Source organism: Quercus robur, chromosome 4 (assembly GCF_932294415.1).
Source record: "Quercus robur chromosome 4, dhQueRobu3.1, whole genome shotgun sequence".
NCBI classification, from domain to species: Eukaryota; Viridiplantae; Streptophyta; class Magnoliopsida; order Fagales; family Fagaceae; genus Quercus; species Quercus robur.
This window is the reverse complement of record NC_065537.1, coordinates 26623053-26891110: the sequence shown is the minus strand read 5'-3', so window position 1 is coordinate 26891110 and position 268058 is coordinate 26623053. Positions and strand designations below refer to the sequence as shown.

The window sequence follows — 268058 nt, the reverse complement described above, 5'->3', positions numbered from 1 at the left end:
AGCTTTCGAGGATAAAAAAATAATTTCTTAGTCAAAAATAGAAGAAAACCATAGTAGAATTTTGGCAAGTGCTTTGAAAAATATGGTGTTTTAGTGGAAAATCAAGAAACCAGGATGAAAACAATGTTTTGAAAAATACATTTTTTTTTTTTTTGGGGGGGAAGAAAATTGAGGAACCATGTTGAAACCATAATTTTGGAAATATAATTTTTCAATGAAAAATCAAGAAACTGAGATGAAAATCACGCTTTTAAAATTCATACTAGTCAAAGAACTAGAATAATTAGTGGTTCTAAGTTCTCTAGTCTGATTAGGGTCAAACCGATGGTTAAACCAACAATATCATAAAAAATAAAATTATTAATTTTAAAATTATAAAATTAAAGAATAAGTGTTATTTTTTATCAATAGTAGACTAAAAGATGTAAATATATTTGTTAGAAATTATATAATTTTTTTTATACAATTTACATTAGTTTCACATCTTATAATTAGAAAAAAAAAAAAAAAAAAAAAAAAAAAAAAAAAAAAAAAAAAAAACAAAATCTAACTAAAGTTCTAAAAATATTAACATTATAAAATAATAATCTTTGAATTACAGAGATAATAAATTTAAGATAATTTTCAAATAAATGAATTTTCCCATCTTGTTATTTAAGAAAATGAATATAGCAAAACATAACTAAAAAATTTAAGTTATCAATACAAATACAAATACAAATACAAAAAAAAAAAAAAAAAAAAAAAAAAAAAAAATCGGGAAGAAGCAATTGTAAGGGATGTTAGGGTCATATTTTATGAATTGGCTAATCGTTTGACAAAATGCACTTTACTTATAATTTGGTAGATCTAAAATGGGTTTAATACATCAAAAAATATGTTGTTCAAGCATATCAAGTGTTCGTATTAAAAGACATGAAGATTAGTCCAAGAAACAAGTGAAAAAAAGTTGTTCATTAAGTCTTAACAAATACCTCAACAGATGCATGCTATGGAGACTTAATGTGAAGCTCGATAGATGTCTTGACAGCAGCTCGATCTATCAAGAACTACGAATTTCAGTTTTCTAGATCTGAAATTTAGCCCAGACTTATATATTTGTTTTGGAATTCTTTTCTCACAACCCTAAACATATATAAGACTTATTATTTTAAAAGTCATCACATACGGATACAGTGACCTAAATATTTATTTTCTCTGTGAGAAACTACTGCATTTGTACGCCATAGGTTTTTGTAACCAAGTGCTTCCTGGTCTTCATTGTTAATGAAGTAAAGAACTTTGCAACCAACAACATCATTCAAAGTTCCTGGAGTTAGTTACGTACTGGGATCCGTGCAAAGGGTTAGTCACACAAACTAGAGATTTATGCATCAAATGAAAGAATGCAACTACAAGATCAAGTTCAATTAGGTGTTGAAGTAAAGGTTCAACTGTAAGTTGATATTTTGGGATAAACTAGGGTAGTGGTAAGATTCTTTATTCTTGTAACCGCTTGATTGTTGATTAGTAGATTCTTGGGAGTGATGACCTTAAAATCACCCAATGGGGTTTTTACCATGCGAAAGGTTTTCCCCATTTGTCAACAAATCACCATGTCAATTTAATTTTTGCTGCATTAATTTATTTGATCATTTGTTGGTGCCTTCACTTTTTGCATGCAATTGAACCTAATTAATCAACTTAGGTAATTAAATTAATTAATTGGGCCAGGTCAAGCTATCTTAACCCAATAAGGGGAAAAAAAACAACATATAAAGAATTACTTCTAAAATCCACCCCGGTCTTGTTGGTGGTGGTGGTGGTTTGATCAGGGACCATGTGAAGAAATGAGTTAAAGGTTTTAGTAGAGCCATCACCTATTGGTATCACTGTAAGCGTGATTGCTGAGTTATGGGCTATTAGGGATGAAAATAATCTTTGTATTGCCCTATAGGCTATGGAGATTAAGCTTAATGCCACGGTTGTTTTTGATCTCCTTTGTTAACATGTAATAAGCTGTGGGCCTTAAGCCCACCTTGTTTACTTGTATAACACACATATTTGTACTATACACTCTGCCTCTTATATAAAGGCACTCATGTATATTTTATTACCTGAGAAATATAGTACTATTCATTCAATATTTCTAACATGGTATCATAGCCATTGCTTTAACCTTTTCTAATGTCTTGCAATCTTGTCTTTATTGGTATTCTGCACTGCCTCAACTACTCCGATCAGTAAGCCTTCTACGTCCTCTCCCAACTACTCCATTGTTGTCAGAGATCCTCAAGGTTTAATCTCCACCGTCAGAAGCACTCTCTCTTCATCAGATCTGCCACTTCAGACCTCTGATTAAGACACAAGTCATATCATCGTGTTGACCGTCAACCGATCTACACAATGCCACTAGAAACATCACCATCGAACCAACCACGCGCTATTCAAAGTTTTAGCAAGTTCACTCCATATACCTTGCGCACTGCTGGGTTTCTTGCTGACATCATCTCTAATGTCATCACTACCACGTCAACCTCCACGTTAGCCCTAGTTGACATCATCCTTCACGTCACTACTTACATCATCATGCCAGTGTCATTGCCTATGTCAACACGCCTACCTCAGTGTTGACATACAATCGCCAATTGATCGTTGACTTTGGTTGACCAGTGTTAACCGTTGGCTTTTCACATGTTTGACTTTTTGCAGTCCTGGGGCTCTTAACCCAGTTTTTTGCGTAGATTCCATTTTTGCTGTCTATTTTTACATATTTTTCTTCTAAATGAAGAATTAGGACAAGTCTTCTTTTTATTTCAACAATCATCTTTGACAATCCAACAAACGTTTTTGCAATTTTTGCAAACGTCTTGCCCATAATATTAAGACTTGCTATCATCCCAACAAATCAACTGTTTCCATTTTTGTTGCTACTGTTGCTAATACTGAGAGTATCCAACCAATGACTCCCACCTTCACAAAGTCCAAGCCTTCTAGATCCACTGTCACCATTTCCACCATCAACCTTCAAAACATCATCGCTAGTAACATTTGTATGGTTGGTAATATATCTTATTCCTCTTCTCTCTCAATTTTATCTAGTATGTCTCCTTTCTCTTGGCTTATAGATTCTACTTGTTGCAATCACATGACACCTCACTCATCCTTATTTTCTTAACTTGAACCTACACCACACCCTCTTAATATTCGCACAGCAAATGGTTCCATAATATTTAGTCATAAAATAGGTTCTATCTTGACTTTTAATACTAGTGAATTAATGTCCACTGATATCTTTGACCTAATTCACTTTGATGTTTGGGGGCCTTCCTTTATCTCTAATATTGGTGGATCTCGATATTTTGTTGTATTTGTTGATGATTATTCTCGCTATAGCTAGATTTTTTATATGAAACATCGTTTTAAATTATTGTAAGTATATTGTAATTTTGCAAAAATAGTTGAAACTCAATTTTCTAAACGCATCAAAATTTTTCAATCTGATAATGCTCTTGAATACATTCAATATTCTTTCCGAGCTATTTTGCATTCTTATGGCACTATTTATCAACTAACTTGTCTATATACCTCTTAACAAAATGGTAGAGCTGAACGAAAACTTCGTCATATTCTCGACACTATTCATGCTCTCCTTCTCTTTGCTAAAGTTCTTGCTCCTTTTTAGGGCGCAGCTGCTCTTTATACTATTAATTGCATTTCCAATCCTGTCATCCAAAATCAAACTCTATATAAGCGCCATTTTGGGTCACCTCTAGACTATCACCACCTTCGCTCCTTTAGTTCTGTCTATTTCATTCTTTTTCAACCGCATAAGCGTAACAAAGTTGAGCCTCGTTCTAGGCTTTGTTATTTTCTTGGCTATGGTGAAACTCAAAAGGGGTATCAGTGTTATGATCCTATCTCTCATTGTTTTCGTATTTCCTGTAGTGTTGTCTTTTGGGAACATTGGTCTTTTGTCAAGTACTCTCACTTTTGTACCTCTCTATCTACCTCCTCTATCTTAGATCTTTTTTCAGATGAGTCACATATTCCTTCTATAATTGCTCTTGATCCTTCTATAGACTTCTCTGTCCAACCACCAGATATTTTTGATGTCTCTCCTAAATCACCCTCTAATGAACAAGTGGAAGATGAATAGGTCGAAGATGAGCTACCCAATCTTGAGCTTGGATCCCCTACTCCTGCTCCGCCTAAAGATCTTGCACAAGACATTTCACCTTGTCACTCAACTCGAGTAAGATTCATTCCTACACATTTACTTGACTATCATTGTTACACTACCCTTGCTACACTACACGAGCCTCAAACCTATCATAAGGCCTCCATTGACCCTTTATAATAGATTGCAATGAAAGAAGAACTTGATGCATTATCTAAAAAGCATAATTAGGATTTGGTAACTCTCCCTCATGAGAAATTTGTGGTTGGTTGTAAGTGGATCTACAGGATTAAGACTCACATTAATGGGTCCATTGAGCACTATAAAACTCATCTTGTTGCAAAAGGTTTTACATAGGAGTATAGGATTGATTATGAAGAGACCTTTACTCCAATTGCTCAAATCTCATTTGTTCATGCACTTTTAGCTATTGTCGTTGCCAGTAAATGGGACATTTTTCAAATGGATGTTAAAAATACCTTCCTTAATGGGAATTTAAGTGAAGAAGTTTATATGCAACCTCCTCCTAGTCTCTCTATTGAATCGAACAAGGTTTGTTACCTTCGACGTGTAGTTTATGGCCTAAAACAAGCTCCACGAAATTGGTTTGTCAAGTTCAGCTCTACCATCTCTTGCTTGGGTTACATTGCCAGTCATTATGATTCTACCTTATTTCTTCATCGCTATTTTGCTTCTCCTATATGTGGATGATATAATCATAACTGGTGATGACCTCAGCGGCATTCAAGAACTCAAGGATTTTCTCAATCAACAGTTTAAGATGAAAGATCTTGGTCATCTCAGCTACTTCTTGGGTCTTGAAATCACTCGTTCCACCTAAGCCAAGAATGCTTCTGAACTTTATCTCGAGTTAGACTCACTGATAACAAGATTGTTGACACTCTAGTTGAACTTAATGTGCATCTAACTCCCTCAAGGGGGAAATCATTGTCTAATCCCTCCCTTTACAGACAATTGGTTAGCAACCTAGTTTATCTCACTATCAATCGTCCAGACATTTCCTATATTGTTCACCAGGTGAGCTAGTATCTGTCTACTCCAAAGTCAACTCACTATGCTACTGTCTTACGCATTCTTCAATACCTGAAGGGCACTTACTTTCATGGCCTTTTCTACTCTATTCAGTCTTCTCTTGTTCTTCATGCATTCTATAATGTTGATTGGGTAAGAAATCCCATTGATCGAAGGTTAACCACTAGTTATTGCTTTCTTTTTAGTTCTTCTCTAATTTCTTAGCAAAGCAAGAAACAAATTGTTGTAGCCTGCTTTAGTATTAGAGCAAAATATCGTGCCCTTGCTAATACCACATTTGAGCTCCTTTAGCTTTGATGGCTTCTTAATGATTTAGATGTGTCTACATCCTCTACTACTCCTCTTTATTGTGACAACCAGAATGTCATTCATATTACTCACAATGATGTCTTATATGAATGGATTAAATATATCGAGATCGATTGTCATTTTATCTATTATCATCTTGTTCATGGTGCTCTCAAGCTGTTCTCGGTCTCCTCTAAAATCAACTTGTAGATATCTTCACCAAGTCACATCCTAAGGGACGCATTTGTGCTTTAATTAACAACCTCAAGTTGGTCTCACACCCACCTTGAGTTTGAGGGGGGCTGTTAACGTGTAATAGGCTATGGGCCTTAGGCACACCTTATTTACTTATATAGCACACATACTTGTACTACACATTCTGCCTCCTATATAAAAGCACTCATATTTTATTACTTGAGAAATACAATATTATTCATTCAGTAGTTCTAACATTGTAAAGTTATAATTTACAACTATGTGTTTTGTTGGCTTTAATTTCATGCCAAATTTGATTGTAACTTTATTCAATCTTTTATACCCTATATTTATTGTGGGATTTAATTGTAAGGGTTGTGTGATAAAGAGAGAGAGAGTGTGTGAAGACTTAAACTATTGAAGACTAAAGAGGTTTTCATGGGTAGCTCGCAACTTACAGCCCGCAAAGTGATGCATATGCCCTGCATATAACTAGAATGCGAAGAGTCAATACAGATGGAGATAGCTATGTTTCGCGAGTATCTCGCGGGTAAGGTCTTCCTGCAAGACACCTGCGAAACATTTTGTTTTGCCAGACGGTGTTATCTGATACACACTTCTATACCCATACTATATATACTCACATTACTCACAAAAGTTGAGGAGTGCTTCAGAGAAAAAATCCTAACCACAAACCTTGAGAGTTAGAGATTGTTATATCCACAATCCTCTACATAATTACTTATGGATTCTTCTCAACTCCTACCTCTCCATTTCCATATCATTGAAAGGTTGATAACCCAAACACTTACCACACCCTTTCAAAGTGTCAAGTGATATTTTGGTGCTACTGGAATGCATTGGAAGAAGCCAAGGATGGCAGATGCAACATGGAGCTTGTTGCAGGATCCGAAGAGTTAGACAAGACATGGTTCCGAGAAGCCCTATTGGAGTAGGAGTTTGGAAGGCTTAGGTACATCGGGTAGATTAGGCTTGAAAGGTCTTTTGCTAACCCATGTATCCCAACTGATTGTCTAGCGGATCGATTACCGCTTTGAGGGTAGCGAAGAGGTTTTTCACCGAGTTCTTCGGTTTCCTCTTTGATAACACATCGACGTGTTATCTTGTGTTTGTATCTCTCTTCCCTACTCTTTTACATTCCATTTTACTATTGTGTTGTCTTGATTATGGATTAAAGTAGCTTGTTTGTTTATCTGCTCCCATTTACACTAGTCCACACTTAGTATTAAGTTAGTGTAAAATCTATCGAGCCGTAACTTTAATTTGGAAGTCTAAACAACTCTTGTGTTTTTAACACATTTTTGAGCTTTCATCCTTAATGACCTTGATCTTGCTAACAATTCCAATGCTACTATTGTAGCTAAATGCAGGGAAAGTTTAAGGATAATTCCCTTAATGACCTTGATCTTGCTAACAATTCTAATGCTACTATTGTAGCTAAATGCAAGGAAAGTTTAAGGATAATTCCCCAAGTTAGGACTTCCCAGTACTATGGGAAGGATAACAAGTAACAAATGTGCTAATGCACTTTCTTGGGATGGTGTTTACAGTGCGGCTTTGGACCATATTTATTACCACATCACGTGTTATGGTTTTCCTAAAACCCTCATTACACCACACTTTAATAGACTAGTTACCATGTGTGCAATGCAATTTGGTCAGTTTTCATATATATATTACAAATGTATACTAAATATATTTAATATATTCTAAATATCTATTAAACATATATTTAGCATGTGTTATATTTATGTTTAGTATTTATCATTAATGGAAAATACTAACAAATGCCCTTAGGGTATTGGTTAATAATCTATTTAAAAAAAGTTAAAAAAAAAAAAAAAGCAATTAATGTTTTGACAGCTTATTTCATTTCCTATAAAAGTAGTGTCAAAACTTTCCTAAAATTGATTGTTAACTAATGGCCTAAGGGCATTCGTTCGCATAACCCATCATTAATTACCAAAAAATACTACTTTTATAAATTTATGTGTATGCCACTATGATCTCATACCATCCAACTGTTGAGGTTTATGTCCTAAAATTCAATTTATTAGCATGTCATAAATAATTAAATTGTTTAATTATATGAGATTATTTATAAATGAACTAATGGGACATTACTATAGTCCTTGAGATGCATTGTATGTGATTTGTGTGAATTAGTCACAGAAGATATAAATCACAAGTTCCTTGTAAACTCAAAACATAGTTCGTAGTTAATGATGAAATTGGGCATTTCATCTACAAAGACTATAACGCATCAACTAAGATGGAAATGGAGACTTCTAGTTGATGTGTTGATGTGTCTTACGTGTTAGGACATATTGAATTGGACTGCTGTAAGATTATTTATTCAATCAACAATTGTCACCTAAATGATTAATCTCACAACTTCTAATTTCATAGACTCTCAATCCTGAAAGGATAGTAGACCTGATCATAAAATGTAGGTTACTTTGATATATCAAGAGTGAGATCTAATATTGACGGTCAAAACCTTAGTATGTTGGGTAACCACATGTAATGTTGAGGGAACACATATTCTCAAAATGGAATCCATAATCTCTTTTTATAGAGACACGAAATATCCCCTTGAGATAAGTTCAATGGGAACTGGTTATTCAAGGCGCCCACTTTAGTAAGGAGTTACAAAATTTTATATTAATTGAAATCGGACTTCAATAAATATGAATAACTAAAAGATTAAATGCGTTACATAAGGATAAAATAGTTATTTACAAAGTGACAGTTCATTATGACTTTGCTCATTATGGATATTTCATGGAAGGGTCAAATGATATCATTAGAGTCTTAGAATATAATTTATTAATAAGGACTAGAGTGCAATTATATTTATATAGTGGTATTAAATATAATTAATGATAACTTTGAACTTGTCAAGAGTTGACAGATAAGACCAAGACCCATTGAAGTTAGAGTCTTATTTGTTCCCTTTTTTCTCATCTCAAGCCACAAACTAAAGCCCAATTGGACAAGCCCAAAAGGCTAACCTAATTAGATAATCAGTTTTTATTTAATAAAAACTATTAAATAAAGTAACTACTAAGGTAGTTAGAATGTATGTATGATGAAAAGAAAAGAAAACAGTTTTTCTCTACAATGAGAAGAAAAAAAACTTTCTTTAAGAATCAACGTACAAAAAAGATTGATTGAGAGACCACTCTTCTTGGGCACCATGTGGAATTAGGATGTTGATTAAAGGTATTCTCAAGTCTTGTTTTTGAAATTCACTGCATCAATGTACACTTTATATTCTTTGTTCTAGAATTCAAGGTTACATATTATCTCTCATGATCGAAGTAGATCCATGTTTGTTGCTTTTGCTATGCGTTTTATATGAGATGCAAAACCAGATTATCCAACACCAACAACACTGCATTGCCATCCAATGACTAATTTAAAGCCATATAAAATATTCCTTTGTGAAACTCAGTGTCCGTTTGGGATCTGCTTATTTTGCTGAAACTAAAAACTTTTTACTGAAAGTACTATAAATAATGGTAAAAGTTAGTTGAAATGGTATAGTGAGACCCATAAATAGTATCAAAAACTGTAGTGAGACCTATGAATAGTAGCAAAAATAAGCCAAATAGTAATATAAGTTGACAAAAATAATCTATGCCAAAAGCACACTTAGACTTAGAGACTCATTCCACACCTTGCAACGGAGAGGGGATGGGTTTAAGCTTTTTAGCCTCGCCTTACACTATAGTGGAAGAAAATAGAAATTATTTTTGAACTAGGCAATATCTCTTTTGTTATGTATTAGGAGTTTGGATCATGTTGTTATGTTCTAAACTATTATTTTTAAGGATTTACTTTGTATTACTAACTATCTAAATGCATAGCTATTAAGACTTTTTTTTTTATATTTTCTTGTTAAACACTTTGGATAAAATTAGTCAGTCCTTGGTAAAATTTAGTTTGATATGATTTGATAAATTTATTTGTAATTTCAAGTATATTTCTATTAATGAAACATGTTTTATAAATTTTTTTTAAAATAAAATTATAACCATGGGGGAGGGCAAACTAACACACAGTAGAGTTCTGCAAGGCTAGGTGGAGATGGGGCAAGGAAGTTTGCCTCCATCATGTGGAACAGGATGAAGACCCCATCTTTCAAGCCCAAATTATCCCATTGTCATCCCTTTCACATGTGAGAGATGTTGGGACTCGAGAGAGAGGGAAGGAAACTTTATGTAACAGAGAGGACTAGGTATTTTGTGGGACAAAGCAAAGTGATCAGGCCTAAACAAAAACTTGATGTGGCCATTCTCAAACTTTGTTAAAAGCTTGGTGCACCAAATAGTTCATCCCTTCCTTCTTCTTCTTCAAGGACTTCTATTCTTCTCTACTCGTCACCATTACTATGGTGGAGATTGGCGGGCGTATTTATGGTAAGTCACATGTAAAAGAATGCTTCTTCTTTTTTTTTTTTTCTTTTTTGATAAAGTTTCAATCTATGGCATCCACTTTTGTGATTTTGATCTTTATCATCAGACCAAGATGTCAATCAATTTTTGATATATAAGGGGATTAAACTCCAAATCTCTTATTCAACTATCAAACACTTTACTAGTTGAGCAAACTGGAACACACAAGAATGCTTTCTTTATGTAAGGTTGAATTTAATCAACCATTTTGTTGCCTTTATTCCATGCCAATTTACTTGTAATTTAGCATTTAGAAACCCTGTATTCAGGTGGGAATTATGTAAGGGTAGTGTGTGAAAGAGTGTAAAGAAAAGCTCAAGAGTGTGCACTCAAGCAGAAACTCGCAAGTGGATCTCACGACTAGCGAGTTGCCAAAAGAGGCACACGTGTGAAGCATGCAGGGGAGCTAAAGAGTCATGCCAGCTGGAGCATTACAAGACAAAACTTCCAGTCTAGCCAAGCAATTAGCTTGCAACTCAAACTTACAACTCATTCCAGTCATGAGCCCAAGTCGCCAGACAGGTTTGTTTGTTACAAACCTAACCTTTCACATTCTGAATACACACTAGTATAAATACCCTTATACCCACGTATTGTAGAGAGTTTCCAAAGAGAATTTTGAGAGAGAAACCCTAAAGAAAAACAAGATTGACTCTTCCACAATCTTTATACTTTGATTCTTCAAATTCCTCTACTCTCACCCTTTCTATTGTTACATCCTTGAGAGGTACATTAGCCAATCCTTATCTCACCATACCCATATCTGTGAGAAGCCTTTTTGGTGCTTAGAAAGCAGTTAAGAAAGGACTAATTCAATTTGGTTGATGCAATGGGCTAATTGCAAGATCCGGTAAGCTAGAGAAGAAAAAGGTACGGCGTAACCTCATTAGAGTAAGAAACTTGGAGGACTTAGGTACATTAGATAGATTAGGCTTGGAGGGTTTTCTGCTATTCATATATCCCAACTTTATTCTCTAGTGGATTATTGACCACTTGGAGGGCGGTGAAGAGGTTTTATGCCGAGAATTTCGATTTTCTCTTCGATAACACATCTCTGTATTGTCTTTGTGTTTGCATCTCTCTTCCCTTAATCTTTGCCTTTTAATTACTATTGTGGTTGTGATTAATTATGGTTTATATTATTTTATCAATTCTGTTTTAGCTTATTTTCATATTCCGCACATACATTGTTTGATAATAAGCTTGAATTGGTAATTTGTAATTTGAGGGTCTAAACGTTCGTAAGTGTTTTATACACTATTTGAACATTCACTTTATATCAACAAAATTCCTTTAGAATGTGCGTTTTCAAACTCACTAGTGTTTACCTCCAATTGAAATCTCCGGTTTTAGAACTCGTGGGGCCAAAGATCCTGCTTTCTGTCTTATTCCAAAAAAGTGGAGCCATTGTAACGATGCCCAGAAAACGTAGTATAATAGTTGAAAATGAAATAGTTTTTCTCTTCCTTCTTTTGCTGTTCTAGTTTTTCAAGGATAAAAGAAAAAAAAAAGTTACTCATTGAGTTAGTATTTGTTTTAATCTTTGTAGAGTAAGGTTTTAGTTTCTTTTTCTCAAAAAAGAAAAATAAAGGCATTGATTTCTCAGCTCAATTCCTTCACTTTCCCACATTTTTTTTTTATTAGAAAGGTTTCATTTGATGATGTCTTATGGATCAAAGTTCTTGGCTTCACGCATCTTATGATATCAATATTGTCTTACTTAAAATAAATAAAAAATTTTAAAATTTTAAAATAAAAAGAAAAAAAAAAAAAAAAAAAACAATTAAGGATATCTATTCATTATGTATGCTAATGAATACGTTGGAAAAGTATCGAATTTTCCATAGTAGCATGCATGTGTAAATCATGGTGTTAATTAAAAAAAGAAAAGAAACTTGAAATTTGATATGAGATAAAAGACTAAAAGGAATATATATATTGTGGGGGGACAAGGATCCAAATGTTTGACAAAGTTCATGTAGAGGTGAACCTCGAGAAACTTGGGTGGGTTGTCCTCAGAAAGTGTACACTTAACTCAGACTTAGGCTGAAAAACTACATCTACCTAACCTTGGAAAGACAAGGGACAAAGTCAAAGGGAGCACAACACAATCCGAGGGGGGACAAAGGTAACATGGTATTAAACAAGGAAGAGAAGAAAAAGGAAGGATAAAGTGGCCATCCCCTCCGCATTAAATGCACTTCAACCACTTAGCTAGCTACATTAGTGGGGAAATGGCCTTAAATAGTGTTCCCACAGCTAATATCCTAGTCTAAAAACCTTCTAGCAAGATCTTGATGAGACAAGTATCAAGAAAGTCTGATCATGACCCTCCAAATGTAAGATCCAGATGCATCTTTACTAAGTTATAAAAAGCCAAGAAGCATCTGGATAAGAGGAGAGGTCCAGGTTGGGAGAGAAACAAAAAGAGAGAAAAATCATCCAATTGTACCATCTTCCTCGAACTGAACCCAAGGACAAACACTTATCTACTTTTTAAGCTATTTGCAGTTGAATATTAATCATTTCGCATAGAGTTTTGATCTGACTCTCATCTCTTGTTTTATAACGGATACTTAAAGGTTGACCTTGCATACCATCTCTAGAAATCAATTGTGTAAGCGAATAGTAACTAGATTAAAACCAATCATAATTATCTGATCTACTTTTTTCCCACCACACACACACACACATATATAAACACAAAATCTCAAGTTTGGAAATCAAATAATTAAAATGGTTTCACAAATGTATTTTTGTATTAATAAATTTATAGGTACAATTCTCTATATTTAGATTCTAATACAATAAAATAATCATCTAATTTGTTCTCATGGGAAAAGTCTTTAATTCAAGCATTTTTGATGTAGCCTTGAATCGAACACAAGATGTCCTCCAATTAGATTAGAAAGTAGATTGAAAGGTCTTTGGAAAGGAATTGCGATGAATCTCTAATTGTGTTATTGTCTGAGATTTTGTGTTTTTCACGTTCTCTTTGTGTTATCTTCAAATGCTATTGATCTTCAAAGATTTGTGGTGGAACTTATTCAATACTTTAGAGCTTGAATTTGATGAAGCTTCAATGGATCAAAGTCTTTGAAACTTGATTCTAGTAAAATTTTGAGACTTGGAAAAATAATTTGGATGAATGTTCTTCAAATATTCTTTGTCTTCGAGGATTTGTAGTGGAAGTTCTTTGGGGCTATAGAGGTTTGAATTTGTAGAGTTTCACTATTCTGTAGTCTCTTGGCATTTCTGGAAGCTTTTGAGCTTGATTCCAATGAACTTTGATATCTAAGAGGATGATTTGAATGATTTTGCTTCAAATATTCTTCACATTCAAAAGTTGAAGTTCTTGGAAGTTTTGGAGCTTGATTCCAATTGAGTTTTGAGACTAAGGAGCGTCTAAATTTATAGGATTCTTAGGGGAGATGTGATGAAAGATGATTGGCTACCATTGATGACATATGTCATAATTTAAATGAAAGTTCTTTATGTCTTGTTCACCATGAGAGGAATGGTATTATTTGATTAGCCAAAATGTCTTAATTCAAAATAACGCATGGCAATATTTAATTAGCCAGGGTCTTGGAGATTTTAAAAAACTCAACCCACCACCCAGGGACAGAACCAGGATTCGAACCTGAGGGGGGCAAAGCTTAAAACAATTTTTTTTTTTTTTTTTATGAAAATAAAAACTAATATCTATTTCATATTTAACAAAATACTACATATAAAATAAGTGTTTCTTAAACATTTCAACACATTTATCAAAATAGAACTCGGCACTATTTCAGAGGAGATCCAAAAATATATATATTTAAGGGCAAATCTTAATTTTTCAAATTACATATGTATACCAGTTTTTTTTTTTTTTTTTTTTAACTGGGGGGTCTATTAGGACCAAAATTTAAAATTTCAACATATATATATATATATATATACAGCTTTTTTTTTGGGCGGGGGGGGCACCACCCAACCCAACCTGCCACCACCCAACCCAACCTGCCACTTTAATAGTTGAATCCACTTAACTTGCTTGGGAATAAGTATCATATCCATGTAGGGAAGTGCGAAGCAAAGCGGAACGAGCGGTTTGAGCAGATTGAGCAGGTTGTTACACAAGCCTACTTATAATAATAATGCAAGCACTTTTCTGTTAGAATTTATGAAATCTCATTCTTATTTTTGTATGTTGCTATTGAATTCTATTATAGTTAAAACACTGAGCCAGAAAGTTATTCATTTCTTGTTGCAATTTCGTTGATACTAATTCATGGATATCCCTTATTTAGAGAAGTATGATCCCTGATGAAATATTAATTTGATATTAGTTTCCAAAGCATTTCATCATCATATCAGTAGATATAACCCAGAAAAAGCCACTAAATTTAAAGAGATTATATTAAATCACATTTTAGTTAAAGAACATGGCAATTTTAAACCAAACTTTTATAGGTTACACATCTCATAATACTTCTTTTTTCTTTTTTCTTATTTTGACAAACACATCTCATAATACATTAACGCTAATTCGGAAGGACAGTAACAAACACAATAATATGACTCTTCCTTTTGATGCTTCTTTTACATTCTAGGAAACATGGTATTTGGGAATTTATTTTCCAGGATTAAAAAATGGTCAATTTCTTCTTCACAAAAAAGTTAATGACATTTCAAGGAAGGTTTATGCATGGTTGGTTTAGGCAGGAAAATTCTTGCACCACTGGGTGCTATTGAAGCCGAAACTAAAGCTTTTGAGGCTGGTATTACTTTTGCAAAAGAGGTGGGTATTAGAGAATTTTTTTTGGAAGGTGATTCTAGCACCATTCAGGCCGGTTGAACTATAGGCCCCTAAAAAAAAGAAACCCCACTGGTAAAAACAATATATATATATATATATATATATATATATATATATATATAATATTAATCTATATATTTTAATTACAAAAAAAAAAAAAAAAATCATTTTATTGGTCAATAGAATGCATTAAAAAGGTCACATTATATCTGAAAGCTCAAATTTATGTGAAAACACAAGAGCTGTTTAGACTTCCAAATTAAAAATTACGGTTCGATTGATTTTACTCTAACTTAAACTAAGTGTGGAATAGAGTAAATGTGAGTGAACAAACAATATAACTACTCTAAGCCATATTCATCAAATATCAACAATAAAATGAAAGCTAAAAGAGTAGGGAAAAAGAATGCAAACACAAGATAACACCCCGATGTGTTATCAAAGAGGAAACCAAAAAATTCGGCAAAAAACCTCTCCGCCGCCCTCCAAGCGGTAAATCGATCTACTAGAGAATGAGTTGAAGTACACGAATAATAAAAGATCCTCCAAACCTAGTCTATCACATGTACTTGATCCCTCCAAACTCCTATTACCAATTGACTTGACGAAGCCTTGTCTTCTTTAGCTCTCCGGATCACGCAAATCAGCCTGATTGCATCCACCAAAAAAATGGCTTCTTCCAATACTTCCTAGTAGCACCAAAACCTCACTTTACACTCAAGATGGGTGTGGTAAGTGTTTGGATTATCAACCTCTCAAGGATTTGGATATGGAGAGGTAGGAGTTAAGGAAAACCACAATGGATTTTGTAGAGGATTCTGGGTATGACAATCTCTAACTCTCAAGGATTATAGCTAGGGTTTTCTATCTGAAAAAGTACTCCTCACAATATGTGGGTAATGATGTTATATATAGTGTGGGTGAAGACATAATGGAGTAGATATGCCAAAATAGCCAAAAAAAATGTTTTGCGGATATCTTGTGGGAATGCCTTATCCGCGAAATACTCGTGAAAACTAGCTGTCATGACTCTTCATATTTTTGTCATGTGCTGAGCACATGGCTTCAATTCGTGAGAATTCTTCTCACGAGCTACCCACGAAAACTCCTTTGATCTTCTATTTTTTCTTGAGTCTTCACACTCTCACTCACACACAACCCATACAATGAAATCCCACATGAAATATAGGGTACATAAAATTGAACAAAATTACAATCAAATTTGACACGGAATTAAAGCCAACACAAAATAGTTGTAAATCACAACTTTACAACATCCTAAAATACAAAAGATTAAAAACAAAAAAAAAAAAAAAAAAAAAAAAAAAAACAAAAACAAAAACAAAAACAAAAATAGTCAAAATTCGACTAACAAAATAAATTATAGGAGACAAATTCATTAACTCATTCTTGAAATATGCTAAAATCAAAATTAATACCTGAAAAATTCATTAATAAATAATAATACAATATTGTAAGTTTTAGTTAGCTCAACTAGAAAAGTCTCTTATTGGTGTTTTGATTTAATGATAAAGAGTTATCATAAAAAATGGACGCTATAAGTTGAAACTCTCTCAAAAAAAAAAAAAAATACAACATAAATGTCTTGAAATATGCTAAAATAGAGATTATAAATTTTTGAAACAGATATTATAAATAATGTGTTTGAACTTTGTGAAAGAGTGTAATTAAATATGTGTGTGTGTTTTAACAGTTAGTTTCTTTCTAAAACTTTCTCCAAAAAAAGAAAAGTTTCTTTCTAAAAAAATATATATATATAAAACAAAAGAAAAAATCTCCATCTCTCTCTCTCTACCTCTCCATCTATATTCTTACATTTATTTTCTTCATCTTGATTCTTAAATCCTTGATCTTTCTCTATAAGCTTTCTTTTGTTTAGTCATTCTTTGCAACAACTTCACTGCTTTCATAGTAGATTCAAGATTGAAGAGTGGCGGTGTGGGCATAGCAGAGATAACCCCTTTCTCCTTCTTTGTCTTTCCAAAATGTTCAAGTAAGATTGAAGAGCATTGGCTTTTTATTCAATTTCAGTATTTCAAATTATATTTTTAAATTTTTCTTGACCAAAAAAAAAAAAAAAAGTTTTCTCTCCCTTCGTAGGAGCGTTTTCTCTCTCTAGATAGAGTTTGTCTCTCCCTTTGTTTTTCTATAAAGGGTCTTTTCTTGGCCTACTCATCCAAGCTGGTTCGGGTAGTAGCCTTTGTAGTGCAATTCCATGGAGCAAGAGGTCTTGAATAACTTTCAAAAGCTACAACTAACAAAAGAGGAGGCAGATGATATAGTTCTTACAAACGTTGCTAAAGCAAAGCTTCTTGAAGAATGCTTGTTAAGCCTCTTTGGGCGCCTTCTCACGGATTGACAACAAAATCAAAGAGCTTTCTAGAATACTTTAAAGATAGCGTGGAAGATGGGATCAGACTTAAGGATCGTGGAGGTAGGGAATAATGTTTGGCAATTTAAGTTTGGTTCGTTGTGTCAATTCGAGTGGGTTGAAAGAAGCGGTCCGTGGAATTTTGAGATAATCTCCTCCTTCTATGTCGGTGGAGGAAGGGGTTAACAACATCAAATATTTCTTTTACCCATGCTCCTTTTTGAGTTCAAGTTTGGGGTTTGCCATTTGAATATATGTTTGAAGATTCTGGGAAAGACATAGGAAGCAGACTTGGTAGAGTTCTTGAAGTGGATAAAAGGTCACTTCAGGTAGAGCAAGCAAAGTTCATGAGAGTTCGGATAAAGATGCCCATTGATAAGCCTCTTAGAAGAGGGGGGAACATCACCAACATGGAAGGAGAGAGATGCTCAATCATTTTCAGGTATGAACGTCTCCCTACCTTTTGTTATATTTGTGGAATTCTTGGGCATGATGATAAGCATTGCCATGTGAGTCATATGGAAAGTGTGAAGGAGAGGCAGTATGGAGAATGGCTAAGAGCTAGAAGTGTGGTAAGAAGTGGTAATGAAAAAGGAAATGGCTGGGACGATGGAAGTTCGAACAACGTAAAGGGTGACCTGTCCAGTTCTCGGCCAGAAGGTATGGTGGAAAATTCTAGTCCTTCAGTTTTTTCAAAGGGTGACGTAGTTTATGGACGGAACAGTAGCAGTGGGTTAAGTGTGAAGAAGGCTGTGAGCTTCGAGACACTAACAAAGGATCCAATTTCAAATCTGAACGTGGGTGACAACTTGAGCGGATAGGACAAGGTTGATAGGGCAGCACGTGGGTTACAGGTTGGTCAGGAAGCTCGGTTAGAAGAGAACCAAACTAATATCAGTTTGGCTGGAGGGCTATCCAAACCGTGGGAGAATGCCAAGTCAGCCATTACTATAAGTAACGTTGAGGCCTTGTAGTGAAAGGTCTGAAAAGTCTAGCCCAACTAAAGCTTTAAATGAGACCAATAAAGAGAGTCACCCAAACGGAATGGGCTTAAGTTTAGAAGCTGTAAATGAACCCATATTTAGAGGTAAGTGGAAAAAAATTGCTAGAGAGAAAGGTAAAGCCCAAGAAGAGGATATGGGGCTTAAGGGTCCGGATGTAGGAAATAAAAGAAGAGATTGCATGGAGAATTTAACAGAAGCTAAAGGAAGAGTTCAAAAGAAGGTACATAGAGAGGAAAGTAGCAATAATAGCTCAGATTTTCTTAATGAAATGGCGGTGTCTGCTAAGCAACACCGCCGAGAAAAATGAGGGCCTTAGGATGGAATTGCCGAGAGCTCGGGAACCCTCGGTCAGTTAAAGTGTTGCGCAATTTAGTGCAACAATGGGATCCCAACTTTGTTTTTTTATCAGAAACAAAGCTAAAAAAGAAGAGTATGGAGAAGAAGAAAGGAAGTGTTGGTTTTATTAATGGTTTAGTTATTCCAAGTCATGGAAGAAGTGGAGGCCTGGCTTTTTTGTGGAAGAAGGAAATCACTGTTAATGTTCAGAGCTACTCAGATAGGCATATTGATGCCATTATTACCAAAGATTCCAGGTTTAAATGGCAAATTACTGAGTTTTATGGAAATCTTGAGGTCCATAGAAGAAAGGAGTCGTGAGATTTATTAAAAGCTCTCAGTAAAAAGTTTCAGCTCTCGTGGCTGTGTTTCGAGGATTGTAATGAAATCGCTTTAGCTAGGAAAAAATGGGGGGAGCTTGAAGATCTCAGAGACAGATGGATGAATTTAGGGAGGCAATTGATTGTTGTAGGTTTATGGATCTTGGGTATTGTGGTCCAAAATTCACATGGTGCAATATGCAAGATGGAAGAAATAGAATGTATCTTCAATTGGATCACGCTCTAGTTATGAAGGAATGGAGTGATCACTACAAGGATATGAGGGTACATCATTTAGTGGAATCTGCTAGTGACCATTGTGCACTCTTGATCACAGATTCCATTGTTTCGCAATGGCCCCAGAAAAGAAGGTTTCAGTTTGAAGCAATGTGGACGAGAAGAGATGACTACAGGGACATTATTAGGGCAGCATGGAATGATAGTGTAAATTTGTATAATTCGAATGGCATGTTGATGGGACTTAGGTAGTGTGCTGATGAATTATCACGGTGGAGTAGGTTGGTGTCTGGTTTGGTCCCAAGGCAGATTCAGAATAAAAGGAAAGCCCTTAATGATCTAGTGCTGAGAGATAATGATGGAAGTAATGGTTATGAAATTAATAAGCTCAAAAAGGAAATTAATGACCTACTGGACTGTGAGGAGATCATATGGCAACAAAGGTCTAAGGTTCAATGGATGAGTCTTGGGGATCGCAATACAAAGTATTTTCATACAAAGGCCTCCGGGAGAAAAAAGAAGAATACTATTTCCAAGCTTATGGATGATAGGGGGATTTGGAGAGAGTCAACCTTGGAAGTGGCTAAAGTGGTTGTTTCATATTTTGAGAATCTTTATATGACTTCCCATCCTGAGAGGATTCTGGAGGTGGTTGAAGCTGTTGATCCTAAAGTATCAGATGAAATGAACCAAATTCTAATCAAGCAGTTTACAAGAGATGAGATTGAAGCTACCCTAAAGCAGATGCATCCGACCAAGTCTCCCGGCCCAGATTGTATGCCAGCTATCTTTTATCAAAAATATTAGGATATTGTGGGTAATGATGTTGTGGGAATGGTTTTAAATGTTTTAAATTCCAATATTTCTATGACTGATATAAATAAAACCTTCATTATGCTTATCCCAAAAACTAACAATCCAGCTAAAATGACTGACTTTAGACCGATCAGTCTTTGTAATGTGATCTATAAACTTGTTTCTAAAGTCTTAGCCAATCGCCTCAAATTATTCCTTCCTCATATTATATCTGAAAATCAAAGTGTCTTCCTTTCTGAGAGGCTTATAACTGATAATGTTCTTATAGTCTTTGAGCTCATGCACTATCTAGACCACAAAAGAGATGGTAGGGATTGCTATATGGCAATTAAATTGGATATGAGTAAGGCTTATGATAGGGTGGAATGGGGCTTCATTGAACAGGTTATGAAAAAGTTGGGTTTCCATGAGAGCTGGATTTGTATGATTATATGTTGCATTAATTCTATTTCCTATTCTGTGCTTATTAATGGTGTAGCTTATGGTAACATTATTCCATCGAGGGGTCTTCGTCAAGGAGATCCCCTATCTTCTTACTTGTTCTTACTTTGTGCAGATGGTTTTTCTTCTCTTATTAGTAAGGCTGTAAGAAATCAGGTAATCAGTGGCTTATCCATTTGCAGACGCTGCCCTAAGATTACTCATCTCTTCTTTGTGGATGATAGTCTACTTTTTTGTAAAGCCAATAGCCAGGAATGTCAATAGTTAATTGATATTCTTCGTTTGTATGAAACTGCCTCGGGTCTAAAACTCAATATAGATAAGTCCTCGGTTTTCTTTAGTGCCAATACAGATGAGGAAAAGAAAAATGAGTTATTTGAGAGTTGAGGGCCTATGCAAGATTCTAGGCATGGTAAGTATTTGGGTCTCCCCTCTATTATTAGAAAATCAAAGAATGAAGTTTTTGCAGAGATTAAAGAAAGGGTTGGAAGAAAGTTGGCGGGGTGGAAGGAAAAATTTTTGTCTATAGAGGGTAGGGAGATTCTTATTAAGGCGGTGGCCCAAGCTATCCCTTCATACACTATAAGCTGTTTTCAATTACCTAAGGGTTTGTGTGATGATATAGAGGGTATGATGAGAAGGTTTTGGTGGGGGCAACGTGGACAAGACTCAAGAATTGCGTGGGTGAGTTAGAAGCGGTTGTGCAAATCTAAGCTTAAGGGCGGGATGGGCTTTAGAAACCTTCAAGCCTTCAATATGGCCATGCTAGCAAAGCAAGGCGGGAGGCTTCTCATGAACCCAAACTCTCTAGTAACTTGGGTTTATAAAGCTAAATACTATCCCCATAGAGATGTCCTCAATGCTAGTTTGGGATCTAGACCATCCTATGCTTGGAGGAGCATAATGCAAGGGATTGAGGTTGTTAAAAAGGGTTCGCGTTGGAGAGTTGGCAATGGAAAGTTGATCCATATATGGAAACACAAGTGGCTGCCTACCCCCACTACTTATAAGGTGGTCTATCCACCTTGTAGTTTTGATGATTATCTCATGGTTTCGGCTCTAATTGATTATGAAACTAGAAGATGGAGGGCTAATCTTGTTAAGTCAATATTCTTGCCTTTTGAAGCAAAAACGATACTTAATATCCCAATTAGTTATAATCTTCCGGGGGATAAAATTATTTAGGCTGGAAATATGAAGGGCGTTTTTACCGTCAAAAGTGCTTACTATGTAGCTCTCAATATGGTGGATTTGTCTAAAGAAGGAGAAAGCTCTTGCGGGGACCCTAGGAAGCGATTGTGGAAGAAGGTTTGGCACCTAAATATTCCATCAAAGATCAAAATCTTTGCTTGGAGAGCATGTGTTGATGCCCTTCCAACTATGGTTAATTTGAAGAAAAGAAGTATTGGAGAGACTGATAATTGTCCTTGCTGTGGAAGAGAAGTGGAGTCAATTTTTCATTCCATCATTCGTTGTGAAGTGGCGAAGAGGGTGTGGGACTGTTGGGATATCCAATTTGACGATAATGGGCAAGAGCTGTATGATGTTTCTGATGTTGCGCTGTAAATCATTGATAAAAGATCAATTCGAGATCTTGAATTGTTTTTTGCTTTTGCTTGGTCAATATGGCATAACAGAAATTCTATTGTTTTTAAGTCAATTTGTAGATTGCCGAGCCATATTTGGGGTTTTGCCATTAGATATCTTCATCAATATAGGATGGCAAGGGTGGCGGTGAATAAGTATCAAGTTGTTGGAAATGATGGGTGGACTCCTCCACCTCCTGAAGTGTTCAAGGTGAATGTTGATGGGGCGATATCAGAGAATGGGAGAAACTCTAGTGTTGGGGTTATTATTAGAGACTTTTGTGGGGTTATTACAATAGCTTGCTGCAAATATTTCCAAGGCCATTTTTCAATAGCTGAAGTGGAAGCTCTAGCTGTGGAGGCTAGAATTTTACTTGCTCATAACATGAAGATATCTCCAGTTATAATTGAGTCAGATGCAGTTTCTACTGTAAGTGACATTTCTGCAAAGTTTGTGGATGGTAGTCCTGGTCAGTTGTATCAAGGTATTTTTTCTTTGTTGAGTTCTTCAACCAGTTGGAAGATCAAACATTTGAAAAAGGAGTACAACAAAGTTGCCCATGAGTTAGCTCATATAGCTAGAGTTAATGAAGCTTCCTAGGTATGGGTGGGGGATTATCCTTCTGTTTTGCTTGAGCTGGTTCAAGCAAATTGTATTGGGTAGTTTAGTGTTCGTTGTCTCTATCTCCTTTGTTGTAATCCAATTTCTTCTGTTTGGTGATTACAAGTCAAAGCTTTGTATCGAAGAAAAAAAAAATCTTGACAAGACAACACACTAGTTGATTGGCCCTGCACAGTACACACAACACAGCATAGTCTGCACAAAGGTGAAAGGCTAGAGGCCCATAGCTCACAGCTACCCCCACAAATTAACCCACCCACACTATACGCACAAGGCTACACATTTTGAACAAAGGTCATGGCTCACAGCTAGACCCCACACACACTAACCCACCCACACTCAATGTATAGTTGTATACGCGCATATTCTATCTTTTACTTTTATTCTTTTTAATGCAAACTTTTACTTTATCAATTATTATAAGTTATTACACCAATTAATAATTTGATGTATATAATATCAATTCATTTTTATTATAGTAATACTAATTTATTGAACCATTTAATTAATATTTAAATATATAAAAAATGCTTCATTTAAAATTTTCACTTAAAAGGCCTCCAAAGTTGTTAAATTGGCCTTGGTACCATTGTCATGAGTTTCATAATGTCACCTTCTCTCACGTGCGTCGATAAGATAATAGGCCTGCACAATTTTTAGCAAAACATGCTCTAGGCGTGGTTGATTATTCAGCTTAGATTAAAGAGTGTCAATATTTTTTAAAACAAGCTCTTATTCATGATATATTTTCATCTTTAAATTTTGAATGAAATTGTTATCTCTTCCATAAAAATAAACAAATAAATGAAAGTTTTCATGATTTTAGCATCAAATATTATATATATAAATATATATATATATATATATATATATACACACACACAAACGTGGCAAACAAAGAAAGAATGCTGTCCATTCCGTCTTCTGTCTTTTCAGTTTTCCCTTTTGGAGCCAAAAAGTGGGCTAAAAAGTACATAAAACTTTACTTTTAACAAAAGAAGCCAAGAAATTAGAGTTCTCATCACCACTCCAGATTTGTCATAGACCAACCAAAATTTCTCTGCCAGACTCCGAACTCCCCCAATTCCCAAAAGATGATGGAAGAGAATGAAATGGAGATGGAACAGCTACTGAGTATGGGCTTTCCAGACGAATTGGCAGCCCAAGCCTTAGCCGCTACCGGCGGCAAATCCACTCTCAAAGCCACCGAATGGATTCTCAACCATAAATCCACCCCAGCCGCCGCCACCACCACCACCACTTCTACTCCTCCTCCTCCTCCTCCTCCTATCAACAACAACAACCCATCTCCATTCCAACCCAAACTCGACCGTTTCTTCCACTTCCATTCCAAACCCTCCACCACCAACAACAGTTCCCCACCACCTCCCAACGCCGCACCTCAACAAGAACAACCACAAAAATCAACAAATCCAATCTCCAAGCGTCCCAAACTATTACTCTCAAAAAACCCACTTCCACAACAACAACAAAACGACAAGCCCCACGAGCCCTTAGCAGAGCGCATGCGACCTCGTACCATAGACAACGTTGTCGGGCAAGACCACCTTCTTGGCACAAACTCTCTCCTTCGCTCCGCAATCCAATGCAATCGTCTCCCTTCTATTGTCCTCTGGGGTCCTCCTGGTACTGGTAAGACCTCCATTGCCAAAGCCATTGTTAATTCCTGTTCTTCCTCTTCTTCTTGTTCTTATAGATTTGTTTCACTATCTGCTGTTACTTCTGGGGTTAAGGATGTTAGGGACGCGGTTGAGGATGCTAGAAAACTAAGAATTTCGTATAGTAAGAGGACTGTGTTGTTTGTGGATGAGGTTCATAGGTTCAATAAGTCTCAACAGGACTCTTTCTTGCCGGTTATTGAAGATGGGAGTATTGTCTTCATGGGTGCCACTACGGAAAACCCGTCTTTCCATTTGATCACGCCTTTGTTGTCTCGATGTCGGGTTTTAACTCTTAATCCCTTGAAACCCCATCATGTTGTGGTCCTGCTTAAGTGGGCCACGGACGATTTGGACAAGGGATTGGCACGGAGTGTAGGGATGCGTGTTGATGTGAATGAGGAAGCTGTTGAGTTTATATCTGCGAATTGTGACGGTGATGCTCGTGTGGCATTGAATGCTTTGGAGATTGCTGCTATTTCAGCGGCTGCCCGGGTTCATGGGGACCAATCTAAAGGTGTAGAAGGAGGAACCCAAGGTGGGAATTTGTTGGAAAATGAGGAAAATGGGGTCTGTTCTTTGAAAGCCATTGTCACACTGGATTATGCTAAGGAGGCACTTCAGAGTAAGCATCTTGCTTATGACAAAGATGGTGATGAGCACTATAATCTGATCAGTGCACTTCACAAATCTATGAGAGGAAGTGATGCAGATGCTGCAATTTATTGGTTGGCAAGAATGTTAGAAGGAGGCGAACAACCTCTCTATATTGCACGGAGATTGATAAGGTTTGCAAGTGAGGATGTTGGGTTGGCGGACCCATCTGCACTTAACCAGGCTGTCGCATGCTACCAAGCCTGCCATTTCTTGGGAATGCCTGAGTGCAATGTGATTCTTGCACAATGTGTGGCTTATTTGGCTTTGGCTCCCAAGTCTGTCTCTGTTTATCGAGCTATAGAGGCTGCACAGAAAGTAGTGAGGGAATCAGTTGGACAGAACGAGGGAGTGCCTCTTCATCTGAGGAATGCACCAACGAAGTTAATGAAGGAACTTGGTTATGCTAAGGACTATATATACCCCCCTGATAATCCATCTGCAACCCAAAGTTATCTGCCACCCTCACTACAAGGGTACAAGTTCCTTGATTAGCCTAACAGTAATAAAAATGATGGATGAGAAGCGATTTAGTTAGTGCAGGAGTTTTTGGAGCTACTACTTTGTGTTGGTTTGATACTCCTTACATTTCCCTTTTTGTAGATTCTATGTTCGTTATATTATATTGGTACTTGTTAAGCATCAGCATGTTTTCAAAATTACTAACAAATATGTTGAAGAATGTAGTAGAATGTTCAAATGTGTGCCAGATACGTTTTGACTTTCGTATGAGAAATGATGGAATTTGGGCCCACTACTTGACCTGGCTTCTGAAATCTATATTTATGTTGCTTGAAGTTTCACACTATCTATTTACCTAATTAATTAATTTGATTGGTTCAAGTTGTTGGTTTCTTTAATGCAAGAGACATCTTCTTGAAAAATCTCCATGAACAAGAGAACTTCTTGTTATGTGTAAGAGGGAAATTTTTTGAACCAGATTGGGGAAAGACATCTTCTTATTATGCTAGTGGTTTCAAGTTTCAACAATCATCTGGTGGAAACTTCAGAGGTTTGGACTTTGCTGCAACTACGTTGCATATGGTAACCAAACAAGTTTCCAAACATTTTGTGGAGGCATTAGGATAGAGTTTGCTGAAAGAACTTCTGACACTTAACAATGTGGAAATTTTGAAGGGAAAATGTGGCGGACATTTTTAATCTCCTGGAAATGGTTAAATTTGGTGGAACAAGAAATGTGGCATTATTTGTTGAAATCTATAAGAAATTTTGAAGTTACTGTTTTGATAAAATAAAGTTTTATTATAGAATTTATGATATCTTAAGTCTATTATAAACATTCAATGCCTGAATGAAAATGTACAGTGATTTAATAAATTTACTAAGTGATTTTGTTCGCTCATGGGTATACTCCGATTAATATTTCCAGTGCTTTCTTGCCTTTACTTTTTCAACAATTAATTATTGGAGGTCTTTATTTGTTTGGAAATTTGATCCTGGTGGATGTTTTAAAATTTGGATATGGTAAAAATATTTATAGATATGTTGAGAGAAAGTGCTTGTTTAATAACGAGTGGAAATTTGTGGAACTAATGGAAACTACAAAGTCAGTGCAGGAAGAAGTGGAATACAATCTCCCTAATCATGTCAATGAACGGAAATGGCATCTATCTAAATGAAGCCTTCTTGTGGTATGTTATGAGTGCAGTTTCTTAAAAATGTAATGGTCCCTGAATTCACTTCTTTCCATGGACAACAAGATTTACTATATAGTAGTTCATTATGCCTCATGAAATATATTTTCCCTTTTATGTATTCTTACATTTTCAATTTATTTTATCTTCAGGTTTCTAGTTGTACTTGTTTTCTGACCTATTGTAATGGGAAATAGATATCAAGTGGGCTAGTTAAACTCTTTTTTTATGGTATAAGCAGCCTGCACCTTTGTTAATTTTATTTCTGCACAAGAAGCTTTCTTAACTGGCTTCATACTTAGCTGAATGAATCATATATTCTAGAGTAATGTGTTAAGTTTGATGAAAAAAGGCCTCTCTGTTTATGCTATAGTCTCCCATTAAGTTTCTTTAACCGTTTAAAACTTTAACCTATGTTGTATTCCTTTTTTTTTTTTTTACACCTCTCTAATCATATGGTCAGACTGAGCCCGTTCTCATCATAGCTCTCAAAAAAAAAAAAAAAAAAAGCTCTCATAATTCTAACAAATTAGGTTAGTTAGGTTATAAGCTAACAAAAAACCTCTAACATGTCTCTCATGTTTAGTTAGGTTATGAGCTAATGAATTACCTAGTCTATGGATGTGAGTGAGAAATACAATTATAGGCATTTGTGGTGGACTTGGCAGAAGCTAGGATATGACCATAAGAGGTGAAGGATTCTTCTTCGCTTATGAGTTCCTTAATTACAACTTCGGGGTCCGTCAAGGATGAAAGATGAGAAGCCGAGTTCATGAGCAAAAGAGATGGCTCTCGCTACAACCAAAGCTTCAACTTAGTTATTTTATTGAAACATCTCTCTTTGCTCTGTATTTTATTTTATATTTTATATATATATATATATATATATATTTTTTTTTTTTTTAAAATACGCATCTTTGGACCATCCACAAGTGAAAAGGTTAGGATGGAATTTGACAGTGGAGAAATAGTATCTTCTCACCAATTGCATCGAGTAGTGAAAGTTAATCAGCCTCCTGCGTCAAGACTGCAGGTGCAGTAGATTCAGGGTTGCTAATTAGAGCACCACCATATTCACAGGTCTATTGGTAATACCGTAATAGGTACCTTTTGAGATTGAAAACTTTTAATCTTAAATGCCAATTCTTCATCAATTTGTTTTCAAATACACAAAGACAGGCACAACAAAATCTTAAAATAAAAAAATAAAAATAAAAAATAAAAAATCTTACTATTTTCACAAGCTGAGGTGGCATCCCACCATTCGTCAAAGTAAAATCAAATGATAAAAGAGGTTGAATTCTTCAATGGGTAAAACAAAATTTCACAATATTTTCATAAGTTGAGGTATCAACCCACCATAGGTAAGAATAAAATGAAATTATAAATTAAAAAAAAAAAATTATACTTGAACTTACCACAATGCACAATTCAAAAATCAAAACAATGGCAGTGTAAATATATTGTGAGATTTTATTTTGCCTATAGACTTTCTCAATCCATAACTCTTGAAAAGATTAGGTACGCCATGCTATTAGTCATTATTATGGCTTTTATACTTAGGCATGTTCACGTATCAAGTTCAATCAGGTTTTTGTTCAACCAATAACCCAACCTGATCATGTTGGATTGAACTAGTGTCAATCGACCATGGTCAAATTATCAATTGAACGAGAGAGGAGAGAGGGGCTTGACCAAAGTAAGAGAAAGAGATGAAAGGATGTTGGTTCGGATCCATCACAATATGAGAGGGACGTTACATATATATACCAATAAACCATACTTTTTTATACCCAAAAAAAAAAAAACATTATACTTTTGTTATGTTGAGCACAACCTTTTGGTAATGAGAAATGGAAATTATTAGAGTACTAGCCAAAAGAGGTTTTGTTATCACCAATTTACCTATGATTGATTTTAAGGAATGATGTCCCACGTTAAATAATAATATTTAAGAGGAAGTAATTAATATAACATAATTGAACACATCTCTTAAGTTTAAATTTTTTGAGTAAAGTAGTGCTCCAATATGTTATATTAACCATAACTATGGGTTATTTTCCCAAAAAATGAATCGAGGTAACTTCCTAATTCTAAAGTGTACCACTGGTCGAGAATGGTATAGACAAGTTGGCCAAATAGATTATACTGAGTTCTCACTTACACCATCTTTTTTGTCAATGTAGGTTTACTATTGTAACTTTTCCTTCCACACGGTTTGAAAGTATATGACTATACAGGTTTATGGATTATCAGGTGCTGATAAATAGTAGATGCCTCATTCCTTTGGCTTCCAAATGTTGAATTTATTTAATACACAGAACAAGCAGAACATCCTATGTACACTGTCTCGAATAATATAAACTATAAAGTTAAAAAATAATTTAAAAAAAAAATTGTTTCCTCTCTCTCTCACGCATACGCCTTCCTCTCACATTCACGATGAATCTCACAGTGAATTTAATTAGTGAGATCTATCATAAATGTAAGAAAATGGAGCACTATGTCACCTTACTCAAACATACAACATGCACATAGTAACGCACTTACATTTTATATCTCATATTTTCAATTATAGTATTGTGGTCTTTTGGATACCCCCAATATTGTATTTGAGTATGGATTTGGATTTTCCATATAGTATTGGGAAATGAGGCCATTGGAAACACCACTACAAAACTTTTGATATGAACTTTACTACTTACCTTAAAATAAATTGTACTTAATTAAGTAATTAAAATAAACGCCCTTCCTTTTCTTTTCTTTTTTTTTTTACTCTTTTTCTTAGGGGATATTACAACGTGCTTACGCAATAATCAAACAAATTACTCATGCCTGCCTAAACACAAAACTTTAGTGGTAATTTATTCTAGACAAGAGAAGCACAAAAACAGAATTCATTATGGAACAAAAATAAATCAATTTGATTAACCTAGTGCTTTCTGATCATACTAAAAGTAATAATGATACATCAACGCAGCCCTTGTAAAATAATGTGAGAGAAACTAACATAAGACCATATTATATACATCATGATTACCAAAAATATTATTATATACATCAGCTTCTCAAAACGATAGCTAGTCCTACACAACACATACCATTAGTGAATGATGGTAACAATTAATTAACATGCCAGCCGGTGTAGGCACTTAGGACTCCCGAAGTAGATTTAAGGGTCTGTTTGGCATTGCCATTTTGTGGAGAAAAAAGAGCAATTTTATATTCAAACCCAAAAACAAATAGCAGCTTGGCTATGAGGGGAAAAATACCAAAAAAAGAGAAAAAAGCAACTCATGGGATCCTTGTTTTTTTTTTTTTCAAAATTTTCCAGAAAACTGTGTTTTCTTTCACAGAAACTTTTGCAAAGATTTTATCAAAGGCTTAATTGCAATTTTTTTTTTAAAGTTTTCAAAACACAACTTCTGAAATCACTATTTCTTTCAAAATACAAAGCGTTCAAAAGGCTTACCAAACAGAGAGAATATAATTCTACTTCAAGAGTCCTAACAAAAAAAAAAAAAAAAATTTTGATTTTCAAAACACAGGTTTCTTGTTCCCTTGTCTGTCAATCAGTCTTTAAACCCTGTTCTGTTGTGTTCTCTCAGTTGTACTTTGTGTAGTGCGTGTTGTAATCAGCAAATAGACATCAAAGTCTGAATTTTTTTCTCTCCTCCTGAAAAGTCGGGGTTTCCTTAATGCTCTCCAATTGCTCCATCGAAAAAAATTCTCCCAAGCCCCCGCTTCTCACCTCGGTATTGCATATACCATTAGTAGTCAATACAAGGCATAACTGTCAAATATTCAATAAGTTTCACAAGTAAGATAAATAGAGCGAAATTAGTTCACTATTATCCTATTCAACCAATGAAAACATACAACCACCAAAGAAAACTGGAGTAAACAAGCCTGCTCTCTAATTTGCACCAGTAAAGAGATAAAACCAATAAACATCAGTTTGCTTATGAGGAGGGCATTATAAAGATAATGTCAACACTCAACACTGAAGAAGATTTATCTGATCATTTTGATTCAGAAATCAAAGGGCAGACCAAGCTAGAGTTATCATTGTCCTAAGTTTGGGTCACTTCAAAATTGGTATGTCCAAAATTGCCCAGTGCAACCTGCCCCTTAAAGGATTAGGAAACCTAAACCAGAGCCAGTAATAAACATGGTAATAAAACTAACTTTATATTCCTAAATAACTGAAATGATGAAAGTAAAGTCACAAATGAGTTGATTATTCATGGCTGGTTGGGGAGCCAAACTTTGATGCAAATCCTTCACTTTGGGCCCCCAAAACTCATCCTAAAACATAAACACCTAAACAACATAAGTTCATAACAGGCAAAGAAGGGCAGGTTGGCTTGGCAAGTATGGTCTGAATTTGCAGGCATTCTTTCTAAATTCAAGTGTATGATAACAAGCTGAACTTAAAAATAAAAATAAAACTACGAACGAATTCCACGTGTTCAATAACTGACTAACAGGATGTGATTTACCTATAACCCCATCCCACATGTTTTCATCCAAGCAAAAACAACATATTGATGAATTTGATGAGCTTCTGAATTGGCTTATATATTGGAGTGCTGACAATTTGTTTCTCCACTGCTTCTCAACAAGTTACTTCAGGTGAACTAAAAGGGGCGGTTTTACCAGAACTTTGACAGTTTGATCTTAAAATGCCCTCTTTCTTCCATGCAATCAATTCAAAAGGGGCAAAACCAGCCTATATATTGGGCTGGGTTGGAATCTCAGGGGTGGATCAGCTATTAGGATTGCATTGTTGTGTACATACAAAACAATTTTAAATCCCATACATCATACAAATGTTGAGATATCAACCCAACTTGTAAATTGAGTGCATTTAGGTGACTTTCAAAAACACAATTTCTTCATAACAAGAAATATACCTGGATATATAAAAATAATCATCGCACCATTTCTTCAATCAAGGATAGAATGTAGGATCAAAGCGCTTTTCTGAACCTACACACACACACACACACAATTTCTAAAATTTAAGAAATTTTTGAAAATAAAAACCAAACCATGTACTCATTTCTCCTTAATGCTGCTATAGATGCACAATTGAATGTCAGAACTACTATTCTTAATCTGGCTCTGACAAATGGATACCTTCATAAGATGATAAATTAAGCATATGCAGAACCCTCAAAATTACTTCTCCTTCCAATACTCAAATCCTTAAATGGGACATGAGATGCAGAATTAGACACTAATACAATACTTGCTTCATCTCACATGATAAATGGGGTCAATATTAAATTGAATGATGTGTGTTATTGCAATTTTACAAGAACCCATTATTCAAAATGTTAGTTATGTTTCATTATGTAAATCAAAAAGAATCTAATCCTTACAGTTACACATTCCTATCAACAACAAATTTGTATTATTTGAGGACCAAGTGATGCATATTTGAAATTAATATTTGATGGTCTATTTTTTTTTTTTTTTTAAATCCCATTTTGGTAAGTGATTTATGGTATGGGTTGGTGTAGTGTAGTAGCGTGGGTGTGTTGTAATAAGAATAAGAATCAGCGCATAGACATCAAAATTCGAATTTTCTTATCTCTGAACCCCATCTGAAAAGTGGGGGTTTCCTTAATTCTCTCCAATTGCTGCGTGACCTTTTTCTGAACAAGATCAAGTGAGTTGAAGAGCCTCTGAGCAGTTGTTAGGGATGATGAATTTGATTTCATCTTATCTCTGTTGATAACGGAGTGAACGATGTGGATTAGATTCTGAAGCACTACAGCATCATCAGTTGTGTACGGCACCCGAAACCGGAACCGATCAGCAGAAGAGATTGGAGAGATGGAAAAATTAGGGTTCATGATTTTAGGAGCATTGTGAGGAGTAAATGGAGTCCCAATTTGAATTTGTTGTTCTCGAGATGAGAAAAACGAAACGGGAATAACACTAACAGGACTCTTCGGACTCCCAAATTGTTCTTCTTCTTGAGAAGGAGAAGGAGAAGAGTAAATGAAAAAGGAAACAGGAGTCCCACTGTATCGAGAAGCCATGGATGAATGAATTAGAATATCAATTCAAATTTCAAACCCAGAGAGAGAGAGAGAGAGAGATAGAGAGAGTCGGTTGAAGAATGCGTGGAACAGAGGAAGGAGATCAAGGCATGAGTGTAGAAAGAATGGGTTATATAGGTGCTCAAGGCGGTTTACGGTTAGCGTTTGCGTTAAGCTACCGCGTTATGCTTAAACGCTGCCGTTTTTTTTTTTTTTTTTTTTTAAAAACCCTTGTTCTGCTACTTTCATTTGTTTTTTCCCCCCCAAATATTCTCTATATATATATATATATATATATATATTTAACTAATATTTTTCTAGATTCTAAAATAGTTAAATAAATAAATAAATTCTACACCAGTTTTCAATTAATTAAAATTTTAAAATGCATACAAGTTTTGTGTGTACTAAAAAGGTGAATTTTTATGAGGTATGCAAAATAGGCCCAAGATTATAGGGTTTAAGGGTTTTTGTGTTTTTCTGAAATTTATGGTTGTAATTTGGAATATAAAATTAATAAATAGAATTATTATGATATGAAAAGTCGTAAGACCTATAAATTGATGTGGCATTATGTTAGAATGGCTTGAATTGTCAAAATTAGTGGCTTAACATTAGCCAACAAACCATCAGAAAGTTGCATGATTTCTTACGTGAAGAAAGGTAAGAAGTTATATTAAATGTTGCATGGACTCATGGCATTGACTTCTTTATTGATAGAAGTCTTGCATTATCAATATGCATACATACTTCACCTTTTGATTGAAAGTATGACTCTATTGGCATTCATGAATTGTCAAGAAAGGGCAAGGAACTACACTTGAAGTTACCACATACATGCTAGCTGAAATGTATGACTCCATTGGCATCAAATATTTTCGATTTTATATTATATAATATAAGATTAGACGGAGAAATTAAAGATTTTCAAATTTCACAATTTCATAATGAATCGAATACTATGTTTGGTTAAAATAGCAAAACAAGGAGCATCTCATCATTGGCCTGAAGAGCGTTGAGCAATAACCTTATTCATCATGGTACCCTCCTTTTCTCAAAAAAATTACATACCTAAAAGAAGTAGCATTGCTCATCACAGTGTCGCATCATTGTTGCATTTACAAGTTAATCAATCTTTGTCAACGAGAGAGAGAGAGAGAGAGATCCTTTAATCCAAATATCCTTCGACTGAAGATATTAAGTTCAGTGGCCTATCCTTTGATCCTATTGTTTTCTTTCTTTTTCATATATATATATATATATATATATATATATATATATTTTTTTTTTTTTTTTCCTATCCTGTGTCTGAGTAGTACCTAGAATAAATAAAATAAAATTTTTACAACCAAACACATGTTGGATACATTTGTACCCATACTTGTTTCAGACATTTGTACTTTGCCATTTTTAGGCATACCTGTGCAACCTAGCAAGATTGATAAAAATTAATTGGAGTGGACGAAAGGACGTAAATTAGAATGCAAAAAACTAAGAAAAAAAATCTAATTTTATGTACAATTTAAAGATGAGAACAATATTTTAGCCCTTTCGCTTTTACAGCATTTTTCACTACTTCCTAAGATTAAGTTGGTGGTTTACATTAGTCTATCACAAACGCAACTTTTATCATGGATCGGAAATAAAAGACCACATCAACCGCTGTAGAACAAAGAGCATGGTGCTAAAATAAATGATAAAAGACCACATCAACCGCTGTAGAACAAAAAGCAAGGTGCTAAAATAAATGATAGTTACATGGACTTCTGACATTCAAAATTCATTAAACGCATCTAAATGCAGATTATTATCTCATTATTGGCGTGGGGTCTGTACTTATGTATCTAAAGATTTCACAACTTTGAACAGTTTATAATTGAACTTCTAACCTGATTTACCAAAATAAAACTGGTGGAAAAAAATTTAGGGAAATACCTTCTAGTTTTTGAGAATGTTCCAACGCACCAAGAATGCTAAATATGCAGCATTTTGTCAAAATTGGTGTTTTTTTTTCATGGCAATTTATACACGAACACAAAAGGGTTCCAATATCTGTACTGTCAAGCCAAAATGGAATGAATAAATCCAATTTCTTACGATGATTTTATGTGAGATCTAGGAGTATGAGTGATCTAGTATGTACCACTCATACTCCTAGATCTCACATAACAGTTAAGAGGCAAGAAAAACTGTCCCCGGTTTATCATGACTCAACAGCTAGCTGACTGGTAATAAAAGTGCTTGCTGAAAAATATTACTAGAAAATTATTAAAATTATTAAATGTATAGTGGAATTATTCAACAATGTATTTTTTTTCGCCAGAAAATTTTTATTAGTCCTCAACAAAAGATAGCGTACTCATAATTTTATGATTTACATCTCTATCACCTTTTACTAGTGAATTACATTTGTCCTAGACACCAATCACTAACTTCTAACCATGCAATAAAAAACACTCATTGAAGAATAGAATAAAGAGGGGAGAAGTGGGGAAGGGATGATACAAAGACATTAATTTTGAACAATGTTAGATCCATTCCTTTGGATTGATGCAGGCATCTAATAATTTCCACTCTTCAGTTCCATTTTCCGGTTTCTGCAAACATCAAACAACAAAACCATCCCCGCATTATGATTCAAGGATATTCCACTTTCTAGCATTACCATACAAGAAGTATTCATTCAGAAAGATCCAAAAAGCTTACATGGTCATATTCCCACCGAGCTGTTAGTGGGAGAGAAACAAGGATACTCTCAATTCGACCTCCTGTCTTTAGTCCAAATGTTGTACCACGATCATAAACCTTTGTTAATAAGAAAACATGTTAACAAGGCCTCATAACAAAGAAAAAAACAAAGAGTTAACAGATGTCTAATGTTTAATAATATCTTTAGAGCCAGCTTTGGTACCAAATTGAATTCTACATAACGCCCTCTTCGCAATTGCTGCCATGCCTTGTGCTGGTCTGTGAATGGCGTATCCTTTCTTTTTTCTATGATTGGTATGTAAGCAGGAACCACAGAATTGGCACATTCTACAAATTGACAATAGATGTGAGCATGAAGAGAATTGAACTGCGACAAAACTAAAGAGTTCTTATTGAAAAACACATGATAAGACATCAATTCTATATTCTCAAGCAATTACCAGTGGCAAAGGAAAGAAGCATCTCTTGATCATAGTCATTTAGATCATCAAAAAATATTCCCCCAAGCCCCCGCCTCTCACCTCGGTGCTGCATATACCATTAGTAATAAAGGGTAGAAAATTCAATACATTTCACATGTAATATATATAGAGCCAAGGTAGTTATAACAGATCACTTCTATCCTATTCAGCCAATGAAAGTATCAACAACCAAAGAATACTGGAGAGAACAAGCATGCTCTCTGATTTGCACCAGTAAAGAGAAAAAAACCAATAAACATAACTCTGTAGATGAGGTGAGTGATATAAAGATAATGTCAACACTGAAGAAGAGAGTTTTGCTGATCATTTTGATTTTGAAATCAAATGGCAGACCTAGCGAGAGTTGTTAATGTCCAAACTCCAAAGTTCAGGTAACTTTGGTATGTCCAAATTGCCCAGTACAACCTGCCCCATAAAGGGTTAGGAAACCTGACCCAGAGCCAGTAATAACAACTTAACAAGGAAATAAAACTCACTTTAAATTACTAAATAACTCCAAAGATGAAAGTGAAATTACAAATGAGTTGAAATTAATGGCTGGTTGGGGAGCCAAACTTTGATGCATTTCCTTCACTTTGGGCCCCAAAAATTCATCCCAATACACAAACACCCAAACAATAAGAGTTCATAATAGGCAAAGAAGGGCAGGTTGGCTGGTCTGGTCTGGTCAGAAATTGCAGGCATTCTTTCTAAACTCAAGGGTATGATAATAAGCTCAACTTTAAAAGAAGAAAAGAAACACTATGAAGGAATTCCATATAGCATTCAATAACTAACATACAAAATGTGGTTTACCTATAACCCCATTCCACATGTTTCCTGCCAACTTGTTCCTTCACTGTTTCTCAACAAGTTACTTCAGGTGAACTCAAAGGGGTTGTTTTACCATAACTTTGACAGTTTGAACTTAAAATGGTCTCTTCCTTCCATGCAATCAATAAATATGGGGGAAAACCAACCCATATATTGGGCTGGGTTGGATTCTCGCAGGTGGGTCTAACTGTAAGGATTACACTGTTGTGTACAACTTGTTGACGTACAAAGCAATTTTAAATCCTAAACTTCATAGAAAGGTTGAGATATCAACCCAACTTGTACATATGAGTGCATTTAGGTGACATACAAAAACAAGTGTTGCTAGAAATGAGAAGTTATCAAGATTCATAACAAGTGTAAGAAAAATCAACACATCATCAGCTCCACATTATAAGTTTTAATAATAGTAAGATTTAAAAGGAAATATACCTTGATATAGAAATAATCATCGCACCATTTCTTAAATCGAGGATAGAATGTAGGATCAAATTTGTCACAAGCACTTTTTTGAACCTACAGAAGAAGCTCAATATCAGTATGCCTAAATGCATTAGTGTTATCACACAAAATTTCTACAATTTAAGATCTTTTTATCTTTGATAAGTTAAAATTTAAGAACTTTTTGAAGATACAAACCAAACCATGCATTCAATTCATCTTAAGGCTGCTATAGACACACAATTGAATGTCAGAACTACCATTCTTAATCTGGAGTTGACAAATGGACACCTTAAGAAGATGATGAATTAAGCATATACAGAAGCCCCAATTTATTCCTCCTTTTGGTTCTACTCATTTATTCTGAAGAACTAGCCTATTTCTCATATAAACCAGAAAAAGAAGGAAAAAAAAAAAAAAAAAATCCCATTCTAGTTCATTCCAAACAGACAAACTTTGTTTTGAACCTATGCAAGGAAGCACAGTGAAAGAAGCACCTCAAATTTTTGGAACCTATCATTACGAATAATATGATTTGTTTATAAGAGAAAGAAAGCTGGTCAATATTTCAATTAAAGGAAATGATTCAATGTCAGATGTTGAAAGCAAATACCGAATGGAAATGCTTGACATCCTCTTCAAAGATGTAAGCAGGTGTCAAATCAGTTCCTCCACCAAACCACCACTGTCTGGGTGCTCCGGGAGCATCTGCATGAATCAACAGTGAAATATCAATATACAAATGCAAATAATCATACTAATTGAAAATACACATGACCAGTGAAACAAACTTTATACACACACACACATATAGGCAAATAATAGGGTAAGGGGAAGGTGAAATTAAAACCAGAGACACCGGGCATCACAGAGGATGCCTTGGTTGCCAATTTACAATTATGGGACATGAGGTGAAGAATTAGTCACTAATACTTGCTTTCTTTGGTACTATATGTATAATAAAAATTTCTCACACGATAAATCTATCAATAATAAAGAGAAGGAAAAGAGTGATATGTGTTATTGCAATTTTTGAAGAACTCATTATTCAATTGACACCTGAATTATAATGTTAATTATGTTTCATGTAGATCAAAAGAGACTGATCCATACAGCCATCTTTCAAAGCTTAAAAAGGATGTCATAAATTCCTATCAATAAGTTCATATTATCTGAGGATTAAGACAACCCAACCCAATGCAAGAAATAACAAGAAAGAAATTATCATAAGCAAAAGAGTACTGAAATATAATAGACTCCATGTTAGATCTCCACAAAGTGATATATATTTGAAATTAACATCCGCTAAGTCATTGAACAGATAAAGTACACTCTAAGACAATCAAATTCTAATTCTTGACATCCAAAAGGCCAGAAAAACATGCTAAATGAAGCTCTCTTCTTCTTCTTTTTTTTAATAGTTCCAATAGAATTTGAAACCTATGGTATGCGTTCTATGATGATTGCTCTTTAGCATCAAGCCAAGATGCCAAATGAGTTTCTTTTTTTGGTGCAGACGAGATTTGAACCCAATACTGTATTCGACAACAAAAGACTTTACCAATTAAGCTAAATCAAAACCCACATAGTCAATGCAGCATTTTTTAACAGAAATATCCCGGGGAGTCTTCTTTGCTTCTTCTTCTTCTTCTGTATTTTTTTTTTTTTTTTTTTTTTTTTTGGGTTGAAAATAAGTATTCTAGTTTAAATTGTGGTAATTCAGTGCAATACTCTATACCCAATCAAGAAATTGTTACCAACCAAAGCATATAAATAGCATCAAAAGCTATGACACCAATGGAAAACACATAGTGGTAGAGCCAGACAATTGGTTCACACAGACACATAAACATTGGCTTATGTTACTAAAATACCATACACAACATGTTCCATTCTGAGAAATCAAAAAAAGCAAGCATTGAACGGGTACCTTTAGGAGCGTCAGTCTCAAAATATCGATAATTAAAATGCAATGTGGGCGCAAATGGGTTCTTTGGATGCAAAACCTGAAACACCACCACAACAAACACATTACACACATTATTGTACAATTTTGGTTAAAAAAAATTTCACAATCAAAAGCAGAGAAAAGAGTGAATTTACGGAGCTAATTCCGGCAGCAAAGAACGGAACGGGGCCCGGCTTCACCTCGGCGGAGGCGGTGGCGGCACGGTAAGCCTCCGGTGGCATAACCCCATAAACGACAGAAACATTAACCCCAGCTTTCTCCCAAACGGCACCGTCTTGAAGAACTCGACTTATGCCTCCGCCGCCACCAGGCCTCGACCACACATCTTCCTTAAACTTAGCTCCGCCATCGGCGCCTTCGATTGCTTTGCACACGCTGTCCTGTGCTTTCCTTATCATTTTCTCGAACCGGGATCGGACGGTGGAGGATGATGATGATGATGATGATGGGGAATCATGGTCGTCGGATTCGCGGAGGAATGTGTTGGGTCGTTCGGTTTCTGGGATTTCTTTTTCTATGGAAACTGCGGATCGAATTGTTATTGTTTTGAGTGTGAGATTGCGGGTTTGGGTTTTGGAGAAATTGAAGGAGAGTTTGGTGGTGGGTTTTGATTTTGGTGAGGTTGAGGTGAGAGGGAAAAGAGTGAAGTAGGAGGATGAAGATGACGATGAGACAATGGCACTCGCTGTTGTTGGTGGTGACATTGGTTTGGTTTGGTTTGAATCAAATTTTGATGTAGGAAAATGAATATATATATCTGAAGAAGATATGGTAGAGCGTGATGAAGAAATTTATTGAAGAGAGAGAGTTGGGATATTATATATGATGATATGATAAGGGGTGTTGTTTACAGTAAACAGTACTGTGGTGATGTTGTGGATGGATGGACTGACTTTTTCACGAGTTTGTTCTTTTTTAAGTAAGATTTCAAAAACAACAGGCTGGCCGTTTACCGGCAACATGGGTTAAGTAAAACCCATTAACTTCTACCGCCACCTACGCCCACCGTATCATTTACCGTTGACCTTGCCTTTCTTTTCTTTTTTTTCAGAGACTTTCCCAGGAGATTCAACATTTTTTTTTTTTTTTTGGGGTCAAAAATACCACTACACACTAAATTAAGTTTAAGTAGGGACAAAATTTAAGAATAATATGATAAAAATACATTTTAAAACATTGTTTATAAAATAGGAATAGTATTATGTTAGTTTTCAATCACTCCACATTTACAAATTTTTTTTTTTAGGCTAATTGCAACTTACTTATATGTGATTTGACTGAAATTTAAGTTGCCTACTCATGGTTTGAAATTTGACACTTTAGCTTAACTAAGATTCCATAACCAACTTCTATTAAAAATTGGACTAAATAAATATTTTTGCTCTCTTTTATGCTCTCCTTAAAACATACAAAACACAAAAGAATAAGAAAAAATAAGATCAAAAAGTGAGGGTTTTATAAAAATTAAGAACAAACATTACCACCATCATAGGACCTTCCACTACAAAACCCTCACCTTTTGATCTTATTTTCTCCTATTCTTTTATGTTTTGTATGTTTTGAGAGGAGAGAGAAATAAAAGAGAGCAAAAATACAAGTTTAGCCCAATTTTTTAACAAAAGTGGGTTAATTAAGCTAACCAAGGATGACAATTTTTACCCGACCCATGGGTGCTTGGCTTGACCTAACCCTAATGGGCTGAGTTTTACCCAATCCATGAAACAATAGGTTTGGGTCTGGGTTTTTAAAATAAAACCCGAAGCGGGTTTGGGTCAAGTGCGGGTTTAAGTGATACTCACCCCAAACCCAGGCACAAACCCGACCCACTTAAAAGCAAAATTACCAAAAAATATACATATATAAACTTAATTTCCTTAACATCTTCCTTTACTCTCCTCAGTCGCCCCCCATCTCCCTTTCCTCTCCTCTCCTCTCCTACTCTCATTCAACCTCACTACCTCAACCCAGCCGCCCCCCTCCCTCACCCTCACGCACTCTCACCCTCACTCACTCAATCACTCTCACTCTTATCCCTACATCATCATTGCTCGTCACACCCCCATTTGCTCCCTCGCCACTGGCCATACCCCTCAAGCCCTCCCTCATCCATGCATCATTGTCGGCCCCCCTCACAACCTCGCTCCTTCCTCCATGTGACTCCACCTCGTTCTCTATCTTCTTCTTTTTTTCTTTTACTTTTTTTTTTTCCTGGTTCATTTTGTCTCAATCTTGTGAGTTTGTGTTTGTATTTGTGATTTCTATGTTTGTGTTAGGATTTGTGTTTGTGTTTGGGTTAGGATGTATTTGTGATTTTGGTCCAGGCATGATGGGACAAGGCCTGCGGGCCCGATAGGGCGGGTTTGATTTTTTTTTTTTTTTTTTTTTTTTTTAAGGTTTATTAAACAAGGCGAGTTCGGGTATAAAGAAACCTGCCCTGAACCCAATCTGTTGCCATTCCTAGAGCTAACCTCAAGTGAGTAAAATGCCAAATTTCAAATCACGGGTAGGCAACTTAAATTTCGGTCAAACCACACAATTAGCCTTTTTTTTTTAATTGGCTACATGCAATTTTAATTTCTAAACAGCTATCTATTTCTTTTTCTTTTTCTTTTTTTTAAATACTCACCTTAAAACCCCACATTGCCTTGTCATCCACTTTTTACTACTTATCAAAAAAAAAATTAAGAAACAAGTATTTTTTTTTTTCCTAAACAGTTAAAAAAAAAAAAAAACCACCTATCAGTTATCATGTATGTGTTATTCTTACAATTTCCTGCAATTATTTGCTATAAAAATTACAACAAATAAAATTGTGATAATTTTAAAAGTACTTTAGACAAAAAGAAGAGGGTACTCTATGAGAAAAAAAGTGGTAGATTGTGTCAAATAAAGAAAAAAAAATGGAATCTAACAATTTTTTTGGGCAATTTCCTGAAATTTAATGATTATTTTACTACGTGAGTTTTAGGACTTTTGAATTGTTTTTTTTTTTTTTTTGTTCATATCTTTTTGTTGTTGTTTTTGGGTTTGCTTCTTCTTTCTATTTTTCAACATTGATGTAATAAAAATTCATCTTCAAAGCCTTTTCAGGCTTTCTTTCTTGGGGAATTTTTCAGCCATATTTTAGCATATTTTTTACTAGTTGAAAATTATTAATCTTTAGAAGAAAAAGATAGAAGAGTTTATGAGCACACGCATGGGCGCGATCTCAATGCTAGTTTTATTTTATTTTTATTTTTTTGTTAGATAATGAATCCTTCAATTTTAAAACCAAAATAAATTTAAATATTTCAATTGAATTCTCAAATTCCCTTAAACTTTAAAATTTTTTTAAAAAAAAGAAGCAACAAAATAAAAACTTTTTTCCCCTTCGAATTTGGACACGCTATAATCCATTTTGTTTTTTTTTTTTATTTTTTTTTTTTTTATGTTTTTAAGATAAAAGGTGACGAGATAATAATATTACACACCAATTAGAGGTTGCACATTAGTGTGATGGCAAGTACCTTCTATCAAAAGTGATGCATTGCTGGTTTGAGTCCAAAGGATAATGCTACCTATCATGATCTCTCCTGAAACCCATAAAAAAACGAGTTTTATACACTAGATATAATCTTTCACACACAAGTCAATTTCAAAGCATGCATAAATTAAAACAAAATGTTGATTCAACAAAACTCTACAAACATATACTTGTTGGGTGTGATTTAACCACCTTAATGTGATATAAAGTGTTTGTTTGAGAATGATTTATCTAATTGCTAAATAAAATAAGCTAAATGAATTTTTGGCTAAAAGTTTAGTAGTAAAAATAATAATAATAAAAATAAAAAATAGAGTGTAACCCACGAGACTTAAAATTTTTTATGGACCAAAACTGTACCGGCCTATGGAGCACTTTAAGCTAGCTGAAAAAATTAAAAATATATAAATATTAAAAAAAAAAAAACTATTTTCTTGTGATCTACAAACAATACATGATTTAAGAAGAAAGCTAACTTTTAAAATTATACCTTACCACCCTAAACTGTATCCTTAATTACACTTTACACCCTAAATTTTTGGAATGCACGTTTTGCACCCTATACAATAATTATTGTAACACTTTGCACCCGACATCAAATTTGATATTAACTTGATATAAAACTATGGTACCATGTGAAAAGATTTAATTGTCTCTCCTCTCTCCTAAACTTTGAATTTCTATCCAAGTTAACAATAAACTTAATGTCGAGGTGCAAAGTGTAACAAATGTGATAGTTTAGGGTACAAAATATGCATTTGAAAAGTTTAAGATGCAAAGTATAATATGAGGCATAGTTTAGAGTAATAAAGTGTAATTTCCCTTAACTTTTAATAATTAAGTAGCCAAACGCACACAAAATGTTATCCTCCCATCATCTATACTACTATTTAAGGGGTTCCTCCTGTTTGAGATCCTCATTTTTTTTGGTTAAAAAATACCCCTATATTTCTATATTTAAGTAGAGACAAAATTAAAAGACAGTCATGTAAAAATACGACTCTAATTTCCACTAAAACATTGCCTAAAAAATAGGGTCACTCTCCTGTTGATTTTCAAATTGTTTTATCCACTTATAAATTAAATTCTCAAAATAAAAATTATATATAAAAAATAAAGACATAGGTTTTTTTTTTTTTTTTTTTTTTTGGCAATAAAACAAGACCACTAAGCCCAATGTTTTCAATTTTCATTTTTTTAAAGAAAAATTATGACACTAGACCAAAAAAAAAACAAATAAATAAGTCTCATAGCACATGCAAAGCGTATGTAATGAGGCTAGTCCCAATTTGAGAATTTCAACCCTTGAAAATTGAGCACACCTACCCAACATAATTCGGACATATGTCCAAAATTGATCATATTTCTACATTGTGTTCACTACAATTGACAAAAACACTAGATTGACTACAATCAATTGGCCTATGCTATAAGAAGTTTAATCAAAGGGCACGACCTATGGAGATATGTCATTGGAGAAGTTAGTAAACTAGTCAAATTAGATGATGAGATGCAATCTACCTTCAACAAACATTATGATGACCAGGATAGTGAGATATATCCTCAGTAGAACATTGCTACGATGGTTTGAGACTTGATGATGCCGAAAAACCACCAGTAAGCTACACGGTTCTCACGTACTCGAAACACCACCTGCACAACACAAAAAGAGAAGACCTCGTAGAGAGCACCGGTGTGGTGCCGGCCAAATACCCTCCGAAAGTCAAGTTAGAATTTCTCACAAGTCTAGAGTATCAGAGCAAATAAATTATGCGTACCATGTTTAATAGGGGTATTGGGGCTTTTATAGTAGTAGAGAGTTAACATCTTTTCCTTGGTTTAAAAGTCTTTTCCTTATAAGAATCCTCATGACCGTATTTTATGGAATCTTTTCCTTGTAAGAGTCTCTCGATACGTGGAGCACAAGATACTTCCTTATACACCTATGCGTGGAGGCCAAGTTATGCCAAATCCGTCAATCTCGCATACATCCTTCAGCTTAATGTCGTCAACTTTATTTCTTCACTTCAAGTTGATGCCGTCAATCCTAGAGCTGTAGACTCTATGTATATGTTTGTGGTTGCAACTCCGACGGGTTAGTTCGGAACATTTGCCCTATGCTCCGATATTAGTAGGTACATATACAATTTTATCCTTATCAGCTGCCCCCTACTCCATATCTCCGTCAGTTTAAGCTGACGGGTTATGGAGTCCAACTTTATTCATTAGTTTTCTCCTGCTCAAGAGAGAGGGAGAATCATTTATGGATGATTTCAACCTTTATTTAATGCTTGGACATGTGATACAATCCAATTGGCTCCGCCTCTGGACGAGGGTGTCGCTTCGTCTTCCGCGCCTAACATTCCTTATATATATCTCGCCTTTCCCTTCATTTTTCTCTATTTTACTGCTATTGATTGTCAGAGCGAATCCGTCACTTGAGAGATCTTCACCCTCGTCCTCCGCTTTAGTTGAAACCGTCACCTTCCATAAATTCGTCAGTTTTACTTTGGTAAGTCACCCTTGCTCCCATTACTTTCTGTTTCCCATTACTTTTTAGAAAGGCTGTCAACTTAAGTTTTTGGAATGCCTCTATCGCTTGTAGGTAGTCAGATGTCTAGAGAGGCGATGAGTGAACAGTCGTTAGTCCGCGATGGAGCGGGCAACGACGAGGTCTTCCCATCAGGTGACAAGCCCGAGGAAGGCTTCTCCTGGTTGTCGGAGAGGGAAATGTCAACCTAACCTACTGACGAGGAATTGGAGAGTTATAGAGAGAAAGATGAGGAAATTATAAGTAACGAGGAAAGTGAGGGAGTTATGAGTAATGATTAAGGTGGGGGAGAAGAGAGAGAAAGTGACAGGGATGACATGACAATAATGGTGACGAGGATAATAGTGACGAGGAGGCTTTAGATAGTACCCCGGGAGCCTTTGGAGATTATCGTCCTTTCATTCTCCCCAAGATATGGACCGTCAATGATTTCCTGCCGACGATGTCAAACAAAGTCTTTAAAACCCTCCGTGACCATTACCAGATACCGGACAATATCCCAATCCGTCTCCCCGGGAAGTTTGAGAAGTGCTACTGAGGGAAGATTGCGGACGTTGGTATGTACGATGTCATGTTTGCAACAAGATTAAGGCTGCCGCTGACAGCGCTTCACCGTCAGCTGGCCAATTTTTTGGGCTTATCCATCAACCAAATCGCCCCCAACGCTTAGAGGATATTCATTGGGGTTGAGATTTTGTGGGGTCTTCTAAGTGGTGGGAACCGTCAGTTAACAATTAACGAGTTCTTTTGATGCTACCAACCTCAACACATAGTCTCATCTCAGGGAATATATCACTTCGCAGCGAGGAAGAGGGGGCTGAAGTTAGTATTTGATAGGCCTGACTCCAATAGGAATTGGAAGGGTAGATACTTCTTTGTAAAAAGGACGGACTGGGTGTGTCGTCAGGAAGAATAGAAGACGATTCCCCATGGTTACTTTGACAATACTTGGGCTTTTGTCAAAGATTCAAGTTAACCTCGTTTGCTGTTTTTCCTTGTTTGTTTATTTCAAACTTCTGACACCGTCTACTTTCCTTAATTCTCAGCTACCACTCGTCCTCATATCACAGAGGAGCAAGAAGATTTTATCCGTCAGGTAACAGAGATCCTGTTGGAGCAGAGAAAGCGTTGGGATCTCATTACATTTAACACTTTACATTTTTACTATGAAGGCCCGGAGCCGACGCCGATCACTCGCCAATTACACGCCTATTCTCGTCAATGTAAGTGTTTCTTAATGTCCCATCATCTTTCTATGCGTTTTCTATTTTGGTCGTCACTTATGCATACTGGTCTTTTGTTTTTGTAGAAATTGAGGTAACCAGGCAGAGGGTGAGGGCAGTTGATGCTCATAAAAAGGAGGAAGATAAGAAAACCAAGGCGGGGGAGTCCTCGTCAGCCCCCAAGACCATTAAGGAGGCAGCTAAGAGGAAAAATGACGAAAAGGATGATCGCCCATCAAAAAAGGTGTCCGTTACTGCTAGAGGGAAACCTTCTAAGAAGTCGTCACCTAAAAAGCATGGGGCTAGCAAAGGGTTGATGACAACCGACCCCATCACTCAAGATTTTGAGTGCTGTCTCCTTACCCACAAGAGTTATGCTGTCGAGATGCTTGAGTCCATCATCAAAGACAAAGACGCAAACCTTTATGTTGGCCAAGCGACGAAGGAGCTGGGGGATTCAGGTCTCTTTGACCTGGCTTGGGTAAGTACTTTTCATCCTTTCATTTTTTTCATTTTCATGCTAACAAACTGATGGCTGCTCTGTCTTGTAGGTACTGATTGGTATGAAGGCTTTACAAGTCAAAGGTGTAGCCAACGAAGGGGTGATTCCGCGTCAGGAAAAGCGTATCAAGAACCTGACCGACGCACAAGATCAGTATAAGGACGCCCTCCGTACTCTTAACCAGGAGGTAAAGGATTTGAAAGAGAAATTGGAGGAGAAGGGCCGTCAAAGGAAAAAGGACCAGGAAGCCAAAGAGACGGCAGAGAAGGAGTTGACAGCTCTACAAGGCTAGGTGGAGACGGCCAAAGCTGACGTTGTAAAAGAGTTTAAGGATTCGCCAACATTCATTGATTCCTGCACTGAATATTATGGTGTAGGGTTTAAGGGTTGCCTTAAACAGGTTAAATCCAATTACCGTCACTTGGATTTGGCGAAGGTCTCGATGGATGAGCCCTTACCAATAACTCCTGCTGGTGACGCCATTCTTGAGGATGCTGACGGCACCATTGAGTCAGAGCAGGATACTCAAGATGACCACATCATCCTTGCTCAGCCTGCCATGAATCCTTCTGTCGTTCCTCTGACTCCGTCAGCCAATCCAGCAATTGCTGTCGACCCTTCAACCCAGAATGCCCCAAATCACACCAAGGGCGACGGGACCCCTCAAGACTTCCCGTCCTTCTGAACTTTAGGATCTTTTCTTTTACTTGTAAATTTTATCCAACTTCGGGACAATGTTTTATGCCACCCTTTTTTTTTGGGGGGGGGGGGGGGGGGGCTTTTGTTTGTTAAGACTTTACTTAATACATGGTATCTTATGCCCATTGTCTCAACATCGTCTAGTTTTTACTAGTTGACGTTTGTATTTTTGTATGTTATTTTCGCAAGTTAAATACGAACCCATCCGCTTTACGCGACAGGCTTATCCATCTAAAGACGTCTACTTTGTAGCCTCGGCGTAGTTAGGTCCGTCTACTTTCGTGCATGATCATGGACCCATCTACTTGGTCATAGGTCCGTTCACTGTCTTATGGGTTTTATAATCATAATTTGTACTAGAAAGAACTTGCCCATTTTAAGGATTGACAAATCCGTCCATTTTCTAACTTCATCAACTTCCATGGACGTCTATCTTATGGACCTGGGAACTCATCCACTATTAAATAACAGTATTGTCCTGAAGTCGTCAGCTTTAATGACCATTTTTAAGTAATGGATTCGTCCACTTCGTGGACTAACGAACTTGTCTACTTTATGAACTTTGGTTTGTTCCCTTTGTGGATTTACTATTAATCTCATCCGCTTTATGGACATAACAAACTCGTCCACTTGGTGGATTTTGAAGTCGTTTATTCTATAGACTAAATAAATTCGTCCATTTTATGGACTTTAATAAGCGTGTCCACTTTATGGACAATAAGCTTGTCCTCTTTATGGACTTGATAACATTTCATCATTCTGGGATGAAGTCGTCCATTGTATGGACTTTAACTTTGTTTACTTAGTTGTAAAGTCGTCCCCTTTGTGGGGTCGTCCACCTTGTGGACTACTAACTTTGTTTACTTAGTAGTAAACTCGTCCCCTTTGTGAGGTCGTCCACTTTATGGACTAATAAGGTTTACTTAGTTGTAAACTTGTCCACTTTGTGGAGTCGTCCACTTTATGGACTTAATATATTGTAGAAAACACACCAAGTCATATCTGAAAACTCCTCTTATTATGATAAACCATGCATTTGTAGAAAAGTAGTTCTTAAAAAGAAGGAAATCTGCCCTTTGGGCTTAAAAAAGTTACTGTAGCAAAACTTAAAGTAAAATAGAAAAACCGAGGAGTATAGCTAAAATCAACTAAGGTATATTAAAGATAAGGGGGTGTTGTTCTCTATGCCATCTTCTTTGCTGGTAGTACTTCCGCAGGTGCTCGGCGTTCCATGGGTGGTGTAGCTTCCGTCCGTCCATCGTCTCCAGGTGGTACGCGCCTCTTCTCTGCCATGACATGACTCGGTAGGGTCCTTCCCAATTGGGGCCGAGTTTTCCTTGGGTAGGGTCTCTAGCAGCGCCCATGACCTTTCTCAAAACGAGATCTTTGATCTTAAAGTCTTTGTGCCGGACCCGGGAGTTGTAGTGCTTTGCCATGCGGTCCTGGTACCATGTTAGCCTTTGTTCTGCTAACGCCCTGACTTCATCAATTAGATCAAGCTGTAGACACATAGCTTTGTCGTTTTCCTTTTCATCATGGTTATCCACCCTGTAGCTTGTGAGTCCGACCTCGACTGGGATGACTGCTTTGCTTCCATACATTAGTCAAAATGGTGTTTCTCCTGTGGGTGTCCTCGCCATTGTCCTATAGGCCCATAGTATGCTTGGCAACTCTTCAGGCCATATGCCCTTTGCCCCATCGAGCCAAGTCTTGATAATTTTGAGCAAGGACCGATTCGTGACTTCAACCTGTCCGTTTGCTTAAGGATGGGTGGGGGAGAAGTAGTGATTTCTGATCCCTAACTGCGAGCAAAAATCCCGGAAGGAGTCGTTGTCGAATTGTTTCCCATTGTCCGAGACTAAGACTCTAGGGATCCCAAACCTGCATACGATGGACCTCCAGATGAAGCTTCTCACGTTCTTCTCTGTAATGGTGGCTAAGGCTTCAACTTCCACCCATTTTGTGAAGTAGTCTATGCCCACTATCAGGAACTTCAACTGTCGCACCGCTATTGGAAACGGCCCCATGATGTCTAACCCCCACTGAGCGAATGGCCATAGAGCTATCATGGGGGTCAACTCTTCGGACGACTGTGGAATGACATTGCTGAATCTTTGGCATTTGTCGCAGGCTTTGACATAAGTCTGAGTGTCTTTTTGCATGGTGGGCCAGTAGTACCCTGCTTGAATCAACTTGTGCGCCAACGATCGTGACCCTAAGTGGTTTCTGCAGATCCCTTCGTAGACTTCTCTCATGACGTAGTCAGCTTCTTCGGGACCCAAACATCTTAGGTACGGGTGGGAGAAGCCTCTCTTATATAGGACATCCTTTATCAAGATGAACCGCGCTGCTTAGACCTTTAACTTTCTTGCGACCTCCTTTCCGTCTGGTAAGACGCCATTTTTCAAGTAAGAGATTAACGGCGTGGCCCAATTGCTTTCGGAACCTATTTCTTGCACATCGACGGTATCTATTAGTGGTGAAAGCTAAACAAAAGAGAGTACGTTATCAAAGGCAGTCATCTGTCTGGTTGAAGTGGCTTTGGCAAGGCGGTTAGCTTGCTCGTTCTCTCCTCTGGGGATCTGGATAATTTCGGCCTTCAGCTCGTTTACCCTTCTTTTTACTTGATCTAGATATCTCTTCATTCTTTCACCTCTGCATTCATAATCCCTATTTACTTGGTTAGTGACGACCTGAGAGTCGCAGTAGAGAGCCACTCTTACAACTCCTGCTGCTTTGGCGAGATCAAGCCCTGCCACTAAAGCTTCGTACTCTGCTTCATTGTTGATGGTAAGGAAGTCAAGGCAAACCATGCATTTAATCTGGTCTCCTTCAGGAGAGAGAAGTATGACGCCTGCACCCCCGGCTTGCGTGTTGGACGACTCGTCTATATATATACTCCACTGTGGACATTCATCTGCCCCTTGTCTTCCCCGTTGGTGAACTTTGCTATGAAGTCAGCAACAGCCTACCCTTTGATGGCGGTGCGGGGGCAGTACTGAATGTCAAACTTGCTTAACTCTATCGCCCATAGTGCCATCCGTCCAACAGCTTCGGGGTTGCTTATTGCCCGCCGCAAGGGTTTGTCGGTTAGGACGATTACCATGTGGACTTGGAAGTACGGCTTGAGTTTGCAGGCTGCCATAACTAAAGCGAAGGCGAGCTTTTCCATGGGTGGATACCTTTCCTCTACACCACGAAATGCCCGGCTAATGTAGTATACGAGCTTTTGAACGTGGTCTTCTTCTCTGATCAAGGCCGCACTAACGGCTGCCGGGGAGACGGCCAAATACAAGAAAAGCTCTTCCCCTAGCTACGAAGGACTTAGCAGTGGTGGGGAAGAGAGGTAGGCCTTCAACTCTTCAAATGCTTGCTAACACTCAGTCCATTCAAAGGATTTCTTTAGCATACGGAAGAAGGGTAAAAATTTATCCATCGCTCTTAATACGAACCTATTCAGGGCGGCTACTTTGCCATTTAGACTCTGCACTTCTTTCATGTTCTTCGAGGGGGCCGTCTCTACTATGGCTCTGATCTTATCTGGATCGGCCTCAATGCTTCTTTGAGACACCATAAAGCCTAAGAATTTTCCCGCTGTTACTCCGAATGCACACTTACTCGAATTGAGCTTCATGTTGTAGGAGCGAAGAATGCCGAATGTTTCCTCAAGATCCTTCAAATGGTCTTCTTCTTCTCTTCGGCTTTTTACTAACATGTCATCGACGTAGACCTGAACATTCCTCCCTATCTGGTTCGCAAACATCTTATTCATGAGCCTTTGATACGTCGCGCCCGCGTTCTTAAGGCTGAACGACATTACTTTGTAACAAAAAAGACCTTGGCTGGTGACAAATGAAGTCTTCTCCTGATCTGCTTCATCCATCCGAATCTGATTGTACCCAGAGAAGGCATCCATAAAGCTCAGTAACTAGTGCTGAGCCGTAGAGTCTACCAGTACGTCGACTTGAGGAAGAGGGTAGCTATCCTTGGGGCATACTTTGTTTAGATCCGTAAAGTCTATGCACATCCTCCATTTCCCGTTGGCTTTTCTGACCATCACTATGTTTGCTAGCCAATCGGGATAGTATACTTCCTTGATGAAGCCTGCCTCTTGCAACTTGCCAACTTCTTCTGCTATTGCCCAGTCTCATTCTGGGGTGAATACTCGTTTCTTCTGTCAATCGGGTGGAAAAGAAGGTGACACATTCAGTTTGTGAACCATGATTGATGGGTCAATTCCGGGCATATCTTCATGACTTTAGGCAAACACATCCTGATTCTCCTTGAGGAAGGCTACAAGCGCTTGGCGAATCGTTGGGCTGGCGAGAGTGCCGACCCTCGTGGTTATGTCCGACCTGGAGCTATCGAGAGGTATCTCCTCGAGCCTCTCTTCAGGTTCCGCCCCCGTCCGCTGTTCCTTTATGCTCATGGTTTATAGATGGTCGTCCATTTCCAGCATCGCAATGTAGCACTCACGCGCAGCTACTTGATCTCTCCGCAATTCCCCTACCCTGTACTCCGTGGGGAACTTAATCATCAGGTGGTAGGTTGAAGTTATGGCCTTCTATGAGTTAAGGGTTGGTCACCCTATGATGGCATTGTAGGCGGAGGAGCAATCGACAACAAGGAATGTAATATCCCTAGTGATCTGCTGGGGATAATCCCCAATTGTTACAGGCAATGTGACCGCGCGTAAAGGGTATACTTTTGTTCCTCCAAACCCAATGAGTGGAGCGTTGGTTGGAACTAGACATTCTCTGTCGATCCGCATCTGTTGGAATGCAGGGTAGTAGAGAATGTCTGAGGAACTACCATTGTCGACCAAGACCCGGTATGTGTTATAGTCTCCTACTCGGATGCTAATGACGAGCGCGACGTCATGTGGGTGGTAAAGACATCGAGCATCTTTTTTTAAGAAACCAATAATTGGGATATTGACCCGTGGCATCTTTGGGACGACGCCTATCATCTGAACATTTTGAACCATTCTGAGGTAAGTCTTTTAGGCCCTCTTGGATGAGCCGGTAGTCGCTGTGCCTCCCAAAATCATCCTTATTTCTCCTAGGGGTGGTCTGGGACGCTCGTTGTCCTGTTGGGGGGCTTGCTCTTGAGGAGGCGGACCTGTTCTTTCCCTACTGACAAACTTTTGTAACTTCCCTTGCCTAATAAGAGCTTCGATCTGTTGCTTAAGTCATAGCAGTCAGCCCTGTCATAACCGTGATCTTGGTGGAAGCGACAGTATCTATCTCTAGGCAGTTTGTTGGGATCCCCCTTCAGCTTTCCGGGGAAGGTTAAGGCTCCTTCGTCCTTTATTTGTATTAGGACTTAGTCGATTGGGGCGGTTAGCAGGGTGAAGCTTGTGAATCTCCCCGCGGGGGCTTAGAGCGCCTGTCATCTTTTCTCTCTCTAGTCCTTGCCATCTTTTGCCCCCTGTCCTGTCGCGGGTCTTCTTGTCTTTCTCTCTTCTTAGGCTTTTCCTTTCGAGCCAGTAGTGCATCCTCGGCATTCATGTACTTGATGGCCCTGTAAAGTACATCCGACATGGTTTTTGGGTCATTTTTGTATAAAGAAAAAAAAAATTTACCCTTCCGTAACCTATTTGTGAAGGCTGCTACAAGTATTTTGTCGTTAGCTTCATCAATCGAGAGTGCTTCCTTGTTAAAATAGGTGATGTAAGACCTCAGCGTCTCATCCTCCCGCTGCTTAATGTTCATCAGGCATGCCGTAAACTTCTTATACCTGTATCCCCCAATGAAGTGCGATGCAAATTAGGCGCTTAACTCCTTGAAGGAACTAATGGAGTTGGGTGTCAGCCTGCTGAACCAGATCCTTATGGGGTCCTTCAGCGTGGTGGGGAAGGCTCTGCACATGATCTACCCCTTAAAGGTACATAAGGGTCTTGAAAGACTCTAAGTGATCCAGCGGGTCTTTGTTTCCATCGTAGTTTTCCACTTGTGGCATACGAAACTTTGGTGGAAGGAGGAAAGAGTTGACGGACATGGTGAATAGTGAATCGGTTCGGTGGACCAAATCGTCGAGATCACTGGACACTCTCCCCTTGAGCACGTCCATCATGAAGTCCATTTGTTCTCTCATCATCTGCATCTCCACAACGATATGGGGTGGAGCCATATCAACAATTGATGGATGACTCATGTCCTGTCTCTTAGGTCTACTTGGGGCATTACTCCCTTCCGGCCCCTCTTGGTCTCTTCGTTCAGTACCGGTACCTTCTTGATCTTCCTCTTGGGTATCTATAGCAGCGTTCTTCTACCGTAGCTGTTCTTCAAGGTCATGATTCTGTTTGGTGAGACGTTCCATTGCTGCCATGAGGGTTTGGACCTGCCTCTCCAGGGCAATGGGTCGCGGCTCATCTCCTTGAATGTTGTTGGCAGTTGCCATCGAGCAAGTAAGTATCATGCAACTCTTTGTTTGGGAAGCGATAGGCTATAGTGTGCTAAACATTTCTCACAAACGACACCAACTGATGATGCCGAAAAACCACTAGTAAGCTACACGGTTCTCACGTACTCGAAACACCACCTGCACAATACAAAAAGAGAAGACCTCGCAGAGAGCACCGATGTGGTGCTAGCCAAATACCCTCTGAAAGTCAAGTTAGAATTTCTCACAACTCTAGAGTGTCGAAGTGGGTAAATTATGCGTACCTTGTTTAATGTGGGTATTGGGGCTTTTATAGTAGTAGAGAGTTGACATCTTTTCCTTGGTTTAGAAGTCTTTTCCTTATAGGAATCCTCATGACCGTATTTTACGAAATCCTTTCCTTGTAGGAGTCTCTCGATACGTGAAGCATAAGATACTTCCTTATATACCTATGCGTGGAGGCCAAGTTATGCCAAATCCGTTAGTCTCGCATACATCCTTCAGCTTAATGTCATCGGCTTTATTTCTTCGCTTCAAGTTGACGTCGTCAGTCCTAGAGCTGTAGACTCTATGTATATGTTCGTGGTTGCAACTTCGACGGGTTAGTCCGGAACATTTGCCCTATGCTCCGATATTAGTATGTACATATACAATTTTATCCTTATCAAGACTAAATATGACATATAGAACTTCTTGGCACTGCATTATTAGGTAATTTATCTTTCTTATCAATATTAATATATACCATTCTTCATCGTATGCAACAAGAAAAATGGTATTTTATTGCTGAGTTTTCGTAAATATCTAATGTTTGGGATCGGCTTGCTTATTTTGAGGTAGAATGGGATAAATCCAAAGATGTCGAGAGATTTCTCTAGTATTAAGATGCTAATCATCTAACACAATTTTGAGGTAGAATAGGATAATTCTAAAGATGTTGAGAGATTTCTCCAATATTTTACTATGATGCTTATCACCTAACACAATTTTTTTTTTTTGGGTGGCACTTGATTGATGAGTATGAATTTGTTAGAACATTCATCTTACATTGTGATCCAACTTCCTACACATGATAGTGCAATCCAAGTGTTGATATCTGAAGAAACATACAAAACGCAATTCCTCTACAGCAATGGCTTCTTTGGTTCCATCCTCCTCAACTGATTGAACTCCAACTCATGGCAATTTCTCTGCTCCTGGAAATTCAGTTGTCTACTATCGTTACTGTTGAATAGTTATATACTTTACTAGAGATCATATAGACACATACCTTTGGTGGAACAGATCACCAAATTGCCGGATCTTGTTCTTTGCTTGCTTTACGAACTCCTCACGATCTCCTTTGTGGAACACCTCCAAGACGCAGGAGAGGCTACTAGAGTCTCTCCTAATTAGAGATGGCTTATTTTAAGAAAGCACTCAAAAACTATATGTACTATTCGTATGTTCACTCACTGTATCTCTTATTAATCTGATTGATGTAAGAGTATTTTAAATACTAGTAGAGATTCGCTTGCTATTAGATATATGTGATCCCTAAAATATCTCGTTTGTTAAGTTTAAATTACTCTACTAATGATATTGATAACTCATACCAATATCAGTTAGTTTAAATTTAAACTTACTTATCAGATAACCCATCTGGATGATCCATGGGCCATTGTTTATGGGTTGGGTCAAAACTAGCCCAATTTCTAACCGTTACTATCGCAAAAAAAGTTATATCACTCAGAACTATTGGAAGCGAACTTAAGCTAATTCTCATTGCTCTACTGCTACCACTACACCTACTCATTTCACATTTAATACGGTTGATTTGGAAACACTCTTCAACCAAGATGTATTTCACCATAATATCCATTCTTTTTTTACTCTTTCAAACACTTCCAAGTAATTTTCATTGGCTCATTGATACCACATGCTATAATCATAAGACTTCTAATCTGTCTCTTTTTTTCTCACAAGTTATTTTCCTCTCATATTCCTCCTATTCACATTGTAAATGGATCTACTAAGTCTATCAGTGACTCTAAAGCTACCACAAATTATAAATTTCTAACGCTTTTCATGTTCTTAGTCTTGCTCATAACTTACTACTTGTTGGTCAATTATGTGAACTTGCAATTACTCTCTTCTTTTTTAAACATGGTTATGCTATGAAAGATCTTCACACTGGGAAGACCATTGGGGTAGGTTATAAAGTATAACGTTGGTTTAAGCTTTCCCCTCAATTTTTTTTTCCAATGTTTGTAACAATAGTATTAGAGCTAGGTCAGTGTCTTTCACTTTGGATAATGCATTCTTCCCTGCTACCCATGGGAGAAGAGGTAAATCTTTGAGTATTTGGATGGGACTACAGCCTATGAGGCCAACATACCACATGCAAAAGAGGTCCTACATGACACGTTCTCTCCTGTTGCCCATAGGGGGGAGAGGCAAAACTTTGAAGGTATGAGTAAGGTTGCTGCCCATTGCACTAAGAGACTACAACCAGAGAGGACAATATCATGCCAATTGTGAGTGGGTGGATCCCTTGACCTGTTTATGTGATAGTATGGTGTCTTTGTGACATTTCGCCTTGTATTAGATTTTTTAGCTTTGGAATTGTAAAGTTATTGCTCACAGAATATAGTATGTAATTTCATGGTGGTTATCTTGAGAAACTTTGTGTTGCATCATTTTGATCATTCTTATCCCATTATCAACTAAAATGATCTTGCAAAATTTAGTTGGAAATTCCCAATTTATATCATGTCTTATAAAGTGCACATCATCATGAACCTTGCATTTCCCCCACTCCTATTAATTATACTACTTACCGAGCTTTCGCTCATCCCACTCCCTAATAGTTTTTCAGATCAATTAGCTATATCTCAAGTGTGGAGCTTCCTTTATTGTTAATGATTGGAGTACTATGTTATGGGAAAGTCATTATTAATGGTTTGTGCTCTAGTCTTGCTAACTTTGTGGAGACAATAGTTAGACTCTTAGAGTTTGTTAAACTTGGGCTTGGTAGACTTAGATTTGCCATTGAGGTTGTATTTTTAAGGGAGGAGATTTTAGGGAAGACAGTGGATTTTTTTTGGTTCTTTTGGTGTTTCGGAATATATTTTTATATATATTGGAGACACATGATTTGTAAATTGTACTGTTTGTAAATGTATCGTAAAGCTCTAACTTATATTGTAGAGATTTCAATATGTTTATATATTTTTATCATCATTTAGAAAAGAAAAAAAATCTCCAAGAATTTCTCTTGATGGTTCATTTTCCTCATGCTTTGGATCCTCTTGGGTTTAGGGCACGACAACTTGATTATGAGAAATTCCTTGAGATTTAAATCTCTAATGCCCTTGTAGGCCTCAATTGATCACAATCTTTATCACTAATTCTAGGTGTATCAACATTGAAGAAACGAGTTTTACTTAATTAAAAGGTAATCGGATATTCGATACTATATATATATACATATATATATATATGGCAATTGTATATTCCTTATCTATCCGGGAATAGAATTGGAGTCTTATAAATAATATTGTTGCAAAGAATTTGTGTTTATCTGTGAGCGTTACTTGTGAGAACCTGTATGTTTAGTTTGTAGGGTTTTATTGAGATTGATTGTAATCCATATCATGATATTGGATTTTAATTGGCATTGTAGGCATGAAATTGACAAAATCATGTTAAATGTTACATACTGTGTAGATGTTTATTTCTCAGTCGTGTACATGTATGCTTCTGCTAGCTCCCACAATCCAACTACAATTTGATACCCAACTAAAAAGACATAAATTTCAAACATTGCCTTCTGTAATATAAGGTTATACAAAACAAAAGTATAAAAGACATTGTCTATAATCAATAAATTAAAGGACATATAAGTTTTAATTGTCTTTACAAAATGGACAATATCTTGGGACACACTAAAAACAAAACTGAACAATCAAAATGAGAAGAGCAAAATATATACTAGTTTTATTTAATTGTTTGATTAAATAATTATTAATTAAATTATTTACGATCTGATCATGGTTTGCACCCAATCCACCATAAAACGAAAAATACTCCAACTGGGTTTTTAAAACGTATAAATGAAACAGACAAGCACACACTAATGTGCTGTGGGAGGAATATAGTTAACAACAAAAATTCAGAATGCCACATTTAAACCTTGGACTCAAGCATTGTACAGGATGAAGGTGCAAAACCTAACTTCTTCCCAACAAGATCAAACTCCCAGAAATGATTCTGCTGCATAATGTTACCAATAATAGAGTTGCCAGGCCATTTTATTGAAGTGAACCCAAGACATTTCACACCATCATCAGCATCAATAACATAACTCTTAACTGGTGGCACAAACTGAGCCCCATCAGCAAAATGAAATGCCAACTTTGGCACAAGGCTCTCCTTAAATCCTGTGGCATTAAAACAATAGTTCAATTCCTCAATGTCGATGTCTAACTTTTGAAAATTCTTTAAGTGGGGATCCAAAGCGGCAATGACAGGTTTGTATGCAAGTTCTGTTAGAGCAGTCAAGCTTGTACCAGAATCAATAATGACTCCACCATTGCCTTCAATGTCCCATACTTCTGACGGGATTTTAAGTATTGTCCCACCTATTGAGATACCAGCAACATTCACAGCATAAAATGGATTTATGACTCCTAGGATGAGCTTTGTGTATTGCATGTTATGCAATTTTGAACCTTTACTTTTGCGGCCAAAGCTTAGGTAGTTGGCAAAGTTACTTGGGCTCAAGTGATCAACCAGACAATATGAGAACATATATCCAAACTCTTTTGCCACCCTTACGGCAAAAGAATGCTTGCTGTAGCCTAAGCCCATGACTCCATCAAATGCATGAACAGTTCCTTCATTTATTTGGCTACACCCAATCAAGACATTGTGAAGTTTCTTCTTTCGGTGCTTGTGGAGCTCAAGCCCCACTGTTACAGTCTCATTGGCAAAGATCCCCAGAGCTCTTGAACCATCTGCATATCTATCACAAACATTAGGAATGAGTAAAAAACTATGTAACGTCTTAAAGTTCATTATTCTTGTGGTTCAATTTCCAAATCTCATTCATGTCAAAGAGTGAGAACAAATTAATTATGCCCAACTCAGTGAGTATTATTTTTAAATTAAAATTCAATTGTTAAAACTTGGCTCTGTTTATAAAGAAGACCAGACTATATCAATGAGGATATCATAATTCAAACGAAGACAACTTATGGAATGCTAGAAGTTGGACTTTTTAGATGTGATATCAACTTAATTATTGTGACATCAAATGATTTCCACTAAGTAGTTTCGTATGAGGTTAGTAAGTCAAGAAGTGAATCAATGTAAATTAAGAAGTCAGCTTTATTTTCATTTTGAGAAATGAGGTTAGTAATTTTGTAATGAATTTACCACAAAATTTCCTTATCAATAAACATGGCTCAATGATGTATAGACTGTATGTTAGACACCCGCTTATTTTTTAAATAGGAAAAAAAAAAACTTATTTGCTTAAATTAAGTCTCAAAATGTCAAAATCTCTCGAAGTCCCATGATTCTACAGGGGGAGCATCGGACCAATTGTTTTTTTTTTTACTGAATAAATGAACCATGCAAGTCTCATTTTGGCCTCTGCTTGCCTAATGTAATGCCCCATGGGCCACGGGCAGTTGTGACTTTGTAACCCTCTTTTCCAATTTCTTATTTGGATATGTCCCTCATCCTGAAAATAATTTTCACTACGCAATGAAATATGTTAATGTTGATATTACGAAAAGAGAAGTAAGAATATGCATCCCATCAATTAAGTAAATACTCTCGAGAGTCTCATGATTAGTCTCACATATTATTACATTTTTGTTTATTGTTTTTGGTCTACCTAGAATCTACTATAATTTGTCAATAAGCCTCTTTTGTTATTTGACTTGGTATAATTATAACCAACAACTTACAACCAAGCTTTACCATAACAACTTAAAAAAATAAATATAAGAGAATTTGTAGATTTTAGTTAGCCCAATATAGAAAGTTTTTAATTAAGAAATCTGGATTCGAGTCTTGTCTAACATTAAAAAAAATAATAATAATAAAAAATAAAAAATAAAACCAATTGGTATATTATTCTGATTGTAAAAAGCAATGATCTTGAAGGAGATGCAATAATTTCAAATCCAGTCATATCAATAAAAGAAACATATACAAGAATTTTGATTTTGTTATGACGGGTTATGTGAACGAAAAAGGAGAAAATTATATAGGTTAAGAATATAATATAAGAAGCAGAAGCTTACGAGTATTCGAATTCGCAGGGTGATAATGCTGTAGGACAGTAGTCCATAGAGAAAGATCCAGAGAGATCAAATTTACACAAATCAGAAACGCAAGGAATGGTCTTAAAGGTTGGTGATCGAGAAGCATGGAAGATCCTCCTAGTGACATCCAAATTGGGACAACTTTCACGGTGGCACACAGGGCTAGGCCTGTAATAGCAATTCATCCAGGTGACATCGCTACCAGTATCGGCTATTAGTACAAACTTTTGTGGAGGGCTTCCAACTCTAAAGGATACAAAGTACTGCCCTGCACCTGTATCAGCAGCTGATCTCATTGGAATATCAACCGGCTGAACGTTATAGTTATTATTATTGCCATCTTGAAACTCATAAGCCTTTCTCCTATGGCTGCTGCTCTTCACCAGCCTATGTGATATCATTTGCTGCCTTGCATTGTCGCTATGCACAAGCTGTTTTACGCGTTCAAGCTGGCTCTTTGGGGGTCCTAATGTGGTTCCATTTTTGTAGACTTGTGGTGCATGTCTATGGAACATCTCGAATTGGGCTGCATCATCATCGGTATTAGCCGAGGCAGAGGCTAAGAAACTAGAAAATAAAAAGAATGATTGCAAGAACCAAAGGAGGGACATGCTGAAAATGAAATGATTGAGAAAGATCACCAATGTGCGGCGAAGAAGGAAAAAAGTGGAGGAGATTGAGAGGCTCCAAGAAACAGAAAAAAAAAACAAACCAAATATGATTAGTAAATTTAGACAATAGCAATGTTCGTTCAGTCTTGATTGAGCAGTATTTACGGGAAGTTTTACATTTGGTAACATTAATGTCTAACGCAATTAACAACTTTTAGGTTATATTCTTTGCGAGTCATAAATTATTTTACAACATTTTTACAAAATATTGATGTAGTAAATTTTTACATTTGGTCCACCACTAGCATCACATTTTTATTTAGCGATAATTATTTGGAAGATGTTAAAGCCACATCAGTAATTTATAAAAATGTTGTAAAATAGTTTATATTTATAGCATTACTCGTTCTTTGCGGATCTTAAATTCCATGAAATTTATGGGTTGTGATCTGGTGCAATAGTCATGCAATCCCTCTCACAACATTTTAACTTTTTTTTTTTTTTTTTTTTTTTTTTTTTTTTTAAATTTTAACTTTTTGGATCTAATGGTCAATGTCAAAAAGTCAACTTTTTACCATTTGATTTGAACCATTAAAAAGGTATTGGATGGTGCTATGCTATAACACTGAATCTCAATCCAAAATTTATGAAGTCTAAGTCCCTCAAGACAAATCAAATGATTTGGCAAAGTTTGTTTAAAAATCAATTTAGTCTGGGTTCGAACTTTTTGGGATTTTAACAACACTTGGTTGTATAAATAGCCAAATATAGATTTAACAAGACATGATTTTTTTTTTTTTTTAATAAAATACTCAACTAGACATGATGAAACATTTTCTCAAACAAAAATATCGGTAATATTATGTATTTGAAATTACATCTTATACTTGATCATTTTAAACCAACGTATTAATAAAATTGAAATATATACATCAAATGGGAAAATTTATCATGTCATACATACTCTATATAATTTATGTAATTAAGTTAAAAGTTGAGATCCAAATTTTCTATCTTGAACGACGACATAGCTGAAATCCAAATCATTCTCTTTTTAAACACCTTTATCCAATCAACCATTTATGAATTTTCAAATTAATGTTTTTAAATTGAAATTGTATTAATCATGAGAAACTTAGCCTGTACACCATATGCTATTGGAAAACTATACTAGTTATAATGCATTGAATAATATGAATGGAATTTTCTAAAAAGAAGAAGTAATGAACATTTTACTACAAAGTATTTGGTGAAGCATAAAGCAGCTCGAAAGAGATAAATTTTTTCCCTATTTTCTTACTTATTTGGTCTCAAGTGTGTGTGCGTTTTTCTGTTCTTTTCCTTTCTTTCTTTCTCTTTTTTTTTTTTTTTTTTTTGAAACTGAAACTGAATTTTCATTAAACAAAGACAGAATAGGTACAGAGCAGAAACACCACAAACCAACAGCAGGACAAAGCACCAACAGAGACCACAGACAGCAAAGCCAAAAAGAAAACGAAAGAAAAACATAAATAAAAACACTAGATCCCTTCTAGCCTACACAAGTTTGCTAGATTCTCAGGGACCACACCAATCCATTTGCATTCCTCTCCTGATCTTTTGGCTTGTTGAGCTAGCTCATGGGCTATTTTGTTGCTATTCCTGCAAATGTATCTAGCTTCTGCAGAATTAAAGCCATTCATCCCTTGCAAAATGCCATGAATTATATGACCTGCAACTCCCCACACATCTTTGCTGCAGATTGCTTGAACTGTTTGCATTGAATCTCCTTCCAAGATGATTTGATTTAATCCCAGCTCCTTAGCAAGAACAATGCCCTGCTCCATAGCAATTGCCTCAGTCTCTTCCACTGCAAATCTGCCCGAAAGGGGCATGCTCAAGGCTGCAACAACTTGATTATTCCAATCTCTAATTATAACTTCAATTCCTGAGTTACCTTCCATTGCTGGTATTGCCCCATCCACATTTATAAGATAAACATCTTTAGGAGGAGGTTTCCAGGCCCTATCTTTTGTCCCTTTTGGCTTTATTATTTGACTATTTGCCTCCTTGAAGTCTTCTATCAGACGGATAGCTAATCCCCAGATATGCTCAGCCACTGCACCACAATCCTCATTCACTACCTGGTTCCTATTATACCAAATTGACCAAGCCACCCCAAAAAATTTCTCCAGGTCACTTTGAGTTCCCTGGTTCATTAAGTTGAGGGCCAAATCAGTGACATCCAGGCTGCAATCAAGAATTCTGATAGGGCAGTCAATCCATTTAGCCCACACTGCCTTAGCTGAAACACATCTTAGAATGGCATGCTCAACTGTCTCAAGATCTTTTTTGCAGATGGGGCACGTGACATCCATTTGGATTCCTTTTTTGAACAAATTGGTCAATGTGGGGGTTGCATTCATACATAATCTCCAAGCAAATATTCTAATTTTTTCTAGAATATTCAAATGCCACATCCTCTTTTCTAATTGTAAGTATTGTTAATGCCTATTGTTAGTTGTGTTGTGATATTTGATCCAGCTTAGATTTTTATTAGCTTTTTTCTTGAAAATTTTAGTTGTAATTATTTCATATTATCAATTGCAAACAATCATGTATGACAATTCATGGAAGATAACTTGATAGAAATGCTTGGAGGGCATGCAGATGCTGTTTTTGAGTAAAATAACAAAATTGACATCACCTGAAAAAAATAAAAATAAAAATAAAAAAGATTTTAACTATGTACTCACAAAATTCACGTCTTACATATCAAATAAAGAACGATGAAAGATAAATTGCCCAATTGAGACACATAATATACATGGCAAAACCCAGTAAATGATGGGGCACATGAATTTGTCAAATTATGGGGCTTGCTGAGTCTATTGGCTCTAAGAGTTATAGAGCATCAAACTCTCCTTCAAACCCTGCTCTTCACCACCCTTTTCAGGTTGCTCTCTTGTATATGCAAATACCGAAATCCCAACAGTAAATCCAACCCATATTTATGCATTGAGGCCATCTGTCAAGAAGGAAAGGCAAAGTCAAATTATAGAGATTGCTAGTTCATATTTTGAAATGACTAATCTAAGCTAGATCAGGAAAAAGCCATAGCTGCATGACAACAACATAAGTGACAGAAGATGAATTATGCAGATAGGTTTTATTGCACAAACTGGTAATACCAAGCAACGGAAGATGAGAAATGGAAAACACAATAACAAGTAGAGAAGGAAGTATTTAATTCATTTAGAAAATAAAACAGTACAATTAGATTCATTACAACCTCTGAATTTTGTGTGCTGCTCTTAGCATACACATGCTGATGTGGAAGGAACTAATTACAATGCAACTAACCAGATATTTAACTAAGCTAACAACCCATGCAACCGACATGCTTTCAATCAGCTCACGTAGTAATAGCTAAAAAAATGGCAGCTTTCACCTTATTAAAATATAAAATGGAATCTTGCTTTGTCATTGTTTTAAAAAGAATCCAACACAAGTACAAGCATCGCATTCAAAAAAGTTTACTTCCATATTTTCTCCACATTTTATGGCTCTTGGAAATTATTAAAGCTAAACTGTGAATAATAATATGTCAGCTTGGTTTCTTCATTTCAAAAAATATAATAATTAAATGGCAGCTTGTTTACTGTTTATGTTTTTCATTTAATGATCATAAATATTTTCATGAAATATCAATTTTTTCATCATGCTACCCATTACTACTCCTACTTATCAATTGGTCAACTCTACAGGAAATGTAAATGTTATAAAGCAGAAATTTTCATTACCCAAACATTATCCCTAAGAACTTGATCATGATCCTAGCTCTTATTGGACTAATGAATATTCCTTTAAAGGTATAAGCTTCCCTGTTATTTCAGGACAGTGGTAATCAAAGATAGTGAATCACCTACCAAATTCTTTAAAATTAAAATCGACAAAGAGAGTAAACAACCATGGCCACAAAACAAAGCATATCAAGAATATTCTTTCAAAAATGGAAGGAAAAGTCCCTATGAATAAGTAAACACATGCCACACATGTTGAAAACAGAACAACAAAGGAAATGACGCAAAGTTCACACAAAAAGGCTTTGGTTAGGTATTTTCACAAACAATTGGTCAGCAGATTACAAATGAAGTGACACAACAAGAAAACTTACCAATTAATAATCTTCAAATATTTTCACTCATCAAATAGGTATAGAGCTTCACATGGGCCGTGGGATCTTTCCTCGTTTTCTTGAAATTTTTAGAGCCAGCTTTCAGTGCCTTAGTCCAACAAGCCTGTAATAAAAAATGTAAAATATAATAAGAATACTGGTTCTAAATCTTATATGTTTCCCCAAAGAAATTCAAACAGGAGACATAATATATTCGTATTACAGAATCTACAGAGCATGTTTGTCTGTCCTGTTTTCAGACAGAGGACAAGAACAAACAAGAATGATGAGTTTGAATGTCAACAAACAAACAAGGTATTCATTGATCAAATAATCATTCCCTAATAAAAATTAATTCCTAAATTTTATCTCTCAAATGGGTTTATTAATTTCAGGTTAATAATCTTAAACTTGTCTTGCACCCTTTAGATTGAAAAATATAAATAAATAAAACCCTGGAAGAAGAAAAAACACCCAAAATAATTGTTCTCTATCAAAAAAAAATTTTTTCTCTCAAAAGGGTTTATTAATTTCAGGTTTTTTTGCTAACCCTAAAAAAAAAAAAAAAAAATTCTCAAGAAACAAACAGAAATAGAAATACCTTTGTGGTGGGTTTGAGAGGAGATGGGGAGAAGTCAGAAGCCTTGGTTTTGATGTTGTTGTTGTTGTGCTTGGCCTTCGACTTCACAAGATTGGCAGCAACTTTGAGTTTCTTCTTGATGTTAGAAGTGACTTTCTTGATCTTGCTTTTGCTGCCAAGTGATTTTCTCTTTGGTGTCACGAAACCAAAATATTCAAAATCCAAATCAATAGCACTGTGAAGCCGAGGGACCAAGGGAGACCAGATTGAACTCTGAGAGTAGTTGAAGTCGAAAGCAGAAGACTTGTCAGGAAATTTTTGAAGCAGATTTTTTGACATCAATGGATCCATGTAGTAAACCACTTTAGTAATGCCCATGACAGACATATCTAATCTTCTTCTCTGAAATTTTTTTTTTTCTCTTTCTGTGGTTGATGATTGAAAGCTAGTAAAAAAAAATTTGATGGGTTTCCTCTGTGGGTTCGGTTTGTTTATATAGCAGAGGAGAGGGCAAGTACCAGAAATTGTAACCGTTAATTTTTTGAAATTCTGAAGTCCATCTTGGGCTTAAAAAGCCCAACTTGTACAAGGCTCCCATGCTGCTAAGCAATAAATCGTGTGGGTGTGGCGTAAGGTGAAAAAGACCCTAAAGGCTCCCAAACAATTATTAAAGTCTGTTTGGGACTAGACGCGTCAAAACCTGCAAGTTCGGGTTAAAATTGGGTTATTTTTTAGAAACGGGTTGGTTGACCCATATTTTTCACATTAAATTTTTTGGCTAAAATGTAAAATTAATTTTCTAACTTTATTCAAATTTCATTTTAGTCATCTAACTTTACTTTCGTTCATTTCAGTCCTCTAAATTTCAGATTTATTAAATTAAAGCTTTTCCATTAACTTTTATTAAAATTTTTTAAAAAAATTTATGGAAAATATTTTTCAATCATTAATTGAATTTTTTTAATTTAAAAAATTTGAAGAAAAATTTATAAAATTGAAAAATTAACCACAACATACAACAAAAGTTGATAAAAATACCTTAATTGAATAAACTTGAAGGTTAGAGAATTGAAATGAGCAAAAGTAAAGTTAGAGGACTGAAATGAAATCTGAATAAACTTAAAGAGTTAATTTTGCATTTTACTCTTCTTCTTTTTTGAATGATGTTATCAAAAAATGTTTAAATTTTTATATATATAAAAAAAATATAATCACATGAATTATATTTGTCAATTGAGTTTCATTTATGCATTATAAAGCCTACAATAAATGAGTAAACTAATCCGGATACTAGAACCTATAATGGCTCATACTTGTTTACTTTTCTACAAATAAGCCTAATTTAGCCAGAATAAGAAGCATGAAAATCCACCTCATGGCATTAAGAAGAGGAATGCTTGTCAAACAAGTACCTTCAAAAACCTCTAATCCATCTTTTATCGTGTTCCTTTATAATTCGTTTGGTTTAAGAATTTGGTTTAAGGAGTAGAGTTGAGTTGACTGAAATTTAGTCTAATTTTGAGCCAATCCTACTCTACTCCCTTTTGCACCCCCCCCCCCCCCTCCTCCCCCTCCTCCTTTTCCTCAATCCAAACCGACCTTTAGTGAGAATTTAAGATGAGTCAACAGTTTAACCTCATTGGATCAAATTTCAAAAATCAAATCAAGAGAGAAAATTTATGATGATTAAAATGAATGCCTTAAATTTCTCATGGAAATAATGTCAAATCAAATGATCAAATTTGAATTTATATTCTAAGGAGATTAAAAAAAAAAAAAAAGGGATGTTAACGTCATGTACTAGCCAAAATCATCATAGCAACTAAATTTAGCAAAATGGATAGGAGTGGACAAAGGAACTGGATTGACTATAATTTAAACCAAGATAGAATAGAGGGTTATTCATACCCATTAACTAACAAAAATGGAAGTGTTTTTTGATAAACCACCATTAAATAATATTGTCTCCTTATACCTTCCATGTTTGTAAAATAGTTATATGATTAATAATCATCTCATCTATGAAATGTTTAAATTTCATGAATTCAAAATTAAACACAAAATCGATCTTGAATTTTCCAATCAAAATATTTTCTAACTGATTTTTTTTTTCTTTCCATATCTATATTCTATAATATTATATTCAACGAGTTAATCTATATATATATATATATATAGAATAATAGGTGAAACTGAGAGAAATTCAAATTAGAATTCCAAATTAGAGTTTCCAATTTTGTGTCATATGTCTAGATTTATGTAAGAACCACACTATAATTAATTATCTACTTAAGTTTATGTCATATGTCCACTTAAGTTTTTTAATTTTTGTACCAAGTGAGTTAATAAGTGCAAAATACTAAGAATCTAATATTAATGAACTATAAAATTTAAAATAAAAAAACTAGTCACATATACTCAATAAAAATCACTACACATTCTATCTTAATTACGTTTACTTTAAATATATATATATATATATATATATATATAAAATTTGACTAATTATTCATATTTTTATGAAAAAAATTGTATTTAATTTAAATGTATCCATACATATGCATGTGTTACATGCTATTTTTTAAAAATAATTTGACTAATTATTTATTTTTTACAATAAAAATTGTATCTAAATTTATGCGGAAACCACACTATAATTATTCACTTAACTTTGTGTCATGTGTCCATCTAAGTTTTTTAATCTTTGTATCAAGTGAGTTAATGAGTGCAAAATATTAAAAATCTAATATTAACGAGCTATGATATAAAATAATAATAATAATAATAATAATAATAATAATAAAAACAATCACATATACTTCTATATATAATAATAATAGGTGAAACTGAGAAAAACTAAAATTAGAATTCCAATTTAAAGTTCCCAATTTTGTGCCATGTGTCTAGATTTATGTGGGACCACACTATAATTAATTATCTACTTAAGTTTGTGTCATACGTCCATTTAAGTTTTTTAATCTTTGTGCTAAGTGAGTTAATGAGTACAAAATACTAAGAATCTAATATTAATAAACTATAAATTTTAAAATAAAAAAACTAATCACATATACTCAATAGAAATCACTACACATTCTATCTTATTAAAAATTAGAAAAAAATTTATCATAAGTAGTATTAAATTATAATATGTGACTATTACATTTACTTTTTTTAAAATATATAATTTGACTAATTATTTATATTTTTATGATAAAAATTGTATTTAATTTAAATGTAACCGTACATATGCATATGTTACATGCTATTTTTTAAAAATAATTTGACTAATTATTTATATTTTTATAATAAAAATTGTGTCTAAATTTATGCGGGAATAACACTATAATTATTTACTTAAGTTTATGTTATGTGTCCACCTAAGTTTTTTAATCTTTTTATCAAGTGAGTTGATGAGTGCAAAATATTATGAATCTAATATTAATGAGCTATGAAATAAGAAAATAAAAAAGAAAAAACAATCAAATATACTTAATAAAAATCACCATATAACAAAAATTACCACACGTTCTATCTTATTAAAAATTAGAAAAAAATAATTATAAGTATTATTAAATTTAGGTAAAAATTTTAGTATGTGACTAATTACATACGTTTACTTTAAAAAAAATAATTTGACTAATTATCTATATATTTTATGATAAAAATTATGTTTAATCATAAATGTAACTATATGTTTATGTGCGCACCCAAAACGAGACTAACTGGTTGACTCTACCTTGGACTCATAATCTATTTGTAATGTGAGTTTTGGATTTCCTACTCTGGGTGATTCTTGCTTAGAGGCCCAGTAGCAACTCTCAAACCTTTGTATTATTTTCCCTACACTCTTATGGCTCTATTGCTCTCAGTTCTAAGCACCCCTTAGAACCTTTCAACAACCCCTTCTCTTCCTCTAGCTTCTCATATATATAGCCAAGCGTTAGTGGAGGGATTATGATTGCCCCCCCTTGATTTGTGCCCGGTTCTCGGGAATGAATCAAGGAGTCCAAGAGGCAATTGTTACCCAATAAGTTCAACGAGTAGATATTGGACGGTTGAGGAACCCATTAATGCGCCCTCAAAAGGTGTGTTGCATCTGACTATTCACTCAGTCGCCATCATTATCTGACGATTCGTGAACCGAAGCGGCACGTGTGGCAATAAATGGGGATTCGTTGGTTTTCCCGCCCCCTCCCAATTATTAAATGACACTCATTCCCCTTTTGGCTCCTATAAATAGCCATCTTTAAGTCCCTCCTTCACTTTTGAATTTTTCATCTTTCAAACTTTCACTTTGTCAAGCATATTTTCCTTGTGCCTCCATCTTCCAACCCATAACTCTTCCTCTTTAGAGCTCGCAGTAAGTTTCCTCTCCCTTTCCTTCTTTTTCTTCTATTTCTTCCTGTTCTATCGTAATCGTAGTCCTAGGTATCCTAGCTTAGAGAATGGGTTTTTCTCATCTACTTTCTTCAGAAGCCATTTTGGCCACTTTTAAGGCTGCTTACAACGTCCCCGAGGATGTTGATATTGCCTACTGTCATGAGGGTGATATCGACATCCAAAGGCGTCGTGGCTCAAACAACATATTCTTTCTTTTAATGGCCATCCTTGGTGTGGTTAGGTTCCCTATTAACCCCCTCATCATTAGCACCCTTAGGTTTTATGGTCTTTGCCCCGACCAATTCCCCCCTAATTTTTACCGAGTGGTGAGTTGTGTTAGTAGGTTGAACCAGTTGTTCGGGTTGCAACTGGATCACCACGACATTAATTTCATGTATAGTTTGTGCGGCAAAATTACTTCAGACTATTATTTAAAAACAAGAGATATGTGGGTACGGCTTATATCATGCCTACCTAATTCGAATAGGAACTCGGCTGGCGAGTTTGTACGGGTGAGTGGCAAATTGTTTGTCGACGAGCTCTCATGCCCATTCTCGCCTCGTGATGTAGGTCGGTATTGAATACGCTTCTTTGTAAATCCGTGTTTTTCTTAATTGTACTTGACTATTTCGATTGACTGATCGTTAACTAATTTTTGTGTTGTTTCCGTGCAGAGAGCAAGTGGTTCAAGTTGGACCTTAGAGTAGTGCATGTAAGAGACCTAAATTTTGTGCTTAGGTCAAAAGTTTTTGTTCACTGGGATGGACAGCTCTAAGCGTCCCACTTGATCCTCGATGTTGACCTCGTGTACTCCACTAAGCAAGCATTCGGCCAAGCCTTGTTAGTTGACAATCCCCTTCTCTCCTATATTGATGTACGGCATGTGAATTTCCTCCCCCCAAAACTTACAGTAGGCGAAGCTCAGGACCTTGGTCCGCGGTACACTTGCTCGAACAAACTTGCACTCATACGGGACGAGTCTGCTGAACGTGTATCTTTGTGACACTGAGAACAGGTACACGAAAGGATTCAGCTTAAGGATTTTATAGAACTGAAGGCCCCTATTGAACCTAAAGCTCCCGTTCGGGAAGCCGAGGAAGCGGTTGTTGAATCAATCAGCTCTTCAGAAACCGAATCTGACCAGGGTCACAATATGGTGATAAGAAAGACAATGACAATCAGCTGTTTTATGCCCGATGCCCGACCAACTGCGCAGTAGCAACGACTCCAAGGCCAAGATTAAACTCCCCTTCCTCCTCCTCCGACCAGCCGCACTACGAAGAGACCACGCACGGCGGAACAAACCTCGGCGAGTTCGGGAGATGCGCCCACACGAACTCTCCCCTGGTCATCGACAAGCATTGTCATCTAGGAGCCAACGGTCCAAACCGGGGCGAATGTAGCGTCTATCTCCCGGGCAGCAACGGAGTGGCAGCCTTCCTTCAAGCTTAACAGTAAACCCCTCCCCTCGTCTGCTAGTGTAAGAGTATGGGAAAAGGGCCAAGGGGGCCGTGTCGCCCAGAGTTTGGTGCACAACTTCCTTTTGCCCTAAGATATGCATGCTTTTGAGGACGAGACGGATGAGTCACTAGGCCGGCGATTACAATGTCACACTGTTATGGTAATCTCTTGCCCCTTGGTTTTCTATTCGTTTTGACACTTCCTTTTATTTTCGTACTCCTTACTATTTGCTTTATCGAGCTACGCAACTGACTCATATCGTTGATGGGAGGATGAAAGAGCTTTCCGAGGATGCTGAGCAGGAAAAAGCTTTTAAGGACGTTGTCGAGGCTATGGCGAAGGAAAAGGTGAAAGCTATTGAGACCGTAGAGAAGAAGGCCGCGGTGGCTGAGAAAGCTAGGGCATCGGTAGAGAGCAAATTTGCAAAGCTAGAGGTGCAGTTGGGCGGTACCAAGCTCAAGTTGGCAGAGGCACATAGTTTGAACACCACTCTAGCAGAGGAATTGGCCGATCTAAAAGCAGCGTTGGAAGCTTGCAAAGACAAGTGGTACAACAAAGGCTTCGCTAATGCCGAGAATTCTGCAGAGCGGGTAGTCCGTCAAGCCCAGAAGCTCGGGTTCGAGGAAGGGTGGTTGGCTGCTCTACAGGCCATGGAGGTCCCCGAGGATTCTTCTTTAAGGAATCCCAATCAAATACCTTTCCCGAATCTCCCAACTGCTGAGCAGAATTAACTTAGGGCAATTAACCACTAGCATGAGGGAGTTGATGGAGGCAATTGACTCCCACATGGAGCAGGTTGACCTGGAAGCCACCAGCATCCCTCATGCTGGTGATCAGCCACCCCTAGCAACTTAGCAGCCTCCCGTAGATGTCACCCATTTTTAGCCCCCAGACCCTACAAGTTAATTGCTGAACCAGATTTCTTTTGTCTACTTTTCTTTTGTTTAATTTCTTCCTTTTTAGAAAGTTTGCCTACGTTGCTAGGCTATGGTGACAAAACAATTATTTTTCTCGATTTTAATTTTCTTAAATTTACTGAGTTACGGTGACAAAACATTGGTTTGGTTTTTGTATGTTGGCTTTAATTACATCTATGAATGTTTTCTACTACCTTCCCAGTTGAGTTCTTTAATTATTTCATGCCCGTATTCTAGAATGTTTTCTTCTTTGCTTGCAAAAGGCCATGCGGTTACCGGCCATGTACGGTATTCAGATTACCTTGGATGGTATCACTTGTATCTAGAAGGAATTATCTCCTCGACGGTAATAATAGGATTTGGCATGCGTTGATCCTTCTGTACTTAACTAATTTTCAAGAATAAGTTTCCCCCTTTCAAGTGACGAGGATCGAACCAGGGACCGGTGTCTGTCCTTAGAGAGATTTTTCGTGTAGGGTTTCCACCTGCTTGGTGACAAAGATCAAATTGAGAAGCAGGCTTCTCTCTTTAGATTTTTGGCATAAGGTTTCCACCTGCTCGATGCAGGTGATCGAATCGAGGAACAAGCTTCTGTCCTTAGAGAGATTTTTGACTTAAGGTTTCCACCTGCTTAGTGCGAGTGATCGAACCGAGGAACAGGTTTCTATCCTTAGAGAGATTTTTGGTGCAAGGTTTCCACCTACTTGGTGCGAGTGATCGAATCGAGGAGTAGGCTTCTGTCCTTAGAGAGATTTTTAGCATAAGGTTTCCACCTGCTCGGTGCAAGTGATCAAACTGAGAAGCAGGCTTTTGTCCTTAGAGAGATTTTTGGTGTAAGGTTTCTTGGTGATAATGATCGAACCAAGGAGCAAATTTTTGTCCTTAAGAGTTTAGTGTAAGGTTTCCACCTGCTCGGTAAGAGTGATCGAATCAAGGAGCAGGTTTCTGTCCTTAATAAAACAAGCTGTCCCAGTTCCATAATTCTCTTTATATTTATTGACCGGCAATGCCTTTAGATGAATTAACGGTAATGGAATTAAATGCACCTGTGTGGATAAATATCAACTTCATATTAGTTAAAGCATATGTACAAGATTACGCTAAATCTGCATTCCTATGTACAACTAATTAATGATAAAACTTCTTCAAGTTATGGACGTTCCACGGTCGGGGAAGTGGCCTCTCGTTTAGGTCCTCCAAGTAGTACACTTCTGCAACCGTAATAGTAGTGATTCTAGAAGGCCCTTCCCAAGTATGGGCTAGTTTCCCAACATTTGTATCTCGCATGTTCCCTACTGCTTTCCATAGCACCAAGTCCCTAGCACCGAATTCCCTTATCTTCACATCCTAGTTGTAACGCTGAGTTAACTCTTGCTGATACTCGGCAAGTCGTATGGTTGCCACTTCTCGGTATTCGTCCAGCAGATTTAGACGCTCCACCATCATTCCTTCGTTTTGGGCGGGATTAAATCCTTTGACCCGTGCACTACATAAATTTACTTTGGCCGATATCACAGCTTTTGCCTCGTACATTAAGGAAAACGGAGTTTCTCCTGTAGATCTTCTAGGTGTTGTTCGGTATGCCCATAAAACATTGGGCAGCTCCTCAGCCCACTTACCCTTCGCGCCATCCAATCTTTTCTTCAACCCATTCACAATTGTCTTGTTAACGGCTTCAGCCTGTCCATTGCCTTAAGGATAGGCGGGGGTAAAGTATCTATTCTTGATGCCAAGATCACTGCAAAACTCACGGATGGCCCTACTTCAAACTGCAACCCATTGTCGAATCCTTCTGCATCTGTAATGTAGGCTAACTGGCTGACTCTACCTAGGGCTCACAATCTATTTGTAATGTGGGCTTTGGATTTCCTACTCTAGGTGATTCTTGCTTAGAGGCCTAGTAGCAACTCTCAAACCTTTGTATTCTTTTCCCTACACTCTTATGGCTCTATTGCTCTTAGTTCTAAGCACCCTTCAGAACCTTTCAACAACCCCTTCTCTTTCTTTAGCTTCTCATATATATAGCCAAGCATTAGTTGAGGGATTATGATTGCTTTCAGAGTTAGTGCAATAGGAGGTCCAATATCGTTGATCGTAGGTGGGTGTTTAGGTGGGAATCGGATGTGGTGAGAGTGGCTTTGGAAATGGTTCCCACTTCAGTAGGTATGCTCGGCAGTGATAATCTCCGGCACTGCCGAGCAACCGAGAAACAATACAATCGAGCAATCACTTTCTTGTTAGGGAAGCAGATCACCGGATGGGATCCTGGAGGTGTAGCATGGTACGAATTGATGAAGATCATTTGTTCAATGGGCTTAAAGATGACTTGAGGCCTGGGCCTAAGGGCAATACGGGCCATATTGTCAGGTTGAAGCCTGAAGCCCGAAGCCCGAATGTGTCCAGATATCACAGGGCCATACAGTATGCATTAAAGGATGTGTTACATGCTATTTTTTAATAATAATTTGACTAATTATTTATATTTTTATAATAAAAATTGTGTTTAATTTTAAAGGTATCCATGTGTTTGCATGGGTTACATGCTAGTTATTGATAACAAGACCTCCCATCATATTAATGATTTGCTAGGTGTACTGTAATTATAAGAAATTTCCTGGTTTATTTACTTGTAATGGAAATCATAGAACGATAATATCAATGGACTAGCTACATGAATCACTTTTAATACAGGAAGACGGACAGATGGAAGAAGAAAAAAAGGATTGAACTTTTACATCAATGAGAAGTTCATTTGATTAATTTAATAAATTATTTTATATAGAAACAATAAAATAATTTCCGAGCTGGACATACAGTCGTTTATGTTCTTAATTACCCTGGATTCTTCTCACTCATTGCCTTAATGAACAAAGCTATTATTTAACTTATTAATCACGAATAAAAAAATGAAAATAATTAAGAAAACCAGATTGGAATAAAAATGAGCCTGCTAGATAACTACCGAAAATTTACCTTATACATCTCATGCAGAAGTTGCCGAGTGTAATGCCGGATTAGGATCTCCTTAATGGATTCCCGGCAAGCCATGTGATGTGCAATGGTCAATTGCTTCAGATGAATACGTGCTCCCTCAACATCAGCAAGGACCATGATACCTCTCTGTTATTAATTATAACCAAAAATATTTATTAAAATAATGATTAAATTCATAATTTCCTAACCCCTTAAGATTTTGAGAAATTTTAGTTATCATGATATTAGAGCAAGTGGTCATGAGTTCAAACTTTCCTGAATTTATATTTAATAAAACATAGTAAATAAATATATATTGATTATAAATATAATCTGTTAAAGTTTCTTGTGTATTGCACGGATTACTAACTATGTTACATGCATACAAGGGTAAAAAATTACCAAAAGTTTATAATGATGTTAAAAAAGAAAAAAAAGAAAAAAAGCCACCATATGTAATGTACACAACACGAAGGTTACATGCATTTTACATGGGAAAATATGAACTAAGCTTTTCTAAAAAGGCATTACTGAAGCCAATGAGCTCAAGCTTAGATATCACGTCAGTCCAAGGGAGAGTAAATATGGCTTTTACAAAGACAATGAATTCAAATTAGCATAATAAGAATAATAATAATAAAAGAAGAGAAGTAGAAAAATGAAAATAAGACAAACCTCAGTGTAAATATTTGTGTGGTTGAATATTACTCTCACAGGTGAGTAAAAATGTAACTATTTGTTTGAATAATTATTGTGATTTATTGATAAGAATTAATAATAATAAATTAAAACCTAAAACATTTTTTTTTCCTAATATAATAGAGGAGGTAACAGTTGATTGTTTTTTTTTTTTTTTTTGAGAAAGCTTTGATTGTCATTTAAAGTATTTAAAACAATAGATAATATACTCATATGGTCATACATTTGTATTACCTATAAGCAAACAAAGAGACATTCATATAGTGTTTGATGACTTCAATAATTGTAAGGTTGAATTTAATCAACCATCTTGTTGGCTTTATTCCATGCCAAATTTGTTTGTAATTTAGCAATTGGTAACCCTATGTTTACGTGGGAATTATGTAAGGATAGTGTGTGAGAGAGTATGAAGAAATGCTCAAGACTGTGCAGTGAAATAGGGACTCGCGGCTGGATCTTGTGAGTGGCTCGCGGCTTGCAAGCCGCCAGAAGATGCACACGAGTGAAGCATGTAGAGAAGCTGAACCATCATGCCAGTTGTAGCACTACAAGACAAAAGGTCCAGATTGGCCGTTCAGTTAGCTCGCGGCTTGGACTCGTGACTTAGTCAAGTCACTAGGCCAAGTCGCCAGTCCACTTTGTTATGGAAAAACTAACTCTTCGCATTCCTTTCTCACTCCAGTATAAATACCCTTTATACCCATGAAATATAGAGAGCTTCCAGAGAGAATTTTGAGAGAGGAATCCTAAAGAAAAACAAGATTGACTCATCCACAATCTTTACATAGTGACTCTTCAAATTCCTCAACTCTCACCCTCTCTATTGTTACATCCTTGAGAGGTTCTTTAACCAAATCCTTTTCTCACCTTATCCATATCTGTGAGAAGGCTTTTTGGTGCTTTGGGAAGTAGTTCAAAAGGAACCAATTCATATTCGTTGATGCTATGTGTTATAGCAGAATCTGGTAAGCTAAAGAAGAAATAGGTTCGGTGTAACCTCATTGGAGTAGGAGCTTGGAGGGCTTAGGTACACTGGGTAGATTAAGCTTGGAGGGTCTTCTACTGTTCATGTATCCCAACTACATTCTTTAGTGGATTATTTACTGCTTGGAGGGCGACAAAGAGGTTTTACGCCAAGGGCTTCGATTTCCTCTTCGATAACACATCGTTGTGTTGTTCTTGTGTTTGCATCTCTCTTCCCTTAATCTTTGCCATTTAATTTCTGCTGTGGATGTGATTTTATTTGGTTTAAATTGTTAATCAATTCTGTTATATGCTTATGTTCATATTCAACACATTAATTGTTTGATAATAAGCTTGAATTGAAAATTTGGAAATTGGGAGTCTAAACGTTCTTAGTATTTTTATACACATTTTGAACATTCAAAAATAATAATAGTGTTTTAAATCAAATTTATGGTACAGTACATAAGCAAACTACATTACTTCAATATTTAGTTAATCGTTTTAAAAAGGATTTTGATTATTATTATTATTATTATTATTATTATTATTATATGCATTAGAATCACAATTTTTAGATTGTTTATTCTATATTGGCAAAGATGAGGTGGATAATGAATATAAAAATTATTTGCAATATAAGTATATTACATGTCTTGTCATTTTTTGGTGTGATACGCCGATACATCCCAATAGGAAGTATAGATTATGCAAATCTTTGTTCTTTATTTCAAATTCTAAAATCCATATGGTAAAGGGGAAAAAAACAACAACAACCCACAACAATTAGAACATTTGAATTTTTTTATCAAAGATTAGATCTTTGCTTCTTCTTTTTTCATTGGAGTTCATTGGTGAAGAATTTGAGATCTCACTTTTGGCGATAATGTAACTTTTTTATGGAACCGGATGCTCAGGACGTCAATGGTTGCAAAAGTGTGGTACCAACATGTTAACGGAGTAGAGGATAGTGAATCAAAACTTTTGTTGCCTAATATTCTTTTTACACATTCATTGCTGCAATAAATCTGATAAAACACACCTTAAGAATTTTTTCGAGTGTTGAAATCCCATTTATGAACAAAGTTTACTAACATAATAGTATTCTTCAATATTCGTTCTTCCTATTTGTTCTTTTACTTGAACATGGCCATATATTTTTTTTTAATCCTTCTAATAGTCATTTTATCAAGAGATAATTACACTTTGCCCACCTTGGTTTGCCTCTAATTTGACTTGCCTACCCATGGTTTCAATTTTGACACTTTACCTACCTATGATTCCCACCATTATTGTGTCTTAACCCACCTCTCCTTTAGCCGTTACTTTAACACATAATATGTCAAAAACAAAAGCCCAAACAGATCAAAACACTCCTCACCCCCAAAACTCACTCACATCCAACCTAACTTGCTCACCACATGAAGATCCTACACAATGCAATGCGCTTCGCTTGAGATAACTGGGTTTTGATTGTGCATGCAAACCAAGCCGAGGAAGAAGGAGACACAGTTGCTCCTCTGATCAGCTGTTGCAAGTAGATCAGAATCACCTAAGATCCTACAATGCAATGCGCTTCACTTGAGATAACTGGGTTTTGATCGTGCATGTAAACCGAGCCAAGGAAGAAGGAGACACAGTTGCTCCTCTGATCAGCTGTTGCAGGTAGATCAGAATCGCTTAAGATCCTACAATGCAATGCGCTTCGCTTGAGATAACTGGGTTTTGATCGTGCATGTAAACCGAGCCAAGGAAGAAAGAGACACAGTTGCTCCTCTGTTCCCCTGTTACAGGTAGATCAGAATCACCTAAGATCCTACAATGCAATGCGCTTCGCTTGAGATAATTGGGTTTTAATCGTGCATGCAAACAGAGCCGAGGAAGAAGGAGACATAGTTGCTCCTCTGTTCAAATGTTACTGGTAGTCAGGATTATTACTCTTTAAATTTTGAAACCTAGGGTTTTAAATTGGGTTTTAAAATTCTTTTTTCCAAATTGGGTTTTTGCTTAACCATGGAGCTGTTAGTGCTTGTGATCTAACTGGTAGTGCTTGTTAAACAACTATGTTTCAATTTTCATCAAACTGGGTTTTTGCTTGCTATGTTTCAATGTAAGGAAGTACAAGCTTTTTGTTCTGTTAAACATATATACACTGATTTTCAAACCAAATGTGACGGAAATTTTTGTTCCAATTACATCCATTTTGAGTCATCAGTAAAGGAATATGCTTGTCATAAATAAATAAATAAAATGAAAAAAAGGGGCAATGTAGATAGTTTCAATTCCAAGCTATGCTTTCTCATGAAATTGGGTTTGTATTCTTCAATGTGGAGCTGCTAGACCATAGGATTAGGCTTCCTACATCAATATGGGGCTCCATTGATTATTGCTTTTCATGATTTTGCAATAGTATTGATTATTGCTTTTCTGCTTTCCCTTTCCATGGGTTTGTCTCCTAAAAACAGAACAAAAACGTTTAATAATATTGTCTGTTTTTGTGTTGTGCTTTGTGTGGACTACAAGACCACATGATACTTTTCCACATGCAAGCCCATCTCATACTTTATTCTATTGTATTTTATATGCAGATGGTTGACTTGACATTCAATTTTGAGATTCATCATGGTGGCCAGTTTGTGTGAAACCTAGATTTGGTATATTTAGGAGGTAGTACTTTTTTTATTGATGAGGTTGACCTAGATAAACTTAGTTATTTTGAAATATAAGATATTTGTTCTGATTTGGAGGCATTTAGTACAAGTAGATTTCATTATCTTATTCCTAGGAGTAATTTGGAGCAAGGGTTAAGGCTTATAAATGGAGATGATGATGTAGTTTATATGTGTGAGATTCATGTTGCATGGCCTACAGATAAGATAACACCATATGTTGAGGGTGGTGAGGAGCCACTTGCAGTTGAACAACCATTTGCTAATGTGGAAGTAGCAAATGATGATGATGTGCATGAGGCACCTCAGAGTGGTGATGATGTGCATGAGGTGGGTCAGAATGATGGTGATGCGCATGAGATGCATGAGGGAGGTAATGTGGATGCTGAAGGAGGTGGTGGACAAGATTTTGATTGGTTGGAAGAAGGGTTTGAGGGGCTAGATTTTGATAATGATGTATGGAAATGTAGATGATAGGCCATCTACACATGATGGAGTTAGTGTTAATGCAACAGCCCCACATAAGCCTTCTGAGAGAGATAATGTCAATGCAGCCCCACATAGACCCTCTGAGGATCTACCTGTGTATGCAGCCCACATAGGACTACTATAGCTAACAATGACCCACCTCTTGAAGAGGGTGAATGGATTGAGCCACCTCTTGAAGATGACATGGAAAGTCTAGTAGGGTCTGATGATGATCAGCCAGCACCAACTGCTGCAAAAGAACTTGAGTTTAATGTCTAAATTGATATGAGAAAACCAGAGTTAAAGAAAGGAATGAAGTTTCCAAAGTCTAAGGTATTTAGGGAGGCATTAAGGGAATATGCTATAAAGAAGCCAGTAGATATCAAGTTCAAGCTAAATGAGAAGAAGAAGAAGATATCAGTTTATTGCATAAATGAATGTGGATGGAGGTGTTATGCATCTCAACTATTTGGGGAGTTGACATTCCAAATAAAAACATTCAATCCAGAGTGCACCTGCCCTAGATCCTTCAAACACAGCCAAGTGACTGCAAGTTATGTTGCAAAGAAGTTTATGCAGGAGTTTGACAAAAATCCCAATTGGAAAGTGGCTGGTGTTCAACATCATGTGAAGCAAGCACTTGAAGTTGACATAAGTTACAGTCAGGTGTATAGGGCAAAAAGGAAAGTCACTGACTTGTTTACTAGGGTTGAACAGCTACAATATGAGAAGGTTAGAGATTATGCAGAGATGATAAGATTGAATGATAAAGGAAGTAGGGTTATTTTGCAAACTGAAATGGAAGATGAAAATGCACAGCCCAAATTTAAGAGAATGTATATTAGGTATAATGCATAAAAAGTTGGTTTTTTTGGAGGTTGTAAACCAATCATTGGTATAGATAGGTGCCACTTGAAAGGGAAATTTGGGGGCAAATACTTTCTGCCACAGCTAGAGATGCAAATGATAACATTTTCCCAGTTGCATTTGCTGTTGATGAGCAAGAGAACAAAGATTCATGGTTATGTTTTCTGCAGTAGTTTTCAGATGACATTAGGAATCTAGAGCAACTTAATCTGGTCTTCATCACTGATAGACAAAAGGTATGACTTGCAATTGTACTAACATAGTTAACCCACATATTTAAAGTTCAATAATACATGCCTCAGTTCATTTCAACATGTTTAACTAACATATTTACTTGATCTATTTTGTATATGAATTAGGGTCTTATACTTGCAATTAAGATGTTGTTCCCAACTTGTGAGCATAGGTATTGTGAGAAGCATATCTATAATAATTTTAAAGTGGATCATAAGGACTTGGAGTTAAAGGATGCACTGTGGAGATGTGTTGGAGCCACAACAATCTGGGAGTTTGAGTGAAGAATGCAAGAGCTGAAGGATTTGGATGTCAAGGCATGGAAGTATCTTACTGACATCAACCCTGCACAATGGTTTAAGTCTCACTTTAGTAGTAGAGTTTTGTGTGACTGTTTAGCTAATAACTTGAGTAAGTCTTTTAATTCCATGATCTTAGAAGCTAGGGATAAGCCAATTTTAGCAATGTTGGAGTGGATCAGAGTTAGGCTCATGATCAAACAATACAAAAAGATGAAAGGTATAGCAAAATACACTGTAAAGGTGTGTCCTAATATTCAAGACAAATTAGAGAAGTTAAAACATGAATTTATACCTTTCACTTCTACTCCAGCAGGCAACTTCATTAATGAGGTTGATAATGGTCGTGAGAGACATGTGGTTGACTTGATTGGGAAAGCATGCAGTTGTAGGATTTGGGATTTGACAGGACTTCCTTGCAAACATAGGACCTATGCTATTGTTAAGAACCTGGAGAAAGTAGAGAACTATATGCATCCTTGTTACTTGAAAGAGACATTTGTTGAAACATACAAAGAGATAATATAGCCAATGCCTAGCCAGTCTGAGTGGGTTGAGACTAACCAACCTGCTCCTTTTGCTCCCCATGTGTATAAATCACCCGGTAGACCACCAAAGCAAAGAAAAAGAGATCCTGAAGAGCCAAGGGACCCTTATAGAGTTTCTAGGATGAACAAGACAATCAAGTGTGGGAAGTGCCAGAAAGAAGGACATAATGCAAGAGGGTGCAAGGCAGGCATCACTAGTGAAACTCCATGGCATAGAAGAGATATACTTGCTAAATCAAAAGCTGTAAGTATGTCCATGCTTTGAAATATATTCATTTCCTCATATATTTCATGTGTATGTAACTTGTACAACCCTCTTTGTAAGCACAAGGCAGTAAATCTACAAAAACAAAGTAGACTGCAACACCTCAAACTGCATTTTAGCCACCAAGTACAAGATCTCAGCCTGCATACAAAATTTTTTGATCAAACTGCATCTCAACCTGCACCAAACAATAGATCTGAGGCAGTAACTCAACCTCCAACTACATCTAGGGCCAACTAGTTCTCTTCATCCTCACAACCAAGCTTCCATACCCCTAGAGAGACATGAGATTCTTTACCATCTCAGACACCTCTGCTTTCTTCTATTTTTTTTTATTTTTTTCCTCTGACTTGCTATTGTTAAACCATCTTGCTAACTGTTGGATTTTGGTTATGCAGCCAAGTGCATCTATGAGCACTAGTGGTGTACCAAGTCAAGGAAGTGGTGGTGGTGCTGCTAGGTGGTTTAAAGGCAGAAATTTTGGTGTATCAAGGCCAACAAAGTTTCAACTAGTTGGTGGAAAGGGTAAGAAGGCAGCTGGCAAGGGCAAGAATGCAGCTGGCAAGGGCACCAAAAGCAATAAATGAAGATGGAAGATGTTAAAGTTTTAACCACTTTTTTTTATTATAGTTCCCACTTTTTTTTGTTATAGTTCTCACGCTTAATGTATTTGCTTAAAATATTTGCTTAAGCATGGTCAAGTGTCAAAAACAATATTGACAATTTTGGTTAAAAGATGTGTATATCTGATGTGTGATGGACTAGTAGTTGGGTTTTGGTTGGAAGATGAGTAAAGTCACAAGATATGCCAAAAACAATATTACCAATTTTGTATGCATGTGACATAAAGTCACAATGACTGTCTTCACTTTTATTAATGTTAATGTGCATTGATACAGGATAAAGTATTTTGTTGTGTTGTGCTTGTCTTTGCTTTTGGTGGATTTGCACAGGACTATGTGTTTTGCTTGTCTTGTACTTTTGGTGGATTTACACAGGTATATGTATTCATATGGCAAATCATGTGTATGTATAAAACATGTTCCATTTATGGACAGGTGTAGCATAGAACTAAAATGAATATATATTAATCTACTTTGTGGCAATATATATAGATCCATTTATGGGCAGGAAAACAACATGTTTCACTTATGGGTAGGTGCATTAACACAACAAATCTTGTTCGATGTTCAATGTTCCATATATATTCCGTTTATGGGCAGGGCAAATGTGCATTGACACAGCAAACATGTTCCATATATTAATCTTACACTGACACAGGTGTATGTATTGAACCAAAATGAATATATAATAACATGTTCCATTCATGTTATTACCATTTCCACATAACACATTGTGCCAATATATATCAATCCTAGAATGAAGTAAAAAAAAAAAAAAAAAAAAATTATACTAAAGAATATTTGCACAAAAACAACACTTTCCATTTCAGGAGATAGATACAATAATCAAGGATTTTGTATTTCAATTACCCAATCACATTTCAACATCCCCTCCAAGCATCATGGCAGATTAAGGTTCCTCACCCTTACATTGTTGTTCACTAAGGCAAAACAACAACAACATTACAAAAATGAAAAATAACCATGACAAAACTAGTGCCACCTTGTACAATCTCTCACACTCTCTAATCCTCTTAAGTTTCTCCCTAGCTTCTACATAAAGTTCATGAGTTTCTCTTTCCCTCCGGTTAGATCTTTCTTCCATTTCCCTAATTGTCATTTCTCTCTAATTTGCAAGCGGCAATTCATTCTCAAGCATACTTATCCTTTCACGGTCACTCTTACAAGTTTCATTATCCACCCACTGAAAGAAGCCACATTTGGGACAACATAAACCATTGTTAACACTTATCAAATTAAGAAAGATAAACTCACATTGAAATCCTGCATTGATGCATTGCAAATAAGCACCTTTGTAAGAAACACCAAAATTCCAAGAAAGAAGCAATCAGAGATTGACAATTTGACCTCTTAGTGTTGCCATCTGGCTTTAATTTGTGGTTTTGTATGTGTAATATTTTGTGGACTGATAGCTTTCACCAGTGTAGATTACCAAGCTTTAAGAAGTCTATCTACATTTTCATGACTCCTGAATTTGTCAGTTTGTTCTACTCTTTATCAGTAATGCTGCAATATAAGCTGTTTCAAATGTTAGTTAATTGTGACAAACTTTCTTTTATAACAGTTGATGGATATCAATGAACTGTTTATGTTCTTCTCAATCCCTCAATTAATCATGCTCAAAAGGATCTTCCAGTCACTATTTATGAAAATGGTATGTAACCTGCATCATTACCTCTTAGAAGGAAGGATAATCCTAACTAAAATAGCAAAGGTATTAACTTTAACTAAAACAAGTTCCCTCACAATACAAATACAAGATAAAGAGACCTAGGGTCATGTAGCCCACATTGATGAATAAAAAAAAAAACAAAAACAAAACATAGATTTGCATTTAAATCTTCCTTGCAACAACCCAATTTCAAAAAAAAAAAAAAAAAATTTAACCCTAGGTTTCAAAAAATCAGATGAACAGAGCATATGGACAAAGCATATGAAAGTAAAAAACCAAAACTTGAAGCTCACCCAAGCAACAGATGAACCCAAAATCAAAGCTCCTTCTTCCTCGAGTTACTTGTATGATCAAAGCCCAGATGGTTCTCGGTCTAGAGTCTCAAGTGAAGTGCATTGCATTGTGTAGGATCTTCGTTTGGTGAGCAAGTTGGGTTGGATGGGAGTGAGTTTTGGGAGTGAGTGTTTTGATCTGTATGGGCTTTTGTTTTTGACATATTATGTGTTAGAGTAATGGCTGAAGGAGAGGTGGGTTTACGGCACTGTAACGGTGGGAATCATAGGTGAGTAAAGTGTCAAAATTGAAACCATGGGTAGGCAAGTCAAATTAGAGGCAAACCACAGGTGGGTAAAGTGTAATTATCCCTTTTATCAAATATGTGGAAACATAGAATTGCAAATATTGGGATTATCATTAGCATCGAAACAGAGAGCAAGCCAATTTGCTTGGCAGCAATTTATTGTAAAAGAGACAAAAAAACACACACACACATAACACTCTAATATATAAAATACACTTGACATATCATATGATTTTAAAGAACAAAAGATATCCCCCTTCAAAAATATAGGCTTGAATGGAGCTATTTTCAGGCATGAATTAAATTCAAGATCATTTTCCTTCTAGTTAAGAGAGATAGAGGACATCTAACCATTTGTATATCATCTCTTTGATTTTATCTCTTTAATTTTATAGGGGTGGTGGCAACTGAACATGTATGAATAGATGGGGTTCAATGAGGAGAGAAAGAGACAAGAAGTGGGAAGTTAAAAATAGTGGAGACTGGTGATAGATAGTCATAGGTGTTATGGAAGCTTAAGTGAAAACTGTAAAAGCATTAAAAGACTAATAGAAAAATAATGAAAATAAAATAATTTTGTTTATTAATGGTAAGAAATTAATGACATGGCTGCTAATTTGGCTCAACAGAAATATAACAACAATCAAGGATAGACCCAAGATTTTAAGGTAGCAGAGGTCGAAGATAAAGGAAAAAAAAATTCAAATAAGCATCAATATAATATTAAAAAATTATAAATACACAAAATCGTTATTTATAAATACATTAAGATGCAATCATTTACCAACAAAAACAAAAACAAAAAACCCTAATGTTTTTTTTTAAATACTAGGCCGGCTAAGATATTTTTTTTTTTTTTTTTTTTGGTTAAAGTTAGAGCATTCACAATGGTAATGCTAAAAATTTTATATTTTAACACTTCAAAAAGCTACTTTATCTATTTTACCATCTCATCTCACTTTACAATACACCCAATATCAAATATTCTATTTTTTTATCACATCATTTAAAATAATATAAACAACTCATTAAAATAATGAAGAAAGAGAGAGAATTTGAGTTTTTTAATTAAACGAAGAGATATAAGTTTAATAAAATATTGTATTTTATTTTAAACAAGCAAAAAATTTACCTTTAGTTTCTTTAATAACACAAGATCTTTTTGGTACTTTGGTAGTAAAATAGGTTTTTTTTTTTGCTAAAATACAATCACCATTATGAATGTTTTTATTGTTTTTGTTAAGTTTTTGGGTTGGATAGTTGCTATTTGAGTGAAGCTAGCTAAACTTATTGAGGAGAAGGGGCTTAAGGTTTTAAAAGGAGGGATCCAACTACAAAAATGAAATATATAATAACTAAAAAAATTAGGCCCGTCCTAAGGGGGCCTGGGCCCCCTTGGGCACTCACTTGAATCTGTCCCTTACAACAATAAATGCTAGGTTTTAGCTTTTAGATATAATATAGACAAATATAGATTATAATATAGATATCAATTACAGCTTAGTTCTTCCTAATTAAGAAGGTATTAAGGAAAAAAACTCATGATGTTGAGCAGAAAAACCAGGATAGCATCACTGGCAATACAATCTTTTATCTTGAAAGATGAGGTAATCCAAACTTAGAAAGTAAGCTGCCAAATAGAAGGTTTTTATGCTACACCAGATTATGAATACATACATTAGAAAATGCCAAAAAAACACAACCCCTCCAAAGCCTATCTCCAAATCCAACTATGTCAAGACCCATCAAGAACCTGTGAGATCTAATTATAGCAAGTGCAGCATATGTGTACATCCACCAGTAGCATATTTTATATTGAACTAGCTGCAAACCCATGCAATGCGTGAGAATATATAAATATTATTAAATGGGATGCACTATATAAAAAGTAACAACTACTTCAAGTACTATTTATTTTGTAAAAAAGATTTCTACAAGTTTTTTATTTTATTTTTTTATCTCTACAAAGTACAAATATATTATGCTATTTTATTTTGTATGTTTGATTAATATTTTTTAAGGTGAATTATATTTTTCTAACTTTTGTTGTAGTGTGTTATATTTGATATACAACTATACTTTATAAATTTCAAATTTATTATTCAAATTTCTCATCTCTTAAGTGTCACTACAAGAAAAAAAGTTTATTACAATGAAAACAATCGTTGCAATAACTTTAGAGTCATTGCAATAGTTAATATGGGGTGTTGCAATAAAATTTGAGGTAATAAGTTTGTACAACAAAAAATTTTATTGTAATAAACTCCAAATATTTTAACGACAAATTTGATGCAATTATATATATATATATATATATATAGGAAAATTATTGAATATTCCGAGAGTACCATAAATGCATACTCTCTTCTCTCACATGAATTGTAGATCTCACCATAAATTTAATTAGTGGGACTCACAGTTATGTAAGAGAGTGGAGTTCATATTTATGGTACTTTGAGAGTATCCAATAATTACCCTATATATATAGTTGCAATAAATCATTTATTGTTTTGAATATCTTGTAGGTATAAGCTATTACTTCACGAATCTTATTGCAATAGATTGCAAATAATTGACCAAAATAAGTTGGATTAAATTATTGCAATACACTACAACAAAATGTATTTTTAGTGACGAATTTTAGTGAGGAAAAATTTTTCGTCACTAAAAACTTACATTTAGCAACGAAATTTGGATTTCGTCACTAAAAATAATAACCTTTAGTGACGAAATTTGAATTTCGTCGCTAAAAATGAAAAAATAATGATCTTTAGCGACAAAATTGAAATTTCGTCACTATTTGTTGATCTGAAACAAGGGTGCCAAAAGGAAAAAGTATGGCGCTAATTTAATAAGTCTATAGAGACGAAATTTTTCGTCGCTGAAAATCTAAGTTTTTTGCGACGAAATAATTTCGTCGCTGTAGATTTTGCGGGGAGATTATCAGCGACGAAACAAATGTCGTCGCTAAAAGAACGCAACAGTGACGAAACAAAGTCGTTGCTGAAAAATTGGTATGATTATCCTTAAGGCATTTTAGTGACGAAACTCTAATTCGTCGCTAAAAGTGCTCTATAGCGACGAAATTCTGATTGGTCGCTAAAAGTGGTCTATAGCGATGAAAATAATTTCGTCACTAAAAGTATTACTATAAAAGAAACCAAACCCTCATTTTAGTCATTTTTCAGCTTCTCTTTAACGTGTTGCTCTCTCTTGGCAAATATCAATCCATAAATCAAAGAGATATGGTAGTTCTTTTCCCTTTATTCATGTATTCTAATTTTTTCAATATAAAAATATTTTTAGAGCAGCTAAGCAAGGGCGTGATTTGGGCCCCATTCATTTAATTGTGTAATTTAAAGAGGTTTTGTCAAATAAGAAAATAAAGGGGGTTCTTATTGGTACTAGAAAACTTTAGTCTGGATAAGGAAAAAGTGGAGGATATGAATGTTTAATTGTTGGTCTTTCTTAAGTTGTCCATTTCTTTAATGTGGCTTTCTTTAAGAGTGCATGCATGGCGTGGGTGGCGTTTGGAGAGTGCTAAATTGGGGTAAAGTGTAGAGGCATTGGAAGAATCTAAAAGTTGCTTGTTGTAATTTCTTTATTCTCACTTTAGCATTTTTTTTTTAATTTCTTTATTTCCTTGAAAATTAAAGTCTAAAAGTGATACATGTAAAGCTTATATTAATAGTATGTAATATCCACTCAAAATATATATATATATATATATATATATATATATATAAGTAACTAATTGTTTTCAGTGTTATGGAAAAAATTAACACTCTTTACATAGTGTTAAACTATTTGCTTTTTGGTTAGTACTTTATGGTTAGTACTTTCTTTTTGGTTAGTACTTTATTTGCTTTCTACAACTTATACATTAGGAGTTGTGATTTTAATTTATTGGTGTGGTTACTCTTAATGCATTGTTAGAAATGTTTCTTATAGCATTGTTAGAAATGTTTTTTATAACATAGTTAATGTTTTTACTTTATGATTTTAACGAAGTATTGTTTTTATATTTGTACAGATTTCTTATTGGTGGCTTTTAGGGGATTTACCTTTGGTATTACTTGAAGACATATGAGGACATCTTCTGTTAGTTCTAAAATAGGGTTTAGGTAGAGTTATTGTATGTATTGCAAACAATTATTGTATGGAAGGAGTTTGAATTGGATACTTGTTTTATTTTTTATTTGTGGAATGTATGGATCTTTTTTTATGAATGTGTTGTTGAAATAAATGTGTTATTCAAATGTGAGGTTTTAATAATGTAAAGACAGGTTAAAGGTTAATATCAAAGCCATGAAAAAAATAAAAACGGAAAATAAGTTTTAGTGACGAATTTTTTCGTCACAAATATAGCAACAAAAAATTGTTTTAGTGACAAAATTTTCGTCACTAAATATTGCAAAATTTTGTAAGAAATGGTTTTAGTGACGAAAATTTTCGTCACTATATGTGCCTAGATTTTCTTAAAAAAAGTTTCAGTGACGAATTTTTTCGTCACTATATGTACCCGAACATAGTTTTAGTGACGAAATTATTCGTCACTAAATATGATTTAGTAAACTAAAGTGTTTTTAGTGACGAAATATTTTTGTCACTGAATGGTGTTTTTAGTGAGGAAAACATTTAGTGACGAAACGTTTTCGTCACTAAAAGTTTAAAAAAAAAAAAATCAAATTGGACTTTTAGTGACGAAATTTTTCGTCACCAGGACTTTTAGTGACGGGGCTACGGTGACGAAATGAGTTTCGTCACTAAAAGTCCAATTTCGTCACTAAAGGTCCTTAGTGACGAAAAACTGGACTTTTAGTGACGAATTTTTTCGTCACTGAAAATACATTTTGTTGTAATGATAATATCTTCATTGTAATAGATAATTACTTCATTTTGTCATTACTATAGATTATGAAATAATTGATATTTGATTTTTCATATTTGTCATTGTAATAGATGGTAAAAGAATTAATATTAAATTATTACAATGATAAATAGATTGCAAAAATAATCAGTATCAATTTATTGCAACGATTTCTTCATTTTAAGTTATCGTAACAATTTTTCCTAACATATTAAAACTTCTATTGCAACTGAAACTATAATTTATTGCAGCTTATTATTATTGATACAATAATTTAACACTTTTAAGTTACTATTGCAATAATTTAACACTAAAAAAATCAAATTCTAACTTGCAAAATAAGTAATTGTTAACCTAATAAATTCAAACCAATAGGATAAAGAAGAAAAAAATGTGATCAGGAATTGGAATAATAAAATACCTAATAAATATACATAAAATTTGACATAAATTTGCCAAAAAGTGAAACAAATGTGATGTGACAATTAAATCAATAATAACAAAAATAACCATTAACCATAATAAAAAAGGTAGTTGAAACAATAAAAAAATTCACCAAAAAAGAAACAAAATGAGAGAGAGAGAGAGAGAGAGAGAGAGAGAGAGAGAGAGAGAGAGAGAGAGAGAGAGAGAGAGAGAGAGAGAGAGAGAGAGAGAGTATTGACCTTTTTGGCAATAAGAAGCCCCTTCTTCTCTCCTATTTCTTCTTCTACTTTGGAATCAAACAGAGACATATCTGATCTTTCTGTGATTTTTTTCCCTTTTTTGGGATTTGGGTATTTTTCTTTCTGTTGTTGTTGATGATTGAAAGTTAATAGCCTTTTTTTTTGTGGGTTTCCTTTGTGGGTTCAGATTGCTTATATAGCAAAGGAGATAATGCATGGAAAGGAGGGCAAGTCTCAGAAAATAATCGTAAATTTTGAAATTGTGAGGGTTTGTTTCCTGATTTTACCCTCAACTTTGGTCCACAAGCTCAAGAGTCCACGAACGCTAATTTGGGCCCCAATGTCCACAGTTTTCTTGGGCTTAAAATTTAAAGGAGTCTAGTCTAACCTTTGAATTTATTTTTTTATTTTTTGATAGGCAAAACTTTGAAATTCTATTTAAAACAAATGCACAAGTTCTACTTCTGTACAAAACCAACATCCCAAAACATAAAACAAAATTACAAATGTCCAATTTTTTTTCAAATACTAAGTATTTTAATACACACACAAACACAAGGGAAGAGGGGAGAAGGTTTTAAAAAAACTGACAGTGGTGTATATCTAAAAGGGCCTTACAAATGTCCAATTGGATAGCTAATTTGACAAAGAATAAAAACATAATCTAATTTCTTAAAAAATAATCTATTAGTTGTGTTTAATTTTAGATGCACTATAGTTGGCACTTTGTTTCAATTTAGGAATATATATCAAAGTTTGATTGTTTACTTATTTATACATTTTTTTTAAATATTATGTCATTGTTAAGCAATACACATTCTGGGAAATATCATCTTTTATTTTGAAAAATTGTATATTTTGGCTATGAATTGTTAAAAAAATAGGGCTAAGCATACATAATTTTGGTCATGAATTATTAATTCATTGATATACTTCAAATTCATTCTTTTCACACTTATGAATGCTTCTCATAAAAATATATTTACATACTTCTTATAAGTGTATATATTTATAACTCTACTATAACCAGAAATCTTGGCATGTATTTTGTTATTTGGTATCTAAAAATCTTTACTTATCGTGTTATTTATGCAAGAAGAATGCCTTGATCATTTATCTTTCAATCCATTTGCATGCAACTAGATAAATGTATCAATTGTTTCTTGAGGTTATTGTATTTGAATGACATTAAATATAAACAAATATATATTTTGAACAACATTATCAAAAAATATTAAAAATTTTATTATTATTTTATAAAAAATATAATAAGCATGTGCATTATATTTGTCAATAAGTTTGAGTTGTGCGTTGTAAAGCCCACAATAAACAAGTAAACCAACCATGTCCAAATTTTAATATATTTTTTACCCAATTTTATTTTTTTTTAATAAAAACAGTTTGGATCATGGGTTAGCTTGGTTGGGTCGGGTTGACCCGCAAAAGGGGCTAGGTCACAAGCTAACTTGTTTTTATATCAGGTGGAGAAATTTGGGTTCATGTTGGGTCAGCGAATCTCGACCTATGTTGCCATGTCTACTTAGGACAAAACCAAAATTGATTGAGGATCAACTTAGTAGGAAAAAAAGAAGAAAAATTACAATTTTTGTAGTCAAATTCAATAATAATTTTGGGATAAAACTTATATAGAATATAGGGATAATTACAGTAAACCCACTTAAGGTATGGCCCGTTTTCACTTTACCTACCCGTGGTTTAAAACTTTACACTTTGCTTACCTGAACTTCAATCTGTTACCCATCCATTACCCACATTTGTCTTTTCCGTTAGAAAACAACTTTTACAACCAAAACATAACATAACATGAATCAAAAAGTTAGGGTTTGAATTTTTTTTGAAAGAGTTTGGATGATGGGATTTTGTGTCTCTATGCAAACTATTGGTCCTCTTCTGAAATTCTTTTGAAAAATAATCAAGAAAGAAGGAAGGCAAGAAAGATAGGGCAGAGGCCAACAAGGACAAAGACAACAACACATGTTTCAAGAGTTGAGTTCAAGGGTTTGGTTATGTACTAGTTCAAGACAGCAACACAGCAACATATTCTTTGAAGTTAGCACTGTACTAGTTGAAAGCAAAAAAAAATTACTAAATTTATTTCTCTGTTGTGAAATAAATTCTAAATTTCTATTTTTTTTCCCCCAAACACCTCAATCACACTCATTACTCTTTAACAATCTCTCTCCCTCTCTCTGCTCAAATATTTTACATTTTTTCACGAAAATAAGATCAAAGTGACTACTCAGACCTAGGATCGGAGCAAAGCCTACTCAATTTTGTAGATTAGTTCTTCAATTTAAAAGGCATGGAACCGGAAAAAATTGATTGGAAGAGCGTGGAATCCATATTTGTCGAAGATGACACCTACGAACCCATTGAAAATCTCTCTGCTCCAGACGAACCCATTGACGATCCCTCTACCCCTGTTGTGAAAATTAATTGGGTCAATCTCTTTGCTCCAGACAAACCCATTGACAACCAAGCATGGTTCCGCAATCCAGGTTAGACCCACTTACTCCATGTTCGTTTCCCAAGAAAGCCAAATGGAAAACGAAAATTATGAATTTGGTTGTGGGAAGAAGGGATGAATGAGACAGAGAGAGAAATCAGAGATTGAGAGAGAGATGCGAGTGAGAGAATGGACCAAATGTGTTGGCCCGTCCATTTGATCTTGTATTAATACACATCTTGTTTCTCTACAAAACCCCCTTTTAATCTTGTTTGTTTAAGTTTTTTCTGGTGTTTTTTGTTTTCAGAGGAGAGAGACATAACTGTGAAGGTAAAATATCCCTGATTTTAACAAAGGTGGGGTAACGAATGGGTAACGGATTGAAGTTCAGGTGGGTAAAGTGTAAAGTTTTAAACCACGGGTAGGTAAAGTGAAAACGGGTACCTCAGGTGGGTTTACTGTAATTATCCCTAAAATATATGATATTTTTATGGGAAACTAAATATGATTTAAGAGTATAAATATATATTTTTTTAAATGATGTAGTGGCCCTTTACATAAAAATTAGCACAATATTTTTAAAATTTAGGGGGGACCGTAACTAAAATTTATATGTACTATTTTTTTAGGGAAAATTATAACTTACCCACCTGTGGTTTGGTCGAAATTTAAGTTGCCTACCTATGATTTGAAATTTAACACTTTACCAACCTGATGTTTGATTGAAATTTAAGTTACTTATTTGTGGTTTGAAATCCCATAATGCAAATGCTTTGCTAGATTCTTTTTATCTTATTTGATCTTGTATTTTATGTTTTTGGAGGAGAGAGACATAAAAGTTAAGCAAAATTACATATTTAGCCTTACTTTTAATAGAGATGAGTTATGAAACTCTAAGTAAGTTAATCTCAAGCAGGTAAAATGTCAAATTTCAAATCATAGGTAACTTAAATTTCAAATTAATTAGTTGTAATTTGCCAATTTTTTTATTTTTTATTTTTTGTAGAGGGGGTGAGGGAGTATATTCAAAATGCTTAAACCTAGAGCTTAAAGCTAATAAAGAGACCTTTTTTTTTTTTTTTTGCTGGGTAAGTGTTTATGCAGGGGATATAACCCCTGAGCTATTAGGTCACAAGGAGACCGGGTACCACCAGGCTAGAAGGCCCGGTGGTTAATAAAGAGAACTTATTATTGCTTAGGGCTTGGAACGCACATATATGATTTTCCAAAATTGTATGGCCCTTTTGATTCTCCCTAACAATTTAACTTCAACACTCAAAAATTGGAAAGGACCTTTTGATTTCCTTTTTACTCTTATCACTACTCTCTTCATGAAGAAATTACCTTGAACAATCAACACTTGCATTCGGTACATGCCTGTTAGATTAGGAAAGGAAAGGAGATAATAGGTCATGAGTACTAATTACAAAAAGTCTAGAGTCACAATATGTGCCCGTTTGGTTCCACTTTTTCAGCCCAAAACGGGCGTTTTCAAAAAAGCCAGGTCTGTTTCTGCGTTTGGTAAGTTCAAAACGCAACTTTTTTATAAAAGTTGCGTTTTGAACTTTTAGAAAAACTGAAGACAAAACGCGCATAGAAAATGGACCTTCAGTGGTCCATAAATCAAAACGCGCTATGCGCGTTTTGTTATATTACCGTTGCAAACCATTAAAAGACCGAAATACCCACACGTTTGACGCCCCTCATCTCTGATCTCTGCTCTCCCTACGCCTCCATCTCTTCGCAATCAACAATAATAACTCAAAATGAACAAACCCAACCTTTGATATTCCGAACACAGAATGAACAAAACCAAACCAAAAATAACTCAAAATCAACACAAAAACAACTGAAAATCAACTCAAATCCGGAAAACCCATCCCAAACCCAACTCAAAATCAACCCAAAATCCATAGAAAAAAAAAACCCAAAATCCCAAAATCCTTATGTTTCAATCATCTTCATCTTCATCTTCATCATCATCATCATCATCATTTTCTTCTCTGGAGTGTGAAAAAAAAAAAGAATAAAGGATGAGTTCTGGCGATGGTTCCGATGTGTTCCGATTTGAAGTGCTAAGAGGAAAAAAAAAAAAAAAAAAAAAAAAAAAGAAGAAGAAGCAAAGCTGTGTTCTGGACCGAACTGCTAAGAGGAAAAAAAAAAAAAAAAAAAGAAGAAGAAGAAGAAGCAGAGCTGTGTTCTGGACCGAACTGCTAAGAGGAAAAAAAAAAAAAAGAAGAAGAAGAAGCAGAGCTGTGTCCTGGACCGAACTGCTAAGAGGAAAAAAAAAATGAAAAAAAGAAGAAGAAGCAGAGCAGCTCTGGACCGAACTGCTAAGAGGCAAAAGAAAAAAAAGAAAAGAAAGAGAGATGGGAAAGAATGTTCTGGACTGATAGAGAAAAGAAGGAAAAAGGAAAAGAAAAGAGTGTGAAAAGAGTGTGGTTACGTGGGTGGATGAGAAAAAAAGAGGAGAAAAAAAAAAGAAAAAAAAAAAAGGAAGTAGAGCCACGTGTGTGGAGAGAAAAAAAAGGGAGAAAAAAGAAATTATATCATAATATTTTCACAATATTTTTACAATAAATTTTAAGGTAGGCTATTATTAGCTAATATTAGTGAGAAAAAAATAATTTTTTTAGAAAGAGAAAAAAATAATTTTAATAGTATGTTAAAATTAAAATTACTATCAATTTTTATTACAATATTTTTACAATACTTTCACAATAAATCTTAAGTGGTAGGTTATTATTAGCTAATATTGGTAAGAAAAAAATAATTTTTTTAGAAAGAGAAAAATTGATTTAAGTATGATGAAGTAATTGATTTAAGTATGAAACAAACTCACATAAAAAAAAAAAAGTATGAAATAAATTCCCTTATATATACATTGTCCTTTTTGGTCATTTACTCCTCAAAAAGCCACTTTTATAAGTACTAGCCAAACACTCAGCTTTTTCATTATGCACTTTTTAACAGCTTTTACCAAACACTCAGCTTTTTGAAACTCCACTTTTTCATTATGCACTTTTACAAAACTCCACTTTTTCATTATGCACTTTTTCAAAAAGCTGAACCAAACTCACCCTATGTATGACAACAAATCTCATAATTGTTGGGATGGTAATATGTTAATAATAGCAAACCTGGGTGTTATAAATGGGTTTAAAGTTAACGCACCTCTATCGTCAGTGAAAGTTGCTAGCTACCCAAGTTTCCTAGCAATGAGTGATTAACTTATTTTGTTAACTCTCCCCCCACAACGACCCCAACTTTCCTGAGTGATACCTTATTTTCTTCGACAACATTGTATGAGTAGGTACTATATATTAATTTCTTAGTTAACACCAAAGCATAAATGAGAACTAAATGAGCATACTCTTGTCTCTAGTACACAATATATATAGCTTATGCAAAGGTGGTCTTTGATTGCGTTGGTGGTATATATTGTTCAAATAGCGCTCATGCTGCATTAATTTTGGACTGTAGATTTCTGCTTAACCAGTTTGCTTCAGCTTCTAGATATATATATATATATATATATATATATATATATATATATATATAGATTCGTAGATTGGAGCAATCTTGTATCAATTGCCAACAATCAAATATGACAATTCATGGAAGATAAATTGATAGAAATGCTTGGAAGGCATGCAGATGCTGTTTTTACATAAAATAACAAAATTGACATCACCCAAAAAATAAAAAAATTAAAATGAAGATTTACTATTTACTCACAAAATTTGCACATCATACGTATCCACGAAGCTAGAGCCTAACTTAAAAGATTATCACATTAAATCTATCAAATAAAGAATGACAAAAGATAAATTGCCCAATTGAGACACATAATATACATGGCAAAACCCAGTAAATGATGGGGTACATGAATTTGTCAAATTATGGGGCTTGCTGAGTCTATTGGCTCTAAGAGTTATAGCGCATCAAACTCTCCTTCAAACCCTGCTCTTCACCAGCCTTTTCATGTTGCTCTCTTGAATATGCAATTACCGAAATCCCAACAGTAAATCCAACCCGTATTTATGCATTGAGGCCATCTGTCAAGAAGGAAAGGAAAAGTCAAATTATAGAGAATGCTAGTTCATATTTCAAAATGACTAATCTAAGCTAGATCAGGAAAAAACCATAGCTGCATGACAACAACATAAGTGACAGAAGATGAATTATGCAGATAGGTTTTATCACACAAACTGGTAATACCAAGCAACGAAAGATGAGATATGTAAAACACAATAACAAGTTGAGATGGAAGAGTTTAATTCATTAGGAAATAAAAAAGTACAATGAGATTCATTACAACCTCTGAATTTTGTGTGCTGCTCCTAGCCTGCACGTGCCAATGTTGAAGTGACTAATTACAATGCAACTAACCTAAAACAGCTATTAGTTACAAATCCAGATATTTAACAAAGCTAACAGCCCACGCACGTGCCATGCTTTCAATAAGCTCATGTAGTAATAGCTAAAAAAATGGAACCTTTCTCCTTATTAAAATATAAAATGGCAGCTCAAATGTTGCTTTGTCATTTTATAAAAAAAGAATCCAACACAACTACAAGCATCACATTCAAAAAAGTTTTCTTCCTTATTTTCTCCACATTTTATGGCTCTTGGAAATTATAAAAGCTAAACTGTGAATAATAATATATCAGCTTGGTCTCTTCATTTCAAAATAATTAAATGGCAGCTTGTTTTCTGTTTATGTTTTTCATTTCACGATCATAAATATTTTCATAAAATTTCAATTTTTTCATCATGCTACCCTTTATCACTCCAACTTATCAATTGGTCAACTCTACAGGAAATATAATGTTATAGAGCAGAAAACTTCCATTACCCAAACATTATCCCTAAGAACTTAAGCACCATCCTAGCTCTTATTCGACTAATGTATACTTCCTTTAAAGGTATAAGCTTCCCTGTTGTTTCAGGACAGTGGTAATCAAAGATGGTGAATCACCTACCAAATTCTATGAAATCAAATTCAACAAAGACAGTGAACACAGTATGGCCACAAAACAAAGCACATCGAGAACATTCTTGCAAAAATGGAAGGAAAAGTCCCTGTGAATAAGTAAACACATGCCGCACATGTTGAAAACAGAACAACAAAGGAAATGACACAAAGTTCACACAAAAAGGCTTTGGTTAGGTATTTTCACAAACAATTGGTAGGCAGATTACAAATGAAGTGACACAACAAGAAAACTTACCAATTAATAATCTTCAAATATTTTCACTCATCAAATAGGTATAGAGCTTCACATGGGCCGTGGGATCTTTCCTCGTTTTCTTTAAGTTGTTGATGATTGAAAGCTAATAATTGTTTGTGGTTCCCTTTGTGGGTTCGGTTTGTTTATATAGTAGAGGACATAAGCGTGAATAGGAGGACAAGTCTCAGAAAATGTAACCGTTAATTTTGAAATTATGAGGCAGTGTTTCTCGATTTTACCCCCAACTTGTTATAGTTACTCATTTAGGTCCACAGTCGAGTCCATAAACGCTAAAATTAGGTCTCCCAAGTCCATAGTTACCCACAATGAACAGCAATGTTTACAAGGCACCTCACAACCCATATTGAACAGCATTCCATACAGCAATACTACAATTTCTACCAAAGTGTCCTCCGCTACAACCCACAAGTCCACCACCCATCTAGGTATCAACCGCATGCACATCCCCACTACTTCTCACGTACGCATACAAAGAAATTTGCTGACATACACTCAAATGAAGCAATTCTACAAGTAACATCAGAGCTCTGCAACTTTGAGACCCATATTAAAAAAAATAAAAAAAAATCATAAACCTCATTCCCATCCTACTGAAATAAATCCGACATATATAAAAAGCAAATAAAAGAGAGCTGACACAATTCAGACAACTAGAAAACCAGATCAATTTAGAAACAATTTAGAAAAGTTACCTCCGTGGAGAAGCTGATGGTACAGTGAACGTGAGCGAGCAGTTGTACGAATAGGAGGAGTACGCCTACGACCAATATATAGGAGACCTTCTAAGAGGATTACGAGCTCGTCTTGGAGGTGAAATGAACGAAAACACACAAACAGATGTATCCAAGAATGCGTGTGTTTCACAAAAGTATATGAATAAATCCCGAGTTTTGATAAATTATTTGTTTATTTTGGCCCAGAAAAGCCAAATGCCATTTTATTTATTTTTCTTTCGTGATAATTTGATGGTTATAATGGGGAGTGTATTTAAACTCTTTTCCTTAAAAACATCAAAATGGGCTTCTTCTTTTTTTCAAATAGCATAATTTTAGGAAATATTTAAGAAAAAAAATACCGGTTAAACTTATTTAGTGTCTGTTTGGCAATATTATTTTTGTTAACTTATTTTACTATTCAACTTATTTTTGTTACTATTCATGCTTAAACCTAGAGTATATTAAAAATTTGCCAATTTTTGGGCTTTGGCACCTCAAATATGTCTTTCTCAATCTATTTTGCACTTCAATTAACTGACTAATTTTCATCATCAATTACCTAATTCACCAAAACTTTCACGTTGACGTTAGCAAACCATGTGTTAGACGTATTTGAATATCTGCTTACGCATTCTCAAGACTACCTTTTCCATTTTGGGTTAAGAATCATTTTGAGACTACTATTAATGAATGTTCAAGTTAATTTGGGGTGAAAAAATCTGGTTTCAGAATTTGGCTTCAACTTCAATAAATGGTTTATGAATGATGTGGGTAGGTTTTAGATGTGTGTGAATTAAAGTTGGGTAGGAAAACTTAAGGTTGTTATTAATGAGGGGATATATATAGGAGATTGATGTTGAGTTTATATTTTAGGTTCAGCATGGTGTGAAGTGTTTTTTTTTTGTGAATGGGGGTTTACAATTTGGTTGAGTCATACAATTGGCAGTGGGTCTTGGTCAATCTTGAATGGTAGGGTGAGTCATTAATTTGAGGGTGGGTAGTGGCTTATTAATGATAAGGCCAGGGTTTTCAATTCTGTATGGGATGCAAGTTGGTTAATTCATGAAATTGGCGTATTGGGTCTTGCTCAGTCTTAGGGTAGATGTCTTAATAATGGTGGAGCTTTGGTCAAAGTGTGTAAATAACACTGGGTGCAAATTAAACTGTACCACAAGAGATTTGAGGGTTTGGTGAAGTAGCAAGAGCCACTAGTAAAGAAGAGTAAGAACTTTATATACAAATGATATTTGAAGGGAGACCTACTACTTGAAGTCCTATATATATTCACATGATTTTTTTTTTTTTTTTTTATTAAAGGATGATATTATATTACGTTTTCCTGTTCTATTTCACTATAACTTTTATCTTTTTTTCTGTGCTGTTTTACTAAAAGGATATGGAAATATATTATGAGCTTATGTTTAATCTCTGACCCCAAATTCAACTGGCTGGATTTAATTGATTGGAGTGTAATTCACCTAAAAGGGAAGAGCCTAAGAGCTATACTTTGTAAATTAGCACCAGAGTGGAGACAAAAAAAAAATGCAATCCTTCACGCTAAGAGACTATATATTGAAGGCCAGTTTATTAGAGTCATAATTAGATGCAAGCTTGAATGCAAGCTTCATTCCTTGATTGCTTTCCACCAATACACACTTAGGTCCACTTTACTTTTTAGAAAATTACCCTAAGCTCTACACAAAATTTGAATGTAAGCTTTATAAGTTTGAATGCAAGTTTCATTCCTTGATTGCCTTCCACTAATACACGCTTAGGTCCACTTTACATTTTAGAGAATTACCCTAAGCTCTACACAAAATTTTTCAACCTTTTTCTTCTTCTTTCTTTTATTTATTTATTTTTCCCTCAAAAGAGTCAAAACTCCTCATTATATAGACCACGTTGCTCTTTTTAGATTTTCTTTTTTATAAATTTTGATCCAATCTTAATTCTTGTTTTTAGCATTATTTGTAACCATTAAACATAAACTTTCAGCATCACGGCAGGTGGTAAAAAAATTAAACTGATAAATTTCACAGTACTATTGTAAACTTTCTTATGATGTTGATATTACAGTATGCCTTAAGGATACTTTCGAACTAGTTGGCTAAAATCCTAATGTCATGGTTCTCAAATTTTTTTTTTTTTTTAAATCATAATTGAATTTAAGCAATCTAGATGGTCTATATCGCACTGAAGAAAAAGTGGCCTAATAAAAAGTCAGTGGCAGTCCCCCCACAATAGTTAGATGAAAAAGGTGAGCTTACCTCAAGCTTTATTTTACTCTTCATAAGAAGGCTTGGGAGCTCCACCATGATTATCATATAGATCTTTGTCTCCTCCATCTATCGAATTGTTGGAAATTTCAAAGGATTCAATCATTTTTAGTTTTTTCGTTTTTTTTATTTTTTTTTTTTATTATTATTTTTTTAGAAACTCAATCATTTTTAGTTGAAAGAGAATTCTAACCAGCACCTAGAATTCAAAATAACACGTCATTCCATATCCTTGCCCCGACTTCATGCACCGTCGTCCACAGCAAAATGCTCTCTCTTTCAAAAAGTATTTTCTTAAAATAATTTTTATATATTTTTAATTTAAAATTTTATAGGAAAGACAGACTTAATGACAATTTTCTAATGGATACTAAGGGAATACCTTAATTAAATGAAATTTAACCTTAAAAAAATTCAATTGAACGACAAAAGTAAAGTTAGAAATATGAAACAATTATTACAAATTCATCATTAGATTACATTTTGACAAATCCATCATTAGATTACATTTTCTTCTTATATTCTTCATACTTGCAACATTTTCAGAAGATTGAAAATTAACAATTATGCCATCAATCAAATGTTTAAATTTCAAGGTTTTGTAGTCCAAAATTATGTATAACAAATAAATTTGTGAATCAAATAATAATATCTGATTGACACGAAAATTGACATGCATGTTAAGAATATAAAAAATATAAAATTCAGTAATTAGATTTTTAAAATAGGAAAATGTTTGGCTACAAACTTAGCTATAGCCCATGGCTACAACTCTTATTAAAAGAAAAAAAATAAATAACATGGATATATATTTTGAAAATCTAATCGTTAGGTTGTATGTTCTTTATGTTTTTAATACACATGTCAAATTTCATATCAATTGGATGTTACTATTTGATTTATAAACTTTTTTTTTTATGCATAATTTTAGACCACAAATACTTAAAATTTAAACACTTGATTAATGACATATGTGGGGCCTGAAACTTGAAATCCCAGCCCACTTCACATTAAGGGCCCAAAACCCAAGCCGAGGAGCCTACTGCCGAGGACGTATGACGAAAGCCCCTTAACGGCCCAAGAATGTGGCCGAGGATGATCTCACGCTCAACACCTCACAAAACGTCTGTGGGAAAAGGACAAACTCAATACAAGAGCAGTACAAACGAGAAAGCTGCCAACACCATAATGTGGAGCCCAGCGCCTGACAAGCCCATACTCCATACCATGCTATCCAGCTTTTCCCAACCACTTTGACGTATGGATTGATAGGACGAGTAATTACCCCAAATAAGGAGAAACTGACATGTAGATGAAGAAGGGGAAGTGAATACTAGTATAAAAGGGAAAAGAGAGCTAAAAAAGAAGGGGCCCCGGAGAAAGAAGGAAGAAAAAGAAGGAAGAATGGTGAGAAGATAATGCTCCTTGGATTAATTCCGAGGAGTCAGACCTTTCAAACCACATCCGTGTAAGGCTTAGCAATACAGGCCAAATCCATCTTCGTATGAGCTTCCATGAAAATCCTGACTAAACCGTTGCCCAACGACCAAGGTCCGGCCTTTCCAAACCCACTCTCTACAAATCATATTGTTCGGGCCCTTTACACACGAGCCCAACGTCATCCTTGGGTCGTTAACAATCGTGTCCCTACAATTGGCGCCGTTTGTGGGAAGGCTTGCGCGTTGGCGCGGCTGGCAGTGGAGTCAGGTCTATATCAAGCAGAGGTCCGCGAAGTTTCCTCCATTTCCAGCAACATGCAATTGTTGCTCCGGCATCAACTCCTGCTAGGGGCTACGTCTCGCAGTGCCAATGGCACGGCCAGCTCTAGGGGCTTCCAGCCTCAAGTTAACTCTTCCCATCTTGGTCCAGGGGCTAACCTTCGAAAAATAAATAAATAAATACAGAGAACAAGTACTCAAAGAAAAAACTACAAGTTTTGGACAGAACCAAGGTCTTGCATGGTCCTCGGACTCAAGCCTATGGGGAAACCAAGTACACAGAAAAAACTACAAGTTTTGGACAGAACCAAGGCCTTGCATGGTCCTCGAACTCAAGCCTATGGGGAAACCAAGTACACACAGAAAAAACTACAAGTTTTGGACAGAACCAAGGCCTTGCATGGTCCTCGGACTCAAGCCTATGGGGAAACCAAGCACACAGAAAAAACTACAAGTTTTGGATAAAACCAAGGCCTTGCATGGTCCTCGAACTCAAGCCTATGGGGAAACCAAGTACACACAAAAAAAACTACAAGTTTTGGACAGAACCAAGGCCTTGTATGGTCCTCGGACTCAAGCCTATAGGGAAACCAAGTACACACAGAAAAAACTACAAGTTTTGGACAGAACCAAGGCCTTGCATGGTCCTCGGACTTAAGCCTATGGGGAAACCAAGTACACAAAGAAAAAACTACAAGTTTTAGACAGAACCAAGGCCTTGCATGGTCCTCGGACTCAAGCCTATGGGGAAACCAAGTACACACAGAAAAAACTACAAGTTTTGGACAGAACCAAGGTCTTGCATGGTTCTCGGACTCAAGCCCATGGGGAAACCAAGTACATAGAAAAAACTACAAGTTTTGGACAGAACCAAGGCCTTGCATGGTCCTCGAACTGAAGCCTATGGGGAAACCAAGTACACACAGAAAAAACTACAAGTTTTGGACAGAACCAAGGCCTTGCATGGTCCTCGGACTCAAGCCTATGGGGAAACCAAGTACACACAAAAAAAACTTGCATGGTCCTCGGACTCAAGCCTATGGGGAAACCAAGTACACACAGAAAAAACTACAAGTTTTGGACAGAACCAAGGCCTTGCATGGTCCTCGGACTCAAGCCTATGGGGAAACCAAGTACGCAGAAAAAACTACAAGTTTTGGACAGAACCAAGGCCTTGCATGGTGTTCGGACTCAAGCCTATGGGGAAACCAAGTACACACAGAAAAAACTACAAGTTTTGGACAGATTCAAGGCCTTGCATGGTCCTCGGACTCAAGTCTATGGGGAAACCAAGTACACAGAAAAAACTACAAGTTTTGGACAGAACCAAGGCCTTGCATGATCCTCGGACTCAAGCCTATGGGGAAACCAAGTACACACAGAAAAAACTACAAGTTTTGGACAGAACCAAGGCCTTGCATGGTCCTCGGACTCAAGCCTATGGGGAAACCAACTACTTAAAAGAAAATATACAAGTTTTGGACAGAACCAAGGCCTTGCATGGTCCTCGGACTCAAGTCTATGGGGAAACCAACTACTTAGAAGAGACAATACGGGGATTGGACACAACCTGGACGTTATATGACCCTTAGAATCTACCCCGCGAAAGAGTTCCCCATTGATAAGTGGGCTAATCCCAAGGCTGCATGGATTCCCCAGCCTACCCTCGAATTCTCGGTACCAGAGGAATTGGTGCGACTGCAATATAGTGCCATACGTTGTCAGAACGCAGTTAGAGTCCCTCACTGCTCAGTTACCCCCTCGGATGAATTATTTAGGTTTATCGTTCTCGGACGGTCTCCTCGCACATATTACGGAGTATTCAGCTGTTATCTCGGTTAGTTTCCTGAGTTTAATTTACTGTGAATTATCATTATTATGCCTGGTAATGTCGGTAAATTAGAATTAGTCGGATTATGTTTCAAGGTTTCCTGCTCTAAGTATCATTGAAGAAAAACACACATGGAGCACACCCTTTCACAAAATAGTTGTTGCAAAAAAGAAAAATATTTAAAACAAATAAATAAATTCCTCTTTTATTAAGACAAAGAAACAGTACAGCGTACATTGAAAGAGCTTAAATAAGCTCACACTGAAGCTAACTACAAAAAGCGAAAAGAAAAGATACAAGGGAATAAAGAAAAAGCCGAAGAAGGAGTGCAGAGAAGAGACGTGCTGCCGCTTCAAAATTTCATCTACGGAAGCCATTCCTCAATACTTTTACATGCCTATAACTCAGGCAGCCAAAGAGCCTCACTCAGTTGCACCGTTGAAGAAAAGGCGCCGGGAGCCCGACTTCGGGCTAGCGCAGCTGAAGAAAAGGTGTAGGGAACCGGAAGTTGATGGGCCTCCACGGAACCACGCCTACGATATAGCAGACGGCGCTGATGACGGAAAACCTTTCTTCTGATACACCAAAAATCTGATGTGACCAGAACCTGCTTCGGATTTTGACTGAAAGAGGTGGGGGTACCGTCCCCACCTTATCCAAACGAGAGGTTACCTTAAATCTGTGCCTCCCCTGCCCAGACCACACCATCTTAAAGTCTTGGAAGGGTCCGGTGCCTTTGTGGCGGGTGAAGTTCCTCCACCTCCACCCAAGCCTCAAACATATTGCACTAAGGGAGGACGACACTGGATGTGGGAACTGGTTATGGATAAAAGGTTATGGTTTTGAAGGGAGCAGAAGGGTTTATATGCCAGGAGAATAACCACCTATCCTGCTTATATAAAGGGTAAGGTGGTGTCATTTAATTTGAGCAGATTCCCAAGAAACGCTGTGGACAAGGCAGCTCTGGCACAATTTCCAACACCATCCGCCACCACAAGATTTAAAGGTCCTCGTGAAGGCGCGCCTCGAATACTGAAACATCAAAAGGACACTGCGCGGGTGAAGAATAAAGTAATGCCTCTTAAATTCGGCACATCGCGTGCAAATGGAAGAACACAAACAGCAATAAGGTGCGGAACTTGAGCAAACCGCGAGACGGGCCCAACATCACCAAAACTCTCCTCCCCAACTAAAAAGTCGGGAAGCAGGATTTTGAGGGGCTATTGTGGGGCCTGAAACTTGAAATCCCAACCCACTTCACATTAAGGGCCCAAAACCCAAGTCGAGGAGCCTACTGCCGAGGACGTATGACGAAAGCCCCTTAACGGCCCAAGAATGTGGCCGAGGATGATCTCACGCTCAACACCTCACAAAACGACTGTGGGAAAAGGACAAACTCAGTACAAGAGCAGTACAAACGAGAAAGCTGCCAACACCATAATGTGGAGCCCAGCGCCTGACAAGCCCATACTCCATACCATGCTATCCAGTTTTTCCTAACCACTCTGACGTATGGATTGATAGGACGAGTAATTACCTAAAATAAGGAGAAACTGACACGTAGATGAAGAAGGGGAAGTGAATACTAGTATAAAAGGGAAAAGAGAGCTAAAAAAGAAGGGGCCCCGGAGAAAGAAGGAAGAAAAAGAAGGAAAAATGGTGAGAAGATAATGCTCCTCGGATTAATTCCGAGGAGTCAGACCTTTCAAACCACATCCGTGTAAGGCTTAGCAATACAGGCCAAATCCATCTTCGTATGAGCTTCCATGAAAATCCTGACTAAACCGTTGCCCAACGACTAAGGTCCGGCCTTTCCAAACCCACTCTCTACAAATCATATTGTTCGGGCCCTTTACACACGAGCCCAACGTCATCCTTGGGTCGTTAACAATCGTGTCCCTACAACATAGTTATTGATCTTCTAAAAAATTTTCAAGTTTGGAAAATATAAAAAGAAAATGTTATTTAATTGCAGATTTGTCAAAATTCACATTCAATAAAATAATATTGAAAAAAATAATAGCTATTAACTACAACCAAGTTTGTAGCCAAACTCTTCTTAAAAAAAAAAAAAAAAAAAGAAATTTGTTGGCAACCTTTGTCCTTTAAAATATTGAGCAAGCAACTGTGACAAAGTTGAGACTGATAGTTTATAAGAATCAGAAGGAAGGCCTTCACAGGGTACAAGATCAGTGAGCTTCACACAAACCAAAGATGGCAGGCAACAGGTTAAAAAAATTTGACATCAGTAAGACAAAAAGTGCAATCGTCATCTACAATGTCAAAAATGAAAAAATACTCACTTCATCACTAGAATCAGAAAGATAACATTCATGCCCCTTTTTTTTGAAAATTAAAACAATTTTTTTTATTTTTTGATCCTCTATCCATTCGTTATTGAAATTCATAGAAAAAAAAATCACACATAACATATAGATCATTATATAGTCACCATTAAACCAAAACTTTTAAAAAAAAACCGTTAAACCAAAACTCAATTTACTACAGGAAAAAATTTCTTTATTGAAATATCAAGAGACTCACTTGAGAAAGAAGCTTGGAGTCTAAAGAATGCTGATTGAATAGTTGTGTTTGTGTGTATGTGTGTGTTTTTTTTTTCTTGCAAATTCAATTGCCATTGACTAAATCCCCTCCAACCAAGACGATACATGCTTGAACCCTATATTCCAAATTTAAGATTTACAATAGGTTTAGTTTTTGTTTATTTTGAAAAGATCTATTTGCTCAAGCCATATGCTAAGATTAAACAAACTTGAAAAGAACATTGACAATGAAACTTCTACACTAAAATAAACAATTATCGACTTCTCAGTTCTAGACTTCTGGCATATTTTGGAAATCGATAAACATATTAACACAACCTATAAAAGAAAGTAGCAAAACAAAAAATCTCACAATCTTCTTAACCCTATTAATTGTAAGTGAAGAACTTAATTTTTGAAAGTAGCGAAAGATAGCTTGAACTCATACATATCATGGCCACTTAATGTGCGATGGACAGCCACTACTAGCTACAAAAAAATGATTACAAGAGTAATAGGTTTCTTCTATTGGCCAGGTGTTTTAAAAAATTGTGAGCATGGAAACAAAATTTGAGAATAGCAATAGTTTCAGAAATTTAACTATAAAAGAGGTTTTTTTAGAGAAAGAACGAGAATGGAGACACAAATTCGAAGTTGAGAGGGGAAGGCAAAGCGTGGGAGAGAGGTTGGGGAGTCAAAGGTTTAGGAAATACTACATTAATCATTGTAGCAGAATGTTGATAAGGTACATTATGTGCAAACAAAAAGGCAAAAACTAAAACATCATTTTGGAGGAAAGCTGTGATTAATGCATCTACACAGTTACAAAGGCAGAAACTTTTTTAAATAATCAACATAAAAACTTGCCTTACCAAAAAAAAAAATTAATAGAGGAGGGAGACTTTGTTTATAAGATGTGAGTTATCACCATAAAATAATAATGGTTCCCATAGAATAAAATAAAATAATAATGATTATAGTAAAAAAAGGATATGGATTTGTGTAATTGAGGCACCAGAATTGCTAAAAGACTTACACTAGAAATGCTAAATGGTTATCTATCTCGATCTCATTAGTTATTAGTCCCTTAAAAAAAAAAAAAAAATTGAAACAGCTGGTATACTAAAAGACATAAAGAAGAGAGAGTCGTGGTGTAAATTTAGGCAATTAATGGGAGAGTTTGATGATTGTAGAGAAACTTCATAGGAGGTGCCACTTGGCAAAAGTACAGATTCTCACACAATGAGGTCACTGATTTTATATATACTAGCTGCAGACTCATGCAATGCATGGGAATATAAATATTATGTAATAAGGTGTAATATATTTAAGGGGTAATTACACTAAACCTACCTGTGGTTTGGGCAAAAATAACTTTGCCGACTCGTGGTTCGAAAAGTATCACTTAACTCACCTGTGGTATGTTTCGTTTGTTTTTCGTAACCCATCTCTGTTAAAATCAGGGGTAAATAGGTATTTTTGCTCAAATTTTATGTCTCTCTTCTCCCAAAACAAAAAATAGAGCAAAAATGCAAGAGAAACAAGATCAAAAAGTGGTATTTGTCTCTCTCTCCATTCACACAAATTTTGAACATGAAGAACGTACCCAAAAAAATAAAGAGCCTAAGCCCCATTGCCTCCCTCAACCCTTTGGCTAACTCCATCACAAACTCCAAAGGTTGCATTTCTGCCTCCTCCACAAGCTTATCCATTTCAGAGGACCATCCCTTCCCTTCATTTTCGCAAACAAATTCGAAATCTGTGAAAACAACAACAAACCTTAATCCACTGCCACACAATTTCCCTCTTCACATTTATCTTGCAACGATCTCCTCTTCACGCATTTAACGTGTTCTCCCACCACATACACCTTGAAAACCACTCCATAGTGATTTACAAATTCTTGCATCACAATTGGTGTTTTCAGCTTCTTCAACCCATCCTCGTTGAACACCAAGAACATCTCGTGCGACACGGCACTGCCATCGGCCATTACCGGTTTCGCTACCAACGGAAACTTTAGCCCTGCTTCTTTAATCGAATCCATAAGATTCTCCGACTCATCCAACACTCTCTGATTTGGAACCCCAAACGTTTGGTCCCCTTGAGGGATTTTCAAGCCGGTAACCACATCGAGCATGGAGATTCGATTGTGGAGACACTTGATGGATTCGGGAGAGTTGATTACGATGACGTTTGGGTGATAGAGAGAGTTGCCGCAATTGGTTGTTCCAATTGGAGTTGTAGAGTTTGTGGATGATGCAATCGAATGGTCCTTGTTGGGTTAAGGGTTTTGTGGGATCGATTTTGATGAGATCGATGCCGCGTTGTTTGGCTTGGTTGATTAAAGAGTTTTGAATGAAACACTGAACTATTTTGGGAGAAAGAGCGTAGCCTATGCGGTGCCTTTGAGAAGACCAAGAAGAACATGGAGATGGAGATTGCACCACACTTGGATATGGGTCCTCTTGTAATAATTTGGATGCTAATGGGAATGCCTCGTATGCATTCAATATGTATTTCCAGATACAAAATCAAGATACAATGGCCTGTAATTTTCAAGGGTTGGCCCAAGTGACAATTTTGTTGGGTATGTTCTTCATGATTTGGGTTTTATTTTTTAGGTATGTTCTTCATGTTCAAAATTTGTGTGATTGGAGAGAGAGAGACAAATACCACTTTTTGATCTTGTTTCTCTTGCATTTTTGCTCTATTTTTTGTTTTGGAATGAGAGAAACATAAAATTTGAGAAAAAAAAATACCTATTTACTCCTAATTTTAACAGAGGTGGGTTATGAAAAATAAACGGAACATACCATAAGTGGGTTAAGAGATACTTTTCAAACCACGGGTAAACAAAGTTATTTTTGCTCAAACTACAAGTGGGTTATGTGTAATTACCCCTATACTTAAAGTAACAATTACTTTAAGTATTGTCTATTTTTTAAAAAGATTTTTACAAGTAATGTTTTTTAATCTTTTTATCTCTACAAATATATCATTTTATTATTATTTTTTTGTGTTTGATTAATATTTTTTAAAGGTGAACCATATTCTTCTAACTTCTATTGTAGTGTATTATATTTGTCTAATATACAACTAAACTTTATAAGTTTTAAATTTATTATTCAAATTTCTCATATCTTTAGGAATAAGGACATTATCATAATAATCAAAACTCATTACAACATTACAATGTTATCTTTGCCAAAATTAAAATGAAACTAAAGGAATAAAAAATAGACTTTCTAATAATTTATTACTCTAACAATTGGTAGACATATTCAAATTCCTATTTCCAAAAGAAACTAAGTATTAACCTAAACCAAAATTCAACCAAAGCTATAAAAGAGAAAGAGAAGACTTTCTAATGAAAAAAAAAAAAAAAAAAAAACCCTTAATTAGAGGTATAAGAAAGAACAAAAATCCAGAGAGAGAGAGAGAGAGAGTACTCATAGTTTTGTAGGGGAAAAAATATGGATTGAATGAGGAAAATGATATCAAATTTATACAAAATAAAATGCGGAGAAAAAGAATCAAAATATAAGAATGAGGAAGAAAGTGTAACCGTAAAGTTGAGAGTAGTAGGGAGATAAAGGGACAAAAAGGAAGGGAAATTGTTGTAAAAAATGTAAAAGTAGGTGTGAATTAATGGGAAGAAGAAGAGTTTTTTTTTTTTTTTTTTTTTTTTTTTTTGGGAGAATAGGGGAGAATAAAAGTTTAAATAGAGATATGGGGGCCAATTAATTAGGAAGTATTGTTAAATCAGTATTAACTGGGCCTATGACTCTATCCGAGGACGTTAGACCATCCGAGGAGGTCCAAATAAGATTATAAGGAGAACAGAATGAAGAGAGGAGTAGAGACAATATGAGATAGGTCCAATAAGCGTCCGAGGAAAAAAGCCTTCTCGGCAACATGTGTCCGAGGTAGATCCGAGTGCCATATCATGATGGACTTACTTCGGAGTTACACCACAACTAAGGGTGGGACATTGGACCAGGGGTAAACAAATATCTTCAAAAGCTGCTACCTCCGCATTAAATGCCACTCAACCAACTCTCTGGCTGCATTAATGTGGAAGTGATGCCTGAACAGTGATTAAGCAACCTTACAGCTATTTGTTGATGGTTCTGGGAGGTGCTGGATGGGACAGGAAGGAGTCCTCCGAATCTAACCTATACGTGTGTGGTAAGGATGACATCAAGATTGTCGTATATAACATGGAAAGATGTACTGAGAAAAGGAGAGGAAATCAAGGAGAAGGACTGGAACTCTTGTACAATTTTATTATTCAACAAAACCATATGATACGAACTACTTAATCTATTCCGAGGATAGATTTTCTAATCTTACTTGTGTCAAACCGTCTTGAACCGTTAAATCTAATCGTTTTTCTTCTGGGATAGATCTAGTTCTTCTATCCACGCTCTACAAATTTATTGTTTGGGCCATTAGGGTTTGAGCCCAGTCCGGTTTTAGGACCAATCCAATTTCAGTCCTTACAAGAGAAAAGAAAGAAAGTATAGAAATGAATGGATGACGTGGTTACTGATGTGGCTCAACAGAAATGTAACAAAAATAATGCTATGCTTCAGCTTTTAGATATATATATATATATATATATATATAGATTTTATAAAATATGAGAATTGTTAATAGGTTATCCGTGCATGTAAACTTGACTACGTGACCTATATATTAAATGGGTTATGTTAGGTCATGCCGACCTTAATACATGTTTATTAAATGGGTTATATGAATCGTATCTTGTCAACTTGTTTAATAAACAGTTAATGTTAGGATTGAGGGGTTGTGACTCAATTAATAAACGTGTTGTGTTCGTGTAGATTTATATGGTTGGATACTTATGAGTTAACATGATAACAACATGACATGTGAACACAAATGATCACCCCTAGAATTGAACATTGTTTTCTTTTGATTGTTTGAGGAGCTTGCAGACAAGTGGCTTCAATGCCTCGAGAGTTTTTTTTTTTTTTTTTTTTTTTTTTTTTTTTTTTTTTTTTTTTTTTTTTTTGAGAAACAAACATACACAAAAGACCGAGAGAAATTGGGTATAAAACAAAGGTACATCAGAAACTCCACTTAAAAGTCATGGTAACTGGCTTCTATAATGCTCTCTTATAACATGTCTTGGGATTGGGCTTATAATATTTGTATAGTGTATACTCATTGTGGTTTTCTTTTGTTTTAAATGTAAAGATTTTTAATAGAGGGAAGAGAGCAAAGCTCCCAAGTACCAGTGTTCTTAGCTAAAGTTTGTGAAGTATGTAGAGCCATTCGGTCTTTCAGAGAGGGAAAAGAGAGTGACAAAAGGCATCAAATGTTAAAGAAACTGGATGGAAACAACAGAGAAGAAAACAATATGAGTGTAATTTTTTTGATGTAGACATATTTCTTCAAAGTCATGCTTCATTGAAGTTTTTTTTTTTTTTTTTTGGATACCATTCATAAAAGGCATTAACCATAAGTAGCATTTAAACCATGTTCCATAGTCGGGCAGCAGTAGTAAGTTGGCTCTTTTGTAGCTAAAGCAGCTAACGACCATACATAGTTAAGGATAACCTTAGAAACAAAAATCGGCCTGCAATCTAATCCCATCTGCTGTAGGGAGGACATGTCTGCCATGAGAGTTCTCTCTTTCCAATCTGGGGCTCGCTTCTTGTCCACTACTTGAACTAGCTTTTTGCAATTACTTAACATCAAAATTTGGATGATATCCAAGGTTCTTAGCTTTGACTGCTGCCTCCACTATCGCCTCCTGAACTGCACCAGCAACAGATTTAGCAGCACAGCTCTTAATACCAAAACACCACTTCTCCTTGTAGATTTCTGGCCTCATATGCATAAGCACTTCTTTTAGCTCTCTTTCTTTTTGCACCATCTAACTTTACGATCAACTGCCACTGCCCACCAATTGGAATTTGGTCTGTATTTTGCTGATGCCTCTGTGTGCCCAGTGAATCAGCCTCGTTAAAGATTTCATGGTACTTGCAAGACAAATTTTGAGCAGTTAAGAGCACTTCTATTGGGTTAGGTTGCTATCTACATGAACCACCAGATTCCATGGTTCCATATCGACCATAAGATAGTAAACAGAGTTTGCAGGTATTTCATTGACTCCTAATCCATCCTTTTGTGTCTTATCAGCAAGGACCGAACACACCCTTGGACAGAAACATTGTTTAGCTCAGAAGTATGAATAACCAATGATGAACCATGCCAAATGGCTCTAGCAAAAGGGCAGTAGAGGAAAAGATGAGTGGTGCTTTCATCCTCAGAATTGCAGAGAGGGCATGTACTATGGACATTTATCCCTCTATTACACAAATTCAGAAATGTAGGAATACAGTCATGCATGTCTTTCCACACAAAGATTCCAATTTTCAGAGGGATTTTTACTTGCCAAATTAGGTTCCAAACCTCCTGGGGAATGGTACTGTGAGCATGGTGATCCTGCCTTGAGGCCTGGTAGTCTTCCTGAAGTATAGAATATGCTTTGTCTACCTAAAATGAAACCCCTCATTTACAAAGAATAAGACAAAACGCATATCTTGCCTTCCCAAGGCTAAGTCGGTATATTTGTTGTATCCATTGGAAGCATCACTTATATTTCTCCTCAAGAAAACAGAAGGAAATCTATAGGCAGTGAGCACTAAGGTCTAAAGGCCTCAGTCTATGATAATTACTAGTGCAAAAGCTATGCCATAGCCTAGTAAACATTGATAAAAAATTTTAACTGGCATTTATTGAACAATCATTTATGCATGAATAAAAAAAGATAAATGTATTGTGTATATCTTGTGTTATTGGATTATGAGCTATATAGTTCATGGTTCTATAAATTTAGTTGTAGCAAGCTTGAAGCCCCCCACTTCGATTGTAAAAATGAACCAGTTGGGGGCAAAAAAAATGTAATGGTCCCCTGTATGAATAGAATTAATGTGATATGCTTCCATTTATGCTTCCATTTTTTCCTTGGAAAACCAATCAAGTTGCATGTTGAAACATTCAAACCCAGTACATCATTGTTCAACCATTCAAAAAAAAAAAATGGGACCTCTTCTATCCAAGTTACATAATCTTCAATATTATGTTCACATCTTGCCAAAATGAGTATCTAGTAAAACTAACTTCCCATTGTTGAACATGTTAACGTTTCAGATGAAATTTAGCTTCCTTCACAACGTTAGCCCACCAAAACTCATAGTTTTCGTGTTCCTGAAGTTTTGCTATATATAATCCCCCACTAAAACTCGTCCCCTCTGTATGCCAACATCACGAGCAAACCGAATGGTTTGGACTGCAGCCTCAAGTTCCACCACAAAGCTCTCCATAACTGGTCTTCCTTTTCGGCTCATTGCTGCAATGAGCAATCCTTGTTCATTCCGGATTATGACTCCCTCTCCTGTTCTACGTAAATCCTCAAAAACTGCACCATCAAAATATTCCTTGTACATAGGTTTACAGGGAGGATTCCAATGCAGTGTCAGATTAATACGCTAGCCTGTTACAGCTTGAGTTGTTGAACTACCTGAGTTGCAGATTGCTTGAAATTCCTGCCAAAATTCCATAGCCTCACCTGCTATGACACTTGGCTGTTTTGTAGACTGCTCAAAGACCCACTTATTCCTTGCCTTCCAAATCATCCAGGACAGTATCAGGGATTGCTCCACAGTGTTGTCACAGCCTTCTCCAATATAGGCCAAAATATTCTAACAAAGTCTAGGAATTCATGCTCTAATTACCTCTTTTCTGCAGCACCAAATTCTCTCTTCACAATTCCATAATTCATGCATCATGTCATCCTCATTTAATTTGCAGCTTGGACATCATGGCTACATTAGAACCCTTCTGTTCAGTAGATTGGCACATGCAGGTAGAATGTTATGACATGCTCTCCATGCAAACATCTTAACTTTATTAGGGACCTTTGCTTTCCAAATTGAGCACCAAACCATCTCCACTACAATTTTACTGGAGCTTCCAATTCCTATTGAGCACATCCCATCTTGTACATTTTATTTATTTTTTCATACCAAACTAGAAATTCAGTACCTATTAGAAATTTCAGCAATCCAACATTTACTTGATGTAATGAAGATAGGAACATTGAAAAGCAAACTCATTAGAACCATTGGTTTATACCCATAACATTATTAGGGACTATAATACCTAGTACCACAACAATAATAAAAATCTATACAAACTCACAAGATTTTCATGTTTGTTAAGGATATTTAAGGAATCACATATCCTAGATACAAACAAGTGAACAACAATATTCAAATCACAAACCCAACACATATGGTGTGTTGAACTATAAGAGATAGTTAAGGGATTCCCAATCAACTTAATTAAGGGGTTTCCAATCCAAATTGGTTCAACCTTGTCATATTCGATCCCATGACCAAATTGCTGACATTTTTACCAAACCTTTGGGTAAGGATTCTTTTCATTGTCTTATCAGCAAGTTGGGCGTTAGTCATGTACATGCTCCACCTTGAGGGGGAGTATTAGAGACAATTAAGGGATTCCCAACCAGCACAATTAAGGGGTTTCCAATCAGCTATAATTATGGGATTTGGTAGCTGTTACTATTCTGTCTAGCTGCAATTATGGGATTAGGCTGTCAATATTTTTGTCTAGGTTCATTGTAACAACATGTATATATTCAGACCAATGTAAAAGTTCTATACACAAAAAATATAATTCAGACAAATCTTTGTCCTCCAATCTTATTTTACATGAACATATTCATTTATTGTTCATTAGAAAAAAACTCAATTATTTGTCTTTTCCAACCTCACTGTGCAAAGATGAATCAAGTATGGCTCTCTTTTGCAACTCTACTCAACCTTGCCTCCTAGCTCTAAAGCTTAGCATTGAATTATCTCTTGAATTTGATGCAAAAAGTGCGAAAGATTAAAGAGAGACACAAATAGAGAGAGAGAGAGAGAGGTGTATGTGTCACTTATAGAATGGAATCAAGACTGTAGAATTCTGGAGCTAATTAAGTACCCTTGATGGACTTCTTGAGTTCCCAATTAAACCAACCAAAGATTCATCTAGTTTAAGAATGTCAATGGAAGACGATATAAAAAATTGAGCTGTTGTGGCATACTGTAGGCACATCAATTACTACATTTGAAAAAACTAGCTACTAAGAATAAACCCCAAAGAGAACTCATAGAAAGAAAACCCATTGAGTTGAATCTTCACAAGTTTTCTTGGGCTCAACATGTTGATTAGGAGTTTTCTCACATTTTTCTTGTTCATTGTTCTCAACTTTTCAATTAGATCTCTCCATCCAACATCTTTCCCCTACTTTCTTTTAAAAGAAAACTAGAGTAGCCCTTGAGCTTTGTTGATAAACAACAATATATGTAGAAAAGAAATCATTCTATGAGACAAAGGGTCCCATTAAAAAGCCTTAGCAATATGGAAATATCTTCATAAAGAGTGGAAAACAAATTTTGCTAGAGGATAGGAAATAGCAACCTCATATGTCAGATAATGCATAAAGTTATCAATAAATTTGAGCAGGCTAAGACATAGCAGTGAAGATCTAAGACATTGCAATTCCTTGCATGTTAAGGGCACGAACTCCTTTCAAAATTATATTGGAACTAAATTAAAAGAGCATGAGGTGTGTTATATGCAAGGAGGTGAGAATACATGATAGGTATTTTTTTTCATACTAGATACACATGCCACACCGGCACAGAGCTGATAGTCTGTATTTAGAATGAAACTTAAAGTAAAAAAAATCAAATGTTACTTTGTCTTTTTAGTGGAAATTGGACATTGTACCTAATAATAAAAACTATAGATATCTATTTAACACAATTATAAAATAAAATAAAATAAAAAGATTAAAAAAAAAAAAAAAAAACCTAAAGGATGGAGCTTATTCTAATAAAGGACAAGAAGGATTCATCTTTTGAATCATAGAAAGAGAAAAGAACATCAGTTATTACAATAAGCCAAAAGTCATGGTTAATATGAATTGAGTTCCCATTTACTACCAGCCATTTAGCTTCTATGAGAACAGATAATCCCCCCCCCCCCTTTTTTTTGGAGGAATAAACATTTTCATTTAAAATCAAGAAAATTGCTTCCCCAGTACACAGGCTTGACTCAAGTACAATTTTCTTTTCACTTCTTATTTAACATGAAATCTTCCTAGAAGGTAGTGTGAATCTGCACCCAAACTCTGCTTCAAGATGTGGTAGTAATATGTTCCTGATTTCCATGGGTTGGTAAGTAGTCAATCAAAATTATAATTGCAAGGTTCAATGCATCATATATATATATACACAAACAGTTTTTAAAAGCTTTTTTGTCATTTAGTGTGCGTTTGGCAACACTTATTTTTGCCAACTTATTTTACTATTCAACTCATTTTTGCTACTATTAATAGGCTCCACTGCACTTTTTGGTACTATTCATAGGTCTCATTGTATTATTTCAGCTAACTTTTACTTTTATCTATAGTATTTTTAGCAAAAAAATTTCAGTTTCAACAAAATGAGAGAATCCTTAGTATTTAATGAAAAGTTTTTATGAAGTGAATTTGGGCTAACAATTTTTAAAAGCCTTTTTTGTCTTTTAATATGTAATGAAAAGTTTTTTATGAAGTGAATTTGGGCTTTTGGAGTAAGTGAATGACCTGCCTAGTTTAAAACCAAAACTAGGGGTACCTTGTGACATATTGTTCTCAAGGTTTTGAGAAGACCTTAATAACAAATGAATTTCTCTCAAACATGTTTAGTCAACTTTATTGTTTTTGAACTCCCTCAAACTAGTTTGAATGATGTTAAGAAAGCTTCTTAGTCCACAGCTCCTCACACCCCCCCCCCCCCTCCCTCCCCCACAAACCCTAGCCAAAAAAAAAAAAAAAAAAGGGGGAGGAGAAACAAAAAGCTTTAAAGAATTACTTTTCACTTATTAAAATCAATTCTAAAAATACACCCACATCCAGTTTATAAGGGAAAAAAATTAAGATTAATCCTAATCTGAATACAATATCAAATGAGTCCTGAACCTAGATTGTTTATCTACATGGTTGTGAAGCTTCCCCTTTCTCTAGTATGAGATTCAAGGAGAGTGGTTGTGGTATTGGGGTATTTATGCAAGAATACCACACATTATATGAATCTTGAAAAAAAAAAATTTTGCCAAGAGAATTAATCTTTTTTTTTTCCATCACTGAATAAGAGTATTGGGATAGGTACTAGTAGTTTTCTTACAATCAATCTTTGTTTCTCTAAGTTGTGAAGAATGTTTATGTCCATGTAATTTTGGTGGCTTGAGAAGTTAAGCAACATATAGTGCCAACTTGAATCACAGATAAAGTTCATTACAAAAACCTTGGCTACAGCCTACAGCCTACAGCCTACAGGTAAATTGGAACTTTTGCATTGGACCATAGAAGGTATACTTCTTTTCCTCATCAAATACACTGTGTAAGCAGATAGTTTAATTGAGGTGAGTTCTTAAATGGACAAATGTCTCTGGATATTATACACTTGAGCACATTCATTTAGTGAGCACATTCATTTAGAGAGCCCATCTTCAGTTCACAGTATGCCATGAAGTTTGAGATAATTAGCTCATAACCTTCTGCAAAATTCAGAAGCAAGTTAAACTATTAAATGCTGATTTTCATTTTCCAACTATCCTTTCTACATGCAAAAGACTGACTTGAAATTAGAGCTTTTCTGTTGATGCTTGTCTTGTATTCCATTGACAACAGTGTGACTCAGAACTACTTCAAAATTTTAGTTTGATCTTTAGGAAGTTGGCTAAAAATCATGGATAGAGGATCCTAAAGAATAGAAAGATTAATTCCAAAAACTTAAGGAAAAAGCAATTATATCAGCAACTACAGTTGCTATCCCAACAATAATGAAGTTGTGGCCCAGCCATCCTTAATATAATTCAAATATTCCTTAGTAACAGAAAAAGAACAAAAAATAATAAAGACATGTGCTTTTAGATTATATTATTGAAAAATAGCTCTTCATCCAATCAACAATCTATATCGTTTCAGAGATCCTAACCAAAGGAATTAAAATGTCAAGCCATTTTAACTTTTGAATAGCATGTCCTACTTTTAAATGGTCAGCTAACCTAGCAAACTATCATAGACTAGTAAGGTGAAATGCTGCAGTCTCATCTCAAACAATCTTGTACACAGCCAAACAAATGTAGTGTAGCTTTTAAAATTCAAAATGATACACATTTTTCTAAAAAAATTCAAGATTCTATGTGTTTGGTACACATCAATTTCTAAAATAAGAAACCATTTGATTAAAAAAGAATGACTGAAACTAGGAAATTAATTGTTGCAGGATTATTCCTGACTACAGTGAGTACATATGCTTGATAAGGTAAGCAAAAAATATGCATCTTAAGTAGACCAATTAGATCAATAAAATATACATACGAAAACCAACTATCCAATAATGAAAACTAGACTGACCTCCCATCCAAGATGGAGGAAATTTTGGGCCTCCAACACCAACTATCACAATTAACTGCATTAGAAAAATAAAAATCAATTAACACAAAATAAATACTTGAGTAATTGAAAAGTCTATGTTAATAATCCAACTATGGATGAGCCTCTTAATTTTGAGAGAGAGAGAGAGAGAGAGAGAGAGAGGGAGAAGAGAGTGACAAAAGGCATCAAATGATAAAGAAACTGGATGGAAACAATAAAGGAGTAAACAATTCTAATGTAATTTTTTGATTGAGGCCTATTTCTTCAAAGTTCAATCAAAATATCCTTTTTTTTCTTTGATAGTGGAAAGAAATTAAATTTGGAGTTATAATTTACAAAGTCATGTTCCATTGAAGTTGAACCCAAATGAAACCCATCATTTACAAAGGTTAAGACAAAACGCATATCTGGCCTGCCCAAGGCTAAGTCAGATCCATTGGAATCCTCACTTGTTTTCTCCCCAAGAAAGCAGATAGAAATCTCTAGGCAGGCGAGCACTAAGGTCTAAGGGCCTTAGTCTATAATTACCAGTGCTAAAGGTATTCCACCATAGCCTAGTAAACATTGATAAAAAAATTTTAACTGGCATATTTATTGAACAGTCACTTATGCATAAATAAATAAAAAGACATTCATACAAAGTAGTATAGTCTCACAAGCTAACATAGAATTGTCTGAAATTATCAATAACAAAAAAATGGAATTGTCTAAATTGATTAAGTAAATCAATGAGTATTATTGGCAGGATTAAAATATTCACATGCAAAATTAACATTACACATGCTTGATATTTTAAACCAATCATTGGCTATGATATGAACAAAATTTTTTTTTTTTTTGAGGAATCAATCAATTTTATTAAATACAAACTAGAGTACACAGAGCCCTAAAGGGAACTGCACCAGACGGAGGAACCCTTTGTAAGCAAAAAAATACAAGCACAAAAGTGTCACCTCAACTCAGGCCAATAGACTAAGTCTGCCTATCCTTTAAAAAAATATAATAAACCTACATAGCAAATAGAAATACAACAAATAGATGATCCTTGTGAACAAACCAACAGTTGTGACTACATCAAGACACCAAAATGCACCATTTTGCAGAAGACTGGAAACAATAGCCATCATTATAACCATATTATGTCTTCTTAAATAGCATACAAGGATTCAAGCCCCATTTGTTGCATACTATCCATGGCATCTAAATTACACCCAAAGAAATTGAATAAAAAGGTAAATCCATAAGATATCCAAGATACATAACTATAATTCAAAGGGACAAAAAAAAAAATCACAGTTGCTAATAATAATAGAAACTTTTATGTTTTCAAGTATAGAGATTCATTCTAAAGTCTCAAAAATAAGAACATCACATACCATAGAAGCAGTTATCTTCTTCCACCACGCTTGTGGGCATTCTTCTTCAATCTTCTGGGCATGATATGCTTCTCTAATTTGACCATCCTCACAAGGCACTTTGGTTTTCCAATTTTGAACATAAGATATCCCATAAACATTCCGAATATTGCTCCACATGCGTATCCTATGGATATAGCTTGCCAACAAAACCCATTTTCATGCCCTAAATTTTCATCTTGTTGCAAGGTAGGTGGTGGTGGTTGCTTTGCCTCGTGGTTGTCGCATGTTCTTGACAATGGAAACCCACACAATCCCAAGTTTTCGGTGTACGAATCATTGTTGAATGTATTGAATTGATTTCCTAAAGGTATGTGTCCTGTGAGTTGGTTATGTGATAGCTTTAAGACTTCAAGTGACGTTAGATTTGCCAATTGACTAGGAATCTCCCCATTGAGCTTGTTGAAAGAGAGGTCTAACCATTCAAGATTGGTCAAATTTCCAATTGATGGTGGAATATGACCTATAAGGTTATTGTGAGAAAAGTTAAGCCCCTTGAGTGATTTAAGCCTTCCAATTATCTTTGGCATCTCTCCTCTGAAACTATTGTTTGAAAAATCAATGCTTGTTAAGATGGTTAGGACTCTCTCCATCGCAATATACTGCCCTTTCACCATGATATTCAATGAATCTTGATAATAATTTTCTCCCATATATTTCGATGCAACTCCACTTTCATCCACATTCATCATGGCTTTCAAATATTCAAAATATGTTATTGGCAAAGGACCATTAAACTGATTGTTAGAGATGTCTATGATTTGCAAATTTGGGAAAAGAAATTTGGTTTTAGGATTGCCTATACGACCTTGAAATCTGTTTGATCTTATGACAAGAACTTGCAATTTCTGAAGACCTCCCAACCAATAAGGGAAGGCTCCATTTATTTTATTGTTTCCAAGATCTAGAACTTCCAAGTCTATACAATTGACCAAAGATTGAGGCAATGGCCCTTCCAATTGATTGCCATTAAGGTTAATATGCCTAAAATTATTTCCTTTGGCAAATATTGCAGGGATGTTACCATGAATGCTATTCATTCGCAAATCCAACACTGAGAGGGTAGTAGAGTTTACCAAACATTTAGGAATCGTGCCACTTAAGTTGTTATGAGACAAGTCTAAAACTTGAAGGTAAATTGCATCGCAAATTAAAGAAGGGATTTCTCCCATTAAATTGTTATTGGAGAAAAAGATAAGTTGCAGATTGGAAGAATTTAGAATGGGAAATGGTCCTTGTAGCAAGTTGTTACGAAGATCAACATAAAATAATGAATTATTCCCCACATCCCCCAACCATCTTGGAACTCGACCATAAATTTGGTTATTGGAAAGGTCTAATAATTGTAAATTTGTTGTCAGTCTTAAGAAAATTGGGAATTCACTAATATTGGAGTAAGCCAAGTACAAATATTGAAGATTGGGCAGGGCATGGGCAGCATTATTATTGATGCTAACTGAGTTATTTGACAAATCAAGAGTCTCAAGATTTTTGAGCTTTGAAAACATTTCAGACCCCAACATAATACTCAAGTTATTTGATGAGAGATATAGCTCAGTAAGATTCACAAGTCTAGATACTAACCTAAGTATAGAGCCATGTAGCTTATTATAACCCAAATTAAGATACATCAATGAATTGTACTTGAATTCACCAATCTCACCAACGAATTGATTTTCACCAAGATATAAAACCTCCAAAGATGGCAAACTGAATAACCAAGTTGGCAATGTTCCATTTAGGAAATTTGAACTTAAAAAGAGAACTCTTAGATTCAAACCACTTACGTGACTAGGAAGGGGACCAACAAGTTGATTGTTCCCAAGGCCTAAAGTTGAGAGATTCGGCAAGTTAAATAGTGATGACGGCAATAGACCTGTTCAAAATATTCACCAATAATTAAAAAATTGTTAGTTTGATGCGTCAACCAAAAAGACCTAAAATTTAAAAGTGGTAATAGAATCTTACCGCTAAAACTATTATGTGACAAATCAAAGGTTTGTATGTTGGGAAGGCAGAGGATGTTACTTTCGAGTTTTCCCCGCAAGTCACAGTAACGGAGACTAAGAGTTGTCAAAGAGGAGGATAAATTCATCGAAGAATTAGGTCTTATTGAGGACATATTTGTGAAATCCAGAATAAGTTCCCTTAACTGAGTTAGGTTACCAATGACTCTTTTCCATACTGGAGCTTCGATTAATAGCTCATTCTCAGAAAGATCAAGTGAAACCAGTGAAGACAACTGAGAGATTTCAAACGGGATTTGGCCAGCAAATACGGAAAGAGAAAGGTTAAGATGAGTCAAACTCTTAAAGTTGCCAAACTCAGAAGGAATTAGGGAGAGATTGAACCAATTGTCAGCGAGGTTCAACCTTCTGAGATTGGGAAGAAAAAACAGGGTACTGTTGGAATGAATGTGGCCCATAAGCCAGCTGGAACTAAGGTCCAGGCCAACCACATGGCTTGTGTTTTTGTCACACTCGACCCCATCCCAACTGCAACAGTGCTTATCCTCACGCCAACTGGCTGTTTTTGGATAAGAAGTTTGTGCGTCAGAAGCATGTTGGTCAAGAGAAAAAGATTTACTAAAATGGAGTAGAGCAGAGCATGGTGGCATTGAAGACAAGGAAAAAGAGAGAGATGATGGAAAGGGAACTTGAGAGTGCAAGATCAAGGAGAACAAAAAGAAGACTTGATACTTCCAAGTTGAACGACCCATTTGATACCCAATTCAACAAAAACAGAACTCTGAAAATGGAGTAGTATTTCTGATGATGTTATAAGGAAGGTACGGGATGGAATGAATATTATATATATATATGCTGCCAAGTCAACTGAAGTCTTCAACCTTTCTTTTATTAAAAAAAAAAAAGTTAATTTCACGTCAAGCGTGACATGACGTGAACTTGGACAGCCTGCACATGTCCTCATACTTCTTTTTTTGAAACTACATGTCCTCATACTTTAAACTTGACCCCCATATTTCTCATCAGATTAATTATAATATTTTAATAATTACTAATTGAGCCCAGAAATTGGCAATTAATTTGAAATATTGTGACCACAAAAATTGCATTAGATTGCTCTTCTTTTAAGAAAATAATTCTTTTAAAAATCGTTGGAGTTATTTCATTTGAAATTGAAGTGGTTTTATCTAGTTGAGTAAATACTATTATTATGTACTAAAATTAAGAATTAAAATGGACAAGGTACTTGTGAAGGCAAAAATTTAAGGCCCGTTTGGTAGAGAATTTTAGCAATATGTTTTTAGTTTTTAGATAATATTATACGTATTTTTACACATTTTTTTATCTACATATATTTCAAAAAAATACAAACAATATTACTCAAACTACTCTACCAAATGAGCCCTTAGTTTTGGGAGGTTATATATAATTTTTTTTTGGTGAAATTTAAAATAATAATGTACAATATTTTAGTTTGTTAAATAAATGGTATTTTCAAGAATCATTCGTTAGCCAAAGTCTGATAAAGATGTGGAGGTCACCATCAGTTCTTGTTAGGAAATTGATAAAATTTAAAGGGGTCCAAGCGTGTAAATTGGTGAAAGGTAGAAAGTTTGTGTTCACACTTAAAAGTTTGATTTTATAGACTTGCACAGTTTTTTCTCTGTGCCAAAGTCTTTTTATTTTTTTATTTTTTATATATAACTTTTATAAAGTTCGCTTTGAAGTCTTTATCTATTGAAAGTGCATCCTTTTTCTTTTGTGAAATCAAAGTGCACAACCTTTTTAACTTTTTGATTAGTTAAATACATTTCTCAAATTATTATCTATTAAAGATTGTCCAAAAGCATTATAGATTTCACTAGTATTTTATTATTGTTATTATCAAATAGATCTTAATCAATGACACTGAGAAATTAAGCTCCCTATAGGGTGGAGGTGTAAAGCTACATAGTAATGCTACTAACATAATATATAGACATTTTTATCCATAAATATCACTTAATTATTATTCACATTTTATTTTATTTATTCAAAAATTAAGATTTCTTATTTATATACACAGATAATAAGAAAATAAAGGAAAATTTGTGCCCAAAAGGATAAAGTAGGCCTAAACGAGTATTTGTGTTCTGACTTCATACTATAAAGTTTGATTTCTCACCTTTTTTTTTTTTTTTTTTGGGTAGGTACGAGCTTTTTAAAATTATTTGATTAATTAAATGATACACGTTTCCTTTGTTGGTAGTAAAAGCCATTGCAATCTTTGAGCAAAAGGTTACAAATAATGCTTAAAACAAGAATTAAGATTGGTTCAAAATTTATAATTAAAAGAAAAGGAGCAACATGGTCTTGATAACTATAAAGCCCAGAACTAGGAGTTGTACGTGGTCAACAAAAGTCTTCCACCTTTTTTTATTAAAAAAAAATAGTTAATTTCGAGTCCAAAACCTTGTAAATGTTCTCATACTTTAAACTTTCTAGGAATCTCCATATATCTCATCAGATTAATTATAATATTTTAATAATTCCTAATTGAGTCCAATATCAATTAATTTGAAATATTGAGACCACCAAATTGCATTAGATTGCTCTTCTTTTCAGAAAAAATATTCTTTTAAAAATCGTTGGAGTGTTAAATATTCTATTTAAAATTGAAGTGGTCTTATCTCAGTAAATATTATTATTGTGCACTAAAATTAAGAATTAAAATGGAGAGGTGGCGTGTGGTTTGTGTGTGTGTATATATATATATATATATATATATATGGATTTGGCTTTAGTTACTATAGGTATAATTCTAACAAATTTACATCACTTATTAACTTATTATTGGATGTAAATTTTGACAAATTTTCCATTAAATTACGTTACATTCATATACTTCTCATGCTTAAAATTTTAATGGTGATCAAAGATCAATAGTCAAGTTATCAACAATTATTTAAATTCAAGTTTTTGTAATTTAAAATAATATATAGAAGATGAGTTTTATGGATTGAATGATAAATAATATCCGATTGACATGAAAATTGGCATGCATGTTAACGACAAATAGAACATGTAAAATGTAATTCAATTGAGAGATTTTTAAAATAGGAATTCAATAACAAGTTATTAGATGGTGTAACATTACTTCATATATATATATATATATATATATATATCAGTAATAACTTCAAAATGGTACATCGAAATAGGTTGGTACAAAAATATTTCATTCCAATAAACAAATCAAAATAAGATTCAAAACAAACAGTATTCAAAACGTTGATTATAAAAGGTAGAAAACTATACTAATATTGCAGTTTTTTTCAACCATGAGTTGTACTTGTCTTGATCAAATATTCTCATTCATAAAAATAGAGTTAAAAAAAATAAAAATAAAAAGATATTTCCAAGAATCATTCATTGGTCAGTGAGTATTACCTATTAATGAAAGTGGGTCTAAACAATTAATAGCTTATAGACTTCAAACTATTAGGATTAAGTGAGTATTGCTCGTTTCTCAAAAAAAAAAAAAAAAAAGCAGTGTGAGTATTTTTTTTTTTTTTTTGGTGTCTAGCCACATACACCATCAATCTTGTTAGTTGTTATGCACATCCCCAATGCGGTCATATAGAAAGTCTACAAAAATTGCAATTTTTTTTTTTTTTATATATAAGATAGAATTCTACTATCGTCTAATCTAAGTGTATATGTGTGTGAAACTCCTTCCTAGAGACTTGAACCCCAGTTATTGCCCCCCACACTTCACAAGTACTTATATTTGTGGAGTGATCATCGCACCAAGGGTATGTGATGGTAAATTTACAAAAATTGCAATTACTAAGCATTACATTTCCTCCTTTTTATATATCGTTGCTATGATTTTTTTGTTTTTACTATTGCCAAAGACGAGGAAGTCTGTCTATTAATCACTTTTCACTACATACACTGTGGGTGTACACACACCAAGGAGAACATTTCCCTTGAGTACCATATTTTCTACAACAAACACATATATTTATGACAATAGGATATATATATAATATATATATATATATATATATATATATTTTTTTTTTTTTTGAGAACCATGAGATTATGATTTTAGCTAGCTAGTTCGAAAGCATCCTTAGGCATACTGTAATATCAACATCATAAGAAAGTGTAGAAAAGTCCCTTAAGGTTCGTGTTTAATGGTTACAAATAATTATTAAAACAAGAATTAAAATTGGTAACAAGGGTTCAAAATTTATAATAAAAAAGAAAAGGAGCAACGTGGTAACAAATAAATAAAAGAAAGTGGAGAAGGAGGAGGTCGAAAAATTGTGTGTAAAGCTTGGGGCAATTTTCTAAAACGTAAAATAGGCCTAAACGTGTAATTAGTATTTAGTTAAATGCAAGGCATGAAGTTTGCGTTCAAACTTATAAAGTTTGACTCTATATACAGACTTGCACATTTTTTTTTTCTTTCTTTCTTTTTGTCCAAAGTCTTTTTTCAATTTTTTTTTATTTATTTTTTTTTTTATGGATAGAAATAAAGTAGTCTTTACCCTTCACCTTTTGAAAGTGAGTCTCTCTTTTTTTTTTCTTTTTCTTTTTTTTTTTAAATCAAAGAGCATTTCCTTTTGAAAGTGTGTAGAGGAAAGCTGCAAGTTTACCTCAATGCAGATAGCCAATGAAGGATTTAAAAGAGTTCCACACAAACTGATTAGGTGAAATTCCACACAAAATCTTATGAAGGGCTTTATCCAGATAATATGGCTTGACCAAAAATGAACTTAATTCAGGATTTTGTAGGATGTGAGAATACTGGAACCATTTCTTCATTTTAAATGTAAGACTGAGGGGCGTTATTACTGCTGTAAGATAATCTCTGGCACTCAATATTTATTCAAAAACATTAACTCTGAAAATGCTGCCTAGTCTTGGTTGTAAGAATTAAAGGCATATACATGCTAGATACTAGAACACAAATAATCAATAAATCTATAAGGTTTATGAATGTACCTCCAAATACCATGGGTAAACTTGAATAGATTATCAATAGCAATAGAAACGCACATGCTCACTTGGCACACGGCCTAGACAAGTCTTCCTTTCCATGCTCCTTCTTTCAAGACAGCTTTCAATTAAGGGAGTCAATCTTGTACTGAAGGCTGTACCGGTTTGACCGATGAAACGATATATTTCGATACTGGTTAATACTGGTGTACTGTTTTGAGTTTATCGTTATTTTTTATATTTATCAATATGTGTGTGTGTGTGTGTGTGTGTGTGTGTGTATTATAATAAATATAATATTTTACTATAAACATTACCTCAATTCAGAATAAATTATTCATGATTTTAGACTTTAGCATCAATTAAAAAGGAAAAAAAAAACATAATATAAAAAATAAAAAAGCTTATATTGTTCATTGCATACTAAGAAAACAAATAATACTAATAAGTTACCATTTTATCCTTACAAAAATTCAAAAATTACAAAACTATAAAAATAAAAAATAAAAAATAAAAAAAGGAGCTTTTTTTCTGTATCAGCCGGTATGCTCTCCGGTATTGCTTGAAATCGGCCGGTATGGCTAATACGTGGCCGGTACAGTTAGTATTTAAACCGGTATGAAACGTTGGCATTTCGATACCAGTATATATACCGGTATGGTACATACTGGCCGGTACCGGCACGATATTGACTACCTTGCTTTCAATGGAACACACCACCCTAAGATCTAGGGTTTCGTCTAATGTTAGGAGTGGAGAGGAGACCTAGCCTTATATTATATACAGTAAATATCCACCAATTATAGATCAGGCTTAAAACCCTACACTTCACCTCATATCAGTATGGCATAAGCCCAATAAAACAAGGTGTAACAAGGCGCAAGCAATATTGAATTTGACCATAGCATATTAACAAGCTCTCCAGGTATATTAACTGAGTCACATCCAACCTGTTTTATGAATTTAAAAGTCCAATTAATAAAAGCTCAATTCTAACGTTCTCCCACTTGAGCAACATTAATTGGTGTTTGTAATTTTGAATCAGCTATTATTATTTTAAACAACTATTATTATTAGGAAAATGGTTAATGAAATAGCTATTATTCTCAAGGAAAATTATTAGGTACTCTCAGAATACCATAAATGCGTACTCCTTCCTCTCACATGAATGGTGGGTACCACTAATTAAATTCATAGTAGGATCTACCATTCATGTGAGAGGAGAAAACACACATTTATGGTATTCCGAGAGTACACAATAATTTCCCTATTCTCAAGGAACCCTCATTCATCATGCTTTATAAAAAAAATAAAACTAGTTTATGATTTTGTTTGTGTAATAAACGGTACTAATGGAATGCTTATTTATAGGAAACGTAATGTGTGATGAGAGGAGAGGAGTTTATTTGAGCTTAATTTGTTTTCTTATGCTTCAAATTTGTACCACACATAGGGATTTGACGTCAAGCATTGACTCACCCACCATTCATATAAGAGGAGGGAGTACGTATTTATGCTACTCCCGGAATACACAATAATTTCCCTATTCTCAAGGAACCCTCATTCATCACGCTTTATAAAAATAATAAAACTAGTTTATGATTTTTTATGTGTAATAAACGGTACTAATGGAATGCTTATTTATAGGAAACGTAATGTGTGATGAGAGGAGAGGAGTTTATTTGAGCTTAATTTGTTTTCTTATGCTTTAAATTTGTACCACACATAGGGATTTGACGTCAAGCATTGACTCTATGAGTCTAGATGTGACCATTCAATTTGGATACATATATCAATTTTCTAACTTGAGAAAGGTGCACTGCAACTTATTTTACACGGAGTTGTGATTGGTCAACATCATTCATTGCTTTATCAAATTCTTTTTAAAAAAATTTCAAGGATCATTAAAATGAAATATAGTTATTTGACTTTAGGGATTTTTTATTTTTTATTTTTAAGGTGGTACTACTTTAAAGGATAGAACATTATTAATACAATTATTTTTAAAAAAAGTTTTATAACAAATTGAAAAGACTAGGTTTTACTTTGAAATATTGTGGAAAAAAAAAGGATAAAATTTTTAATGAGATCATTAGGTAAATAATATTTATTGGAATTACAAAAAGGGATTAGTTAACAAGTGTCCTTAGAATATTTGTTAATAAATTATTTTAAACAAAATTTGATACCAAGCTCTGTTGTTGTTTTTTTTTTTTTTCTTTTTCCACAAAAATTTTCTAAAAATATTTATTAAACTAATGCCCTTAGCATCCTTTAACTTTTCCTTACAAAAATTAGACGAGATTGAAGTGATTCCAGAGCTCCCAATGTCAATTTTTTTTTTTTTTTTTTTGGGTGTTGTTGCAAACCAAATTTGTTGCATTGGATGGATTTTGATGAAGCCAATTCATTGGAAAAGATGAGAAACTCCTTGTCAACCTAAGGAGTGTCGTGGTATGGACTTAAAAGATTTGGTGAAATTTAGTGAGGCGATGCTTGCAAAACAAGTTTAATATCTCTTGACCAACCATAATTCTCTATTTTATAAAGCTTTTCAAGCAAATACTTCCCTAGAAGTACATTATTTGATGCCAAGATATCTTCGGGTTCCTACACTTAGCAAAGAATTCTTAAAGCTAGGAAAGTTATCTCAAGGATGATGTGGAGAATTGGTGTTGGTCTAGAATTCGGATTTATGAGAATAAATGGTTATCCAGTGAAAAGCTTTGTAAAATAATATCATGTGTTCGGAATTTTGTGCTCCTATCATGTTTTCGGTTAAACAATCTAGTATTAGAGCTTCCGCTATTTCAACATATATCCTCCAAATCCCCCTTTCCCTCCCCTCCCCTCCTCCCAACCCCCCAAATAAGAATCTGAGTTGTGAACGAAACAATGTTGAGGTGGTATTGACTATGAGAACAAGATATTATGGCTGTAATATGCAGTAGATGGAGAACAGTAACTTAAAAATGTTTTTTTGACTCTATTGAATCAACCTACAATTTACTTTTCCCAGTTAGGAACATGAATATCTATGAGATAATAATTCCTACAGCCAGAAGCTATCAATTCATTGACTCACTCTTGAACATTATAGTCAAACAGAACTAGAGAAAATCATCCTACAATAATTTAAAAAAAAAAAAATCATGTTAATAAGAAGGACTTCAAATGCAAAAATTCATGTGCATTTGTTTAACAACATAATATTTTACTTGAATTGATCAAGAACTGAAACATTGTTTACATCAAATGTGAGCCTCACTAAACTTTTTTGCCATGTTTGAAAGAATGCCTGAACAAAGTTTCTTCAACTATAACCAGTTGCCCCTAGTCTTTTAGTGACATGCACTATACAATTAATACCCACATCCAAAAAATTAATACAGACTTGGTAGATACATATCATATGTGTCATCGGAAAAAGTTACCCCTTAATTTTTTTTTTTAGTTACAATTCTAAAGTGGCCAATTGAGAGTGGCTACCTATGACTTTTACATAAACCCATTATTTTTTCTTCAAATAATCATAATCTACCACATTAGATTAGTAACAAAAAAAAAAACTGTGGTCCAAAAATTTTCTTTGCAAGCAATCACTTTGGTGCCCGAGTTGGGCGTTCAATCACATATGGGCCCTCTTGACTTTGAACTACTAAAACTCCTTTTAAGTTCAATCACATATGGGCTCTTACGGGAGGAAGAACTCTTAAAAGTTTATTCAATTAAAGATCTTCCTTTAAAAATTTGTCATTAAATCTTGCTTTTCTATAGATTTTCACTTAACGGCAATTACATGATAGACACTAAAGGAATACCATAAATTGATAAATTTGAAATTTCAAGAACTTACAAAAGTAAATTTAGAGATCTGAAATGAATTTTGGTCAAACTTATATGATGAGTTTCCCTTTTTTGCCTTTTATTTATTTATTTATAATAAGAAATTGAAAAGGAAAGGAAAAAAATTTCGCAGAAACACAATTTCAAAGGTGTGGCCAACAAAACCGAAATATCACCTTGAAAAGAGCCTTTAAAGTAAAAAATAAAAAATAAAAAAAAAATAAAAAAAGTAGGAGAGTAATGTTTATTACAGACACTGTTACACACCCATTTTTTGAATTGAAATCATGAGTTGAAAACATGATTTTAGTTTTGAGGTAACATCATCCTCCTCTCCGTGAACTCTTTAGATTAAAAATATCATCCATCAATTCAACTGTAGTGAAGTGGAGATAATCCATTACAGACAAGCTAATAACTGAAATTCACACATAATTCCCAACATTTTTACACATAATTATCCTTACAAGTGTTCAATATGAATCTAAAATTGGAGGCCTAATTTTATGCCACTTGTCTAATTCAATTTCTTAATTTTACTTCAACTATTTAACAGTTATTACAAATATCGAAGAGTCATATATATAAAATTAATTAATTAAAGCCAAAACTTAATTAAAGTAACCTATGCAAACTTATTAAAAGCAATGCTATATTTTCACTATTCACGGTGTTCTAAATGGCAGGGACCAATATTAGTAAGGTCCAGAAATCAGAATGAATAAATAATCACTAAGTTCAGGAAAAGCAAATTGCATGTGTATAAATATATATATATATATATATATAATTACAATTAGATAAACAAAGGATAAAGCAAAATCTAAACAATATGATAATAAAATTATTTTGGAACATGATAATAAGTGTCGGGTATGAAGCATTATCAAAAAAATATATTAAGTAAAAAGTTCAATTACACAAGGATTACAAGAATTCGTATTACTACCTCAAATCCTAAGGGATTATAAACTAAAACAATAGCAACCTACAGAGAAGATGAGAATGTACAAGACATTAGATCGAGTTCTAATATTTAATTCATGGGAAAGAAGATAGTTCAAATTAAAATAAAATGATACTCTTTTTTTTGAATGAAAATATAGAAAATAAAATGATACTCCTACCAAGCTTTTCCCATCCAATGAAACAGCTTGTGATGGAGAACAGTAACTTACAAATGCTTTTCATTACTCTAAGAACTAACCTTCAATTTACTCTTCCCACCTATTGAGTATAAGGAATGTGATGTGAATATCTAGATAATAATTCCTTCAGCTAAACATTTTCTTTTTGGGAAAGAGTCAGTCATCTCAATAACAAAGAATAGGATACAAACATTGATACAACACTAAACAGCTAATTGCACTAAACAAAGTACAACACCTGCAAAAATGTAGAGCTGTAGTACATCAAAGCCTAAAACACCAAATGCTAAATGTATCTAAACAAAACCCATCCTTAACCTAAAGTCAGACTATCCAGTTAATTTACAAAACACAACTCTAAATCCCCACCTTGCAACACACTATCAAACAAGATCAAACACCCTTACAAACTAGTGAAACATTCATCCTCCATTTACAGTACAGCATGGCACACGATTCAAAATTGAAATATTGAAAATCCTTAACATCTTTCATTGTGACTAACAATAAACTAGTCTTCAGTATATAATTTCTTAAGAGTGAAGAATTGCTTTATTTTGTCTCCACTCTGGTGGTATATAGTTTACCAACAAGCTAATTTACAAAGTACAGCTCTTAAGATCGTCCCTTTTAGGTGAATTACACTCCAATTAACTAAATCCAGCCAGTTGAATTTGGGGTCAGAGATTATCCATATCCTTTAATTAAATAAAAGAGCACAGAAAAAAGAGATGATTTCTATCCTCAATACAGGACCTTCCACAAATCCAACTTCAGCTTAACATTGATTACAGAGGCTACAAAGTTATTGAGTCGATCTTGAACATTATAGTGAAACAAAACAGGAGAGCGTAATATAATATCATCCTTTAATAAATAAATAAAATCATGTGAATAGGACTTCAACTAGCAGGTCTCCCTTCAAATATCATTTGTATATAAAGTACTTACTCTTCTTTCTAGTGGCCCCTGCTACTTCACCAAGCCCTCAATCTCTTGTGGTATAGTTCGCACCCAGTATTATGTTTACACACTTTGAGCAAAGCTCCACCATTATCAAGACATTTACCCTAAGACTAAGCAAGACCCAATACGCCAATTTCATGAATTACCCAACGAGCATCCCAAGCAAAATTGTAAACCCTGGCCTTATCATTAATAAGCCACTACCCACCCTCAAATTAATGACTCACCCTGCCATTCAAGATAGACCAAGACCCACTGCCAATTGTATGACCCAACCAAATTGTAAACCTCCAATCACAAAAAAAAAAAAAAAAAAAAAAAAAAAAAAAAAAAGCTTCACACCACGCGGATTGCTGAACCTAAAATAAATGAAGTTCAACATCAATCTCCTATGTATATACCCTCATCAATAACAATCTTAATTTTTCCTACCCAACTTTAATTCACACACAACCAAAACCTCCCACATAATTCATAAATTATTGAAGCCAGATTCTGAAACCAGATTTTTTCACCCCAAATTAACTCGAACATTCATTAACATAGAGATGGGCTCAGCCCCTCAGCCTGAAGTACCTTCTTTTTTGTGGAATAACTTCAGAATTATTCACCAAAAACAGAGACGTACAAAGGTGCCTTTGTTTTACAACAATTTTTTTTTTTTACCTGAATTGAATAGGAGGGCAAACATCATTTACCATCTCAAATGTGAAACCATATATTGTTTAACATTTCATGCTATCCTCCCTTAACTCTGATGCCTCCACCATGTTCGAGAAAATGCCTGAACAAAGTTTCTTCAACCACCCATCCACTTTACCCCGAGTCCCTTAGTCACATACATAAAAATAACAAATACCCAAAAAAGGATGGGTTGATATGTATATATCAAAAAGTGAAAATCATCATCGTCTTCAACTTCCACTCCATTGGTCTCTTCAACTCTCAACTCAAACACAAACTGAAAACTATAGAAAAAGCTATGGATGAGATATACAAATACTGAAAACTATAGAAAAAGCTACAGAAGAGAAATAAAAATTGTATGCATCTCTTTATATGTATAAAAATAAAAAATAAAATGCATGAATACAAAAAAGCAAAAGCACTAGCATAAGTTGTGCTAAATGCTAAAAATTTAGCATTTAATATACCAAACATAAAAAAAACTACCTACATTAGATGTGCCAAATGCCCCAATCTCAAAAAATTTAGCATGAGGTACAATGATGTTCTACAAATGGCTCTGTACGAACAAATGTGCTATAATTTTTTGGCATTGTTTTATTCAACTTTTTCTCTCTTTCTATGATAAAATAGCACCCAATGGCTAGTCAAATGGTTAGCAACAACATGCGTGCACAAGAAAATTGCAACAAAAGATCGAACAGTAAAAGGAATAAACAATCTTGGGCACATAAATGAAAAGAAATACCATCTTGTAAGAAGTATAGAATTTTACTCAAAGCAAATATACCACTCACATAATGACTAGTGATAGGTTAAAATATAAAAGTTGTCTTTGATCTTGAGAAACTAAATAACCTTCACCCAAACTTTGGAAGCAGCTCTCGAATATTTTCATCTACTTGATTAGACAACAGCAAGTCAATAAACATGGTTGTAGTGGTCGCATTTGTTGAAAAACCTTTGTCAACCATTATTTTGAGATATTTTGTTGCCTTTGATGTCTCACTATGTTGCAATAACCCTTGAATTATTGTGTTATATGTGCGCTCATTAGGTGAACAACCGTTGCTATCCATTTTCTCAAGCAGCTCACTCGCTTCATCAACTAGTCCATTCTTGCAAAATCCTTCGATCATTATATTGTAAGTTTGGACATTAGGTTGCAATCTTTTTGTAGGAAGACCACTAAAGATTTCTCTTGCAGTCGTAAGTTCCCCAATATTGCAGAAACCATCAATCAAGATGTTATATATCACAATATCACAGTCCAGCCTTTTGTCTTCCATCTCCAAAAAAAATGCCATTGCCTCAGCAATTCATCTATTCTTAAAAAAGCCATCTAACAAGATGGGATAGGTTTGGGGATCTAGATGTTGGCCACAAGCTCACATTGTATTGAATAGCTCTAGTGCAGTCTGAACTCTCTCCACTCGACATAACCCACCTAAAAGAGTGTTGTAAGTCACTACATCAGGAATCATTCCCTTGTTGGAAATTTCACGAAACACACGCATTGCCTCATCAATTTTTTTACTTTTGCAATATCCATTGATCAATATGTTATAGCTAAACACATCGGGTGAACAACCCTTCTCAACCATCATATTAAATGTCTTAATTGCCTCATCCATTTGGTTTTGCAAACAATAACCATCAATCAAAGAACTGTAAGTGACTTGGACAGGATCAATGCCTCTTTGAATCATCACTTCAAAAACTTTTTTTGCCTCACTCAACATCCCTTCCTTCCATAGTGTGTCCACCAGTATGCTGAAGCTTCGCACATCTTGCATGATCTTCCTTTGTCCCATCTCATTCAACAAGGTGGCAACCTCCCTCCACCGGCCAAAATTGCATAGTCCTTGAATTACGCAATTGTAAGTGACAACATCTGGTTGAATGCTTTACTCATCATTTCAGATAAAAGGTTCAAAGCCTCAGTTACCAATTTGTCCTTACATAAACTGTCAAGGACCGTGCTATAGATCACCACATTTTGTTCAAAATTCCCTTTTTCAAGCTTCCTGAGCAACCTAATAGCCACACCAGTTTGGCCAATCTTACACAAACCGTTTACTATTGTTCCACAAGTAATCACATTAGGCTCATACCCTTTCTTCTCCATTTCCTCTACCAACCTCACAGCTCCAGAAATATAACCTTTAAGACAGAGGCCTTTGACAAGAGTGGTTAGAGTTATACAGTCTAGCTAATAGCCAAGTTTAAAAATTGTTGCTAAGCCAGAGAATCCAAAATCGACCCGGCTCAAACAAACCAAAACCCACGAAATAAAACCCATTCAGATCTCCACCGAAGCACCTTCGACCCATTTAGATCTCCACCAAAATGGAACTGCAATCTTCATTTCAAACAAACCAAAACCCACGAAATAAAACCCATTCAGATCTCCACCGAAGCACCTTCCTTTGATCACCGCTATCTAGATCATGTCGGAAAGCTTCCTTGACCACCACCTGCATCATAGCTCCCCACCAAGAAGCCCTCCTCCTTACTTTCTTTTTCTGTGCGAGATGGGTAAGAGAGAAGGGAGACAAAGCCAACAAACCTTAGAGGATGAGTGCTCGGTGGGCTCAATGGGTCTGGTTTGTAGAAACTGGGAAGTGAGTAATTTAATGAGTTGGAAGTTTGTGAGAAGAAACCAAAAAAAAAAAAAAAAAAACAAGGTGGGTTCGCTCAACAAGACCCAATCCGAGACCTGTCCCGAGACCCGGAAAACCGACCCAATTACAGACCCGATTTTTCGGGTCGGGTTGGGTTTCAGACAGCCAAACCCGATTTTTATTGGGTCGGGTTTCGGGTCACAGTAAACCCGACCCGACCCGACCCAACCCAATATCAGTCCTAATTTCAACAACTGATTCCGATTCTAACATGGGGTTTTCGCATTTTCTCTAATAGTAGAACAATAATGAGAAGTAAAAGCATGAAATGGAAGGCTTACTCTAATAATCAAACAATTGCATATAAAAGGAAGAGAGGATGTTGATTTACCCATTTCACAATGATGACAGTCAATCTCAGCTACCAATTCGGGTTGGGTTTGGTTTCGGCTTAGCTTCGAAAGGAGAAATCACGGTGGTGGAGTGGCAAATCGCAAAGCAAAGCAGCGAGTACGACCGTACGAGTTCGAAGGTAAGAGTAAAGAATGAGAATGATTTGTTCGAAGGTAATAAGAGTAAAGAATGAGTTAACTATGTGCAAAAGAGTATAAATTAATAAATTCAAAAAGTAAATTTGGAATTTAGTTCTGCTTTGCTTAATGTGGTGTCTTTGGAGGGAACTAAATTGGAGGACTTTTGAGGACATCAAAAGCTCCGACGACCAGCTATTGGCTTCATCCAGTGACTCCCTTTTTGACTGATCTAGTGCTTGGAGACTCACCTCTAGTGATTCTCTACCTATGTTCCTTAGTTCTCTCCTTTGTAATTAGTATCTTTTCTTTCTATTTTTTATCTTGTCTCTCTATATTTTTTTACCTCTGCCTTATGACTTTCTACATGAGGTAGTATTCTTGAATATACATCTTTATTACTAATAAAAATAAAAAATAAAAATAAAACTACCAAACGTTTTCGTGAGTCATTCAATCCTCGAACATTCCATGACACCATTTTCAACTTCATAAAAACTGGTAATTCCCTACTCCAATCACAGTGTTGCAGTCAACAAAGACTATCTACCATCGTAATTAACCAAGGAAATCAGATTCCTCAACTCCCTCTTCCCTTTATCCTTGGACACAGCTTTCCGGTGGGCTGCATCTTTCTTGTGCTGCAGATTAGCAGCCTCAATCTCCCTCTCAAGCCTTTGTAAAAGCATGATGCACAACTTCTCATGTCGTCCCAAAGAAAGCCCCATCATTTTACTAAAACTAGGGATTCTCTGTTTCACCCAATTAGAAATATTCAGCTGATTTTCCACCCCCATCAACTCAGTATTATTATGCAACTCCGCCAACACAACCAAACCCATAGGATTATAGTCATCAAAGAGGAAGAGCTATCCACATCACCCAAATCCAGGTCTGCATTAAGTGCTTCTACCTCAGTCAAAACTCCCGGTGCAGAATAACCATGGTCTGCCAGCACCAATAGTTGCCTAACCTGATGGGTAGTATCTATCCCCTGAACATCATTTGCACACTCAATCCGACCATCTTTATCTCCATCCTGAACACCCAAACCACAGTCTCAGTGCCTTCAACTTGAGTGATGGCTTCTCAACAACTGCTCTACAGCAATTTCGATTGGGGGGAGGTGTTACCCAAGCATGAGAATTGCGTGTAAAGTTAAATGCTATGGTAAAGTAAATAAAGTATGTTTTGAAGTGTTAAAATTACATTTAACATAACACAACTGATGCTAATGGAGATGGAGATCCTTTCCTTACTAATAAATAAATATAAATGGAGTAAAAAGAAAGAAAGAAATACAGGTATCTCAATTAGATAAGTTATGAGCATAAAATGGCTTCCCTTACAACATGAATCTTTTCTATCATCTTTCTTCCAACATGTACATCATTATAATAAACCATTGGAAGCAAAAGGGGTGGTGATCATTACAAGTTTTCATATTTCATATTATGGGATGTAAAGTACAAAAATAATCCCATAGTTAATGTTTTTTTTTTTTTTGGGGGGCACAAAAAAGAAAGAACCATAAGCCTTCTTTTTTTTTTTTAGAGTTTTTAGAAATTATCTCTAAAAGAAATAAAGAACCATAATTTGAGTGCATTATGATGCTACCAATACTCATGTTTACAATAAAATCCAAAGCCAAAATTTTTCACAAAATAGGTTGTTAAGATAGATGATAAAGTAACGTTAGTGATGTGCAAATGTGCCTAAGTAAGAATCAATAACCTATGCAGACATATTAAAAGCAATGCTATTCACTATTCAGGGTGCTCTAAATAGCAGGGACCAGGATTAGTAAGGTCTAGAAATCAGAATGAATAAACAATCACTAAGTTCAAAGAAAAGCGACTTGCATGTTTATAATTACAGTTAGATAAACAAAGGATAAAGCAAAATTTAAACAATATGATAATAAAATTATTTTGGAACATGGTATATATATATAATAAGTGCTGGGTATGAAGCATTGACAAAAAATATATTAAGTGAAAAAAAAATCAATTGCACAAGGAAGACTAAGAATGGAAGCACTCACAAGAATTCGTATTACTTCCTCAAATCCTAAGGGATTATAAACCAAAACAACAACCTGCAGAGAAGATGAGAGTGTTCAGGACGTTAGATTGAGTTCTAATTAATATTTAATGCATGGGGAAGACAGTTCAAATTAAAATAAAATAATACTGTTTTCTTTTTGAGTGAAAATATAGAAACTAAATTGATACTCTTACGAAGCTTCTCCCATCCAATAATACATTTTGTGATGAAGAACAGTAACTTATAAATGCTTTTTTTTTTTTTTTTTTTAACTACAGTCATCAATTTGCTCTTGAACATTATAGTGAAACAGAACAGGAGAATGTAATATAATATCATCCTTCAATTAAAATATATATATATATATATATATGTATATAGCATGCCAATTTCATGAATTAACCGACCTGATCCAAAATGGATTTGTAAACCCTGACCTTATCATTGATAAGCCACTACCCTGAAGATCCATCTAATCCAAACCTATAACCCACCCTCAAATTAATAACTCACCCTACCATTCAAGATTGACCAGGACCCACCGCCAATTGTATGACTCAACCAAATTGTAAACCCACAATCACAAAAAAAACACTTCACACCATGTTGAACCTAAAATATAAACTCAACATCAATCTCCTATATATATCCCCTCATCAATAATAACCTTAAGTTTTCCTACCCAACTTTAATTCACACACAACCAAAACCTACCCATATCATTCATAAACCACTTACTGAAGCCAGATTCTGAAACCAAATTTTTTTCACCCCAAATTAACTTGAACATTCATTAACAAAACAGAGATGGGCTCAGGCCCTCAGCCTGATGTACCTTTCTTTTTGGTGGAAGAACTTCAGAATTATTCAGCAAAAACAGATGTATAGGACAGCAAGTACAAAGGTACGTTTGTTTCACAACAAATTTTATTACTATTTCCATGTAATTTTACTTGAGAAAGTGCTTCTCCAATTTGGTTTTGGACGTATGTGGGTTCTTATTTTCTTGCAGGATGCTAGAACTAATGCAAGGATTCTAAGGGGGCTGCTGTTGAGGCTTAGAATCGATTAAGGGAAACAAGAGTTGCTTAGAACAGTGAACAAGGTGCGACAAAACCTTCTTAAGAGAAATCCACCTCTTGAAAATAGCACTAGGCTAATCTTTGTAATTGCATTCAAAACTATCACAAAGTAACTACAATGTGGTACTTGTCTGGCATTGGAGCCTTCTAGGTGCTTCACATGGGCCGTGGGATCTTTCCTTTTTTTCTTGAAATTTTTAGAGCCAGCTTTCAGTGCCTTAGTCCAACAAGCCTGTAATAAACAATGTAAAATATAATAAGAATACTGGTTCTAAATCTTATATGTTTCCCCAAAGAAATTCAAACAGGAGACATAATATATTCTTGTATTACAGAATCTATAGAGCATGTTTGTCTGTCCTGTTTTCAGACAGAGGACAAGAACAAACAAAAATGATGGGTTTGAATGCCAACAAACAAACAATGTATTCATTGATCAAATAATCATTCCCCAATAAAAATTAATTTCTAAGTTTTATCTCTCAAATGGGTTTATTGATTTCAGGGTAATAATCTCAAACTTGTTCAGATTGAAAAATATAAATAAATAAAACCCTAGAAGAAAAAAAAAAACCCAAAATAATTGTTCTGTATTAAAACTTTTTTTTTTTTCCTCTCAAAAGGGTTTATTAATTTCAGGTTTTTTTGCTAACCCTAAAAATAAAAAATAAAATTTCTCAAGAAACAAACAAAAATAGAAATACCTTTGTGGTGGGTTTGAGAGGAGATGGGGAGAAGTCAGAAGCCTTGGTTTTGATGTTGTTGTTTTGGTTGTGCTTGGCCTTCGACTTCACAAGATTGGCAGCAACTTTGAGTTTCTTCTTGATGTTAGAAGTGACTTTCTTGATCTTTCTTTTGCTGCCAAGTGATTTTCTCTTTGGTGTCACAAAACCAAAGTATTCAAAATCCAAATCAATGGCACTGTGAAGCCGAGGGACCAAAGGGGATCAGATTGAACCCTGAGAGTAGTTGAAATCGAAAGCAGAAGACTTATCAGGAAATTTTTGAAGCAGATTTTTTGACATCAATAGATCCATGTAGTAAACCACTTTAGTAATGCCCAAGAGAGACATATCTGATCTTCTTCTCTCATTTTTTTTTTTTCGCTTTCTGTGGTTGATGATTGAAAGATAATAACAAAAAATAAAAAAATAAAAATTAGTGGGTTTCCTCTGTGGTTTCGGTTTGTTTATATAGCAGAGGGCATAACGGGGGAGGGCAAGTGTCAGAAATTGTAACCGTTAATTTTGAATTTCTTTAGTCCATAGAAATCGGGTTATTTGTTAGAAATGGTCGGTTGACCCATATATTTCTTTTTCTTTTTTCCTTTTTTATATTTTGAATGACTTTATCAAAAAATGTTTAAATAAAAAACTAGCCTCGTCACACGCGCTTCGCACGTGCGATGAATCTTTTTTTTTTTTTTTTTTTTGTTTGTGGTCCTATTTTGTAAAAAAAATAGTGTTTTTTTTAAATTTTATATATATAATTTTTATTTTAAAATTTTAATTTATAAGTGAATAAATCAATTTGAAAATTAATAGGAAAGTGGTCATATTTTTTAGGCAATATTATAGTGAGAGTTAGTGTTGCATTTTTACCAAATTGTCCTTCAGTTTTGTCTCTACTTAAACATAAGGGTGTAGGGGTATTTTTGAACTAAAAAATGAGGAATCCAAACAGGAGAAACCCCTTAAATAATAGTATAGATAATAACCACATCAATTATATTTGTCAATTGAGTTTGAATTGTGCATTGTAAAGGTACAATAAACAAGTAAACCAATTGGGGTACTAGAATCTATAATGGCTCATACTTGTTTATTTTTCTACAAACAAGTCTAATTTAGCCAAAAGACCAAGCATGAAAATCCACCTTGTGGCATTAAAAAGAGGAAGAATTCAGATCTTCTAGATTTCTTAGGGTACTCTACCAAATAAATTTCTTTCTATCAATAGATTTCCTTAAATTCTAGCCACACTTTAATGATTTAATTGTTTAGATTCTGTCATGTCAACATTCCACTAACAATATTCTTAAAATAATAAAATAATGTTGTAAAAAAAAACAATTAAAATTATTGTTAGTGGAATGCTGATATGGAAAAATCTAAACTATTAAATCATTAAAGAATGGTTAAAATTTAAAGAAATTTTTTTGGTAGATTACCCTAAGAAATCTAGAGAATCTAGATCTAAAAAGGAATGCTTGTCAAATAAGTACCTTCTGATGGGGAAGTGGAAAATTAGTCCAACTTCGATTCGTCCAAAAGCATCGTCCAGAGCCAACAGAGCAGGTTAGACCAAGAATCACCCCAGAAGAATATAAAATGTTCATGGAAGATGATATTGCTCTTGACCAGTGAAGTCTCCCATGGACGATAAACTCGTCTATGGAGGTCGTCCATGGACAATCATCAAATGTCCAAGGACGACCAGATCATCATACACCAGACGGACGAACACGCAACACTTAGAAAACTTTCGACTCTCTGTAGCGGTTACTAAACCCATAGCTATCACCATGAATCCCTCAAATGAGTTAACTTCCGTTAGCGGTTACAACTTTAGTAGCCATTGAGGAAGTTAGCTTCGGACTCATTGGCTTCCACAAATCTTGGAGAGGTTATTGGACAAATAACCGTCCCCAGGATCTCTATATAAAGGACCGGTCTAAACCTGAGAAAAGTAAGAACATTCTGAGACTTGACTCCCAAAAACTTGGAACTTCATTCCTGTGAGACTAACTTTTCCATCGGAGGGAGTTTGGCCGGTCTTCTTCAGTCCCCTTTTTTGACAGCATTTGCTTTTTGTAGGCCTTCCACCGTTCAATAGCCCACTGAAGCCAGAACATCCACCTTACTGATTGGAAGCGATATCAGTTGGCGCCGTCTATGGGAAAGAGAGATTGTTTTGCAACTTTCTTTTCTATGACAAAAGGTTAGGATGGTCAGGACTAGATCGAGGGCCACTAGCCCAGGTTGTCAGGGAAGCGGAGGCGCTTCAAGCGATCCCCAACGCGATTGCCAATCTGCATCAGCCATGCAGACGTCATCTGTTCAGCATGTGCAATCTATGGCGGCTGCAATAGTGGAGTTGACTCGCCAAAACCAAGAGTTAAGAATGGAGATCAATCAGAGAAGATAAATACGTGAGGAACGTGAAGGAGGAGGACAAACACAAGATCACGGTGATAGAGAAAATACTGAGATTGGAAGTTAGTCAGGAGGCACCACTTCATGGACGGTACCACACTTGAAAGAAGAGATGGACCAAATGAAGAAAGTCATGGAGGAAATAAAAGAGAACATGAGGAGGACGAATCCTATAGAAGATCTAGTCCACAGAACTGGCTCCCCCTTTACGGCTTCCATCAACGGTCATCCTCTACCATCAAAATTCAAACTACCTTCCCTGGATTTGTATGATGGAACGCATGACCCATTTGATCACATTGCTACTTTCAAGACAACGATGCACGTTCAAGGGGTCCCTGATGAAATCATGTGTAGAGCCTTCCCTACCACCCTTAAAGGCCCGGCACGAGTTTGGTTCAATAAAATACCCCCAAGTTCTGTAGGTTCTTTCGAAGAGTTAAGCAAATTGTTCGTTAACAATTTCATTGGGGGACAGAGACACAAGCGTTCTTCGTCCAGCTTGTTGACCATAGAGTAAGGGGAGTATGAAAGCCTGCAGTCATTCATCACTCGCTTCAACAGAGAAGCCCTTAGTGTGGACGAGGTAGACAACAAGCTTCTATTGGCGGCCTTCCATAACGAGATTAATTCTGATCTATTTATCCATAAGCTATATGAGAAGGAGCCTCAAACCATGGTTGAGCTCGTCCATTCGGCTCAGAACTTCATGAATGTAGAAGATGCGATCATAGCCAAAAAGAGGAAAAGAGTTGAAAGGATGGAAGCGCACCCAGCACGCCACTTAGAACAAGGCCCTCGTCCAAAGAAAGGGCGGACGGAAGATAAGAAGGAACGAGATAACAGGAAGATGGGTCCTTTGGGAAGAAGCCAGAACTACACGCCCTTGAACCCTCCACTTGATCAGGTGCTCATGTAAATCAAAGACGACCCTTCTCTAAAATGACCAGAAAAGATGAAGGGAGATCTCAATAAGTGCAATAAGAGTAAATATTGTCGCTTCCATAGGGACCATGGGCATGACACAGATAAATGTTATGACCTGAAGCAGTAAATTGAGAATCTTATTAAACAAGAAAAGCCGAGGCACTTCATTGGAAGGGATCATAAAGATAAAAAGTTGAAAGAAAAAATAGAGGAATCATCCCAGCCCCCACTAGGAGAGATAAGGATTATCATTGGAGGAAACTCGATGGGGCAATCTTCCAAGTTGAAGAAGACATATCTCAAAGTGGTACAAAACGTCCAATTCTCTGGACGATCACCAAGGACGAGATCAATGGACGAGCCGGCAATTTCCTTCACCGACGAAGATGCTGAGAGGATCCATCACCTGCATAACGATGCAATTGTCATTACCCTGCTTATTGCAGATTATACAACTAGGAGAGTGTTAGTTAACAATGGAAGCTCAGCAGATATATTGTACTATCCTGCCTTCCAACAGATGAGGCTTGGGCGGGATCAACTTCATCCAGTATGTTCACCATTGATAGGGTTCGGAGGAATGAAGGTACAGCCCGTAGGCACCATTACATTACCAGTAGTGGTAGGGTCCTACCCGCAATAGATAACTAGGGAAGTTAATTTCCTCATGGTGGACTGTTCATCTTCATACAATGCCATTATTGGAAGACCAACTCTGAACAATTGGAAGGCGATAACATCTACCTACCATCTATCAGTCAAATTCCCTACGGAGTACAGGATAGGGCAAGCATAAGGAAATCAGTTGGCAGCTAGAGAATGCTATTTAGCCATGATGGCTTTGGATGAACAGGTGCAGACAATGAGTATCGAGGAAAGAAGGGTTGTTGCAGAGCCCACATAAGTACTGGAAGATATTCTTTTGCAAGAAGATGATCCTGAGAAATTCACCAGAATTGGAACAGGTATGAAGGAGAAAGCAAGAAAAGACCTCATCCAGTTCCTGAGAAAGAGTATCGATGTTTTTGCATGGAGTCATGACAACATGCCGAGAATCGATCCAATTGTAATCACTCATCGATTGAATATGTACCCCTTTTTTAAGCCTGTTCGTCAGAAGAAAGGGGTGTTCGCCCCTGAGCGGGATAAGGCAATCAAGGAAGAGGTTCAGAAACTAACCACGACACAGTTTATTAAGGAAGTCTATTACCCAGATTGGTTAGCCAATGTGGTGATGGTGAAGAAAGCAAATGGCAAGTGGAGAATGTGCATAGATTTCACTGATTTGAACAAGGCTTGTCCCAAAGATAGTTATCCTTTGCCACACATTGATCAATTGGTGGACTCTACGGCTGGTCATCAGTTGTTGAGCTTTATGGACGCCTTCTCAGGATATAATTAGATAAAGATGGACGAAGTTGACCAGGAAAAGACCTCCTTCATTACCAGCCAAGGCTTGTTTTGCTATAAGGTGATGCCCTTTGATTTAAAGAATGCAGGGGCAATGTATCAAAGGTTGGTTAATCACATGTTTCGTCCACAGATAGGACGGAATTTAGAGGTCTATGTCGACGACATGCTTGTGAAGAGTATAGACGAGGGAAGCCACTTGGACGATCTACAAGAAACCTTTGAAACACTTAGGCGATATAAGATGAAATTGAACCCAAGTAAGTGTGCATTCGGAGTATCGTCGGGGAAGTTTTTGGGTTCATGGTTTCGCAAAGAGGAATTGAAGCGAATCCAAATAAGATCCAAGCCATATTGAACATGGAACTACCGAAGAACAACAAGGAAGTCTGATCCCTCACTGGATGAGTTGCTGCTTTGAACAGGTTTGTTTCAAAAGCCACAGACAAATGTTTACCTTTCTTCAAAGTCCTCAGGAAGGCATTCGAATGGACGGATGAATGTCAAAAGGCCTTCCAAGACCTGAAGAACTATCTCACTATAGCTCCATTATTAAGTTCGTCCGTGCAAGGAGAAGAACTATACCTGTACTTAGTGGTGTCTCCATATGCCGTAAGTTCAGCTCTAATCAGAGAGGAAGGGAAAGTACAAAAACCTGTGTACTACACTAGCCGAGCACTCAAAGGAGCAGAGGGAAGGTACCCACTTATAGAAAAGTTGGCTTTTGCACTGATAACAGCTTCTAGAAAGTTAAGACATTACTTCCAAGTTCATGTCATCAATGTCATGACAGACCACCCGCTCAAGAAGGCAATGAACAAGCTGGAAGCTGCAGGATGTCTAATTCAATGGGCGGTGGAACTTAGTGAGTTCGACATTCGGTACCAACCGAGAAATGCAATAAAGGCTCAAGCCCTAGCAGATTTCATTGCAGAGTTCACTCCAAGTTACGAGGATCTTGGAGAAAGAGAGTACAATAAAAAATGGGTCGTCCATGTAGATGGATCATCTACATTGCATGCTGGAGGAATAGGAGTTGTTTTGCAGTCACCAGAAGGAGACAAATTAAAGTACAAGGCTCGTTTGCAATACCAAACTACCAATAATGAAGTGGAGTATGAAGCCCTTTTAAAGGGGTTGGAGTTGGCTAACTCAATACTTATCTTGGGAGACTCTCAGTTGGTTATAGGCCAAGTAAATGGGATGTGTGAAGCCAAAGAAGACAAAATGAAGAAATATCTAAAGAAGGTAGTGCGCCTTGTGAAGAAATTTAAAGAAGCTGATTTCATTCAAATTCCAAGGGAAGAGAATGTAGAAGCAGATGTTCTGGCAAAAGAGGCGTCTGTGAATGAAGCAATAGACGAGTTGGATGCAGTACAATACATGTCTAGTATAGACCTTCCAGAGATGCTGCAAATAGAGGGTGATGAAAATTGGATGACCCCAATAGTGTCATACTTGAAGGACGAAAGGCTTCCAGAAGAGAAGGACGAAGCTAGGAAGCTCAGGGTCAAATCAGCCAGATACATACTTATGGACGAAGTGTTATACAAAAGAGGTTTTTCCCAGCCTCTCCTAAGGTGTTTGGCTCCAGACGAGGCAAACTACATGTTGAGGGAGGTTCATGAAGGAGCATGTGGTAACCATTCGGGAGCTAGATCACTCGTCCATAAAGTCATCCTAGCGGATTCTATTGGCCAACCATCCAAGCTGATGCTAAGGCATATGTTAAAGTATGTGATCAATGTCAGCGCTTCAGCAACATTCCTAGACAGCCAGCAGAGTATCTCATGCCAATGATGGCCCCTTAGCCTTTCGCGCAATGGGGACTGGACATTTTGGGGCCCTTTCCAACTGGAACTCGGCAAATGAAATTTTTGGTGGTAGGAATAGATTACTTCACAAAATGGGTGGAAACCAAACCCTTAGCAAAAATTACACAACAGAATGTCAAGAACTTCGTCTGAAAGAACATTGTATTCAGATTCGAGGTACCTTGGGTACTAGTGTCTGACAATGGACGATAGTTTGATAATACACCTTTCAGGGAATTTTGTGAACAGCTTGGAATAAAGAATCATTACTCCTCACCCTCCTACCCACAGGCCAATGGCCAGGCGGAAGTAGCAAACCGATCCTTGTTGAAGATCATCAAGACTCGGCTCGAAGGGGCAAAGGGAGTATAGCTGGATGAGTTACCAGGTGTTTTGTGGGCTTACAGAATGACAGTGAGAACTCCAACAGGAGAAACTCCTTTTAAACTAGCCTATGGAAGTGAGGCAGTTATACCAGCAGAAATACATATGACGAGCCACAGGGTGAGGAAATATCAAGCTGAAGAAAACGAAGAACAACTCTGTCTTAACCTTGACCTTATGGACGAAGTCAGGATGGATGCAGAACAGAGAACAGCGAGGTACAAAAATCTTATGGCAAGACAATATGATGTCATGGTGAAACCCAGGCGCTTCAACATCGGGGATCTCGTCTTGAAGAGGGTTACCTTGACAACAAGAAACCCGGCCTACGGGAAACTGGGACCAAATTGGGAAGGACCTTATAGGGTTATCAACTGCAAGAGGCAAGGATCCTACTATTTGGAAGTTTTGGATGGACGGAGGCTGGAAAACCCTTGGAATGTTGAGCACCTAAGGAAATACCACCAATAAATGCTGACTCTTGACAAAAGTGACCATGGACGAGATACCTGGACGAGCGGAAGTATTCTCATGTTTGTTTACTACTACTATGTGTTTTAAGTATTTCAATAATCCCCTAGAAAGTACATTAGTGTTTTCACTTTTGTGCTATTCATGGACGAGTTGGGTTGTATTTTTAATTCCCTAAGGCACTAGCTCACGAGCATGTGTCATGCCTGTGGACGAATGTTTACATAAGTTTGGATTTTCAGATATATATATGATGTATTTTCAAGTATATTGTGTGGGAATCCTTTATTTTTGTATATTCACTCAGAAAGATCCACAAAAAAGCATATAAGCATGGACGAATGAAATCCTTGGACACAAGGATGTATTGTCCATAAGCTTTCCTCAAAAGGAAAAATGAAACAAGGTACATCCGTCCAAAGCTTAAGACGGGATGAAACCTGAGTTAAAATGAAACAAGGTACATCCGTCCAAAGCTTAAGACGAGATGAAACCTGAGATGAACAAGATATATCCGTCTAAAGCTCAAGACGAGATGAAATCTGAGAAATGGTCATCCAAAACATGGACGAACAAAGACTGCAAAAGCACAAGCCCATAAATGAATCTAACCAGCGTAACAATCCATTGTATGGACAAGAAATTGCTGGGAAGTATGATCAAGGACGGAAATATGGTCGTCCCTAAATTTGAATAATGAATAAAAGACTAACCAAAAAGGAAGTCATTCATAAACGAACTGTACATATAAAAGGATTCAATTTGCTCTATTTCAGTGATGTAATAAAAAATTCACCCTTATACTCAAGATGAGGCAAATTGAATTCTTGGGTGGACGAACCACACAGCCACAAAAATGATATGAATAATGAAAATAAAGTCTCATACATAAAGCTAAAAATGTATGTATTCAAACACAATGGAAGGTGAAAATAGAAAATATTCATTTGTTCATGGAATTTAAAAAGGGTGGATGACCCACATCCAAAAAACCCTTTAGTTGTGAAAATAAAACTAATTGTATGTAAAACTCATCCATAATCTTGGACGAGACAATTGTACTTGCATGAACTTAAATGAAAAAAGTAAAGAACAAAGCCCAAAACAACGGGCACTTCCAAATTAAAATAAAATAATTTTTTTAAGGAAACTGCAATCACTTGGGCAAGCAAGTCTTGGGGTCGTCCTGGGTGACTTCAGTATTAGCATCATCCATTATGTTGACGTCCTCAGAACTCGTCTGCAACAAGGAACTTTCAGTAGCAAAGGGAAGCTTGAAAGAATTGAAGTCCAAGTCAGGATATGCCTCCTTAGCATCAGCATGAAAGTCCTCATAGCCAGCTGCATAGTGGCTGTCTAAACGATTCTTGTACTCGTCAGACTTCTTAAAGATGGCTTCTTCACGTGCTTTCTCTAAGGATGAGGCAAACTCTGAGACTTGTCCTTCGAGATGGACGATACGGGTATCCTTCTCTAAGTTATCAGCTTTAAGCTCTTCCACCTCGTTCTTCAGCTTCGTCTCACTTTCTTGTAGACGATTAAAATCTTCGGTCAACCTGAGGACCTCCCCCTTTTTTAGCAGAACTTCATTGTTCAGCTCCTTAGCTTTGTCCTTAGTCGTCTTAGCCTCTATAGCAAGCTCCTTAACTTGGCAGGTTGCTGTATAAAAATTTTGACATAGCCTGCGCGTGGACGAAAGGGAGTTAGACATCCTATCCAAAAAAAAAAAAAAAAATTCACACAAGGACGAGGGAAAGACTTACCTTAAAAAGGTCATGGATGCCAGAACGTTCAAACTCCTTCACTGACATGTTGTAGCACTCATTAACTTCACATTCAGTGACGATTCCTTTGAACGTCCTCTATGCATAACCCTCGTCCAAAACCAGATTGGAAGGACCATCAGAGGGCTTTGACAAACTAGGCTTGCGACAAGCTTTGGGTGGAGGGGAAGGATCAGTCTGGACGGGATGGATTGTTTAGATGGGCCCCACATCTACCAGAGGGTCGTCCAAGTTCACTGTCGGAGGTGCAAACTTGGGGACCTTAGGAAGGGAAGTCTTACCAGGCTTTTGCTTCTTTGGGCCTCAACGACTTAGAAGGTTGTCCAGGTCCATGGCACTGGAAATCGACTTAGACTTCCTTTTCCAAGCCTGAACAAAAGTCACTTGGACAGTTAGAGGTGCAACAACATCCTCGTCCCCACTAGTCACTGTTTTTTCTTTGTTTTCCCTCATTGTAGTTATCCCTGTGACGAGGAAAATTAATTATAAAAAAAAAATGAAATATAGTGGACGACACTTACTTCGACGGGTAGTCTCCTCGTGACTTAGGTTCTCTACAGTAGGCACTGGGCCAAGTTCCCAAGCTGCTAGACAACTGAGAGTTACCAAATCGTGGAAAGTTCTCCTAGCGAAGGTACAAACCACGTCTATCCAATCCAAGTAAAATTTGTCCAAACGTGGATGAACAACAGCTGCATCACCAAAAGGGAGTTAAACGATTGAAAGATGGGAAAAAAATGTAAGGAAAAACGAAGTAAAATGGAAAGAAAACATACCCTCAGGACGAAGACGACCTAAAGGGCTAGTAAAAGGTGGGAAAGGGGGATTACCCACATTAACTGGGTCCTCAACCCAATTTCCAAAAATAACAAAAAATTCTTTTTTCCAAAGCCGGTCAGACGAGCTACGACCCTTAATTAAACTGTAATAAGAGCCCCTGGATGAGAACTGGTAAAAACCAGCAGATTTCTTGATTTCCGAGGGCTTATAACAGTAAAGGAACTCGTCCACCGTAATTGGACGGTTCCCTTCCAGTGCTTCACGCCATAGCACTTGCATGGTGACTATCGTCCTCCAACCATTGGGGTTGAGTTGGTTAGGTCCAATACCCAACCTTTGGAAGAAGTCTCTGCAGAAAGAATTTAGAGGAAACCTAAGGCCAGCTAAAAGGTAAGAAGTGTATACCCCTAAACCAGAGGAAGGAGAACAACACCATTCTCCAACCTTGGGTAGACGAGGGTTAAGCTCTTTAGGAATTAGATATCTATCTACAAGAGTTTTTAACTTGGCAGCGTCTAAAGTGGATGCTACCTCTGGGGCACAACTATAAATGACGTCTTCCTCGTCCTCTTCCTCGTCTTGAGGAGGGCTAGATGGCTGTCTGGATGAGCTTGCCCCAGATCCAGAAGCCATCCTACATTGTAGTTCTTGAAATTCCTCTAAGGGAATGCCAGGAACCCCAGACGAGCATTACTCGTCTGGGGTTCCTAGCATTCCCTTACTGGAATTTGATATCTATCTACAAGAGTTTTTAACTTGGCAGCGTCTAAAGTGGATGCTACCTCTGGGGCACAACTATAAATGACGTCTTCCTCGTCCTCTTCCTCGTCTTGAGGAGGGCTAGATGGTTGTCTGGATGAGCTAGCCCCAGATCCAGAAGCCATCCTACATTGTAGTTCTTGAAATTCCTCTAAGGGAATGCCAGGAACCCTAGACGAGTAATGCTCGTCTGAGGAATCACTACAGGACGAGCTATCTACACTATCCTCACTACCCTCACTCCCAGAAGAACCATTCTGGTACTCGTCTATCTCTCTCTTTATACTACTTGACGAAGACATGGTTGAAATGTAGAAAGATTTAAGATGAAAACCTAAAAAGAAAGAGGAAATACCTGATAGAACTAGGACGAGAGCTAGACGAGGCTCTTGGACGAGATGGCAGAAGGGAAAATGAGAGGAAAGTAAGGGGCATGAAAGAGAATGCACTATTTATAGGCCCCAACAATAGGGTTAATGAAACGGTGCTCGCCACTCAAAAATTGACATGTGGCGGTTCATTTGGGAAACGGGATCGACACGACTAGCCAACCAACAGATTCGCGACATGTGGTTCACAAAAAAGCGAAATCTTATTAAAATCACAACAATATCCTGGACGACCCTTTGAACAAAGGGGCAACTGATGGGGAAGTGGAAAATTAGTCCAACTCCAATTCATCCAAAGGCATCGTCCAGAGCCAACAGAGCAAGTTGGACCAAGAATCACCCCAGAAGAGTATAAAATGTTCATGGAAGATGATATTACTCTTGACCAGTGAAGTCTCCCATGGATGATAAACTCGTCCATGGAGGTCGTCCATGGACGATCATCAGATGTCCAAGGACGACCAGATCATCATACACTAGACGGATGAACACGCAACACTTAGAAAACTTTCAACTCTCTGTAGCGGTTACTAAACCCGTAGCTATCGCCATGAATCCCTCAAATGAGTTAACTTCCGTTAGCGGTTACAACTTTAGTAGCCGTTGAGGAAGTTAACTCCGGACTCATTGGCTTCCACAAATCTTGGGGAGGTTATTGGACAAATAACCATCCCTAGGATCTCTATATAAAGGACTGGTCTGAACCCGAGAAAAGTAAGAACATTCTAAGACTTAACTCCCCAAAACTTGGAACTTCATTCCTATGAGACTAACTTTGCCATCGGAGGGGGTTTGGCCGGTCTTCTCCGATCCCCTTTTTTGACAGCATTTGCTTTTTGTAGGCCTTTCACCGCTCAGTAGCCCACTGAAGCCAGAACATCCACCTTACTAATTCGAAGCGATATCACCTTCAAAAACAAACCGGATTTTTTTTTTCAAAATAACACTAAAACTCAAACAATTTCGTTAATTAGCACATTTTCAAAACTATTTAGCAATCTAATAACTCAAGAATAAGAGACTCGATTTTGGAGTCATAAATCGAGTATAATTAACTCGATTTTCCCATCGTGGCAGTAGCTAAGGTAGACATTTCGTTAACATAAGCATAGAACTCGAATTCTTTGGACTCGATTTTGTTAAAATCTACTCGAGTCCTCTGGACTCGATTTTGTTTAAATGGAAAACAAGCCTTATGAACTTGATTTCAGTTCCTGGTGGACAGCCCTCCACTTGTTTAATGTGGGTCCTAGCAACAACACTTTTCCCGTTTTCCCCTAGTTCTCTTTGTCTCTCTCACTCAATCTCACTCATTCACTCATTGCAACACAACACACTTCCCTCTCACTCTTCAAAGACTCTTCTTTCCACTCCGTCTCTGTCCATCACTTTCTCCCTCTTCAAACACTTTGCAAACACTCTCATACGACACTCTTAGACCCTCTCAGACACTCTCACACAACACTATTCTTTGCTACTAATCTTCCCTCTCACTCTACATTCTCATCTCTGTATTTTGGGTGACTCCACTGGTGGGTATTTGGGTCCCAGTTTTTAGTGGCTCCACGTCTATCACAAGTAACGACTCTCTCTCTCTCTCTCCATAGCGAAGGGTATTTAACTGATTTAGGGTTTCTTCTGTGATTTGGTTTGTATATGTGGGATAGGGTTTCATGTTGGATTTGATTTGTATATGTCTATTTTTTGTGTTTATGGGATAGGGTTTCATTTGTGATTTGATTTAGGGTGTCAAGATTGCTAAGGTGGTGACTGGTGAGCAATGATTTGTTTAGCTAACTTATTTTTAGCTTTATTTGGCTTCTATAATTTGTTAAAACTCTACTTATTTTTATAAGTGCTTTTATATTTTTATCCATCATATTAAGATGCCCTTTGAATGGTATTGTTTTTCTATTGTTATTAAGTATATGTGTGTTTGTGTGTGTTTTTTAATGATAAGAAGTTGTTGGTGTCGCAGTTAGTGAATTCAAGTGGTGGTGGGGGATAGGGGTCATAATGTGATGATGTTGGTGTTTGTTAATGCTGGCTCTTAATTTTGTAAATATGATTTTGGAGTTAGCCCCCCTTTACATTGCCATTAATCTTGATTTATTTGTTCATATATCCTCTCTGTGAATTATATTGATTAATATGAAAGTAATTGACATTTTATTTATTAGTTAGTACTTAATAAAGAAAACAAATTTGTATAAAGAAACCATTGATAATCAAATAAGTGATACCATACTTTAAACTTCATGCAGTATGGCTACCGCTGCTGTTCAGGAGGTTTATGAGCTAGGTCCTGGTCCAATGGATTGTTCGGTGTTAAGGTTGCTAGAAGAACATTGATCGTACGCTATTTGGGAAGGTGAGATAAAATTAAAACCGACCACCTGCTGAATTTCTAAATAATTTTTTTTCTTTTTATATTTTGAATGACATTATTAAAATATATTTAAATAAAAATAATAATAATCACATAAATTATATTTGTCAATTGAGTTTGAGTTGTGCTTTGTAAAGCCTACAATAAACAAGTAGACTAATTGGAATACTAGAACCTATAATTGCTCATACTTGTTTATTTTTCCACAAACAAGCCTAATTTAGCTAGAAGACCAAGGATGAAAATCCACCTCATGGCACTAAGAAGAGGAATGCTCGTCAAACAAGCACCTTAAAAAACCTCTAATCCATCTTCTATCGTGTTCCTTTATGGTCCGTTTGGTTTGAGAAGTAGAGTAGAGTTGGCTTAAACTTAGCCTAATTTTGAGCCAACCCTACTCTACTCCCTTTTGCACCCTCATTCCTCTCCCTCAATCCAAACAGGCCTTTAGTGAGAATTTAAGATGAATCAACAATGTAGCCTCATTGGATCAAATTTCAAAAAACAAATCAAGAGAGAAAATTTATGATGATTAAAATGAATGCCTTAAATTTCTCGTGGAAATAATATCAAATCAAATATACAAATTTGAATTTATATTCTAAGGAGATAAAAAAGGACTAAGAAAAAAGATGTTAACGTCATGTACTAGCCAAAATCACCATAGGAACTAAATTTAGCAAAATGGATAGGAGTGGAGAAAGGAACTAGAATGACTAAAATTTAGACTAAGATAGAATAGAGGGTTATTCATACCCATTAACTAACAAAAACGGAAATTTTCAGCTATTCTGAACAAAGAGGAAAGACATTGCTAACTTTGAAATATAAATAAGAGGTATACAAAGATTTAAAATCATTTGAAAAAATGCAAATCACATAATTTATGAAAATAATTTGATTCAATATTAAATAAATAGGAATCACATAAACTCTATTTAAATTATGTATATTCTTTTCTATAAATCCTTTAATTAAATTTATTTAATAAAACTTAGTAAATAAATATGTATCATTTATAAATAATTTGTGTGTTACACAAATTACTAACTACTTTACATGTATACAAGGGTAAAAATTACCCAAAGTTTATAATGATGCTGTACTCTTAACATCAAGTCCTACGACACGCCTTGGCAAAGCCTTTAATGAAGATTGTAACTCATTTATCTTAGCATCAACCATAGAAGCAGCATCAACAACACTTACCTTAACCTTTTCATCCTGCAATTCGATTTCATACTTACCTATTTTTGACAGGCGAGACATTGGTATGCGGTTTAGCATGTTGAAATAATTCTAACCAGTACTACTTTGTTCTTAATAAATAAATAAATAACTCATAAGAAAAACATTTTCATGGGGATGATTATATATATATATATATAAAAGTAGAGTCAAGGTGAATCTTTTAGGAATAAACCTAATCTGTGGACTAAAATAGTGGGAATGATAAAAATCTGGAGTAACCTCAAATCCCACAAATCATGTAATCACCAAAGGTAAATATCCAAAGTTTTTTATTATAAACTTATAGAATATATAGTTTTATTGATAAAAAGTTAAACACTTCAAATAAAAATTTTCTTCTTAAAAAAAACTAAAAATATAAATTTTCATTAAAAAAACTAAATATAAATTATTTATTTTTCCTTTTTCTCTCCTAAAATATTTATTTAATTAATTTATCTATTTTATATTATTTTATAAAACATATGATGTATTGTACGGTTTGTACTTTTTTTTTTGGTTGTGATAATCTTATAGTATTACTTATCATGATCATCTTCCTCCCACTCGCTTTTATCTTTTGATGAATTATTGTTTATCTCTTTAAATAATACTATCTCTTTATTTCTTTTTAATTATTTATTTATATAAGATAAAATCTTCTAAAAATTTGTATGATTGTTTAAACTTATATTTATTTACAATACATTAAATGAGAAAATATCTTCTTCTTTTTTAAAGAATCAAAGATAGAAAAGATCTAATGGCAAAAAAAGTACATATATGGCACTAGCCATTTAAACTTTATATTTATATTTTTCTACTCAATTTAATAATAATAGTTATTAAAAAAAAAAAAAAAAATTGTCCAACTCATAAGTTCAACCCGACCTATGTGGGTTGGGTTGAATTTTTTTAACCCACCATGGTGGGTTGGGTTAAAAAATCTCCTTAACCCAACCTAACTCGACCGATGCACATCCCTGTGCTTCCTTGGTGATTTTTTAGCCATGAATATAGTGACTTTAGCTGTGAATACTTTGCATGTAGTCTATAAAATAGGATTAGTGTTACCCACATCATTAGTACACACATTGACATGGGTATATTGTTCTAATGCCGAGCTTATGCCACCATTCAACATACAATTCCAAACTATAAACAAAATAAAGTAAAAGTATAATTAGGTTATGTAGTGTCTATTTGGCTAACTTAATTTTTGCTAACTTATTTTACTATTCAGCTTATTTTTGCTATTATTCATGGGTCCTACTACACTTTTTTGGTATTATTTATGGGTCTTACTGTACTATTTCAACTAACATTTACCTTTATCTATAGTACTTTTAGCAAAAAGTTTTCAATTTCAACAAAATAAGTAGATCTTAAACAGACCCGAAGTCATTAAAACAAGATTTTTCCTAAGATACAAAACTGAAATCTACCCAATTTAGCTGGACTTAAACCAACAACTTCAACTCATCATACAACAATTCCCTCCTAAACTTGTAAATAAAAATAAAAACGCAAAGGCCAATCCATGAATTCAAAATTTACCTATATTTTTTCTGCTTTAATCCCAACTATTACTGATAATTAAGATTTGATCTAATTATTTCCAATACATTTGTCAATAGGATAGCTTGTGTCCTCGGTAATTGGACTTTAAATGTATGATGTAATGGTTATATTAGTTCAAATAGCCAATAACTTTAAAAGTTTTTCTCCAAATTATTGATTTTTATTTTATTTTTTAAAGATGACGGCGGAATCAAAAACCTAGTGACTGCAACACCTGCTGATTCTTTTTATTTTTATGAACACCTGCTGATTAAATGGCAACATTCTAGAATCCTAACATTATAAAAATATCCAATGAACAAATTAAATTAATAATAGCATTTCAAACGACCTAACGATCCAAATTTGTGTGCAGCTCAATACATGGAACTGTACATGAAACCTTGGAAGTAAAGGAAACTAATTATTGACACCATCAAAATTTGTATGTGTTTATATACTACTCCATACATGTTATGCATATGCATATACAAACATAGAGAGATATTTGTGTACATGTTTATTTTCAACTCCATTTTGTTTGTCTTCTAAACTGTTCTAATCCATAAACCATTTTCTTCTTTGCAAGTACGGTATCACATATTTTTCAATATAATTATTTTAAATATAATGTTGCTAGTATTAATTTGACCCTCCTCAGTCCTCACCATGATCTAAGTTGCTAAATCTTTGCCTGAAATCATGTAACTTAAGAAGCCATAGAATGTCACCACCACCTTTAATCCAAGAATTTGGTGAGAGAGAATCATAGGTGTCTATTACTCAGCAGAATGACCACGAACACGTAAAGTCAAAGGCCAAAGTCACACTAACCAGTATTCACACAAGTAAAGATCGAAAAAGTCATCAAGACACGTATTGTAAGTCGTAACTTGCAATGCAATGTTTTTGGATACCAAATTTTGAAGTCGTTGGCATTGAAACTGAATTCATAATGGAACAAAAGAGTCTACATTTCAACAATATGATGCCTGCTATTTCATTCCATAATGGAACAAATGTCAAAGTATGTTAAAATTTGAGACAATTAAAACTGAATCCCTTAGTCAAATTATATGTATTGACTCAATACATATAATTTTTTACATGCATCATAACACTTGAGTCAAACTAATACAAGTAATATACATCATGGGATTTCAAAATCTAACAACAATAATCATATCATGCCTTTATATTTACAAGTAATTGAGCAAGGGAAGACCTACATTTATCCATTTTACTGCAGAGCCTTTTGGCCCTATTGGCAATCCTACAATCCGAAGTGCCTGCTCTTTTCTTTTTTTTCTTTTTTTCTTTTTTTTTTTTTTTTTTGGGATAATTTGAAGTGCCTGCAATCACCCAATTAAGGAGAACAAGTGGATATGAAGAAACTAATGAGTAACTAACTTCACCTCTAGTTTACGACCTATGCAATACTATACAAAATATTAAACCCAACAAAACCAAATGGAACAAGAGCTCACAATTTCTAACAGGACTTTCATGTGTTAAATACACAGATTTTCAAACTTCAACACAAGGCGCAGATTTGGAGCAGGAGAGGCAGTGGCAATTCACAAGTTACTACAATCAAGTATTTCCAATAACTTAACTGCCATGCACTTCAACACCAACAGAACAGTAAGCAAAAAAAAATTCAAGTAATTCAGAACATGTCTTTACTCAAATGCACTTTATGAATGAGATGATCTTGGATATCACATAGTATCCGGCATTTTGAGTAATTTAGAACATGTCTTTACTCAAATACTCACAATTAAGCCTAATGACGAACCTAGTAAATGTTTCCAAGATCTGGGAGTAAGAATCTTATCAAGGAGGTCCCGTCTCTGTCTCAAGAACTTCAACATGACAAAAAAAAAAAATTTAATTAAGGTCTCTAATTTTACCTACAAATATAATAAACCTAATTTATTCATGAGTTGGAATGCGAACCTGTTATGCTTGGATTGGGCCCGGTTATGAAGTTAATGAAGCTGAAGCTTGGGCCTAATATACGTTGTTTCGAAAACGAGCTCAATACTTGAACTTTCTTGTCTGGCTCATAGGCTCGCAAGCATAACACTTTCATACAGGCCTCCAATTTATGGTTTTCTGTCATCCAAAATTTTATAAGATTTACAGAAACAAAAAGCCCTGAATAGGGTAAAAGTCTGTGTGTGTGTGTGTGTGAACAAAAAAGGCCTAAAGGACATGTATTTCAAATTGACAGGTTATGTCATCAAAGATAGAGTACAATCAACTATATTCTAAGATATTTTGAATTTTAAATACATGGTAATAAAAATTGACACAACCTATGAGTGATTGATTTTAACAAACCGAGCAGATCTGGCTATCTTATCAAACTTTAACAAACTGAATTAAGCATTGATCGTTGGCAACAGTTTAGCTCAAGGTCTCTGAATTATAAATAGTCAACTAGTACTATTCAACTTGGCTCATTTGCATCTCTAAAGCTAATGTTTTTTTTTTTTTTTAATTGGTTAGTTACACATACTCAGTGGGTCTAGAACCCACAACGTCACCCTCCAACCAATTATTATGGGAGAAGGAAGTGCCAGTAGAGCAATTGCTAATTGATCATCCCTAAAGCTAAAAGTTAAAGATTTTGATGGCTAAAATCACATTACCACAAATGAGTTCAGTGATTTATCAAACAAAGGGGGGCGAAAGGATAAAAATTTTGATGCATAGTAGGGGAAAAAATCACAATTCTTTTTTTTTTTTTTTAATATAAAAATACAAATCACAACTCTATAAATTACATAATGATGTAAAGGTAACATGTAACTAAACATCCATGTTTAGTTTCTTTCAATGCTTCTCCACTTGAATCTGAAAATAAAAGTAAACGATTACATTTATTTAAAAAAAAAAAAAAAAACCTACATGAGTAAAGAATAAAATATTATGGGGTAGGACATGAAGATTTCAATATAATAAAAATGTTAGTCAGAAATAAAGTGGAGAGACAAAAAGATTCATAAAATTTGCGTAGCCAACCCCAACTACATAGAATGGACATAATCCTCCATAAACCTTGGCATGTATTTCCACCACAAAAGCACCGTCCTCAGTGATTGCAACATGAAATTTCAAGTTTCAATGTATGATGCACATACATTTAGAATGATTAGAAAACTGACCAAGGGAATGCATTGATAAACTCATATATATATATATATATATATATATAAATTATTAAGAAAATTGGTAAGTATATTTCTCAAGAAATCTTACCATTCCCCAAATTTTGCTTTGTGGTTTAAAGGTAATTATCCCGCATGAATTGCACAGTGCACTGCTTGGACACTGGAACAAGGTTAATCAAGCAGAGAATCACACAATAAGTGCAGCATTAATCCTTATGCAAGTTTCCTCCATAGTTTTCTCCAACCAATGCCTGCAGGGTTGAATTCCCGAAGGAAAAAAAAAAAAAAAAAATCAGAATCTTTAAATATCATCTCTTCATAGAATAGGAAATAAATGTTAGGCACATGAATATTGTGGGTGTGGGTGTGTGTGAGAGAGAGAGTATGAAGAAATTAAGCTTCAAATCCAACACTAAAAATAGAATGCAGATGATAAAAAAGCATATTGAAGTCAAAATTTAAGACTCACACCAGCTATACTACATTTGTAGTCTCGATGAAAATGTATATTTGGCAATAGATGGGTTATCATGCAATAATATATGCTCCAAAGGGCTCTGAGCATGATTTACATTAATGGTATAACCCCTCTACCAGTTAATAATTAAGACAATATGAACACCCGACATAGATTTATCGTATCAAGAAAGCAGTGCAGTGTTTATCTAATAGCAAGAGAGCAACTTAGGAAGTTACAAATTTATGCCTATTTTTATTCAAACCAAAATGTAGAGGACAGTATTCAACTTGTATGAATCTCTTTACAGAAGTACAATAGATCCCTTCAGAAAAAGATTTCTTTAAAACACTAAGTCCAAATACGGATAGTATTTCCAAGGTGACACAATTGTAAGATAAATCTAGGAACTATTAAGCCTGTAACAACTCAAAGAAACCACAAAACACTGATGTCGTTAACAACCCAGTCCACTTCTGTCTTACAACAAACTTTAGTTTTTACCACAAATTTGTACAAAAATATTTTCCAGTTTTTTCTATTTATTATTTATAAATATAAGTCAAGGCCACAAACTAGCAAACAGAAAACTTACAGCATAGGAAATACTTTTGGAAATGAGTATAAGGTAGTGGTCCTAGCAGCTAAAGACACAAAAGTGTTTTACATGTATGTGAGTAGATGCTTGGGGACAGCCTCAACATTAATGAGCATTCACTAAAATCTGAATTGTACCAGAAACACCACAAGTTTTATAACTTCCCCTGCAAAAATGAATGAAAAATCAAGATATTCCTTACAATTATCATTACCCCCGTTAGTCAGTTTTATCCTCCACTGATATAGGGATGGAGTTGATGTACAATATTTATGATAATGATCTCCAAGCCAAAACAAAAGGCTCAAGCCTAGTATAATTTTTTTTTCCTTCTTGTAGATCTAATAAGTAGTGCCTTTTGTACAAATATTCCAAACAAATTAATAGATTTCTCTTTAACTATTGAACCTCCACAACCTTAACCATTTTCACTCAATACTATCCCCAAACATGGTTTGGTTTTAACCTCCCTCAGTCAATTGTCTACAGAAGAGGAAATATCTGAAGATTTCATAGTTCATACTAATACTATCATTTTCTAGAATAAGGACAAATTGGCATGTCTACAAGGCAATTCTAGCCTTTCTTACCTTAAAAAATAAAAATAAAAAAAATAAAATCTTCAAGATTTCCCATGCACTTTAACATTGATAGGTCCCATTAATCATTAGTCAATATGTTGATATAATTACAGTACAAAGTAAAAAAATAAATTTTCTCCATTGTAGAGATGGCTTTATCCCAAAGGGAGGGAGGCATGAAGCAACCAAAACACCAAACTAATTATTATTTGTTTCACAACTACAATATGATATAAAAATAAATAAAATTACTAAAGATGGCATTCGTACTTAAAAACTATTATCCTATGTACCCTCAAATGAATAAAGTTTCAAGAACCCCTAGCAACACTCAAATAGTGGTAAGTGCAAATAGGACAAGAATCAAAATTAGTAAGGGTTGACCAAAACTTCATCCAGCATTTTGACAAAAGGAAACTAAAAGATATGAAAGTGAAACATAAAGTATCTTAAACTGATTGATATTGCATAGGCCTGACAACTCAATCCATAGTTGTTTTAAAACAATAGTTTAACTTGCAAGCACCCATGACGTGTTTTAAGACTAAATTTGATCAGCTAATTACAACTGGATTACTTTTGTAAAACTGAGACTGATTCAAGATATAATTTGGTCCAAAACCTAATCACTAAGCATTTAAGAATTTTGGGGCTGGTTTGGGGGAGAGGGGGATACCTATTGAAGGTTTGATATTTAGGCTATATTTGAATTGGAATACTAGTTTTTATGATTGGAAAACTTTGAATAATGTTTGGAACATAGTATGGCTAACTAGTACAAGAAATAAGATCTATGAAGATAGTCTCAAATTATCTTTTAGTTCAATAATTTTAAATTAAAAAACACAATCTGGTTTAAAGAGTAATTTATTATTTTTAAAAGAGTTCCTAAGTTTTGGGCTTTCAATCTATTATCAAAATCTTAAAAAATTAGGAAACTATCTTCATCTCACTTTTAAACATTATTTCACTAAACCTAAAACAAATAAATAAATAAATAAAAAGAGCCTTATTGCACGCGCAAAGCGCATGTGATAAGTCTAGTGTGTGTATATATATATTATTTTCCTTTAAAATATCCTTTTTTTTTTTCTTTTTTTTGTCTCCAAATTGTGAGTACAAGAAAGTAAGAGGGAGAGAATGATTTGTATTTGTTAATGGGAAGCTCGTTCAAGACTATTCCTTTTTTGGACAAACTAGAGTATTGTTTAGTTAAAGAGCCCAAACAAAACAAAACAAAACAAAATTAATTTAGATATATTTTTAATTTATTTTGTTTAATATTACATAGTTGTTTTTTTAAAAAACCAAAAATTAGTATAAAATATATTATTAGCTAGGGAAAATTATAATTTACCCACATGTGGTTTGACTGAAATTTAAGTTGTCTATATGTAATTTAAAATTTGACACTTTACCCACCTAAGATTAGCTCAGTTAGATTTCTATAATCCACTTCGGTTAAAAACAAAACTAAATATGTAATTTTGCTCAACTTTTATGTCTCTTTGCTACAAAAACACAAAAAAGATAAAAATATAAGATCAAAAATTATCCATCGGAACCCTTGCATAATGGAATTTTAAACTATAGGTAAGCAACTTAAATTTTGGTCAAATCTCAGGTAGATAAAGTGTCAAATTTTAAACTACAAATAGGCAACTTAAATTTTAGTCAAACTTTAGGTAAGTAAAGTATCAAATTTTAAACCACAGATAAGCAATTTAAATTTCAGCCAAACAACCAGTGGGCAAATTGTGATTTACCCTATTAATTAATTGGTATATCTTTGGAGTACTATTTACTTTTTTTTTTTTTTTTTTAAATCACCTAAATACACTGTTGCTCCTAATTTTAAGGGAAAAAATAGATTAAACCTCTTAAACATGTTGATTTGTACCCCTACAAAGAAAATGATTAAACTTTTGCGCAATCGACTAAATAATTTTCTTTAGTAGTTTGAAAATATTTGTGTGTATATATATTACTGACTTTATCATGAGCTTCATTTGGAATAAGACACACTTATATATTTGTGTGTAAATATTTTCGATTTATATGTATAAGGTATAAACACATATACATTGATGTATATTGGTGTGTGTATACGACTGCAGCATGTTTACTCTCTTAAACTTTTCCCTGTTTCCTAATCCAGAACAACTTTCAAATTTGCTAGTATGCTACAACAGTCTCTCTTTTTTTAAATAAAAAATAATGATAATATTCACAGTCAAGAGTACAAAAACAGTAAACAAAAAACAAAAAATTATAGTGGTAGTAGTACACAAAAATCCCAACTAAGAAATGAAAATGCCCCAGCTCCACTGCACTGCATAATCCTAGAGCCTGTTCTTCAATCCAATCATTGCCTGCTTCCATTCTTGCACACATAGCCCCAATACAATGACACATGCCATCACAGATAGCCACTCCCAAAACATGCCCCCCACGTATCTTGTAGTTTTTGAACATTCTAATTTGTTAACCATATTCCTTCCATTTGACAACCTATGTTTCATACATCCTTCATGACTGCTTGCATTTTGCTATCTAGGAAGCCTTGTATTCTACCATAAGGCCACTGCTTCAATATTTGCTAGAAGAGTAATAACCTTATAAATCCTTTGTTTTTTGTTGCCACCAAAGCTTCTTTCACAGCCAAACGGATGATCGCCACCTTGGTAGCTAGCTAAGATTCTTTTGTCTTACTCGATCTCTGCAAACAGAACCTAGCCCTGCTTATATTTTATTCTTTGATCTACGATCTGACACTAAATGAATACCTTGTCAACTCATTCATTCCACAAGGCCTTGATTTAGCTTCCCCTTTATAGATTATTGTTGCCTATCAAAGGCTTCCTTGCAAGTGCAAAAACAAAAATTATGCAGAAGACTGGGACAGCTTCAACATTGATGAGCATTCACTAAATATCAGATTTGTACCTGAAACACCACAAGTTTTATAACTTTTCCCGCAAAAATGAATGAAAAATCAAGATATTCCTTACAAATATCATTACCCCCATTAGTCAGTTTTATCCTCCACTGATGTAAGGATGGAGGTGATGTACAATATTTATGATAATGATCTCCAAGTCAAAACACAAGGCTCAAGCTTAGTATAATTATTTTTTATCCTTCTTGCAGATCTAATAAGTAGTGCCTTTTGTACAAATATTCCAAAAAAATTAATGGAATTCTCTTTAACTATTGATCCTCCACAACCTTAACCATTTTCATTCAATTCTATCCCCAAGCATGGTTTGGTTTTAACCTCCCTTAGTCAATTGTCTACAGAAGAGGAAATATATGAAGACTTCATACTATTACTATCATTTTCTAGAATAAGGACAGATCACATTAACTTTACATTAGAGATGGGAGAGCCATCGGGTTTTTCAACTCAGAAAGCTAGCTGTAGTGAGTATTTTGGAATTTACCTTTTACTGCCAGTATGACCCCATCAGAATTCACAGATTTTCCAATCAAGAGTTTCTAAACAAGAAAAGAGATAACGGGGATGGAATTATACAGATTTAATTAGAGTTAGCCTACCAGCCTGGTTAAAAGCTTGGCCTTCCAGTTGTGGAGTTTGTTAGAGATTTTGTCCACTGACTTTAAACATCACAGATCTTTTCTCAAAATTTAGATTTAAGTCCAAATACTTAAAAAGACTTGTCAATTCTCCTTCCAATGAGCTCAAGCTCAACTGGTACCTCCTCCCCTTCCCACATAATATCAACAATTGCAAATAAACTTTCTAGCATTTCATAAAAGCATCAAACTAATTCCATTTTTCCCTACTTTCATTTCACAACTGTTCAGAACCCTTTTTTTTGTGTGACACGCAACAATCGTCCATTTGGCAAATAAATATTGGGTCTTTTGCAAATAAATTTTTTTTTTTTTTGAATATAAAAGGACCACTTCATGCAAAAAGGACACAAAGCAGCAAACAAAGTACAAAGAAAACTTAATACGCTGTACATAAGAGAAGATAATCTATAAACATTGGAAGAGAATCACTAGATGTGAGTTCCAAAAACATTAATTCGAGTAGCCAATGGACATATAACTACAAAAGTGCCACACTTTACAGGATAACACTTAGCAACTGCCAATCAACCAAAATTTGAAAAACAATATTGGTGAAATTAGGTTCAAAGCAATAAAATGAGTGCACGACGAAATTGCAACAAAAGATGAAACTGTTATAAGAACAAATAGTCTTATACTCTTATGGACATAAATGGAAAGATATATCAGCTTGTAAAAATTATAGAATTTATATGAAGCCAATACACGTCACTTACATATTGAGTTGTGATGAGTAAAAATATGAAAGTTGCCCCTGATATTGATCTTGATAAACTAAAAAACCATCACACAAACTTCTAAAGCAATTCTTGAATATTTTTATTAGCATGACTAGATGATAGCAAGTCAACCAACATGGTTGCAGTGGTCCGACAGCTCAATCCATAGTTGTTTGAAAACAATAGTTTAACTTGCAAGCACCAATGACCTATTTTCAGACTAAATTTGATCAGCTAATTACAACCAGATTACTTTTGTAAAACTGAAACTAATTCAAGATATAATTTGGTCAAGAACCTAATCACTAAGCATTCAAGAATCTTGGGGCTGGTCTGGGGAGAGGAGGATACCTATTGAAGGTTTGATATTTCGGCTATACTTGAATTGGAATACTAGTTTTTATGATTGGAAAACTTTGAATAAGGGTTGGAACATAGTATAGCTAACTAGTACAAGAAATAAGATCTATGAATCAAGTCTCGAATTAGGGACTTTTGAGTATCCACCTAAGAGGGCATTATAATACACCCAATGGCTAGTCAAAAGGTTTGGCAACAACATGCTTGCACAAGAAAATTGCGACAAAATATTGAACAGTAAAAGGAATAAACAATCTTGGGCATATAAATGAAAAGAAATACCATCTCGTAATAAGTTTAGAATTTTACTCAAAGCAAATATACCACTCAAATAATGAATAGTGATAGGTTAAACTATAAAAGTTTTCTTTGATCTTGAGAAACTAAATAACCTTCACCCACCAAACTATAAACAATATAAAGTAAAAGTATAATTAGGTTATGTAGTCATTAGAACAAGACTTTTCCAATGATACAAAATTGAAATCTACCCAATTTAGCAGGACTTGAACCAACACCTTCAACTCATCATACAACAATTCCCTCCTAAACTTGAAAATAAAAATAAAAAACGCATAGGCCAATACATGAATTCAAAATTTACCTATATTTTTTCTGCTTTAATCCCAAATATTACTGATGATTAAGATTTGGTCTAACTAATTCCAATACATTTGTCAATAGGATAGCTCGTGTAATGGCTATCTTAAGTTCAAATGGCCAATAACTTTAAAATTGTTTCTCCAAATTTTTATTTTTGATTTTTTTTTAAAAAGATGATGGTAGAATCAAAAACCTTAGTGACTGCAACAGTACTTGTTGAACATACAATTCTTTTTATTTTTATGAACACCTGCTGATTGAATGGCAACATTCAAGCATCCTAACATTATAAAAATATCCAATGAACAAAATAAATTAATAATGGCATTTCAAACGACCTAATCATCCAAATCTGTGTGCAACTCAATACATGGAACTGTACATGAAACATTGGAAGTAAAGGAAACTAATTATTGACACCTCAAAACTTGTGTATGTGTTTATATACTACTCCATACATGTTTTGTATATGCATATACCAAAAAAAAAAAAAAAGAAGATATTTGTGCACATGTTTAGTTTCGACTCCATTTTGTTTTACTCTTCTAAACTATTCCTTCTAATCCATAAACCATTTTCTTCTTTGCAAGTATGGTACAAAAATCTCTTTCAATTTTCTTTCTTTCTGTTTTTTACTTATCTTTTCTTCTTCTTCTTCTTTTTTTCTTTTTTTTTTTTTTTTTGTGTGGGGGGGGGGGGGGGGGGGGGGGGGGGAAGGGGGGGGTTGGTTTAGCAAAAAGCAAAAGTGGTAGCAACACATAAAGAACCTAAACCGAAAAACAAAGACTCGGTTTCTGCTACAGCAATCTCTTTCAATTTGCCATCTAGGAAGCCTTGTATTCTTAAACAAGGACACAGCTTTAGATTTAGTAGAAGAATAATAAGCTTTAAAATCCTTTGTTTCTTGCTGCCTCCAGAGCTTCTTCAACAGCCAGACAGATGATTGTCTGCTAGTCCTGAGTTTCCAACTATGGCAGCCAGCTACGATCCTTTTGCCGTCTCAATCTATGAAAGCAAAACCTGACCCTCCCCATCTTTTATTCTTTAATCTTCTACCAGGCACTAACAAAATACCTTGCACGCATTCAGTACAGTCTTGATCTATCTCCCCCCACCCCCCAAAAAAAAAAAAGGTTTCAGCACAGAAGCCTGTTGCTTACCAAAGATTTCAGTACACAGACACACACACACATATAAAGGAAATTTTTTGTTTGAAATTGCATTCACATTTTATTTCAATCTTCTAACCTTTTACCTCTTTCCCAACCCTTAAAATCTATTCCAGTTTCAAAGTAAGATTCAACTCTCCATTGTATATTTTCATAATATTGTATCAATAGATTTGAATGTATATCCTACCTATGTTATATTCTAAAATGTGTATAAACTATAATGACAAATTTAGTGAGAAAAAAAAAAAAAAAAAAAAAAAAAAAAAAAAAAAAAAAAAAAAAAACCCTACATATGAGACAAGTAATTGTAACAGGGGGATTGCAGGTATACTTTGAAGGTCAGAATATTAGTGGTAGTAGAAAGAAGATGATCTCTAATATTAACTACTAAGTAAGGAAAATCTGCTAGTATCAATGGTCTTTGGCTGATATTCAATTGACCTAGAGAAAGCACCCAAATTACTCCATGAGCATTATTCTGTCATTTCACAAATACATAAAACTAATTGCATGTTCACAATGTTGCATCAACTGAAGTTCAAGATAATTTTCACAAAAATAGACTAGAATAGCAACAAACAACCTAGTGCCAATACAAGAAAATAAATATCATCATCTAAAATAATAACTTGCAACGAAAATACCTAGTCCTTAATAATTACTTAACATGTTGATATGATTACATACAGTACAAAGTAAAACAATAAGTTTACTCCAATATAGAGATAGCTTTATCTAATGGGGAAGGGAGGGAGTCATGAAGCAACCAAAAGAGCCAAACTAATTATACTATTTGTTTCACTGTTGTCCTTGCATCATATAAAAATAACTAAATTTACTCCCTAGGGGCGGGTCCAAAGGGCCCTGCCTTGGTGAGGTACCATGTCATGAAAATAAATAAATAAAATTTACTAATGATGGCACTCTTTCTTTAAAACAGCTATCCTACACATCCTCAAATGAATAAAGGTTCAAGAATCTCTAGTAACACGCAAATCATAGTAAGCACAAACAGAACATCTGAATTATGAAGGTTGGACACAAAATAGATCTGCCTTTTGGCGAAAGACAGCTGAAAGGTATGTAAGTGAATGAGACAGTAACTTAAAGTCTTAAACTAATTGATATTTAAGAAGTCCCACAGCTCAATCTCTTGTGGTTTTAAAACAATAGTTTAACTTGCAAGCACCCATAACCTGCTTTAAAACTAAATTTGCTAAGCAAATTACAACCAGACTATGTTTGTAAAACTGAAACTGATTCAAGAACTAATTTGATCTAGAACCTAATCACTAAGGGTTTAAGAATTTTGGGGCTGGTTTAGGGAGATGTGCATACCTATATAAGGTATGATATTTAGCATTAACTTTACATTATAAAAAATTTGAAAAACCTATACATAAGAAAGGGTATAATGCAACAAAATGAGTGTAAAACAAAATCACAATAAAAGAACAAACAGTAAACAGAACAAACAATCTTGTGCACAGAATTGGAAAGAAATACCATCTCATAAAAAGTATTAAATTTTACTGGAAGCAAATATACATCACTCACATAATGACTTGTGATTGGTTAAATATGAATGTTGTCCTTGATCTTGAGAACCTAAAAAACCTTCACATGAACTTCGGAAGCAATTCTTGAATATTTTCATCTACTTGATTTGATGACAGCAAGTCAATAAACATGGTTGCAGTGGTCGCATTTGCTGAAAAACCCTTTTTAACCATTATTTTGAGATATTTTGTTGCCTTTGATGTCTCACTATGTTGCAATAACCCTTGAATTATTGTGTTATACGTTCGCTCGTTAGGTGAACAACCGTTGCTATCCATTTTCTCAAGCAGCTCATTCGCTTCATCAACTAGTCCATTCTTGCAAAATCCTTTGATCATTATATTGTAAGTTTGGACATTAGGTTGCAATCCTTTTGCTGGAAGACCACTAAAGATTTCTCTTGCAGTCTTAAGTTCCACAACATTGCAGAAACCATCGATCAAGATGTTATATATCACAATATCACAGTCCAACCTTTTGTCTTTCATCTCCTGAAACAATGCCATTGCCTCAGCAATTCGTCTATTCTTAAAAAAGCCATCTAACAAGATGGCGTAGGTCTGGGGATCTGGATGTTGGCCACAATATATATATCACAATATCACAGTCCAACCTTTTGTCTTTCATCTCCTGAAACAATGCCATTGCCTCAGCAATTCGTCTATTCTTAAAAAAGCCATCTAACAAGATGGCGTAGGTCTGGGGATCTGGATGTTGGCCACAAGCTCGCATTGTATTGAATAGCTCTAGTGCAGTTTGGACTCTCCCCACTCGAAAAAACCCACCTATAAGAGTGTTGTAATTCCATACATCAGGAATAATTCCCTTGTTGGACATTTCATGAAACAGACGCATTGCCTCATCAATTTGTTTACTTTTGCAATATCCATTGATCAATATGCTATAGCTAAACAAATCGGGTGAAAGCCCCTTCTCAACCATCATATTAAATGCCTCAACTGCCTCATCCATTTGGTTTTGCAAACAATAACCATCAATCAAAGAATTGTAAGTGACTTTGTCAGGCTCAATGCCTCTTTGAATCATCACTTCAAAAACTTCTTTTGCCTTAGTCGACATCCCTTTCTTGCAAAGCATGTCCACCAATATGTTGAAGGTTCGCACATTTGGCATGATCTTCCTTTGAACCATCTCATTCAACAAGGTAGCAATCTCCCTCCACTGGCCAGAATTGCATAGTCCTTGAATTACGCAACTATAAGTGACAACATTTGGCTGAATGCCTTTACTCACCATTTCAGATAAAAGGTTCAAAGCCTCAGTTACCAATTTTTCCTTACATAAACTGTCAATGACCATGCTATAGAGCACCACATTTTGATCAAAATTCCTTTTTTCAAGCATCCTGAGCAACCTAATAGCCACACCAGTCTGGCCAATCTTACACAGACCGTTTACTATTATTCCATAAGTAATCACATTAGGCTCATACCCTTTCTTCTCCATTTCCTTTACCAAACTCACAGCTCCAGAAATATTACCTTGAAGACAGAGGCCTTTGACAAGAGTGTTGAGAGTTATACAGTTTGGCTGATAGCCAAGTTTCAAAATTGTTGCTAAGATAGAGAATCCAAAATCGACCCGGTTCAAAAGGCAGTAGCAATTAATCAAAACAGTGAGAGTATAAACATCGGGAGAGATTCCGAATGATTCCATTCGTTGAATTAGAGTAATGACTTCAGAGTAATGCTTCATTCTTGCAATGGAACTAAGCATGTGATTAAAATTCAGAATGGAAGGCAAAGGGTGCATGTGAAGCATTGTATCAAACAGACCTAAGGCATGATCAAGATTCTTAAAGGTTCCAGATTTGCAGTGATCTCTCACAGATTTCAACAACTGATTCTGAATCTGATATGGGGTTTTCGCATTTTCTCTAGTAGTAGAACAATAACGAGAAGTAAAAGCACGAAATGGAAGGCTTACTCTAATAATCAAACGATTGCAATTAAAAAAAAGAAGAGAGGATGTTGATTTACCCATTTCACAATGACGACACACAGTCTCAGCTAACAACTCGGGTGGGTCGGGTTTGGGTTTGGCTTCGGCTTAGCTTCGAAAGGAGAAATCATGGTGGTGGAGTGGCAGATCGGAGAGCGAAGCAACGAGTTCAAACTTCGTTGTGTTCAGAGCCCTTTCTTTCTTTTAACGAGAAGGGGATAAAATAGGTAACTAACACTAATTTTTTAACTATTTAGTTAGTAGGCTTAGTTATCAAACTAATTGGTTTTATAGCATCTCGAGTATAAGAGAGTCGATTTTGGCCTATAAATCGACTTTTTGAAGGTCGATTTTCATGGTTTGATCGGGTCCGAGGTGACACTTGTGTCAGGAGAGGTCCACCTGTAAATCGAGTCTTAGAGACTCGATTTACATCTACAGTACACATTTTCAACTTTCAAGTGTTTGGTTCGTTCTTCTCCATTCTCAAACTTCCAAATCCAAAAAACCCAAGAACAGTTCTTCTCCATTCTCATTTCTCAGACTTCCAAAAAACCCAGGAACAAAATCAAAGTGTCTGTTCGTCGTTCTCCCATTCTCATTTCAAAAAACCCAAGAGCAAAATCAAACTGAAATCCAAGAAAAAACTGACCCAGGCCGCGCGGCCTGGGTCGCACGGCCAGGGCCAGCGCGACCTGGCCGCGCGACCCAGGCCAGCGAGACCCAGGTCGCGCGGCCAGGGTCGCGCGACCCAGGCCAGCGCGACCCAGGTCGAGCAACCAGGGTCGCGCGACCCAGGTCGCGCTGGCCTGGGTCGCGCGACCTGGGTCGCACGGCCAGGGCCAGCGCGACCTGGCCGCGCGGCCACGGTCGCGTGCGCCAGGAGCGCGACCCAGGTCGCGCGGCCAGGGTCGCGCGACCCAGGCCAGCGCGACCCACGCGACCTGGGTCGCGCTGGCCTGGGTCGCGCGACCCTGGCCGCTCGACCTGGGTCGCGCTCCTGGCGCGATCTGGGTCGCCGGAGAGATCGCCGAGGCAGTATTTGAAATTTGAAAGAGGGTTCTGGTTCTGGGTTCTGTTTTTTGATTTTGGGTGATATATAGGAGTTGTAAATCGAGTCTAAAAGACTCGATTTCCACCAATCTGACGTGGAAAAAATGCCACATCAGGCCATGAAAATCGAGTCTTTTATACTCGATTTACAGCCAAAATCGAGTCTAAGAGACTCGAGATACTATTAAACCAATTTCTTTCATAACTGAACCATCTAACTAAATAGTTAGAATATTAAGGTTAATTACCTATTTTATCCACGAGAAGGTATATGATGTTTTACCTAGTTGGTTTATAAGCCCAATAAAAAAGTGAAATCTGTCTTTAAAAAATGATACGTGTCAAGGTCACCATGTTTGTGACATATTTGTGCAAATTTGAGATTAATTAGAATGATGTGTGTTAAAGGTCACCATGTTTAATAGCAAATTCCTGAATTAGAGAAGATATGATATGCATGTCTTTTGAGTTTGGGTCCAGTTAAAGAGCATGTGTAGACATAAGATGTGGCCCAAGCCCAACTTGTTATACTTTAAGCTTTTATTTGGATATATGTCTTGTTTTTGTTAAGATTATTAATGAGAATTAGCGGTAACTTGTTCTACATTGTCCAAAAGTGTTTTTTTAAAAACTCTAGTCATCTATGTTTATTGCTTCCTCTATTGGATGATAGGATAAGTGTTAATTTGATAGAATTGTTGATAAATTCACGGATCATGTCCCATGTCTTAGCTGGTTGATAAATTTTCTTCATCGTAAAGGACCAAAATAGACTGAAGTGAACCGGATTGGACCAAATATATCAAAGAAGACCGAATTGGACCGAAATGAACTGAAGTGGACCTCTGTGGACTGAGGTGAACCAAGTGGACCGAATTTGATGGAAATGGACCAAAGTAGACCGATTAGAATAAGATAAAGTGCTGTTGGGTGAAGCTAACGGCAAAAACACATTGGATAGGATCACAGAAGATTCAGATTTGAATTTGGGTTTGAGATTGAGATTGAGATTGAGAACAATGGCAACGACGACCTTCATAGGAACAACGCCGTCCTGGATTAGTATAATTCCTGAGGTTGCTTCTGCTGTCTTTTTTTTTTCACAAACGCTTTCGCAGTAGCAGAAGCAGCAGGAGTTTCTCAATCTCGGCAGAGGACAAGTAGTCCGTGTGCGTTTTGCTCCTTCGCCAACAGGGAACCTCCACGTGGGTGGAGCTCAAACTGCGCTCTTCAATTACTTGTTCGCAAAGGTGGCAAATTTGTGTTGAGAATTGAAGATACTGACTTGGAGAGATCCACTAAACAATCTGAGGATGCCCTCTTGCGAGATCTCTCTTGGCTCGGTCTTCACTGGGATCAAGGTACGTACCCCCTTTTCATCTATGCTACTTTTATTACTAATCGTTCATTTCTATTCTATTTTTCATTATAGTTTTTAAGCAATGCTAGAAAGATAAATACTTCGCCCGTGTCTGTGCGTAGTGTCATAAAGGTAATTTTAAAATTTAGTCACTCTATTATGAATGTCATAATACATTAGATGGCCCTGAAATTCTGAGACTAATAAGCTGTAGTTGTTGTTGCGGCTGTAGTTATTTTTATTATACACCAATCACAACTTGTCACCTTAACAATTGTGAAAAAAGGTGAATTTTTTTTTTTTTTTTTTGGTTTCACAAGTCTTAATTGTATTTATTTGTTTATCTTGCACACATTCTTGTCTATGATAGACAGTTGGATACTGAGATGGAGTTGGAGTTGAGCGATAATTCTCTACTCATAATTAGCATTGCTTGTTTTCATTTGGTTTTTATACAATTTCTATCTGTGTTTTTGACTTGCCTGCTTCTATATTAAATTATATGTAGTAGAACATTGATGTCCTTATACTTCCGAGCAAAAAAGTGAATGAATTGATTAAGATATAAACTCTTAGTAATACTGTGTTTATACTTTGAAGGTCCTGGTGTTGGTGGAGACTATGGTCCATACCGACAATCTGAAAGAAATTCTCTGTACAAGCAACATGCTGAGAAACTTTTAGACTCTGGTTATGTTTATCGTTGCTTTTGTTCCAACGAGGTAATTGGCATTAAACTTTGAAGCTTGTGTTGGTATTACTTATGAGTTATGACATTGGAGTAATGAAAAAGTTGTTTTTGATGAAAAAATGAACTTGTAATCATCATTAATAAAGACTTACTGTTGATAAGTTACTCATATTTTCTATAATGGCATGTTTGTTTACATTTTCTGATGGTTGCATATTTTGTGTAATATTCCAAATTTCAAATTTTTATTTCCACGATTTGATTTTGATAGTTTCTCGATAATTTGGGCTGCCTGTCACTAAAAACAAAAGATGGTTTATTATATTTTTGAATGAGCGAGACTATTTCTAAATTGTGGATGTATTGGAGGTTAACTGTCTAATAGTGTGCAAGTTATTATTGTGTATATGTTCAAATTAAAGGTGGATGAATGGTCAGCATTTAGGAGCACTACCATCAGAGGAGTTGACCAAGCTTGTTGGTGAGCGCTGGAAAAGCACTGGTATCCTCACAGAGTCGGAGGGGACATTTATCCTAGTAGGACTTTTTAGTATTAAAATCTTTTGATTGCATTGAATTATAATTATAAACTTCAAGTTACAGAATTTCTTTTTTCTGTTTAGATTTAAGGTGATCTTGTAATCCTTGGCATCGTTGGGGATTATACTGTTATTTAAATTAAGTATGGGATTATGTGGTCTGCTGCAGAAAGACAGGTTACTGTAGATAATTTATTTCATTTTGGTTTTATGATATTTTAATATCCTATAATCAAGCAAAGCAAGGTTGTTGTAATGGTTGAAACATAATTTGTATAATAGGAAGCGGTTCAGCTGCTCAAGGATGGGATTGACTTGGTAACAGATGCAGACAAAGCACTCTCAAACTTGCTATCTTATCCTTTACCTGACACTTTAAACAGGTTATATACCTTGCACTTAATTCTGTTGTTTTATGTTGTCATATGTCATCATTTTTTCGGCCTGATAAACTCTTTCTTATTTTCTTAGTTGAATACACATTGTGTCATCTATAAATACGCTTTTGTACTGGATTTTATTTCACTTAATTATTGCTATAAGTACCGTTTGGGAGAATGTTAACTGTAAAAAAAAAAATGCTTCAGAATAGTTTGGCCCCTAAGAACACAGCCATATCTAATTACAAATTCTTTTGCTCTCTGCAGTCCTGAAGCTAAACCTGTCTTAGAAGATAAGCTTTCTGAATTTTCAGCCGATCTCATAGCTGCCTATGACAGTGGTGAACTCCTGGGTGCTCTTGAAGAAGGGCACGCTGGCTGGCAGAAGTGGGTGAAGAACTTTGGCAAATCGCTAAAGCGCAAGGTGGTCTTTAATTAGAGAGTAATATATATTTCACTTAACAGTATCTGGCCATGAACTGAAAATCTGTCTACTTTCATCCTTATCACAGGGGAAATCACTCTTCATGCCTCTGCGAGTGTTGCTAACAGGAAAACTCCATGGCCCAGATACGGGTGCTAGCGTGCTTTTACTCCATAGAGCTGAAACCTGTGGTGTTGTTGCTCCGAAGCTGGGTTTGTGACATTGAATGAGAGGTTTAAAATGCTGAGGCAACTTGACTGGGAAGCATTAATAAAGGATCAGTCTCCTTTGGAATCTGCTGCTGCTATATCAAACTGAGAATTCACAGTTTTGACCGGCTATTTCTAAAAATTAGTTCATCCATATATTTTTTCAGAATGTATTTTTTTTTTCTCCTGTTGTCAAGAGCAGTTGATTTGATTATGAAGGTTCCATCTTTAGTTTACTATCTACAATTTTATAATGTTGTGAATGCAATAAGTAAGTCTCCCTTCTTTGGATTGGTCACAGAGCATCTATTTTCTGTCATTTAAACGCATGGAATGGTTATGGATTTGAATCAGCAATATCAATCCTTAACACTCAATGAAAGATGGCTCTAGGCAACTCTGTATGTAAGCATGAAAGCAATGACAAAGATATGAGGACTAGGTGTTGAAACTAATGATTCTGCAATAGATAAGTTTGATTTGATAGGAATTGGAATGTGAAATGTTGATACCTATGCGGCAATATCATATACCCTTTCTTAGTTCCAATTCCATATCTTTTGAATTTGAATTAAAAGAACAACTACAAATCTGTCTTTTTGAGGAAAAAAAAAATTGGTAGTTGGTGTGTTGTTTTGTTTGTAACATAATAACTAATTAAATAAAATCAGTATTACTAAGACATCTTTAGCAAACTAGCTACCAATCTGGAATGGATGTTGTTTATTCTGGCGTAGTCTATGTCATTGACCTTCCAACCGCCAGTGGGGTAGGGGCTATAGTTACCAAGTCATTTTTGTCAGACTGGGAGGTGACTTGATGCATAGATGACAGTCCACCGGTTCCAATCACATTCATGATTGCTTAGCTTTGCATTTGCATCGCAGACCATACGTTTATTTTGTAGTAGAAGATAGAAGATTAGAGTCTTAATTCTAGAACACTCATGATGTGGTGTGTTGGCCATTAACACTCCACTCAGATTATTCTCTTTTGAACGTCCCACGTTCTTCATGTGGAAATTATTATTAGGTCATTGGTTTGGAATTGGAGCCAGGCCTCAAACATGTCTCTAGTAGCTCCTATTCAGGATCATGCCTACCTAACGAAACAGGTAGAGCAAGTTTTATTTGATCTCAGAGTAGACAAAAAATCCGGTTCTGCTTCACTTCCCTAATTGTTACTACCTGTCTTCCCTATGAGAGTTCAATTGTTCATGTTCAAGGTTGAAACTTGAGATTGCCAATCTCATTTAGATCATTACGGTTAAGGGTTCAAAAGTTGAATTAAGACTTGAGATTTCAGACAAGGAGAAGAAAAAAAAAAAAAAAACTGTGGTGATGGTTTTAGATAAGGTGTAAACAAGTTGAGTCGAGTATTAAAATTTCAAGCTTATTCATCTAGTTTTACTTCGAATGTGTTGAGCTTGAACTCATTACCAAACAATATTTCATGTTCAACTTTGATTTATTTTCTTGTAGAACAAGCTCGACAAGAAAATGAACTCAAACTTGTTTACGAGTTACTTGATTAACTTATTTTTTTCTCATAAATAATAAAACCATGACTAAATTTTTTTACCCCATTCACAAATCTATGAATCTTTTTACTAAAAATAGATAGTTGATATTATCAATAAACTACAAATAGTAATTTAATATCAAATGGACATATTTACACACTCACACAATCCAATCCTCATTTTATATAATTAAGAATATTTTTTAAACAATATCCATATAAAAATGTGATATTATATAAATTGTTAAATTGAGCCCTATGTGCACAAACACATTATTTTATTTAAATTTTAATGTTTAAACTCATTTGCTAAACAAAAAAAATTCTTTTTGATAAACAAAATTAACCTTTATCCCTCATGTCCATTTCATATATATCTAGTCTGATAATAAATTAACGCAATTTTCGGCTTCGGAGTTGTAGACCGCCAAACTTATAAACAAATGAATTCAGAAGAATCAAAGAAAGGAAAATGAGTAGAAGAAGAAGTAGATGAAGAAGAATTAAAACGTATAGACAGAAAGACAGAATCAAGATAAAGAATGTGGTTCCATTTTTGTAGACTAGTAGTGCATGTCTATGGAACAACTCGAATTGGGCTGCATCGTCATCGGTATTAGCCGAGGCAAAGGCTAAGAAACTAGAAAATAATAAGAATGATTGCAAGAACCAAAGGAGGGACATGCTGAAAATGGAATGATTGAGAAAGGAAAAAAGTGGATGAGACTTGGCTTTTTTTTTTTTTAATAACTATAAAAGCCAAACTATTTTATTAGTTAGCCAAGGTTTGAAACTATTTTTGGTATCTAACAAATTGAGACCAAAGGACTCAATTTTGGGGTTATAAATCGAGTACATTGTACTCAATTTTCCCATTGCACCAGCAGTTGAGGTGGACAAACTGTCCACGTAGGCCCAGAAATTGAGTTCAATGGATTCAGTTTGGTTTAAAGGAAATGACTTGATTTAGTTTAAATGGAAACCGAATCTTTTGAACTCGATTTCCTTTCAGTCCTCCACGTGTCCATCACTCAAAACACAAATCACTCACTCAAAACTCAAGCACACTCAAACCGAGTCTCACAGTCTCTCACTCTCAGTCTCATTCCCTCTCACTCTCAGTCTCATTCCCTTCCCTCCCCTTCCCTCTCACTCTCAATCTCATTCCCTCTCCTTCTCACTCTTGATCCAAGTATGTCAACAATAACTTTCTCAACCTTTGGTAAGACTCTTCCTAATCCCCAAATATCTTTGCAATAGCCTTTTGTTTCGCATCCCATATCTTATAGTAAGAAAGCTTATGATCATAATACTTCGCTTTAATGATGTCTCTAAGGTGACCAATTGTTGTCATGTGATTTTCTTGCAACATTGGAACAAATTCTGCTGCAAGAAAATTACAATCCATCATTCTACCATCAAGGGCCGTGCCAAGGGGCATACAACTGTGAGGACCCCCATAAAATGTGACCATCCATAGTCCATGTTTAGGCTTCACAACTGCCCCAACGTACCACTTGCATGACCCATCCATGCATTTCATAGACAGTCTACTTTTGGTTGACCTATTAGTCATAAAGTTTCTGTTATGCTTTGCGGCATAAATTGTTAATGCACGTTTCACAGCCTCTTTATTCGCAAAAATCAACCTTGTACTAAATTTCATGTCCTCTTTCCAAGAAGAAGCAAATGCTTGCTAAACAACTTCAAGATCAACCATATTTTCCCAAGTATTTGCATAAAATAATGAGGCAGGAGGTTCATAAACGGAAGTCATAATTGTAAAATGTTGAGCTCTAATAGTAGCGTCCGCATCATCTTCATCACTTTCAGCATATCATCAACATGAGGATTGGGAGTAATTTCATGGTCATCAACGCCCTTGTCAAAGTTGCCTCACTCAATCCTCTCTTCATACTCATCTCTATCATCAAGATCTTCACCATTAATGGCAGCATAATCAACACAGTCTTCGTCTTCATCTTCAACTACTGGAAGTGTAGAGTATTCACCTCGATATGTACAAAATTGATCTTCATATTTATTGCCAGGTTGGCTCTCAATTGTTGTTGGTGTCTCTTGAAAATGGGGTGTATAGCTTCTCAATGTGGTGCATCGATCATCTAGGACTGCAAACTGTAGAGATGTAGTTGTTTGTACAATTTCCTCTACGCCAACTTCCGCACGCGGCTCCAAAGTGATGTACAACTCAAAATTTGCCACTTGTTCCCATTTTTGCATCTTGCTAAACATGATCTTCACATGTTTGTCTTCTGTTATCGTCATATATCTGTAATTAATGCATTAATTGAGGACTTCATGTGGAGAACAGAAAGTAATATGTATGTCATGCAAAGTAAGGTTCACTTGCAGCTTTTCCATAATTTTTATTTTCAAATCATTCAGGGTCTTTACCTTACGATGTATCATCATATAATAATACTGGATACCCGAACCTTGAGATGGGAATCCATCATAAGGGTTGGGATTGCTAAGAAGTCCACCGTAGTATATATTTATATGGATCATTGTCAACCTATAGATCATCAATTGCAATTGTGTTAGTGACAAATTTATAACTCTCAATCAACATCAATCACAAAACTTTGCATATGAAATGCCAACAATACTAACCTCAACCAAATTTGTACATACTCACCTCAGGTCACATACAAAAATTGTCATTACCAATTTCATATTCTTTTAAAATTCCAAATCATTCTAGGGGCATGACTTTCAAAACTCATTCAAATAAGTTATGATGAACAAAAATATTATACCAACCAGTTATCCATTGAAATCTCTGTTACAAATCTTAAACAAATATATCTTGAAATAATTTATGTTAAAAAGACTACAAATACTATCTTAGGTATCAAACTCATAATCCATTTCATACCCATGACAAAAACCTAAAAGTACTAAATATTCCTAACAATTGATCACAATATTTAGTACTAAATATTCCCAATAATTAATCACAAAGTTTTTTTTTTTTTAAACCCTAGCATATTAATCACAATATTTACACTAACAAAAAAAATACATATTCTCAATCACAATATTTGGTACTAAATATTCCCAATAATTAATCACAATATTAATTTTTTTTTTTTTATAAAACCTAGCAAATAATTTAATCACAATATTTACACTAACAAAAAATAAACAAATATTCCCAATATGTTGTAATAACATAATTAATCACAATATTTGGTACTAAATATTCCCAATAATTAATCACAATATTAATTTTTTTTTTAACTTAGCAAATAATTTAATCACAATATTTACACTAACAAAAAAAAAAATATTCCCAATATGTTGTAATAACATTAATCACAATATTTAGTACTAAATATTCCCAATAATTAATCATAACATTAATTTAAAAAAAAAAAAAAAAAAAAAAAACTAGCAAATAATCACAATATACTAACAAATAAATTAATCACAATATTTGCACTAACAAAAAAAAAATTCCTAATATGTTCTAATTTTTTCTTTAAAAAAAAAAAAACCTAGCAAATAATCACAATATTAACTAACAAAAAATATTCTCAATATTGTAAAAACATTACCTGTGAGAGAGTGTTGTAGGTGGGTGTTGTGTGAGAGTTGAGGAAAGTTGTGAGTGAGCTGAAGAGAGGCTGTGAGAGCTGAAGAGACTGAGTGAGATGGGTAAGGGGGAAAAAAAGGTCTCAACTGGGACCGACATGGCACACGTGGAGGGGTGCTGACCATTCATGAAAATCTTGTCTAGTAGACTCGATTTCCATTAAAGAGAAATTGAGTCTAATTTACTCGAGTTATATACCACGTGGCCAAAAAAGCGTGAAAGTACCTGAAAATCGAGTCTAGTAGACTCGATTTCCATGAGTCATATCCACGCACTAGACCAACAACTCAAGTTCAGTAGACTCAATTTCCATGATAAAAAACTGAGTCTGTTAAACTCGATTTGCATGCCAATCCTATGTGGACAAAATTGTCCACCTCAGCTGCTGGGGCAACAGGAAAATCGAGTACATCATACTCGATTTATAACCCAAAATTGAGACTAACATGCTCAAATTGTTAGAAACCCAAATAGTTTCAAACCTTTGCTAACTAACAAAATAGTTTGGATTTTATAGTTATTTTCAAAAAAAAAAAAAAAAAAAAAAAAAAGAAGAAGAAGAAGAAGAAGACCTCCAAGGAATAGGAAAAAAAAAAAAAAAACCAAATATGATTAGCAAATTTAGACAACAGCACTGTTTAGTTTTGATTTAGCAGAATTTACGGGAACTTTTACACTTGGTGACGTTAATGTCTAGCACAATTAACAACTTTTAGGTTTTATTCTTTGCCGGTCACAAATTATTTTACAACATTTTTACAAAATATTGATGTGACAAATTTTTACTACTTTTATTCTGACTCCACAACTAACATCATATTTTTATTTACCAATAATTATTTGGAAGATGATAAAGTCACATCAGCAATTTATAAAAATATAGTAAAATAGTTTGTGTTTATAGTATTACTCGTTTTTTTGCAAATCCTAAATTCCTTGAAATTTATGAGTTGTGATATGGTGCAATAGTCAGGGAATCCCTCTCACAACATTTTAACTTTTTCAAAATTTTAAACTTTTTTTTAGCTCTCAAAATTTTTTTTTTTTTTTACATGTTAACTTTTTTGATCTAATGGTTAATGTCAAAAGTCAACTTTTTAATTTTTGATTTGAACCATCAAAAAGGTGTTGGATGGTGCTATGCTATTACACTGAATCTCAATCCAAAATTTATGACGACTAGTCAAATGATTTGGCAAAGTTTGTTTGAAAATCAAGTCGGTCTGGGCTGGAACATTTTGGGATTTTAACAACACACTTTTTTTTTTTTTTTAATATAAGAAGGATTTTAACAACACTTGATTGTATAAATAGCCAAATATAGATTTAACAAGACATGATTGTCATTTTATTTTTATAAAATACTCAACTAGACATGATGAAACATTTTCTCAAACAAAAATATCGGTAATATTATGTATTTGAAATTACATCTTATACTTGATCATTTTAAACCAACGTCTTAATAAAATTGAAATATATACATCAAGTGGAAAAATTATCATGTCATACGTACTCTATATAAGTCATTTAAATAAGTTAGAAGTTGAGATCCAAATTTTCTATCTTGAACAACGACATAGTTGAAATCCAAATCATTCTCTTTTTAAACACCTTTATCCAAATCAACCATTTATGAATTTTCACAGATTTTCACATTAATGCTTTTATTAATGTTTTTAAATTGAAATTGTATTAATCATGAGAAAATTAGCCTGTACACCATATGCTATTGGAAAACTAAACTAGTTGTATGCATTGAATAATATGAAAGGAATTTTCTAAAAAGAAGAAGTAATGAACATTTTACTACAAAGAATTTGGTGAAGCTAAGCAGCTAGAAAGAGATAATTTTTTTCCTTATTTACTTACTTATTTGGTCTCAAGTGTGTGTGTGTTTTTCTGTTCTTTTCCTTTCTTTTCTAATTGTAAGTATTGTTAAAGCCTATTGTTAGTTGTGTTGTGATATTTGATCCAGCTTAGATTTTAATTAGCTTTTTTCTTGAAAATTTTAGTGGTAATTATTTCATATTATCAATTGCCAACAATCATATATATGACAATTCATGGAAGATAACTTGATAAAAATGCTTGGTAGGCATGCAGATGCTGTTTTTGAGTAAAATAACAAAATTGACATCACCCCGAAAAAAAAAATTAACTATGTACTCACAAAATTCACACGTCTTACATCAAATAAAGAACGACGAAAGATAAATTGCCCAATTGAGACACATAATATACATGGCAAAACCCAGTAAATGATGGGGCACATAAATTTGTCAAATTATGGGGCTTGCTGAGTCTATTGGCTCTAAGGGTTATAGAGCATCCAACTCTCCTTCAAACCCTGCTCTTCACCAGCCTTTTCATGTTGCTCTCTTGTATGTGCAATTACGGAAATCCCAACAGCAAATCCAACCCTTATTTATGCATTGAGACCATCTGCCAAGAAGGAAAGGCAAAGTCAAATTATAGAGATTGCTAGTTTATATTTCAAAATGAATAATCCAAGCTAGTTCAGGAAAAAGCCATAGTTGAGAGTATTGCTGCATGACAACAACATAAGTGACAGAAGATGAATTATGCAGACATTTTGTTGCACAAACTGGTAATACCAAGCAACGAAAGATGAGAAATGGAAAACACAATAACAAGTAGAGAAAGAAGTGTTTAATTCATTTAGAAAATGAGATTCATTACAACCTTTGAATTTTGTGTGCTGCTCTTAGCATGCACATGCCGATGTGGAGGTAACTAACTAATAATGCAACTAACTATAACAGATATTAGTTACAAATCCAGATATTTAACTAAGCTAACAACCCATGGAACCGACATGCTTTCAATAAGTTCACGTAGTAATAGCTAAAAAAATGGCAGCTTTCACCTTATTAAAATATAAAATGGCAGCTCAAGTCATGCTTTGTCATTGTTTTAAAAAGAATCCAACACAAGTACAAGCATCACATTCAAAAAAGTCTACTGCCATATTTTCTCCACATTTTATGGCTCTTGGAAATTATTAAAGCTAAACTGCGAACAATAAATGTCAGCTCGGTTTCTTCATTTCAAAAAATATAATAATTAAATGGCAGCATGCTTTCTGTTTATGTTTTTCATTTAATGATCATAAATATTTTCACCTACCAAATTCTTTGAAATTAAATTCAACAAAGAGATTGAACAACCATGGCCACAAAACAAAGCACATTGAGAATATTCTTGCAAGAATGGAAGGAAAAGTCCCCATGAATAAGTAAACACATGCCACACATGTCGAAAACAGAACAACAAAGGAAATGACACAAAGTTCACCCAAAAAGGATTTGGTTAGGTATTTTCACAAACAATTGGTAGGCAGATTACATATGAAGTGACACAACAAGAAAACTTACCAATTAATAATCTTCAAATATTTTCACTCATCAAATAGGTATAGAGCTTCACATGGGCCGTGGGGTCTTTCCTCGTTTTCTTGAAATTTTTAGAGCCAGCTTTCAGTGCCTTAGTCCAACAAGCCTGTAATAAAAAAATGTAAAATATAATAAGAATACTGGTTCTAAATCTTATATGTTTCCCGAAAGAAATTCAAAGAGGAGACATAATATATTCGTATTACAGAATCTATAGAGCATGTTTGTCTGTCCTGTTTTCAGACAGAGGACAAGAACAAACAAGAATGATGGGTTTGAATGCCAACAAATAAACAATGTATTCATTTATCAAATAATCATTCCCTAATAAAAATTCATTCCTAAATTTTGTCTCTCAAATGGGTTTATTAATTTCAGGTTAATAATCTCAAACTTGTTCAGATTGAAAAATATAAATAAATAAAACCCTAGAAAATATATATATATATATATATATATAAGTTTTTTTTTTTCCTCTCAAAAGGGTTTATTAATTTCAGGTTTTTTTTGCTAACCCTAAACATAAAAAAAATAAAAATTTCTCAAGAAACAAACAGAAATAGAAATACCTTTGTGGTGGGTTTGAGAGGAGATGGGTAGAACTCAGAAGCCTTGGTTTTGATGTTGTTGTTGTTGTTGTGTTTGGCCTTGGACTTCACAAGATTGGCAGCAACTTTGAGTTTCTTCTTGATGTTAGAAGTGACTTTGTTGATCTTGCTTTTGCTGCCAAGTGATTGTCTCTTTGGTGTCACGAAACCAAAGTATTCAAAATCCAAATCTATGGCACTGTGAAGCCGAGGGACCAAAGGGGACCAGATTGAACTCTGAGACTGAGAGTAGTTGAAGTCGAAAGCAGAAGACTTGTCAGGAAGAAGCTCTTTTGACATCAATGGATCCATGTAGTAAACCACTTTAGTAATGCCCATATAAAGCTCCACCTTCACTCCTCTTTCTTCTTCTGCTTTGGATCTTTCTGTGATTTTTGTTTACGTTGTTGATGATTGAAAGCTAATAATAAACCTTTTTTTTGTGGGTTTCCTTTGTGCGTTCGGTTTGTTTATATAGTAGAGGACATAAGCGTGGAAAGGAGGGCAAGTCTCAGAAATTGTAACCGTTGATTTTGAAATTATGAGGCATCGTTTCTCGATTTTACCCCGTACTTGTCTGTCTGTCAATCTATGCTACTTTTCCTGTTTGGGTCGTTTTTTTTTTCTCCTAAAATACATTTATTTTTCTAAGTTTAAATAAAGGCAAAACTAAAGAATAATTTATAAAACTACATCTTTTAATTTTTGCTAAAATATTGCCTATAAAATAGGATTGAAAAGTTCCAATTACCCACCGTTCCCATCAAAAAATAATTCCACAAAAAAAGAAAAAGAAAAACCTTCCCACAATCCCAATTCCCACTACCCATCTTTTGAAGAAAAAAAAAAAAAAAAACCCACGTATAATTCAAAACATACAGCCAACCAGGTATTCAATCTTACCACCTTCACAGTTTCAAAAAAAAAATCTTACCACCTTCACCTCTCTCAAAAAATAAAAACTCAAATCCATCCACAAATTTTTGATGGGCATGGTGTATATGGTTTTTTTGTTTTTTTGCTTTTTTGTTTTTAATTTTTTTTTAATGAGATTAGAATTTGATGGATAAATTTTGCCAATTGGATCAGAAATAATAAATAATAAAAAGTCTAAATTTAGAGTTTTTTTTTTTTTTTTTTCTTCTTCTTCTCAAAGAGGTGGGTTAAAACTTTAAAACGTTTCTTAATTTTAAGGTAGTGGGGTTGTGTTTTAGCAATTAGAGGAAGAGTTTTTTCAAAAAAGTAGGTAACTATGAGGGTGTTTGGTTATTGATTTCAAAACATATTGTTTAGTGTTTAAACACTAAACAATATTGTTCAAAAACAAAAAAAAATATGTTTGGTCATTGATTTCAAAAAGTATTGTTTAAAAAATATTGCTCAAAACATATGTTTCAAACAATAGTTTTTGAAATCAGCTTGGGAGTGATTTTGAACAACAAAAACCATTGCTGAGTGGCATTTTTTACTCTTTTTTAGGATGTGGGGACAGTTCCTAAAAACACTACATATAAGACCATGTTAATTCTACTTCTTACCAAAAACGTAAACCGTTCCTATCAAAAAAAGAAAAGAAAAGAAAAGACTTAACTGTTCTTCTGCATCTACATCTTTCAGTGACAATTGAGACAAAGTTTGTGTGTGTTTGTATCAAAAATAAGAATGGCTGGTGAAGAAGAGGGTCCTGCAATCAGTATCGATCTCGGGACGATGTACTCATGCGCGGCAGTGTGGCAACGTGATCACGTGGAGACAATAACCAACGAGTAGGGCAACAGAATGATGCCTTCCTGCGTTGCCTTCACTAACAATGAGCGCTTGGTAGGTGATGCTGCCAAGAACCAAGTTGCTAGGAGTTCTACCAACTCCATCTTTGGTACTCTTCTCCATACATTTTATTCTTTTTTTTTTCTTTTTTCTTTTTTTGGTTGAAATAGAAGTAACATACATGTGTATGAATTAAAGAAGCAAATTGAAAGTATGACTTCAAATATAAAAGATTACGTGTTACCGACTCTAACTAATTTATTGAGAATTCATGTTGTTGTTAGATTTTCCATTACATCCAACTCATCAACTTGACAAAATTGACTTAAATCATTTTTTAAAATATTTTTTTTATGTTGGCTTGATTTTTTTTTAGTTTTTGTTTTTGTTTTTAGCCTTGACATATACTATTTCTGCATATGATATGTGGTCTGACTGCATGAGAAAATAACAATGAAATCAACTTGACAAAATTTACTAAACTAAATTTTTTTGTGGATTGATGTGTTAGGTTGGGTTGAATTTTTTGTTTGTTTGTTTGTTTTGTTTTTAGCCTTGGCATATACTACTACATATGATATATGTTTTGACTGCATGAGAAAAGAAAAATGAAATTAACTTGACTAAATTTACTTAACTCAATATTTTTGTGGATTAATAATGGGTTAAGTTGGGTTGATTTTTTTTTTTTAAGCCTTGACATATACTGCTTTGTGTTTTGATTGCATGATAGAAGAAAAATGAAACATTATTTAATTTTTTATTCTCATCCACCAATATAAGAATATATTTATACACACTTTTTACATTTTCCATTATAATGCATTTGTGGGTGAAATAATTTTTTCATCATACCCCTAGATTTTTTGTGATTGAAAAATGTAATAATCTCAAATTACAATGGATGCAAATTATTAAATTTTGAAAGAGATTAAATAGTACTCTACCGTTAATCCACCCTCTCACAATTCACGATTAGGTAACTCTCTTTCCTCTCATGCTCTCTTACTTTTACTTTCATTTTCAGTTTGTGTGGGTTCTTTTCTTTTTTTTTTAGCAAATAGGCCCAGGTAGAAACAAGAATCCTAGGCCCAATACTTATTGTTTTAAGGGATTGGGCTTAGTTCACCGCAACTAATTGGGCTAATTTTGAACCAGGTGGTGCACAGAGCATGAATCCTACAACATATACATGCTAACAGATAAGAAATATATGCATTGAACAAACAAGAAACAGCAAAGGAATGAAATGGTAAAGAAAGAACACAAAATAAAGTGTTAGGGATCCTTAAAATAATGTAAAGTACTTTGTTATTTTCTTGATTGTGTAATACACTCTGCTCACTAGGACGCATTACAAGGTCCAATTAAGTTCAAAAATCACAAACTTAGATGGCTCTTCAGGCCCCTAAGGCTTGCAAAGTTTGAATCCCTTTGAATCCAAGTGTGTTCTCTAGTGGTTGTTTGAGGATAGCGAATAGTATTTCCCTCTCTTTTTCTCTCTTTTTTTGGATTCTGATAGAGTTTTCTCAATGATTTTACTCTAATTCCTTGTTGCTGAATGTCTTTCACCATTGGTTACTTCCCCTTTTATAGTGCCATCCTAGGGTTTCCACACTCTCCCACTAACCCATTTCTTCAAAGCAACTATATGTTTACTATTTTTTTTTAAAATATAAAAACAAGTTAAACAACCCCACGTTGCTGGTTTTTTTTTTTTTTTTTCCCTTTAAAAAAAAAAATCCTCACATTTATCTTCCTATAAATTTTTTTTTTTTTTTTTAATCCTCAAGTTTATCCAAAAACAAAAACTAAATAGATATATATATATATATATATATATATATATATATAAATATATATATATATATGTTTATCTTCCAATCAATTTTAAAAAAAAAAAAATCCTCAAGTTTAGCCAAAAAAAAAAAAAAAAAAAAAACCTAAATAGATACTAGCCTTTGAGCATGCGCATGAAAAACTAAATAGATACTAGCCTCTAAGCACGCGCTCATGCGCATACTTAAAGACTCTTCTATTTTTTTGGATAAAGATTAATAATTTGCATCTATTATAATTTGGGATTACTACATTTTTCAATCACAAAAAAATCTAGGGGTATGATGAAACGCATAATACTCATCACACCACAAACACATAATACTCATCACATCACAAACGCATAATTTTGTAACTAGCCTCTGAGCACACGCTCATGAGCGTGTTTAAAGGCTCTTCTATTTTTTTTTTTGTAAAGGTTAATAATTTGAATCTATTATAATTTGGGATTAATACATTTTCCAATCACAAAATATCTAGGGGTGTGATAAAAAAATACCTAGAAATGTGATGAGTATTATATGTTTGTAGATGAAATCTGTTTTCATCACACTCCCAAGTATTTTGTGATTAGAAAATGTAGTAATCCCAAATTATAATTTATTCAAATTATTAACATTTACCAAAAAAATAAAAAAAGCCTCTGAGCACGCGCGTGAACGCATGCTCAGAGGCTAGTTTCCTTTTAAAAAAAATCATCCTCGCATTTATCTTCCTATCAATTTTTTTTTTTTTTAAACATCCTCAAGTCTATCCAAAAAAAAAAAAAAACTAAATAGATATATACATTTATCTTCCAATCAATTTTTTTTAAAACATCCTCAAGTTTATACAAAAAAATAAATAAATAGATACTAGTCTCTGGGCATGCGCATGAAAAACTAAATAGATACTAACCTTTGAGTATGCACTCATGCACGTGCTTAATGGCTCTTCTATTTTTTGGGTAAAGTTTAATAATTTGCATCTATTATAATTTGAGATTACTATATTTTTCAATTACAAAAAAATCTAGGGGTGTGATGAAACGCATAATACTCATCACACCATAAACACATTATACTCATCACATCACAAATGCATAATTTTGTAACTAGCCTCTAAGCACGCGCGTGAGGCTTTTTCTATTTTTTTGGTAAAGGTTAATAATTTGAATCCATTGTAATTTGGGAATACTACATTTTCCAATCACAAAATATCTAGGGGTGTGATGAAAAAAAATACCTAGAGGTATGATGAGTATTATATGCTTGTAGATGAAATATTTTTTTATCACACCCCTAGATATTTTGTGATTGGAAAATGTAATAATCTTAAATTATAATAAATTCAAATTATTAACATTTACCAAAAAAATAGAAAAGCCTCTGAGCACGTGCATGAGCGCATGCTTAGAGGCTAGTTATAATTACTCATTTTGGTCCACAGTCTCAGGGTCTGTTTGGATACCGCTTATTGCTGAAAATTGAAAACTGAAAACACTGTAGCAAAATAATTTTAAATGTGTAAATAGTACCGTGAGACCCAGTTTTAACTTAACATTTGCGTTTTTTCATACTTGCGGGTGCCATGAACAGTGCATGGGACCCACCCATAGAAAAAACGCCAAACGCAAATTTTTTTTTCCTTTTCAGTGCAATCCAAACTCAACCTCGGAGTCCACAAACGCTAAAATTTGGGCTCCCAAGTCCATAGTTTTGTATTGGGCCCCAAAACGATTATTAAAGTCTCTTTGGGACTGGACACGGTAAAACTGGCAAGTTCGGATCAAAATTAGCTCATTTTACATGGGTTAGAAATGGGTTGGTTGACCCATATTTTTCATATTAATTTTTTTTCTTTTTATATTTTGAATGACGTTTTAAAATTTTGATTTTTTTATATAAAAAAATAACAATCACATGTATTATATTTATCAATTGATTTTAAGTTGTACATTGTAAAGCCTACAACAGATGTGTAAACCAATCGGGATACTAGAACTTATAATGACTCGTTTATTGGTCTACAAACAAGCCAAATTTAGCCAGAAGACCAAGTATGAAAATCCACCCCATGGCCATTAAGAAGAGGAATGTTTGTCAAACAAATACCTTCAAAAACCTCTAATCCATCTTCAATTGTGTTCCTTTATGGTCCATTTGGTTTGAGGAGTAGAGTAAAATAGAGTTGGCCGAATATTAGCAAAATTTCGAGCCAACTTTACTCTACTCCTCTTTGCTCTCGCTTCCTCTCCTTCAATCTAAACAGGTCTTTAATGAGAATTTACGATGAATCAACATTTTAGCCTCATCAGATCAAATTTCAAAAATCAAATCAAGAGAGAAAATTTATGATGATTAAAATAAATGGCTTAAATTTCTCATGGAATAAATACCAAATCAAAAAATCAAACTTGAATTTATATTCTAAGGAGATAAAAAAGGACCAAGAAAAAATAGGTTAACATCATGTACTGGCCAAAATCACCATAGCAACTAAATTTAGCAAAATGGATCGGAATGGACAAAGGAACTAGATGCACTAAAGTTTAGACTAAGATAGAAGAGGGGTAATTCATACCCATTAACTAACAAAAAAGGAAATTTTCAACTATTCTGAACAAAGAGGAAAGAAATTGCTAACTTTGAAATATAATTAAGAGGATTACAAAGATTTAAATCATTTGAATAAAAGCAAATCACATAATTTAAGAAAATAATTTGATTCAATATTAAAAGAGTAAGAATCACACAAACTCTATTTAAATTATGTATATTTTTTTCTATAAATCCTCTAATTGAATTTATTTTATAAAACTTAGTAAATAAATATGTATCATGTATAAATATTGATCTGTTAAACTTTCTTGTGTATTGCACGGATTACTAACTACTTTACATGTTTACAAGGGTAAAAAATTACCCAACGTTTAAAATGATGCTGTACATAACTGTTAAAAGAAAAAAGGGAGCCACTATACATAATGTACACAACACAGGTTACACGCATTTTACATGAGAACATATGACCCAAGTTTATCTAAAATAGCATTACTTAAGCCAATGAGCTCAAGCTTAGATATCACGTCAGTCCAAGGGAGATGTGTGTTTAGTGCAATTGGGGGTGTTTAATTACCAATCAGCAAAAAATAGGCCCCAAAGGAACTTTTTTTTAATAGGTGCTCCCTCGCTCACTTTGTATGGGGGGCCAACGCAAGGGTGGAACTAGGTGCCAGGCCTTGTGATGAATCCAATCCTTCAGTGCAGAAAATGAATTCCAGTTTTCAGCTATTTGAAATTACCTTGATGCAGGAGATGCCCCTAGCCCAACCTCACTCTTTCCTAAGTTCAATTGTTGTCAACAATATCTGTAACAAGTTTTCTGCATCTTCCTTGCTTGCTAGGCAAGGGCGGTAGCAGGAGCCAGGCATTGTGATGAATCCAATCCTTCAAATCAGTAAAAAGTGTACTCCACTTTTACGCTACTTGATATTTCCTTGATGCAGGAGATGCCCATAGCCCCAGCCCCGCTCTTTCCCAAGTTCAATTGTAGACAACAATATTTGTAACAAACTTTCTGCATCTTCCTTGCTTGCCAATTCCAAGTTTGTCTGGAAGAGTGGAAGAGTAGTAGGATTGCTCCATCGCACTGTCCTTGTACCCACGCCTTTTCTGGGATGATGTTGGTTTTGCCTCTGTATGGTATCTGGACTGCTTCCAACAATATGTACCACTTCTTGATCCGAATCAGCATGTATAACACTCTCCAAACCAATTTCCGATTCTATCACCCATTCTGGATCAGCAGAAATGCCTCGAAATTCAGGCTTACCCAACTCCACCAAACTAGGGCAACTAACAATCAATACAAATCTCTCTGTGATGATGACAAATTTACCAGCTTGTTTAAGTGCTTTGCACATGACTAAGACCTCATCCTTGAGCTTTAAATCATTATCAGCCTCCACAAGTACTGATGTTCCAACTGCTTCTTCCCAAGAGTAAGGTCTTAGAGGAAGTTCCCTGCTTAGAGGCCTTGGAAGACGGGCCCTAAAGCGCTGCGATCCCATTTGGTATAGCCTACTTCTATTTCTGATACTCTGTGCAGTTTTTCCAGTAACTTCAAGGATACTAGCTGCTGGTTTCGCCAAAAGTCCTGTGACTCCCAATGCTATACCTGCACCAAGGGATATGAGCAAGAAAGCACAGTCAATAGCTATGCGAACACCACTAACCATCTCTGCATCTTAAGTGACAATGTTCGTGTTGCTGATCCCTTAAACGCTCATAATTTTGAGGGAAATTATACTGATCATAATGAGACGTATACAATTTACAGCATCCTAGTAGTTGATTACCTGAGAGGACACCAGGAAGGCCATGTTTCTCAGCTCCTTTAATTGGTGACTGGAGAAGACCAGTGAGTCCCTGGAATTAAACAGGTTACACAATTCAACACATTAAAACATAAATAATAGAGTGCATATAATTTCCCTTCAAAAGAGAAGCATGATTACACATGTTTTCAAGTTATGCTTCAAAAGAGAAGCACGATAACACATGTTTCCAATCAAAATATTTTCTAACTGAATTTTTTTTTTCTTTTTTCTTTCTATATCTATATTCTATAACATTATCTTCAGTGAGTTAATTATTGATAACAGAACCTCCCATCATATCAATGATTTGCTAGGCGTATTATAATTATAAGAAATCTCTTGGTTTATTTACTTGTAATGGAAATCATAGAACAATAATATCAATGGACTAGCTACATGAATCACTTTTAATACAGGAAGATGGACAGATGGATTGGTCTAGATGAAGAGGAAAAAAAAAAAAGGATTGAACTTATACATGAATGAGAACTTCATTTGATTAGTTTAATAAATTATTAATATTATTATTATTATTATTATTTTATATATAAATATATATATATATATATATTTTTTTTTTTTTCTTTTTGGTAAAGTAAACAGGCCAGATCTAATCTTTCATTCAAAAATGGAATAAAAAATTCCTCAGTTAGAAGAAGCCCTCTTCTGGGAAAAAAAGTGATTTTTTTCTGCAACTTTGGTAAACCATATGCATCAAAAAAAAAATTTAAACTTTAAGCCACTAAACAAAATGAAAGTGCAAATCAAATAAAGAATTAGGGAGTCAAATGGATTTTCAAAATATTAATCCAATACAAGTTTACTATGTAGTTTAATATTACCATTGAAATACACCAAGTATAACCTGATGTAACTAACTTAATACCAATCTGGACAAGCAAATAGAACTTATGTCTGTACTAGACAGTAAGAACACCTATAAAAATATAGTTATCAATTATATAGTGTATATTTGTTAGGTCTTCTTTATATACAAATAAGCCACGTTGCAATTTTTTATAGTCAAAATTTTACTTATAGTTCCCAAAGAATGACTTTTAGACACTAGATAGACCTTAATTACAGACTATGAGACTTTTTGCTTAACTCATAACATGACCATATTGAAACAATTTTAAAACTATAATGTAAACATTTATAGACCTAAAACTTCAGAGTTTAACATGAAAACAATATCAAATTCTTGGGTTTATTATATAATTCCCAAATTTTATTGCTTATTCACTGATTTTTATGAACAAATGTAGATATTACATGAAGAATTTGAACTCCTATTATAACTCTTTTATCACTTTTAAAAGGTAAAAGTAATTTCTTTTTATTTTGTATTTTTTTTTCTCTTTGATCAAAATTTAGCTTCTTTATTTTCCCTTTTTTCCCACCCATGTTTTCCATTTATTGCTTTTGAAACTTAAGAGACATAAAAATATGATAAAATACAAAAAAAAAATCTTTCTATTACTTTAAATAATTTTTATTTTAGAATTTAAAAGAGATAATAGCCATTAATAATATAATAAAATAAAATTGTCAAAAGGGAATTCAAAAAGAAATGTATGTGCAACTTAATTTTTCATAGTAGTTCTGTCGGAGATGCAACCCTAGCCCTCAACTGATAGGTGGATGCATGATTTTTTGAAATCATGTAAGTAAATGAATAAACAAAAAAAATAAACACCTATAAACAAACAACTAAAAAAAAGAAAAATAACTTCATTTTTGAATGATTCAATTGTCACAACAAATGGGGGAGTGGGATTTGAATCATGGTTCTTCTTGTAAAAGAGCACATGCAATGCCATTGAGTTACAAGGCTCTTAGGGAAAAGAAGTAGAGGAGAAAAGTAACTATTAACTATCAATTGAGCAATTTATGAACTATATAATAATTTTCACTATTTTTAAGTTTATATGCAATAGCCACTCATTTATTGAAAACATTACTAGCTGTTTGAATTCTACCCATAGGTTTGGAACACATCATTCTAGTTTCATCTTGTTAGAATTATGATTAAAATTACCACTTTCTAATAGCTGAAATTTTTGAGACAATTGGAATTTATCATTGTATTATATCAAGTGGTCTTGAGTTCAAGCATTGTCTTCACTCTGCTTCCCATTTAAAAAGTTAAATTCCCATGAGTTGGGCCCCATTTATTAAGGGGGAGTTCAACGATTAAATTTTACTATTTCCCAACCGTTTAAAGTTTTGGTACAATTGGTAATTTATCGCATCTAATTTGAAACTCAACTTTTGTGAAACGTATAAATTTGTCCCATACAATGCACCAACGGATCCACTTCTATAAACATCTAGGAGGTTCTTACAATGAGAACTACTAAATATGACTGACATACCTCTAAGACTTCATTTATCACACCTTTACTTTGTGAAGCTGCACTCATCTGTTGCTTTTCCATACTTGAAACAGCTTGGTCATCGAAGGTCAATGCAACAATACCCTACAAGCAGAAATTCAGTTCATATTTAAATATATATAGAAACTGATCTCTGAAACCATTCAAATGCTTATGATGAAAATAGATACCTTGTGTGCAGCTTTACTGAACTGAGTGGCGGCGTCACTTATAGCATAGACTGTGTTACTTAAAAGACTAGTGCTGCCTTGTGCCATGCCAGTAATAAGTCCAGTAGGGCTCTGCCAATAGAAAAAGCTAGTTTTCAGAAAGCTGATAAAAGGAGCAAGCTTTGGCCATCTAATAAACTATGTACCTGCAAAACACTCCTGGCCGGCATTGATAAGAAATCCCTCAGGCCAAGCCCCAAACTCCTAGCAAATCCCATTGGATTACCAATAACACCAGCAGAACCAAACACCTGCAAATAAAAAGAAACAAGGAGCATGAGAAGAGTGTGGCACAATGTTCATTCTAGAGACTCAAATAAACTAGAAGACTAAGGAGAGGCAATTCAAATTTAAAGGCTCCATCTGTTTCACAGAAGACAAGGAGATGATTTTTATAACATAATGTAAAGAGTATTGGTTAAATAATTAAATTTATCATATCCCAATTGCTTAAGTTTTTGGGAAAATTGGTAATTTAACATGGTATTAGAGCAGGAGATCCTAAGTTCAATCTCAATTTTCTCCACTTTACCTCCCATTTAGAATCCCCCATATTGAGTCTTGCCTATTAAAAGGGAGTGCGAGCCCACGCGTAAGGCGGAGTGTTAAAAATATGTGGTTAAATAATTAAATTTACCTATCCCAATCGGTAATTTAAAACAAAAATTATGTTCATGGTTGCTAAACATTCCCTGACGTATAGCTCATTTACATCCTTCCACCCACGTTATGAATAGCCCAATCAGCCACATTAGCTGATGTAAAGTTAATTTGCTATATATATATGAATTCTACTATTGATATACATAAAAATGATCACATCTTCATTCCACGATATATCCAATCTCATAGTGAAACTTTCATACTCAGTTTATTCTTCAACTAAACAATTTTCATATAAACTGCATCTCAGTTGCTTGTAATTTCTACCCACAAAGTCATGAGTCATATCAGTCTTAATGTCATCTCATCATCTAACAGTAGCATGATGTGATTGTTGATATTTTATGAAACAAGCTCCCTTTTCCCTATTCAACCTTCAAAAATATAGCAGGTTATAAACAATACCACCTGAACAAATTTCCTATGTGATGCAGCCATGGAAAAAGAGATTTAGTTGCTGTTTGCATAGAATTTTGGTAATACAGGGTTTTTTCGGTGAGAGACCCTTGTTCGATGTCCGATGGATATGAGATGAGTGGATTAATAGGTTGCATCAAAGCAGTACAGTGTTAATTGTGTATTTATTTGGAGTTTTTATTTTACAAGGTATGGTTACTTTTGTGAGAACGGTATGTAATTTTTTTTTTTGCTAAGCAATTTAAGGGTATTTGGTAATTGAGTCAAATATAGAACTTCTTAGGATTTTATAGGCATCTAGGGTTTATTTTCTTGAAGTCCAAGTTAGTATTTTTTTGCCTTTATTACATTTTTGCCATGTGAGGCCCTGTATGACGTTCGATGGATATGACATCTGCATTGTTTAATAGAATGCATTAAAGTGGCATAGGGTCAAATGAGTATTTATTTTACAAGTTAAGTTTATTTTTGTTCGTAATTGAGTCAACTCTATTTTTTTAATTACTAGGCAAATTAGAAAGTCCTTCTAGTAGATTGTGGAAGAAGTCAAAGATTCTTACAAATATGTCCAAGTTCAAGAAAATTGGAGTTGATTAATATAATGGTGAGCGTTTGAGTATTGAGGTATATTGGCCATAGTATGTTTTCTTCTCTCTCTTCTTCTTTGGCACACTTAGTACCGTCATGGTATACACAATCCCTGAACACAGAAAACTTTCTCTTTTCTTTCATCCTTTACAGCTCAAATCAGATCCATTTTCCTATATCCTCTGTGAAACCTGCAAACCCTAAATTTGTCACACCCTTGTGACAGCAGCAACCAACCTTAAACACGCTAATTTGCTACTGCCAGGAAATTTCCAACAAACAGTTTTTTCTTTTCCCCTAAAGCCATAACCCACCAACTATTGTCACATAAGACATCCCTAAAATGAAAAGATAAAGGTTAATATCGGTATCAAAGTCTCTACTCTCTTATGATTTTGAAAACCACACCTCTACTCACTTGTCAATTTTGAATATCTCCAATGAGTAGAGGCGAGATTTTCAAAATCACGAGGGAGTAGAGGCTCTGATAGTTTTCAAAGAGAAATATAAATTCCGCAATAACACTCTTAAGCATAGCTTGTAACTATGAATCTCAATGCAACGTGACTAATAATAGGAATATCAAATGCTATTAAAGAATAAAAATAAATTATCAAAATAATCCCCAACCTTAAATCTAAGAAATTGCAATTAATAACCTCTTAAAATATATCCTTCAACCTTAAATTGTATATATCAAGTGAAATCTAAATGGAAGAAATCAGAAAGGACAACAAAAGTCCACAGTAGTTTACAGCTATAGGAGCATGGACAATACCTCCTGTATTTTATATAAATAGTTATTTCCACTGCATTGCTAATGGAAGTCAGTGTTTTAGCTAATCTAATATGAAAAAGTTTACATACTTAGCCAATTTAAATATTAAAAATTATTAACAATTAATGTATCATTAGAGTCAAAAAGAAAATAGAAGCAGGCATTAAATACTGTCCCACAGTTGGTGGAAAGAGAATATTTGGGCCAAAAGCAGTAGAGGTTGAATACATACTTTGTCCCACATGCGTTCAAGAAAAATCTCATTTATTTGATTCTAGAAAATTCTAGGAATTTAAAAAACAAATTACATCAGGAAAAAACTTAAAAAGAAAAAATACACAGCAAGGGTTGCAACAAAGTTTGAAGCATGCATATAGAAACAATTTCCAAGCTGGACATACAGTCATTTATGCTCTTAATTACCCTGGATTCTTCTCACTCATTGCCTTAATGAACAAAGCTATTATTTAACTTATCAATCATGAATAAAGAAATGAAAATAATTAAGAAAACCAAATTGTAATAAAAATGAGCCGGCTAGATAACTACAGAAAATTTACCTTATACATCTCATGAAGAAGTTGCCTAGTGTAATGCCGGATGAGGATCTCCTCAATGGATTCCCAGCTAGCCATGTGATGTACAATGGTCAATTGCTTCAGATGAATACGTGCTCCCTCAACATCAGCCAGGGCCATAATACCTCTCTGTCATTAATTATTACCAAAAATATTTATTAAAATAATGATTAAATTCACAATTTCTAACACCTTAAGCTTTCAGGAAATTTTTAGTTATCATGATATCAGAGCAAGTGGTCATGAGTTCAAACTCTATCTTCACTTTACCTGCTATTTAAAAACTTAAAAAACACATGTTGGTTCCCACTATAATAGGGGAGAGTCTTGGCCTACATGTGAAGGAAAATGTTTATAATGATTAACCTTTTCCTAACTGCTTAAGCTTTTAAGACAAGGGGTAGTTTCTCAGTATCCATGATTAACATGGATAGCAATGTAGATATATAATCCAAAGAAATCATGGCCATAAATGAAAGAAAATAGACTATTTAAAACCCGTGGCAACACTAGATTTTAGCTTTTGTGAGAAATTTTATTAAAAAATAATGACAATAAAGCGACAAGATTTAATGATCATAGATTTAAAATACCAAAGCAATTAGAGAAAAGGTTTCTGACATATGAGTTATTAATTCATATCAAGGAAGCTTTTTACTTTCAAGTAGAAACAAACATGGACAGATAAAGGGCGCAACTAACATTCTCTCAGCCATGGTACATAGCTAATGCACCAATTATTGTTTGGACGGATAAGCCCAATTTTTATTAGGATTGATGACATAAAAGTGTTTTCCCATCCATCTTGCCAACATATTTGCTTTCCCATCTTTGCTAACTACCTCACCAAGTCTGAGCCTGTGCATTTTCAAAGTCTTTTGCCACTGGCCCCAAGAGTAATAGTCGCTGTGCTGGTCTCAGACCATGAAGAATCTATTCTACAACTAATTTCGCTAAAGAGGTAGGGAAATTGTCTGTGTGAAAGAGAGTACGGTAGCTTACATGGCAGACCAACCAATTACCACAACGAACACCACAATGGCAGACCAACCAATTACCATAATGAACACCACCATGGCAGGTTGCTTGGTTGCTATAGGAAATTCCATTCTGTCCTTCCTACAGCATCTCTGATTTCTTCCTTCCCTTCATTATGGATATTTCTGTTTTTTTTCCCCTTCCTTGTAAATATTCATTAAGGAAACAAAAAATTTAAAAAAATTTAAGGGTGGTGAAAAGTAAGGATGGCTGCTTAATCTAACTAAAATGGTGATTATGGGAAGTTGCAATACTATAAGGTTAGTAAAGAGAGTACAAGGGGCAGAGTTGAAATCCAGGAATTGAAGTGTTGAAGTGAAAATTTGAAGTCTCTGGTTTGCTGTTGTAACAGAGTAAATCTTTATTCTCCTTCTGTGTTGTTTAGTTGGCAGCCTTTAGGCTCAACTGGTCTATCATCTATGGTGTTTTGTACTGATATTCAATCAATAAAACTGGCTGAATTATAAATTTCTTTTTCATAATAAGATATCCCTTCTATATAAGATAAAACAACCACAGTTCTTTATCACCTTAGCCTCATTTCCCATTGCCATCATCGACATCTCGTCAATCTTTTACCTGGAAGAGTTTGTGGAAGCCAAAAGTTCAAACAAAGGTTAGCTTTTCCCTTTGGACAGCAGCTTTGGGAAAAAATCTCACTACAGATAAACTTCGAAAGCGGAGATTAGTTGTAATAGACTGGTGCCACATGTGCAGGAGGGAAAATCTTCACTATTTAGGGTTTATTGGATCATGCCAAAAGGTGTTATGGAGCTCTTACAAGTTGGAAAGGCAAGTTGGCCTACTTTGTCAAGCTATCTCCAATTTGAGGCAGAGGGTGGATCTAGAGTGGAGTTTTAGCAGGGTCGATGGTGCAGTAATAATTCTCTGGCTATGTGCTATCTTGATTTATTCAGTATTTGCCGTGAGAAGGAGGCAAGTGTGTCAGATCTTATGCAATCCACTAATGGGAGATACTCTTTTGGGATGTCAATTTCACAAGAGCCATGCAGGATTGGGAGTTGGGAGTCTTAGTCAAATTTCATGGATGTGCTTATGGTGTATCAGTATAAGGAAGTGGGTGATAGATTTATTTGGAGTTTGCTAGGTGATGCTAAAGACTGTTGATGAGTTGTTAGCTTGTTCCCTAGATTGTTTTCGGCATCATCGGAATGGTCAATTGTGGATTGCTACCTTGCATTGCTTGATGTGATGTATATGGAGGGAGAGGAACAATCGGAATTTCGAGGACAAAGAGAGAACTATTTTTTTTTTTTTTATAAGTAACTAAAATTTAATTAAAAAATAAAGCAGACCCAAGTACACTATAAATGTACTATGGGGCAATACAGTCAAGAACCCAAACTACAATAGTCAAACAAAACATGAAGGGAAAAGCATGAACATGTTTGTAAGGCTAAACTCGCTTAAGCAAATTATGAAAGAAAAAAGACCATCTCAAGAATATATTGTTCACATCACTCTAAATTCTAGCATTTTATTCCCAATAAATACACCACATTAAGCAATGTGGCACAAACCTCCAAATAGCTATATTGTGATGCCACCTGAACTTGCCCTACCATGAAGCTAACAACTCAATGACCCTTTGCAGCATAACCCAATGGAATTCAAACAAGTTGAACACACAGTCCACAAATCATACACTATAGGGCAATGAAGAAGAAGATGGTCCACAGAGAAAACTACGCCTGAACTCAAATTATTTTTCTTAAGGACTTTGTTGGATTGGATGTCAACTTTATGGTCTGTTAGTGTTTTGATAGATTCATGTAATTTGCATGTTTGTTTGTATGGTCCCCAATTGTATACTCCCCGCATACTCGGGTGATTCTCTTTTTTTTTATAGCAATAAAAATTACATTACTTATCCCAAAAATTACATTACTTCTATGTGTATTCATTATGACGTCTAAACATAGACCAAAGCTGACTCCATGAGTCCTTTCTACAAGTAGGAACTTTTTACTTTTTGACAGAGTTGACACCTATATGCTCTCTACACTCCTTTAAGTAGCTGAACTCTACATGATCTTTATCATGTTCATTAAATCTCACAGTTCTATGCTGGCTGTAAACATACTGTAATCCCCTTCTATTTTAGCTTGGAAAAAAAATAAATAGCATATCTTAACATCATTTTTCAGAGAAAATATGCTACTTACATGGATAAGAGATTCTCCTGATGTAAGAACCCCATTTCTGAGCATCCACAGAGAGCTGGAAAAACTGTTGAGGAGATATTTATCATAATAATGCTCAAGTAATAGAGTTAAAGATAAACAAGATCTTGCAAGTGCATTCCTACTGTGAGGGATAGCAGATTCACCTTAAGGTCAACTTGATGGGAGCCACGTCAAACACTTCAACATATATTTTCTGCTGTCTTCTGGCCAAAAGGTATATATGCTGCCAAGGAGCTCCAATTGGAACCACTGAAGGTAGTGATAGGCTACCTCCATTCTTTTCATTGAAGGCAGGTACATTCACCGAAAGAATTAGGTCCTCTCTTCCATTCAAATACTCACATGTCTGAACCTGGCCTGTGGATTCCATTACCACACCCATATCATTGATATGAGAATGCAGTAACGGATCTGATAATGGCATGATCCTAAATTGGAACCTTGAATAAACATTTTTGAAGAAGTCAAACAAACTTAATATCACTTCTTGCTCAAGTTCAAGGCGGAATTCTGCCACTCTGCAAGCATTAAACAGTACAAAATAAGCACTGACAGTATTAAACTCTGAAAAATGTACTAATTACAGAAAATAGACACCTTAAGCTTATATATTCAAAAGAAACCAATGAAATATCTTTCTTCCTCCACTTTGACACAGCTAGGTAGAATACAGGTTCACAAGAGTTGTCAGATGCCATTGGGAAAAATCTTTCAGTTCTTGTTTTTGCACTCTTATCCTTGGTTCTTATTTGGCTGGCTGAGCTGTATCTGTATTCATGATCAAAGGACAACATAACGGGATATGGGGTAGTGCGCAGCTGGTTGTCTATTTGCAATGATGAGATTTGAATGGAAAGCTTCTGTTGATCCAAACTCTGAAGCAGATCAATTGTTAAGTTTTTCACACATGCAAAAAGTAACTCCTGCAAAAGAGTAAAATGATTAATAGAGTTTAAAACAGTACCGTGGAAAATGGGAAGACAATATAATTCCATATACCTGTGGGTAAGAATTAATCAAGGAGATACCAATATGTGGAATAACAACAGATATTTTTTCCTTGTAATCAATAAGCTTGTCTTGTTTCTGAGCATGTTTCCCTTTTTCTCTTAAGTGATATGCACTTGAATTCTTCATGTCATTCAATATGTGGAAACTTGAATCAATGACGCAGAGGACCTGCAGCAGCAAAAAAGAAATCATTAAACTATCAAAATAAAACACCAAATATGTTACTGCATGTACCAAACTAATAGAAATGCACCTTGGTTGCTCCTTCAGCATTGACTGATAATCGCAATGTTCTCTCAGGTTTCTGCAGAAAAAAGGTAGTGTAAGCCACCAATGAAATGATGTATAGAAATTATGCTTATAAGGTCGACTATAATTACAAAATTAACAGGAACTATAGTCCACAATATGATGACACATTGTTTCACCATGAATTGCGCATAAGAAAATTAGTTCATGTTATAACTACTTACATATACTATGCTAAGATGCAAATAGAGCTAGTTTCAATTCCACCTCATTAAGAAATCAGTAAAATAATAAAAGATGTTTAAAATTTTGTAAGGCTGCTATCATTTCATCGAAAAATTCCATGGATCTCTATAGTTAAAGTGAACCCGTTTTCTTTCTCCTTCCTAAGACAAGCTTTTCTTCTAGAACATCCAAGGAAGCAATGGGAGTGAATATGTTGGGTATATTTCTGTTCACTCATCCATCCATTTCTATGACATCCAAATATGATTAAAATATCCAAGAAGTTCTCCATCCCTCTATGATCTAAAAGCTATTAAGCATGGACACAAATTCAGGCTTGGGTACAGGACATGACAATTTTTGTAAAATTAGGACACAGGTACGACAGGGATACATATAGTAATTAATTATTAATTTTAAAAAAAATATAGTTAAGCATTTCTTTTTTCATATAATGTTAAAACACATATCAATTTAAGAGCAATAAAGGACGATAAAGTGAATTCATGACTAATATATGATGTTTAAAAATTAGAATACAACCAAGAATTTTTATCAATATATCTTATTACTTATCAAAAAAAAGAATACAACCAAGAATAAGATCTAAAAGAGTATACAAAAGATAACAAGATAAGTTTTTTGATAAGTAAAAGATAACTAGATAAGTGTCCCTCACATTTCCCGTAAATTTTCAACAAAAAAAAAAAAAAAGCACGGGTGCAAAAGTGTCCCAAGCATGTCTCCTGTCAAACATGGGTATGGTTTCTAGTCTAAAATAATTAGGTGATAGCCATATAAATAAATAAATAAACTCACACTCAATTTTTGCTCTTTTTCCCTTTTCATAGCATAAGATTTTCCTTGCAACTCTGGTGAAAACTTGATTAAATGCAGTGTCATTAAAGTATTGTGGTAATGTTCTTTCTCTTTTCATACAACATTCAAGATATGAACAGAACTTTATGCACAATTTTTTTTCCTTTTTTAGAAGTATTATTTTGCCTTTAGGACCAAAAAAATTCAAGATGGAAGAGCAGAAAAACAAGAAATGACAACAACAAACTCTCAATATTTAGGTAACAACAACACCCGAACTCTCTCTATCTCATTTAGTACAAGTATTCTGCATCCATATCTATATCTCAATCTATACATACGTGTGTGCATGAGAGAGGGTGAGAGAGAGAGAGAGAGATTGTTGACATTATAGTCCTAAGTTTCTTTTCATATCTTTGGACTTTTTTTTATATGAATAACGTACTTTATTGAAGAAAGGAGACAATGTATACAGGGAGTATGCTAGAGACCACCATAATCATGTGTAGAGTACAATGATCAATGAAATCCAAAAGAGACGTAGAAGAAAATGAACTCAACGAAGACAGCCAACCAAACAAGTAAGAAAAAAACAACTTTGAAATTAAATATATGAATCAAAATGTAAAACAAAATTAAGACTTTCAAGAAAGAGTATTCCATTTTCATTAAAATGATCTAGTGAATTAAAGAAAAGGATCAGTTTAGAAACTTAAAACATGCAAAGTTAATGCAAGCAAAAAAAATTTAACATACCAGCTTTTCGCAAACCATCAAGTTTACTATTTTAAGTAGAATAATGGATGAGGTTTCCAAAATTATACCTCAGAGGTTGAAGGCAAATACACAGGCATGTAGTCTTTGACATCATCAAGAGCATATGACCCAAGAACACGTTCTCCAAGTACCTTATAGATCCAAAAACACCAAATAAACTTTCCTCAGTAAACATCAGAAAGAACCCATCATTTTAAACAAAAAACCAAGAAGGATTACCTCTACAGTCAAACGATGTGGGTAGCAGGGTTCATCCCACGCATAAGGGCAAGATGTGTAAGAGTGGACAATAGTCTCAAAGGTTTCACATTTTTGCTGGTAGATCCGTAGCCTCTACAAAAGTGGCAAGCAGCACACAAAATTTAGTCAATCAAGCTTTCAACATCAAGAATGTATATGTACAGAGAATAAAAAATTAAGACCACGCATTTTTTAATTTGACTGATGGATTCAAGCTACATGTAAAAGACCAAAGAAAACGCCACTTCAAACCAGATAACTATCAATTACTAATGCAAAGAATACACAATAAGGGCAACACATTAGGCCAATGAGCTTTAGCTAAAAGGGCACTTCCTTCTATGATAAGAATGAGTGGAGGGTGACATCAGGGATTGAAAATCCATTAGGTGCATAACTTACCATTCAAAAAAGAAGGGAACGTGGTGTGTAAAACAACAAGAGGCCACTCAGAAACAAGATCACAAGAATAGTAACAAAATGAACTCCAAATTAACCATTAAACCTATTAAGCACCAACCTCCTTTGAGAAATTATCAATTCTGTATGGCATATACCCTGTATCATCATCTGATAAGAGAATCAAGTTTGTCCCAGAATTTCCATGCAGGCTTCCAACTACCTTTTCATCTTGAATGGAAACATCTGCATTCTGCACTTCAACTCGTACCATATTTAATGCATTGGAAACATAATTCCGTAATTTTACTTGAGTGTCGCCAAGATGATCTGGCAAAAAACTGCCTGACCATTGCCATCCAGGTTCATTATAACGAACGGAAACCAGTAACTCCCTGCTACAAGTAGAAATGTAAACTAACAGGGACAGTATAAAAATAACGAAAAAATATAGATGGAAGAGATACCTCCAAGTAATGGGAAAAATAATAGAACAAAATGGCTAGAAACATTCATTCAGATTATGAAATTAAGTATCAATATTGACACTAGTAGAACCAACCAAGTTCATTCAACTTGAATTTTACAATCTAATTTGTTATTTTTTCAAGCACATACTTGTCCAACTCTCTCACCTTTTAAGAATCCCTCATGTGATAGCCAAGGTTGCACAAATTCATTAGGATATATGGGGGAAAAAATATTTCGGGCAAAAAGAAGGGCACAAAGGATTCTAGTCACTGTTATTAAAGTGTGCCTAGGTGCATATGAGCATGCAGCATAAAAGGACATATGTAGAACCTCACAAAGCTCCTTCAAACAGGCTAGGGTAAGCACAAAAGTACAGGCTTCTTTGAAGTACTTCACACCCAAATTGCTAATGAGCTTTAGCTCAAATGGCACCTCCCCTTGAATTTGAAAGAAAATGGTGAAGTATGAGGTCTTGGGTTCAAAACCCACTGGATGCGTTTAAAGTACCAAAAATGAACAAATAATTATTTCATATCCATATTGGCTGAATAAAACCATATCAAAGCACTATGCACCACATATTACATACAACAATAACAACAACCAAACCATAGTCTCGAAATTTTGAGGCCGGCTATGGATCCTAAAAGCTAGGACACATGTATTCTTTTTTGTCATTCTATTCTATTCTATTCGAAATCATACTCTCTGTTACCTCCTTAAATGACATTTCCTTTTTTTACTACTACTATTAACGTTACTTTTCTTCCACCACCATTTTCTATTCCTTTCCTTGAATCAAATCACTCTTACTTGCTGGTGCATATGCATCACATGTGTGAAAAAATAAAACTAAAACAATAGGACTTGATAAAAAAAAAATATATAATCAAACCATGATATAGAGATGAATTCTTGTGACCAATATGCATAAGAATCACTGAAATATGCATTTCATATATGGATATGTGATTGAAAATCTGTACATGTAAGCAAATATAAACGTGAAAAACCTGGTTGTATCTGTCCAATGAAGATGAGCATGTTCTCCTACACCCAGCTGGAAAACAAAATCAGTTCCCTTCTGCTTATAACATAAGTCCTTGCTGCATGCATTACTGATGACATATCTGCCAAAGTAAGGAGTATTAAAAAGACTAAGAGACAGGACTAAAGGAATTAAAAAACAGTGTTTGCTGTAGTTCTGCTAATTTTTTCACCTAGGCTGGAAAGTAATGGCATTTGTCCTCCCAGCAATCGGTCCAGCAACTGCACTAGATGTCACAGATATCATGGATGCAGAATTTGATGATGATTTAGGAACAAGAATGGTAGTTGAACCACTTGGTGGAACGAGATAAAAAGGGCTTGACCATGAAGAAAGTGGCGTGCTTTCTGAAACACATTCGGGCAAGCACCTACTTACTCTAACCATAACATCATTTGTAGAGGAAATAGGTCTAGGACAATACATGCATGCCTTAACCCTTCCAAGCTCATGTCCTTCAGAGTTGGAATTCCTTGAAGCCAACGGACTGCTTGAACTCAAGCTGTTCTTTGAACCGTTTAAAAATGCTTTCTGACTGTCTAAATCAGTTATGTCTGAATGCTTGTGAGAATTTGTGATGGATTTAGATGAAATCAAGGGTTTGCTTAGAAATCTCGCAGAGTACAAATTTACATTCTCCCTAGTTGAGACAACAAGATTTTCAAGTGAAGAAGTCCTTAAACTAGGTGGAGGTTTAGCATGTGAATCAAGGCTAGAAGACAGCAGACTCAGACCATCTTTTTTTCCCACTAGCTGTTCATCCAAATCATAACAGGAAGGAATCATGCAGCCCACTCCGTTCATTTCATCAGAAGATTCTGAAATCATGAACGGAAAACCAGTGCAATTATATAACAGAAAGGGAACATAAATGAAGAGTTCCTTGGCAGCGGAGAATGCATCGATCCTTTTTTCCACTGTGACATGTATTGGACCTAGAATAAAGCAACACAATTACAATTAACAGATTTATCACACATAAAACACGTTGAATAGCAAATTTAATAGTACATATATCAACTACCATTTGACAAATCTGCATAAAAGGTCACGGTTTCAGACAGTGAAAACTTGGTCCCACTGAACTTAGCCATTGCACAGAATTCTTCAGTACGAGGGAACCTCAAATCTGATGGTTTAAATCCTTGCATATGGATTTCCAGAGCCAGGTCATGTGAAGGATCAATATGATGAAAGGAAGTTTCCACCTGTTAAAGATTAGGACACAAAATTTCTTAGTAATTATATGCTCAATAAAACTAAAGAAAATAAAAGGCAGTACAGGACTCCATACTCAAATTAAGATACATCAGCTACAAGATATTACATCACAAACCTCTGAAAGAATTGCAGTACGAGTAACCCCACCACTTTCTATTCTCAATGAGACTGACTCAGGAAGGTAGTTGTTCACCACTAATGGAGTAGTCAGGGTCAGTTGGTGAACAAACCGCTTCTTTGACTCATCCAAATTATGCAATATTTGACCACGACTTTCAAAAGACTTCTTTAAAGTACCCTCATGCAGAGAACCACTCTTCCTTGGTCGACTAGATGAATGCAAACTGATATTTCTAACTGACATGCAACAGCGAAATGGATCACCACTTGCTTGAGGTGAATAGCAAACAAAGGATTTAAGAAATCCAATTTTGCTCTCCTGTGAGAGTAGACTTGAGAGGTTATAATATTCACTCCACAAATATAAATTTCCAATTGGGCGCCAACTCATGCGACCAGCTTCAGCCAAATGTAAAGGTAGCGGTAACTCCTGACCGGGATATATTGGGTCTAATATCTGAAAAAGGAGAATGCATATTAAGTTTTGTAACCCACTGCAACACACACTAGAATAGGTACCTTAGATTAATTACAGGAGTAAATAATTTTTTTTCTTGTTCATACCTTTGGGGATACGCCAAATGGAATATCAAATCGCAGCTCCAATGGCACTGAAGTTGCATTTGAAAGTACAACCTAAGTATATTAACTGTGACTTAGCGAGAAAGACATATATGGGGGGAAAAATGAAAAAGCAATACAGGAAATGTAAGGGAACCTCATTAGCATTAAAAACTAAAACAAATATTGGACTCTGTACTTACTGTTGAGTATAATTTTATTAATTTGCAATAGCGCTGCACTGAAACATCAAACACAACTGGAACAACAAAACCACTGCTGGTATATGTTCCATTATCTTCAGTGTCATCATTGTATGCCTTAGAAAAATCAACCTCAAAACAGGTAAGTCCCACAAAATCCATTGAAATAGGAACAGAAGGCACAGATGTTCCATCAAGTTGAATGGTAATAAAATGATGAGCAACCCCATTTGATTTCTGCTCATTAAGTCTATCAGAAGAATGGGCTGTCCTATAACGAGAAAGTTGTTCTTCAGGAGTTTCCTTAATATAAATAGGAACAGAACAACCTGGAAGCACATGATTTCCATCTCTCACTTCTGAGACATCAAACTCACCACAACCATCCAGCCCTTGATAAACATGATATTTTAGTGGCACAGAAGTCAAATTTTGAAGTATATAAGGAGCATATCTCCCATCAGACATATATTTAGTAATTGGAGAATTTAAGAGTTTCTGGCTTTCAGGATGATCATATGGTTCCATCAGATCCCAAGCATCATTAATCATCTCAATTGTCCTGGAAAGACACTGCAAGAGAACACCCCAAAAAAAAAAAAAAAGTTACTTAGCAACAGATTTTATGAAAATAATAAGAACCAACAAGGTGAAGCTGCACAAAAGAGAAGAAACGAAAGGTTAACGTTTTTTTTTTTTTTTTTTTAAATAGCATCTAGTTGTGCCTGAACCATTAAAAGAATTAGAGACAAGATCAAATGATGCATCTACTTCTACAACCACTATTCATCATACCCAATTCCCAAGGCTCTAACATCTATAGGGTCTGGAGAGGTGGTTGGTAGGCACCTTACCCTTCTGCAACCACTGTTACTAGAATTTATTATTGCACATAAGATGCCACCTAGAATTTAAATGCAGCATTGTGTTTCTCAAATGCATTTAAGGGAGTTGAACATGCATCATCAATATTAAGGCCAACAAATTAAAAATAGTCATTGATAGAAAAACCCCAATTTTTCTGTGCCAATGTCTGATAAGACTGCATATATTTTCATTCAATCACCTTCAAAATTATATATATAAGATTAAAATGACATTTATATTGTCAAAATGTACACTTGAAAAATTCTTTTAGGTAGAGAGATGATCTTGGAAGCAAATGAAATAATAAATCATAATATACCTCAATAAGGGATTCCGTAAAGTTCAAGTTAAGCTGCCCTATTGATTTCAATTGGATATCTGTCATTATGAAGCTGTTCAGCAAAGCACTCATCTCATTCTTTCTAATCACAACCATCTGAAATTGCCAAGGCTCAATAAAGGGTTCCCACAACACCTGCAACCATTGTAAGCAGATAAATCAGCAATGAGCATATCATTCATACTGGAAAAATTAAGAGATACTGATCCCAGTGCACATATACCTTGTGAATGTTATTGTAGTTCACTTGAAATTCAGCTGTGACTGAACCCTCAATGTTGTTTTCAGTCACTTTAGCACGCAAGGCGATGTTCCTCAAAAGAATTTCCATCAAAGGTCCACTACAACTCCACTACATGGAAAGCAACATGAAGTACAAAGGGTAAGAGCCAACTCCTTTACATCAGGTGATCAATAAAACCTAAATTAAATGGCAAATAAAGAACAAATCCAATGTCCATATGCAATGAAATTTAAGAATGGGACTGAATAAAAGCAAGCAATATTGATAATCAGTTACCAAGGAAAAAACTAGTAAAAACAACCAAATAGAACCAGAAATACAGCTCCCAAGTAGCATACCCCTTGATGGCACAAGTTGTTGAACAGGCTAAATTAGAGAATAATGTTAAAATAATTACACAAGTGAGATAAATCAGAGCATACAATGTACCTTGGTCGCACGGAAACTTTTCTTTATGTAAGTAATAAATTTTATTCGAAGAAAACACAAATAATTAGTATGCAGAAGGATTATAATTCATCCCCTCATCAAGTTACACCAGAAAAATTATAATAGCAATGAAATCCAAGAAAGAATCACAATGCGAATTTCCAAAAGCATGCAACCAGTCATACAGAGTGTAAAAAAAAATGCTTTTCAGCAAGTTCCCATTTAGATCTGAATCATTCAAAATATAATTATTCCTATCACACTGTATTTTCCACATAATTGCAATACATACATACATTATATATATATATATAATGTATATAATACTTCTATCAAATTTAAAGATAATCCTTCTTAGTCTATAGACAAAATTAGTAGATTTACAATAAGGTATTTTAAAGAATTTCACTAATCCCTCTTTTCAAAGGTTCGATGGCTTTAGAGAAAACTTGATGTAAATCAAAACACCAACATATTGACAGAGAATTCTTTGAAAGATTCTACCAATATATTTGTCTCACTAAACCATATTAGAATTTTGAAAAGTTAGCTCTAAAACTCATCTCCACCATCTGCTAGAAAAAATTGACTCTGTATAGAAGATAAAAGTCATTGCAGAGTTCACTGCATAAACACAAGGTTAAAAAAATTTCTTTGCACAACTCTATCTCCATCTCTCACAATTGAGTAAATGCATATACAAAAATTTTAAATAAGTAGTCATAAAGGCCAGGCCAACATACCCTTCCATCACTTAGCAGAAGTGAAACCTTCCTTAAATTGGCCTTAAAATCAATCTGACCAAACCCAAATTCAGAAGACTCTACTTCAGGAACATTGAAACATGCACTGTGAAGGAAGTAGAACACACGATGTGAAAGCCACACATCTGAACGATCGCAATGAATCTCCACTTCGACATTCATGAGTTCCATCTGATTATTACTAATCTGAACCTCCACATCAACCTGATAAATCTGGAAAAGAGGCCAAGATGGAACACTCTTTTCCTCACATATAACAATCATGCCACTCAATTTTTCCAAGTTGGAGTTAAATTTTATATTTCTGCCTTCTAAAAATAATCTAATACTTTTACTACACAAACTCACAGCAATAAATTTACAGTCTTTTTCTCTAAGTACATCATATGAAACATTCTGAGGTGCATTCTTGTAATCGTTGTCCAGTTGAAGTTGCTGGCATGCTTCTTTGCTGACCGAAACAGGGAAGTAAAATGTAATGCCAACATCTTCAGACCTCACAATCAGAGTAACAGCATCCCGCTTCATGTTCACTGATGAAAACTGAGTTGACATGTTTGCAGAATGAAGAGAATTCGGAGAAACATCAACTGACACATTTTTTGGTGGATCCAAAGGTATTGTTTTGGTCAGTTGTCCAGCATAAGAATTGATAAGGTCAACAAGCTTAACCAAGTCAACCAAATGTAGCCAAATATCAAGAGAAGGAAGAGAAACACAAAACTCATTTTCTTCATGAATTGACTCAGAAAAAGAAATGTCAAGAACAGATGCGGATGAGCATGTGGATGAGCATTGTGCTAATAAGATAGAATTAGGCAAAGAATATAACTCCAAGGAAGAGAAAGTAACTCCCAAGCTTAAGAGTTTGTCATCTTTCAATGATGCAGAGCATGAAAATTGCACTTCAGCCTTAGCAACCATTTCCGTTGAATCTTTTCCACAGTGATGCAAGTTTATTAACATTGAATTAACATAACACTGAACTTCTGTGAATATCGTGCTTGACCCAACAGATGGAACTGCACTAATCTCTTTTAAAAACTTCCTTGACTGAAGAAACTGTAGAACATCAGATTTGAATTCTTTTGATTGATCAAGTACAGTGGAAAACTGATCAATAACATCCTGTACAGCCTCAAATCCATTAAAAAAGTGACCATCTGTTAACAAAGAGAAGGCATGCATTAATTCATAGATGAAACATGACAAGATAAATTATTTTGATTCTAGTAATAAGTGACCCATGAAAGATAAAGCTCCTACCATCAGCCATAATTTGACAGTCTCGGATCCTTGTCATGACACATGTGATTGAGGGAGAGCTTCTACAAAGGGATTCACTCTCACAAGGTATTGTAACCCAAACATCAGCACTTAGAGGTGCAACTAAACTAATATAAACAGAGTCAGTATCTTGATCAAACATTGAGCAAACATGTCCATCATCCTTGAACAATACAAATGATAGGAACAAATCCTGTCCGAAGACATTTAAACAGTGATTTCTTCTCGCAAGTTTATGCACTGGTACCAAATATTCACGAGGGATTTCCTTCAATGCATCATCTGAAATTCTCTCATGGATGAAACTACAGTATAGTTGTCGAAATTCAACCTTCAGAAACTGACACTCATTGCTTTCCACAGGCAAAATCAAAGTGGAGTCCAGTATCTCAAACTTATATATAAAGGAATCCTCATTTGCATGATTAATGTACTCGTGGCCATCAGTGACAGGTTGATCATTTGAATTTGAATTCCAATCAGACAATGCAAAGTAACCTATTATTATGGCCAAATATTCAGCCGGTAAAATGCAATGTACATGCTGAATGCTGATGCTTACTTCAAAGTGAGAACTCAAATATTTATTTTTTCCTTTCCTCACACGTATGTTCAAAATCGGAGATAGATTTGGTAATGAGGGGCCCCATAAAAACTCACAAAATGTTTTTGTCCACCAAGATGAGGTGAGAATCAATCCCTCTATAGAGCATAATATATCCATAGAATCTTCAGTAATAAAGAGTGAAGATTTAGAGAATGGTACTGCAATTGTTCCAACAACGCACGAGGAATCATGAAAATGCACTCTGATTTGACGGAGATGCAAATCTATAAGAAATTGATCAGTGACACCAGGGGTCCCACACACACGAATTGCTTCTGTACCAGACGTGGATAATAATTTTGGAGCATGAAATAGTTTAGATCCCTCCTTTATACTGAACTTTGGACTTCTTATTTTTCTGTCCCTTAGATTCAGATATTTTCTCCACTCGTAATTGGGATAAAGAAGTGAACTCTCAAGGCTAGCAAGAGAACCAGAGTTGCAAATAGTGACAAATGGGAAGTGATCTAAAGGTATACTCGCATATTCGGAGGACCCAGTTTCAAAAAAGTTGGAAAAACCAAACCTTTGAAACTCAAAACCAGATGCAGTATTTGGAACTTCAGTATCCACCATGGGGCTATAGGTACTGTCAGAAGATGTACCATATATAGACAGTCTATCAAAAAATCCAGTCAGCAATCCAATTACATATGGGTAGCAGTGGACATCAGCATCATTGAAGTGAAGTGTAAACTTGTGGCAAACCAAATCTGTTCTAAGAGATTCATAATGTAAAAGAAAGCATTCTTCAGCAGACAAATTTATGTCAGTATAACTATCACCTCTACCATTAAGACCAATATCAGTGTCATGCTGATACATAGAATTAGTATAAGGTGCATTCCCACATGAGTACAGAACATGGCTCTCTCCTTCCCCTCTCAATGGATAGGTTGTGATGTTCAATGCCTTCATACAGATCCAGCACTGCTCAATTTTCCCAAGAGCATACCTGCAATTTCACAACAGAGCATGAACTTCATTTTTTCTGGGCAAATTTAATCTAAAGCAACAACTAAAGAAAAGCCTCTAAAAAGACATTATTTATCCCCCCCACCCCCCCCCAAAAAAAAAAAAGCCTCTAACCATCACACTGCAAGTTTCAATAATCAATTTAAAGCCACACGAAAAAAAAAAAAGGAATTAAAGTACATAAAGTTGTGGTTTCAAGAGTACACCTATGGAGGTACACAAACAAGTATTCAGAAACACAAAATCCACTTACCACAAATCCAAATCTTTTAGAGCAAGCATGAGTGCAGAACTGTTATCTCCATTATTTGCAAGATCAATTTCTAGACAGACCAACTCCAAATTTGCACTGATAGATAAACCAAAAACTGGATTCCTCCATTCATTTGATGTGATACCATGTGGATCAAGAGTTTCTGATGATGCAGATTCAGACTTCGAATGCAGAGTACCTAGATGTGCAATCAATTCCAGAACTGCACCATATATTGATGGAGACAAGTGTGCATGAAATGAGGGTACAATAATATAAACCTGCAATCAGAACAACTAAACCTGAGAAATTAAATTCTACTTGTCCTAAATGTAAGTATATAGAAGCATGGATATAAACAGATACACAAACACAAGAATATACATACAAACAAACAAGCCGTCAGTAGCAACTCAACTCTGTGGCTTCAATTCTGAAAGATCTGAGTACCACAAAGAAATTGCAATCCAGCACCTCCCACATCTTCCATTAAAAAAAGATACAAAGCCAACTGCTACATCCCAGTTTTCTATATAATACACGTACTTTGAAAATTCAACCAATTATACTGAGTCTTCTTACCTCTTTAAAGTTTAATCCCCCCCCCCCCCCCCTTCTCTCTCTCTCTCTCTCATGCCAAAACAAACACTCAAATAAAGCTTCATAGCCTCTAAAAATTTAGAAAAAATATTCTCTCCCCTATTGAATAAAAACCATTATATCATAAAAATAAATGACTAATACCTAACTTTAATAGCACTTGACCTCCTTGGGCTTTGATAACTAAGCCCAAACTAAATAAGTAACCTCACCAAAAAAAAAAAAAAAAATTATATAAGTAAGAACAAGATATGCACTACTATATGCAGAAAAATTACATAGTAGTCAAATACAAAAAGAAGAAAGTAAAAACAGAAAACTAATTACAAAAATGAAGAGAACTAATGAACAAAGAAATGGAGACACAAGATGTGAGTCTCCAAGCCCAAGACCAATCAAACTAGTAACCACTGAAAGAAGAGAGCAACTAGTCTTCCAAACTATCCACATCCTTAAACGTACGCCTATTCTGTTCCCTCCATATGCACCACATCAGGCACAATGGTACTAAGTTCCAAATATCTGACGAGTGTTTCCCCAACCAAAGAGAAGATCAATCACCATTTTTGGTATGACCCAAGAAACCCTAAAAGATTGAAAGACAAAGCACTATAACTTATGAGCCTTCTCACAATGAATCAATAAATCATCACCAGTATCTTATTCCGAGCCGCAGTCCAAAAAAAAAAAAGAAGAAGAAGAAACTCAACCTAGGTGCCTTCACTCCCCAACAGAGGCCTCTTTATCAATGGCTATCTCATACAAAACCGGGAATGTCACTCAAAGAGGTTGATCCCCACACCAAAAATCATGCCATAATCTCACTCTATTTCCCACCCTAATCTCAAACCGAGTATTTTAACAAAAATCCCCCAACCCATACGAATACCTCTCCACAAACCACAACCTTAAACACCCTTGCCAACTAAGAGGTATATTCCCCCACTCTTCCCCAAACTTCATAGCTACCACCCTCCCCCAAAGGCAATTCTCCTCAACCCCAAAGAGCTATAGCCATTTACCTAATAGGCCATTATTAAAGGTAGTCAATTTCCTTATCCCCAAACCACCGTTGGCCATAAGGGCGCACACTTTACCCCATCCTACCAAATGTTGCTTTGATTCACCCCCATACCTTCCCAAAGGAAGTCCCTCTGTATTTTTCCAATCTTGTTGGCCACACTAGTAGGAATGTAAAGAGTGATAAGTAGTAAGCTTTTCTGAAAATACTCAAACCGTTTGTGTCGTAGACAAGAATTCTGAAATTTTCATTTGTGAAAATACTCAAACTAATGAACCGTTTGAGTGAAAATTTCGAAAGAGTTTATCTGTTTGTGTCAGACTAGAATTCTCCACCAATCTATGGTGTCTATGTTGATGATGGTGATTTAGAGATGAGTACTTTAATGCATTTTAAAGAAACTATTCAAGAAAGTGATGCACACCAAGTGTTTGAGGCAAGTCCTAAGAGTGTTCTTTTGGACATGAAAGGTTTGCATACACATGTTGATTTAGATAACCCATTAGTATTTGATGAAATTCACAAGAGACATTTTAATGGATATGGATAATTTCACTTGCAAAGATGTGATTTTTAGCAAGGCTTTTACCAATCTAATTTTGAACCATGAGAAGCTTTACTTTTATGAAAATAAATATACAAGCCCCAAGAGGAGTTGTGACATACCCTTGGAAAAGTATTTTGAAGCCTAAAGTCCCAACAAGAATGACATTCTTTCTTTGGGCTGCTCATTGGAGAAAATTTTTACAACAAACAATTTGAGGAAGTGTAACTTTGTTCTTGTGAACTGGTGATGTATGTGCAAGAAGACTTGGGAGATAGTGGATCATTTGTTGCTATACTGCTTTATTGCTAGGGAGTTGTGGGATATGGTTTTCGTTCTTTTTGAGGTTCAATGGGTGATATGCCAAGGAGGGTGGTGGAATTACTAGCTAGCTGGCAAGCCAATTTTGGGTGACACCATTAAAGTGAGATTTGGAAGGTCATTCCTCATTTTTGATGTGGTGTTTTTAGAGGGAGAGAAATCCCAGAAACTTTGAAGGGTATGAGCACTCAACCCCATATTCAAAATTGCATTTTTGAGGACCTTGTTCAACTGGTTATCCATCTTGGGGAAGGTTTCTTTCTCAAACTTATTGGAATTTCTTGATAATTTACTTTTACAGTTTAGTTGATTTGCATCTGGTATACCCCCTGGGTACTTGATGTTCATTATTTTCTAATAAAACTTATTATTTATCAAAAAAGAAAAAGAAAATAAACATATAAGATTTGATCACGTCTGGAAAGAATTTATGGTGAAAAACTCAATTTGACAAGATTCAAGAAATGCAAGGAAGAGATTGAGCCAATCTTTGGAAGAAAGTTGTGTGGTGCCAGATGATAGTAATTAATGCACAACAATAATGTGGGATAGGAAGAGAGCAAAGAAGAAGCAGTCATTAGCACATTACCCACTTCTAGCTTAGTCAGAAAGTAGGAGGAAGTTTATTGGTTAAGAAGGATGAAGAAAAAGCAATCTGAAGCATGCTAAATGTTTAGAAGGAATTATTGATCTTGTCAGAATTCTGCAGTTAAGCATTGACAGGAATAGAAGCCTTTCCATGTGAAAAATTTTCTTAACTTCATAAAAGCTCAGGAGTTGGTTTCCATGGGAAAGAAGCCATTCATCAGTCTAATAACCAAGTTTCCTCCAGTGTAAAGGTCCTCAACAGGTTCTGTTTTCAACAAAGTCACGCAGATTATTCTAGCCTAGTAAATGGAAGTCCCATTAGAGTCTTCACTAGATTTAGTAGCTAGGAAAGATTGTTTGGGTCAAAGCAGGTTAGAAGAACATGGGCAGTCCCCCTCCCCCCACCCCCTCTTTTCCCAGAAAGTAATAAATAAATGGCTTTAAAATTTACCTCCAACTGTCTCAATATAGATTCATCCAGGATCACACAAGATGCCAAGGTAATAGAAGGACAAAATTTCTCCAAAACACTGACTGTTTGAGTATGATGTGGCACCATTATCTTCATCTGCAAACATCAATCTGGGTCTTAGTTTTATACCAAGAAATCTGAGTAATATATGATCTTAAAAATATATTACAGATATTAAATAGAAAATATAATAACAGGAAATTTAATTTAATTTATATATTAAAAAAATAAAAATAAAACAACTGACCTCAAAATCATTCAATTTGACTTCAAAGTGATCATAAAGATCTTGAAGATGAAAGCTATGGTTGGAAATTGAATTAAACAAATTTCTCAGATTACAAGATTGTTCCTCAAATTTCGAAGAGGGAAAACCCAGATCAGATTTGGATACAAAAGAAAGGGCCCCGAATTCCAATACCTGTCAAAAAAATTGCAACAAAAATAAGACATGAAAAAATATAGAACTTTAACATGTCAAGGTGCAGCCTAGTGGTTGGAGGCTTGGGATGAACTATAAACCCAGACATCTTGAGTTCGATCCCTACTAGGAATTCTCCTAGATTACCTGATACACAGTCTTGGAGAGTGGGATCGCATATCCGTGGTTTACTCCCCAGAGGTGGGTCCAAAGGGCCCTGTCTTGGTGAGGTTCCACATCATCAAAAAAATATATAGAACAACTTTTTAATCTATTTGCAGACAAGACTACAGGAAACATTCATCAAGTACAACAGAATAATTATCACTAAAAGTGTTACTAAAAGCATCTCCTACCATGAAGTATTACTGAATTCTAGCATCACTCTTATTGCCAAGTATAAAATTATAAATACATTCGTAACTGAAAAGAATTAGAACACTTCAATTCTTCAACATAGATATATCCTTTTAACATGGGTAGGAATCACTGTCAAACAACCACCACCAAATCTTTGTCCCAAAATTCATGGATCCTCAACAAACCAATCAAGGTTGGCCACATCTATTATTTTCTACCATTCTAATCTATCCCAAGTCATAATCTTTGTTACTTCTTTATTGACGCATCATTTTTTACTACTATTAATATTATTTTGGGTCCTCAAAAAAATTATTTTGGGTCCTCTTCCACCCTTCTTCATTCCCTCAACTTAAATCAATACACTCTTTTCTCACTGGAGCATTGATCACTATCCTTTGAACATGTCCAACCATATCAAGTGACTCCCCTCATCTTTTCATCAATAGAGGCCACATCTATCTTTAAGCAAATTTCCCCATTTAGCATCCTATCTTTCATTATATTTCCACCTATCCATTTTGACATTCTCATTTCAACTACACTCATTTTATGAATAAGCTGTTTCTTAACAACCCAACATTCTATACCATAGAGCATAGCTGATTTTATTGAAGCCTAATAAAATATTCCCTTTAACTTAATACGTTTTATACAATCAAACAATACTCTTGATCCCATTCTCCACTTCATCTACCTTGCTCTCATCCTATGATTCAAATTTTTTCAATCTTTTCATTGTTATGAACTATTGATCTAAGATATTAAAAACTCTCGAGACTTCCGATGCATCACTATCAAAGTAAAACATTTATTAAAAAAATGGAGGTTTATTATTTTTCCCATTACAGTGGCCCTTCATCATGTATTCATGGTTTACTCCCTAGGGGTGGATCCAAAGGGCCCTACCTTAGTGAGGTTCCACACCATAAAAAAAAAAAAAGGATAAAAACAGAGATTGTTCATTTCTGTACATGGCTACATTATCTTAGCATGGGTGATATCAATAAACATTTAGATTAACATGAAGTAAAATCTAAGTTGCAAACAGAACAAAACATCTCAGCAATGAATTGTTGAAACTCAATAAGGACCACACACACACAAAAGGACTTTGTTGAAGCTACACCATGATTAGTGGAGTCACAGTAAAAGAAGGAAGTACCAAGTTAAATTGTTCAGACACTGCATTTCTCCAAGGAACATTTAGGATGATATTGATGATACTGACATCCCAGATCACTTTCTTTCGACTTGATAAAATGTATCTGCCAAAGTACAATATCACCAATCAGTTATCACCAAAAATTCTAATAGCACAACACAAAAATGTATGTGCAGACACAAACCCACATAGATATAGCTCTTAAATCATAAAAGCAATAAAATATCTCAATTGGCAACAAGAAACTTACTCAGCTTTTGATAACAGTCTAGCATTGACATTGTTGATACCATTCAGTGACGAGAGCAGCTGCAGTAGGTCAGATGTTACTGTTAACATCCACATACTAATTTTTGAATCAAAATAAATTGAACAATGGATGACAGTGAATCTTTCAAAATTTTACATTCATAATTTATCTTTTATAGCAGGTATTCCAACTTGCATACAATTACTCATAAAACTACAGAAATTTCAAGAAATATCAAAGTTAAAAAAAGACAAATAAAACAATAAATAAAGAGGTTCGCTCATACTATACTGCTCTCAGGAGTATCACTAGTTTTTCTTTCCTGTGGAAGGGTATTTGGATGGCTGAAGTCCCACGAAAGGTGGCGTTCTTTGTGTGCACAGAAACCCTTAGGAAAATTTTGACAATTGACAACCTTCACAAGAGGCACATTTTGATAATCAACTGGTGTTGTATATGTATAAGCCATGGGGAATCTACAGATAACTTGCTGCTACATTGGCCTTTGATATCAGTAGTATTTTCTTTTGTCTTTACTTTGCTTAGGCTAGCCCATGTGATGCCCAAATCTGTGTGCACTCTTATGGAGTGCTGGCAAGGATAATTCAGTGCTGTTAAATTATCAATTGTCCCAAAAGCTTAAGCTATTGGGATATGGTAAATTTAATAATTTAAGTATTTAATCAATACTTCTAACAAGCGCCATAGAGCAGCAAAGGTGTCGCGAGCCATGCCTCTTTGTGTCATATGGAACCTGTGGCTTCAAAGAAACAAGAGAATTTTTTATGGATTTGAGCTGTGTGGAGCCTAGATAGTGTTTGATCTGGATTATGACCTGACCAAATATAGAAGTGTTATGGTTTTTTATTGGGAAATTTTTTGAGACTTAGTCCATGGAAATTTTTGGCTTTAGCCCATTGAGGATCTGTTGTGTGGGATATAAATAGTGTTGCTTCAGATTAGGGTTTTGGTGTCTTGTTGAGAGGGGGAAAAAACTGAACTGCCACATCTTGTATAATTTCCATGAAAATAGTGAATCACAACAACTCCATGGACGTAGGCAAATTGCCAAACCACATAATTTCTTGTGTTGTGTGATTGCCTCTGTGTTAATTTTCTTCTGTTTTTCGCATCTCACAAATCTAGGAATTCGTGAATATCCCCAACGCAGGACACTGATATTTTAACACCTTAGTTTCATATTTCCCTGTACTATTCATTGACTTTCATATCCAAATATTAAATGTGACCAAAAAATGCACATTTAGTGTGACAAAGAAAGAAAGCAGCATCCAACAAACAGGAGAGAATGAAGAAAATAAGGTTCTGGCACAAAGCAGTCATCGAGAACTATATATACTTCTTTTCAACTATAAGCATACCAAGGAAACAAATCACCATAATACCTATACATACTAGACTACTAGTAATGGAAGATCACAAAATTTTCTAACTATTATGCAGATTATTGGTTCTGGCCTAATGTGGAAAGGTCTAGAGGTGAAATCTCTGTGTGGTCAATTTTCATGGGAACAAATGATCAAGTTTAGAGTAAAATACCTAGGACTGCATCAAAATCTGATTCATTTCAGGTATGAATGCTGTCGGGCAGTGAATTAGATATTTTAATTTTTAACAGGTAGTAAGATGAGAGGAGGAGAATATGACAACAATACTAGGTTTGTTGGTCAGATGAATCCAGTTTACTTATCTTTGAAAGGGGGAATTTATACCTGTTCTAACAATCAGGAATGACCATCCATGTCTCACATTGACAGGTTCTTAGTTTCCACTTGAATGGGAAGCAAACTTTGGTGATGTAATTCAAAAACTACTTCCGATAACAGCCCTTTATTATTGGATCATGGTGGACTGCATGGGTGGTAAGCACCATTCCATTTTGAAAATAAGTGGATGAAATTGGTCGAGGGCTCTGAAAGATTACTTGCAAGCATCAAATGGAGACGTTTTTGACATTGTATGGTTTAAAAATAGCATATGTTGGAGAAGGTAAAGGGCCTGATGGGAAGGAGGAGATGGTGCTATCTGCAAATGATAGAATGAAGAGACAGGAATTCAAATTTGAATAAGGCTGGCCCACTTGGAGAAACATATTTGAGGAAGACATCTAGGGGACTATAGTTGAAGGAAGGAGATTCCATTAAGTAGTTTTTTCATTGTTTGGCCAATTCCCATAGAAGAGTCAACTTCAAAGGTAATTTTGAGGGTGATAGAGTTGTCCATTCAAAGGAAAACGAAGCAAACGCGGCACTAGTGGGGTTTTATAAAGGGCTTTATACCAAACAATACAGGAAGAGACCATAGGCAGAAAAGTTGTAAATTTCATCCATTGATGAGGAGACTAAGGATTTTTTCAAGATTAAGAGTTGAGAGTCGGGTATAGTTTCCATGATTTGTTACTCTCAGTCTCCTGAATGCCAAGTTGGAGCCCAGATTTCTTGGGAGTTTTAAGAATGGGAAGTTTGAGATTTGCTCTTTTTACAAGTCTTAAGAGGATCTACAAGATTTCAGTTCCCTTGGAGGAATATGTAGAGTGTTAAGGTACATCAACCGTGTTTGGTAAAATTATGATAGTGGATAATTTTTAAAAACGATCCCAGCTGATTATTAATTAATGTTAAAAGTGAAAGAGTAACAGAGAGCCAACGCCTGACAGATCATCTTCTTCATTGCTCAGTATTGAGTAACTTGTGTGCTTTTTTATGCTTTTTTGGGGCTGCTTGGGTTATACAAAAAACAGTGATTTAGATGTTGGAATGTTTACAAGGACATCATCACAGAAACTAGAAGATTTGGATGGCTATAATGGACTATTCAACAAGAGAGGAATGGTAGAACGTTTGATGGTTGGTGTTGAACGGTCTATTCTTGTACTTCAGCAATTAATGTTTTTTTTTAGTAGATGACTATTCTAGTTAGCATCCCTCCACCCTCTATTTTAGACATTTTATAACTTTTTTTATTGATAGGTAATGTAAATTATTATTAAAAATCATAGCCAACCCAAGTACATTGGGAATGTACTACAGACCCAAACTCAATTCAAGGAGAGTATGAAAGAAAAAAGATTTAAGCTCTAGCATAGACCACACACATCCCTCGAAACTTCTGGCATTCATTTCTTGCCAAACACACCACATCAAGCAATGCAGCACAAGCCTCCAAAGAGCAATATTGCGATGTCACTTGAACTTACCCTACCTGAACAACACAATGACCTTATGCGGCATAACCCAGTGAATTCTAAGCTTGAGATTGTAAGTCTTTAGGAGTAGGTCAATTCGCATATTGTAATTTGATCTATTTCCTCTTTTTGAATAAAATTGTTTACTTTAAAAAAAAATAAAAAATAAAAAAAAAAATTTCAACTCATTTTTTTACACTTGTCCGTTGCAATGCTATTATTTGGTTGGAGAAACTGGTTTGGGAAACAATCCTCAGTTGTGTGGAATATGGTGCTGGCATGCTTGATGTGGATAGTGTGGACAGAACGGAATAGTCAGATGTTTTGGGATGTTGACAAATATCTTGATCATTTGAAATCCTTGTTGATTTGTACTTTTTTTACTCGGGCTTGGGGTTTTTTACAAATTTTTAATTCCATTTTAGAGTTCCAATACTGTTTAAGATTTTCAACTTGATGCTTTTGTAATTTATTAAGATACTTTGTGTTCATCATCGTGAACATAAAGCCATCTTCATTTTCAATAAAATTTTCATTACTTATCCAAAAAAAAAAAAAAAAAAGAAGCAAAAACACCAGTTAGAACTGAAGGCAACAAAATGGTGTTATAGACCTTCTCAAAGAATGCACATGAGCTTTGGCTCAAATGGCAATGTAAAGGGTACAGCCCTAGATTGAAGACCCACTTAGTGCGTTTGTAATTAATAATAAAAGAGAAATGAAAAAGACCAGCTAAAAAATGCTTACCCTATCATGCTGAAAACTTGAGGATTTTAACACGTCAAAGAACTCAGTGAAACTCAGGAAGAATTCTACATCAAAAGTAACTTCAAGTGGTTGAAGCATGCCCTGAATCAAGAAGGTAAAATATAAAAATTGTCAACTAGAAATTCAATCATTAGAAATATGTACCAAAATGAAGCTAGATATAAAGACTGAGCACTTATTTTCTTAGATTACTAGGAATACAAGAGCAAAAGATGGAATAATTACCTTTACTGACAACTCAACCTCGCAGTTTGGAGACACATCCACTTGGACGCTACAGGAAGGTTGCTTATGATACAGTAAACCTTCCTCAACAATGGGCTGCAAATAGAGAAGGTCAATCACAAATGGTGGCTCCAATTAGTAGATCATGAAAGGCAATGAAAACCAGAAAAGGAAACTTGAATATAAATCACAGATTTCATAAGATGTCATTAAATTACTTCAGGCACAAATGGCTATTCATATGGGTGATTAAAGGGTTCTTGCATATATCAATATATAGCTTTAGAAGTATCCAATCAAAAAAGGATGTAAATGGAACAGAATCATAACACAAACTGGTTTGTGTTTCAAATGAGATCACATCAACTTCCAGAAAGATGGAAAACTGCATTACGTATAACAGTACTATTCTGCGAAGCAAGAAGCCATAGCAAGAGGCAAAGTGCGCTCAAGAGCAGGACAAGGGAAATAGTTTTCAGATAAAGTTCCAAGATTTGGAGCAAATGCAAACATGATAAAGATATCCTCAATATCAAAAAAGGAGTCAAAATCACAATGAATATTTTGTAAGAATTTACAATTGTAGAACCGATTATCAACAAAAAGCAATCTTGTTCAACTGATTATCAACTAACAGCAATAAAACAATGTAGTGTTAAATAACTAGGGTTTTTATCTTCTATATTTTCTGGGATTAGTATACACAAAGACCTGGTGGTTGCCCATGACTTCATGCTCAACACAATTCTTACACAGGAAAGAGGTGCTGTTTAAGCTAGAACTCATTGGTGTCAGATGTAGGTGTAGCTTCTGGTCTTTTACTTGAAAAATTAATTAGCAGCAGCTGCTTCTTCATAATTATCATTATTTATAGCTTCCATGTGGCAAGTTGTTTGAGAGTTGCAAAATGTCTCAGAATTTATCTATTTCTTCATAATCCAATAGTTACAACGGAGGAGGAGAATTTGAACCCTAGATGTCTTAAAAATACCAAAAGGTGCCAACCAATTGGGCTACAGCCTACAAGGCTCTTGGATCTCAGAATTCTATCCCTTTTCTTTTTATAAGTGGCTCTTAGAATTCTCTCTCTATCAAGGTAAGTAGAAGATAAGGTCCTGTGAAAGTGGCATCATTGGCATGAGGAATCACAAGTTTCAAAAGATCATAAGTGGAGAGCATAAAATTTGGGTTCCAGAGTTGTACATTGCTGAATATATGAGATAAGTTTAAGTTTCAGAGTTCATGATAAATAACAAAAATACTTCGGTAAAAGCCATTGATTTCACTTAATGGTTCAACCAACTTGGAAACAACGTTAGTTGCTACGGAATTTTTATCCAATCAATTAAAGAAAACCAATGTAACCAACAAAAATAAGCTGTGTTGCAACGAGAGACTAAAATTTTCATTCAGCTTAACTTCTTCTTCTTTTTTGACAAGATAACTGATGTGCTCAAAGACCTGTGACAATATTATTCTTGGGAATTGACTTCCCATATTTTTTTTCCTCTACTAGAAATATCCTTTACCATTCTTCTACATGTAAGCCAGCTTGTCCACCAAAGTAGTGTTTTTATACTTGAAATTCCTTTTTTTTTTCAGATCTCAGGTTTTACAAAGCTAGGGCTTAGCCATTCAGCAAAATAGACTTTTCTGGAAATAAAAACTTGGTACCACATGTACTACCTGATCAAGTGACGCAGTAAAATAAATGTTGAAATATATATTAAATTTAAGTCACACAATGAATGATGAATTCTTAGGCCAAACCCATTTGCTGCAAGCAAATGAAACTTTAATAGAGTGCATAAAGAGAAATACAGACCATTTGATTCATCAAGAAAGAAATACAAACCATTTTCATAAGTAGAATGACTTTCTTGCTACATGGACAAACCATCTCCCCTGACTCAACTAGAGCATTGATGGTTGCAGACTCTTCAAAAAGCTTACACTCAATAGTTACCCCAAGAAGAACCAACTCAGCAATTTCTTGTCCATACTTTCTGGTGGGGGGAAAAGCACAATGTTTTTGAATAAATTCAAATTAATAATATGCTTACCAACAAATAAGCAGCAGTACAAGTGCAAGCATATTTATATTTAGTCAACAGATGAATCAGTAAACCCAGATGTTAGCAACAACTTAGCCCAATATGATTAATACAAATTAGAGAAACTAATAAAATAGAAAACAAACAACCACATATGACATGTTCCACTTTTTTTCTACATTTTTAGCCACCAAGCAACAATGCCCACAGCCTCCGATCCATTACGGCTGCAAGTTTGGGCATGTTTTTTTTAAAAGCCCCAAAAAAAGCTGTAAAAAGTTCTGCAACCCATTTATTTAGTAATTCAGTTCATATTAGTGAAAAGGCACAATAACAAACCTAGACGAAGACAAATAGTTTAATGCGAATCTTATGCCCAGGCTGGGCTCATTTATAAACTGTGCCTGACTAACACCTTAAGTTCTGGCTCATTTGCTAAACCATCTGGAGCCCAAGCTGCAGCAACTTCAACTCATAGGTTAGGGAGCACAGATATTTTTATACATCTTAATATTATAAAATAATTTATACAAAATTACCAACATACCCTGCTGCTATGGTTCTCAATTACAGACTTTACAACCATTGACATGAGATACTGATGGTCTAGGAAAGGCAAAAAGATCAGTGAATTAGATGAGAGATGGTGAGTTTGTACAAATTGGATCATGTATATCAGAAAAAGGTTAACTTCTATCATCCCAGATATAGAAACATAAGAAGGAATATATCATTGTGCCTGCATTTCAACAATTACCCGGGAGTAGAGATTGCAATTCATATGATCCTCTCCTTTTCTCCTTTCTTTTCTTATTTTCTTTCTCATAGTTTCCTTATCAATTTAGAACAAAGATTCATACAACATTTCTAAGTTTAACATCAAACCTTTATTTTCTTGAGTTGCGTTTTTGGTGTCATAGATTATGATATAGTGAACGTTTGGATAGAGCTGAAATGATTTTTTAGCTACATCCAGCGTTTTTTAGTGGGTCCCGAGCACTGTTCACGGGATCTGTAAGTACTTTTTTCAGAAAAAACAACTTTAAAACTGGGTCCCACGGCACTATTCACACATTTAAAAATTATTTTGCTACAATATTTTCAGTTTTCAGCAATAAGCGAAATCCAAATAGACCCATAGTTGTCAGTTGATTTCATCTGCTATTTATTTTCCATCTATCAATTTTCTAAAAGATGATAAAGATTATATAGGGGCTGACGTGAGACTATGCTTAATTTTCTTAGGTTTTACTAATCTGATCCCAAGAATGAAAGTCAAACATGCAAATGATCTACAAATAAGCAATTCTAGACCTCAGCGGCTCAGCCAAATGATGATATACCAAACTTTATGCATCCAAGTTCAACTTGGGCTCAGCTCATGCAAGCTCAAGCAGAATACCAATTAATCAAGCAAGTGCAGCCATACAAAACAAACCTAAGTGGTTTATTGAAAGCAGTTAGAAAGGGAAGCTGTTGATTTCACTATCATGCTCAAGAAATAACAAGTTAAAGCATTATAAATTGCAGAAGAGAAGCATCCATCCATACATGCTCTGCAGTGTTGCAGAAATTTGATGAATGCTGAACTTGATTGCACATAGATAGATCTTATCATTCACAACAATGTCTCCATTGGATAAAACTGGAGGATAGAATTCTGTTGCTTCATAAATATCCTGTACAAAAAGTCAGTAACTAGTTTTTGAGAACTGATATACTTGTCCAAAAAAAATTTTAAAAAACTGTTATAAGTATGTGATAAGGATACAATTGTAAAATTGTGATATCAGTGTAATTACCTACATATAAATAATATACATGTGTGTTAACAAGAACAATTTTTTTTACCATTTATAAACCACTTCTTGTCCTAGAAGCTTAAACTAATAGGAAACGGTGAATGTAATCACTTAATAATTATTTTAACACTCTCCCTCGCATGTGAGCAACACACCACCTCAATAAGTGGGCCAGCACGTGGAATTTTGAACATTAAATGGGAGGTAAGTAGAGATAGAGTTCAAACCCAAGACCACTTGCTCTGATATCATGAAAACTACTGCTGGTATTCTAACAACTAGCACTCAATTGGCACATGTACCTTTATAACTTCATCAGAAACAACACCAGAAAATTGACTTGAATCATCTGTTCCTCCAGCACCAAGCACACCAAGGGACAGCCAATTTAGCCATCCTCGGGACTTGCTGGCTGAAGAGTCATCACTTCGTGACTTCTCCACAGCAACACTAGAACCATTTGTTCCCATATCAGACACTGAATACTTTGAGGAAAATTCCTGCACGAACATCAAACAAGAAAAATTAAGATGAAATGTGCAGCTTGCAGAAAACATAAAATATAGCTAGGAATATCAAAGTTTTACCTATGTGTGCTTCTTTTCACAAATGATTACAAAGATCAACTGAAAAACAACATGTGGATTTAAATTCCTATTCTACACATCAGTAGAACTCATACCTGTAGCTCATGTTCAGCAGCAGACCTATAGCTTAAAATATCATCTACATCTGATTCTTTCTCCATTTGCTCTAATTCTCGAAGAATATCTTCATCAACTGACTGGTAATCATGAATTGAACATCAGTGCCACTAGCAGATCAGATACTAAACAAATTCTAACTTAGATGTTAATGCCATATAATAATGACATATGAATCCACATATGGAACCAATAAAATTTCAACAACGGTCCATGTTGGGAACCTTCCATTATATTAGAGGAAAAGCAACAGATAAGTTGAAGGAAAAGAAAATCAAAGCGTTATTTGGATAAGCTTCTAATTTACAACATTGGAAGAAGATAATATGGCTGATTGTGTGTCAGTATTACTATTACTACATCAAATTGCATGCTTAAGCAATATTAAATACTCAACAAGATTTGGTACATGATGTAATTGCACCACAAAGGACATAAGAGACATCATCACCAACATTTAAAGCATCAAACCCTTGGCAAATGTGAGAGCCATTTGGCATCACTTGAAATGTGAAATTCAAAGGACAATCATATCTGCACCGCTATCATTTACAGCCACAAACCCCAACTCCAAACCATACAAAATGGAATGATAGAAGTGCACTGAAAGAGGATAGGGTACAGATAAGACACAGACATTAATACAAGTCAAAATGTTCTTTTGGCAAGAAAGTTGAAGCATAGCTGACATATGTATCACTGTATATGTGTTTATCAAGGAAGAAGAACATCACCTGTTCTTGTCGAAGAAAATCCAGCTTGGTCTTGTACAAATTCTTATACTTCCGACGATAACTTCTGCATTGAGGAATAAAAACTAGTTCATAATTAATATCTTAGCAGGAAAATTTATAATTTCAAGGTCAAGGTGTACTAGCACTTCTATTGTCATTAATAAGAAATAAAATTCATTAAATAAAAGATAGTGAACTCCTAGTACATAGGAACTATATGAGACAAACCTCATACAACAAAAGAACAAAAAGTTGCTCTTACAGCTTGAAATATCCAAAACAAAAAAAGAAGAAGAAGAATAAAAATACAATAAAGTTATTGAACTGATTAGGAAAGTCCAATTGACAAAGCATCTACCCATAGACTCCAATTAATGTCATGACTCATGAGTAACCAAATTTACCTAACTCCACTGCTATAATGCAATTGGCCACATAAATCCAAAGTAAACTTCTCGCCTAATATCAAAATCTTTAAGATCCCAAAGACCCATTCAAAATCTCCTTATTCTTCGTACCACTTTCTTTTCTTTTCTTTTTTTGGATAAGTAAATAAGATTCATTAATAAAGAAAGGACATTACACAAGCACAAGGAAAAATTGTTTCCGCATTCCAAAAGAATTTCAAAAATAGGAACACCAACTTAGGCAAAAGAAGCTCAATGCTGTCAACTGTTCTTGAATTCTCTCTCTCCAAGGCACCACATGAGACAGAGGAACAACATTCCATATAACACTGAACCTATGCCTACAAAACTGCCCTTCCAACAAACAATAAATCCACCACTTTCTTGGGCATGACCCACATGAATCTAGGCAATGAAAACAAAGAGATCACCAATAACTAGCAAATCTTCATAATCATTTCCCTAGGAGAGCTTGATTAAATGAGAAGAGTTTGATTACATGTACTCAGTTTACAAATCCCAATCCACCCTCCTTTAATGAAGAATGCACCAGCCCCCCTAGCTATGTCACATCTATTTTAATTTTAATACAAGCAAGCTGAATAGAAAGAAACTCAAATACACACTCACACATAACTAAAAAAAATGTAGCATAAATTTGGATAGGCCTAAAATAAATTCACAAGTTTATGAATCAGACTATACACTGATTCGGAAATTCGATATGATTCATACAATCCATACACATGTATTGTATGATACATGAGTATATCCTTGATACAACCATATGATACGTATCTTTTTGCCCTTGATTCAACATGTGCATTAGAGATTACATTTCACATACCATTTGACACTAACAGAAATGAATCAGTCTGATAAGTTAAATGGATGGAACTGGCTATGAAGACCCTACTACAAATCTACAGTTATTCATTGGTCACAATGCATGCAACCTTAGAGGAATGAACTTCTGACCTCACCGTCCATATATGAGAGAAAGAGATGTCATTTTTAGTAAGCAGCTATTAATTGAAAGTTTTGAAAGTAGATAGACACTACAATGATTTGTCAAAAAATTTACCACATATATGCCCATTTGTAGGATTTTTTTTTCTTCCGAATTAAACCCGGTTGTAATATGATTCATTGTGTAAGACAGTTAAATTCAAAGTAAGATTACAAACAATAAAGAAATATAATCTATTAAAAATGTGCAAAGAAAGAACACACATACACATTACATATTAAAAATGCGCAAACTAAGAACCAAATCAAACAAATCACATGCTTGTTGACAATGTGTAATGTCTAGAAATTACATCTCAATAGAATGTATACTTACAGTCGCTGTCCAAGGTATCTCCACGAAGTTTTCTTTAATTTATTACGAACATCTGATAAGACAGATTCTTGCGCATAGTGCCACCACAATATCTGCCAACCATTGAGTTTTCTTGATAAAGGACTACACCAGGGACGATAACGTCCATACCTACATAATTCAATAATAACAGATCAAATATATTCCACTCTTGAGCTTCAGATATTGATGACGCAACCATAGCATGGTACAAAAAAGAATATCCTCTAAGCCAAAGCCCAAGAATAAGTGTCTATGGTAGTTAATTAGGTTTTGTTTTATATTTTATTTGGTTATTCTAGAGTCAAGGCTATTTTAGTAATTTTACAATTGTTGGGTATGGGCCATGGGTTTTATTTTATTAATAAGTCTTATTTAGTTTATGGGTCTCTATGTATGGGCTTTGGTTTAATTCAATTAGGTTTTGATTTACTAGTCAAACTAAGAGTTGCATAATACTACTAGTACAAGAAAGAGTCTTTTATATACATACATACATATATGTGAGGAGTGTGGAACTCAATGTACATGAAGGAGAGAGTTGATTATTAAAATTATTGAGTGTTTGAGAATATAGGCACGTTGGCCTTTGTGGTTCCCTTCTCCTTTTCTCTTCTTCATTCCGTTTTCTTCTTCTTTTCCTTCTCTAATTTACTGTTCACGGATACCTGAACATCCTAAATTTCTCTCTCTAATTCCTCTTCTTTACAAACCCTAAACCCACAACAAACACACATAGGCAAATCCCAGTTTGTCTTACATCATGTGTTTACTAACACTTGCAAGTTACATCTACAAATGTCACCAAAGTATGGTCAATAAAGCAGAAATGACAAAAACAAAACCAACATTTCTATTCCTGATCTTCCCTAAAGTGTAATTTGTGCATGTTATGTATGTGTATCTCTGCAAGTATATATGAGTGTCAGGCATAAAGAATTATTACCAAAAATAAAAAATAAAATAAAATAATTAAGAGGAAGGGGGGAAACCCCTTAGTGATGCAGGTGATCCTTGACCAAACCCAAATGTATTAACCTTCCATTTCCATGCCTTCCCACGCTACAAGAATTTTTTTGATAAGTAATAATATTTATTCAACAACAAAATTTAGGTACAGTAATTAGGTGCTATTCCTTAGGTTTCCCTCCTAAAATTCAATTATGTGGCTTTTTTCTCATAGGATGGAAGTATATTTTTAGTTAAGTACTACCACATGGCTGAATTTTTAGAGGGGAACCTAAAAAACAGCACCTAAGTTTTTCTTTTTAATAAATCAACTTATTTATGAATCTGAAAAAAGACATGCAAACATACAAAGTTAACTTCTAAGGTGTAACATGTCCATTATTAGCATACATTTTTTTAAAACAAATCATGTCATAATACCAAAACCAACATAAGATGTCAAACCAATCATAAGCAAATCAAGTCAAATAAAAATTTTGCAGTGATGCCAGCTAAAAGCAAAAATCTAAATAAAGAAAAAAAATTCCAATTTAAACTGTTAAGATAGACAATCCACACTGAATAACTTCTCAATAAAATTATTACAAAAATGTAATACAGAAAACAATATAAATGAAATAATGAACTTACCTCTCTCTCAAATGACATGTGCCTAAATAATCCCACAACACCAAAATTTGCTGCAACTGAACCTCATTCAACGATATGACCTAATAAAATCATAAAAAGCAAATTACAAAGAGTAAAATGCCAATTAAAATTATTGTAAGCTTTTTCTAATTAAAATTTAGAAAAAAAAAAATCAAAAACCAACCAAGCCAGTTAACTCAGCCGTCATAGAATATTGTGGTGCATTGTTATCAAGCTTTCCTGATCTGTTAACCTACATGAAAGAACAAACATTAGTATCATCAATACAAAAATAATTATCAATATATTTTTTATATAATGAGAAATGAACTTCTTTTAAAGACTTACAAAAACAAAGAGACAGAAAGGGAAGAAGAAAAAACAAAAATAAAATAAAATGTCAATATTCCCCAATTGAACAAAGCAGCTCTTTTTTTTTTATCAATAAGTTAGACACACTCAATTGGTTTTGAACCCACGACCGCACCCTCCCTCCACCCATTCTCATAAAGGGAAGAAATGCCATAGAGCTCATTGGCAACAAAACAACCACTTAATGGTGCCACAAACTTGGCCTTTTGTTTTGTTAAGTATCAAAGTTCAACTGAAAACCCCAAATGGGGGGCAACCCACATACAGAGGAAGTATACTCAATGGCGCCACCCATAAAAAGGAAAAAATGATGATTGCATATAAAATTCTTAAGTTAAAAATGTCAATTAAATCTAAAAGAGAGATTGAGAAACCATGTAAAGGCCTATAGAGAATCCATCTTGAAATGCCTGTTATTACTCTACAGCCATACAGACCACATCAAACAATAAGAAATTGCTCACCAAACAACTAGGTTCTTTCCCATTCAAACTTTATAAGCCAAGAAACCAACAAGTCAACCATAAACTCAGGCATAACCCAATGCACTTAACAAAAGAAAAGACTGAGGAGCAAAGATTCCGTGCAATGATCAATGGAAGTAGCAAGTGATCTATGAATTATCCATCCCTTCTAAACATATAAATAGCAAATAAGAATATAACGAACAGTGTTCTGTTTTTACAAGTTATCAGCAGTTAAGTAGCAATCTAGGGCTGTGTTCCAATTAAAGAAAGGGACCTTAGAAGTTGTTCAAAGTCCGTATGAAAGAACAATCTGTACAACCGTCCAACTTAACATAGGAACTTCTGAACTTCCATCGCATCTTATACTCCCCAACACCACCCACTTGTGCCCAATATACATCAGCCCTCATAAGAAATCAACCCCATGCCTTACCCCCAACTCAGACACACAAGCAGGCCCTCAATCATTGATTACTTTCTTGTGGGAGAGAGTGCAGATTTCTATACGGATAAAATTTAATTACAAAACTGGCTGTAGCTTAATGCTACAAACTCACTCAATAAAATAAATATTACTACATATTTTGAAAATCTAACCATTGAATTGTATGTTCTTTAGGCTCTTAATACACATGTCAAATTTTGTGTCAATCGGATATTATTTATTATATAATCTATAAGCTTATATTTTATGCGTAATTTTAAATTACAAAAACTTACAATTTAAAATTTTTATTGATAATATAGCTATTGATATTTAATTTTCTTGAAATTTTGCAAACATGGAAGATATAAAAAGGATAAGTAATCTAATGGTTAATTTGTCAAAATTCACCTCTTATAAAAAGATATTAAGTAAAGTTGTAGCTTAAAACTACAACTAATTTTGTAGCTAAATTTTGTTCTTTCTATACCATGGGCATTATCATTCACTACAAGGGTATCAAACAAGTTATGTTTCCATTGTTATCAAACTATTTGCCTTTTTTTTTTTTTTTGATAAGTAAGAAAGATGTAAATTCAAAAAACTGCTCTACGCAGAAAAAGCATAAAGCAAAACAGAGAGTACAAAAAAGAGAAAAACAAAAATACAAAGAAACTTAATTACAAAGGAGAGAGCTAAGGAACACAGGGATAGAATCACTAGATGTGAGTCCCCAAGCCTTAGACCAATCAGAAAGAGAGCCACTAAATGAAGCAAGCAGCAAACTGTTTGCCATTTTGATATCTCCAGGTCTTATTTTAATCTTTGGCTTCTATAGCATCGGTTGTCCTACCTTATCTCAGCAATTTTTTTCCTTATTTTTTTTTCCAATTTCTGCATCATGCTACAAGAATCAAAACATATTTCAAATAAAAAATTTGTAATCAAAACCAAGATTTTTTTTCCAATTACTGCATTATGCTACAAGAATCAAAACATATTTCAAATAAAAAATTTGTAATCAAAACCAAGATTTGACCACTGAGAAAAGTCTCAAAGGCAACTTAAAAAAACATAAATAAGAGAAGGGTCATATTAACGAGTGCCCTTATGACAAGAGTTAATAATCCATTTTAGAGAAGTTTTGACACCACTTTTATGGGAAATGAAAAAAATTGTCAAAACATTAATTGCTTTTTTTTTCTTTTCCTATAAAAACTTTCTTTAAATGGATTGTTAACCATTGCCCTTAAGGCATCCGTTAGCATTTCCCATAAGAGAAACACTAATGTCAAACACCAAACTACCCCTCCATAGAGTATCCTAACCATCACCTCCACTTCTGCAACCAAATGGACCAATTTCAAGCAAATTGATCAAGGAGAAACTAATAATCCAATACGAAAGGAAATAAAGCAAACAACTTTAAATTAAGTAGTAAATAACAAAATTATATAGAGATGTGTCAGAAAAGGAAAAACTAAAAAAAGTTACAAGGATTTTAAGCTAAGATCAGTTTGAAATCCTACTGCATCAAGTCTGGACACCCAACTTCTTACTGTGCCTTGAATAGGCTGTCTACCACAGACACATGAAGTATAACATACAAAAAACCAGTCATATAAAATAAAATTAATTTGTCCTCCAAAAAAAGGAACAATAGGACTGCAAGGATGTCTAAAACCACTTAAGAGGAACATATCCAACAAAAAAGAAGGAACAACAGGACTGCAAGGATATATAAGTCATTCGACAAACAAATCACAAAGCCAAAAACAATCTTCTAAAGTCCAAGTTACAACTATGGCCCAAAAATACAAAATGGACAAAAATATAGTGAATGAAAGATTGTAAATCAAATTTGCATACCAAGAGAGACAATGATACATCACAAGGTGCCAATAAGGAGTCACAATTTTTCCCTCCAGATTCTTCATTTCCCCGTAATTTGGAGTTTCCAGCATTTTCCAGAGTCATCAAGTCCATTGTTCCGTGAAATGTGCGGCAATAAATTTCCAAACCAATAATCTCCACAATTTTGTTGACTTGGTCCCCCCTTACCAATCCATTATATGACCTGACATTTGGAGAACAATAAAATTAACTGCCAATTAACACTAATACTAAGCACATATCATGAAACTATAAAAGATTCTCAGCCATCCCTAATCTTCTTTTTTTTCGGTATCATGGAACCTCGCTAAGGCCAAACCCATGGAGAGTAAACCCCAGGTATCAGGAAAGTGAGGGTATGTCATGAGGAATTGAAACAGGGCGCTCCTATTTGGAGTGGAATTTGTCCATTACCCTTGTCCGTTCCACTCAAACCCTCGTGGGCGCCATCCCTAGTCTTTTCCTAAGATTAAAATAAATAAAGAAAGAGAGAAAGAAGAAACAAAGTGATGAAATTTAAGAGAACATCAAAACTAGAATACAAAACTAGGGCGGCTAAAGCTAAGGTAACCAATATGCACATCAAAAAAGAAATTAGAGAGTTTCATTGATACTTTTTTCAACAAATACTTCAGATCCAACGTTCTAAGCTTTATGTTTAAGCCGTAGCACTAGACAAACACAAAGAATGGAGCTAAATTTAAATCCATGAAATCCAATTTATCAAAAAATAAATAAATTCATGAATTCTAGAAGTAGGACTTATCAGCAATTTCAGTAACAGAAATAGTCAAATAGCATGGTTCCTCACTATACCGTTCGGTCAGGTGAATGTTAGCATCTTAAATAAATGATACAACTACCAGAAAACATAAGAAACGAAAAAAATTACCAAACAGGATTTTGCTTCATAATCGTCAAGCTGGAAAGCTTTAAACCCAAAGTAATATGTTCCTGGGAAACATTTTTCAACAGAAAAAATTGTACATGATTAATCATGAAGAATTAGTCAGAATGGTAATTTATAAAGGTTCACTTCCATTTAAATATACAAATAAGATTGTTGAGCTACAATTCAGTCCTGCTATTTGTTTTCTTTAAAATAAAAAATAACTAAATAAATAAATGTGCACCATCAATTTCACCTTCAATTGCTTCCATGTTTCATAACAAGAAATATGAGATAAATCTTCTCTTTTTTTCTTTTATTATATATATGAAAGTTGTTGATAAATAACAGATCTATGTATACACTACCTATATGTTATATACAGTCCGCATATCCAAATCATATTAAGGAGACACTAACATTGAACTACATTTAAGTAGTTATTGTTGACATAAACTATGGTACTGCAACAAAATAAAACAAATCTTAACACTTAATCAAGAAGATTCAAATTCTCAACCCAACTTTTAAGTAAACTATATATATATATATATATATATATGCAAAGAGCAATTTTTTTGGATAGGTATATATATGCAAAGAGCAATTAATGCTGAAACTAGCAATTTAAATGGTAGCATTTAAACAAAACAATAAGATTGCTCCAACAAAGCCACTAATGAAACTAATATATGACTTATAACCAAAAAGGTAGCCAAGAGCCTTGTAGCCCAATGGCATTGTCTGGTCTCCTTTATAAGGAGGATTGGGTGGGTTCACATCCCCCCACCCCCATTTGTTACATTTGAACTATAAAAAATAAAAATAAAAATGCAACACAAAAGGTAAAGTGAACAAACAGGGAATATGTCAAAGAAATAGATTTACCAAGTCATTCTGCGTATCCTGGTACACAACATGAAAATTTCTGATGGTGACTCGGATGCTGTCAAGAATCTAGGGTGGAAAACAAAGGAAATCATAAATATGAACTCACAAAATTTCAGCCCAAGTGGAAAAAGAAATAACAATCAGACCAAAAGTAATGTCACCTTTGCAGTAATGTATGAACTAAACCCAGCCTGATTATCTGCACAAAATGAAACAACAGATAAGAACTGAATGTCAAAACTACATTGAGAAACTACTTCCAAAGAAAAGCTCACATTATCATGTCCTCTCCTAAGGTGCATTAGCATAAAGTACTCTTTTGGGAAGCCTAAGAGCAAAGCAAGCACTCTAGGACATTCAAGAAGCCTTTTTGGTTCAAGACTAGGTGTTCAAGGTAGTTAATTAGGCCATTATTATTTTAGTTTATTCTACATTTGGATTTCCTGTGTGGGTCAAGAGTATTTTCATAAACCTAGTAACTGTTGGTGGTGTATTATGATCCTACTGTCCCACATGGATTAAGTATAAACTTAACCATGTATTTATAAGCTCTTAAGCACCCTCCCCTTGCAAGCCGGTTTTCAAGGGTGAGTTTTATCCATAGGTTTGCAACATTTGGTATCAGAGCCAATCACCACCCCGAGTAATTGGGTGTAACTCATTGAGTATGGGATCAAATGAGTTACGGCTTTGTGCTTGGATCCCAGAAGGGGTGACCTAGAGGTTTAGATTAAAATAACTGAAGGTGAGTGGAGCCACCTAAAAAGAAAGGCCTACCATTGGGTCAATGTCACTATAGTGAGCCGTGGACATCGACTGTGGAGCGTGGTGGTATGTTATGATCTTAATATCCCACATGGATTAAATATAAGCTTAACTATGTGTTTATAAACTCTTGGACACCCTCCCCTTGCAAGCCGGTTTTCAAGGGTGAGTTCTGCCCATGAGTTTGCAACATTTGATATCAAACTACGAGCTATGGCAAAGTGCTTGGAAGTAGTTGATGTGTTCAATCTTCAAGATACTTTGGAGTATTGGGTTAATAGCCGATTTCCCCTCATGAAGGTCATTTCACAACAATACCTTGTGGGCAAGGTGTTTTGAAGAGAGGGGGGGGGGGGGGGGGGGGGGGGGGGTTAGGAACCCCTATATGTATATAGACAATAATTGTTGTAATGTTGCATTTAGTTATTTAGTTGGTTAGTTAGTTACAATTCCAAGCATGTTAATCACATGTTGGAATTATTAATGCATATGGGGGAAAAATAGGACCATTAGGATAAGATCATGTAGGCCAATAAAATAGTTTTATGGTTTTATAAATACCTATTTGTAATCATATTTCCATCATTGGAAAATAAACCAATTGATTACTTAGTGCATTTCTTTTCTCTCTCTCTCTTAATATTTCTCTATGGAGGATAACTACCTCGAATTAAGTCAATTTCCCACTAGGTTCCCAACATGGTATGCTGATGTTCAACACCACAAGTCTTATTGTATTAGTATGTGTCTTATTTAGTTGATTAGTCTGTGTATTTGGCATTTAGGTTAGCTTAATTTCTTGAAAGTTGTTGCCAATGAGCTCTAACACAGATATCACCTCCTCCCTGGTCAAAGCAGGTTGGAGGGAGAGGTCGTGGATTCAACAACCATCAAGTGCGTGTGTAACTTACCACAACAACAAAGCCTTAGTCCAAAAAATTTGGAGTAGGCTATGAATCCTCAACAGATTAGTTAGGATTGGTCACATGTATTCTTTTCCTCTATTCTTTTCTATCTAAAGTCAAACCCTCTGTTACTTCCTTAATTGACATGTCATATTTTATCACTTCTACTAATGTGATTTTTGGTCTTCTTCCACATTTTTTCACTCCCTATAAGGCTGTAAATATACCAAGCTATTTATGAATAGCTCGAACTCAGCTCAGGAAAAAACTTGTTTATGTTCGTTTGTTTAAATAACAAGCCAAGTTCAAGCCTTAGATTTAGGGTTGATTATTAAATGAGCCAAACTCAATCATAATAATGTGTTCGTGAATAAGCTCATGAACATAAGGGCTTGATTTAACGATATATAATTTTATATTTTTAAATGTATACTTGTCTAAAAATATATTTATATAGACTTGAAATTGAATTGCATAAGTTGTTTAATAGGTTCATATATTAGTAAATTATTATTATTCGTAACTTATTGATGATATAAACAGTCTATTTGTAATAAAAATTCATCAAATTGCGAATAAGTAAAACATTTTAGTCATGGTTTCACAATATATAGGAAAATAATAAGTTAATCAAGTAGCTCGTGAGCAAGCTCAAGCTTGCTCAACAAGAAAATGAGCCAAGCTTGAACATAAAATCATGTTTGGTGATGAGCTCTAGCTCGGCTTGTGTTTTACAACCCTAAATTTGTCCCTCACTGCATTTTCTTAAACTCACTGCATTTTTTTAATAAGTAATAAGTTTTATTGATATCAAAAATGGAACACCCTAGTACATGGAGTGTACAAAGGGTCAACAATTCAAGTACAAAAATTACAAGAATCAAGGAAATCAAGAAAAGAAAAGAATGATTGGTTTCGCATAACAACCAACCAATCCAATAAAGTTCTAAAGAAAAATAACTTGAGATCTGGTATGGATCTCTCATTATCTTCAAAACACCTACTATCTCTCCCTCCAAAGACACCACATTAAGAAATGGGGAACAATTAACCAAATATGACAATTTTGATGACGACCAAACCTGCCTTGCCAACAAGCTAGAAGCCCCACAACAGATTGCGGCATAGCCCAGCTTACTCCAAACACCATAGACCACAGATCCATAGCAACCGAACAATGCAGAAAGAGATGGTCAATCGATTCACCATTACATTTGCACATGTAGCACCAATTTAGTATCCAAACCTTCCTTTTTCGTAAATTATCAATTTGTCCCTCACTACATGTGTAACTCTCTCTCTCTCTCTCTCTCTCTCTCTCTCTCTCTCATATTGGCATTGCCTTTGGTTTGTTAGTTCCTTAGGGAACTCTAGGGTTTTGCTTATTTGAGCACCCTAAAGAAATTCTCCATTTGTTTCCCTCTCTTAAATTTATACTTTGTGTGATAATCAAAAACTAAAATTTATCTATGGCTAATAATTTCGTTGTATAATGTATGCATCCAATTGTATTATGTAACTAAAAAATAAAATATTAATGTGGTATTACATTTATACAAACCAAATAATTTTTCGATAGGTATGTAAAAAGATTATTTAAAAAATAAAATACTACAAACAAGTATACAGAATGTTTACTAAAAGGCAAGAAGTCAATTAAAAGTACAATAATCTAGAAACTTGAGTAAATTTGAAAAGGAAATGGCCACTAAATGTAGTCATCCAATCATACAAAGCATTTTAAAAAATTAGCTTAAGCTCCACTTTAGTACGTTTGACTCCTTCAAACATCCGATGATAAATTGAATGTTGTACCATATCTATAAGAACCAAATAATTATGGAAACTTGAGACTGAACGTTAAATAGCTCACCAAATACACGTCTTGATAATTTTGCCAGCTCTGCTGCAGCAAGTTTAGCCTTTTTTCCAGCAAATTCTCTTTTTTCGACTGCATCCAAATTCCACTACCACAAAGGAAAAATGACTGCCCCATAGGAATTTTATTTTAAAAATAAGAGTAACTAGCCCCATAAAAATATAATAATAAATTAACATCTTCCATGAGTTTTTTTTTTTACTTTATTTTAGAACATAGAAGCTAATAAGAAACATAGTATTACATGTAACATCAGGGCTTCTATTTTTCCCCATATTGTCAAAAAGAGCCTTTTTTTTCAACAAAAACATGGAAATTACCTCTTGATCATCCCGCTGGGATGCACAAACAAATACGTCCTCTAAAGTAATAATGATGGATTCTCGGCCAAGCATTGTCCATGGAATATTAATGCTTAACTTACCAACCCGACCTAAAAAAGAAATCCATGGTTAGATGTAATTACAAATAGCTAGTACAAGTTGCAAGAAGCTTTGCTGAGGGAAACTTTTTAAAAAATTAGAACATATACATCAGGAAAGCTGAAAGAAAGATAGCTAACATATATATACTACCATTTACCTTTCATTTGAGCCCCAAAAAAAAAAGAGAAGTAATGTAATCTTTATTGATATCAGAAAAATTGAGTCACCCACATATACAGGGAGTATACCACTAGGGACCATACAATCAATAACACAAATTACATGAATCTATCAATTAATAACTGAACATAAAGACAGACTATGTAAAACTGACATCTAATCCAATAAGGTTCTAAAGCAAAATAATTTGAGGTCAGGCATAGTCCTCTCTATGTCCTCAAAACTCAAATTGTTCCTCTCCCTCCTTATACACCACATCAAACAAAGCGATGAGCATCAAACCAAAAATTAAAACACATCAAAAGCTATTTTTATATTGGTAATTAAAATTATGTAGAAGGCATGAGGAGCTGTTTCTAGGTTAAATAAAGGTTTTAAATGCATTTCAGTCCAATATTCTGAATATGTTACCTGCCACTTAAAATCTAATTAGCCAGCAGATTCATTAAAAAAGTAGGTTTGCAATTACTTTGCAACCAAGTCACATCTCAAAATATTTTCCACCCTCAATGTACTTCCTTTTAATTGTAATTTCATACATCTGCCTTTCCCTTTTTTTTATCATTTTTTCTCTCACTGCTACCTCCATTATAAAACCACTGAAATCTCCTCAATTAGAGTAAATATTATTCTCTAAACTCTGATTTCATTTTTAATGTCCCACTGCTAACTTTGGTCGAAAACCACCAAGATGCCCTCATGGTAGAAGAATTATTCCCTTCCAAATGCATTCATCTTCATTCTTAATTTTTTACATTCAAATGCTCAACTTGACATTAAAAAAATAAATAAATAAATAAAATAACATACTTCAGTTCCCAATTTGAAATACATTCAATTATAAATGTGATACTGTGATGGTAAGAGGAGGAGGTTACAATACCTTGCTTTAGGGCAAAAGGCAACTGGAGATAATCGAAGGCTTCAAGATTAAGCTCTACATTTTCTAATTCCAACGAGAATACTTTCCCTACACAAGAAGAAGAATTCTAATATTAATGGATAAAAACTAGATAACAATATTTTTTCAGGTGCTACAAGAATATACTCAAAAAAAGCAGGAATATATTAATGGTATTTCAACGTTTGCACTGTTCTCTGATACTTGGTAGTAATACAAAATAAAAACGTATTGTAGTAAACCCCCAAATGAAGGAGTAAGTATATGCAATAAAAAATAAAAACAAATAAATAAAATAAAATAAACTGAAATCGATGGAGCTTAAAGTAGGAGTTACACTTGAAATGAGACAGCAGATTTTTATTCCAATAAAAGCATACTGTAGTAAACTCCCAAATGGAGATAGAAAATTGCAAGAGTTCATTTTTCAATTATGATCACCTAAACAACCCAAATGCCAATATTTTTTCACATTTGAAAAAAGTAGACAACTTTTCTAAAGAAGAGCCCCCTGGACTCGCCTCTAGCGAGTAACTAAAACCTACAGGCAACTAACCCCACTTGCCAAAACCAATTATTGGGTAATCCAAGAGCACTCACCCCTGACAAGGGCCAACATTTTTTCTAGTTTAATAAAGTAGAAAACTTTTTCTAAAAAAGAGCCCTCTGAACTCGCCTCTAGCTAGTAAAACCTACAGGCAACTAACCCCACTTGCCAAAACCAATTATTGGATAATCTAAGAGCATTCAACCCAGGCAAGGGCCAATATTTGTTTCTCATTTAATAAAGTAGAAAACTTTTTTTCTAAAAAAGAGCCCTCTGAACTCACCTCTAGCTAGTAAAACCTACTGGCAACTGACCCCACTTGCTAGAACCAGTTGCCATGTAATCCAAGGGGAATTCATTCACCCCTGACGGGCTAAGCCGTTTATGCTAATGCAAATGCCAATATGTTCCAAATATGCCCAAGAAGTGTCCCAAAATGTAATATTGCTTTGTCCACAGGAAAAACCAAACACAGTTTAAAATTGAGATTGATATAGAAGTAAATGTAAAATGGAGAAAAAGAAAGAATACCTTTCCAAATGTCGATTTTAAGCTGATCAATGGGTATATCTTTGATGTATCGGCCAATATATCCCAACAGAAGTGGCCGAAATACTTTCTCAAACATTGCTGGGTCCAGGGCCGGCCCTTCCCTTAGGCGAGTTAGGCAATTGCCTAAAGCCCCCAAGTGGAAGGGGGCCCCAAAATTTTAGAAAAGAACCAACCGGGTAGTAGAGGAAAAATAATCTGGCACATCCTTTTAACCAAAAAAAAACAAAAATTTTGGTAAATCCTATTAAACATTGGTTCTAAACAAAATCATTGACCAAAAATCAACCACATAAACTACAAATCCGATCTAAGAGATTAACCACAAAACAATCACAAATCAAAACAAATAAATCCACTCAAAACCCTAAAAATTTTACCTTTCTCTCTAGTCTCTGCTCTCCGCCTCTCTCTAGTCTCCAGTCTCCACCGCCTCAGCCTCTCTCTGATTCTCTGCTCTCCGCCTCTCTCAAGTCTCAACTGCTCACCTCACCGTATCAGGTTCTGAGGTTCAGGAATCAGGTATAAAATTATAAATATTTGGGCACAGGGCACTGCATTTTATTTGTTAAGAACTTAAGATAACTTTGTTTGTTTGGGCCCTCCCTGGCTGGTTTTGTAACTTTGTTTATCACTTTTCAGTTTATCATTATGGCTGCCTGGACCCTCCCTGGACTGGGCGTTAAGTTTGGGCCTTCAAGGTTTTTTTTTTTTTTTTTTGTTATTTTTTTATATTATTATTATTATTTAAAGTCTGCTTTTTTTTTTTTTTTTTTAGTTATAGATAGGATTTGTTTGTTTGTTTGTTTGTTTGTTTGTTTTTTTTTTTTTTTTTTTTTTTTTTTGGTGGGTGGGCCTTATTAATAAGTCTTGTGTCAGTGTTATGGCTGTGCTTAAATTTTTGTTATGCTTATGCTTTTTTTTTTTTTCAATTTATGTAGCTTGAGATTGCTAAAAACTTGTTATTGTTCAGTGAAACTATAACAATACTTTTTATATAAATCAAGTTCTATTTCTCATTTGCTCTACACTTGAAAGTTATTTTTTTATTTTAGTCTTTATAAATATATTGTTTGATTAGAAATGTCTACTAGAAAATATATATTTGGATATGAAAAACTTAAAAAAAGAAGAAAAATTAATTGAGTCTCAAAAAGGATCAATGGATAAATTTGTTATTAATAATAAACAAAATATAACATAAAATTTAGATGAAAATATCACAAATGAGCAAAAAATTCACCAAAATAATTTAGAAGAAGATGATGTTCAATTTTGCAACACAACAAATCTTGATAATGAACTTCAAAATAATTTAGAAGAAAATGAAAATAATTATGAAAAATATAATATAAAAATATTAAATAAACATTAATTTAATTAACATATAAGTATAAAAAAATGCCAAATTTTTAGTTCTCACCTTAGGACCCAAAATGTCTAGGGTCACCCCTATTTCCCTCTCATCCTCTCTCTGCCTCAACCCACGTCACACCGTGCTCCATGGTTGATCACCAAGCTCTCCTTCTAAACCTCCATGGCCGGAGCTTTTTAAGCTCATCACCTCTAATCATGCATCACTATTGAAACCCAGCTAAAATCAAATTACGACCACCACCACGGCCAAAACCCAGCCAAAATCAAATCGCAACAAAAACCCAGAAGCCCACCAAATCAAAAATGAAATCACACCCACCGAAATCAAAACACAAAACCCACAAAACAACCAAAATCACAAAATGAAAACACTGAAAGTGAACCCACCATTAAAAAAACATATATTGGTTTTGTTATTATATTTTAGAAGAAGAATCATCTTGTTGAACTAATTTTATATCCAAATTAATCAAACAAATAAATAAATAAACAAAAATCACACACCATAATCTAGTGAAGTCTCGTGAGCCATAATTTCACCTAAATGGATCGTCTGAGTTGAGAGGAAGAGATTTTCATAGTTTTTGGCTCGGCAGCATAATCTTCGATTTCCTTTCTTGACGTGACTTTCGCTCGCTCTTCTCTTGTCAGCCTAGGCGACGTATAAAGAGAAATAAAAGGAAGAAGAACAAAGTACTACATAAAAAAGAAGAAAAGAAAAATAGTGAGAGAAGAAAGACGAACTGAGATCAGGTGCACTGTCGCAGGTATTTTTTTATACATTTATTACTCTTTTTTTTTTTTTAACTTTTTAACTCTCCTTTAATATATTTTATTTAATGGTTGAGATTGAAAGTTGTTTTTTCAACTTTTAATCTTAGCCATTAATTATAATTGTATCAGGGTATTGCACCTGAATCTGAAAAAGACAAAGAGCTCTACAAATACACATACACATACCCATACACATACATAAGCACGCATAAACACATATACATACACATAAACATACATAAATATAAGCACGCATAAACACATACACATACACATACATAAGCACACATACACACACATACATAAACATACACATACACATATACATACACATACAAATACACACAAACATATACACACACACATAAATATACATATACATAAACATAAACACACATACACAAAAACACGTATAAACTCAAATAAACGTAAACATACACACACATAAACTTAAATATAAACATAAACACACATAAAGGCTCGATTTAGCACACTAAAGTAACTAACGAAATTGTTTGAGGATTGGTGTTAATTTGCAATTTTTTCTAATCTATATGAAGGTTTAATTTTTTTCAATCTGTATGTGTGTTTATTTCTATGTATGTTTATGTTTATGTGTGTGTGTTTATGTGTATGTATGTTTATATTTGTTTGTTTTTGTTTATGTTTGTTTATGCGTGTTTATGTGTATATGTGTTTATGTTTGTTTGTTTTTGTGTATGTTTGTTTTTGTTTGTGTTTGTGTTCATGTATGTTTATGTATGTTTATGTAAATATGTGTTTATGTTTATATTTATGTTTATAAATATAAATATATATAAACATACACACATACATAAATATACACACGTACATACACACTCATACACATACACATACATAAACATACACACATATATAAACATACATAAATATAAATGAACATAAACATAAACACACATACACATAAATATAAACATAAACATAAACATACACATACACACATATAAACATACACATACACATACACATACACACTCATACACATACACATACATAAATACACATATACATACACATATATTTCTAATTCTCGCCTTAGGCCCCAAAATGTCTAGGGCCGCCCCTGGCTGGGTCGTAGTTTCTCTTTTCTCACACCATGAAACCAGAATCACATAATAATAATAATCACACTGAGGAAGAAAAGGGAAATGCATGAATTAACATAGGTACATACAAACATAGAGATAAGCCGAAATTGACAAAAGAGAACCGTGCCCACAAGAAACACATGCATACAGAGACAGAGAAAGAGAGATTTTATAAGTACTTCAATTGATAGATAGCGTGTATCAACAAAGAAAGGTTTGTTTCAAACAATAAATAAAAGAAATATATCTATATAATTTAGAGAGAGAGGTTTTACCCAGAGAAGAGTCGAAAAATAGTGAGAAAGACAGAGAAAGAGAGAGTAGTTGAGAAAGTCCAAAGGTAAAGGGGGTGGCGTTCTTATTTGAGCGACATAATAACACACTATTCTATAAGACTCTGTTTCAAGGTTTCAAGTTTTTATTTAGGACTCTTCCCTAAAACTTGAAATACATTCAATTATAAATGTGATACTGTGATGGTAAGAGGAGGAGGTTACAATACCTTGCTTTAGGGCAAAAGGCAACTGGAGATAATCGAAGGCTTCAAGATTAAGCTCTACATTTTCTAATTCCAACGAGAATACTTTCCCTACACAAGAAGAAGAATTCTAATATTAATGGATAAAAACTAGATAACAATATTTTTTCAGGTGCTACAAGAATATACTCAAAAAAAGCAGGAATATATTAATGGTATTTCAACGTTTGCACTGTTCTCTGATACTTGGTAGTAATACACAATTAAAACGTATTGTAGTAAACCCCCAAATGAAGGAGTAAGTATATGCAATAAAAAATAAAAACAAATAAATAAAATAAAATAAACTGAAATCGATGGAGCTTAAAGTAGGAGTTACACTTGGAATGAGACAGCAGATTTTTATTCCAATAAAAGCATACTGTAGTAAACTCCCAAATGGAGATAGAAAATTGCAAGAGTTCATTTTACAATTATGATCACCTAAACAACCCAAATGCCAATATTTTTTCACATTTGAAAAAAGTAGACAACTTTTCTAAAGAAGAGCCCTCTGGACTCGCCTCTAGCGAGTAACTAAAACCTACAGGCAACTAACCCCACTTGCCAAAACCAATTATTGGGTAATCCAAGAGCACTCACCCCTGACAAGGGCCAACATTTTTTCTAGTTTAATAAAGTAGAAAACTTTTTCTAAAAAAGAGCCCTCTGAACTCGCCTCTAGCTAGTAAAACCTACAGGCAACTAACCCCACTTGCCAAAACCAATTATTGGATAATCCAAGAGCATTCAACCCTGGCAAGGGCCAATATTTGTTTCTCATTTAATAAAGTAGAAAACTTTTTTTCTAAAAAAGAGCCCTCTGAACTCACCTCTAGCTAGTAAAACCTACTGGCAACTGACCCCACTTGCTAGAACCAGTTGCCGTGTAATCCAAGGGGAATTCATTCACCCCTCACGGGCTAAGCCGTTTATGCTAATGCAAATGCCAATATGTTCCAAATATGCCCAAGAAGTGTCCCAAAATGTAATATTGCTTTGTCCACAGGAAAAACCAAACACAGTTTAAAATTGAGATTGATATAGAAGTAAATGTAAAATGGAGAAAAAGAAAGAATACCTTTCCAAATGTCGATTTTAAGCTGATCAATGGGTATATCTTTGATGTATCGGCCAATATATCCCAACAGAAGTGGCCGAAATACTTTCTCAAACATTGCTGGGTCGTAGTTTCTCTTTTCTCACACCATGAACCCAGAATCACATAATAATAATAATCACATTGAGGAAGAAAAGGGAAATGCATGAATTAACATAGGTACATACAAACATAGAGATAAGCCGAAATTGACAAAAGAGAACCGTGCCCACAAGAAACACACGCATACAGAGACAGAGACAGAGAAAGAGAGATTTTATAAGTACTTCAATTGATAGATAGCGTGTATCAACAAAGAAAGGTTTGTTTCAAACAATAAATAAAAGAAATATATCTATATAATTTAGAGAGAGAGGTTTTACCCAGAGAAGAGTCGAAAAATAGTGAGAGAGACAGAGAAAGAGAGAGTAGTTGAGAAAGTCCAAAGGCAAAGGGGGTGGCGTTCTTATTTGAGCGACATAATAACACACTATTCTATAAGACTCTGTTTCAAGGTTTCAAGTTTTTATTTAGGACTCTTCCCTTCTCAAAAGAGAAAAATAAGGGCAATTTTACTTTTACATACACGCCCCTAAACTTTGAGTTTAATTTCTTCTCCAAAAAAAAAAAACTTTGAGTTTATTTCTAAGATACCCCAAATAAATTTATAATCATTTTCTTATAGCATTTATAATCATTTTTTTTAAATCATATTTTATTTTGAGATGTAATCAAAAAAATCAGTTTAATTACAAAATTAGTCATAATTTTATAGTATTTGGTTACTTAATCCAATACATATTGTTTCTTTCACGCATCTAAAAAAACAAAATTTTAAATGAGAAAAAATAGATCAAAATTTAAATAAAAATAACTAAAAATATTTATTAAATATATAAATATAATAGAAGGCCCGACTTGAAATGTTGCATTAGACCCCATAATGTATTGAGTCGCCCTATATACAATTATTATAACCAATTTTATAAATGATTGAATTATAATACTTTATATAACAATATACATTAATTATCGATCCTTAAAATTTATTAAGTGAGTCATTTTTGTTCCTAAAGTTTCAAATAAGCATTATTAGCTTTTATGTTAATTCTCATTAATTTGCTTCCCTATGTGGCTAAGAAGGCAATGATGTCACTTTTTCAAGTGTCAAGAGTCTCCAGACAACATTTTTAATATTAAAAATTAAAATTAAAAAACATGTCAGTTTTACCGCATAGAAAATCCATGAACCTACCCAAACTCATTACAAACAAGTTTTTCCCCTATTCAAAATCAAATCAAAACAATCCCACTAAAACCCAACCCTCATTTGGCCAATGGCAAGACCAACCAGATCTGATAGGGAGCACTTTGATTGATTTTTATGAGGATTTATTCACTACTTGCAATCCAGATTCGCAACTTGAGTCACTATCCCATATTCCTTTGGTAAGGGTTTTTGGTTGGTATTAGAATTATGGCTAGTTAAGTTCAATTTTAATGTTTTTTGCAAATCCTTGGCTTCCCCATCTTTAGAATGCTTCAAATTTATTTCAATGCTGCTTGATATAAAGGAGGATTATTGTGTTCTGTACCATTAGAAGTCATTCGGATGGAAGTTAGAAAATAGGTCTTTGTGTAGAGGCTCAAGTTGCTGATGTCAAAATTGCCATATTTACAACTTTGACATCTTAGTACAATGTGTGAGGAGGCCCTAATGTTTTAGTGAAGATCTTCATTAAGTTAATTGGCAATTCCCCGTGCACAAAGTATTTGAGGGTTTAGAGGGAAAGAGTTTGAACTGCGGAGTTTGCAGCATATTGTAACTATCTCAAAACATACACATTTAACTCTTGGTGTATTGATTTTCAAAAATCACTTAATAGAAAATGAAGTAGCTAAAGGAAATGGTAGTGATTTCATCATAAGTTCTAGAAACTACCATTGTATCGTATGTCATATTATACTCATAATAATTTTACATTATACATATTATGTTTCAACAAGAAAATAATACAATAATTTTACATCATACATATTAGGTTTCAACAAGAAAATGATAGTGTAGACTATAAAGTAGATTAAGAGGATGTCAATCTTACATTGTAATGGCATATTAGTACATCGCTCTAAACAGTGTGGGGTATTAGCGCCCATCAATTTTAGTAATTGTCATTTCTTTTATTGAATTAGCTCCTTCACTAGTTGATATGTCTTTACTATTGCAAGCACTCTTCAAAATAAATGCAGGTTGTTTTGGAGACAAAAGAGGTGTGTCATTACTCAACATGAAAACAACTGTTGACATAGTTGGCCGATCAATTGCATGTTCTTGCACACACAAAAGTCCAATTTGAACACATCTCGAAACTTCATTAGCAGGGTATGTCTCAGCTAGTAATGGATCAACTATTTCCATGACTTTTTGCCTTCTTTCCATAGGTCCCAAACCTACCAAAAATATATTCATCATATTAGGCCAAATAAAACAATGCTAGTATTGCAAGCCATTATCTGCACATCTACTTACATGCCCAATCAAATTAGAGGATAGATCATCACGATAATAAGTATTGTTCTTTTTTGCAGTAATGATCTCTAGTAGCAACACCCTGGAACTAAATACATCAGACTTTATTGAAAATAATCATTGCATTGCATACTCTAGTGACATATAACTACTGCCACAGAACAATAAATGAATATGTGCGTTGCCTCTTCCCTGTCATAAAATAAGTAACAACTCACATGGCCCTTAAGGTTGGTCAGATTTTTTTTTTTCTAAAACAAATACACACACAAACGATGGGAAGAAAAATATTGTTCTAATATAAAAGCATACCACAAACTCCACTTGATAAGAAATGTTTAACTAATTTCAACTTTCAAACATGATTAATATAATTTTAATTAAGTGTGATGCGAGACAAAAATTCTAATTTTTTGTAAACTTTAGAATCTTTAAATTGTGATAGTTGAGGTATCCCGAAATTTTCAAATTCTCACAATATTAGTTAGTGATCAACCATAATTTGAAAATCTCCAGAATTTCTACCAATCAAACACCACCTTAATGAAAATGTGGAAATATACTAAAAGAAAAGAACGAGACAGAGGAAAATAAAAGGAAGAATTTAAGTTTATTATTTTCAGTTTATCATTGACTGGAAGTCCAATTGGTTCACTTTTATTAACTTCTAACTAGTTAAAAAAACACTTTTCTACGAGATAAGTGCTTCTAGGCTATGAAAATTCCTCGAGGTAGCTGATTGGACTAGAGAAAAATCATAAATGTTAGGGAATTGACAGAGTCATTCGTCAAGTTTTTAGTTGAAACTCGACAGGGGTAAAAAAGTTATTCTTGTAGAATAATAAATGACGTCCTGAAGGTGTTTTGAATCTTTTGATCCCCAAGTTTAGCAATAGAGTGGTGCTTGATACTGCAAGTTCTGTGTTTGTAAAATTCAAGTATTTAGAAAGGAGGGCAGTGGCATTTGAAACTTATTGGATTAGAAGATCGATGAGGATACTTTTGCACATCTATGGGTCTGTGAAAACTCACACACACACACACACACATATATATATATATATATATAAAATAAAAATAAAAAGTAAACAAATCCCAAAATGGAGTAGGGTATTTCAAAAGTTGTTTACATTTGTTGCTTGTCACAAAACTAGACATGGAAAAACGGGTCAGAATTTTCTAAACTAACCCGATTGACTCGTTTAAAAATGACCCGTTTTAACCCGCGACTTGATTGACCCACAAACTCGATTGACCCAACCCAACCCGCCCGTTTTGCCACGTCTACCAACGTTGAGTAGATTAAGATTGAAGTGTTATTCTTATAAAATATTTACTTATTCTTCTTTACTTAATATGTTATGTACTCCATTATAGTTTGTCATTCTTTACTTGTCACCTTCATTTTCTCTCCCTACTTTAAACAGATTGAAGATTATACCAAAATTAGATTCTAAAAAATTGGAACAAGAGTTACACCAAATTTGGGTATCAAGTGTTTAATGATAATTAGTAAGTGGTACAATATCATCAATAAGAATCTAATCACAATTAAGGAACTCATAAACAATTAATAGATTGCATCTATTTCCAAAAAAAAAAAAAACTTGTTTGAAAAATACAGGTCAACTTGACCTAGCCCGTGATGCGACCTGACCTGACCCGAGACCCGCAACCTGATTGACCCATTTAAAAATGACTCGCAACCCTATTTGACCCACAAACCCGATTGACCCGACCCGCCCATTTTGCCACGTTTACACAAAACCAAGCTGGATCAAGGAATTGTGGAGCCTAATTAAAGCGACTACTTTAAGTGGTGTCTATTCTTATATTTTGAATATTGATAAAAAAAAATTTATTTAATTTATAGTTTTTTTTTTCATTTAAAATCTATTTTTTAAATGCAAAATTACAAATTATAACAAATATATTATATAATTGAATGACTATACAACTAAAATAAAAACTATTTATTGAGTGAAGAACCTGTGCGCACCTGAAATGAGACTGTTGGGCTCAACCTCACTTGGGCTCACAATTTATTTATAAAGTGGGCTTCAAGATTTCCTACTTTGGGTCGTTCTCGGCACAAAGACTCAAAGTAATATTCCTGCTCTCTTCCTAACTGACTGTTTTTTCTCCCCTTGTTTCTGAACCCCTTCTTCTTCCCCAACTTCTTCTATTTATAACTTTAACTTAGTGGGGAGATCATGATTACTGTTATTGTTAGTGCAATTGAAGATCCAATATTATCTGTTATAAGTGGATGTTTAGGTGAGAGTGGAATGTAACGATTATGGCCTTGGAACTTGGTTCCAACTCAGATGAATACGCTTGGTAGTGATGTTCCCCGAGCATCCTATGGTACGCCCGGACAAGGTTTCACTGATTGTTTGGGAAGTTTATGCCGAGCATAGTTTAGGGGCTGAGGCCCAAAACTCGTATTTTTTGAAGGTAGTTTCAAGCAGAGCTTAGTGCGATGGGGCCGTGCCATTAGGCCTGAGCCCAGGGCCCATCTGGGTTTTGGGACCTCAGTGCCGTACAAAACCAATTACTAAAAAATTATGATTAAATTTTTAATAAAATTATATAATTGATATCTCTAAATAAAATTTGGGCAAGACTTAGGTACAGTACTTAAGTGCTGCTCCTTAGGTTCTCCTCTTAAGATTCTGCCTTGTGAATTTTTCCTCATATGATTAAAAGTATATTTTTTAGTTAAGTAGCCACATAGCTCAATCTTAAGTGAGAAATCTAAGGAATAACACCTAAAGTATTATATCTAAGTTTTGTCCAAATTTATTTACTAGTGGGAGATTAATGAGTTATTTCAACATTTCTATGAGGGACATTAAATGAGTTTTACACTCTAAAACTCACATCTAATGAAAAGATTTTTCTTTATCTGATTTTTCTTTAATAAAAAAAAAATCAGAGTAAATTGCAAATTACACTCCTAAAGTTTGGGGATGATTAAATTTTACACCCTGAAATTTTAGATTTTGGATTTTACCTCTTGATGTTTGGGGGTGTTTAGGTTTTACACATTGATATTTCAGAATTTGGATTTTACCCCCTATATTTTAGGTGTGATTGAATTTTACTTCTTAAAATTTGGGAGTGGTTGGCTTTTACATCCTAAAGTTTTGGAATTTGGGGATGTAAAATCCAAGCACTCCCTAATTTTAAGGGGCAAAATCCAAAGTTTGAAACCTCAGAGTGTAAAATTCAAACACCCCAAATTTTAGGGGATAAAATCCAAAATTTGAAATTTCAGAGTATAAAATTCAAATATCCCAAAATTTTAAAGAGTGCAATTTGCAATTTATCCAAAAAACTACTTTGGAATATCCCTATTGGTAAAAATTTAGCAAGGCCTCTTTTCATTGGGGGCCTTAGGCTATTACCTATTTGCCTCACTCGTAGAGCCACTGCACAAAACTAAATAGCATTAGTAGCTAAGAGCATCCACAGCAATGGTGCTAAAAATCCATATTGGTATTTTTAGCAACTTAAATACCTAAAAACCATTCTGCAGCAGTAGAGTTATAGATAAAATTTTTACCTCTTCAGCTACAGTGCACAGGCATCTATAGCTGTGCACTGTAGCTCCAAAACTAAAATATATATATATATATATCTATATATTTATTTAACTTTTCTCTCTCTTTTCCATTAAAATATTCTCTTTCTCTCTCTCTTCCTTCTCTATCTTTTCTCTCTTCTTTTTGCGTGATCGACGATGGTGTGGGTCGGTGGGTTTCATGGATGGCGTGATCGGCGATGACTGGTTTGGTTTGACGGTGGTCTAGGTTTGATGATGGGTTTTGTGCCTTTTGGTCTTGTTTCTCTCTCTCTTGATCAAGCTCAGATCGTGGGTTTGATGGTGGTCTGGGGTGCTAGCTCAACACTCTTGGTCTGAAAATCAAGCTCAGATCTATTGGATTTTTTGGCAGTGGTTGTGGGTGGTCTTGGCTTGCTAGTTGTTGTTGGGTGGTTGTTCTTGGTTGGCAGTGGTTGTGGATTGTGCCGTTTGTGGTGTTTTTTTTATAGTAGGATGTATTATTTTATTGTAGTAAATATATTATTTTATTGTATTGAAAGCTAAAATAGATCTACTGTTGCAGAACGTGAATAGGTAAAATAGATAAAGTAACTTTTTGTGGTGCCAAATAACTAAATTTTTAACTCCACTACTGTGAATGCTCTAAGTCAGCAACCACCCTAGTCTTCTTGTAACTAATTAGTTAATTAATTAGATGATTGTTTAAGTATTGATCAATAGAATTTAGACACTTGTCAATCATCTAGAAAAATGACAATGCCAAACAACTGGTATAAGTAATAAGGACCTGTTACTTTAATCATTAAAATTGACTAAGTCAGCCCACAATCATTAAACATGGCCCATGCACTTGGCAAAATCAATATCTGAAGTTTGCTTAATTTGGGCCCACAAAGTCAGCCCAAAACCATTATTAGAGTCCATAAAAATCACAAAGCTAGCTTATGAAATTGGCCGAAGCCAATAAAAAAATCTAGTGTTGGACAAACAAAGGGCCACAGCTGGGCTGAAATTCAGCTTACTCAAGTTCTTATTGTTCCTGATATGGACCAAGCCCATGTGTGAAAGAGAAGACGAGCAAAAGGAAAAATAAGATGATGTGGATTGAAGGGCAAAAACAGAAAGGTGAGAATTATTAGCTTACATGAAACTTGCTTACCTCTTTAGGTCCTTATTATTAAGCAATACACAATGGAGACCACAAGAAGCAACATTACAGCAACAGAAACTCCAATAATTGCCCATGTCCTCTTTTTCCAAGTAAGACCATTTTTCTTAGCATATTGAGCTGAGTTAAAAAAAAAAAAAAAAAAAAAAGAGGAAAACGGAACAGAAATATTATTCATAATGTCATTATAAATCAAAGAAGGTAATAGAAAATAAATAGTTAATGGATAAAGTAACTTTTTGTGTTGAAAATTAAAATAGGTAAAATATTATTCATATTGTGTTGAAAATTAAAATAGACCTACTGCTGCAGCATGTGAATAGGTAAAATAGATAAAGTAACTTTTTGTGGTGTCAAATAGCTAAATTTTTAGCTCCACTGCGGTGGATGCTCTAAGTCAACAACCACCCTAGTCTTCTTGTAACTAATTAGTTAGTTAATTAGATGATTGTTTAAGTATTGGTCAATAGAATTTAGACACTTATCAATCATCTAGAAAAATGACAATGCTAAACAACAGGTATAAGTGATAAGGACCTGCTACTTTAATCATTAAAATTGACTAAGTCAGCCCACAATCAATAAACATGGCCCATGCACTTGGCAAAATCAATATCTGAAGTTTGCTTAATTTGGGCCCACAAAATCAGCCCAAAACCATTATTATAGTCCATAAAAATCACAAAGCTAGCTTATGAAATCGGCCGAAGCCAATAAAAAAATCTAGTGTTGGACAAACAAAGGGCCACAGCTGGGCTGAAATTCAGCTTACTCAAGTTCTTATTGTTCCTGATATGGACCAAGCCCATGTGTGAAAGAGAAGGCGAGCAAAAGGAAAATTGAAAAATAAGAAGATGTGGATTGAAGGGCAAAAACAGAAAGGTGAGAATTATTAGCTTTCATGAAACTTGCTTACCACTTTTGGTCCTTATTATTAAGCAATACACAATGGAGACCACAAGAAGCAACATTACAGCAACAGAAACTCCAATAATTGCCCATGTCCTCTTTTTCCAAGTAAGACCATTTTTCTTAGCATATTGAGCTGAGTTAAAAAAAAAAAAAAAAAAAAAAAAAACAAGAAGAGGAAAACGGAACAGAAATATTATTCTAAAAATGTCGTTATAAATCAAAGAAGGTAATAGAAAATAAATAGTTAATATTGATGCGGTTTTACAGGGAAAAGAAAGTAGGGAGGAAAGAATGGGTAAATCAATTTGTGATTCTCTCCAACAACATTTTATTGTTATTTTTCATTGAGAATCTGTTTTCTTGTTTACTTTATTCACATATGGCCTTTTTTTTTTTTTTTTTTTTTTTTCTGATATATGTTATGTTATGATGAAGACTTACTTATATTTATTTTGCAATATATATATATATTAACGATAATATTGAAATGGTACGCTTAAAATAGACTAGCTAGCATAGAAATATTCTGTACCAATTGGTCGCATGGGGTTTTGTCGATATATTTCAACAATAGGTAATAGATGAAGACAATTATGCTTGGGGATAGGAAGAAATTTTGGGATTTCAGATTCACCAAAACCTTGATCTAGCTGTACAGGGTGGCTAGCTAATAGCAATGACAAGAAAGGAGATTGGCAATGATTGCTCTAGGAATTGGCAAAGGCCATAGAGGCGTAGCTTTGCTACTACGTTAGGAAAGGTATCAAGACATAGAGATGGTTCAATGTTAAGGACTTATAGGCCAATATTTTGAAGTGTACATATGGATATGGTCATACCATAAAAAATTTTAAATGATGTAGGTATGGATATACCTTTAAGTTGGTCATATTTAATCAAAACCAAGAAATGAATCTATTTCAAATACTGAGAATCATTTTCCTACCGTATGACCCTCAACTAACAGTAGATTATTAGTAGTATAGTAAAGATTACATGTTAAATTAGGATTATGGTTACCAATTCAGTTTTGACCAGAATAACACAATGCTTTCAAAAAAAAAAAAAAAAAAGACCAGAATAACACAATAGGTTTGGGCTTAACTATGTGTCTAGCACAAATAACTAAACTTACAATTTCTATTTCATTGCTTGTTAATTGGAGACAAAGGCCCGGTTTGGATAGCATGTTCACGTTTATGCGTTTTTAGCTTCTTTTTTTTTTTTTTTTTTTTTTAAAGACCAGTGCCTGGTGTACTGTTCATGAGACATAAATAGGCATATGAACAGTAAAAAAAGAGTGAATAATATTTTTTCACATATTTAAAAATTATTTTGCTACAGTGTTTTTAGTTTTCAGCAAAATAAGCTGTATCCAAACGGACCAAAAAAGGTGGAGCTAGAATTTCAGTTCACCAAGGGAAAATTAACCTAAATAATATTAATCGATATTAATTAGAAAATTTTGTACTTAAAGAAGGACCTGAAGGAAGATTTGCAAAATCTAACTTGATACTAGTTTGTTTAGAATTCAATCCGGACTCATTATTACATTCGGGATTCTCCATAATCTCAATTACTACAAATATATATTTCATATATTAGAACAAAGAAACAAAAAATGACCAATTCATAATTACTAACAATCAAAGTAAGAGATTAATTTAAAGACATAAAGTTTGAACATCTAATTTGATTGCTCAAAATAACTTGAGAAAATAATTCAATCTAAAAGTGTTAAGCCTAAAAGAATATACCTAGAAAATTACAGCCTTTTTTGCTTTTTAACCTTTCTTTTTCTATCAAATTTGAATTTTTGCTATAAACTCAAAATTTTAATATTTAGACTAATAGAGAAAGAAAGGTTAATTATTTACTATATAATATATAAGTTTATATTTTATGTATAATTTTAAACTACAAATACTTGCAATTTAAACAATTTATTAATGACATAGCTATTTATCTTTAACTAGTGTGTAACTTTGTGCACATGTACTGTTACATTTAAAAACAATCACAATTATATATATATATATATATATATATGTGGGGCCCAATAGTTTCTGAGCCCGGCCCGCTCGCTTATGAGGAGTCCACAGGCCCAAACTGAAGGAGGCCAGGGCCCAAGCTCGAAACTAGGAAACATAAAGTGGCCCGAAGACGCAGCCGAGGACGGTTTCGTCCTCGGCAGGTCCCAATTCTCATGGATTGAAGTGGAACACGAGTAAGCTTGAAAGATCAGAAAATATCTTGGGGAAGTTGTCTTTAATACCCTTCCCTGACATGACACTACCCCTAACAGAGCCGGATTCTTAGGCTTTATTGAGGATCTCCAACAATTTCGGGATTAGACTGATGGGACAAATATCTGTCCTGGAAAGATCGACCCTACACGTGGACGAAGGACAACGAGCGTAGGCTAGTATAAAAGAGAATGTTATGTAACCAAGAAGGGGACTCCCATTCGACTTCCGGAGAAAAGCCCCAGGAAGGAGAACGCCGGGAGAATATATGCGCTCCACCGTGGAAAACCCCCCGCCGGATAACCGGAAAAACACATTTAGTGCTCCTCGGACATGATCCGAGGAGCCCAATCCCTCAAACTATAAAGTTAATAGGCTTTGATTTCCAGACTAAAGCCCTTTTTCTTGTCTGGGTTCACCCAAAGTCCGGCCTGAACTAACGCCCTGCGACCCGACGCTAGCCTTTCAAGCCCACTCTCTACAAATATTATTGTGAGGGACTTTCTATGCGCGAGCCCAACATCGTTGTTGGGCCGTTAAAGATCTGTGTCCCTACAATATATATATGTATGTATATATATAAAATTTAGAATCTAATTAGATCTAGACTCTACTGTTTTTGCATTCAATAATTTACTTGCCACAAAAATTAAAAAATTAGATGGAACACATGCACAAAATTGAACTTCAATTAAAATTCAATTTAGAATCTAATTGAATTTAGATTCTTTAATTTTTGCACCTAATAATTCACTTAAAACACAAATTTAAAAATTAGATGAGATACGTGGCGCAAAATTAGACTTCAATTTAGAATTTAATTGGATTTTCTCTTAGTTTTGGCTATTAATATATATTTATATATATATGACATATAAACTTGAATTATTTTTAGTTATACAAAAAAAAGGCTTATAAATATAAAATCATTCAAAAATTATATTTTTTTATAGTTTACTTATATTGGACTCCTTGTCTTTTACACTAAATTAACTCATTTGACACAAAAATGTAAAAACTTATATTATATAGGACACTTGGCACAAAATTAAACTCTAATTGAAATCTAATTTTTACATTGAATTAACTCACTTGGCACAAAAATTTAAAAACTTAGATTAGATGGGACACATGACATAAAATTAGACTCTAATTGAATTCCAATTTGAAACCTAGTTAGATTTTCTCTCAGCTTTACCTATTATTATATATATAGATTTCTAGAAATTTTGCAAGCATAGAGGATATAAGAAGAAGATGTGTAATTCAATAATAGATTTGTCAAAATTCACTTCTAATGAAAAGATATTGAGTACGGTTGTAGCCTAATGTTATAACTAATTTTGTAACTAAACTTTGTCATTTAAAAAAAAAAAAAATCTTGGGAGGGGCAAAGAAGTTTGACTATAGCAAATTAGTAAGGGTTTTACTAATATATTCCCTAAGGACATACATTAGTAAACTATTTTAGGAAGCTCTTTATGAGAAAATGAAAAAATGACTAATTTTTTTGACAACTTTTTCAATTTTCCATAAAAAATTTCCTAAAATTGATGATTAATGTATGCCATAAAGGCACTCATTAACCGAACCCAATTAGTAACACCAAGGAAACTTTTTGGTAGAGTCAGGGGGATCAATTGCCCTCTCTCGACACCCCCAGCTTTGCCTACTAATATCTATATTATATTGACTACGATAAAGTGAAACATGTTAAAACTCTAAGACTCCATAGGAAAAAAATTTCATCATTAGCATTAGGCATTACTGCTGGGCAGGTATTTGGCAGTGTCACATATTTGGTAAATCCAAAAACATTATATGAAGTTAAAAAGACCAATAGATGAAGCTTTGTAAAAGAATAAACAATACCTACTACAACAACATCCACGCGTATGTATAAATCTTGCCTTACATCAGAAAATGTTCTTGTATCCACCAACTCCCCATGCCATCTCAAGCATCCAATCCCTTTACTCTCATGTGTGCTTGAGTAAACCGTACAGGAACAATTCCTCAAGCACTCCTGCTCACACTCTTCCAAACTTAAACCCATGTCTGCAAGTGCTTTTGAAGTGTTGGGCACCTTCATACGTGCCAACTTCACGAATCCTTCTCCAGTATTGCACATGGACACTCCTTGCTTCCTCACGCACCCATGTGACCCATCTCTTAAGTATCAATCATGGGACGACTTGGGTTTGAACCAAGGTAAGCACATGCACTCAAACTTGTCCACATTGTATTGGTCATAGTAACCATTTGGACTGCAAAACAAATACTTATCGCATAACTCGATTGGGGACGGGATCCCCACCCATCTACTTTCAGACTAGGTGAGGAACTGCAATGTTCCTAATTCATGCAACACCAATCTTGTTTTAGGGAGAGCTTTGAAATCAGTTATATTATACATGATGGTGATCTTATTTTGATTAAATATAGAAAGCGAAATTAAAAAATTTAGGTGTCAATCTGGGTATCCTGCTCAATTATTGGCCGCTCCGAGATCCGATTCACCATAATGGAACCTGATCCATGTAGAAGAAAAATTGAGGATATCCACTTAGGTCCAACCCAAATGAGTAATTACCAGTTCCTATGTCATCTTTGGATTTCCATGATGTTAGGTGTTGGTTCAGCCCAGTCCTTTAATTTTGTTGGGGGGGTGGGGGGGCATTGCCCCCCTATGTCCAACTATAGCTCCATCCCTGGATGTGTGTAGCAAAGTGCGAGTAATGTATCAAGTATCAATAAAAATTTCTATTTTATTGATATCTCCTTTGTTTATTCTATTTAGGTATGGTGAAATTTATCGCAAAATATATGACAAAATATTTTTCTTTTAAGTGTCAAATTTATTTTGACAAAACTTTGGATTTTAAGTTTTAAAGCGTTGTTAATAACATTTAGGTGCCCTTCTAGTTTAATGTACTCTTACAGTTTCCCTTCACTGGAATTCAGCATAAAGTAGATGTTTAGGGGCTGTTTGGATTTATTGTTTCCATAACTCATAACTCTGTTTTCATAACTCATAACTGAAAAATGGTGGAACCCATGGTTGAGAAGTCTGTTTGGATTCTCATAACTCTGTTGACAGTTTTGTTTCCATCACTCAATTCTCTGATTTTTAAGTTATGAGTTATGGAAATTAAAAACACATTTTAGGTATTTTCAATTTCCATAACTCAGTTTCCAATGACATTTTCGTAATTAAACACACATTCATGGGACCCATGGCCAGAGACAAGTCACGTCAGGTGCACCTTTTTCTTCTTCTTTCTTATTCTTTCTTTCTTTCTTCTTCACAGACTCACTCCAACGGCCATTTTTTTCTTCTTCTTCATTCTTTTTATTTCTTTTCTTCTTCACAAAAACACCAAATATACTTTATCAAAAAAGAAAGAAAAAGAAAAAGAAACACATGAGTATCGATTTCTCAAACCCATAAAATCAAACTTATAAACACATAAGTTAAATCATGCACACTAACAAAGAAACACAAACCCATAAACTTTTCTCTCCTTAATCTTGTTTTTGTGTGCTTTCTCTTCAGCCAAGCACCAACAGAGGTAACCACAAGAACCATAAAATTAAAAAATAAAAAAAGAAAAAGAAAAAAAGAAGAAGAAGAAGCAATAAAGCGCAAGCAACAAAGACAAAGAAAGGGGCATGAACAACAACAGAAAAAATAGAGCACAAACAGAACAATACCCACAAAAAATCTTTACAAATTTCACTGATAAAACTTAAGGGATCTATGAAAAATCAAGCCTTGGGGTTTTCAAAAAACCAACACTGATAAAACGTGGAGATCGACGCTGGGTTGAGAAGGTGGGAGATCAGAGCCAATCAGCGCCGCAACACGTGAAGGTGGGAGATCGGTGCCGCCGCTACACCGATCGACGCCGTTGCTACACCGATCAACACCGATCGTCTTCTATCTTACCTGGGTTTGTGTTGGGAGAGTAACATGGCAATGGTGACTGAAGGAGAAGAAAATGAAATGAAAAGAGTTGAGGGAGGCGGATAGGCTAACTATACTCACTGACATGGTGCTTAGGCAGTGGGTCCCACAAACAATAGAAATATTTGAGTGATGGGAAGTGAAAACAAAAACCAAACAGGTGGGTATTAGAAAATTGGAGTATTTTAAGTGATGAGTGATGAGTGACGAAAATTGAGTGAGGAGTGATGAGTGATGAGTGATGAAAAAAAAAAAAAATCCAAACAGCACCTTACTTTTCCATGCACCTTGACCTTTTCTAATTCAATGGCTGACTTTTAATCTCAATTTTTTGAATGATATTGCATCAACAGGATCTCAATCCATTCCCATAATAAAGTATCTAGTTAACGCAAAATTTCACAAAGGGCCAAGGGTAATTACCAATCTTACAAGTATTTTTAAGTACACAAGAGACTAATAACATCGAAAAAGTATTTTAGGGTCTACATGTTCGCTCCATTATTTCGTGTCGTGAACTAGCTATGTTAAAAAGTTCCATTCCGTACGCCAAAGAGTAGAAAGAGGGTTAAAAAAAAAAATAAACAAACAAACAAACTTGCGAGAAAAAGAGATAGGGAAACTCAATATAGGATGGTCCTGGAAAGCAATGTTGACAGCAGAGCAATTGTACGTCAATTATGTTCAATTGCTCTGCTGTTAACCAAAAAAGACAGCAGAGCAATTGAACATGATTGACGTACTTTGCATCTTTCATCTTTGGGTTCATAAAATAAGTGTTCAAAACGTCAACAAGCAGTAGCACCACAGAATCAGACTGTTAGAGGGGAAAAAAACAATTAAACATTATGCCCCATCAATCTGTCCGGTCAGCTGGACCAGTAACCTGGTGAATTGGGACCAATCTCTCAGTACCGACTTTCCATCCCAAGAAGGACATCTTAATTACAATCAATGCCTTTTGTTGTTGGTGTGATATCATCAACCGGGTTCTTTCCTCAAGAGCTTGACGTCGCTTTGTCTCAGTGAGAACCCGTGGGGAAATTTTCTGAGGCTTTTAGCCATGGTGTCCACAATTAGAACTTTGATAATTGATGTCTTTGCGTGCTACTTCGTATTACAAGAAACCTCACCTCCACAAGGCGCTCAACATGGGATTTGAGATATGGAGAAGGAAGGAAAGTAATTTACACGTTCATACTCATGCAACTCATGCTCGATCAGGCTTCTTTGGTTGACATTCATTCAGCTACATCGAGTCACATTGCTAGTGATTTGAATCTTTCGAGTTCTTTTTCTTTTTTTTTAGGGTAAACTGCACGTTTTGTCCCTGAAAACTGAAAACACTGTAGCAAAATAATTTTTAAATATGTGAATAGTGCTGTGGGACTCATTTTTAATGAAAAAATTGATTAAAAGTGGAGTTTGTGGGTCCATAAACAGTGCACAAGTGCACTGTTCACAGTTGAAAAGTCAACAAAACCGGCTCTTGAAAAAAAAAAAAAAAATATGAAAACGCGCAAAGTTGAAAACGTGAACGTAGACGTGCTATCCAAACTGCACCTTAATTTTGTTTGGACTTTTAACAATCCTCTTTCTTTTTTCCATCTGAGATATAGGGTCTGTTTGGATAGAACTTATTTTGCAGAAACTGAAAACTGAAAACTGAAAACACTGTAGTAAAATAATTTTTAAATGTGTGAATAGTACCGTGGGACCCATTTTTAATGAAAAAATTGATAAAAAATGAAATTTGTGAGTCTATGAACAGTGCATGAATGCACTGTTCATGAAAAACTGGTCAAATATTGCGGCTACTGTTCATGTACCGTACATGAACAGTAGCCTCTTGTGAGGGGTAAAACGCGTGCTCCAAAAAAAAAAAAAAAAAAAAAAAAAAAGAAGAAGAAGAAGAAGAAGAAGAAGAAGGAGAAAATG

At 34.9% G+C, this 268058-nt stretch overlaps 12 protein-coding genes, 1 long non-coding RNA gene and 3 pseudogenes across 25 annotated transcripts; 3 read left to right on the top strand and 13 right to left on the bottom strand.

The window, feature by feature from the left end:
- The first annotated feature begins 23646 nt into the window (after nt 1-23646).
- Nucleotides 23647-25864, top strand: LOC126721039 (uncharacterized). Its single transcript, XM_050423998.1, has one exon. The coding sequence runs from the start codon at nt 23829-23831 to the stop codon at nt 25560-25562; it is 1734 nt and encodes a 577-aa protein (XP_050279955.1). The 5' UTR covers nt 23647-23828; the 3' UTR covers nt 25563-25864.
- A 3841-nt stretch (nt 25865-29705) lies between these two features.
- On the bottom strand, nt 29706-32949 carry LOC126721038 (uncharacterized). Its single transcript, XR_007653798.1, has 2 exons — nt 31639-32949; nt 29706-31494 (listed from the first exon to the last, which is right to left on the bottom strand). It is a non-coding gene; the product is annotated as an uncharacterized LOC126721038 (long non-coding RNA).
- A 2120-nt stretch (nt 32950-35069) lies between these two features.
- On the bottom strand, nt 35070-40092 carry LOC126721037 (coproporphyrinogen-III oxidase 1, chloroplastic-like). The gene is made up of 8 exons (XM_050423997.1): nt 39324-40092; nt 39151-39226; nt 37834-37928; nt 37212-37295; nt 35925-36012; nt 35687-35811; nt 35482-35580; nt 35070-35372 (listed from the first exon to the last, which is right to left on the bottom strand). Exons 1-8 carry the CDS (start codon nt 39891-39893, stop codon nt 35304-35306), a joined length of 1206 nt encoding a protein of 401 aa, XP_050279954.1. The 5' UTR covers nt 39894-40092; the 3' UTR covers nt 35070-35303.
- Nucleotides 40093-58238: 18146 nt separating this feature from the next.
- Nucleotides 58239-60999, bottom strand: LOC126721662 (aspartic proteinase NANA, chloroplast-like). Its single transcript, XM_050424713.1, has 2 exons — nt 60368-60999; nt 58239-59076 (listed from the first exon to the last, which is right to left on the bottom strand). Exons 1-2 carry the CDS (start codon nt 60997-60999, stop codon nt 58239-58241), a joined length of 1470 nt encoding a protein of 489 aa, XP_050280670.1.
- A 1520-nt stretch (nt 61000-62519) lies between these two features.
- LOC126721661 (uncharacterized) lies at nt 62520-63356 on the bottom strand. Its single transcript, XM_050424711.1, has one exon. It carries the CDS (start codon nt 63354-63356, stop codon nt 62520-62522), a length of 837 nt encoding a protein of 278 aa, XP_050280668.1.
- A 345-nt stretch (nt 63357-63701) lies between these two features.
- LOC126721035 (uncharacterized) lies at nt 63702-66208 on the bottom strand. The gene is made up of 3 exons (XM_050423993.1): nt 65757-66208; nt 65156-65279; nt 63702-64006 (listed from the first exon to the last, which is right to left on the bottom strand). The coding sequence occupies exons 1-2, from the start codon at nt 66120-66122 to the stop codon at nt 65169-65171; spliced, it is 477 nt and encodes a 158-aa protein (XP_050279950.1). The 5' UTR covers nt 66123-66208; the 3' UTR covers nt 63702-64006; nt 65156-65168.
- Nucleotides 66209-97078: 30870 nt separating this feature from the next.
- Nucleotides 97079-187943, bottom strand: LOC126721036 (uncharacterized). Of its 2 annotated transcripts, none has more exons than XM_050423994.1 (3): nt 187172-187943; nt 186585-186708; nt 97079-97434 (listed from the first exon to the last, which is right to left on the bottom strand). In XM_050423994.1, exons 1-2 carry the CDS (start codon nt 187526-187528, stop codon nt 186598-186600), a joined length of 468 nt encoding a protein of 155 aa, XP_050279951.1. In that variant the 5' UTR covers nt 187529-187943; the 3' UTR covers nt 97079-97434; nt 186585-186597. The 2 variants fall into 2 exon arrangements, with proteins under 2 accessions (XP_050279951.1, XP_050279953.1); XM_050423996.1 differs by lacking the exon at nt 97079-97434 and adding an exon at nt 185333-185631 and having other exon boundaries at nt 187172-187938.
- On the bottom strand, nt 108008-115199 carry LOC126721660 (inositol-tetrakisphosphate 1-kinase 1-like; annotated as a pseudogene).
- Nucleotides 114674-124425, bottom strand: LOC126721031 (receptor-like protein Cf-9 homolog). Of its 7 annotated transcripts, none has more exons than XR_007653794.1 (4): nt 123631-124425; nt 121624-123538; nt 120227-120281; nt 114674-117984 (listed from the first exon to the last, which is right to left on the bottom strand). XR_007653794.1 is itself a non-coding variant. In XM_050423989.1 (4 exons), the coding sequence occupies exons 1-4, from the start codon at nt 124379-124381 to the stop codon at nt 117905-117907; spliced, it is 975 nt and encodes a 324-aa protein (XP_050279946.1). In that variant the 5' UTR covers nt 124382-124425; the 3' UTR covers nt 114674-117904. The 7 variants fall into 7 exon arrangements, 4 of the variants coding, with proteins under 4 accessions (XP_050279946.1, XP_050279948.1, XP_050279947.1 ...); XR_007653797.1 differs by having other exon boundaries at nt 114674-115797; XM_050423989.1 differs by having other exon boundaries at nt 123450-123538.
- Nucleotides 136020-144280, bottom strand: LOC126721658 (pentatricopeptide repeat-containing protein At3g22470, mitochondrial-like; annotated as a pseudogene).
- Nucleotides 136126-136572, bottom strand: LOC126721659 (putative pentatricopeptide repeat-containing protein At1g12700, mitochondrial). Its single transcript, XM_050424710.1, has one exon. It carries the CDS (start codon nt 136570-136572, stop codon nt 136126-136128), a length of 447 nt encoding a protein of 148 aa, XP_050280667.1.
- On the top strand, nt 145982-148839 carry LOC126721657 (uncharacterized). Its single transcript, XM_050424709.1, has 3 exons — nt 145982-146215; nt 146735-146847; nt 147465-148839. The coding sequence occupies exons 1-3, from the start codon at nt 145982-145984 to the stop codon at nt 148837-148839; spliced, it is 1722 nt and encodes a 573-aa protein (XP_050280666.1).
- Nucleotides 165594-173600, bottom strand: LOC126721032 (pentatricopeptide repeat-containing protein At3g22470, mitochondrial-like). Its single transcript, XM_050423992.1, has 2 exons — nt 171426-173600; nt 165594-166360 (listed from the first exon to the last, which is right to left on the bottom strand). Exon 1 carries the CDS (start codon nt 173430-173432, stop codon nt 171957-171959), a length of 1476 nt encoding a protein of 491 aa, XP_050279949.1. The 5' UTR covers nt 173433-173600; the 3' UTR covers nt 165594-166360; nt 171426-171956.
- LOC126721656 (putative pentatricopeptide repeat-containing protein At1g12700, mitochondrial) lies at nt 171488-171934 on the bottom strand. Its single transcript, XM_050424708.1, has one exon. It carries the CDS (start codon nt 171932-171934, stop codon nt 171488-171490), a length of 447 nt encoding a protein of 148 aa, XP_050280665.1.
- LOC126721034 (glutamate--tRNA ligase, chloroplastic/mitochondrial-like) lies at nt 175390-178346 on the top strand (annotated as a pseudogene).
- A 5655-nt stretch (nt 187944-193598) lies between the features above and the next one.
- LOC126721029 (uncharacterized) lies at nt 193599-251811 on the bottom strand. 6 transcript variants are annotated; one of them, XM_050423982.1, is made up of 48 exons: nt 247213-247464; nt 246815-247040; nt 245719-245805; nt 244551-244663; nt 244225-244318; nt 240843-240880; nt 240679-240747; nt 239794-239855; nt 238878-239085; nt 235930-235998; nt 235746-235825; nt 234129-234278; nt 232377-232440; nt 231621-231722; nt 231241-231438; nt 230688-230815; nt 228938-229088; nt 227083-227178; nt 226837-226938; nt 222885-222943; nt 222635-222737; nt 220936-221109; nt 220668-220784; nt 217143-217423; nt 215287-216869; nt 214000-215183; nt 212807-212935; nt 212563-212718; nt 211377-211949; nt 211177-211248; nt 210608-211069; nt 210296-210479; nt 209444-210206; nt 209237-209353; nt 207874-208147; nt 207333-207446; nt 207161-207244; nt 205297-205347; nt 205032-205211; nt 204630-204955; nt 204176-204550; nt 204012-204075; nt 200770-200916; nt 197910-198014; nt 197725-197835; nt 197534-197638; nt 195135-195204; nt 193599-194953 (listed from the first exon to the last, which is right to left on the bottom strand). In XM_050423982.1, exons 2-48 carry the CDS (start codon nt 246909-246911, stop codon nt 194259-194261), a joined length of 10566 nt encoding a protein of 3521 aa, XP_050279939.1. In that variant the 5' UTR covers nt 246912-247040; nt 247213-247464; the 3' UTR covers nt 193599-194258. The 6 variants fall into 6 exon arrangements, with proteins under 6 accessions (XP_050279939.1, XP_050279941.1, XP_050279940.1 ...); XM_050423984.1 differs by lacking the exons at nt 245719-245805; nt 246815-247040; nt 247213-247464 and adding exons at nt 250616-250702; nt 251712-251811; XM_050423983.1 differs by lacking the exons at nt 246815-247040; nt 247213-247464 and adding an exon at nt 251712-251811.
- Between the last annotated feature and the right edge of the window lie 16247 nt (nt 251812-268058).

Excerpts from the sequence above, each read along its gene's own strand:
- LOC126721039 (XM_050423998.1), top strand. The coding sequence starts at position 23,829 with ATGATGGAAGAGAATGAAATGGAGATGGAACAGCTACTGAGTATGGGC.
- LOC126721659 (XM_050424710.1), bottom strand. The coding sequence starts at position 136,572 with ATGGCATTTTTTTTGGAGATGGAAGACAAAAGGCTGGACTGTGATATT.
- LOC126721032 (XM_050423992.1), bottom strand. The coding sequence starts at position 173,432 with ATGGGTAAATCAACATCCTCTCTTCTTTTTTTTAATTGCAATCGTTTG.
- LOC126721035 (XM_050423993.1), bottom strand. The coding sequence starts at position 66,122 with ATGTCTGTCATGGGCATTACTAAAGTGGTTTACTACATGGATCCATTG. Across the intron at positions 65,280-65,756 it reads CTCTCAAACCCACCACAAAG|GCTTGTTGGACTAAGGCACT; the intron begins GTATTTCTATTT and ends TTTTTATTACAG.
- LOC126721656 (XM_050424708.1), bottom strand. The coding sequence starts at position 171,934 with ATGGCATTGTTTCAGGAGATGAAAGACAAAAGGTTGGACTGTGATATT.
- LOC126721662 (XM_050424713.1), bottom strand. The coding sequence starts at position 60,999 with ATGTCCCTCCTTTGGTTCTTGCAATCATTCTTTTTATTTTCTAGTTTC. Across the intron at positions 59,077-60,367 it reads CCCTGCGAATTCGAATACTC|ATATGCAGATGGTTCAAGAG; the intron begins GTAAGCTTCTGC and ends TGTTTGTGATAG.
- LOC126721661 (XM_050424711.1), bottom strand. The coding sequence starts at position 63,356 with ATGGATGTCACGTGCCCCATCTGCAAAAAAGATCTTGAGACAGTTGAG.
- LOC126721657 (XM_050424709.1), top strand. The coding sequence starts at position 145,982 with ATGGACGAGCCGGCAATTTCCTTCACCGACGAAGATGCTGAGAGGATC. Across the intron at positions 146,216-146,734 it reads TAGGGTTCGGAGGAATGAAG|CCTGTTCGTCAGAAGAAAGG; the intron begins GTACAGCCCGTA and ends CCCTTTTTTAAG. Across the intron at positions 146,848-147,464 it reads GAAGTCTATTACCCAGATTG|GTTTGTTTCAAAAGCCACAG; the intron begins GTTAGCCAATGT and ends TGCTTTGAACAG.
- LOC126721029 (XM_050423984.1), bottom strand. The coding sequence starts at position 251,808 with ATGTTTGAGAAAGTATTTCGGCCACTTCTGTTGGGATATATTGGCCGA. Across the intron at positions 216,870-217,142 it reads CTAAAAGATTTGGATTTGTG|GTATGCTCTTGGGAAAATTG; the intron begins GTAAGTGGATTT and ends GTGAAATTGCAG. Across the intron at positions 204,076-204,175 it reads CCCATCAAGTTGACCTTAAG|TTTTTCCAGCTCTCTGTGGA; the intron begins GTGAATCTGCTA and ends TCTCCTCAACAG.
- LOC126721036 (XM_050423994.1), bottom strand. The coding sequence starts at position 187,528 with ATGGGCATTACTAAAGTGGTTTACTACATGGATCCATTGATGTCAAAA. Across the intron at positions 186,709-187,171 it reads CTCTCAAACCCACCACAAAG|GCTTGTTGGACTAAGGCACT; the intron begins GTATTTCTATTT and ends TTTTTATTACAG.
- LOC126721037 (XM_050423997.1), bottom strand. The coding sequence starts at position 39,893 with ATGTCACCACCAACAACAGCGAGTGCCATTGTCTCATCGTCATCTTCA. Across the intron at positions 37,296-37,833 it reads ATGTCAAGCATTTCCATTCG|GTTCAAAAAAGTGCTTGTGA; the intron begins GTATTTGCTTTC and ends CTTCTTCTGTAG. Across the intron at positions 36,013-37,211 it reads ATGATTATTTCTATATCAAG|CACCGAGGTGAGAGGCGGGG; the intron begins GTATATTTCCTT and ends TGGTATATGCAG.
- LOC126721031 (XM_050423988.1), bottom strand. The coding sequence starts at position 124,381 with ATGGGTCGTTCAACTTGGAAGTATCAAGTCTTCTTTTTGTTCTCCTTG. Across the intron at positions 123,539-123,630 it reads GTCACATAATAGTTTTAGCG|GTCTATTGCCGTCATCACTA; the intron begins GTAAGATTCTAT and ends TATTTTGAACAG.